Source organism: Melospiza melodia, chromosome 3, assembly GCF_035770615.1.
Source record: "Melospiza melodia melodia isolate bMelMel2 chromosome 3, bMelMel2.pri, whole genome shotgun sequence".
NCBI classification, from domain to species: domain Eukaryota; kingdom Metazoa; phylum Chordata; class Aves; order Passeriformes; family Passerellidae; genus Melospiza; species Melospiza melodia.
This window is the reverse complement of record NC_086196.1, coordinates 50,762,588-51,005,767: the sequence shown is the minus strand read 5'-3', so window position 1 is coordinate 51,005,767 and position 243,180 is coordinate 50,762,588. Positions and strand designations below refer to the sequence as shown.

General features: G+C 38.7%; 3 protein-coding genes across 12 annotated transcripts; all 3 read left to right on the top strand.

Moving 5' to 3' along the window:
* The first annotated feature begins 4,883 nt into the window (after positions 1–4,883).
* Positions 4,884–11,919, top strand: LOC134415832 (sulfotransferase 6B1-like). Its single transcript, XM_063151718.1, has 7 exons — positions 4,884–5,235; positions 6,454–6,593; positions 7,660–7,749; positions 8,376–8,502; positions 9,269–9,363; positions 9,877–10,033; positions 10,965–11,919. Exons 1-7 carry the CDS (start codon positions 4,956–4,958, stop codon positions 11,093–11,095), a joined length of 1,020 nt encoding a protein of 339 aa, XP_063007788.1. The 5' UTR covers positions 4,884–4,955; the 3' UTR covers positions 11,096–11,919.
* A 2,837-nt stretch (positions 11,920–14,756) lies between these two features.
* Positions 14,757–46,161, top strand: LOC134415831 (sulfotransferase 6B1-like). 5 transcript variants are annotated; one of them, XM_063151714.1, is made up of 7 exons: positions 14,757–15,043; positions 17,194–17,333; positions 17,782–17,871; positions 19,422–19,548; positions 19,953–20,047; positions 20,466–20,622; positions 45,881–46,161. In XM_063151714.1, exons 1-7 carry the CDS (start codon positions 14,767–14,769, stop codon positions 45,958–45,960), a joined length of 966 nt encoding a protein of 321 aa, XP_063007784.1. In that variant the 5' UTR covers positions 14,757–14,766; the 3' UTR covers positions 45,961–46,161. The 5 variants fall into 5 exon arrangements, with proteins under 5 accessions (XP_063007784.1, XP_063007783.1, XP_063007785.1 ...); XM_063151713.1 differs by lacking the exon at positions 45,881–46,161 and adding an exon at positions 21,490–21,848; XM_063151715.1 differs by lacking the exon at positions 45,881–46,161 and adding an exon at positions 41,426–41,553 and having other exon boundaries at positions 14,758–15,043.
* A 10,604-nt stretch (positions 46,162–56,765) lies between these two features.
* SMOC2 (SPARC related modular calcium binding 2) lies at positions 56,766–194,846 on the top strand. Of its 6 annotated transcripts, none has more exons than XM_063151709.1 (13): positions 56,766–57,167; positions 101,889–102,060; positions 114,191–114,297; positions 115,414–115,513; positions 123,128–123,175; positions 127,101–127,184; positions 127,947–128,021; positions 152,822–153,008; positions 159,627–159,709; positions 186,780–186,882; positions 187,776–188,023; positions 190,495–190,535; positions 193,248–194,846. In XM_063151709.1, exons 1-13 carry the CDS (start codon positions 57,093–57,095, stop codon positions 193,269–193,271), a joined length of 1,347 nt encoding a protein of 448 aa, XP_063007779.1. In that variant the 5' UTR covers positions 56,766–57,092; the 3' UTR covers positions 193,272–194,846. The 6 variants fall into 6 exon arrangements, with proteins under 6 accessions (XP_063007779.1, XP_063007777.1, XP_063007778.1 ...); XM_063151707.1 differs by having other exon boundaries at positions 187,776–188,050; XM_063151708.1 differs by having other exon boundaries at positions 56,767–57,167; positions 190,492–190,535.
* Positions 194,847–243,180: the final 48,334 nt, after the last annotated feature.

The following is a 243,180-nucleotide window of genomic DNA, read 5'->3' as shown; positions in this document are numbered from 1 at the left end:
GCCGATTTCTAATTATTTAGCATGTAGATTATTTTTTCGTTCAAAAATGTTTCAAATCAGTCATCATCTTCATAGAAAATATCTGATATATGTGTAGTTACTGTGACCAATACTGTATTCAAGGGCATGAAAGAGAGGGAAAGGCCCCTCCACAGGGTAATTCACCTTGCTGTATTTCCTGTCTGTGTTGGGATGACCAGTGGAAATATCGATTTCACCATCTCTAGAAGGTGAGCACACCTCACCTTCTAAAAAGGTGTCCCCCAGAACACAATTACAGCCCCAGAAGGAACAATTTCAACCAAAGATTAAATTATGGACATGAGGAGAGACAAATGAAAGGCAAGAAGTAGAATTTGATTTACACTATTCCTATAAAACCTCACATGCAAGTGTCCTTCCTGTCAGATTTAATGACATAAAATTCTCAGATGTGAGTATTTCATCCTGAGAAATTTGGTTTGAGTGATACCTGTCCTCAGGTCTGGACATTGCCTTACAGTGCCTGCATGCAGGACAGAGCCATTGCCTGCAAGGAACCTTTATCCTGGGAGGTGTATCCATTTCTGGAGTAGTGTGTGGTAACCAATAAGTAGGGAAGTTGAAAGGAGTTGAAAAGAGCAATAGAGGTCTGCTTCTGCTTCTGCCAAGGGATGAGATGTGTCCCTGAAGCCAGCAGGGTAGCACTCCACAGTATCTGCTCAACAGCTCTGCCCCTTTGACCTTGGGCACACCCTGGTTGATTATTCACCAGGGCTGTGAGTTACCCTCAGCTGGCAACTCCCAGCTCAACTCAGTGGCCCCACAGGGCCACTCACTCTTTCACCTGCAAGGGGATGGGGGAGGGAAACAGAGTGAGAGGAGTCATGGCTGAAATAAAGACAATTAAATACCTGAAGCAAGAGCTATGTGTGCAAGCAAAGCAAAGTAAGGAATTCATTCTATCCTTCTGCCAGTCAAATGTTCAGCTGTGTCCCAGGCTCCATCACCCATGACAGTGACATGGTAAGACAAGTGCCTTAGCTCTCAGCATCTCTCTTTCCTTCTTCTTCCCTCACATTTTATTGCTGAGCATGACTCCATATGGGATAGAATAATCCTTGGATCAGTTGGGGTCAGGTGTCCCATCTGTGTCCCCTTTTAATTTCTTGTGCACCTTCAAGCTACTCTCTGGCAGCTCAGTGTGAGAATCAGAGGAGGCCCTGACACTGTGTAATTACTGCCAGCAATGACTAAAACATCTCTGTGTTACCAACATTGTTTTCAGCACAAATTCAACACATAGCTCCATAACAGCCACTATGGGGAAAATTAATTCCATTGCTGTGTAAACCAGCACACACACATTTGTTGAAAGGGTAAAGTACAACATTGAACCAAACTTGAAACTCGGTTGACTTGAAACCAATTGAGAGTATACCATCAGCCAGGTGTACATGAAAAAGTGAAGTGTAATGGATGTCCTACTGGTGTCTTTATCCTTTTAGGAACTAATTGGCTTGAACAAATGGTGAAGGAGTTGGCGGATGCCAAATATACAGAAGAGGAAATGAAAGAGAGAATAAATGCTGAAAAGAATCTAGAGACATTTCAGCGTCTAGAATTTGGGGATTGTGGGATATATGAGATAAGCAGGGAAATTCTGGGTAGAAGAAAGCGCAAGGTATGCTTGTCTAGATAATCAATAATCAGATATTATGACAAGTTTTGATCTGATGGGGGAAGATGACCCGAATGAAAAAGACTCTACTATTCTAGAGGAAAAGAAAAGATGAAGGAGGATCCAAGAAATGTGTGCAACACATTACTTCTCTGGCCCAAAGCGTCTTATAGAGAAGTTAAGAAAATCCATCCTGATCTATTACTGAGGATTAGTTATTTTTCTTCTCCGTTTCTGTACTATCTAAATTGTAAAGGCAACATTAGTAGTATCATGCAGGCTGGTACATAATTTGTTTCCTCACAGTTGCTTCATACCTGTCATGCAATCCTGACATAATAGGTCACGTGCAATCATGAGAGATTGTTTCTCTGCATTTATTTATGTGGCTGTGGCCCCAGACAGCAGCCCCTGCCAGTCTTCAGAAGTTCTCCTGCACTGGTCATTCTGATGGACCATCTTCCCACCAGGACACTGGGTCTGAAGCTCTCCTGGAACAGCCATAGAAGGGTCCTGGACAGGGTGCAGTCCCTTTATTAAGAGTCCTTAACTTGCATTCCACTCTGCCCGAGCTCCTCTGAGCTTGTGGAGACAGGCCTTGGATGAGCTGATGCCATGGGAGTCTGTGGGCAGGGTAATGTTTTGATTCCCCCTTCACTGCTCTGCTGTGCTCCTTTGTGAGTGTGCAGACAGCTTTGGCCACATAACCTAAGCCATCCTCACCCCCTGGGCTCGGTTTGAAGGCTTTGATTCTTCTCTGATCAGATCCACACTAATTTATGCAAAAGGGGAAAATTACGCATATGACATTTCCATTTTAGAGCAAATCCTACTTTATGCCCAGCTTCTCATGGGCTCAATCACAGAAGGCCAGGACATCTCACAACCCTTGCAGGCTTTTCTTTGCTGTTATTGTTGTTGTTGTTGTTGTTATTGCAGATGAATGATCAGGGGCATTTTAAGGTACCTTCTTGAAGGCATCAATCTGAATGGAACTACCTAAACACAGAGTTGGTTACTGAGATAAATACAGATCATAGAAATAATTATAAAAGCATACCTCTTCTTATTTAGCACATGAGAGCATGTGTTTTGAAGCTTTCATTCTTTGAAGCTCTTTCATTTAACAGGGAATGGATCTGCATGAGCAGAACTGTGCACCATGTAATGGCCAGCTGGCACTGTCCTGTAGTCGTCACAGAAATGTCTCCAGCCTCCTTCTGTAAAGCTCCATAATCAGGTCTGGTCAGTGTGGGAAATCAGAAACCTTCATAGCAACAGTGGTGGCTTGAACTACAAATACCATTAATCTGGAGATAATAAAATCCTTTTATCTGTTTTTAATTTGCTTTTAATCTCTGTATGTTTTAAAGCTGCTTCTTAGAAATTTTGAATCAGGCGATGCTTTCTTGTCAGTCTCTGGGTTGACGGTTTAGCAGGATCACTGCTGGGTCTTATATCCTATAGGTGGGGCGAGGCACTTCTCCTCCTGTCTCTCAGCTCAGGTGCCATGGCAGATGTCTGTATCAAAGGCTCACACTATGAAATCTGGATCCTGACTTTTTTTTTTTGTCAAGAAATATAACTGCCCTCAAAATCCCTCCTCATGACATATATCTTCTAATTATATCTTTCTCCACAAATACAGGGTTTGGCCTTTTTCTTTTTCCTCTAGTTCCTTAGGATAAAATATGCTTTCTGGAAATAATTGGCCCAACTGCCCTTTCTTGCAAAAATACACTGGAAATACTCGGGAAGTTAGTCTGGAATATGTTTTTCATTTTGAAAACCCTACTCCAATGGTAAGCTATTACAACCCACGACACTAATAATTTACAGGTCATTTTCCCTCTTTTTCCAAGCTCAGGTATGACTGTACCAAATAATTCTTTTGCCGGCAGGTAAAAATACTAAATAAACACAGTTTTTTTATCTTTAGTCCATGACAATTTATTTTCAAGGGAAGATAGGGAAGAAAAATTAAGTAAGCTGTTTTGTGTTTTGCTAGGGTGGCTGGTTTCACATCACGAATCAGCAAAAGTGCTACTTCATAGGACAGCAATTTTTAGCTGATATCAGTGAAATAAATGGTGCAGGTGGTGCCAACTTTGTGCCCTTTGGCACTCGTCATTGATCAGATGGACCAGCCCATGTGATATCCACTCGTTTCAGATTATGCCTGTACATAGGTAGTCTTTCTATGCTGACAATGTTTTACAGAAAGAAGGGAAATGAAGGGAAAGCAAAGGATTTTGTATGGACTGGAAAAAGTAGATGTAAAAATGCAGGGCTAGATCATCCCATGAGCACTGCACTATGGCTCAGGGACCAGGGAGAGCCCTGGATCTCTCTTGAATCCCTTGGGGAGAGCAAATGGCAAAAGCATGCAGGTATGTAGTTGATGGTCTGATTCCTTCCAGTGCCCAACAGGCAGCAGTCAAGAGATGGAGATAAGAAAGGATGGCATGTAAATTCTTGGCATAAATTTTGGGGGAGAACTATTTTCTAATTTTTTATGACACATCAATCCTTTTGCCAGAGACTTAAATATTGAACCTGAGCCTAAAGCCAGTTCCTTTACTGGGGTCACTGCAGTCAGCAGCTCATCATGTGAAGTGCAGGATAAACACTACTCACTGTAGCTGAGGTTATATTTTCACCACCTCCCTAAGCACTGATCAGTTGTCAAACAATGATTGAGCTCATTAAAGAAATGTAGAAATGAGTAATTTTTGTGTAGATACCAGAAAAACAGACCTCTGTAGTGCAGTCTGACGAGTGGCCCAAGAGTGCCTGTGCCCCTGTGCCCTCCTGGGCTCCAGCGGCCGGGAGCAGCCGGCCACACTCACAGGAGTGTCCTCAGCTCAGTCTCTAGTGCACTGAACACCTCTCTCAGTCCCAACACATTTTATCTAACTCTGGCGAGAATGATGAGTGATATAGTAAAAAAAAAAAGAAAATACCAGCAGTAAGTACTGGAAAGTGATGAACTGCCTCGAGGATATTGATCATGGCATTTTAATTCCAATCTGCAAATCATGTTGTTCTATATTGTTCTATTCTGTTTATAAACTCTGTGTTGTTATCCGACTTTTTGGCATGATATTTTTCCTGGAATGCAATTGCATTTGTCCGCTTATCTTGTTCATTTATGTTCAACTTCTATTGATTTCAAAGGTTCATATTACGTAAGGTCTCTGACTGGGTCTGTATATCTCTTCACAGGTTCAGAAAAAGGTAAATTATTGTTCATAAACTCAAGGAAAAAAAAACCCAAATAGCAAACCAAGCACCTATGAAAGGACAATCTGTGGGTTTTCTCCTTCTACACAGCATTTCACACTGTGACAGGGGCTGCGTGAGAGAGAGAACAAGAATGGAGACCAGGAAAACATTTATTGGTTTGGTAGATAATGCATTAGCAGCTTCCAACTCATTGCATCGTGATCAATTGCTCTTTTCTTACAAGGGAATTCTCTACCCTAGAACTCTTTACAGTCCTGAGGTGTTCAAAGCCTTGGAGTCCTTTGAAGCCAGAAGAGATGATGTAATTTTGGCAGGATATCCTAAATCTGGTGAATATATTTTAATTTTTTTCATAAACAAGTTTCTGTAATCGTAAGTAATGAGATTTGTGCTAAATATCTGAAATATATATGATATGATACATAATATGATATTATGCTAAATAATTGTATTTAGAATGTTAACCAATTTTTGTAAAACTGATTTCATTTTCAAAAAGCACAAGAAATGAATTATGAATAGCTGATGTGGGAATTTTTTTTAAAAGACTGTGAAAACATTATGATTTTCTTTTCTATAGCATCTAAAGGTTTTCATTATCTTTACTTTTCATAGTCAGGAAGTTAAATGCACAAATTGGAGACAATCAAAATACAGTTTTTTACACCAAAGGTAACTAGGTCTCCTGATATTCCACCTTCTACTCCCACATGTATTTTTGTAAAATTAAGAGCTTTATATTTTTACAATGGAGCTTTTGGTACCTTCAAAAGGTGAAAATTCCTTATTTTATTTCACATAAATGTCAGGAAATAGCTATCAAAATATTTTTGCAGTCCTTGAAGTGATTGCATTGTTGTTTAATTATTGGGAAATCAAGAGGACATCTTTGCTAGGGGTAAAGTTTACCTACATATGACTCCTTTTTCCTGAAAGCACTGGTCCACATGCAAGCCAAAGGTTTGGATCAGATGTGTCTCATATACAGTTTAATCTTGCTGTTTCCCTCTTACAGCAATTAATTCACACTGCTTTACAGTGGATAGTCACAGCTGACAGGTTTATGAAGTTTTTGCTTTTTTATTTTATGCACTATTTTCAGACCTAGTTCTGCTCCTCTCTTGAAGTACTGTGACCCGTCTTTCCTCCAAAGATATTCCAGCTCACCAGAAAACACTTCATGTATTAGGTTTAAAGTACAGGTTCATCACCCCAGTCTCCCTTATATGTGTCACATTAAAATGTATTACATTAAGGCAGGTTTTCCTAGTTGAATCTCTGTGGTTCTTCTCCCTGATTAGTCAGTTTACAGTATACAAGTTAATTGACGGTGTACTGAACTGTTCAAGTTGGAGAAATATCTTCTTATGAGGAGCAAAGGTAGGATCCTGGGTGGTGATTGACCAGACAGTCAACTGTGATTGCATGGCATGAAAGGAGACCAGATAACTCACCGGGTATTACTAGCACCTCTTGACTTCCCTGGTAAATCCATTTCTGTCCATTCTAAAAGTTTTGCAAGCACTTCTGTATGTTTCTTCTTTCAGGCACAAACTGGCTAAGTCAAATCTTAACTGACCTGATAGCCATATCTCAAAAGAAAACACCTGGTAGTGAAAGCAGTGTGAATGCTGAAGAACAAGAAGAATTCCCCTACCTTGAAATAGGAGATCTTGAAAAATATGAGGTGGGAACAGAATATGTATGGAAATGATCAACATTATGTGCTTCAAATACTGAATATAGGAAATATGAACTATTCACAGATAGCTAATCTGTACCTTAACTTTATCCATTGTCTAACAGAACTGAAGAGAATTATCACTGGCCTAACAATACATTGTGATAGATTGTTTTTCTGTTGTAATCTTAAGGTGTTCTTTATTGTGAGTTTATAGTGCTTTGTTCCATGTACTCCATTCAGTTTCCCCAATAGTTTTGCCCTGAAGTCGTTTAGTACTATTTTCCCGCCTAATCTTATGTCAGTCTACATGTCTAACTCCCTTGCACCTCCCTAATTTCCAGACCCTTCCCTGTCAATCCTGGAAGTACTGCCCTCTTGCCTTGTTCATCAAATGTAACCCTACCCCTTTCTCTAGAACCTTCCTTGTCTATTTCCCTTACCTCGAAGTTCCATTGGTGTGCCAAGCCTGATCCCCTCCCATGTTATCCCCTATTGGTTACCTAGAATCGAATCCTCACCCTACATTCCTCCTGTTCTGCTATTGGTTATTCTCCCATAATACCCTCCCCTGTTCTTAAGTTGCGGTTAGCCTGTTTGGGCTTTGTGGCTTGTCTTTGGACTCTCTTGGAGATTAAGCCCTCTTGAGATCTTACACAAGTGGCCCCTCTCATCTCTGTTGTTCTGGCTTCCTTGACTCGGGATTCCCATCAGCAGCTGCACAGAGCAGCTTTGCTGCCTCTGGGAGTTGGGCAGCCCTGCTGTACTGCCCCCCAGACCGGCCCGAAGGGCGGAGAGGGGGCAGCCACCCTTGCCACGGGCCAGGAGGTGAGGGCTCGATGGAGGTCACCGAGCGACAGCCCGTGTCAATGGATAGTCTGTTTCCAATTGGTCATTAGACCTACTCAGAGCAGCCCACTAATATCCCAGGACAACACTCACAAAAAAGCCCTAAACCACTTGTATCGGCCAATAACTGTTGATAAGTTCATCAAGGCGCCATTTTAGCATAGGTTGATGGAAAGAATACTTGCACTAACTGAACTGTCCATTTTCTTCCTTCCAATTCAAGCGAATGAGCAAATTACCTTCTCCAAGATTCATGGTTACTAATCTCCGTCCTGAAAAACTTCCCAAATCTATCTTCCAAAACAATGCCAAGGTGAGTGCTGATTTTAATGTATTAATCAAACAATTCAACAGAATTCTTTAAGAGCCAATGTAGTACTTTATTGCTAATTTTCAGAATCACTCTTCTACTTAGCCTGGCCATTTCTACATGACTGTTTCAGTACTGCCATTCATCTCACTTAACCACAGTTTGCCCTTGTTGACACCTCTGTGACACTTTCCACAAGAGAGTTGCAGGGCTTGAACAAATCCTCCAGAGGTAAAATGGATTTTGACGTGATTTCCTATGGAAGGAATTTTATGGCATTGTTGCAAGTGAGGGCTTCAATGTGTCAAAGTTCAAGAAGCATTTATATTTTTGTGCATTTTCCCTGCTGCTTAAAAGATGACCTATGCCTGTATTGATTAAAACATACTTAGATTCTGCATAAGTAATTTGGTTAATCTGTAAAAGATAATAATTATAGGCAACCATCTCATGGTACCAAAGTAAATATAAATACTGCACTTTCTGAATTGTGAATGAAATTGCTACTTCTGCAAGGAGAACACAAGGTATAGAAATCTCCAGCCACAGTTTTAAAGTATATGATTTTTTTTTAATGCTGGAGTCTACTATGTCTATACCTAAAAATAATATTTTAATTTTTTTTCTAGATATTGTTACTGATTCGTAATCCAAAAGATGTTGCTACATCTTATTACCATTTTTCCAATGGTGTGGCCACTGTTCCCTCCTATGAGACCTGGGATGATTTCTTCACAGATTTCATGGCGAAGAAAAGTATAGTATATTTTTTTGTCAGTTTCAATTATCCAATGATTTGTCTTTGACTAAAAACTTTTGTTCTTTGGTAAATCAGCTTCTCTAGGAATTTTTACTTTACAGTACAAACCAGAGATTAAAGACAGAGAATTAGAAATCTGAAGTCTACATGCTTGTCTTACTGCTTGAGGATAGATATTGGTCACACTGCACTTCCGCAGACTTCCTTAATTTGTACAAACTTGTATTTTTCCTGGAAGAGGCAGTTCTTCCTCATCTTTGTCTTGGGTCCCCTTTATCCCTGCTCTCCTGTGTCCATCATGGTGAGTCCTTGGATCTATATACTCACCTCCATGCCAAATTGGATGAAAGGAATTATTTGGCCTAAGTCTAGTGCATTAAAAAGGGGACTAATTGCAATGCATTAGAAAAAGGAGAAAGTGATAGCACTGGTTTAAGTTTATGAGTTTTGGGTAGCACACGGGCAGCAGAATGGGGGTTTCAACAAAGTTTTAGACTGGATTAAGGCAGTCTTACAAGATAGTCTGCAAGATGATAGCTTTTTGGTGACCTCGGAGTTGTCATGAAATGCTACCAAGTTTTCTATTTCTGACTTACCAAAGGTATTATATGGCCGAACCTGGAGCAAAATTATAATTACCACAGAAGGGTGTAAACTCTGCTATAGACATGATTAATATAGCCCTTGACGGACACAAGTTAATGAGTAAAAGTTGTATAATCCTAATTTATGCTTCATCTTAGTTGTTGTTTTGTTTTTTAGCGGCCTGGGGATGCTACCTTGAATACCTTTCTGAATGGAACAAATATGCTGACAAAGAAAATATTATGACAATAACTTATGAAGAGGTAAAAGAGGTAAGGTTATCAATAGTTACAAATAATTTGTACACCAAGGGAAATATTTTTCCTGAACCTATTCATCCTTGTATACATGCAGGGTATTCAAGCTGGGTGAGACAGATTCTTGTTTTAAGGGAAGAAAAGGTGAAATTGAAACTTAAAAACCTTTGTAAAATTTTGCTTGTGAACATGATTCTTGTATTTAATTTGTCTGTGATATAAGACCAAATAAATATAAATCCAAATCTCCAGTAATATTTTTAGGGGAGGAGCTTTACTTTGTTTAGTAATGTGGATTTTGTTACCTGTAAATCATATATAGTATTTTGTAATCTACAGGAAGGCAGCTCGTAATCTCCGCCTAAGTAACTATGGAGATGAGAAACACTATGGCCCAGTCTAGTCCTAGAGAACTCTGTTAATATGATATGTATGCAGCCAGCAGAGAGATATAGGAATGTGTAAACATCTTGGAAAGCAGAGTCATTTGTTTGAAAGTCATTCCAAATGTTACCTTCCTCTTTCAAGAATCCTCCCCTGAGTGTGAAAAACATAGCCACGTTCTTTGGAATTCCTCTGACTGAGGAACAGCTCCAGCTGGTGGTAGAGAGGAGCAGCTTCCAGTCCATGAAGAAAAACTCAGACAAGACCCATGGGTCATTTGGCAATGTTCTCTTTCGCAAAGGTAGGAAGCTCCAAGGGGCTCATAGATAGAAATGTGCCACTCTCTGGAACTTGGGCCATTGTCTGGTTCTTTTTCCTGCACTCACATTAGAATTGTAAGGTGGTGTCAAGCAGGTTATCTTGGCTTTGCTTGAGAAGAGTATCCAAGGAGAAGTGGTGAGGAAGATGCACAGCAAGGCTCTCACAGCAGAGCCACTCTTGGCTGCTCACAGGTGGCTGGCAGGAAGGAGGAACTGTCATGTGTCTGAATTCCTCTCCACCTCTGTGCCTGGATCACCAAGTGCCCAGCCTTTGGAGCTGGCAGCACTGGGCCAAACTCAGCCTGAGTGGCGTGACCACACTTTGTAGGAGAGTATGGGAATCTTCTGAGATGGCCACTGCCAAATTCCTGTTCACTCTTACACACTAGAACTAAGCCAAGCAAGAAAGAATCCAGGTGGACACCAAGAGAGGGAAAAGAAGGGAGTAACCTTTGCAATGTAGTGGGGGGGACATGGACATGAGAAGGGCAACCCAGTTGTCAGAATCTATTTCTGCATTTTATATTGAAGAAATGACTGGATAAAAACTGAAGCTGCCGAAGGAGCAGAAAGTCAGCTCTGCCTCTTGGAAGATGATTCTTAATTGTTCATGATCTTCCACTTTGCCAATCATAGCTGACAGGAGGAGAGAGATGGAGGGAAACAGAATTTTAGGCTGCCTTTTTGAACACAATCACGTAAAGAGCAGTGTGTTATTTGGCGTTATAGTAAAGATGATTCACATATATATGTAAGCCCACTGATTTCACAAAATTTTATTGATGTACAAAAATGTTTCATCTGGAAAACGGATTAATGTGATTTAGTGTACAATGCAATAAAAATGACAGCTCTATAGAATATAAAATGAAATGTCTTGGTTTTCAAGAGTTTGTTCCTGCTTCTTTGAAGGTGGTGTAAGTGACTGGAAGAACCATTTCACTGAAGATCAGAGTAAGAAAATGGACAAAGCATTTGAAGAACATATAGCAGGAACGAAACTTGGGAAAAAGTTGAAGTATGACTTGTACTGCAAAGCCTGAAGAGAAATGAAATGTGGTTAGAACAAGAATTTTTCAAGGCAGACTCAGATCATCTGAATGCTATACACTGGAAACCTAGATCAACTGATCCAAGCACCTTAGAATTACTGTAGGAGTCATTGCAGCAGCCTTTATTGTGACACTGATGAGCCTTTTGTTTTATGCTGTGACCTCAGGCTACACTCACTTGCTGAAGAAGATGCCAACTAAACATATTTAGAAAAACTCAACAGCCCTTTTCCTGCTGTAACCTGGAAGGAAATGCTTCTTTTCTTCTAGATAAATTCTATCTTTATAGACAATTTCTAATTATTTAGTATGCAGATTATTTTTTTCTTAAAAAAAGATTTTCAAATCAGTCAATATCTTTACAGAAAATATCACTGGCAAAAATAGGGATATGACAGAAGCCTAATGTCAAAGGAGATCTTCCATGAATTCAGCACAAAGTAAATCAAAGGCAGAGAAAGCAGAAGGAAGGGGAATATTGCTCGGAGTTCTTAGGGCTCTTCATCTCTCTGAATGCAAAATTCCAAGATGAATTTCACATTATGGGCTGGTGTCAATGGGCAAGATTCCCTCAGAGGCGCTGCTTTCTACAGAATTACAGAGCAGCCCAGTTTGGAAGAGACCTTGAAAAGTCTTCTGGTACAACTTTTCATGGGAAAGGGAGCCTGGATGAGATTCTATCTAGATATCATGTTTGGAAAACCACCAGTGATGAGGATTGTACCTCATTTCTGTAGGCGTTGTTCCAGAAACTGGTTGTTCTTGCTGTAAAGAACTTCATGTATCAAGATTAAACATCCATTGTTGCAAGTTGACCTCTTTTCTTCTCCATGTGGTGTCTGGTGAATAAGGAGACTTTATCCTCTTTGTAGCTGCCTTTTAAGTGCTGGAAACTGTGATGAGGTTGTCCCTAAGCCTTCTTAGCTGTGTAGTCCTCATTAGTCTGTGTCTTTCTTGAAAATGTCTCCACTGAGGTAGTGGGGCTGTCAAGGGTGATGGTGTGAGACATGGCTCTACCCAGGTCTCTTGTACTGCCATTGGGATTTGCCTCTCTAGACACCGTATTTCAGACTTGTCCAGGGACGTATTCTGGAATAAAAAAGGCAAAATAAGTTTCTGTAAATATAGTTGAATTAAAAGCCGGAAAACCACCACCCCATCTATAGATCAATCACCTAAGCAGATAAGATGGAAAAATAAAAGATACAGTCGCAATGTGAGACAGGGTATTTGAAATTTAACTTGGTACAGAAACCAATTTTGGATTTAGCTGAAGTCTGCTTGTTTAGTCTGTAAGCTTAGGTGCCCACAAAAAGGCCTGCAGAGAGAACAAAGGAGATTCGAGGCTGCTTAGGAAGGAATGCAAGCATCCAAGCTGAAGAAAGATCAGAAGAGGCCCCAGGGAAAAAAATCAGACGGAAAAATTGAATTGGGCTTACGTGACTGAATAACTGAGCAAGCTGATAAAAATTGATATGACAGTTTGATACCTGTGCATGTGTCTTATATGCACATGCAACAGGTTAGGCAATAAAGTAGACTCAGGAATTTTCGGGGGTGCACATGTTCTTGGGGAGCATACGTCCAGTGCTGAAATAAATCATACCGCCTTTACAACTTTTACAAGTTGTAGAATTTTTTCCGGAAATAAAAAGAATGTAATATTCAAAGACTTTTTGTTTCACTTTTCAAAAGCTGGTTGGTTCTGCTTGGACATAAGTGTGGACATGCAGAGTTTTTTAAAGAAATAAGAGTGCCAGAAGTGATAGTTAGAATATTTGAAAAGAAATGAATGGATTCAAAATCAGAGTAGGACAAAGTCCTGTGGCAAGGCATCTTTGAACAGCTGCAAGTTATCTGTAAGCAAACAGAATGGTACCAGATTCCTGGAGAAGAACATACAAATCAGCAGTGTTTAAAAACTTGTGAAGAAAGAATCAGAATAGATTCTTTCTTTCCCCTTAAATTGATACAGGGGAATGTAGTAGCAAAAGTGACAAAGCAATTGATCATGGAACATTTTGAGGAAAATGAAATAGTAAATAAAAATTATGGTAAAGAAATTTCTGATCCTCCTTAAGTTTACTTACTTCTTGAATAAGCCACTGGCAGAAAATAAAAGAGATGACAGCATTGGGAAGGGCCTGAAATTATGTGAATTAAGAGAAACAGATTGATGTGGAGATGGCAATGTACAAACATTGCTTATGGAAATGAAAGTACTGGAAGTAGACTGAGGCTCTTAGAAATTCATACCACAGCAATACAAGGCATTCAGAATCACTGTCAGCAGCAGCAATACTTTCAGAAATATCCACTTGTTCCCATGGATATGATGAACTTGGTTGCAATGGTTTGCCTATGATCACACTGCATATACTGGTTGACAGCAGACCTGGGAGGGCAATTAAAGCAATCTCCTTTAGTGGTGAGTTTTGATCCCATTCAGTCTTGTTTTTAACACTGGTGGGCGGACTAATATCATAGAATGTATCATAAATGACTGACTTGTAAAGTCTGGGGACCAGAAGAGAGGGCTGAAAGTACTAGGAAAATGGCAAAACAATTTGAAACATTACACATTGAGAAGATGAGGGAACCCAAAGTTTAGTAAAGGTAAATGTAAAACTCTATGTTTAGAAAAGGGAAGCCAAAGGTGCAGGTACTTGATGGAGGTAAATCTATCAGGCAGCAACTGGCATAAGAACACCAGAGGAATCACTTAGCAAGGACTAACATCATGACAGTCCTAGAACAAAAAGGCTCAGATATTATTTTGGTCTTGCTAATCTGGTTGAAAACCAGACCATGACCTGTTTTTGCAGTTTTATCCTCTCCTGTGTCATCCCATGGCTTGAATTAATTTCCCTTTTTGCCCTTAACAATCTCACTCTGAAGGACAGAGCTATTCAGAGCAGTAACACCTCTTGTGCTTTTGCTCCTTTTGAGATACTCAGTGGGCCCTTGCATTCAGGGGGGTAAGGAGATGGAAGAAGGGAAGATAGAAATAGCAAGCTGCCATGTCAAAAAATTAATTTAGACAAGGAAAATTGATGGATGAGTGACATTTTGAGGGAGTGAAAAGCAAGCAGAGATGAGGCCAGTGAGTGTGAGAATCAGTTCAGAAAAACTTGGGAATCTGTTTTGGAGGTCAGACGTAATTGACTGACACAGTAACAGCGGCTCACAAAATTTACTACTTCTACGTAATTACTTCGACTTACCCACTGTGAAAAGAAAATGGAAAGTATCTTTCTTTTTGGTCTTGTCTCTTTTGTTGCCTATGATACCTAAAAAGAGAAAGTTCCACTGAAAATTATGCTTGTATTGTGTTTTTGACTGTTTCCTTTAAGAAGAATGAACAAACCAGAAAAATATATTAACTCATCTTCTACCTTAGGTCCTTTCCCTAGTCCATTTCCAAATCAAATTTTCAGGAAATATCCTTTACAGGTGTTTCTTTTATTTAATTTAACATTTTTATTCCTACTAATTGTTTCCCCAATAGTTCTTGTGCCTAGTGTCAGTTGCAGCAAAGACCATAGGTCACTCTTGTCAGTCCCCATGGACTTCTGTAATGTCAAAAGAGTTTATCAGAGTACAGAGTTAATCAGTCACTTGCACCTTCATCCCTGAGTTAACACCCTATCCAGTTTACTCATATGTTGCATAAAGCTTTTCTGCATTGTAGAAAGAGAGCAGTATCTCTTTGGGTAGTTTTACACAGGGATACAGACATGACCCGAAACAGTGAAAGAATCATTGAAATAGTGGAAAAATGTTTTTCAGAGGGTGACAAGATGTCCCCAGAAGACATGCTGTTTTCCTACAGAGGTATTTTATACCCAGCTACAATGAGCAGCCCACAGACTTTGGAAGCTCTGAAATCCTTTGAAGCCAGGAGCGATGATGTGATTCTAGTTGGTTACCCTAAAACAGGTAAGTGTTTTCTTGATCAGTAGTCAAGTGCACAGTGTTACAATCCTGAAGTTGATTATTTAATGCCATCACTTAACACAGCAAGAATTCCTGAGAAAAGCTTATGATGACATCAGACCTCAAAGAATAAGGAATTTAAGTTGTAAGGCACGCCTGGAGCTCAAATAATGCAACCCCCTGCTCAAAGCAGGGGAAAGACCTAACATCCCAAATTAGGTTTGGTTACTCAAGGCCTTGTCCAGAAGGCTTTTGAAACTTTTGAGGATGGAGGTTCACCACCCATTGAAATCTTTTGCAATGTTTTACCACAATGGTGGTTTTTTGGGGGCTGGGTTTTTCTTGGTTGGTTTTTACTTCAGTGCTATCAGACATACCCTTGTTTTGAGAGAGTCTCCATCTTCATTAGTACCTGCAGTGAGAGTGTCCCATGCATTTTTTCTTCTATTTCCAGCCTGAGCAAACCAAGCCTTTCTATGCAGTTCATTTGCTCCAGCTCGCAGTAGTTTGATGGAAATTTAACAAGATTTTCACCAGGTTCTCAAAATCATTTGTGCTCCAGTCTAGGGACTGCACACAGTATTCAAATGGTGAACACAGCAGTGCCAGCTCAAGCAGGATAATCACATCCTTTCCTTTGTATCTAAATAGAAGGAAACATCTAAACACATGAATGCCACAAGGATTTTTACATATTTTCTCACTCTTTTACTCTGGGCCTTTCAGAATCCTTAAATATTTTTCCTATTGACTTTACAGAAATATCTTAATATGTAATTTCCAGAAAAAGATTAAGTTGATCCTTATTACATGATCTTTGTGTGCAGTCTCTAGAGCTATGCGTAAGCAGAACTGGATTATATGTGTGAGGATCAACCTAAACACTGCAGGAGGTCTTAGTTGAAAACGGAGATTTTGCGCTCTGAACCCAGATCCTCATGCACCATTTCTCCCAGGCTGCAGAAGCCAAGACAATCAAGTCTGGTGCAAAGATGGTGTCAGGAGCGTGATGGTCTGGTGGCTTGCTGATGACCCTTGTGCTCCGAGTTACAGAAGCCTAGCTGGGAATTGTGAATGAGACCAAACTGTGTCAATAATAAAGAGACCATAAATTGAAGTTGGCTGGGAAGATGGAACAGTGTTTTCCGAAAGACAGAACTGTGGAAGGAAACAGAAACAGAAAAGAGGTGACTCAGTTGGCCCACTGCTGGGAGCCACACAGCTCTTGAGAAATCGCCACAGGCAGTAGTGTGAGGTAACCAATAAGTAGGGAAGTTGAAAAGAGTTGAAAAGAGCAATAGAGGTCGACCTCTGCTTCTGCCAAGGGATGAGATGTGACCCTGAAGCCAGCAGGGTAGCACTCCACAGTATCTGCTCAACAGCTCTGCCCCTTTGACCTTGGGCACATCCTGGTTGATTATTCACCAGGGCTGTGATTTACCCTCAGCTGGCAACTCCCAGCTCAACTCAGTGGCCCCACAGGGCCACTCACTCTTTCACCTGCAATGGGATGGGGGAGGGAAACAGAGTGAGAGGAGTCATGGCTGAAATAAAGACAATTAAATACCTGAAGCAAGAGCTATGTGTGCAAGCAAAGCAAAGTAAGGAATTCATTCTATCCTTCCACCAGTCAAATGTTCAGCTGTGTCCAGGGCTCCATCACCCATGACAGTGACATGGTAAGACAAGTGCCTTAGCTCTCAGCATCTCTCTTTCCTTCTTCTTCCCTCACATTTTATTGCTGAGCATGACTCCATATGGAAGAGAATAATCCTTGGATCAGTTGGGGTCAGGTGTCCCATCAGTGTCCCCTTTTAATTTCTTGTGCACCTTCAAGCTACTCTCTGGCAGCTCAGTGTGAGAATCAGAGGAGGCCCTGACACTGTGTAATTACTGCCAGCAATGACTAAAACATCTCTGTGTTACCAACATTGTTTTCAGCACAAATTCAACACATAGCTCCATAACAGACACTATGGGGAAATTTAATTCCATTGCTGTGAAAACCAGCACACACTCTTGTTAAAAGGTTAAAGTACAACATTGAACCAAACTGATTCACTTGAAACCAATTTGACAGGATTTACATCAGCCAGGTGTACATGAAAAAGTGAAGTGTAATGGATGTCCTACTGGTGTCTTTATCCTTTTAGGAACCAATTGGCTTGAACAAATGGTGAAGGAGTTGGCAGATGCCAAATATACAGAAGAGGAAATGAAAGAGAGAATAAATGCTGAAAAGAAGCTAGAGACATTTCAGCGTCTAGAATTTGGGGATCCTGGGATATATGAGGTAAGCAGGAACTGAAATTACAGTCCCTGCTCTTCCTACAGGGAGTAATAGCTAAAAAACAATGGCTGATCTCAGAGGTAATGGAGAACCTAGAGCCTTAACAACAGCTGTGGTCTGCAGAAGTAGCATGTGCTAGTGCTTCTGGTGTCCGAAAACAAGGGCCTCTGATGGGAGACAAGGTCCTCCTGCCATAGACCCAATAACTTTAATTAGTAAGACCTTTTTCTTAGGTGTCATGTTATTAGGCCTGTGTCACGTGAAATGGTGCTTGGTGGCAGAGGTTGGCAGAGGCCTACACCGCCAGTGCATCCCTGTGGGTTTTCCAAGTGATAAGATACATCTCTGGTCTCACCTTTTCTTATAACCTACAATAACTGAACAGGCACAACTCATATAAGTTGAATAAGCTACTTCTGTCTTGTCACCTTGCTTCTCACTTTCTTTAAAGAGGATGAAGCAGCTTCCTTCCAGAAGAATTATAGTAACCCATCTGAGAGCTGATCTCCTGCCTCCATCCATTTTCCAAAGCAAGGCTAAGGTGAGTATTCTCTTTGCATCACACTGCAAAATCTTTCTATCCTAAATTAGCTTTCCTCTGTGTGAGATGTCTTTTCTAAATTTTCATCTGAGCTGGTCAACACACAGCCACATTTCCAAGGTTGAAGTGACAGCTCAGTGTGCCAAGGCTGTGAACAAAGATCGTCTACCAGCTGCAGCTTTGCTGACTATTGGTGGGTTTGTTGCTGAATATCACTGTCCTTTCAGCTCTCCTTCAGAAAGGTGCTTCCAGGTTGGTGGTAGAAACCTGAGCAAGGCAAGGAGTAATTCTGTCTGGTTTAACTTGCCTTCAAAACCAGGGTACCTGTGGAAAGCCCACCACAGGCTGTGGGTAAGATAATCTTAGATGGGAATTACTGCAGAGAGAAGCTAGGCTACATCTAGAGACTGTTTGTGGCTCTTTTGTTTAGTAGATCATGAACTCATTTGTCTGGGTTGGAACTAGGTCAGAACTGTCTTGAGGGAATCACTGAAAAGCTTCTTGTTTTCAGCCTGAAGCTTAGATTAGCAACAAGTGATATGCCAAAGCTCTGCTTTCTTACTCAAGAAAAGGAATTAGACCAGAATTGGATGGTCTGGTGCATTTTAGTGGACAAGTAAGCTTGCAGACAACACCAAGTTGGGCGGGAGTGTTGATTTGCTGGAGGGTAGGAGGCCCTACAGAGGGATTTGAACAGACAATGGGCCAATTGAATGAGGTTAAATAAGGTATGTATTTATCCTACAAAATGGGGGTCACAACAACTCTGTGCAACACTAAAGACTGGGGGCAGAGTGGCTAGAAAGCTGCCCAGTGGAAAAGGACCTGGGGATGCTGGTTGACAGTGGCTGAACATGAGCCAGAACTGTGCCTGGGTGGATAAGAAAGCCAGTGGCATGCTGGCGTGGATCAGAATATATGATGGGTAGGATATATGATCAAATAATGTAATCAGCTGGACTAGGGCAGTGATTGTCCCCATGTACTTGGCACTGGTAAGTGACACACCTTGAGCACTGTGTCCAGTTTTGGGCCTCTCACTACAAGGAGGACATTGAGGTCCTGGAGTGTGTCCAGAGAAAGGCACTGCAGCTGGTAAAGGGTTTGGAGCATAAGTTTTAGGAGAAGCAGCTGAGGGAGCTGGGGTTGTTTAGCCTGGAGAAAAGGAGGCTCAGGGGTACCCTTAGCGCCTGAAGGGAGGTTGTAGCAAGGTGGAGCTTGGTCTCTTCTCTGAGTAATGAGTGACAGGCCAAAAGGAAACGGCCTCAAGTTGCACTGAGGGAGATTTGGATCTGGATATGAGAAAAAATTTCTTCATAGAAAGGGTTGCCAAGCACTGGTTGCTAGGGAAGTGTTTGAGTCACTGTTCCTGAAGATATTTTAAAAAAATGTAGATCTGATACTTAGGGACATGGTTTAGTGATGGACTAGGTACTGTTTGGTTAATGGTTGGACTTCATGACCTAAATGATTCTGTGGTTCAATGACTCTATGTGATATGTCAAGAAGACAGCACTTTGGTCAGTAAAAGATGTATTTTCTTCCTCTAGATCCTTGTGCTAGTTCGGAACCCCAAGGACACGGCTGTCTCCTATTACCACTTCTGCAACAACCTGTCAGTGACGCCATCCTTTGCCTCCTGGGATGAGTACTTTGCAGACTTCATGAATGGAAAATGTACTTTGCCCTACATCCTCTGGAATTTCTCCTAACATGAGTGGCATACACAGGGCCTTGTGCATGGGAATCCTTCTGTGACATACCTAACCAAGGCACTCCAGAGCAGACACACAGGCCCCTGTTGTGGCAGAAACAAGAGTACCAATCTCTCAGAATGGAGAGATCATGAGAAAGCTTTAGCCTGACTTTACCATTCCCACAATTGTGGTTTGTCATATCAAGTGGACAGACCTGGGCCATGCTGCACTGACCTCAGAAGAAAGAACAGACATGTTGAGCTGGTTACCTCTTCACCATTCTAAAGCCACACTTAGGAAGCTGTCTGGGCTGACTCCTCTGATTTTGTTAAGGGCCTGTATTGAGGAGTACTCTAGACAGTTATGCCTCTTCTTTGTTTGCAGTGGCCTGGGGATCCTACTTTGACCACATGGTGGAATGGAACAAATACATTGACAATGAGAGGATCATGACAATAAGCTATGAGGAACTCAAAGAGGTGTGACGTTCCACCCAGCTCTTCCTTGATGACTGTGTAGTGCATCCCTCCTGATACGTATGGGTGTGGGAAAGTAGAAACTCTTGGGGCAAGTCTGTCTTTAGAAGGATGTGCCTTTCTGAGTTACTCATTTATGACTGGGACAAGACCATGGATGCTAGGAGGAGGATAGCCTTGCCTATTTGTGGAAGGAGTTTTATCTAGCAGAGGCACAGATTTTGGGAAAGAAGAAAAGGCCTTGAAACTGAGGCCAAAATGTGTAGGTTTCCTGGTCTGACAAGTTTTCTGTTAGAGCTCTTGTAATTCCTTGGTGACATTGTGGGCGGCAGCTTCCCCTGCTGGGCTTCCCACAGGGCACTGCCACAGCCAGAGTGTCAAATCTCTTGGTTTCACCTCTGTGCTATGTTCCTTTGGACAGGACCCAATACTGGGAATGAAAAAGATCGCTTCCTTCTTTGGATTTTCCCTGTGTGAGGAAGATTTTTCCAGAATTGCCAAGAAGACCACTTTCAAAGCTATGAAAGAGAAATCTAGTGAAACCCATGGAAAGTTTGGGGATGTCCTCTTCCGGAAAGGTAAGTCTCTGCAATTGGAGACCTGCCTTCTGAAGGAGAACTCTAAAAGGAGTTTTGAGTATGTTACTTTACTTAGCCATGAACTCATTGGACTGTCTGTGGGAATTCTCTCCTGTGGTGCCACCTGTACAGAAAGCTTCTGCTGTTGACAGGATTTGGGGGCTGTTTGTGAGAAACTTTATCAGAGTGCCAGTCTTAATGTCCTCAGTCACTGCTTTTGTGACTGACCTCAGTTGCTGTCTTTTTCTGTAATGGCCCTGCTTAGTTAGGTAAGTGAGGTGCCAAGGTGAGGGGTGGCACGGGCATCTTCCTGTTACCCACTCAGCAAGAGCTTTATGTGTCTCCTCTCAATGGACATGTCAGTGGTGGTGCCAGAGATGGTCTCTCACAGGCCTGTGTTAGAGCTCTGGCAGCCTTCCTGCTCCCCACAACCTCAAGAGTCTTTGGTTTCTGAGTACTGCAAGCATGGGCTTTTTAAAATCCGTTTCTTTCATCACTCCTTGGAGGAAGAGGGATTAAGCCAATCTCCTCTATACCATCTACCACAAAAAATTTCTCCCTTCAGAGGAAGTAATTAATGAATGAGCTTTCCCCTGTGACTAAACCAGATTCCCCTTTTTCTGTGTAAAAGCTTCATGAGGCCACCTTGGAAATCCCCTTCTGGGGAGGGAGCACTTGCAGGCAGCTAACCAGAAATGCTCCCTGTTATCTGGCTACAGCCTTTGCTTCTGTTCTTTGATACCTTTCCTCTCCTAGGCAATCAGACCTCTCAGGGCATTTTATGTGGTCCTTCCTGCCTTGTGTAGTCAATGATTCTGCTCCACTGCTGGCTAGATATTATTTTCTCTCAGGAGCATCTCCCTTCAGTTTTTGGTACTCATACACAGGGGTTGTTGGAAACTGGAGAGACGTCTTCTCTAAGGCTCAGAATGAAGAAATGGACCAGAAATTTCAAGATTCCCTAGGAGGAACAAAGATGGCAGCAAAGATAAAATATGATGTGTACTGCAAGGCCTGAGAATAAGCAGATGAATAGCATGAAAGCAAGTCATGTTCCAAAGGTGATTCTACTAAGGTGGATAGTCCCCATTTTTCGTTCCCATGAGAGAAGAGAGAAACTCCTCTGACAACTACCTGGTACCTCCAAGAATTTGGTAGATAATTCTTAGGTGTCTAGACCTTGTGCTTTGACTGATGTAGCCAAATAAAATGTGTGTATACCTCAAGTGAATGCCTGGCATCCTTTCAGGAGGGAGATGGTGCACAGCCATCATGGCAGCAGTCTGGTGGCATCCCTGTCTCTGCTTCTTGATGAATGAGGCCCCTGCAGGTCTTGTTGGTGCGAGAGAGGGATCAACACAGAGCTTCTCCTCTGGCCCAGAGTGGACTTGACATGGATATATGGTGTGGGTCTGAACCACCAAATGTCTATAGAATAGGTAGAATATATTAGTCTGGGTTTAGATCCATCATAGCTGCCATGGTGTTGGCAGGTCAGAAAGGCCTTTGACACTTTGGCAAACTTCACACATTGGTATGGCAAAGGGTGGAATTTATAAAGATCAGAGGGTCATGAGTTCTTAAGTAACAAGCCGCTATATGTTTTTTGGAGCGTTTTACTCCTATTGGACTCTCTAGGAAGGTAAGTGGCAAGTAGGAAGAACCACAACATTCAAATGGGAGGACTGAAGGAAAGAAGCCCCTTGATGACCCTAAGCTAAACTAGCAAACTATTAGAGTGGCATTTATTTGACAATAAATGCACTTATACTACATAGGTATGTTTTCCACACCCTCCTTGCTGATGTTGATGTCCTTGCTACATCTGTGACATCTACAATGTCACAACCTTGTCTCATCACCCTTGTCACAACCAGTCCCTTAGGAAACCACAAAAGCCAAGGAGGTGTCTGTCTGGCAAATGGAATTTGGTTCCTTGGAAGAAGGATTTCTCTGCCATATTCCTAGGTAGATTTACCAGCAGGACTCTTACACTGAACTAAGATTAAGTACTGAGCAACCAAAAACCACAAATGTAATTAACAAAACTGGGAAATTCTTAAGTCCCTGTCAAAGTGCTGCACAGCTTCTCAGGACTACCCCTACCCTGCCCATGGCCCAGGGCTCCATGCCAAGCTCTGCTCCAGGCTCTCAGGCCCTGCTCCAGTGATGGTGCAGCAGGGTCAGGCTTCAGCTCCCCAGAGTCTGCCCTGGCCACTGGCCCTGCCAAGCTGGACCCATGCACAGACCCACATCCTGGCCAGTCCTCAGCCCATCACCTTCCCCAGGAGAGGGTCCGATGCCTGGGCTGGGGCTGCCCAAGTGCTCCTGGCTGCTGTGCACCTGGCTGGACAGTGGGATGGGCTTTGGCTGCCATGCCCTGCATCCCTTGTGTGACAGGGATAATGGGAAGTGATGCAGATTCAGCTCTGAAGGCTCACTCAAAGCCTGCTTTCCAGACAGATTTTCTAAATGTGTGTGCAAGAGCTGCACATGTAAAAAAGCTCTGCATGGACAGGTATGTTTGTTTAAACCTGATGATTCTGGGATTGTAGGTTTCCATTGCCAGAAGAGTAGAACTTTGTCTTATTCTGGGCTTCCATGGATGAAAAGAGGCAAGTGACCATGACCCATAATTTTTGCAACTATCAACATGTTTACCGGTTACTTAGTACAGCACATTTTACTATATGGTGATAGGGAAAGCTATCTAGACAACAGAAAACACTCTGTAATCTCAATGTCTGCAAGGAGTTGAACAAAGAGTTAAAGCAGGGAACAAGCCTAATCAGAAATGGGAAAAAAACCCCCCTGAAATATTCAAAAGGCATTTATTAAGATAAAGAGGTAACATCTTAAGGTCCGTTGGTATGGTTTTTTCTTCTGCAAAGATTTTTTGCAGCCTAAGGGCCCTTAGCAATCCAGAAACTTTGGAAACTCTGAAGTTCTTGTAAACTACAAGTGATGATGTGATTCTCACCAGATTTCCTGAAATGGGTGGGTCTTTCTTGCTTGATGAAGTGTCCATTGCTGCAGTACAGAATTGTGTGACGGCACATAACACAGCAACAATGCCCATGATGAATGCAGATTTCTGTGGAGGAACAGGAGCGGGGGTTGCTCCCTGTTGGAAGTCAGAGGGTGATTCCATAGGCTTTCTTCATTGCAGGATGAAGGTAATTTCTTGGTGCTGGGTGGAGCTACAGGCTCACCTGCCACCCAGACTCTTGGACCCTTTTCCTCTCCCCATACCTTTCAGTACCAGCATTTGGGTTTCCTGGTTGCCTTCACATTTTCTCCAAATCACTTAGAGAAAGAACAGGCCATTTGAGGGGAAAAAAAAAGGAGTTGATATTTTATCCGGATTACATCTCCTTAAATGCTCCACTTGAATTCTCTTTTTTTCTCAGACAGAAAAGGTATAAAATTGTCATATGTAAATATCATAGGTAATTTAGTGATAATTTGATGTCTGAGTTGTAGCATCTCAAATTGCCAACCAATCTTTAAAAAACTGTGCTAGAAAATGCTTTATGTGACTTATTTTAAATATAATATGCTCTAGATTCATCTCACTTAATTAGATGATGTGGTGGTGAATTATGGGTAAGCTGAGGGGGGTGCAGCCAAACTTTCAGGTCTACAGAGGGAAAGGACTTTTAGCTTCCAAACAACATTTTTCACAGAAATTATTGCACTATGACTTGAGGAGATGAGCTCAGACTCTTGATGATTAAAAGGCTGAAACTGGATTTGGTTATTAGTAGACAAGGTAATGGTTGTACAGAAACTCTTCTGAGAACTAATGAAAGCTTTGGATGGACAGAAATCATTTTAGTCTATGAAGACTGTTACTTTTCACTGATTCCTCCAATTTAAAAAAAATTATTTTCAGAAATTGATCAGTTTTATTTCCCTTTCACAAGTTTTCATTCCAGGTTGTTTTGGATTTACTTCTAGAAATACCATCATCAGTCTTTGCTGATTTGTGAAATCTTATAGTTTCTCATCTGATGTTACACCATTTAAAGGATTTCCTTCTTCTGACCTCTCAATCTATGTATGCTTATGGGTGTACAGGCTGGAAACCTTGTCTGTAATGAAAGTCCCTTCCTAAGGAATGCAGTTTTAAATACTTTTTCTTTGCTTCATTTAGTTTCATCTATAGTTCATCAAACTATCTTTTTCTAGTAAAATGCTTACTTTGAATTTGTTTCTGGTCCTGTTAAAGATAAGGAAAAATTATCTTTTGGAAGATAATTTAGTCTCATGTCTTGCCCCAGTTGTGCCTTTTCAAAGTAAGGCTAAATCTTTTTGATTTGATCTGAAACTAATATAGCATTTTCATACAACTTAGTTTTTAATTTCTTGTGTAAAATGTCTTTTCTGAGACTGCATGTAGGCTTTAAAGGGGTGATTATACATTTCTGAATGTGAAGTGATAAAGTGCCATTTCCAAAGACTCAGGATATACATTCTTTTTCAGTCATGGCTCCATAGGCTACTGTTGCCTTCCCTCATCCCTGCCAAAGACAAATGTTCCCTCAAATTTCCTTGCAGAGCTGCTCCCTGGCCTCTTTTATACCAAGTAATCCAGACTAGGATACCTTAACTAACTGAAAGGATCTTCAGTTGCCCAAAGCTTAGAGGTGATCCTAACTAGAGCTTTTTTTTTACAGTGGACAGACCATAAGCACTGAGAGGACTGTAAATTTATAAACGCTTTACATTTACATTTAGCTAAACTCAGACAATTAATGTTTAAAATACAGAAACTCAGTTTCTTCCAAGTGAGAACATAAAAATATAACAGACCTTTCTCCTCGCATTCTTTGTCTCAGTCCAGCAACATTTTGTGGCATTTTGGGTTGCAGCAGGCCCCACACAGGCTGAATATTCCTGCGAAATCTGAGCTCATGGCTGCCCCAAAGGCTAGGCTTACTTCCCACTTCTGACTGCAGTTGTCTGCTCCTTTTTTTGCATAAGCTCTTCTGTTTGTTAGACACCCCCAGCTTTCTGAAACAGCACAAAACACTCACTTTTGGTGGCAGCAAGCTGTCTGATTGACCCAGCTGTCTTGCACAACCTCTCCCTTGGTGTCTCTGGGTCACTAAGAAAGAATTTCTTGCTTCAAAGACTTGGCTCTGTCATTTTCTGCTTCTTTCAGGCATCTGCTAATATCTGCCCTTGCTGCAGGCTTCCTCCCCACTGGGTCATGCCCTCATGCACCAGAAGACTTTTTCCTTCAGCCAAGGCAGGGCAGGCACAGAAAGGCAAAAGGCAACCCCCTGGCTGGCCACTGAAAGGGAGCAGGGTAGACACAGCACTCTCTGCATGCACTGGTATTTAGCATCCCTCTCCCTCACACCCAGACAGGGACAGCAGTGGGTATAGACATGCTGGAAGTCACAGTCTTTTGGGCTGGGGTTGGGGTGGAAATTGGACTTCTTTCTGAGAGGAGAACTTTGGACCTCAATTCAGTGGTGATCATTTCAGGTTTATTGTATTCCCTCTGGTTGTTTTACCAAGAAAGTCATTCTTATTTGAAAAATACAGAGTTTATGTATTTTCTGTCCAGAAACAGCTTACTAAGGAAGGTGTGCATTCATTATTTTTAAAACAATATTGAAAATTTTTAAAATGTTAAACATATATATTTTCTGAGTATTTAACATCTTTTTCTTAGCCACTCAGTTGCATACTTATGAGTTTTTTCATATTAGATCCAGAACATCAAAGATAAAGCCATTTACTTTAACTTTTACTTGTCCTCGAGGTTAAGTACTTCACATCTCTATAAATGGGAAAGGTACTTCCCATTCTCTAGAAAGATGTCCTGATTATCAGCATGTACACATAAAAAATAGTTGTAGCCAAAGTGAGCATAGCTTTTTGGCAATGAACAAAAAATCAGAATTTGAACTTGTGTTTGGCAGAAACTGCATTTTCTGACACTGTTATTTAGGTCTTTCCACCAGAAAAGTACTCAAAAACCTTAGCCCTGAATTCCCCCACTCTTGAAATAATTTTAATGTATTATTTTTAAGGTTCCAATGACACAAATGTAGTTCTGCATTGAACCTTTCATAGAAAGAGACTGAACCAGTGGTTAATGACAGGGGTTGGTTTTGTGCATTTGGCTTCTCTCCAGCAAATGCACATTGGCTGCTGCAGCTGGAATGTGATGAGGGGAAATGTGGAGGGAAGCCATTGTACTCTCTTCAGTGATTCCCATGTGCTTTCCTACCCACTTCCAACTGTCTGATGGCTGATAAGAAGCAAATCTGGGGTGCCTGAGCAACGTTCATTTATGAGAGGACTTCTCTGTCTGCAATCCTAAGGAAAAGGGAAGGATGGACCGAAACATCAGGACAGGTTGGATAAAATCCCCAGACTTCCTCTTGGACAGTGTTTTCTAGGCCTTATTTTTTTTTGAAGGCATGTAATTGTTTACAAACTGTGCAAAGCACAACATCAGAGCAATTGGATTGGTGTTGAAGATTTGCTTATATTAATAGAAACAATATATGCTTGTTGTGTATGATTCAATAAGAATTTATTAAAGTCCTGGGATCAAAAGAAAAATTTTCACCGAGACTGTATGCATCAGTATGGACAGTTTCATTCATTCTCCTTGCTTGCAAAAAAGATCAGTTACTTATTTTTGAGGCTTTGTTATTGCTGTTTGCAAATATTTTAAAGAAAAGACATGAGTACTACAGCCTGCATTAAATGAAGCAGTAAAATTTTTGAGTGGCAATTTTTTGGGGGGGAAAAGGGTAAAACATGGCAGTGAGAGAAATACAGTTATCATGAAAAAGCTCATGTTCAAAAATACAGAGATCAAAGATTTGAGAGGACATAAATTGAGAGACATAGATGATGTTCTATAGATATAGATGATTATACCACAGACATGCATGCTAAAATAGTTGAAGAACTCAGTCAGAAAGTTCTTCCAGGGTTGAGACCTAATAAAGCACCTCTGATTATCCTTCTGCTAATACAAAAAATCTTTCTTTCATCTTAGTCCTCCAAAGACAGTTTACTGTACAGAAAATTAAATGCAGCCCAGGAGATGGGAACAAGTCAGAATTCAATCAGATATTTGTCCCAGCTAGTTCTGGATACGATGCTTCATTGCTCTTCTGTTTCTTAGCTCTTGCTTCATAGTCCAAGTCCCCCAGCTGAATATAAATCTAAAATTATGAAAGGAAGGTAGTGGTGAAGAAGAAAACCTTTCTCCTCTACCTAACACATCTCTGCTTTCACTGCTGTTGAATACTTTTTGCTCTTCAACACTGGCTGGGGAATTGACTTACCTGCGCAGTTGAGTGAAACAGGCATTTCAGTGATCAGTATCTAAAGTCAATATCTAAGCTATGAGGAATCAAAAGAGGTGGGGTTACTGCTAATGAAAGTAAAACATATTTCAACTTTTAGTCAGAGTACTACTGAAATAATGTACTGCAGGTCATAATGATCCATTAAGATCAGCTCAATGATACTTCAAAACAGAAATGGTTGGGAAATCGCTATTCCTGCAAGCGACATTAAAATACTACATATTTATGTAATATAGTGACTGTCTTTTATTGAAACCTGAAATATTAAAACACATTTTTTGAAAAAAAGAAAAGAAAAGGGAAAATTTGCATAAAATTTTATTAGTCACAAAGCCTTTTTTCTTGGAAAGTATTTTGGCAGGAGCTCTTAACATACATGTTGAAATGCTTTTAGAAACACTCAAAATTGGGTTTGGATATTACATAATTCTAATTAAATTCTTTGGCAAAGGAGCAATTTTTCCAACTTCAAACAAAGAATGTACTAAAGAAGATGGGCTTTAAAAATAAAAAGCAGGTTGTTCTACAAACCATGTGTCCACTGCTCTCCATAACGATTCTTGGCACACAAAGTATGCACATCTACACATCCCCAGTCTGTTGACGGAATCAGGACAGGTCTTAGAGGTTCACTTTCTTTCCTAAATTGTCTGGAACATGTTGGCCATGTATGAATCATCAGTGACCTAATTTTCAGAATTACAGCACATTTATTTTTTACCCATTTTATATGTATCAGTAGATGGTGATACCATGAAATAGCTCTTAAAATCAGACCAGTATCTTATGTAAAGATATATAAGGTGTGTTGGAAAGAAATTTTACCCAATACAGCATTGTTTTTTAAAAATAATCAACACATTGCTATGGAATTTAAATTACAAGACTGAAATGAAGAGTAAACTATAAAATATGGGTCCTATAGATGGAATTGAAAACTGCATTGCCATAACATGAAATAATTTGCATTTAGCAAAAGTTTTTAACTACTACTTGCATGTGTTCTCTCTTATTGGCCTTACTACAGATTAAAAATGTCTTCTAAGTGTCTTCTTCAAAAAGTCTGAAGTACGTGGGTATGTTGGGAATGCTGCCCCGCCATCAGACATCCTGCTTCTTTAGTTCAGTCTCTCCCTGTCCACTGGAATCTGTTCCCCGGGAAACAGATTTTTGGCTCATGGCCCTGCATCTTCCTGGAACACTTACTCTTACAAATACATAATCATAAGCCATGTCAATGAATCCACCAGAGTTTCCTGAAAGTTATTGGTAGTACAGTGTTTCCCACTTGCATCATTTTGTATGGACAAAATAGCCTTGCATGAGCAGAAACTTCTGCACGCTGCATCCCTTCCTACTCTGCCTCTTAGATTTTCTCAGGGGAGCCAAAGCCTATTCACACCAAGCCCAATAAAGGAAAATTGTGAAGCCTACAGTTACAGTGCTGGAACACTGCCAAAGGTACAGCCAAAATATAATTCTGTATAAATTCTGAATCACTATCAGATGCTGGGAATGAGAAGGGTAGCTGAATCCCCTGGGTCTCCTTAACTAGTGAAAATTGAAGCATTTCTCAAGAAGACCAGTTTCCAAGCTATGAAAGAAAAACCCTCCGAACCCCAAAAATATTTGGGAATAATTTTTCAGAAAGGGTGAGCTGATAATTTTTTTGTAGACAACAGTAAAAAATTGTATTCCTGTTATTAGTACTAATAATACTAAGTATTATTAGTTCTTATCCTGTTCTTAGTACTAATAATACTCTCACAAATATATAGCTCTTGCTATATAGAAAAATATGTGGATGCATTTACAGAACAGTACCAAGAATCATTGAGCTTATCTAGGCTCCATTATCTGGTATCCTGGTATCTTCCTGATGGAGAGAGGTAAGTGCTTGCAGAAGAAAGTTCATTTATTGCTAGATGTGAGTCCTGGTGTATTATCTTGTGGGGGTACTCTTCCCTAAGACTGCTTTGTCCCCTGAGGAAATCTCATCCAAAAATACAATTTATTTACCACTTATTCAGAAGTAATCTATTAAAGAGTTATGTTATGGGAAAATGGGCCATATTTAAAAAAAAATGTTGTGAATCATAGCTTGCCAGCTGTGCAATACAAATCAGTTACTGCACACTCCTCATGATACTAATTCTAGGTTTTCCTTACCAAGGCCATGCAAAAGTGAACTGCTCTACTTGACCTTGGTGGAATGAGCTGGATTCTTACAATTTTGTGTAGTGGTTCATACAACACAAAATTTCTGTGAAGAAAAAAGTAATCAGCTGGATTTTCATATCCTGTTGAGAAATTCCATTAACTCCATGAATGTTATGATTGCTTTTAGATGAAGCTGCATGTGACTTACTGGATGAGAAGAAATACTTAATATCTTGAATTGTGTTTAAGCAAGAATTAAAGTACACAAGTGTAATATTTTTCATCCTATAAACCACAGCTCAGGTGCTGCCTAACTCCCGAGGTGAAAAAACTCATTTTTTATCTTAAAGGTCTCTATACACCCAAAGTCTGCTTCAAGACATAACCAAGAACTCTTCTGTCTTAACAGCCTCAGAACCCTGGGGCTTCTTGAAATCATGTACAGCCCATTTGAACTTCATAGTTAGAAGTCATCTTTCCCTCATACTCAGCACTTTTGGAATATGAGCCTCCATCTAGACCTCTCCAGATGGAAACAGCTGAATATGCTAATAATCTTTACAAACCTTTTGCAAAGCATGTAGTGTTGTTTCATCAGAGCAGCATTCACTACAATAAAATGCTTGCTAATTCTGATCTGCCTACACAGGCCCAGAAGAACAATCTTGGTTTTACTAAAATTGCTTATTTAGCCTGTCACTTTTAAAATGCTTTCTTCACCTCAGAATAACTTGGAGGCTAAAAGGCTCAGCACAGCTCTTCTGGTAATTGCAACCTGGGTCGAAATTCTTGGCACTGGGCTGAGGAGAAATGTGCCAACCTGGGAAGCAGGATCTTCTGGTGGCCTGAAGCGAAATTGGCAGGAGACTAGGGCACTCTGGGGAAGACATTTAAAAACTAAAGACATATGAAGTAGTGCATATGTGTTGGTTAATATAGCACAGCATAATTATTTCTCTGCAAAAAATATTCAAGGATTGAAAAAAAGAAATTCCCATTTCTAACAGTTTCTTTCCCCTGAAGTTTATAGACTTCCCACAGAAACTTAATTTGAAGGCCACTTATGAAAGCCAGACTATGTTTTACACAGCATTTTGTCTGAGCACAATTTTTCAGATTCTCCTTGTTTGGCATGCTAAGAAGAGCTGGGCAGTTCCACACAGGAGTTCCAGTTTCATGCCATTTAAAGATTATCTGAGTAACATGCACTTGGGGCAGCATTATAAGCCCTCTCTATAGTTACTGGAAATCAATAAATCCCCCTGAGTATAAAAGGGTGAGTCTGATTTTAGATGGGTTGAGTCAACTTCTAGTCTCCCCTGACACTGCAGCAAGTTTTTGTTGCAGCAAGTTTTGTAAGCTTGCCAGATGAAAGTTTTCATGGTATTAATAAATCCACTATGAGTTTTTTATTAGCAAGGGTGGATAGTATATTTAGGCAATGTAGTTTTCATTTTATCCCAGTTTTAAAAGATGGTCGTAATCACTGAATATAGAAGGTGTTCCTAGAATTTTATGAAGATGAAACTGAAACGATGCCGTAAACTGAACCAGAGAATCATAGGATTTACTGAAAAAAAACAGAAGAAACTACATCCTCTATGGAGTCTTCAACTGCTTTTTAAAAAGTTGGCTCTATTGAATTCTGTAGCAACAACAGAATTTCCTATTAAATGCTTGCAGAAAAAAAAATTGGACATTCTTAAGTTAGAGAAAACACACACAAAAAAAGTAAAAGAGCGCACAGCTCTTGTGCACAGCACATGTGCACATACAACTCCCATCAGCACTGATGGTAAGGAAGATACAAGCACAATGGGGAAACAAGCCCACAGAAATGGCCAAGATTCCAGTCAGGTGATAGTGATTCCAGTGGGTGTGACACTTGTTCTACCCTACCACAGACAGCACTTATTTGTGTCTCAGGGACTGGCATTACTTTCAAAAGGGAAAGACAAATACCTTTAGTGTCACTTTCCAGATTCTTTGTTAACCTGGTGGCATTTTGATTTCAGCAAGGGCTTGCTTTCTCTGAGCTCTGGCAGGAGCAATGTAACCTGCACATCTGCCAGTGCTTTTAGGAGATATCCTGTGCTGCTGAATCATTCACTGCAATGCTTGATAAAAGCACACTAGGTGGCAGAAGTGTTTGACTTCTTTCCAGAGCCAAGCTGGCAGGAGCGGGAGTGCGGAGCCCTCCGTGCCCCTCTGCCATGTGCCAGCTGTGTTTGGGTGATGTGATGGGGATGGTGGGGTGGTTTTGTATGGACAGAACTCTTCCAGCCTGGCACTCTCAGTTGCTTCTCTACTGGAGACCCGTTCTCCTCTTCCTTGTGACTAAACTCAAACCAGATGGTACCTCCCAAAGTGAACAAACACATTTTTCTTCATTTAGTGCAAAAGTAATGCATACAAAATGTTAAAAATGCAAGATACAAAAAGTGGCATGATAAATGTGGTTCTGTGGCAAAGGAGTCATGCATCTATGAAAAGACTTGTTAGATACATCTTGATAAACAATCAAGCAGCTTTAAATAGCTGTACCAGAAAAAAAAAATTAAATAAGCAGTACAGTCTCTCTTTGAAGTTTTGACAAGGGCAGCAATCACAGATTGTACTATTTTTACTAACCTCACTAAGCATTTAAATACCTTTTTTCAAATTTTTTTCCAAGACAGCTGTGAGCAGACAGCATAGCTACTCACACTTTTGAGTACTCTGCAAAAAAAAAAAAAAAGTTGGAGAGGCTTTTGGATATATTCTCTCATTGTCTTACGCATCACAGTGCAACATGTGGGCAGGATTTTCTGTGCCAAAAGGACCAAGAATATTCTTCTGTGCTATTATTGTCACCATGAAAAACTGATTCTGCTGGCAGTGGAAAATGTTAAATTTCAATCATGGTGGATCTGATTTTTCAATCCTATAGTGGAGGGCATATGGGAGAAAATGTTGTGGCCATATCTGATTATCATATATAGCATTAGATAACAGAAAATGCAGTGCTTTTTAAGTCTAAAATGCCTAAACAGAGGTTTTTTCTAGGGGTGAAACCAGTTTTCTCCAAGTCACACTTGTATCCTTGGCAGCTGGTAGCTCTCACCCCATGGATGAAGCGCGCCATTTGTACAGCTCGTTCAGCCAAGAGCTGAAAAAGTAAATCATGGATGTTATTTCATCTCCAGATGTTCTGTGTGACAAGTCCTTGCTACAGCTCACATGAAGCCCTTTGAGGCCAAAGCAGGGCAATCTAAAAGAATGCTACCAATTGAATGAAAAGTGTTCGATGTATTTTACACAGATTTGAACATCTGTGGTGCTCAAGGAAGATTTCATGGAGTTCTGTTAAGCATAAAATCATAAAATCATTAAGGCTGGAACTTGTACATAGCTTCACAATATTGATGAATTTTTATACATGGTTTATGGCTAGGGAGATTGGCACAGAAAAGACAAACAGTTAGCCCTAGGGAAACAAAAATATTTTATGCCCTAGAGGGAAGCAGAACTCAAGCAAGTCAAGCAGTAAACCCACCCATATCTTATTTTCCACAACACCATTTTGTGGAACTACTGTTTCTAATTTGGAGGAGATGGCAAACAACAGTTCAAGGTAACAAATAGGTATTTTGCTTTACAGCAATAAAAAGAGAAGGGAAATACATTTTTTCTCAGATCTCTTTCTTATAGGTATCTAATGGCAATTTACAATTCCAGTAATGAAAAGGATAAATTCATGTAATTAATTATTCAGGCTTCGAAAAGAAAGAGATTGTTTTAGACTGTGTCCTTCTTTTAAAAAAGGTATTGTATATTTTGCCTTCCAATTTTGATCCTCTATGATACATTAAAAAATATTTTTATCTCTCTTCCATAACCACTGAAAGCATTGCTATTGTTGAGAATGAGAACTGAAATCCCTTTCAGAAAGGAACTAGGGTTTTCTGGAAAAGGTAGCTTTTGCTTCCTGTGGTTAGCAGAATAAAGTTTTAAAACATCCCTATCTCTTCATGGACAACATGGAAAGTAAACAGGATCTTTCTGCTGCTTTCATATCACAGAGCTGTAAATATTTCCAGCTGGGATGTTCGATGCAGGTGTCAGGGTTCTGGTTTGCTGACTGGCCAAGCTGGAAAGATCCTCCACTTATATGGTATTCCATGTACATGGCATTCCTCCTGGTCCTGGCAGACCAGTGCTCAGGGGGCACTGATGGCCGGAAGAAAAGATTCCCTCTGACAGGTCCTGGGGAGCCCATTCAGGACATCCTAGGTTTTGCAGTACCACCATTTAGATGTAGTTTACAAGACTTTGGTGAAGCAATTGGTACTGCTCCTTGTTAGAAGTTGTAGCTTATCACAACTGTGCAGCCTTTGCTGTTGTCTGGAGATGCAGAGAGGCAATCAGGCACTGAGCAGCAGTGGTTAACACAGAAGGAGCAAGTACCCTGCCACACATTTAAGAACAGGAGTCCCAAGCCAGAGGAATGTAGCTTTGGCCTCCAGATCCTAGGCTGAGCTTTGAGGCTGTTAAAAAGAAACAGATTTTGCAGAAGTGTCATAATAGTAAAAGGGCTTTCAAATTGGTTTTGACACCTGAAACAGTGTGAGAACAGATGTGTTGGTTTTCTGCATGGGAAGGAGTGGTCCCATGGAAGTATGGAGGTGGTTTATCAGTTGAAGGTGAAAGATGTGGAGTGTGTGCTTCACACAGCCATGTTCAATTTTATGCTTGCTGCAAGTGGTGGGGCAGAGCAGTGAGTATTTCTGTCTGAATTGAGATACATCTCCACATTTGTGTGGTGGGAAAATGGGTAGTGGGGGTTAGAGGTCCTACAGTCAGGACTAGGAGGATCATGGATGTGGTGGCTGGACTTCAGGGGCCTCCTAAGTTCCAGAATTGCCATGTTTGGCCAAGAGCTGCCCAGGTCTTTCTCAGCCCCACCAGTGGCAAATGGCACCATCTCACAAAAGCTGAGAGGAGAAGGTGGTCACAAAACCACCACAGCTTTCTGGAGCCTGTAGTCAAGGAGTGTGGGGCAAGAGAATCCCTCCTGAAAGGCTGAGCCCTATTTTGGATGTGGGTCGGTGCCTTTCTCAGAGTTTTAGGGGTGTGGGCAAACGGTCTGAGCTCAACTGAAGTTTACAAAAACTGGCAGGAATTGTTGCTTCTCTGATGTTTGAGCAGGTGATGCAAGAGCAGATACTAGGTTCACAGTCTTGTAAGCCTACTACCCAGTTTCTAAACACTACTGTATTATCAAAAAATACTAATGAAAAAACAATGCTTTGAGGAAATTTCATAGGAAGAATGTAATTGTAATTCCAAAAAACAACAGAATCAGAAGAAATGGTACCTAACCATGGAAGATAACATATTGCACTGAGATTTGTTTCTACAGAAGAGAAGAAGCAGAGCTTGATTAGGTAAATTCCCATGGGTACCACTGAAAGTGCTCTGCAGTGTGAGTTTCCTGCTCTGTCAGATGAAAGATGCTTTCTATGGGATATCTGTGATTATATGATTTTTTTTAATACAGGCTACAGTTCTCCTGCCTTCCTCATCTTTAGGATACCAGCCAGCTGTTAATAGCAGGAAACAAAGGTGGCAAGGTAGGGGTCCTGATTTTGTTTGTGATGTTTTTTGGAGAAAGAGTAGAGACCCTGTTGGTTTTTGCCTGATCTTGGCAGATTCCTGGTGACTTGAACAGCACTGCATGGTGAAGACAGACTGAAGGGAAATTATAGAAATGTATGCCCCGGGCTGGAGAGGGGAAAACATTGGTTTTACTGCACTGACGACTCTGGTTGCAAACTCAGCAGCACCTGTGCATTATATGGATGTTAGAGGGAAGAGAACACCTGGTTATTGGTGCCCTGCTTTTTCTGAGGATCCTTCTGGCTAGCCAGTGTTGGACATATAGAGCCGCAGAAAAATCATGACCAAGAACTTAGTGAATCCCACTGGGGCTACTACTTTGTAAACTATAGAGATACTTCAGATTTTTTTTTTTTTTTTTTTTTTTAATTATTAAAGCCAGGAACTCAAATGTCACTTTCTTGTTGAGCTGAGATGCTGGAACATCCTGGCTGTGACACAAGATTGCTGTTGCCTTGACGCCGTTCGTTCGTGCAGCACTCCCTCAACAGAGACTGTCCTACACAAGTTCCCTACTTGCAGCTACTCCCAGCCCCGTCCCGCAGACCCAAGCTGCTGTAAATACACCGGTGTGGCTGCACTGACGGAGCTGACACTGTTGCTCGGCACTGCCCAATAATCGAAATACCCGAAACCCAGCAAGCCAAAAAGGAGGGGGTGAGCGCTAGGTGTCACTGCAGCCCAAGGTAAAGGCAGCATTCCAAGGCTCCAAGAAACTGCCTGTGAAAATTTTTTTGCATTTAAGGAAAAGTTGATTCTGCTGGTGGCAGAGAAATAAAAGAAAAAGACAACTATGTTATAAATATCGACACAAGTATAAATATATGTATTTTATGTGAATAGCATCTTTTATTCAGAAGGCAAACAGTAAATTGCTCTCTGTGATTGGATCACCTTAGCACACAGTGATGGAACTCTCATCTTGTTTCAGCTGAAGACTCCCATATTTAAAAAGGTTTGCTGTACTGAAACTGATCAGTGTTATTTCCTTAATTAGCTGCAAACTTTAGATAACTGATATAACTTAAGACACAAGAGAATAAGAAACACAATATGTAAGTACAGAGCATGCCAAACCAGAAACAAGCCTATGAAAACCCACCTATATACACCTCTCCAACACCTCAAATTGTACACTTATCTTTCTTAAACTACTTAACCTTTCCCCCTGCATCCTAGATAGCCTAATTTCCTCTGCTCTTTCAGCATAAATGTGTTCTGAAATAATTGCAAATATTGTAAGTTTGAAAAATTAGAGTGAAAAGTAAGAAATATAAATTTATTTTCAGAGCAAATTAATCCTTTTATTACTTTATGTCTGGATTTCATAATTTGCTGATTTTTATTGTAGAAGAGCAGTGTGAATAAGACACAAAGTTCTGGCAATGGGTTTGGGGTTTTTTCTGTCTTTTGACAAATGTAAAATAACCCCCCATAAAACATAGCTCCCTTGTGAGTTCTTTTCATACCAATTAAGTTCAAATGAAATTGAGTGGCTTTTCATTTACTTTTTTTTTTTTTTTTTTAATTATTATTTATTAAATGTGTTCAGACAGCCTCTGGCCACCATTTGAAATTTGCAAATAAAACAAATGGCTTTTTGTCTGTGTCAGCTCAGCTCAGAGTCCCCTCCAGGATAAACTAGACATGTTCACCACCACATCCTCAGGCAAAGACCTGAGCAAATAGATGAACCATGCATCCTGCCCAAAAAATCAACAGGCTGGGATACTGGCAGACCAGTGGAGGATACTCACAGGCAGACAGATCTCTTACTGGTGAGTAGGTAGGAGGCATTTCCATGATGAAATGTCCCTGCTAAGCATGACAGGTGAAAGAGTATCCCTGCTGATCTTCTGCAAAAGAAGAGAGGAGGATTGGGAGGTAATTTGGTATTTGCCTTGCCTTCCCCCAGCAGTGGGCTCAACGCTGAGCTCTTCATTCACCCACTGGTACAAGTACTTTCCAATGAAATGGGTGGGGAATTATGGATCCAAAAAGGTTTCTGGAGGAGGTGACTCATAGGATTGGTTGTTCATTTTGCAGATGCAAAGAAAAGATCTAGATTCATGACTAGCAGCAATTCAAGCTGCAACAATGGTGCTAAGTGAGCTGCTCTTAACCCTGCTTTGAGAAGGGTGGCTGAACCAGAGACATCTAGAGCTCCCCTTCCCACCTGAAAGTTTTTCCATTTCTAGTTCCCAGGTTCATAGATTGTCTTACAGAGAAGTGATAGCAAAACTGAAATTCTGGTTTACACCAGAATTGCAGAGAAGGAAAAACCAGATAGTTCAAAGATGTTTTAGAAGGATCAAAGCACTCCAAGAAAAGAATGTGACCTCATGGTGGCCTACCAAATTTGCTGTAGTTTAGTTTAGGAAATTTTTTCACCCCGTTACTTCAAGTGTGAAATTATCCTGTTAGGAATGGGTGTTAACAGGTTAAAGAGCTGCAGACTGATAAATGCAGATCTCCTCAATCATGCTTGATGAGAGGCACTTACAGGCCACATGAGCTGCCAACAGGGCCATCTATCAACTCTGTAGGTGTCCAGACCATAACTGAGGTAAGCCAGCAGATGACATGCAATTTTTCATAAGATAAGAATATTGAGATCTATGACACACAGCTAACATAAGGTGTCGTATAAAAAAAAAAGAAAAAAAAAGATTTAAAGGTGATCTGAAGTAAACTGGAAAGTTTTGGGTAGTTGGAATTTTTTAGGGTTTAATTACTAGTTAATTTATAATTAGTGAGAGATAAATTAATATAGTTAACATGAGTTTAAAACAATGTTTTCCATATTAAATTGTGTTGTTTTACGTCAAGACCTACAATCAGGGCCCAGGTCCCTAAACAAGATGAATGTCTCATAGACCACTTAAAACAGAGAATTTTGCTTAATTCTCCTTCTGACATTATGCGACTTTCTTCTAACAATCTCAGTGATAGCAAGATCTAATGCTTCAGTGTCAGCCCTTGTGCTCTTGGTGTGTTTGGTGCCATCCCATCATTCTCCTTTCTTCTTCTGTCCTGTACTTCCTCTCTTCTCAGTTTATTTTCCTTCATATGGTCATGTTCGTGTCTTTTCCATAAACTACATGTTCTTTCCTCATTTTTCTTCTCTCCTTAAACACAAGCTCTCCTTCACCAGGGCCAACTCTGTAAATGTCTGAGTCTTGCTGAATCACTCATTAGCATCATCCCCACAGACTTCTCTTGAACAATCATTTCCAACAGCACATCAGCACATCACGACTGCCAAAGAAGCCGCTTGAATGGAAACAAACTGCAACTCAACGTGCCCAGTGTGACACCAAACACATGTGATGTCATTCCACGACCACAAGACTTAGTGTTATTTTGTTTTGATTTTCCCCAGCCACTGGTACGGGACTAGCAGCCTCACAAAGAGCAGTTATTTAATGGCTGCTGTGCAAGCCAGAGAGTCTGAGCTAGTAGCTTGAGAAAGCTGTGATTTGATTTCATCCTGGCCAGCCTGAAAGTCTGAAGCATCTGACATTACACAGGCCCAGACAAACAGAAGACATAAGACAGTGATTTCATAAGAGGAATTGAGCTGTTATAATAAGCTTAGGGACCAAAAGGTGAACAGCAAAGGTTAAAGAGAGCATGTGGAAAGACAGTCTACTTTTCTTCCAGAATAAGAGGGAAAATATTTGTCTTCTTTCCTCTAGCTTGGAGCACAGCAGAGCTCTCTCATTTCTTACTAAGCAGGGGGATCAAATGATGAATCAAAATATGGAGCTTGCTTTTGGCTATGAAGTAGCAATCCAGACACATAGTCTCTTTCTAGCCCTTGGCCAGCAGTCACAGAGCACTATCATGTACTGTATACGGCAGAGTATTTAACCTATCCCTTTTCAATAACATACAGCACAGCAGTTAAGAGAAGATCTAGATCAAGCAGGGCGAAACAGGAATGGTTTTGTCTTCTAATGGCTGCTTCTGTGAAAGGAGGATTGAACAGACCCTGCCTTGCTAACTAAGAAAAATAGACAGTGTCATTGGTATCAAGTGCTTGAGCCAAAACTAAGAGAAAATAAAACTGCAGTATCAGCAGATTCTTCTCTGTGGCTTTCCATATTGGAGAGGGGCTAAAGAACCCGAAGAGAGCAGGCACAAGCACATATATGCACCACATTTCCTGACTTCCTGTCAGGAGATGCTTCCTTCCAGGGACATTTGTTTCTTTTTTCCTTTAACTGTCTGGTCACCACACCTAACTATTTTTCTGGCTTATTTAGATCCATTAAAAATAATACATGGAAGGTTTCTTCTCAAGTGTTTGGTCAACATCTAATGAAAATATGAGAGGAAGTTTTTATCTTCCCCTACTCATTGAATCCTAGTCCCCCATTAGAAACAAAAAAGCTTTATTTGTTGCAAGCGCTGTGCCATAAGGCTTCCTCTGCTTTTAGTCACAGAAATTCCATCTACTGACTTGTCTTGATGTGCCAGCTCCATGCTTCTGCTGTGGCCAAACATGACATTCCCAGTGTTTACGATGGATGGAAACTATGGTGACACTAAGTTCACACATGTGCTCCAGGCATGCCTGCACAAGCATCATGGAAAGGCTCTGAAAAACTTCCAGCGAAGAATTTCCATTGTCACTGTGCTTTTAGACCCTTGCTAAAAATTCAAGGTATAAAATATTAATTTTTCTAGTCATCTTTTCTGATTCTCAGACAACCCACAGAAATATTGAAGTTTTCACACTGATATTTTCCCTGAATATGCTTGCTTCAAAACTTGTTTACCATAAAGTGCCTATCTGCAAAAATTTGAGCCTGGTTGTGGCAAGCTTCTGGCATCATATGGTGTCATTGCTGTTATCTGAGTTTGATAAACAGGAGAGCATTTCCTGCAAGAACTGTTGCGCATGCATTTTTTTGAATAGCCTCATGGAAGAACATTCAATCAACTTCATTAATTCCCTTTCTCTGGGCATTCATGCCAGTGAAATATAGTCACTTCAATGTTTAAGGAAAGACTGAAATGTCAAAGGGAAATAGAAAATGGCATAAACATATTTCATTGCAGTTATAGAAGATTCTTGGATTATTTTTTCAGTTCTGATTTTCTGGAATTTGAAATAGATTCATAAATTGGTACATTCCCACAAAGACTTAAATATCATTTGCGTTGCTCACAGAACTGTAATATATCTTCACAGATTTCGTTGGAGCTTTGTATTTCCGTACATTCCGTGTATTTGTATTGCCGTACTAGGATCTGTACGGCAGAAATAGGAATGTCATGGGTTTTTTTAATAACTGGTTTTCTGCTGAGTTCACTAAATGTACAAAGAAATATGACAAACATCTCTCTATTTCAACCACAAATTTGCATTTTATCATTTCCTCATTCCAAGCTGCTTATTTCTCTTTCTTTCTAAGGGTAAAATGACAATTTTCTCTTGTAAGAAAAGCATACTTCTCATCAGAACCTTTTAAAATCTATTTTTAAAAATTATTATAATAACAATTAAATAATACCTGCTTTGGTTAGAGAATATACTATACTTTGTGAACAGGATGTGCACTGAATTAAAAACAAAAATAAATAATATGTTTTAAAGGTTCATTTGAATTTGACAGCAATTTTCTACCCAGGTCAGCATGTGAGACACTTGAAGCTGTCATTGCCAGCTCACGTAATTTAAGCTTTAAAGTTTCAAAATTTGGCGTCCTGCTGTGAAGCTTGAAATTGACCCATTTGCAAACCTTAAGCTGAATTATTGCCAACATATTGAGAAGTGTCCACTGTCTGTGTAAGTGAAAATTATACAATTTCTTCTGGGACTGAAATAATGCAATTGAGAATAAAAATAGTATCAGATAACTCAGTTTCAAACAAAAGTAACCCAAGAGTGAGTATTTACAACTCCTAAGTGGAGAGTATGTAGTATGTTAACATTGAAAGCAGAACTATCAAAATCACTGGGTGCAGCACTTGCCCCAAACAATATGAAAGTCTGATGCATAAAAGAGTTAAAAATTGTCTTAGGAATGATTGCTTCAGAAAAGTGTGTGTGAACTATCTCTTTTCCCTCTGCAAGTCAGAGTGAAGGGAAGAGAGAGCTTGTTCAGGCCCTGTACAATATTACTATCTTTTAGTACAAAGGCACTGATCACTCTGTCCTGTGGAAGGTTCATTATTAGAGCATGACAACAGCTAATGCACCTATACATTGGAACTTGTATTATTAATGGCCCTGCTAATAGCTGGTGACAGTGAGAGAGTGAATTTCCACAGTTCACAGCCCTTTGTAAGTCTTCTTCTGGAACATTTCTCTCCACTATCATCACCCAGACTCCCCCTCTGACCTCTTTATCAGTCAGTGAGTGGTACCAGAGGTTTAAGACACATAATCACTGCAGCAGCATGCCATGTGTGCTCCGCAAGGCAACACAACAGATGGAGAAACTAGAAAAAACCTCCAGTGCTTTAAAAAAATACAAGTTCTCAAAAATACTTTATGAGGTAATGATAATTCCATTTACTTCCACTTTTATTCTTTTGTGCTTATTTACTTCACATGAATTTTCATGTTTCATCTTCAAGTGAATCTTCTTATTTACAGCTATGCAGCCTGATCTAAAATTCACTATGGGCAGTGGAAATGCTGCCAATGACTTGAGTGGATTTTGTATCAAGCCCATATCTACCTTAGAACTCTGGTTTCCTTGACTCCTACACATGAAATCACAGGCTGAACCTGGGTTATCATATATATGAGGAATACAAAAGTAACATTAAAAGAAAACACTATTATGTTTGCTTCCACTTCTGCCTCCCTTTCGAGGGGAAGAAAAGTAGCTGCTTATTTCAGCACCTCTGCAATTAAAGTTAATATAACCAGCTATATGTTACAGTTTATTTCAAGCATGCTTTATGTTCAGCAAACCTTAGAAAACTGATGCTTTTTGCTTCCAACTTTTTTGCACCACAGAACAAGTGGTTGAATTTGTTTGCTACAGTACAGATAATGTTACACAGATGTTGCTGAAACACAGCACTGGCCCTTGGACTGTACTTGGTCCAAGTAGAGGAGCACTGGAGGCTTCCAGGGCCTTTGAAGCCTTGCACTTGGCCTTTTCACAGAAATGTACCATAACACAGTGGTACTGATGGTGGTTTTAACAGGGAGGGTCGGTGTATTGTTGTGCTCCACATGAGACAGCAAAAGCATCACCTCTCACTACTCCAGCTCTTGAAGCTGCCAAATCTTCTTTAGACTCTTTGTTTATTGTTAATGCTATTAAAGGTTACTGCACTTCCATGGAAGCCCAAGTTATGAGGTTGGCAAAACAATCCTGAGTATCTTCTCTCTAAAAAGAGACAATATGAAAACAATATAAGTACTTGACTATCAATTTCTAGTAATGCAGACTTTGAGTTAGCATTTGATCTGTTCAGAGAGGTTTAAAACATTTTTTTTTTCCAGCAGCATCAAGGAATTCATATTGCATAGCATTTTCCATAACTAAAAGGTCAGTGAAGCTATTTTCAAGTCTACTTTACAGGAAAAGTAACTTTATTTTTACTGTCATTACTTTTGGTGTTTTTCAGCATCCTAGAAGAGCACCTGAATGAAGCACTTAGGGTTAAAGTTTTAAAGTAAGTTCTTAAAGGAATATTTTAGTTGATTTGTTTCCTTAACACAAAATTTGTATATAATTCTTACTCAAATTCAGAAAAGCTGAATTAATATTAAATTAGCTTAATAGAAAGAACTACCCTGGTTTGCACAATATTGCTGAGTACTGGTCAAACAAGGAGAATTTATACACTTCTTCCCCTTTTGTTTTGGTTTGATTATTAATACTGGTGGTACTTTTCAGCTTTATTGGAGACACAGGGGAATTGAGGAGGTATCTTTTCCTTATTTTTTTCCCAGGAGTGCCAACTCTAATAGTGAGGTCAATATATAAAACACTCTGATTAAGGGCAAACAGGTCCCAGGAGCTGTTCTGGAAGCACTGAGAGTGAATGACTTCCCAATTATGTGTATATCATTGAAGATGATTCTGGTATTTCAGCAGCTGGAAGATACCTTGGCTCTTTCTCTGCCTCAGCAGCTATTTTGGCTGCTTGCTTTAATGAGATTTGGAGGATCTTAACTTTCTCAGAGATTTTTATTCCTACATCAAATCAATCAGTGAATTCACTGGGAGATGGGGCAGGAGGAGTGGTCAGGCACAACGAGACATATGCAGATCATGATAAAAGGGTCATTTCTCTAAGATATGAGAGAAAAAATCATCTCTCATGTTACATTTTAGAAGAGCTTGTATTTCTGCACATTTTGCATGGGTAGCATACAGCTCCTTGTGCTGGGCAGGCAGTGAGATGCCCAAGGTAAAAGGTGGTTTTTAAGCCTGCCTTCTCAGCAGCTTCGTGGGGAGAGAGGGGCAGCTGCCCTGAGGCAGCCCCTCCTTTGCCCGGGACTGGACCTTTCCAGGTGCAGCACATGCTGGCCCCACTCCAGCAAAGCACTTAAGCACATGCTTAACTTTCAACACATCAATTACTCATGGAGGAGTCAAGCCCAGAGAAGCTGCTGGTGCAGAGATAGCGGTGAAAAGGAAATGGGGAAGTGGTGACCTTATTGCCTCTCTTTCCCAATGGACCTGTCTGCAGACATCATTCAGGGCCTGGGGTAAAATGATCACGGGGGCTAATAGGTCAATGACCTGCTACTCTGTCCTTAGGCCAGCCCCAACCTTTGCAAAAGAGAGGGGAAGGGAGTGGGGAAGATCTTTACAGTTTGTCAGATGTTATCACGCTTGATAAGACAAAGCTTTGCTTTCAGGAATTTCTTCTTCCCTAGCTTGCTGTGAGGAAAAGATGGCAACTCAGAGATTTGTAGTGGCAAAGAGGAAATTTGCAGTCTTTTGTTCTTGCTCTGCCACTCACATCTGTGACAGCTTTCCTTTCTCCCTTAAGCTATTCCAATTTCTAGCTCTGCATGTGTCAAAATAAGTTTCCAAAGCAAATCACAAATGTATGGGGTAATTAGAGCTGTCATTTTATTGTCAGGGAAGGCACTCCCCTTCCCTAAGAACAGTACACCTCCCTGCCAACAACATGCAGTAGTGATGATGAAGAATTTAACATTTGTCTCTTTGGTTAATTAATAGTTGTTTTTTTTTTTTTTTTCCTTTTCTCTTGAGGGATGGGATAAGGAAAAAGAGGAGAATTGCCTGATGATGCTGCTATATGGACCCTTCTGTGTTTAAAAAACTCTTGGAAAATGTTGTTGAGAGATAGACAGCCATGCATAACCACTAAAACACGCAAAAGTGACCCTAGAGTCACCTTTTCAGACATGCGGAGACTTAAATGAATTTAAAGAAAATTTAAAAATACATGTTCAAGAATTACATTCATAAAAATTGAAATGCAACAAATTGAAGGACAAAATCTGTTCCTTCAGATCTCCAGCAAAATGAAAAAGATTTTCTAAATGTTTGGAGGAGTATCTTTAGAAAGACATGCAGCCCAGATCCTCACTCTTCCAGAGAATCCCTCAGGGACACATCTGAGGCTCCCTTCACAAGACACAGTAATGACAAGCTCGCCATAAACCTACTCTCAGATGTTTCTGTAGTTTTTTTAATGTAAGTATTTTGTAATAATGGCAACATATATGGAGACAATTATTTGAAAAATTACTTGTGGGAGTTTAAGTGCGCACAAAAAGAATTTATTTTCCAATTAAACTTCCCTGCTTTTGTTTTATACTCCTGTACCATACATGACTCCCCAGTGTTTGTAAAACAGTTTTCTCTGGGGCACCCACAGCACTCCATGGGAAATTTCAATTAAAATGGAGTTAGAGGAATGTTTTAGATGCAGGAATAGTGGATAGGTATCTAAAATGCATACTGCAGCATGGAAGAAGAATGGGCTTTCTAATCAATGTGCAGGACACTTGCATTCAAATTTGCTCTCTTACTGCTGTCCAATCTACTTGTGGCAAGCCACTTACTTCCAGTGACCAGTTCTCAGCTCCACAGAGGGAATCACTATGACCCCTTTCTTCTTTCTTGCATATTTTGCAGCATGGCATTTTATTAGTGCGCTGGGAATACTGTGGAGCATGAAGCATGGTGAAAGCAACAAGCATGGGAAGGCTCTCTGAGGTGCTGTTCAGCTGTGGGATTTAATGGTAAAGAAAATCTAAGGATTCCTGCCCATTTCATCTCCTGGTCCCTGTCTGTGTTCTGCAATTCACTGCCCTGCCAGTTGTTCAACTCTGAACTTTTCTGGAAGATGCTGAAAGCAGATCAGGGAACTTACCTAGTTAAGAGTAAGTCTCCTCTCACCAACATAATTTCTCATTCAGGTCAATGCATAGATAAGGAGAGCGTGGTCTCATCAACAGATCTTAGCACAGGTAAGAACTCACTAGGGTTGTGAGAAAGCACAGGGGTGGAAACAAAGACTTTGGGTGATCTTAAATTAGATTAGTCATCATTTCATTTCACTGTAGCCTGAGCAAAACTTTTTAGACTGGAGAAGCATTAAATGTTGTTATATGAGTCTGTGCTCCAACTCCATTGTGAAATTTTGCCCTTCTGCAGGATTTCTGATAAAGTACCAGATCACCTCTTTGCAAACATTAAGTTCTGTGTCCCTGCAACACACCTGGCAGGCAGATACAATATCCTCTTATCAGATGGGCAAAAGGAGCTGCACAGCGATCACGACTGGCTCAGCCATGCAGCATGAGATGACAGGAGAGGCAGCAAGAAGCAGAAAGTCCCAACTGCTGGACTGATGTTTTAACTGCCAACACAGAGATGCTTCAAGCAGCAATAGGAATGGGATAAGGAGCAACAATGATACGACTTGCAGATGGCTTTCATTAAACAGAGGTTATATTGGATTAAAGACACAATTTTGAGTCTACAGCAAAACTGCTTGAAATAGTTTAATCTAATCTTGAAGAGGCTTTTTGACCAAATCAAACATTTTACTGCAAATTTTGCAACTCCACTGAAAGTTCCTCGGGGATTCTGTGTTTGAAAAAAAAAATAAAAAAACCCCAACCCTCTCCCCCCTCCCTCCCCCCCAAAAAAAAGGGGAATCTCAATACAATCATGTTCGTAAGTTTTATCACTGAAAATGAGATATATTTTATAGAAAGTGCATGTCTATACTTCTAAGAATAATTCTTATTTTTGCCTGGTCTTATTTGCAGAAGTGTCATTGATTAACGTGAGTGAGTGACTGAGCTACAAATTAGGTAAAAAGCAAAATGCTTTTCTGTGTTACAGCAGTAACAAGAAAATACTTATTCCAATGACAAAACTAGTGGTAATCAGCTTTTCTTGAAAGAAAGATTGTTTCATGTTGTATTTGGTGTCTATCTTCAAACTTTAAAAATATTATTGTTTTCATAGCAAAATTATTGTCATGTGGAATTGTTTTTGTTCAGGGGTTTTGGGAGCCTGAAAGTCAAAAGACAATTATATTATGCCAGAAGTTACAATTTTCGCATACATTCATACAAAACTTCATCAAGGCACATATTACTTGATTCACAATGCACAATCCAAATAAGATTATATACATGCTTGCAACTCCATTTCCTGCTATATTCCTGGACATTAATGAAAGTTTTCTGAAGCTTTTCTTTTTGGGGTCAAACCCACATAGGTCTCACATAGTCTATCTCATGGATAGACACTGAAGCTATGAGTGACCAAGGCAATTATAAGTTTGTCTTTGAAAAGAAGTAAAGGAATTGCCTTACTAGGTTTTTGAGCCTATATGTGATTGTTTAAATGCCCAAACCAACTGAAATTTTAGCTGCACTTTCCTTCTAAATTTCAACTGTTCAGAATTAGCTGGGGACCTCAGGGACCTCAGGCTCCACTAGAGAGATCCAAAATCCACTTAGGCTGACACCTTGAAGAACAGAGAAATCCCTTCTGATTACGTTCCATAAAAAGAAAAACTGTTTATAAGCACGGAAAATAATATTCATATTTGCATAAATGATGATAACAAGGGGTGAGCGAGGTCAATGGAAGAGATAGATCTTGCAATTCTAAAGCAAAGAACAAAAAGAAAATCCCCTCAAAAGATTCAGAAGTCCCATCAGACCAAAACCAAATGTTTTCAAAATCTGCAAAAACCTTCTGGTATAAAATAATTTCAAGTTTCAATGACAATGTGGTTGGCAATAAACTATAAATCACTGTACACAGAGGTTTCTAACTGGCAAGTGGCAAATACATGAAGGCTGTTTCCCCATGCTTTTGGCTTATTCAAATACAATTTTTTTGTAAGGAAACAAGATTTATATAACATTGTATTTCTCAGCCCTTTTAATCTCCCTGATCCCTGCTGGATAACTCCAGTTGAAGTTAACACAGCACTAGAGGCTTGGGGTGATTGTGGTCTTAAATACCCTTTAAATGTCACTACCCAGGTACTGGAGAGAGGCTCAGAGGCACAGAAGGGCTGTGATAGGAGAACAACTGCATCGCCTGCTGCCAGGAACACTGAAGAGGTGAGATCTGTGGTGGATGTATTGGCAGCAGGGAAAGCAGTAGCTGCAGCTCACAGTTTACCAGATGTGAGGTGTTTCAGCAGAATCGAGGTCAGAGGCGGAGTCTGCTATGCACTGAACAGGTTTGGTCTCTTTTTTGGGGAAGGAACCTCTGGTCATTCTTCACTCCCCTTCTACATTGCTACTTTTATGGTTTTTTGGCTTGTTTATTTTTTTTCCCCCCACTTTTCTCTCCTTTGGCTTCATCTGAAAGAAGTTCAGCAATTGTCGCTATGTGCACAAGGATGTGAGTAGTCAGATGGTTTCGTAACAGCTGCTATATTGCTTTCTCCTTCACCTTAAGGGAATTCCTTTTTCCACAGTGTTCCCACTAACAAAACATATTCCATGTGTCTGCAACAGTCACTGCTCCAATAGCATCATGTAAGACCCTGGTGAGGCAGAACCCTCCCTAAGATTCCTCCTGGGGACAAGAAGGTTCTTGGCAAAATGTTCTTCAAAAGCTAGCTCTCTCTTAACCTGCTGTGATAACATTTCAGCCATAGGCTAGAAAAGACCTGTCTTCCAGCATTGGATCTATACCTGACAGTGGCAGCAATGGAGAAAGGTGTATACATAAAAGGCAGGAATAACTTGCATTATACAAGCATCTGAGGACTCTTCCATAAGGACCCTTGGAACTCAAATTTACCCTATAATTCTTAGTGAATCGATTTTCAGATGAAATCTGTATATCTATGTCACCAACACTCCAATATAAAGGTGCTTTTGTTGCCACCTGATGTATGGTGCAGAAGCAGGTGCAGACAGGATCACATTCAGCACTGGGAAGTCATCTGAGTATTTAATAGCTTCTCAGCAAGCTTTGAAAACTCTTACAGATTCTGGTTCAGCCTGCAGCCAGTGATATTCCTCCTAACTTCTGACTCCAGCGGATCAGCAGTCAGGACTCCCCTACAATCTCACTGCCGCATACAATGGGTGTGACACTGTATGGTGGGATGTGGCTTTGAGGTGCTGCCACTCATGGGCAGGCATGACAAATCTGAGGAGCCTGAACCTCGATTCAACCCACAGTGACCATAACAGGCTGTTCAGATAGTGTGTTCATTGCATTGGAGTGGGAATTATTACTGTGCATACTGACGCAGAATTAAACACAGGCAGAGACAAACAAGAGAGAAAGGATACTCCCCAGGAGCATTCAAAATGAAGGTCTGTATTGGGGGACGAAAAGAAATTAGCCAGCTGAGATTGATGTTGGAGAACAAATGTGGTTCGTATTTTATTAATAAAAGAGGTCTCACCGCAAAGGAAATTCCCATCTTGGCCTGGCGATGTAGCACTAAGTGGTAATGGATACATGAAATGCCAAAACCCATAGATCTCTAGTTACACCAGAGTAGACACTCTTTGGGGCTCGTAATTACAGGGAGCTGGCAGACATTCAGATTTCATCTTTGAGAGAGAAAAGGACTTTCTGCTCTCCTGCCAACTGGGATGACTTAGCTCAGTGCCAAGCTGGACATACCTTCCAGAGTATTTGCAATGTAGCATTCAGCTCTACCTCAGATTCTTTCACTTTCCAGGTTTCTGAAAATGAGCAAATAAAATATTTGTAATGGCACCTGTAGTATTGAGGCATCACAGAGAGAAAAGCCAAGTCCTGCCTCCCAACCAGAAGAAAGCACAGTTGAGAAAAAGCAATAGCTCAGAGCTGTGTGGGACTGAAACAGAAAAAAAAAAAAAAAGAAAAAAGAAAAAAGAAAAATGGCTGGGACATAAACAATGTGTCAAAGACAGCAGATATCCTTGGACCCAAGTTTGTTCTTTGGACCCATCCTAATGATGTGGATTAGGCACTGATCTACCGAAACATGGGGCAAACATGGTTTCTCAGGCTGAAGACAAACTGACCATGCTGTCAGGGGTTATCCATATAGTCAAGACCTGTTGTAACAAGACCTGGAAAGCCAGACCTGTCCTCTGTTACTTTCTTCAGATTATCCCTGGACATTTTCTGTCCATTTGTTGTACTGAGATTAATTCTAACAAGTTTGCCCTAGAAGATTTATGCTGACTGCCAAGGTGGCAGTTGAGCTATCTGATATTAACTTAGATCTCTTCACATGACGTATGCAAAACCTGTGGGCAAATGAGCAGGCCCAATTCTTCTTAGCCAAATTTTGTTCTCAGTTACACCAGAGGAATGCAACTGAAGTCAATATGATTTACAGGAATAAATGACAGTACATGGCTTGGGTATTTTTTGAGATGACTTGTAGATTCTAGCTGTAGCTAATAGGACTGGCCACAGAAAAAAACTCAAAGAAAAGTAACACTGTTGTTTGTTTTTCTTCCCTAACTCTAATGTCAGCCCCAGTCTAACAAAGCACCCAGTAATATTTGCTTAGGCACTGAATTTGTTAGCCTAACTTATTTTCACTGTTTATCCGACATTTCTGTAAAAATGTGTTAAAAAGAAATAATCTGTTAATGCCAAAAGTTCTCAAATACTCTATTTCACAGGCATAGTGTACACTAGAAGGAGCCTGCAAGTACAACTGTGCTGGAATTTTTATATCAATAAACCCCAGAGGGGTGGTCCAACTCCTGACACTGCACCGGTTCCAAGGATGAAATAACACATCCTGGCAACCCAATTGGATTTTGCCAGCAGAGCTGCAAGGCTTTTTTTTTTTCTTTTCCTTTTTTTCTGAGACAGAATACCAGCAAAAACTTCTCCTGAGAAACCCTGCAGGGACTACACATTAGCTGTCTGCTGGGGATGCTCATCTGGCACGCAGGAAACAAAGGTGCACATCCCAGCTCTGCTCAAATCAGCTGTATCAAATCTTAACCCCTCTCCTAGCAAAAAGTCTCCCCAGTCCTGGCCCAGCTGACTACCAAAAGATCCTTCTGTCCTTCTGAGCTCATCTGTCAGAACCGTTCCAGAACAGTTTGACCAGCCAGTGGTTAGGATGGGATGTGGGAGAGCTGGGTGTCATTCAGGCAATACAAGAGCTCAAAGAAGGGTGTCCTCTATCTCCAGACATTTCCAACAGCAGCTTTTTGGCTGAGGGGCAAAGTTCTGTCTGCTTGTCAGCAGAAACACTTGCTGGGGGCCCAAGGAATCTCTCCTGACAAGGATATTATTGCAGTTGATGTGCCCCCACTGTAAAATGCATAATTTTTTAAAAGTTGGTGTGTACTCGCACAAACACACGTACATTTTGTTTCCCTGAAGAACTTGTGATCGACTCTCATGAGCTCAGGAAAGGCCAAATGACCTAAGGGTTATAAGGTGCCAGTTACAGATACTGTTTCACATTCTTTCTTAGAAAAATAGTTATGAAACTACTGGATTTTGTTTCCCCCCTGCTTTTTTTTTCTGTATCTCTTCCAATGCAATATGCTTTGTTCTCCCAGTGGAAACCAATCATTTACTAAATACTTAGTGTAATTCCTATCACTGTCTCTCAAGTGGGCCCATGTTTACATTTCATAAGCAAGAATCTTTTTTCTTATGCCATAGTCACTACATAGAAATAAATACAGGCCACAGAACCTGCACAAATCTTTGCTGACACACAAAATTTTAAACACCTTATGGATTAACGTTCATGAAGCCTGTCAGAGGTTTAAAACCACAATGAGAAAGAAAGATTTTCTTCAGGTCTGAGAAATGAACTTTTGGTCTAATGTCAGCCCTACACTGAAAAAGCCTTGATAGTTTGTTTGTCTAAGCCGACAGCTCCTTATTCAATTGTTCACGATGTCTCTCCACTTAATTCTTGCTATAAATTTGTCTCTTTGCCACACTCTTTACACTGTACCTCAGTGTGCCCCAGAGACATGGTGAGCCAGCAGCTCACCACTAACTCAGCTTAAGCAGAAATGCTAGCAACAAAGACCAGCCTGCCAAAACCCATAAAACTTGCTGCTTTTTGCCTCAGTTTAAAACAAAAAAATAATATTGTCTTTTCTCTAAAGTGGTAAAGCAAAACATGCCCAAATGAGTTCTTGACATTAGAGGATTTTTAACGGTTTTGAAGAAACCTTGGCACTTATAACACATTCTCCAAAATGTATGGTTGTTAATTAGTTTAACAGCATAAGTAAAAACAAACAAACTAGTGGCAGAAGGCGCAACCACTGGTTTTTGGTAGGGAATGGGAAGTACATGAAATCACAGCTTCTGAAATACTGAATAAATTGTAAAGGAAAGAACTGATTAAAAACTGAGAGGTAGTCATGTCCATTGCCATGTTAAACTGCTGTTTTACTGTTACCACAGTGTCTATGAGAATGTACCTGTACTTGCCAGCCGGGCAAAAACAGTTAATTAAAATCTAAAACATGAAGAAAAATGGGCATTTCCCCCCAAATGGGGGGGGTGGTTTTGTTTTCTTTTTTTTCTTTAAGATTTAAAGAAGCGTTTTGCATTATTTATCAATTTTTTACTTTTTCTGAAGAAAACTTGATAAGAAAATATACCTCTTCAGTAGATTAAAAGCCATTGCTACCTATTGCAAAGCAAAATTTTGCTAGGTCACATGTAGCAATTTTTGCACAGACCACTGTATGCTGAAAATCCCACTTTCCCACCAGAAGTGTCTGCCTCTCTGCATTTGTCCTCAGGATCATTCAAAAACTGGCTGCAGGAATCTACTGCAGATCTGCACCCTCTGCAAGGCCTGCTGGATAGATATTCCTGCTCTCACCCAGGAGTGACAGTGTAAAGGAGTTTGCGTTACAACAGGTTTACAAATCTGAAATAGCAAGCTGGTAAACAATACAAATGTCAGTTCTAGGGATTGGAAATTAAAAATATATACTAAACCTAGCTTCTTATTCCACATGTAGGACTGCATGAAATTTCCACTGGTAAAATACCACACTTTTCCTGTGAAAGCATTTCCATTTAACCTCTTAGAACTGGAAGAATGGAATCTCTTCCTATTCTCTAAGAAGCAGTGCATATGGATGCTGAAGTGGTATATCTCTGAGATCTGGTCAGGATTTTCCCAGTAAGATTTCCTATATTTTCACATTTAAACTGTTTTGTCCTATTTGAAAATAAAAGGTATTTCCTCCAAAAGATGATGAGCCGTACAGTAAACAGGTAATGATAGCAAAACAAGTCCAGCCAGGAAAGGGAATAATAATAATAATAATAATAATAATAATAATAATAATAATAATAATAATAATAATAATAATAATAATAATAATAATAATAATAGATAAACACATACTACTTCTGTGCCCAAAAATTTTGATGCCTTAGATCCTCTGGTGTTATTTTGTGTTCTATTTTCTGCTGCATCCTATGTGTTAGCCATGTCAGCTACTCCCCTGGCTCTCAGAAAAGCATTTCACAGCCACTATTTCACTTCATGCAATAGTTCTTTTCCTGTATGTTTTTAATGGCTGGTGCAAATTTAGATGTAAGAATTAGGGATGCATTTATCCTCCCCAGACATAACTCCTCCTGCTGACATTCTCCACAGAGTAGTTTATGTCAAAAGCTCCAAGAATCATGCAGAATCCCATGGTTGTTTCCAGACAGTCAAGCAGGACACCAGGTTTGTCAGCAACACTTCCAAAGGCTGTCTTTCCTCTCTCTTTTTCTTTCTTGCCTCTGTTGGTGTTCACATCCTTCTTGCCAACACTGGTGCTCCTTTAACTCAGCCACCAGATGGTTTTTCAGGATTTGGTTCTCATGCCAGCCTTGCCATCGCAGGCTCCACACCTGAGTGAAAGAGGAGCACCTGTGGCTCCTCACTAAACCTCTGATTTAATGCAAGGTGAGTCAATCAACAGCAATGCCTCTCTCTGCACTGCAATAAGAAATCTTCTGAGAGGTCCAAAGAGCGGGCTGGCATTGGGTGATGGGGAGAGCATGGAAGAACTGTGTCTCTAGCAGGTGGGAATGCTACTAGCACTGCTTTCACCTCAAGATGAGAGTGGGATTTTTTTGCCATTGTTCTTGCCCTGAAGAGGTTTAAGTCTTCTTCCTCATCTAATCACTAAAATGTGATAAATCTCCACATAGTAAGCTCTAATAATGAAAAATACAACAAGCTGAAACTAAAAAGTCTAACTGAAGGATGATGCTTGTCAAAGCTGTCTGTTTTCCCAAGGACAGCCAGCCACACAAACTGGTCTGTGCCTCCAAAGTTTTGACTTGACCTCTATATTTTGTCCCCTCCCTAAAATGTCATTTTAATATATTTTGGCAAATCATCTTTATTTTAAAATGATAATGTTAACAGTTTCTGGACTCTAAACATGCCTTTTTGCAGAATTTTGGTCTTTCTGCAGAATTTTGGCCTTTTGGCTAATGTCAAAATTGTGTAAATCCACTCACATTCAACTAAGTTATAAACCGTCAAAAATCTGCAGTTTGTTTTTATTCGATGTATTTCTCATCAATTCTGAGGATGTATTTTTTTCTGCAATGTCAAATCCAAACTGTGTGCTGTGTCATTCAGCATGTCCTGACAGACAAGCCAAGAGCAAAGGGGCTGCTGGCCATGAGTTGCCTTTGCCCAGCTGCATGCCAGCAGCGCACACAGCACTGAACTGAAGGTGAAGGAGCTGTGGGGTTTGCAATATAGCAAGAGCAGGTGAAAGAGAAGGGAGAGCAAGCATGGGCTTGTGATGAAGGGGACACGGACCTAAATTGGGAAACAAACTGGGCTGGACTGGAGAACTGGAAAGATGGAGGAAAACAGGACTTTGTACATGTGGTGAATAATTTTGTGATATGAAAGGAGAGAAAAAATTCCTTTTGTCTCTGACAGACACATCAACATTGCCAAGTTTCACCCAGCTAAGAGGAAAGTGCTATGGAGCCCAGGCTGGAAAATTGTACTGGAGTGCCTAATGCAGCAACTGGCAACTTGCTATCGCTATGAGAGATGCTGCTAGCTTGAGAGCAGTAGAGGTCTGCTGCAATGAAGGGCCTCAAACATGATCCAACCTGGGTAATAGAATATGTTATCTTTGGGGGTTTTCCCCATTTAGAAAGCACAGGAGATACTACAGGCCATTTACACACAGATGTGTGCAAATACTTCGTTAAAAATTGCATCATATAACACAAAACCTTTTGAAAAGGGTGCTTTTTAAATTTTTGTGACTCTGGGTGCTCATTGAGACCTGGCAGTGCTACAACTACCTTGCTGGCTGCATCCATTGAACATTGTAGGATCTGGAAAAGGCAGCAGTAGGTGTCTCAAGTAAGGCACCCAAATCTCTCTGTCATTAGTACCCACTTCTCTCCAGTTTGGTTCACCATGCATGTAGCTACTGCTTTAGAGGGCATGCTCTGCCCTGACCCCTCACTGAGCCACGTGTGACAAAGCCTGCAAGGATGTCAGATTTCATGTTTGAAAAAATTGTAATTTGTGTACTGGGAGTGTACCACTTTGCAGCCTTCCTAAAGCCCTTTTGTGTCCCGTCCCACAAACACGCACACATGGAGAATAAAGCAAGCCCTGACCGCTTCAGCGTCTCTTGCAGTACCACTTATCTGTGGGGATCTCTGCGAGCTGGCAGTGAGCTGTTGGGTCCCCGGGAGGAGCAGGGAACTCCAGTGACAAAACTGTAGTGAAAGGGTTTCTTTCAGGCAGCAGGGACGAGGAGATCCTTCACAGTACGGAAATACAAACAGACCTCTATTTGGCTCCTAAGAGATGAGAAAGAAAAGCGCAGCTCTGGGGTGCAAGGTTTCACCTGGCATTAACTGCGCCCCGCAGCCTCCGCATCTCAGCGCCCGGGGCCAGCAGCGCCCGCTCCCCGCCCTGCTGGAGCGCCGGAGCCCCCAGCGCCGCCCGCCCGCCCACGGGAGCTGCCACCTTGGCTTTGGTCCCGGCTCACAGACCTGCACGCCGCGGTCCTGGCTCCTGCCCCTGCGGTGCCCGCGGGAGGCGCGGCGGGGCCAGGGCAGGGGCGCTCCCGGGGGAGGTCGGGGCTCACCGGGGCGGGGGTCGGGACCACCTCTCCCGCCCGCCAGGGGCTGCCGGTGTCCGTACGTGTTGCTTCAGCATGTGGCGGGGGCGAGGGGGAGGAACAAACCCTGCGGGGGAAGCGAGCGGCGACCCCCCGGGAGCACCGGGGAGGGTTCATCGGCGAGGATCTGTGGGTCTGGGAGGAGAAAGCGGAGGCCGGGCTGGGGAGGGGGAAGGATAAGAGGAAAAGGGGCAGAGCGGCTCGCAGAGGTCGCACACCGCCAGCCTCCGCGGCAGTGCCTGCCCGCGTGCTCCCGGAGCTGGTGGTGGGTCCTCCCTTCCCGTCCCACTCGTTTCCTCCCGCTTTCCCTGCCACAGAGGGCTCGGGGCTGGGAGGGAGAGAAAGGGACCCCCAGGGTTAGCCAGCAGCTCGCCCGAGGCGGAGGCAGGCGCGGCGCCCCGGGGGAGGCGGCGGCGTCCGGCAGATTCCCCCGGCAGTGGGAGGGCTCCGGGAGAGGAGAGGCTGGGGGAGCATCTCCCAGCCGGGGCTGACTCCCGAGGAGCGAGGGAGGGACACAGAGAGAGGGGGAAAGTGCCGCCTCTCAGCTTTACAGGCGTCCCCAAATTTTAAGGACTGAGGTGGGAAAAAAGAAAAGTGAGGACCTGATCTGGGACCTCCCAGCCGGAGCGGTTGAAAAGGAGCCAAAGCAGGCGTCGGTGGGGAGCGACATCCCAAGGAGAGTCCCCGTCCTGCGCCGCCCGCAGCCGCTGCGTGCCCGCCGCCGCCGCCTCAGGATGTGGGTGCCGCTGCTGCTGCTGCTGCCGGAGCTGCTCCCCGCCGTGCCGGCACAGAAGCTCTCCGCCCTCACGGTAAGGCCACCCCGCCGCCGGCCGCCCTCGGGGCCGGTCCCGGGAGCACCTGAGCGGGCGATGCGGCTCCGGGGCGGCGAGAGGCGCCCGCGGCTCCCGGGCCGAGCGCTGCGCCCTGCCCCGGCCGGGCGGGAGCGAGCCCCGGTCAGGCGGGAGCCCCGGACAGACGGGAGCCCTGGACAGACGGGAGCCCCGGACAGGCGGGAGCCCCGGACAGACGGGAGCCCCGGACAGACGGGAGCCCCGGCCAGGCTGGAGCCCCGGCCGGGCGGGAGCGAGCCCCGGCCAGGCTGGAGCCCCGGACAGGCTGGAGCGAGCCCCGGCCAGGCGGGAGCCCCGGCCAGGCTGGAGCCCCGGACAGCCGGGAGCGAGCCCCGGCCAGGCTGGAGCCCCGGACAGGCGGGAGCCCCGGCCAGGCTGGAGCCCCGGCCAGGCGGGAGCCCCGGCCAGGCTGGAGCCCCGGCCAGGCTGGAGCCCCGGCCGGCGGGCGCTCCGCCGCGGCTCGCCCCGGGAGCAGCCGGCACCGCCGCCCGCCGAGCGGCTCCGGGCAGAGCGCGGCCCGCGGCTGCGAAGCGCAGGTTTACTGCGGGTCCCCGCAGAGCTACGGTCCGGCGTTAATGTCCGTGTTAATGCTTTTATTTGCCCGAAGAGGAATAATGCTGCGGTGAGGTCCGCTTTTGGACCGACTCGGGCTGACCGATTTTACTTCATTTTAATTAGAAAGCAACATGAAACAAGCCTTTCTGGCTGTTCCAGGCTCCATGGTGCTATACATGGAACTCCGCGTAGAGATGGGTGAGCCAATTCATTAGGCTTGCTAAATAAGCCATAACCACTATTCTAGCCAAGACCTGAGGTTTGCAGCTAATAGCTCAGTTCAGTCTTCTTGTAGAGCTTGCAGTGTTTGCAAAGCTATAATTAATGCAATCTGTAGAAATAAAAACATTTTCCTTAAATGTGTTTTTAAACAAGTGCTTGAGTAAACATAACGGGCAGCAAATACCTCTTTCAAGCTGTTTTTAAGTGTTTTGGTGAAGGCTATGCGCTTAGAGTTTATTATGGTAAAGTTACAGGCAGCTGCAAAGTGAAATAGACCCTATTTTGTTTAAGTCCTTCAGAAAATTTCTGTAAAATCCCAAGAGTTGAGTTGTTGTTGTTTTTTTTTTTGTTTTTTTTTTTTTTTTTTTTTTTATTCTTTCACCCTTTATTAAGTAAGGTGCTATAGGGACAGCTCAAGGTGAAATGGCTGTGGGAGATGGCTGAGCTGTTCATACCTGAAATTCTTCAGGAAAAGTTTTGCCTTGCTGACTAAATTTGGGTTTTTTGTTTTTTTGTTTTTTTTCCTCTTAAATGATTTGTAGATTAGAAGCTGCTAGTTGAAAACCCTAAAGGACTGAGTTTGCTCCATGAATTTTATTGTCTATGGTATTTTATAGTGTGGGACCAACAAAGTCAAGTGATTCTCATATTCTACTTTTTAAGACCCTGATTTGAAGCCCCTTTACACTGTCAGGTGGTATATACTATTCTAATAAACAGATTAACATTACAATTTACTTTCAAGTTCATTTTAACAAATGTATAAACATAATTTGCAAGATAGGACATGTATTCTTTTTTTCTGTACATAAAGAGAGTTCTAAATATTAGTGTAGAAGTAAACTGGAAATGCTACCAAACCTTAGTTTATCCAAATGTAAAGTATGAGTGATTGTGACAGTTACAATACCTTCAGATGATACATAACCCAAACGATGTTAAAGCGATTTAAAATATGGATATAAATCACTGCAGAATATACTTTTCATTCAGTGAGGGGTTGTCTACATCACAAAAGGGACGAAAAATCTGGCCAAGGGCACTTTGGCAAACTCTTAACAAATTAAATGCCAGAGACTCATGCAAATGTATTAGACTTCGCTGTAATCTGAGTGATGTTAAAAATCCCTCTGTTCCTTCCTTCACCAATTCAAAGTGTGCGTTACTCATTTCTGTACCTTAGAGTAGTCTGCATCTTTATGAACCATGAGCAGAAAAGTCAATTCTGGTGAAAGGCCCACCCCTGCTTCTGCTACCAAAAAGGTAGTGGTTTTGAAGTCATCAAGCTTTCAGACTGAAATGAACTTGAACATTTTGGTAGATGTAGCTAGCCTTGTTAGTAAAGGACTGCAGGTAGTGAGCTCATGTTAGTTTTTCCGCTGCCTGTGCTCTTCTTATGAAAAGGGCTCACCCGTACAAATACTAGACTACATTGGAAATCCTTCCCCAAAGCAAGTAAGGGACAGGCAGACACCCATAGGAGTGAAATAACACATGCACGCACTGATGCACATATACTTTCTACATCTTCCCACAAGGCTGAACTTTGAGTGAGGCAGGTTTATTTCTACTATTTCTGTACTTTAAATGACAGTAAAAACCCAGTGCTATTATGGCAACAAATACCACACCGCTTAATCATTCTTAACTCCTGCAGTCATTTTGCTTGTAGCTCACAGACTATATAACCCCTTTCCACATGTACCTTTCTCAAATATCCAAGGATAGTATCTGCATAATTACAAGGAACAACAAACCAAAGCTGTGTAGAAAAACCAAGAAAATCTATGGCTTTTTTTCACCTGCTGTGCCACTGTGTGGCGACTGAGAAAAGCCATTCTTTTCTACACATCATATGCGGATTTTATATTTATTTGTGGCTTGAAGAATAACAGATAAAGGCTGAAATTTTCATAAACAACCAGAGGTCATGGGAACAGGGTGTGTTTCACTGCTGATCTGAATTTTATCAAAACGATGGGATGATCATAGAGAGGGAATGCACATCCCTGATCACAATACTGTCAGAGGTATACTCGTCTTGCCAGGTGGTGACAATATCAGGAACAGTCTACTGCAGTTGTAAATCTGACATAAGATGAACGTTGGCAGAGACAAGACAATAAAATTATAGTTCCCTCTAGCAAAAGCCACTCTACCATTTTCTGAAAGGTAACACATGGATCGGAGGTTTTTTCCTTCCCTGAGCTTTAAGCAACAAACTGGGTGATGGCATGGCAGGGAGGGAGGATATCAACATCTGTCTTTAAGATTTTCATCCATATAAACAGATCTCTGGCCTGTTTTAACTTTATGTCCTCACTAGCTCAAGGAACAGCTCAAGTACTACGTTCAGAAAAGACTTTCAGTAGTTTACAGACCTGTTTCCCCATTTAATCAGGAATAATATTTTTGCATTTCATTTGGGCAGCAATACCCACAAGAACCGCCCATGTCTGTAGTCCAGGTGAATGTGTGATTTTCATATGTTGGAAGCTTTGCAATAGTCCAGTAGCAATAAATCAGAGTTTTCACACAAATAATATCTCCTAGAGATTTCTGATTGTTTAACAGCCTTATGTGACTGCAGGTTTGCAAGGAGTGATGCGCATAGGCTTCCTACTACATAACAGCTATTAGGATGATTTCTGGCAGGCAGAATAGTCAGCAGGTAGGTGAAATGTTCCAGTTTGTTTAGAGTCTGGTCCCTTGGACCTCATGGTTATATCTAAAGTGAATGTGAGTGTTGTAATCTGTCCCTCTCTGCCCAAACTGTGGACCCAGACAGAACTTACTTGACTGCCTAACTATGTGCCAGGATAGAGAAGGGTTGATGAGAGATGGGCTGATGCATACCTGAATCTTTATTGGGAAGCCATGATGTACACCAGGGTCTAAGAGTTTCAGAGTTTCTATGTCCTCACTGAGTTAGAGATAGTCCAAAGTTACTTTGAGTTTGTACCAGTCTTGGCTTCTTGTCACCAGGATTACTCTTTGCTAAGGTTTCTCCTGGACTCTGGTCTCCTGAGTAGGACCATATTGCAATAATAGATAAAGTGAGGTGAAATGCAATATTTCAATTATTAATTGCTAACTGAGCCTCAGGGATGCAGGAGGATAATGTTCTTTATTGTTGTATTTACTGTTATTTCAAATGAACAAATATTGGCAACAGAACAATGGCTTTCATTATGGAAAGGTAGGCTGAGAGCTGTCTCATAAGAACCCATGAGATCTGGAAGGACTGTAGCCAGTTTGGCTGCTCTTGTTCTTTTCTCCCCTTGTGTCAAATACTAATGTAAAACATTCTTACATTCCACAAAATATCTTAAATAGCCTTGCCCTTTTACCTTGTTAATAGAAAACCAGGTAGTATGGGGTAATTTTTGTAACACACTGTTGGAATGATTTTGCAATGCTGCATTTTTGTTCTGCTCTGTGAGATGTAGCCATTCTTTCTGGATGTGTGAAACTGAGGAGATCTGAGCCTTGCTGTCTTCTTCTTTTAGGGAAATTAGGCGTATGTTGAGGATATAGGTACTTTTGTTTTGAAACACAGTGCTTTGAAGAAAGCTCATTTTGTTCCTCAAATAAGTAAGTTTATGATCGCTGCACTTACTAACACACTTTGTCATTGTTTATACTGCATTTTTGAAACCATCAACTTCGCTTTTATCTCAGTTGCAGTGTTGTGTGTGTGGATGTACTTCTACAAACAATAGGATACAAGTGTTTCTTATTTTAAAATCTTGATCACTTGCAACATACCACAAACTATTTATACTTTCAAAGCCTTGCTGCACCATGTGCTTTTCTTAATACAATTGATAGATCTTACAAAGGAAGAAAGTTTGCTTGAAATTACTTCTTGAAATGAACACCTCTGCCTGGTAATAGTTTCTTTCATCAGCAGCAGAATATTTTGGGGAACAATTGTTTTCTTTTTCTCCCTTGGCACATGCTTTGTGAGTATTCAATAGCATTTAGTGTGCTGGATAGCTTCCACAACACTGACCAATATAAGATGGACCGCTAAGGTAGTTCAGTAAAGGGAAGCTAAACACAATCAAAGCTTTCCAAGTTAAGGACCCATTTGGATGGCGCCTGCAAACCAAAACATTTGGAAAAGTTACTCTAATTGTGACTGAAAAACCAAGACCATAAATAAAATTGTAAGTGGCTCCAGATCCTAACAACATTGTTACTGCAAATGGGCATTGGTACAACCGAGGGTACATCAGCTCTGAAAATAAAACACTTTCAACAATGCTTTCTTGCAATAAACTCTCAAGACACTTCTTTTTAAAGAAACAACACCAAAAACTGTGGGAGTTGATATTGAAAGTGTCAGCAAACTTTTCGTCAGGGGTCAGAAGTAATTTTTGTGCACACAGCCAACATAAACTTCACCTTATAATGTGTCAGACATTAATGAAGATGGTCGGTTGACTGCATGCCCGTAGGATTTTTAAAACTAGAATTGAAGACTAGAAATTAATGTGAGTGGGGAGGGAAGAGCAGGACCAAGCAAACAAAAAGAAGTAGATAATGCAAATTGTGTCCGCTTTTGGTGCTGTCATTGGCCCCCTGTTGCCTCCTGAATATCTCGAGGAACAGCTGTATTTCTTGACAGTGGGCAAACTTCAAGGTTTAGTTCATTCTGAAAAGCCTCCAAAGGTTTAGCTGCTATCCAAAACCTATCTGAACCCTGTTGGTCTGGAAACCAGGCTACAGATCTTTTCAAGATTTGGCTTGCTCTGGACTTTGCTCATATTTCCATTTCTTCAGCCAGACCAGCCTCACCACAGGCGCAGCCATTTTCATGGTATTTTGGTGCTTCATTTCCTGTCAGGCCTGAGACCAGGAAGTGCAGAGGCGCCTGAAAATAAAAAACTGAGTAAGAAAAAGTTGGAATCAAAGACCTATTTTTGAACAGCAACGAAGGTCCGAGTTTGGTTCAGGAGTGACATTTTTTATCTGAACAAATTCAAACATTCTTGGGCAATTTGTGGAGTGAAAGGAGGTTATGTCTTGCAGAGGTCTCAGGGATTTCCAAAAATTTTGTGTTTTCTTTAGAATCAAAACCTAAATGCATCCTAATTTTCTGTTTGATTCAGTATTGTGGTCTGAGGTAGATTTTTAAAGAGTTGACTTTGTAGATTAATGATGAAGGCCATTTCACAATTAAAATTTGTAGTCCTTTCTTCCAAATTAATATAGTCAAAGTAGTTTTTGACGGTGTCAATACTGCATCCTCTGACCCTCTACTGTCTTCTACAGCAAAATTCTGGTGATGCCAGTCATTTGATCTCAATGGCCCTGTGTATTTTCACAGGATATGCTTCTCTTGACATTTCTTTATCCGCTTCTGGTTATTATTTGCTAATTACTTCCTTAATATTGTCTACAGTGGTAGTGCAACAGTGCAACACTGGAGGCAAACCTGGAAAGAGAAAATACTTCAGAAAAAATTTGCAATATGCTAATCTCACATGTAATAATTTATGCCAAAAGAAAAGGAGTGCTAGTGAGATGTAACACGATATTGCCCATAAGCAAATAAACTAAGCAGAGAAGAGAAGGTATAGCATAAATACCTGCATTTTTTTCCTGCAGTTTTTCAGTCTTGGCCTAACTTCCCATGTACATAGGGAATTGGTCTGAATTACAGCCATTGCTGTAGTGCAGTGGTGTGCATGGGATACAAGGACACAAACTTTGGTTATGGGGAAGTGAAAGCTACCTAGAAGAATATGGACTAGTTTGTAGATCGGTGTGATAACACTTAGTATCAGAGGGTTGCTTAATATGACTTTACCAAATTATCAGTGGTCCTCAAGCAGCAAAGCTAATGTAGTGTCACATCTTACCACAGAACTCATCAAGTCAGTCTCCCAAATGGAAGCTTCAGCTGATCCTTGCAGAAGAAATCATTTTGATGAGTTAGTAACTGCCCTTCAGTGAATTTTTTCCCCTCTCAAATTTGTTACCTTTTAAAAATGACCACTAAGTGTTTCATCAGCTGTTGAAAATCCAGGCTAATAGAGAATGCAACCTAGAATTCTGGTCGGGACAGAAAGACAGAACATTTCCTGAAGAGAATCCTTTCCAGTGCTCTCCCTGGCTTGCTCAGTGGGTTGCTAGAAAACTTGCTTGAGCATGTTTACGTCATACCTATCCAAAACCCAGCTTTTTCCCCTTCATTTACTTTAGGCTGCTTGTTGTGTCATCTTTTGAGTCACTGAGTAAAGATAATTTTTTTCTTTTGTGTTGCCTTAAATTTGTTTTGAGGATGTAATAATATACTTTCTTGTCTTTTCGGTGTTCACTTTTGAACTGTATACAAATTAGCTGTCATACATGTGCTATAAATCTTTGAATCTTTCCTAGGGCACCTAAGGAGTACTTACATGCAAAAAAAGAAAAATGTCTTTATTTTGGAATGCTCGTTAAGTCATGGCTTCATGCTGTATTTTGCAGATTTTTTGAATAAAATTGCTGCCATGAAGTGCTCACAGTCTTTTTACTCGGCCTACCTTTATCATGCAATTACTAATATTCTGACCATTTTTCAGAATTAAAACAGGGTATTATCAGTGAGTCAATGGTGTAAAAGCTCAGGAGAGATTTGTACGTTTCTTGAAATGCAAGTAGAAAGAGATAAAGAATAATTTTATTGGTATTCAGGATGGACTCACTATGATCCATGTAGCAAGCTGCAGTACAGAGAAAACCTGCAGATTGCACATGACCCCTGGATGTCAGGGTGGGAAGGCAATGCCTCAATTCCATTATTTTTTTCTTGCTCTTATCTGGACTAAAGTGGAGGAATGGTTGAGTTTAGTCTGAGTAAAATCTGCCATTGAGTCTCATTACTACTTTGGAGGATGGGGAGAGGAGTGGGTGACATTTTAGTAGACATGCAAATGATTTTAACCATATTTTAACTGCAACATGTCTACTTGTACAGAAATGCTGTTAAATCAGACCATGTGTCTGGAAGTGTTGCAGAATACAAAATGTGTGAGCTGGGGACCTAAATCATGTCATCTAGAGAATTGCGAATTGCTTCCCAATTTTTTTTTTTTTTATTATTATTTTTTTGCTAGTTGCTGCTCTTCTTAGTGGCATCTTCCTGCAAATGGTAGAATCTAGGGTGTGGGGCTGCTGTTCTGAGAATACAATGTAGAAGTATGGCATTGACAGCATGTCAGAAAGATGGGGATACCAAAATGTGAGAATGTCTTCTCAGTGAGGCTGATACATGCATGCCATGCTGGTTTCAGTGTACTTGTCTTTATCCTAATTTTCTCATCCAAGCACACTGTGTTCCTCTTTGGGACTGTGAACCTAATGGTGGTAAAATTAAAAGGAGATTCTCTATTAGAAGCAGGAGGACACGTTCAACGCAGCTTACCAACGGTCTCTGATTCAGTTGTCTTAGTTGTCCTTGTCTGTACAGGTGAAGAATTATTTATTGCGTTTAATCACAGTGTTTTAATCAGTTCTCATTCACTGTAGCCTCCACATGGATGCCACTTAGTGCAGACAAAGGGGTGTTAGTGAAACTGACCCTGGCTCTGTAAAGTTATATTTGTTAATGGTATGGTCACTGTGCATCACCTTTTTTTACCTATAGTGCTGTATAACACTGCTCAAGTCAAGGGAGCAGTTGTCACATGGGCTGATGGGTCTTGTAGAGTGAAAAATCACTGTAACATATGTCACTTTTTAAAGTAAAAGTTTCTATCAAAGACATGAAATCAAGTGAGTGAAACCTGGTCCTGAAATAAGTATGCTATGATGTACTTGAGGGTAGGACAGACTGTAAAGGTACCTTTGTCCCCACAAGAGGGTGCAGAAATGAAAAAGATTGTCAACATACAAACTAAATCAGGCTTCGCATTTGAGTACCATAGGTTTATTTGTTCAGTGAATTGTCTCTGGTGTGTTGGATGGCTTATTTTTGGAAGAGGGCCATCAGAGATTTAAGTGACGCAGAATAAAAAGCAGAGACGGGAGGGTCCATACAGGTATTTCTCCACTTCTCCCCCTGTCCATTCCGTTGCAAATGCAGAGCAGAGGCAGCGCTTGTGCAGCGTCCTCAGGGGCAGCGAGGTCACCTCTCCTCTCCCATGGCACTGCAGGCATCCACCACGGGAGGGAGAGCAAGAACAGCGCGGGCTGCCCTGTCCCTCTCCTCTGGCAAGGGCTGGAAGAAAGGAGGGCAGGCCCTGGATTCCTGCCCAGCAGTCCAGGGGGGAGGAAGGGAGCAGCTGGGGGCCTTGATTTTTCAGTACTTGCCACTCTGTTGCACATCAGATGGGAACTTACATGGGAAAGATCTCAAGTGGAAAAAAGTCTTGACACAAACTATCAAAAGGTAGAAAGGAGTTCTGCAAAAACAAAGTGTCTTTAATGACATGGTGTGGCTTGACATTAATTAATTAACATGAATTAGCATTCATGGGAACTCAGAGCAGGCTGATGAGAACAAGAGGGAATATATGGCCTAACATATGAGATGCTCTTGGCCATGAGACATGAGGAGGGGTTCAGTCTGCAGAAAGTGTAGGGCATAATAATTTCATTGCATGCTGTTTCTTTTTGCAGCATTTATTACATAAATTCTGGTGAGCAAGACCAAACAAAGTGGATAACTTATTTTTTACACTGTATTTAACGGGATTGTATTTCAGACCATCTCCTCCTGGGGCAGCAGTTTCCAAGCATGCCAAATTTTTGATAGATTTCAGCCTAAGTGGATTTAGTTGCAAATCTGAACTTTAAACAGGAGGTTTTATCTTTCCATCATGTTTTCTCCTTGAAAGGTTCCATAAATTACATTTCTGAAAGAAAGGGAAAGTTTTTTTGAAAGAAGTGTTCATTTGGTAAATTGCCCTTCTGTTTAAGCTTCCCTTTTTCAGTTGCTGAATGACTCCCAGAGCAAAAGTTCTGTCATTGCTTGACAATGGACTTCCATTAATTTGCAAAAAAATTACAAGGCAATATTCATGCATGGATAATTGATTTCACTCTGAAGGGAAAATGGCAAAAAGCTCAAGTGTTTACTTGTCTGTAACTAGTGCAGCAATTTTCTCCACTGCAAAATGAGTATCAAGTACTTCTCTTATGAAGTGTCAGTGTTTATGTTCATTAGCTGCAAGACCAGGAGCGGTCTACAGCAATGAGAGTCAGGGTTTTTCCTGCTATATGGCAAAGCCAGATCTGACACTAAGACTAAATGGCTGATAGAGATTAATTTTTTCATCTCTGTGGCTGGTGGCAGACCCACTAAATCTCAATAGACACAGCACTGCTGGTTTGGTAGAAGGACTGGTGAGATAACCACAGGTTCACAATTCATGTAGTATTGAGGTGGAAGCAGAGAAGAGAGCTACTGCAATGCTGCTGCTAGGGGTGAGCCCAAAGGACCTGGAAACTGGCATCTTTTGGGACTCATAGTTGTGACTGGGCTCTCTCTGGCTGCTGTACATTTTTCTCCAGTATTCTCCTTCCCCATCCAGTTGATCTTTCCTTAGTTCATCTTCAGTGTTTACGTGCCTTTTCTGTGTATAGACTGTAAGCTATTTGTGTTTGTACGATGTTTTGGGCAAAAGAGGCTCACGCCTGGTTGGCTTTCTTTGTCTGCCACAGTTTTCGAGTTCAGTAATAAATAAATCTTGAATGACACTTTCTTGCAGGTGAGACTGAACACAAGTAACGGAGGATATACAAATAGTAGAGTTCCTCTGGCAGTTCTGGCCAAAATCTGGTTCTTTACACCCTCTGCAAATTGTCCAAGCTGGTTATTTTGTGTAGACTTTCTTATAACTACACGTGTGTATACACACACGTACACACACACACACACACACACACACATATGTATGTTTGATCCTACTCTGCCTTTTGTCAGGAATTGGAGCAAGCAATTCACCATTACAGGAAGTGATCAGCAAAATTGTCTATTCTCTGGTCTTGTCATGCTGTTGGCCAAAGTGTTCTGCACAGTGCAGAGAGCCAAGTGTCATCTGCTTGGTATTTCCTGACTTGTGAGAGCTTAGTGTTTCAACCTTATCATTGCCCTAAAGCTGGGGTTCTCAGCCTGTGGTATGTGTTTCCTTTCAAGGTGCAAAACTCTTTCTCCCCTAAAGAAAAAGAGCCCTGCATCAATGCTGCCTGGTCTTTCCTACAAAGAATAATGTGAATGTTTGGATGCCTCTTCCTATTTTTGCGTGCAGGTCAGATGGAGCTTGAAGCTTCTCTATCCACTGCCCTTCCCTACCTTTCAAAGGAGAGAAGGAGATGGGTTTGGATGAAAGATGCTTCTGTCCTGTGAGTGCAGACCAAAGAGCTGAGAGCTGTTCTTGCTGCTGTGTTACAGCCTCTGAGTGTACTCTCTCTTTCCATAGCAGCAGCACCAAGAATCCTGTGGGGAACCTGGTCCAAAGGCTCTCTTGACAAACTCAGAGAGATATCAGGCATTATCAAGAACTGTTTCCTGTAGGCCATTTGTGGCTTCTGCATGTTGTATCCATCAGCTGCAATAAATTCCCTAGATTGCCATTTTCTACCTTAAGATGAGCCATGTCAGCCGCATATGTATATTCAGGGGTACACTCTATACATTCCCATGCAAACCTTTTCTTCCTTTTGTTTTTCAGCAATGATTGGAAAACCCCCATAAAAGCTTAAAGTTCCCTTGAGGTTAATAACCAGAATGTCAGATATTTTTCCCATGAAGCTTATGTAATTTGATCTGACTGCTTTGATCTGATATTTTTTGTTTGTGTGTTTTGGTCTAAGGGAATGATGCATAGGAGTCTAGTGTTAGTTTTCATTTGACAAGATTTCTAAGTTGTTAGGTTTTGACTGTGTTGGAAGTGCTACAGGGCAGCTGTGTTTGTTAGTTGATGAATTTGTGTAATCTAAAGACTGAAAAGAACAAAAAGAATACCATCTCCCTTCAAATCTCAGATCAGGTCACTTCAGGAACTGCCTCAGGCAATAGGTGATTTTATTTTAGCAGCTCTCATGATGATCATTCTAAATAATGACAGAAGAGAGCTTTTACTGTCTGCATTGCTTATTATGACAGGAGAAATCAAAAGATCACACAGTATCCTTCCTTGTTATGAAAGTAAATTATTTATCTAAAACTGCTGTCCTGAGTCTTCTCAACACACCTTGGGGGTGAGAAAACTCCCAAGTGAGATTCATTTTACAGCCATGTAAGGAAATCTCACTCATTTAATAGAAGTAAGAAGCAACCAGAAGTTTCCAATGAAATTAGGAGGTTACAAATAGGACTAATCACATGTAGAAACTCACTATTTCCAGCTGACAGCAATTAAAGCAGTGTCAGAGATGCAATGAAATTCCCTTCAGGGATCTTAGTAAAATTGAGACAAACATTAGAAAGAGTGTGCATGATGGATGAGAAAGTTTGAAAAAAAAAGACAAGTCTATCAAAGCTGAAGGGGGTCACAGTTCATACTCTCCAGCTCTTTTGTGGTATGCAGGATGTCTCTCAGGAAGAGCCCTGCAGCTATCTGCGGTCAGCAAGAGCAAAGCAGGTGTGCACGTGTGCCTGAACTATATACTTTCTCATACCTGGTGCTTCTTGTTTGAATAAAGGTCAACATCTTTTAAAACTTTGTGATTTTTTTTTACTGCTTCTGTTTTTGCTAGAAAACTCTTCAGTGGAGTGAGATTTAGAAGCTATTGTCAAAGTATAATTGGAGCTGATTACCTAATTTCCTTTCATTTGTTGTGACTGTGAAATAGCCCGATAGCTGCGTGTGTCAATATACACACATTCCATGTGCTGTATTGATTCAGAAGCTGTGTGATGTGTGCCAGGTGCCTGCAAGGCAGTTCAGATGGCAAAGTAGCATGGGTGAGGGGAAGTGAGATGGTTTGCCCTGCCAGTACACTCTTCTAAAAGATGAGAAATGATTCTGCCTCACTATGCTTCAGTCCTTCCTGTTAAATAGAGGTGTCACAAGTGCATCTTCTGTCCTGCTCTCTGGAATATCAGTTAGCTTCTGTACATCCCAGTGTTACTTGGAGAGCAGAAATGCCTGAAGCAGGCACTCAGCTGAATGGATCTCTGGTTGTGGCCTGTGTGTTGTGGGTGCAGGAGCTGCAGGTTGAGCTGTACATGGGTCCCAGAGGAGGGATTGCATAATAGCAATTCTGATATTCCACAGTATTTCTAATGAGTGTGTTCAGCCTTCTCTATAACATCCTGTTGAGTCCAGTGGGAGTTTGAGCAAGACAGAATTGGACATCTGTTTGCCCTCTTGAATCTAGAACAAGGGAAACTGTGGGTCTCCCCCATAAGGGCAGGAGTGTGCAGAGGAGCTTGGAGATAATTGAAGTGCCTGAAACTGATATTGTCAATGTGCATGTTTGGATATGAAGCCTGAGAGGTGTGATAAAATCTTTTTTTCCTGTGTGTATCTGCATGGTGGTACTGTTCATAACAGAAACACGTTGGCAGCTTTTTGTACATACAGGTAGAATTTGATCACATGGATACCCCTGGGCATATGCTGGGCATATAGAGTATAAAATCACCTCTCCATGCTCTTCATTACTACCAGATGGTGTTTACTTTCTTGAATCAACCCTGTTGTCATATTTGTCCTTGTTACATGTTGTTGACAAATGCATGTGACTACCGAACCTAAAGGTCCACTGAAATAGTCACTAATTAATGAAATAAAACTTGTTAAAATCCTATCATTCCCTTTTCAGGGAAAATATAGCTAACTCTCTTACTATGAATTTGATAAATCCCATATCCACCAAAACCGTTACTATTAGACTACCCATTTTTTTTCCCCTGTTAATATGATAGTTTTACTCTTTGTGTCCAAGGCACACCAAGACACAGCCGTTCTTAAACAACATGCTCAATGAGGGCTCCAAAGACTCTTCTGGGAGACAGAGATTGGCTGATAGATACCTGAGCATGGTGGAAGCACTGGCTCAATTGATATAAAAGTGAAGAGAACCTGGAAGAGACAGCAGCTAAAGTCAACAGAATGGGGTGCTGTGCTCATGCCAAAAATGCGTGAAGAAAAAAGCTCGAGTCTCAACATTTTTTATGTTTCTTTTTTTCCTTCAAAATCGCTATGCTTGTTTCAAAATCAAATGGGTTACAAATAAAATTGGCTATAAATAACATGCACACATTTTTGTAAAAAAAAAGCAACCTGTAAGACAATCTCCAAATGATTTGTATTACCTCAGTGACATTGGCTTTCTGTGCATACAACTCTGTTCAATTTGACCTAAGGTTGCGTACATGTGTGCTTCATCAACACAATCATTAAGAAAAGCTCATGAAGCTGGGAGTGCTAAAATGTTATTTATTCTGACTGCAGTATCTGGGCAAGCCCGTTCAGTGTGCATTGGTTTCACAATGCACTCTTTTTCAAAGCTCATGCCTCTCAATCAGTCCTGCTGTCCCCCATGGCCTGGAATCCTGCCTGAGCTTGATGGCAGTGTGTCAGGTGAGGTTCCTGCTGCTTACCTGCTGCTTCCTTGGTTGACAATGTCCTGTGTTGTCCAGAAGTGCTTGCACATTGTGTTAAAATTCCTGCAGATTGCCTATGAAATCATGGAATAAGGGAGTTTGTGTTTTCAACAGGCAGCCTCTGTCTTAGCAACTGTGTGAAACAAGTCAGTGCTGTTATTTCAGTTAATGTGGCCAGGACTCCCTCGTGTCTATTAACCTGAAGCTGTGAATGATGCTATGAAAGGAAGGGCTGGTCTTTCAGTGTTCAGGTTGCTTGCATTGTTGTGGTAGCACATTGATCAAGACTTCAAGCTTTTTCTAGCCCAGAGATCTCTGCTGCTTGCTGTTTTGCTGCCTTAAATAGCTGTTGACTAATATGTGCTGTCTCTCAGATAGACCATTTTCTTCAGTGCATTTTTCATGTCAAAGGTGGACACCATTGAGATATTGCTATTTCATTTTCCATATTGAATTCGGATCTGTGCCATGGGAATCCATTTAACTGTTATGGTGTTTTTCAAATAAACTGAGCTTGAATTGAGCACTTGGCAGATTTAGCCTGATGGACTGTGAATCCAGGTGTTACCTTTCTTCTGCTCATCACCTAATGAAATGCATACCCAGTACTCTGTTACCCTAGGGATAATTTATCAGCCACACTCAGCTTCATTATGGACACTTCCCTTATCCTGTGGAGAGTGGCTGATCGGTCTAGTGAAGTGCAGACCCTCTCTGTGTAGTAGGTTGTTTAGGAGTTTGTTTGGGGACCCTTTCCTCTTTGAAATGATGTATTAGGGATTGCTAGGTAATCCTGATATTCTGGAAAAAGCCAGATTGGTGACAGCATAATGCCCCTCAGAGCCACAGGAGACAAGCAGGTTAAAAAAAATTTTGGCAAATATTTCTGCTTTATTCCTGGGTGACTGGCAGGTCACATCTGTGTTTCTGATTGATGGCTGAGTACAAGAACAACCTCACATGTGAGGCACAGTTTCAGTTGCCCTCTTGTTGCTACTTATTTACCATCACCTCTATAGTTCCTCAGGAGCCAGTGGAAACTGAGTTGGTGGAAAGGATGGCTTCCTCATGTACTCAGAGACCATTTGTGAAAGGCTGAAAATCGTATCAGCTGTAGCATGGGCTGAAAAATAGAGAGTGAGGAGTCACACCTATCCAAAGATAGGTACACATATTTTTGAAGGATCAAAAAAGAAAAGCACAAAAGAAGAATGTGTCAATATCATATACAGGGTAGCCATCTAGCTCCAGGCAACCTAGGGTAAGCGCTTTCCTCTTGCCCCAGTCATGTTCATGCATGTACTGACTTCTTTTTTTGGTCTTTTTCTTTGCTTTTAACTGACTTCCTTAATTTGTAGATAGATGGCTTTTCATTATCTGAAATGTTAAAAAAAAAACTATTACCAATAGCAAAGCATGTGAAATCTGTCGTAGCTAATCTGATTAGGTGAATGGCTGAATGTTTTCTCTCATGATAAGAACTATGTAATCAAAAATACAAATGATTAAAAATTATGTTAACATAAAGAGAGAACAAGAAATTTGGGCTTTTTAAAGTAAGTTTTATTTAAAAGGCAATTTACCTATGCAATGTTGCATTTTTAGAGAAATTCTTAACAAACAGCTCTTCTGTTTGAAAGATTTCTGTAAAATTGGTGGATTTTATTGAAATTCTGTGTTTAAAATGCTAATATTTTAAGGAGATGGAGGAGTACTCTTGTGGTATTCCAGAGATGCATAGTAATGCAAAAGAGGTTGGTTTCCAAAGAGAGCTGTCAGAAGACAAAAATGCAGGAAATCTAGCAATTTTTAAGTAGAACAATTTTAATTGGAAGGAACTTCAAGTAGCTGCAGTATTTGATGCACAGTGTAACATGGATGAAACTACAGGCTGCTGTAATTACAGTTTTCTATCAGTAACAGGATATCTTCTGAACAAGAATTATTACAGTTTTAAAAGTTTCATGAACTGATTCTGCTTCTGTGAATATTTCCTAATCTGAAAGGTATTCTGCAAAATTAGCAAATTCTGCAGGTTCTCTGGCTTAGCTTCCTGTTAGCAATCACACTGTCTTATGGTAATATTGAAGATAATATAGAAATTGAAGATAATTGGAGATAATTGAAATTGATAGATAATTGAAGATAATATAGAAATAGACTGTTGTCTTTTTTTTGCAAATTTCTTGAGAAGTTCTTCTACCATTTTTAATATGTGAATATCTATTTCTGATGAAAGATTTGATGTATACCATAGATGTGGCTCATTTAAAAATCAGCTTATTGAGCCCTATATTCAGAAAAACCATGTCTTTAATACAGAATAACTGAAATGTACAAGGATTTTGCAGATTTTGTAGAATATTATCAAGCCTTGAAATATCTTACAAAATCAGGCTCTGTTCTTGAAACACTTGTAGGCATAGTAAATAATGGTTGTCATGCCATGCAGGAAAATCTTGTAGGTACATCTGAATTATGGGAGAAATTGACGTTTGTATTTTGAATTGTATTAACAAGAGACTGAAATAAGACAGGTCAAGCTGTTGGTTGTTACTTTTGCTAAATTTGTTTCTGACCACACATATCAAAATGTTCACAGACAGCTGCAGATTTATCCCTGCAGAAAGAGAAGAAAAAAAAAATCCTTATGTAACTATTACCAAAGCCAAACACTTATAAACTGCTTATTTTATTATCACAGTTTGTTTTTCTGTTTCATACTCACACTCTTCTTTGCATGGCAGATGTGATCATCTGTAGAAGAATAAAGGTATGATTTGGAAGATGTCTCCAAAGATCTGTTTTTGAAAAATCCCAAGCTGTTTAATTAATGTATTTTTAAAAGTATCTTTAGTGTTATATAGAAAATTGCTTTGTTTCATTGTGCAAGTTCCTTTACATGTATATCACTTCCATGTTCTTCGTGTCAGAGTGACCTTACCCATATCAAAATCTTTAGTGTCCAAATAGTCCAGCTGTTTTCTCCAATTACCCTAATTACCCAGTGTCAAAACATCCCAACAACCCAGTCTAAACACACTTGAGTCCAACAAATTAGCACATGTAAGGCTTTTTTCTCATATTATTCAATTAAAAATGAATTTCCCTTTCTCAGTCCAAAGAAAATCATTACACAATCGTCTCAGGGGACCAATTCCTTTTTTACTTGAACCACTACAACTGCCTCTTAATATGGTAAAAAATGTAATGTAAAAGGCATGAAGTCTGCAATTAGAGTGTCAGGTGCTGTGAGGACCAGGGAGTGGGAACAGTGGGGGCTCCCTGTGGCAGGCAGAGCCTGTCCCAGCCCCACCAGGAGCAGGCAGCCATGGGGCCCTGGGGCAGCCCCAGCCCCTGGCATCCACTGCCTCCCCAGGTGTGGGCTGCTCTTCAAGGGAGAGGTCACTTACAGTTTGGGATATAGGCATGGATGAGCAGAGCCCATGGTGCAGGGGGAATGGGGCAGGAGCAGTGGATCAGGCAGAGGCCAAGCAGGAAGGTTTTAGCTGGAAAGCAAGTCCCCTGGGTTGTCACTTCCCCAGCATGGCATGGGAGCCCCTCTGCAGGGACACCACGGAAGAGGGGCTGCCAGTGGGCTCTGCTGTCTCTCCATTAATCCTGAGCTCAGACAGCCAAACCTTTATGAAGGGCATCATCCCAGGACTCATACGTGGGAGCAACAATCTCAATAATCTGTAAAATAATTCTTCTGATGAAAAATTCTAACAGCCAGGTTTTTGATCTGGGCAAGGTGACACAAACCAACTTAAGGCAAGCACGGGCCAAGCTATTTCTAGTTTTACAAGACAAAACTGAATTGGTTGATGTCTGCATAAGCACCCCAGTAAACTGCCTCTACATTCTAATTGATGTTAAGTTACACTGTACTTGTTATAATACAGATTTTATAGCTTTAATTGCTATGAAATACACAGGCAGCAGAGACAATTAACTTCTGATTTGATCACATATACTGTGCTGAAGTTGCTTTGCTTTGTGAGTGAAGACTTTTCCCTTGGAGAAGGAGAATTAAAAGAAGCTAGCACAGTACAAAATAGAAGGGTCTCATCATCCCCTAAGCCATCAAAATACTGAACAGAGAATCTGCAGAAAACTGTAGAAAGATACAACCCTCTGTGTAGTGGGCTGACTCAGACAGGCTGTGGAAATAATGTGTATGCTGCAGTCTTACATCTAATCACCCAGTGTGCCCAAGGAACATTAGGTTTTGTAGGTTCCCACATTATATTCACTATTGTTTTGCAAGACAGCAGTAACCAGACTCCTGACAGCTCATGTTCATGTATCTGACAGGACAGCAGCCTGTAGGTAAAGTTTCCCCATCCACAATCTCCTCAGGTGTGAGTAGCAAGCTATTACAGGAAATGAATAGCACTTTCCCTATTTCCTGCACCATATAAACCAAGAAGAGCAAGTAAACCTTGTGGAAGCACGGGTAGGCTGCCAGAGGCAGAAGCAGCAGAAGGACGTGTCCGTGTCTGTGTGCACATCTGTGTGCCCAAGTGAAGGAAGCACAGGAAGGACAGGTGCTTTATGACTCTTTTCCCACTGCAGCCAAGTATTGATCTCCTGGTAGTAGGAGACCACATAGCTCAGTGTGGCTGTGTTACCATGGCACAGTGCCCATGCTGCTGTGGCTTTCAGAGTTGTGCCACAGGGAGTAAACATATCCACCTCCATCAAGACTAATGTGGCAGTACAGTTCCTCAGCAGGAACTGAGGAACTGCACTGGGGGTACTTCAGGGGTGCCAGAGATTACCATGGTTGTGATTGTCACATACATCTCTCACTGTTTTCAAATTCCAAAAGACTAAACTGAGTAAGCATATTGCAGGTAACTAACAGACACGTGGCTTGCCTTCAGGTACTCACACCAGAAATGCCCTAGTGAAATCAGTTTCTATTATATTGCAATATTATATTATTTGGTCAGAAATAGTTCTAGACCACAAGAACTGATCTCATGTTGATGAAAGATCAAATTTCATGCCTTGTGTTTGCAGTTATGAAATGAAAGGTACTTGCCAGCATCAGCTTTCCTGAGACAACAAGAAAACTCTGACATTTTCTCCTCCCAGAATAAAGAAAAAAAGGAGAAAAGTATCCATTTCTCATTTCTTGCTGCAAGAGAAATATTTTTGCTTTCACATTCTTACTTTACCATATCAGGATTTTTTCCCAGGAGAAATGTTTATACTGAAAGCACTTGCAAAGTAATTTATGTTACTGTTATATCTGGTCATAAGTTTGAACGCTAAAACCAAGCTAATTTATGGGATTTGGAGCTGATTTTCCATTTGTAGTTAATATTTTTATCAACCTGAATAACAGGGAATAATGGGAAGAATTTTAGAATCTTAGAGTTGTCCTGGAAGTTCTCATTGCTAACTGATTGTTTTTGCTACATTAGGCTTGTCTGACCTCTTTGGATGTTTTCAGGATAGCTCATGAAATTATTAAAGTTCTACAGGAACTACTAACAAAGAGTTTATGTGGGGTAAAAATTTTATGATTAAGTCCTATCTGCCTTCACAATAAATGTATTAACCTTGAATGATCCATCTAGTTCCTCACTGAGATTTTCTTTAAGTAGTGGAGATTTTGTCACATCATTGCAATAGCCTTGCTTTTTTAACATAATGTAGTTAGAAATAGACTTTTTCACCGACACGAACTTATGGGTAGCACATCAAATGGATTATATGTATTTAATAGGGAAAGGAGAAATAAAACCTGTTTTCCATTTGCATCAGTTGTGTGTCAAGGAGATCTGCTGTAGTTCTCCGTTTAGCTAGCTCCTTCCCTGGCGTTTCTGCAGCTGGTGGTGTTGGGAAGTGTGATGTATTCATCTGGTAAGGGTCTGAGTGAGCTGTTGGTGGAGCTGAGGTGTAGGGAAGGGGCAGGACTGTCAGTGCTCCTTTCCCTAAGTGCTCTGTGGGGTATTTATTGGCTCTCGGTGGTTTTCGCAGTGCTGCTTCGGCTGACGGAACAGACTGGGATTTCTCAGGAGGGCTTTCAATGGATTGCTTCCCTGTGACTGGCAGCTGAGGAGACAGCTTCTTGTGGTGCCAACAACAGGGCATGGTGCTTGCTACCTCGATAATCAAGGCAGTATTTGGTGTGTTCTGGTTCGAACTAATTGTTTGTTCTAGAAACAAAATCTGGTGGAGATAGTGAAAGTTGTACTCTAGATGATTTTAAAATATTTGTTTTTCTAGTGGGAAAGGAGCTGCGCCCTCCCTCTGTCCACCAGAGCTGAACGCAGCCTGTGTGTAGCAGATCTGAATTGGAGTAGTTTTTCGTGTTCCTTCTGTACTTTTGATACCCTCTTTACTATAATTTTTGAAACAGTTTAATTACTCAGCAAAAGGTACCACCCTATGGGAGGGAGTTCCGAGGATCAAAAAAAAAAAAGGTTTTTATACTGCAGGGAGCCTTGAAAATATAGATTAATAATTTGGGAAATAAACTCTTCTTATGATGTCAGCCAATGTCTTTCAGTCCTTTTATTATGCAGCCATCTCCATGAGGAGAATGTCCATTTTCATGAGTTCAGTCCCATTTTTTTGTGGTTGTTTCTGTACAAATATTGAGTAGATCTTTGGGCAATGACATCTCAGAGGGGCAAGCATCCTTTGCAGAACCCATGCAGTCACCTCCATGCCCTGCCCAGTTCATATCTGATGTAGTTAGGGCAAAGATGTCTGGGACTGAGCGAGGTAAGACTCTCAAGTGTGAGGTTGTGAACTATGAAACTCTTAGAAGTGCTTTTTTGGGGTGGTTTATGTACCTCTCTGTGGCAGTGGTGGTTTCAAGGATTCTGCTAAACTGTATTTGTTGATCTTTTTTAACCTGCCGGAGGGAACTGTTGTAATCCTACTTGAGGTGCGTGGAGGAGAAATAAATTCATTGGAAAGAAGAATTGAGAAACATCCCATCTTTCCAGGCACTTCCAAACTTAGTGAACTGAGTGCTTTTGTCAAGCTGTTTTGACCTAGCAGAAAACTGGAGCTCTGTGGCAGAAACAAATGAGAATTTATACAGAGGAAATTTAAATTCTTCAACCTTGCATTTTTGGTTTGAATAATCTGAGGATAACGCTCTGCTGCCCATGTAGTCCTCCCTTAGAGAGAACAATGTCCTGGAAGAGAGGATTTGTTAGCCAGGTTGTTGTGTTACTCAATTTGAGGAATCACCAATAAAGTCTTATATGGTGGTGAACTCTTACATGAACTGAACTTTAGGGTGTATTTAATGCCAGCTTGCATGTTATAACTTGGTGCTCAGAGCTCTGTGGTTGCTTTCAGGAAACAGGATTTTCCTGCACTAGCACTGTGTGTGATTCATTCCACAAGTTCATGGTTGGGAGAACTAAATGTCACCCCTAATTCTGAGGGTGGTGGGAAGGGGAGGATGTGAAGAATGTTGAAAGGATGTTCTCTAAACCACATAAAAGAAACAATGAAAAAAGAAAGAGTTACATCTCAAGCCTTTATATCCCATGTGTATGTTGCTGTGAACACAGTGGCAATATTCTTCGATTAAGCTACTACTGTGTATTTAAGTCTTTGTTGCATATGGTGTCATCCTGCATCAGTGAATTTTCAGCTCATATTCCAAAAGGGAACTCTGGGGAATTCTGCTGAATACCAGCCCCGACACATGGTCAAGCCCTCTTTTTATTTTGCTCTTGTAAGAAAAGCTATTGAATATGTGCATTAGATAACAAAAGGAAATTTTTTTCTTGTTATAGCAGTGAATCCTTATTCAAATGGAAGTCATTGCACAGCTGCAGCTTGGAAGATTTTGACCTGTAGTATTTGCAGATGGGAGCACAGTGATGGATTGCTGACATCTGCTATTTGTTTTGTCTTCTGTGAGATGCTGCTGTGTTTAGTGATGATAAACAGCATTTCTCAGTGATTCTGGATTTGCCCATATTATTCAGGTAGTAGTCAAACTATTCAGTTATAAGGATGAAACTAAAATAGTTAAACAGACTAGGTGACCCTGCATGGAATAGGGAATTTCACCATAGGAAAAAATGATAGTATTCTAAGGGGTCAGCAGAAGAAACTTGCACCTTTGAAGGGAAAAGATAGATAACACTTCCCAGTATGTGCTCACTTCAAGATCAGGAGAATAAACCCTACCAAAGGTTGTATTAGAAATGGGTCCTTGCAAGAGTTCATCAGCCTCTTTGGTTTTCTTGTCTCTTAATAAAAGAGGAGATTGACATCCAGCTGGCTCCTGAAATGTTGAAGATCTTACCTATTTGAGAAGAAAAGCACTATAGTTAGCAACACTTTACTGAATCCTGTAAACTGGATTGAGTTCACTAGTTCGGAGAAACTAAAGATTGTAACCATGGAATTTTTCTATTAACAGAATCTAAAAGAGATAAAGCACAGGATAAAGTAGTAAATTGTTTCTTAGTCTGCTAGGAAAATTCCTGAAGCTGAGCATTTTCACCACAAAGCCTATTACCTGCACTAAAATATATTAACTGAAATGCTGCAATATAGATAAAGAAATTTTCATTTTCCCTTTGTAGGTTTACAGTTAATAAAAATTCCAGGTGCTGCCTGGCTCTTAGAAGTAGCAAATTACAAAATAAAGGAAAAGAAGATTTTTACTACAAGCTTTTAGAAGTTCAGCCAAACATAGATGGGGATGCCTTTATCTGCAGAATTTACAGTCCAGGGAAGGTTTAAATCTCATAGGAAAATGATGCATAACACATTGTGTTCAGGTCTGGTTTTCTGCAGGTACACTGTGTTGCTAGTACTTTTCTCTGTGGAATGTAACAAGTAACTATTACATTGATTGGGTCAAAAACCCTTGAACACTGACCTCACCTGGAAGCTTTCAGGTCCTGGTCTCATAAGGAAATATCCTTGTGTTACCAGTGCTGAAAAAGGGGTGTTTGTTTAACTTTTGTTTGTCCCAGTTATATGTCCCATCAATCTACTGATCAATCTAGTTAATGACTTACCCTTTAGGGATTCAAATGAATTTAAAACATAAACTGTAAATGTCTCTATCTGTGATCTGTAGGTAGGTGTATTTTCACTGAGACAATGGCGCGGGGTGGGGAAGTTTATCAGCTTCTTAGAGGAAAATAACCCTCTGCACCTCAGTATTTTAGGTACTGCTAATCTGAATTGAGTAACTTGCAAGAAAAAGACATAGCTGGGTACACCAATGTAGTTTACAATGGCTTTTTACAGAGTCCAAAAACCAGCATTAAAAGACAAGCTAAAATTAATCAGTTACTTGGGAAAATATTTTCCGAGTTTATTAGAATCTTTCACTTCCATAAGCTATCTTTTCTAGTGACAAATAAGCAAAAAGATGTTTAGATAGAGATGGGTATTCAAAGTACAACAGGTAACTGCAGTACTTAAAAATCTTCTCCATTCAGGGTAACACAATTCCACTTCACAGTTGTGTGTTTGCAGATGATGCACTGAGAGTTTTGGAAAATTTGCTTTGCACCCATCAGAAACAGAAATAGCTGGAACTCCCTTTCCCTAGTTCTTTAAGCCACAATAAAAGACCATAGAAATTTTCATTCAGCCAGTTACTGTTAGTGTGTGAATTCATCACTGTAGCTTTTTACACAAAAGAAGTTGAGTCATCTGTCTGAGCCATACTGAAGAATCATTGCAGACATGCTTGGGTTTTTGTAATGAGTGCTTATCACCCTCAAATATAGATAAAAAATTCCAAGCAGGCAGAGATCAGAAAATTCAAGCTAAAATTCAAGATTCAGCTACTTCCAGAAACCTGTATTTTTATCTGTGTGTGTTCTCTTAAGGTACAGCTGGACTGACAAAGGCACGCTGGGCTGACAAAGTGTCACCTGGCCTTCTTGGAAACAACTGACATTTTTCCTTTTATCTCAGTATTGACTGGAAGACTTTAATTAAGCTATAGATGTTACTTGCAGCTGTGAGTCAAATATAGGTGAATTTTCCTGCTCTTGTGTAATGAAGAAGTTGTTTCCTACTTTCTAGCTACCTGATTGAAGAAAGATGCTAATAATTTAGTTTACTGAATGCACTCTCTGGGTGAAACAGTAGCTCCTCTCCTTGCTCTCATAGTAAGCAGTATGTTCTTTACTGAAACTGAACCACAGTTTATTAAGTTAGTAAAACAATAAAATTTGTTTCTATAAATCTGACTTTGTATGTTTTTTCTTGTATTTAATGTAAGGATCACAGTATGAGCAGTAGTAAGGGAAATTTCTCATACACATCCTTGGCAATGTGACCTTGACTCAGATATGCTTTAACTGAAATAGTTCTATCCCTAAATCTTTCCAGGCTCAGAATTTTTTTGGGCACTCAAAAAAGGGGCTGTAGCAGGTCACATAGCCTGTATAAAGAAAAGAAGATATGCCCAAACCCGCAAAACTAGCAACAAACTTATGATTTCACATATAAGCTAGTTCTGAATAGATAGATAAGAATGCAGATATACGCATAAGCAGACTGATGTATCAAAGTTCACCGTTTAACCAAAAAACACCACAACAGTTTTCTCTCTTGTTGAAAGCATTGGGTTTTCTCCTTCAGAGCAAACAAAAACATCTGGCTGTGACAGGTGTTGCAGTGTGGATCTCTCTGGGGCATCTGAGTTAATTTATGGATGTTTGGAAGCAATTACAGCTTTTGTAATTTTATTTTGATGAATAGTGTCACTATTGATGTGGAGACGCAAGAAACCATATTTGTGTTCACCCTCTTTGCTCTTTGTGCTCAGATGACAGACAGTAAGAGGTATAGCACTACTTGTTTTTAACTAGTGTGCACAGTTTTGTTATACCAGATCATTCAGGTGGGCCTGAGAAAATCAGTTCATATCCTTGTAAGTGTTGCTATTTTTCTGCCTGGGATAAGGCTAGGGATCTTCTCTGAAGGTTGCTGTTGTACCCCACAGACTTGTTCCTTTTTCTACCTGAACAAAATCTGTAGAAATGGTGAAAGCAACTGAATAGGAGAAAGTAGGCAGAATATTCTCCCATTGGGAAAAGATAAAATACTGATTAGCTGGGAAAATGTTGCATGGAGAAGAAGACTGGCAACTAGTTAAAGTAAGTGCTAACATTCAGCAGCTTCAATTTTGCATTTTTGTTCTTCAGTACTGCCAGCTGAAGAAGAGGATTTGAAGCTGTCTGACCGCAGTGCTTCCAAAACTTTAATTACTGGGTTGTCATAGCTCAGAGTGAAAGGGGAAATGAAGGCTTATTTTGCATATTCCCAATATTTCTGAATTGTCAACTTGGTTTCCAGCATATACCACCCCTGAGAGAAAACATCTGTGGCTGGAGCCAGTAGACCTTTAACTTAATTTGAAAACACTTTCTCAAATGTGGAATTACTGGCCTAGACTCTAGCAGAGAAACCTTTTTCCCACAACTAGCTGCATAGTCAACATATTTTGGTTTGGACACTGATTGAGTGGGAAGACGATTTAATTTTATTACTGGGTTAATTATTTTTATACAACCAGTTTCAGTATATACATTAAAAAAGGTGAACACTTCAAAATTCAGAAAAAAGTAGGCTATTAGGGAAGTATTAAGCATGTACATATTCCTAATGGGCAGCTCCTACATGGGCTTCTCATTCATACTAAGGGTATGTAAAATCATCTGATTAATAAGATTCAGCTTTTAAAAATAAAATTAGTTTGTGTTTTGAATTTTTCTAACTTCAGTTTCAAGGCAGATCGCTTGAATGAGAATGGTATTTTGCTTGTTTATTACTTTCTGTCAAGTTTGCTTGCATTTCAAATGTTTTCATAGTAGGTAAGTTCTGCTTTCTAATGTGTAAGCGTTCAATGACTTGTCCTATGGAAGGAAATGACATTGCTGCTGTTAATGACAATAAGAGTTCAATGTCTTCCACAAATATTTGAGCAAGGAAACAGCTGAGGTTGACTGATAATCTTCATAGAAGCAGAGTTCTAATTGTAAGCAAAAAATGGGTTTGGAGCCATGACCATTTTTTCATGCTGGAAATTGTTGAGTTCTATCACAGGTGTCCCTACAGCTTAACTCTTGAATGTGTTCTTCTAATGATCATGTATTTGTTGATATAGTAAATTAGTGATAATATGTGAGTTATGGACAATGGAGTTTATAATTTCAGTGGAACATCAAGTTGGCACTTGCCTGTTAACATGTTTATTTTCCATGTCTCTTTTTTGTTCTAGACCAAAAAGTACTTGCTGTTTATGTTCCACAACTTAATTTACCAGTTACCACAAAGCCTTTAAAATCCGAAGTAGGTGCTGATGTATTTGGTGTGATATATTAGTTAAAATTACAGCAAATTTTGAGTTGCTACAATTCATATAGACAAGGGCCTGAATCAAAATCTTGAATCTAAAACACACTGAGCTTGAGGAGGATTTGGATTTGGATCTAAACTCTGTGGTTTGAGTTTTTCTTTAATCACATGGTGTTACAAACATCTATTTCATGTTTCTAAACTGTCCCAGCTGTGCCGAGTATTTCCTTGAGCACATTGGACTTATTTTCACATAGATGTAAATCAGGAGTAACTTTAAATCAGGAGTAACTTTAGCAAAGTCAGTGCTACTGTTGCCTGTAGATGAGGTGTAAGTAAAGATCTTTCCTGTTCCTATGGTGTCTCTCTGTGCTGATAATACAGAAATTACATGTATTCATTGCATCCACTTTAGGAAGAAACTGTCTGCAAGTCTTTGTGTGTACAAGAATGGTATGCACAGAATATAAATGAGTTGGAATGGCTGCTCTGCACATTGGCCACTTGACACTTTTCTTAAGGTAGCACTCAGTGCCATTGCTGCATCCTCCTTCCTGTCTTTCTCCCACCTCACTGGTTTCTTCCAGGCTCTGCTACAACCAGTGAATTCTCTTCACATGTTTTGTAGCCGTGTCCTGTTGCACCTTGTCAGTTCACTGGATTTGCCATTGTGCTGTTTGCCTCTCACCTTTAAGGCTATCACTCATCAGCTCTTAGGAACCAACATTATACAGTATTTGAGGTAAAGAGAATATAAGACCTGGATCAAGTGTTGATTTCCACTCCAGCTTTCCCTATTGAATTACATAAGGGTTTCAACCGAACTTGAGCTTTAAAGAAACCCAAGCCTTTCTTTAGGTTGGACAGAGCTTGTAAAAGTCCTGTGTTTTTGTGTCTGTCATTCCCCATCCCTCCATCTTCATTATTCTTGCATGCATATCCAGTTTCGGATTAAACTGTGGCTGTTCTTGTGGTATTTCTTGTCCTGGCCAGAAACAGGAGCTCTGGGAAGCATTGCTGCAAAACTCTCTTGTTGAGTGTTCCTGTGTAGTTTTTCAGGCTTGCTCAATCTAATCTTTGTTTTTAGATCCTTACTGGATGAAAATAAATTACCATTCCTTTACCTGTAGCTTTATTCAGATGCAATTGCTATTCTTCTGTTTCATCAAAGGAGAGGACTTGACTTATCTGTACTAGTGAAAGTGATCTGATTTGCACCATATTATGCCAGCAATGAGAAACTACCTTACAGATTTGTATTTTCTAAAGATGCTATGTGGTCTCTCCACAGCTGCAATTCCCCTGGAGGAAGATGGTCAGACTTCTTACTGGGGGTTGTTCATGCTTGCCTCTTTGAGCCAAGAACAATATCAGCCAGGGTCAGTCAAGGGTAAGATCCATGCAGTTACCAGTTCAGTAATGCTTAGCATGAAAATATAATCCTCTAAAGGAGCATGAGAGAAAACAGTGAGCCAAACAGAATGTCATGTTGCATATTCTATCAGATAGAAGAAACCAGTACTTCAGGTGGCTGTGGGCAAGTAATAAAATAGAGGAGATGATTAGATCTACAAGCTCTTCTTAAATTAAATACTAGATCTCGGCCAAGGAATATAAAAATCCCGATACTTCCTTTTAAGTTGCCATTCAAGTTTGTAACTTTGAGGCAGGAAAGGATGAACAATCATAGACTGCTGCTCCTTGAGAAAAGCAGTATTTCAAAGATTCCAAGCAGTGTGAATCCTGGAAGGAGCAGTGGAGATTTTCTTTTTGTATACAAAAATATGTCACTAGGTAAACTGTTTTGAGAGCACAGGTGAATTTTGTAAGATCTCAGCTGTTCTTTCAGTATCTTAAGAACAACTTAAGCAGGTAACATAGAAAAAACAAATTTGTTTCAGCACTAGTTTTTCGTTTTTTGGAATACATTACATATTATTCAGCAGAGGAGGATTGGCACCACAATATGAGAAAGATACAAAAGTGTCAGAAAGCATCTGAAGTAGGGCTACAAAGATATTAAAGGGTCTGGAGGGAAGACATATGAGAGGAGCCGAGGTCATTTGGTCTATTCAGCCTGGAGAAGAGGAGACTGAGGGGAAACCTCATTGCAGTTACAACTTCCTTGTGAGGGAAAGAGGATGGACAGGCACTGGTCTCTTCAGTCTGATGGATCAGTGACAGGATCCAAGGGAATGGCTTCAAGTTGTGTCAGGGGAGATTTAGGTTGGATATTAGAAAGGTTTTCACCCAGAGGGTGATCAGACACTGGAACAGCTCCCCAGGGAAGTGGTCACAGCATCAACTCTGACAGAATTCAGAAAGCATTTGAACAACACTCTTAGGCACATGGTGTGACTCTTGAAATGGTCCTGTGCAGGGCCAGGAGTTGGGCTCAATGATTCCTGTGAGTCTCTTCCAATTCAGGAAATTCTAGAATTCTATGATATTCAAGCTGATAACTTGTTTATACTGTGCAAGAACACAACTTGATATAAGTGTCCAGCTTGCAGATTAGATGAAAACAGAACTGAGGAAAACTCAAAGATAAACATCAGCCTATGTGATGATTGGGGAAACTTGTACATCCCCAAAACTTTAAACATAGACACCTTAATAGTTAGGTAATGGTGTATATTCTCTCTCATTGACACCTAATAGTTAAGGCTTAAAGGTTTAAATTAGACTCTTCATTGCTCAGAAACAAGTTGCCCCCAGATTTAACACTTGCTCTCTCCCTATTGGAATTTTGTAGATAACTTTTGGACTTATCTCCTTTATATTGTCTGCACCAGGTCACCTGCTCCTTTATCTGGAGTTCAAGATTCAGCTTAAAACCTGACATTTGTCTGCAGTATTTCTGCAGGAATTATTAAATATGGTCTTAAATTCATTGGTTGAATTTATTAATACAATTTTCTCTATTTTTAAATAGTTTTATGTCACTTCAGTGCTTGTTTTGTGTTTTCTGGATGCGACATTCCTGTAGCCAAAGAACAGGTCTTAGCTGGATTCTTGTGTGGGGTTATGTCAGCTGTGCTGAAAGATATTGGAGTACCTTTTGATTGACATGATTTTTAGAAATGGAAAAAAGAAAGAAGAATGTTTAGTAATGGGCTGCAATAATCTATGAAGCTATATATGCAACACATCTACCACATTAAAAATAATGTATTTGTCTGTTGTTTTTTTTACATGTTCTTGCACATGAAATCATAATACTATATTTCACCTTCATCTGGACAAGAATAGAGTGCTTTTGAGCTAGGGAGAAAGCAGGTGTATGATAAGTGAAGTGTGCTATGGCCCTCTGTATTTGCCTTTTCTAAAGGTTGCAGCTGGAATGTTGTTGCACGAAGCAAAGCTTTGACTGGACTGACTTGAGCAATAAGAGTGAGCTGTTCTTTATCATATTAATTACAGTTGACTCATGTCACTTCACCTCCCAAGACCAAAGATGGTTGGTTGAGATTATATCCAAACCAGTCATAAGTTACCAATGAATCAGTAAGAGAATATTTTGGGCTGGTATACAAAAACATGTCTTGCTCCATATTTAGTTTGCTTGGATCCTCTTGTGGTTCAACAATATTTTGCAGAAACAAAACATTTTCAGCTTCAAGCAGATTCCAGTTTCCTTAATAAAACTCTTAGTGCAAGGAGGGAAAGAGTTTAGTCAATATGCAGTTTCATTCCTCCAAGGGCAGCTAACAGGCATACATCTTATGTACTCTGTGTTCAAGGCTTCCTATGTCATTTATTTTAATCACCTGAAAGCTGTTGTGATATAAAAGCATGGTGTGCAGCGGATAAATTGTGGTATCAGCTTCTTGTCATGCTAATCCTCTCTGCTTTTCCAACTGTGAGAAGAAAAGATTGAGGTGTTTGAGTATGGAAGCCATTGAGGGAAATGCTCTTCTGGGTCAAAGTGTTTCCTATTTTTCTCAGATCAGTTCGCAATTTGGTTGAAATATTGCTGTGAAGAAGCACTGAGGTACAGCTTTTAAACAAAGTACTGGTGAAGAAAAATGTTTAGAAAAACCTTGAAAAATATGCCTCTGCCTTAACAGTGTCTGTTTGCTATAGAAACATTAATGTATCATATCTGTTCTGTTTTGATGGATATATTAACAATGCTGTCATTGTTTCTCTATGTCTGACAGCTACATAAAGAAGTATCTGGGAACTGAGGTGCTCCTAAAAGCTAAAAACCACATAACTAAATAAAACACTGGGCTAAGCTGATGTATAAAATACAAGTAATTAATGCTTAGCCATAAATAAGCCTCAGAGAACTAAAGCAAAAGTCAAGTCTGTGGCCATGTTTAGAGCCTGATCTCGTGGCTTTGGCTCTTATTTAATGTTATGCTCTTACTGTATTTTTCATTTATGGTTTATGAAATGCTTTACAAAGACAAATAATGATGGTCTGATTTTTGTTAGGGGAGGCCTAAAGAAGCACTAAGATAAAATGTCTTGTATGTGGTTTAGTCAGTTCATTGTGGGTAGAAAGAGTACAAATATTGCCTTTATTTTGAGGGAGACATGGTTATTCAAGAAGAAAGATTGCAGTTGTGTATCTCTTACTAAACTAAATTATTATTGTTCTCCTCTACTCTTTTAGGCTCAGAAGTGGAGAACTCTGAGAGACCTTGAATTCAGAACTTCCCCTGAAACAACTAAAAACCAATCAGCACCACACTGTTCAAAACTTGAGAGAACTAATAGCATGCAGAGTCCAAATAGATCAGCCTTTGTTTTTTCCTGGAAAAATCATCCTGGATTGCGTTAAAAATGGCATTTAGTGAAGAGCTGGGTTTTTTTGTAAATTGAAACAAAAGTCATAAAATAGTCTACAAAATATCCTCAAATGTTTTAAGAAAAAGTCCATGTGCCAGTTTTGAAGGACTCATACTGTTTGTCTTGCCACGTCCTTGGTTTGTTGATGAACCAGGCTTATTTCAGTCATGACTAAATCTTATGTAGAAAAGACCATTTGGAAGAATGACATATGTGGTTAAAAAACAGGAAGGAGTTTCTGGAGTCCTGTATTTAATTCCCAGCATTGCCACAGATTTCCTCTTTGACTTTGAACAAGTCACCACATCTCTGTGACTAAATTAACTGTCTGTAAACTGATGCTAGCAGAAATTTTCTCCTTTAATGGCAACTTCTGGGGAGAATGTATATTTAGATATCAACAGGAGCTGCAAAGGATTTAGACTTTTAGTTTTCTAAAATGTGAATCCAAGAGAATTATTTAAAGGTGTAGCCATTTTCTATGAGTCGTTTCAATAATGGAAAAATACCACAAAGTATTTGGAGTTGTTTGCATCAGCAATCTGTGGTGCTTTGGCACCTATTCATATCTGACAGTTTTGTAGCAGAACGTACTTTTCTACCTGTGAACCTGGGTCCAAGACAGTGATAATGACAGATGTGTCAGTCTGTCCCATGGCAGATGTGTCAGTCAGCTAATGATGCTGCTCTGAGTAAGCTGTGGATTAGATTGCAGAGGTGACAGACTTCAGGGAACTTTAATTAAAGGAAAGGTCTGGCCCTCAGGTGCTGTAGGAGGTGGCTAGGGATACAGGCTGAGTGTGTGGCATCCAACAGGTCAAGTGACAGATTGTGCAGCTGACAGAAGGATAACTTAGCTGTCAAAGGCTAAGTTATGACAGTGATTTATGTTTGCCAAGGTTCTTGAAAAATACCCATCTTCATCTAGTCCAAGCCACATTCATGGGCTGAATATATTTACACTGTTATTTGTCATTTTTATCCAGATTACTTTAAATGTGATTAAGTGTTGTCCACAGAGAGCATCAGTAGCCTGTGGTGGGCAACTTGTAATTCTCCTGAGGTAGCTGGCCAAGCTCTCCCTACAGAGAATGGTGGCAAATGAGCAACTGTCCTTAGTCCAGTCACCTGATGTTCCTTTTCCTCAGGCAACAACATAAAGGGAGGTGAGAATGCCTTAGCATCTCCTGTGGAATATGATCTTTTTTTTCCTCTGTGAGGTAGATGATAGGGAAAAAAAGATCAAGTATTTTAAAAATGGCATCACTATTTCTTTTCTTCCTCCCATGTCAGTGAGATGTGGTCAAAACTAGCCAAGTGACTGCTGTCTTTCCAGGCCACTCTGTGCAACAGAGAAACAAAGCTGTGGCTCTGTTTGGCCTCACAAGCACTAAAACAGAAAAGACAAAAGATTTGGGAAAGCCAGATTCCATGCTCCAAGGAAGGGAACAAGCAACATTGGGAGGAAGAGGATGAGGAATTGGTGTGATAGGTCTATGTGTTAGAAGGGGATGGGCTCTCTTAAATAGTCTTCCAAATGCTATAATCTCTGCAAAACTGTATCAGGGAGCCATTTTCCACAGTGAAATAGGAAAATATATCATACATGCCACCTCTGCCTGTATTTTTTTGGTCAATTCCACTACGTATAAAAAACATCTATAATATAGGCTTCCAACGATAATAATCTGAGAGGAAAAGATTCTCTGATTTCTGATTTTTCAAGTATAACTAGAAACCACAAATACAAAATATTGCATCAGAGATTTCAGACTGCAGAAATCTTCACTCTTGAGCTGTAAAAATATGATGTTTATATAGGCTCTTGGTAAGAGCCGAAACTTGCTGGAGCTTAATTCTTTCACTTTATTGGGTTAGAGAAAAGATGATTAAAATGAATTACCTGTTCTTTAGAGGTGTGGGGTTTATTTTGTGTTGTATTTTCAAAGTACTTACGAGCATTTTCTTATCACAAATACAGTGCCTAGGCTTCCTCAAGCATGCAGAAATTAATTCTGATTGCATAACATTAAAACCCCCAAACTTTACAAAATCTTTGGCATGGGTGATTTTTATTAAAAAAAAAAAAAGGATCTCAGTAAATTGTTACAGTCTTATTCTGTGTCAGGTCTACTATGTTTAAAACCAGAATTTTTGTTTTTGCTTCTGAAGTGCAGTAGTCTCTTCTGTTGTTGATTCTTCATCTACAATATAGTATGTGTGACTGTCATTACAGCCTTTTTGGGGATTTTTTTTTGGCACTGCACCAACTGCTGTGAGGTCTTTGCTCACTGAACTCAAGTGGAAGCTCTTCAAATTCTCCTCCATTTGGTTTGTCATCTGTAAGAATTCCTTAAGCTATCAAGAAATCTCACACATTTGGGTCTGTGATGGAAAGAGAGTAATGGGTTGTACGGCTAGTGTGAGAATTTAGCATCCGTAGGATTACTGGGTGATCTTTTATGACAGATTTTAAAGCTACTGTCCAACTGGTGTATAGAAGGCAAAGAACTGCAAGGAAAAGTTCTGACAAAGGAAACAGAGGCCACTTAAAATGTGAAACAGAACTTGGAAAAATTCTTTTATGTCTGGTTTGGATCATGGTTTGTTGACCCCTTTTATCCACTGCTAGATCCACACAAAATTTTGTCTTTCATATTTAAGGGGTTTTTCTTTTGAAAAAGTCCTCATAATAATTAGAAATAAATGGCTTCCGAATGACTTTTTTCCTTGGAAAACAATGGTTTAAATTAAAGGAAAAATGTTTTTGCCCAACATACAAACAAACATACAAGAGTTCCATAAAACCCCAAACTTGAGAAGAAATAGAACTGCCAGTGGTTTGAGAAAACTGCTTGCAGGTTCTTGTGTCCCTGTGGAAAGTGGGTTTTTTTTCATTAGACTGGCTTGTTAAACCCTTGTATATTCTAAATGTGTACTATTAAACCCTTTGCTTTTAGCATGATTCCTCTTTTTAAAGATTACAGTATTTAAACCTAGCAACATGTTATTTTAAGATCAGCAGTTTAGCAAGAGCAAAATCTGCCTCCCAGACTCAGCTGCCTGCCTTCTTTCCCAAATACTTTGTTCTGAAGGAGCTGATGGCAGTGATAAATGTAAGAGAGTGAGAGCTCTGCAGTTATTGTCAGCAAGTTAGCTTTATGGCTTGGGGATTAAACCTTTGATGTCTTATCGAGTTTCTTCCCTGCGTGAATCAGTTGCTTACTTGATTTAAATTATAAAAAGAAATGCTCTGTTGTGATATTGTCTCATACTGTGTCTTCGTCATTTGAGATGCCTCTGTGTTCTTTAGTTCCCTAGGAAGAGAAGGCAACCAGCCATATGGAGAGTGGCCAGTTGCCTGCCGATCGTGATAGGCACTAAATAGAGTTGCATAGAAATTCAGATATAGGAAAGCCCTGTTTAGCTGAGCCTTTCTGTCCCCCACAAAGAGAGATTGTTCCCTACGAGTCTGCAGTGCGACATCCAGCACTGTTTCACTTTAGCTTTTGAGGGGGTCCCTCTATTCCTTTAATAAACTATTTCCTTTTCACAGAGGTAAGTGCTTCTTATGAAGTTTTCTTTTTTGACATCCCTCAGTGTAATTGCAGCTGGACTGCTGCTTCAGCATGGTGGGGGGAGAGCAAAGGTGAGCTGGAAAGGAAGTCCCCCGTTCATGATTCCAGGAACAGCGATACCTTACACTGGAAACAATCATCTAGAAGCTCATTTTCAGAGCTTTGTGTGTCCTGTATGCTGGAGATTTCTGGTGTTTGTTGCAGAGGTTTAACTTAAAACTTCTTTTTTTGAGTTATAGGTCATTGCCTTTAGTTTTATTGGTTTAAGCTCCCTCAGACACTTTAAATGGTGTGCACTGATATTCACTAATCCTAAAACAGATCTCTCAAATATAGAAATACTGACTTATATTTTATTTGCATTTTAAAGTAGCCTTTCAATATTTTGGAAGCCAAAGTATTTCTCAAACAAGTGGCCTCTAAACAACACTAAGAAATAAAACTTGTCTATTTTCCCAAGTTGTTGCTGAGGTTGTGAAAGATACCAGCCAAACAGATTAGCTGTGTCTCAAGAAACTGGCTAACAGGATGGTTGTGCTAGCCCACTTGTATTCTGAAAGCTGGGTCAGTACTTATGAAAAGCTTAAGTAAACTAGAGGATAATTCAATACATAGACAATGCATCCTACTGTTTCTCTGTTTATTTTCTCCCTGTGTGACTTCTGGCAACTGAGAAGAAACGCTGTAAATGGCAGCAACCCGCCAAAGAAAAGATTATGAATAACAATACCACAAGAATGAAGGGCATGAAGTTACCACTGACTTGGGACAAATGCAGAGCAGTGGACACATGACACAGCCAGCAACTAGTGGATTGTAGTAGATGCAGAACAGAATACCTTCAGATTAGAAAGCCTTTCAGTTTGCGTTTCAGTTTAAATTTATGCTAGTTTGTCCTGTCTCTGGTAACCAAAGGTCTTTATATCTGTAGGTTTTTGACTCTGTTGAGCCTGTATAATTTGCTGGTAATACTCTGAAACCAAGAGAAGTGATGCCACTGGACACTGATAAAATGAAAATGCTGAGCTCTCTCTAACTTAGTTACGTGTACGTAGAGATGATGTTAACTTGCTTTGAGCACTGTACAAGTCTGTCATGCTTCCTATCCCAATCTAACCTTCAAATTTCAGGCAATGGATCGTCTGAAATGGATAAGTTTCAATTCTGTTTAACTTTTTGGATGTTGCAAAATGAAAGAAAAACTGGCTGTTTATGTTAAACTGAAGTTAAAAATAACTTTAATAAAAATCACAGGAAGATTTCTCTTACCCCTGAAAAGTCAGGTAACCTGGTTTTTGGAAGAAAAGAAAAGTTCATTTGCAGATCATTTGCCCTTGCTGAGGTGCACTTTTATTGCTTCTAAATATCTACAGAATTAAATGTGTTGGCTGTTTTCTTCTAAAGTGAATACACTAGGATGAGTTTGCAAAAATAAGTGGTTTCATGAAATATGAAGGAGTCTGCATCTTGGAAATGAATGACTGTAGTCAGATAAAGTGTGTTTTAGGGTCACTTATAGTATTTATCATGTCTTGAAAAGTAAGACAATTATTTTATTTTTAGTTATATGGGGTCAGTGCCAAAGCATTTTTCATACATTGTTTCTGATGCTCAGATTTTGCAGCTTCTGGCGTGACCCATTTGAAGTGAGTGCTTTGTGCTTGAAAAGACTGTACTATTGAAGCATTCAAATAAATCAGGGAAAGGTCCTTCTGAAAGGGTGATTCACCATGGCTGAGTGCTACCCAGTTGGAGCCCAAGCCTGCTTCTCTTTGTGTCTCTATATTTACATTAGCAGGAATGGAACCAGATCCTAAAATTAAGCTACTGAAGAGAATAGCCCTTCAAGAGGTATGGTTTCACTACCTTTGAGTTTCTTTTTAAGACAGAGAGAGGAAAAAAGAGTAGATTTGGACTTGTAGCATTTTCTGGCATTTATGTGTCCATGCTTTCTTGAAAGCAAGAAATAATGTATGTCATGGTTTGCTTCAGTTTCAGCCTAATCCTTCCTAGTTTATGTAGTTGCACAGCTGAGATATTCTGCCTTTTTTAGTAATTTGTGAAGCAGCAGTAAAAAGAAATGATGGATGTGCTGACATTCACCCCCCCCATCCCTCCATCAATACAGCAAAGTAGAGGTCACTTAAAAAAAACACCTGTTAAAGCAATAAACATTTAAAAAATAACATGCCAAAGCAAAACATATCAATCAAAGCACAACACTGTTTAATAATTTTCTGTGCTGGTCGTAACAAGAGGAGACTGTAGTTTTGGCAGGGAGGCTCCAAAAGCTTTGCTGCACTCCAGGCAACGAGGGAGTAAAGCACAACACTGTTCTAATTGATATGTAGGTAACTTGGAGCTGACTTTGAGTACTAATCCTGGGTGATTAAAAAAAAAAAAATAAAACAACAAGCACCACCACAACACAAAAAGCAAACTCCAACAAACCCAGCCTCCAACTTTCCACTCAATAAAATTGCATATTTCAGCTGTTTATTTCAACCATCATGGAAAAATTTTATAGGGAAAGAGGCTATATATCAGTTACATACGAAAAGTTTCATGAAGTATAATGAAGCAAAGGTAGTGGTGGTGTGGGGTGTCTGTGTGCAAAGGTTTAACACAGCCCTTTTCAATAAAACAGTGTCTCAGCAGGTATTGGAGACAATTCTGCCTCCTGTGTGCCCCTGCAAATGCACAACCTACAGGAGACCATTGATTTAGTTATTTTTGAAACCTAGAGCCCACTTCCGTTGCAGAAACCTGGGACTGGGACAGTTTGTTCCCCTTTGGGTTTTTTTGACACTATGGGATAGGTTATTCTGATAGGACTTGAAACAATTACAGGAGAGCTAGTTTATCAGACTCTCCAGCTCATAAGGTAGAAGGGATGTTTTTAGGACATGATCTGTCTTTTCCAAGGCAGGTGAAGCATATCCTAAAGCTGCCAATTTCTGGTTTTTGTAGTCTACGCAATTAGTTCCACACTATGACACTGTGATCGTGGCTTGCTGCCTTGGAGAGTGCTGCACTCTTGTGGCTGGGTCACTAATTTTTTCCACAGACAGGGATAATGAGCTCTAAAGAACAAATGTTAATTTTTTCTCAATTTTGAGATAACATTATTGAAATAATTAATCTGCTCACTTGTCTGGTAGGGCAATATAATGGGAACATTCTGATGCACACCAAGAACCCTTGAGAAGAGGCAGAAATATTTTGATGAGATTCTTTGTTGTGAGTGCAAATGGCCTTGCCCACTGTAATCGCAAGCATGGGCATGTTCTGGCTCTAGAATAATACCTGATTAGTCTCAGAATTGCAGAATGGGTCAGGTTGGAATGGACCACAATGGGGCATCTGGTTCAGCCTTGCTGTTCTAACAGGGTTCTCCTAGAGCACTCTGCACAGAATTGCATCCAGCTGCTTCTCAAATATCTCCAATGTGGGATACTCCACAACCTCTCTGGACAATCTTTTCCAGCGCTCAGTTCCCCACACAGTGAAGTTCTTCCTTTTGTTCAGGTGGATCTTTCTGTGCATCACTTTCTTCCCATTTCCTCTTGTCCTATTACTTGACATCCACCTTTAGGTATTTATACACATCAGTGAGGTCTCCTTGCAGTCGTTTTTTCACACAGGCCCAGTGTGTGATGGCTTCTGTGTAAATGCCTCCATGCAAGCTTAACCTTAATGGTGATGTTCTGTATGTTTGTAAACAAAAGGAGGTCACAATTTCAAGTACACAGCTCTGGGTTGGTCATGGAACAGACATTAAGGACCATTTTGCTTCAATGGGACAGCACAAGATGAACAAATCTGTTTAAGATTGGTTGAGTACAGCAGTTATACAGAGCAGGTATTTTGAAGGTATCTTCTGGTACTGCCCTTAATAACAGGGATGAGGAGAACTTAATTTTCCCATCCATTTCAGTGCTAGGGCTGAATGCTTTCCCATGGAATTGGAATGAGTAAAGTTTGTTCTGTAAATTTACTTTAGAATCATAGAACATGAGTTGGAAGGGTCCCATGAAGATCACCTTCTGCTTCATTCCTTGGGAGAAGAGTAAAGAAATAAACATTGAGAAGATTAGTGGTGTTTCAGTGAAGCAGATTGAGACAGGCTAGCTGATTGGAATGCTCTCTAAGGCAGAGTGTAACATGGATATTTAAACATCATTGACTTTTTTTGAAATACACATGGGAATGTGACTTTACAGAATATAACTTGCATATGTCTACATATATGCAGACACACAGACATACATGCACACACACACGTGTTGTTGTTGTCTAACTCATTTTTCCACTGTAGACAAGCTCAGAGGGAACAAAATATTCCTAGCTTGGAGATTTCCACATCTGCCTGTCAGGCAGCTATCAGACAGGGACAGCATGACTACATAAATCACTGTAAATCAGCACATTTTTCACCAGCACAAAGCTCTCAGCACAGAGCCACTTTAGAGTGCACTGCTCCATAGTTGTTAGCAGACCTCCCATGCCAGCAGCAGAGAAGTCAGACCATTATATTCAGCATCTCACAGTAACCAGATGTAGAATAAAGAAATTGCCTTTCAAAGCTGTAGTCTGCAGTAGGCTTTTCCAAGAAAATCAGTGATGTCTATCATCTATCTTCTCTCTTCTGCTTCTTTTTCAGGCCCTTCTGGCCTTCAGCCCTCCAAGATGAGGTGTTAGTTTCCTGTTTTATCAAACAGTCTTGAACTGTATTTTAGATTCTGAAAGTAGCATTCACTTGGTCAAAGAGAGAGTCTGTATATCAGTTATAAGGGGTCCACAAAAAATAATAAAATAAAAAACTGTTGTGAATGTGCTTAAATACCTAATGTCAGTGGAGGGAATGTAGGTCCAGTCAAAATTGAAGGAATCTGTAGATTGCAGAAAGGTTAGTTAAAAAACTCTGATGAACTATCCAAATGCATGGAATTGAATGTCTCTCTTTTTCATAGTCCGCAGACTCCAAGTGGTTTCCTGGTCTTCACCTTTATTGAGAAAACTTATATTAGGGCAAATTAAAAGTAGGTTTAGCATGGTTATGAGTTATTCTTTATGTGCAGCCTATGTGTGTTGAGGATGTCTCTACAGGATTGCAAGTATTAGAGACAAATTTAAGGAAAAAAACAAAACAAAACAAAACCAAAAACAAAACAAAACAAAACAAAACCAAAAAAAAAAAAAAAAAAGAAAAAAAAGGGGGAAAACAGTCCTGCCTTGCTCAGATTAATCAAACAGTGGCATCAAACAAAAGACAAAATCTACAGTTGGGCACTATATTATGAAATGTAGAGTAAAGCATTTCCCATTATTGTTTAAGAGGCTTTGAGCCAAGATTCAATAATTAATCTTTACACCTCAGCCTAAGTGTGTCTGTTGTCAGCTTTTCTTGCAATACAGAGAGCTGCTGGTGCTCCCCATGGCCAGACTGTAACCCTGCTCTTGACTCTTCTGCTTTCTTGGACTGGCAGTTCAGCTTGCAGCTGTATCCAGCTCTCTAGCCAAGCACCGTTTTTCTCACCTTATACTCTGTCATCTGCTTAGAAGCAAGGAGAGTTTCTCTGAACTTTAGAGGGTGGGGTCACAGATCTGTGCACCAGAAAGGTGAAGGTGTGCATGTGACTCAGTTTTATGTGAAGACCTTTTCTGCCCTTGCGATGATGTAGACCAGAAGAATGACACTGAATCCCTGCGCAAGAGTGAGCAGTGTAAGGTAAAGATTATGTGTTACACCATAACAGTGAGCAGGGTTATACACATACTATTTTAATAAATAGTTCAATAGCACAGTAAGGAAACCATCAATTTCCTACTCTTAAGGTACTGGAAAAACTTTCTTGTTGAGTGCAGCACATTGCTTGTGGTTGGAGAAATAAGCATCCTGACTGTCCATAGCGCAGATGTGACAAAAACAAAGGTGAAAGATAAATCAGAGTGGAAACCAGCAAAAAACAGAGCAGAAATGTTTTCCTCCAGTTCAAGCAAGGTTTCATGTGTCTACTGCTTCATACTCTGAACTTCAGTAACAGAGAGATGAAAGATCACTGGGACCATCAGTGATACATTTCATCCAGAATTAAGATTCTTTGAAGTGTGAGACAGTGAAGGAAAACACTGGAATTCCATAATACCAGAAATGTATGACAGTAAATAATATTTCAGAAATGCTTATACCTGTCAAGTGGGTATATCTAGTGACTTTGGTGATTAGCTTTTATTCATGAGGCAAACCTAAAATCAAACATTTTTCTGCTATAGCCCTGTTATCGTTCTTTCTTCTCAGAAATACTACATGAGAATTTAAAGCAGTGCCTAGTACTTCCTTTGGAAGCTGGGTCTTGTCAAATATAGTGCTTTGGAAAGGTGAAATGAATGATACTGAAATGCAAAGGAGAAGATTAGTTACAGCAATTCCAGCTGAGTCTGGAATCTGTGGAATAATTTTTAGTTGAAACCAATTTTTTGAAACATGACTAGGCTGGTTTCTGTGACATTAGGGCAAGAACACCTCTCAGTTAAAAGTGTTTTGCTTTTTAATAGGGGTTAACCATAATTGTCCACTTTATGCTGGTTGTTCAAAATAATTCCATCTCAGGTTGGTCGACTGTTGTTGGCCTAATTTCAGTCGTTACCAGCATTCAACAGAAATGCTGCTTTAAGCTTGCCTTTCAGTGAATCACGTGTTTGTACAATAACACATTTGTTAAATGAATTCAAAGGCAGAAATAGATGAATCAGTACTGAGAGTGAGTCACATTCTGGTCCGTATTGAACCATTTTTATCTCTCTCTAAACTGTCCTATTTTAATCAAAAGTACTATTTTCACAGGAAAGTAGAGCTCTAAGATGTGCACCAGTGTGATCCCAGCTTTTCTGTCACTGACTGTGCTTGTTTTTCTTTTCTTACGAGAAATTCCATAGTCCTTTCTTGTTTCAGCATTAGTGTTTGATGTGCTCATCAATTCTTTTGGCTATGTGAGCAAGCAATACTGATTTTGACTTATACCATACTGCTGTAGTAAAGATGACAATGAAGTATTTTCCAAATGTCAATCACATACTTTCTGTATGGTTTTTTTTTCCTAAGTACATTTGCTAGTCTCTTTTTCATGCTGTCTTTCCTTAAAATTGCTTGCCTTTTTGTCCTTCCTGCTCTTAAATCCCTCAGTTACACTAGGTTGGTGGAAATTGTTTAAATGTACAACCCAAATTCTCCAGTGAGGTTTGGCTAACCAATAAGCCATTCAAGTGGTTTTGTCTTCATCCTCTGCTTTTCCAGGTTGCTTGAATATCCTTGAGCCCTTAATTTGCCCTAATCTCCTCTAAGGCTTTGAAATAATAAAATACTTAAATAAAACTCTTTGGATAAATGCCCTTTAAAATACAGCTTTATCTGTGAACAGTCATGTTCTCAAGGGAGTGAATTTTGTTCCTCAGACAATTAAGGGGATTTTCTGTCCACAGTGTTACTGTCAGGCATACCCATCTTAACTCCTGCAACAGTTCAAAACAGAACAAGTGAGGAAACTCTGGGGAAGAAATGGTGCAGGGGCTCGACTCCTGCTGTGAGTGATTTTCTTTTTGTGCCTGGGTTCAGTCCCCTGATCTGCTGCATGATTTTCTGTGAGTCACAAAGCCTTCCTGTCCTTTTGAAAACCAATTCTCTGCTCAATGGGGATGTTGCTGAGGGTAAGTTAAGGGTGGCAAAGTGCCTAGCCATTACAGAGGGGTAGACTTCTACACAGTGAAAGGCTGTATTCCTTACTTTGCAAAATAGACAGCGGGAGATCACCTGGCTTGCCATCACCAAATCCACAGGGGAAGCTGGAGGCAAAGCAGAGGACTGGATCCATTTTTGTTTGCCATGGCCCCCATGGGGTCCATTTTTCATTGAGAAATCCTTTCCATAGTCCTGGGTAGGCCAAATCTCAGAGTCCTGCAGATGTCTCCCAGGCGAGAAAGGGAAGCTAGGACAGCCTCACTTGGCTCCCACAGTACAGCTCATCAGGGCACCCAGGCAAGCCCTGGAGACCAGCATGGTTTGGAGGTTGTTCAGAGCCATGGATGCCTGTCTTCACTGTTACTCATTGTGCAGGTAAAGGGAGATTACTTCAGTTTTTCTCCCTTCCCACTCAGCTCACCTAATAATTAATTTCTGTCGGCGAGGAGCTGCAAAATAATACTGACATGGGGAGCAAGGAACATCTTTCCTTCACTTCTGGAACTCTGTGGCTAGATTCCTTGGAGAAAGATTTGGGGTTTGTGTGTAATGTGTGAGTAATTTGATTCTGAAGTTAATTATTCCTAAAAGTGAAAAATTGCTCAAAAATGTTGGGAAAAGGAAGCTTTCCTTTTTATCTTAGTATGCGACTAAAATATAAAAATTCTGGTAAAAGTCAACCATATGACTAATATTTTAAAGTGATACCTTTGAGATAATCTCTCCGTTTTCATGCAGACTCTCCAGAAAGACATCTGTATTTCCTCACATTAAATGATAGGAAATGGAAATAGACCACAGTTTTAAGTGGAAGATTATGGAGATGTATAACTCTCTTTATATATTTCTTATGTGTAATAAAATGCAGGGGAACTATACGTAGCAATTTTTTTTTTTCAATTTTTAATCCTAGATACTACTCTTAGTGCTTTCTTTTTTTTTTTCCCCTTGAAATTTTCGTCCTCATAATTTCACTTTCTCATTTGAAGTTCAAAATTTTCTCTACCTGAGGTTTGTAATGATGAAGTAGCACCAATGAAAACAGGACTTTAGCCGGATGCAGATCTTTTCTAGGGCACCTCATGATGCTTAGGACAGTGATTACCTCCTGGTAGCTGTATGCCTTGCTTAATTCTGTGCTTGTTCAGAAGAAGCAGAAAGAGAGAGAAATTCATCCGAGCATTTACTGAGTTCACCTTCTCCCTAGTCCCAGTTTCTCAAGAGCTCAGAAGATAAAGTAATACCTTTGTTTTTATCTGTCTTTGTTTTTGGCTGGCATGTAGCAGCATCAGATCTGATCAGGGTTTTTTTTTGGCAGCATGTTTCAGGGTGAGAAGCTCCTTCTTTTCACAGAGCCAAGGATGATGCCAAACTCATCAGCCTTCCTGTCTTGGCATTGGAGGGATGAACAATTAGGTCGGGTTCAGTGTACTTTGTGTTAAAACTAGAAAGAAGTGCATTGAAATCCACAATGAGAATATTTATGTTAAAAATTCTGCTTGGGTCTCAGAACAGACTTTTTGGCTTGTCATTGTGGAATGATTAATATATATCTAATAAAATAGACAAGCATCCATTGCTGTGTCATTTTTCTTGTGAAGAATGCTTCTGCCATCACCATTTTCACTCCAAAAACTCCAAGTTACTGTTTTGAGGTTCATGATGTTTGAAAGAGATTCAGAGACTCTTTAATTGAGATACTGGATTTAGTGTATGTTATGGAGATGATGTAGTCACTGCCATTTCACAGCAGCAGTGGAAAAACCCCAGATATAGTGAATCAGCTAGGATCTGAATACTCAAAAAGGCAAAACTTTCTTTTCATTTGTATGTCTTTGCTGGGGAAGGGGACCGCAGAGCAGTTTTCACATGGGGATAGCATTCCTACAGCATGAATTTCTTTTTTTTCCTAGTTTTTGAGAGTGGACCAAGACAAAGACAGAGAATGCAGCCTGGACTGTGCAGGTTCCCCTCAGAAATCACTCTGTGCATCTGATGGAAGAACTTTTCTGTCCCGGTGTGAGTTTCAACGAGCAAAATGCAAGGACCCTCAGCTGGAAATAGCCTACCGAGGCAACTGCAAAGGTGAGAAAATCGAAGTTTCTCTTGACCATAATCAAAAATAATAGACCCTAAAATAGTGTTTGAAATGTCTGTGAATTGAAAACCAGGAGTGCTGGACTTAAAGAGTTTTCTAAGAGCAAGTGGGTTGAAATCTGTTATTTCTATAACAATATTCTATCTAAAGATAATTTAATCTTGAGCCTTCATCAAAATCATGACTCCCAAACCCTCTTATTTTTCAGTAAGTCACTGTTGAGGAAATTGCATGCCCAGATTCTTGTTAAGGAGGACCATATCACTGACAGGTTCAGAGAAACTCTTACAATAGTTATCTTGCAAGGTTTCCTGTCTAGTACAATTTGGTATTTTGAGTTTGAGATGGTCAGTTGAGGTCTTTTATTTCCTAACTGCAATCACATAGTGTGGCAAGGATGGTGGTGGTAGTGTGGGTGAGAAAAAGCAAAAACCAAAAAAATGCATATGCATAGAGCCCTTACTGTCTATTCCTGCCTGTATCATCCACTCCTTTACTTCTGATCTCTGTTTAGAGAATTTCAGTGATATGCAGCCCAACAAAATATTTGCAGTTAAATCTTTTAACTTTTAGAGCAGCATGGTGCTAGACAATGCAGTTCCTTACTGAAGTGTAGGGTGATTCCCAACACAGTGATCTTTCTAAAATGTAAGAATAGCCATGGTCATAAAGATTTACTTTTTCCTCTGTCCTAAAGAGAATGGCAGGGAGTGCAGGTAGGGGGTGGGAGGACGAAAACCCCAGGGACCACACCAATTCAGCCTGTAGGAGGCAATTTTCTACATCATCTCTCTCCATTAGCTTCTGCAAACCTCTGAAGCATCAAGACTGCTTCAAAGAGACATTCTGTCTCATCTTCTGCCTGGATGAAACAGTACCCTCATTCTTCAGCCCTTTCATAGTAAACCATTGTACTACGTGGTGGATCTATTTACTGTGGTGAGCAAGGTTAACATAATGGAGCTACCTGAGCCAAGGCTTTTGTTACACTCATGAACGACAGAGACAATTATTGTGCACTTGGTATTTGTTCATTTTATACATTAGACCTTTATGGAAATTAGTTTTGAGTGGTTTTCTTTATTGTTTTTTATACTGTATTGAAAAAGTAAACTGCAAGAAATTTTCTTCATTAAGATGAGAATTGCTTTACTGAAGGTTTCCTCATTGATGCTGTAAAATTTTTCTGCAGTCAGTAGCTACAATTTGGAGAACTCATTTGTTGTTTATTTATTAATGCATACAGTAGAACTGTAGAATTTGAATTAGACACTTTAGGCACCTTAAATATTGCTGATAGCAGGTACACATCATGTTCTATTCAATCAAGTGTTCTTCCTTTGATTGGTAATAGACAGATATTTGCCAATAATTCATTTAGTCACTGTCAGCAAGAGACGAGTGCTCTTTTAATTTTACATTTTCATGGTATTTCTTAATCAGTAAAGCAGTAAATTTTGAAGTGACCAGTGTCTTTATTCCTACTTATGTCTGTGATCATCAGAAATATTTCAATCTGTAAAATCAAGTTGTAAAGAAGAAGAATATGACTCATTTGCCTAGCTGCTGTTTCAGTTTTAGCATTGCTAGGGCTATTTCTGATAGTCATATCAAACATTCAGAGAGAGCCAAGGAAATGCTCTGATTAAGACCTTTTGAGCCAGTTGCTCTTGAGTGGTAAAATTTGTTGCTGCAGGTGATGCTTGATCAAAAAGCAGAGGATTGTTGTAGTAGGGCTAACCAAAAAGTGATGTTTCATTAGAGAGCAACTTTCAAGGTTTCAGAATTTACTTTCATTCCATGTAGGAATGAAAACAGATACTTCTGGAAGTGTTTGTCTGTATTCCTGAAAAAACAGACACCCACCCTAACTTCCCATTAAAGCATTGGTTTTGAAACAAGTGTTGAGCTTGCAGGTAAAAGGGAAAGAAACATGCATGTTTTCATGTGAATGTTCTGAAGGGAGAAAAGAGATGATTCCTGGTATAGACTTCACAGCTTTAAATCTGTGCTGTGATAATCATCCACCATTGATCAAAAAAAGCGATCTTAAGTCTGTCTCCTCCTGTCTTCCAAAAAAAGTCCTTATTCACCTCACAAAAATCTTCTCTAAAAACAAAATATTTCCAAGTACCATTTGAATTAATTTAAGGATGACTAGCTCTTTGTTTGGTTCAGTCTATTCAGTAGCAATCTAAAGACTTAGTTTATGTTGACAGCCTTTTGGAATAATTTTGAGTCCATCATTTCTTGTTTAGATATTCAGAACTGTGATTTCTTTTTACATCCATAAGGAATTTTGAATGACTATCAGATTGATATCTGCTTTCTCTGTTTCTTTTTTCCTTCAAAAGACAAACTTATATTGACTCTTTTTTCTCTTTTTCACCGGTTCTCAACTTTTTTTGCATCTGTTTGGTTTTGAACACTTAAATGCTAAAAAGCACAAAGGGATAGTTTGCTCTGTGTGTGCTGGTTCCCTTTCTAATTCAAGTTCCATTCACAGCAAGAGTGCTCAGCCCAAGCAATTCTTTGGCATTGCAAAGGAAATAATTTTTAGATTCTAGATCTTAAATGATCGCAGTAAAATGGCATCATTTAAACAATTTTTTTCCCTTGTACTTCTGTTCTAGTTCCTGATGGTTGCAGCAGAGATCAAAACAGTTTATACAAAGCTGAAAATAAATGAACCCTCAACCTTCCTCTCATTTCTGAAAGACAACCCACCTTTATCAAAACAAGCATCAAAACAGACTGTTCTGGTTTTTTTCTGAAGGCATTAATTTTATGATTTTTTATTTTAAGTCCATTTTCAGCCTTTGCTGGATTTCATTGCTAAGCTTGGAAATGCTATAAGAAGTTAAAATCTTAAAAAGTTTCCAGCCTATTTGTGGTGTTTCTAAGGTCTCAAATAATCTCTGTACACTGTAGATGAACATTCACATTTTTGGAGACTTTTCCAAACAAAATCTTAATTCCAAAGTTCTGGAGATTTGCCACTTGCTCGACACAGACATTTACTGTGCAATGAGATTACGAATCTAATAAATAAATGTATGTTGACAGCTGAGAAATACTACTTGTGTTGTTTAACAGTTAGGAAGGACTGTTAAAATATCACCTGTGATGGGGATCAACCGCATGCACACACAAATGCCTCACAGTAAATCTGGCCCAGCATAGCCAAAGGAACAAAACATACAAGAAGTGGAAAAGCAATATAATTGCTTTTAAACTCCTCAGAAAGAAATAGATACTATGTCTGCAGAAATTAATTAAGCAATGCAAGGAGACAGTGTGAGCGCCAGTCAGGTAAGATGATAAATTCTGCCTGTTGTGCTTTGGGCACTGGCCAGCTGTGCTCTCCTGAAGACTGTGTCTCTGTGGCTCAGGGTAAAGATGGGCCAAGGACTGCTCCCAGCAGGCAGCATGCACAGAGGTGCTTTATTTTATAGGTTTAAGGCTGTTCAGCTTTTTTTTTTTACTTTCTTTTTCTGTTGAACTTTTTGTTTCCTAAATAGCATTAAGAATACTAATTTCATTTCTCAGTTTATTTTTACGTGAATATACCTGGCCCATAACTGGGGCCCTGGAGATTAATATTCTTTATGTATTAAGCAAGCGGCTCAGTAATAATATTTGGTATTCTGGCATTGTGATCAATGAAAAAACAAATTCATATGAACCCTGAGACAGAGTTCTTAAAATATCCCAGCTGAGGCACTTGGATTTGTGGCTTCTCTACCAGTACTTCACTAAAATATGACTTCTCTAATGGCTGGCTGGAGTTTTGATACAAATTGCCAATCACTATAAAATCACCATTGCCAGCTCACATCACATTTCCTTACTTCACTATCATCATGTAACAGAAGCCGGGGTGTATAAGCAGCTGCTAAACTGGACTTGCACAAATCTCTGAGTGGTCCTTTCTAAAAAGAGCAATGTAGAAGCTTTACACAGTGATATTTAATTTCCAAGGGGTTTGGAATTTGATCTAACACTGAGTACATACTCAGTATTTGTAGATGTGGCCCCAAAAATGGCTTGCTGCTTTGTGAGTACACCAAGGAGAGCCATCACACGCAGTAGTGTCATTGTATTCTGTAGATCCCGTTTCTTGGTTGAAAACCCTAGGTAGGAAATGTTTACCTTAATTCATTTATGGTATCTTAAAGAGCCTTACTGTTTAAAAATGCTGGTTTTTATGAGCTATTATAGATATAACAAAAGGTAATACCTTCATTCTCACAAGTCACATAAAGAACCAAAGCACATCAAAATATGAGTGAAATTTCTCATAAAACAGGTATTTTACAATTTGCTTTCCTTAAAGAAGAAAATGCTCGGCATTTATTTCTTTAAATTAGGGCTTTCAGGAATAGTGAAAAGTTTCACTCATTTAAACTGTGATTACAATGAGTTAATGAATGGATTAAAAGCATGCTTAAATAAATTGAAATTTCTGCCTTTCAATAAACATGCTAATAGGGTTTCTCCCTTTGTGCAGAGAATGAAGGCATTGCTGGGCAGTAGTTGTTTTGAGACCACAAGTTAATCTTGGTCCCATAATTAATGAATCCAAGCATAATTTGGAGAGACATTACTCTTGCCTATTAGCTGGAGAACTGGGTGGTAAAAGCTGGCCGTGGTTTCTGAGTGCACAGCTTTTCCAGGATTCCCATGGAGGCTGCCATCCAGCTCAGGTTTGCCCGTGAGCCAGGCGGGCGTGAGCCTGGCGTGTGCTGGCAGTGCCTGAGCGCGTCCCTGAGCTCGGAGTGTGGGCAGGGACCTCGGCTCGGCCCTGCACCTGCCGCCTGGAAGGCAGCCCTGCGGGGTGTGTCTGGGAGGGGGAACACGCTCCCAAGATGTTTCTTTTGGAGAGAGAAAAAAGAAGGGAGTAGGTATGGTTCTTTTTCTAGCTGAAATGAGTGAAAGTGGGACTGGACCAAGGTGTCAGTCTTAAAAATAAACTTGAACAGAGTGAGGCCTTGGACAGTCTGTACCATGAAAACAAGACAATTTTTGCGTGTCCTCACCTCTCCCTTTTCACCTCTCCCTTTTCTTTTTTCTTCTCATCTTTAATGATGAAAAAAAACCCAAGAACAATGCATGTTTTTTCATTGTTTCGAAAAACATATTACAAAAGAATATATTGAGAAGTGGTACTAACTTTGGGATTATTGAAAATAAACCTTACAAGAGGAAATTGATTATATGGCAGATTTTTGTCTTAAAATGCTTTCAGGTAGGAGCTGTGTTCTCCTTTTTCAGACATATTTTCTCACTGTAGACACTGTGTCTAATCTGTAGGATGACTGCAAGTTTCCAGACTGTGATGCTACCAATCCTGGTACAGATACTTGTCAGCCCCAACCTCATTTTCGTTTTGAGTCTTCATTTATATTATGTGTCAAGATGTTACCCATCAAGCCACTGTAGTAAAAGTGGTGACAAACAAAATATCCACATGTAGAAGGATCTACATATAGATGTTACAAATTATGTTATCTCTTAAAACAGGTGGAGTTGGCTTCTGATTACACTTTCTAGTATTTAATGGAAATGAATAAAGTTTGGAATATTTTTGTGGAATATTCTTTGTTCTTTTAAATGTATCTAGTGGTATTTAGAACACAAGACAAGTAACACTGGGATAGTATCCACAGTTTTCTGGAGATAGAGTTTATCTCTTTTTAAAATTATCGGTTTTTATTGATAACATTTCTCCAAGCAGAATTTGCTGAAGCCAGACTGCATAGACATAATGCATGTAAGGGCATTTTTATGCACAAAAAATGGGTCTTCATAAAATCAAATATGCAATACAACAATTTGATTTGAAAGTAACCTTTTTCTGGGTTTTTCGTGGAGTTTTCATTTCTGCTCTTGTATTTTCAGTTTGAGTTTCAGACGTCATATAAAAATGAAGGTCCTAGAAGTAGTGGAGAGTGCTAAAGCAATAATACTACACCAAAGACTAAGAACCACAAACCTTTGCAAGCCTTCTCAGATTTCAGTGCAAGAATTAGCAAAATAGACTTATCCAAACTATCAAATCTCTGCTCTTCTCAGAAAGCCAATGTAGCCTTTGGCATCTAAAAAATGGGAAAGCTGTTGCTTTAGTTTTTCTTGAAGTATTTGATTCAGTTCTAATCAGACTGTATCTCTCCAAATGTGACTGTTAGCAAACTGAAATAGTGTGCCAAGAGGGAATCCAGCACAGCATTCCTTATTTTATCTTAGAGCTGAGATATCTAAATGGCTGTGTGGTTGCTAAATGTAGGGGGAAAAAAGAAAAAGCAAAAGCAAAAAGAAAACAACAAAGAAACCCCACACTGCCTGGCTCTGACTGTTAGATGCCAATAGAGGAGGGTTTAGGCTAAGATTGCGCTGCTGTTTTGTTTGAATCCAGAAAGCAACTATAAAAATAAATAGTGAAAGAGTTGGCCAGCTCTTGTCACGAAGCAGCAAGTCATTATTTTATGGTTGTGTCAGGCTAAATGTCTGTGCTGACATCCTTTCCAACCCAAGAGGCTAATATTCCTGCATCTTTAAAACGGATTCTTTCAGCATGTATAGTTTGCTACGTGTTTCCTATCACTAGAGGCTACAGTTTTTTATCTGCTTTGCTGTTAGACACAATCAGTTCTTTACAATATACAATATACCTAGGTCAAATAGAATGGGAAATTTTCATGAGTGGTTTATTCCATAAACAAGTGGTGTCTTGTGCTCTGAATAAAATATTTGTGCTAAATTAACTGCAAATTAAGATTGTTTGACTTTTATCATATCACTACCGGTTACCAAAAAGGTACAGCAGTGGGAAAGAAGCACAGAAGCATAAATAAATTCTGGTTTGTAGGACAATTCAGTAAATGCTCAGGTGAACAGCTAACTTGAAAGAGCTTGTTGCACTGCATGTTTCTAAGTTTAAGGACAAGTGTACACAGGTATTCTGGCACAATAGAGGTGCAAAGGGAAGCAGTGAAAGGTGTTTGGATTATGTGTGTCTACACTAGGTCTGGTTGTTCACATCTATGTGACTTTAGAAAGGATTTCTCTTTAGTGTAAGAACAGCTGACTCTGTGGGAAGCTCTCAAGGAAACCATCAAATGATTAGTTAACCACTTCATATATAGTTTTTACCAATTAGTAAATGTTTCTGATGTGTTCAACAGAATATTCCATTTATAATAAAATAAGTAAGTAAAGGATGAAGTGTATTTTTTCATAAATAAATAACAAGGTTGTGTCAAACACAATAATCTCTTGCAAAGCAAGCAAAGTTTGCTCCATGTATTTGGACTGAGAAAGGGATTTTTATTCCTACTCTGATGCATAGCAAACCAAAAAAATACTGGATGAACTAAATTGAAATCTTTGCAAGAAATTTATGTATACTTTTGGCAAGCTGTTTACTTTTCCATGAGAGAATCTGGGTTAGAACTCCCTATAGAGCCCCAAAATGCTTGTAAATCAATTGTACTGAATGTCACCTTAGAGATGGTGTTTACACCCTTGAGGAGTTTGTGTCATTGTTATAATGATAAACTTCTACTTTGCAGTAATAAACTTCCCTCTGTTTGATATATTATTCAAGGATTAGCCAGCACAGTTGAAGTTGGTGCATGTTTTTTCCCTGAAGCTCGGTGTTTTCGGAGCTGTACTGTTGGAAATAAAGCATAAAATGAGATTAGTTCCAAGTCAGGCTGGTACTGTTTGTGAGGTTAACTCTATTTCCAGAATTTCCTGTTGACTTCAGTGCTATCTCAGGAAGGTCCTGCAGCAATGTAGTGGCACCACTTCACAGGTGAAAGTTTTCCCTGTTGCACAGAGAAACTTAGATCAGAATTAAGATGACTTTTTATTTTGTTTGTGCTTTCTGGTCACCAGTTCCTCCTGGAAGTCAGAATTGTCACTAGGGCAATTCAGAAAGACCTGCCCAAACAGCTACAGCTCTTATTCTCATAAGTCCTGTGCATTTCTGTCCACTCCCATATACTCATTTTTATCTTCTGTTGTACACCTCAAGATGTGTTCATCTTATTAAACCTCTGGTTGCTTTTGCAGTCCTGGTGCTAAGTCACAGAGGTACAATCAACACATTGGCCAGCATGCAGTGCTAAAATGCAATGAGCCTTGTACCAATCCAGTTTGACAGCTAACAGACTCCCAGTGAGCTGATTTAAGGTAAACTCATGCTCAATTTCTATGCCAGGAGATATTTTTTTTCCGATTCCCCGCAAGGCTGTGGGATGTAAAAGCCCATTTACCTGGAGTTGAGAGGATAAAGTCTCACTGAGTTAGTCATTGACACAATTCCAAATTACAGCTGGACATGCAACTTTGCAAAATTAGTTCTCATTGTATGACTATAGCCAAATTAGGCTGCATTTCAGCCAGATTTTAACTGGTCTTAGAAGCTAATGGCCTTTTCACCAGGTCATATACCAGAATCCAGTTTGAGCCTGCTGGCTTCCTTATTAATACTTTAGTTAGGAAGAGAAATAAAGTATAGTGGGAATTCTAATAAGAAACTTATAACAGTTTCAAGCCCCTTATTTTTTCACTAGAAAGTTCCAAAAATTGAAACAAAAACAGATTAAAAAAAAAATAAAAAAAGCTTTGCTGCATTACAGTGCTTGTCATCCTTCCACAACTTTACAGCCACAGAGTCTCCTCTGCTCTCAGATTTGTCACCAGAGGGACACTGCTCACCTTGTAAGGCTCTAGCCTGCTTTTGTAAGGGGCAATGCTGAAAAGTCAGAAGCTGTGGGCTGATTAATCAGCACAGAGGTACTGGGTCAGTCCCATCACCTTTCATTCTTGGTCTTAATTTCAAAATAATCAGGGTCTGTCCTGATCTGAATGATCCTAGATAAATAGCAAAGTTGTATCTGTGTGTGAGACTTTACTGTTACCCATCCCCTTAGATGTATTTATTTATTGACCGATTCATTTATGTAAACTAAATTCTGGCAAAACACATAAATCTAGACTCATCCTATTAATTTGAGTTTCATGTGCAGCATTACCCGAACTTCTACAAGGTGCACAGAGGAGTCTGTAGACAAGAATTGTCTGGGTGCAGTCAAAGGAGACTTTGTACAGAGAATCCCAGATTTGCCTTTCCTCAATGGTCCTGAGCAATGGTCATGCTGAAGGTTTATCTCCCTATGGATTAGGATGTCACCCATCACTTATTTATGCATGTAAGGAGCTGCAAGTTTTCCCTGCAACTATCTCTTGTCTGCTATTTTGATGTGAAGTCATGTTTCAGCCTTTCTTCAGTCATGTCAGGAAATAATTTTTTCATCCTTTTTCAGCTGTTATTTTGCATAAATGTATAGGCCTTAAATGTCTTGAATTATTTTTCCTTGGAAAAATTTCTGGAAGTTATGCAACAGATCTTTAGGGCATCGCAACCAGGGCACAGAGGCAGATAATCAGATGGTGTAATCTTACAAATTTATAGAAAATATTATAATTTCTTTTTTCAATGGCCTCTTTTTTTATTTGAAGGAACTTAGCTCCTCTGAATTAACAATTTAATGGTCAACAGAACTGGAAATAATATTTTGACTTTCTACGCTTTCAGATCCTTAACTTGATAAGATACCTTCCTCGTGGTTTTATTTTGTGTATACTGAAGCACAGTAATATCCAACAGGTTTAAAATATTTCCATGGTTATATAATACAAAATAAGACTTCAAATGTGAATTTTATATTCCAATAAATTTGGTGACTGTTGATTTTAAAGCATATTAGATCATCCATGAATATGAGGCCTTTACAGCATCAGGCTGTTTAGGAACAAGTGGTGGACAGCTTTGGAGAACTCTTCTTGGCATATTTTTATGATAATTCAACTATTGCAGATAATTTACAACTCTGCTGGTTCTATACCAGAGACCTTATGTGATGGAATTTATATCACTTTTCCTTTTAGACATTTAAACCACATGTCATTCTAGAAAAACGAGGACAGAGGTCCAACAAAGGAGTGATTTATTTTCAGTTAAAATACTAGCTACATTAAAACCACATGTTATTAAGTACTGTATAACCAAACCATGCTCAGAAGAATGCTTACGACACCAAAGCTTGCTTAAAATTACTCTTTTTTTTTTTCCCCAAAAAAAATCTTTGGCAGTGCACACATTAACAGATTTTACCTGAGCTGTACAGTACATTGATTATACTTCTCCCTTGGAGAAAAAAAACCAAAAACAACCAACAGCTATTAAAGTCCTGTAATAAAAATGAATTCAGTTCCTTATTATTTTTCTTTCTCACATTTCTGGATGCTTGAACTTCTCTGTCCCTTCCAGTGATCATTTCATCTCTGTTAGTGTCCCTCCTGAAACAGCAGAATACAATTAATTATGCTAAGACTGAAACATAGTTTTTCAGAGTGAAACTATTTGTATTTGGGGCATATGAGCAGCCTGAACTCTCATAGTGCTCCTTTGAGAAGAGTAAACTAACACACAGAACTAGTGCACATGAATCCAAGATCAGGAGGGAAATAGGAAGAATAGAAATAAGGGGCCCCAATTTTATTTTCAGAATGCAGATGCTGAGAACAAGTTTCTGTCCTCATTATGCTAGACTTCCACACTACATTTCCAGACAAGATTACCTAGGACTTGAAGGGATTTTTTAATGCTAATGTTGCCAAGTGAGTTATCCAAAGCTCAGTGGGAGTGACAAGTGAAGGATCTACCCTGTAAAAAGAAACTTCTGCCATTTCACTGAGTTTCCAGGCTGGTTCTGAGAATGTGTGTCTGGATCACACTGGCACAGAGAGGGTGCTTGGGGGACTGGGAATTCAGCTGGCTTACCTGTGTGCTCCTAGGAATGCAAACTTCTGTCAAGTGCAGTTGATTCACTGTTCAGATTCTGTTTAATTTGCACCTTGCATGGACTAGAAAGGCTGTTCCCATGCTTTTGAAGAACTGCACAAGCATTAATGAATCACCACAACACCACTGTCTCACAGGTAATCAGTGAACAAGTTTAGCCTTAAAATGGGATTTACCACTTTCTGTCAAAGAGTCTTTAAACCAAACAGGGATCAGAGGCAGCAAATTTCTCTGCTCACGTGTTTGAAATCATTCTAATTCAGATGTTACAGTCACATCTTGAAGTCATTAATACTACCTTAAGCTTGCCTGGTATTCTCATTTTTCCTGACATTGCTTAGCTCAAGCAGATTCTGCAGTTCTGATTCTGCATCAGCAACATGCTAAAATTTGTAGTGTAAAAGGTACAACAACTTATGTTATGTGTCTTTTTTAAGCTCTTGGCTGCATAACTGACATAAAGCATATGTAGTAGACAATATGGTATGTTAGACAATAGAAACTCCACCAAATTAAAGCTGGCTGGTTTGCTGTTTGGTCTCTTGGATGGAGACCAACACCAAGTAACAAAGGAGGTGGTGCAAGAGACCTCACAGTGGACAAAACAGACCATGTGGTAGGCTTGATGTCCCATGCTTAAATCATAAACTGTCACATTGAATTTTAGCATAATATGAATCATTCATGTCCAAAATTATTATTTCATCTCCTTCCCAATAAGTTCCTGCACTGTACATGTATGCACATATATATTTTTATTTTACCAGCCTTGTGGTGACATCTGTAGTTACAGCTGAAGTTGCTGCCTAGCTGCAGTAAGTAGGAAGTACAAGGCAGCTGTGCTCCTGCTGCCTCCTTTGCCTTTCCTGAAGCACTAGAAAGCTGTTGTTGCCACCATCTCTGAAAGAATATTGTGGTGTGTGCAGTGTGGCAGCTATTGCTGTGTTAAATTGAGAGGAAAAGCTCTGATTGGGCTTCTCCTCCTTGGTGGCATTTGGAACAGAAAGTTTGTCTGTCCAGGCATCTCTCAATTTCATTTCCCCATTATGGTTTATTGTCCAGAAATTATTGTCCTGCATTGGTTTGTTTTCTTTAAAAATAATGCAAGTTGATTGTACATTTTCACTTATTAAAATTCTTACTCTCTTTGCACAAGTCTCAGGGTTGTCTTTCATAATATGGATGATCACCTATCTTTTTTTCATATTGCAAATCCAACTGAATTACCTTTTCTCTTTCTCTAGATGTTTCCAGGTGTGTGGCTGAGAGGAAGTACACCCAAGAACAAGCACGCAAAGAATTTCAGCAAGTGTTCATCCCAGAATGCAATGATGATGGCACATATAGTCAGGTTGAAAATTTTTTATTCCGTGTCTTGCATGACTGGAAGGTCAGAGTATGTGTGTTTGAAAAGGCCAAGGAAGAGACAAATGTAATGGAGGGAAATGTAATTTCAAAATTAAATGTAATTTGTACCAACAGGTCAAAAAAAAAAAAAAAAAGGAAGGAAAATCTGTGTTATGTGTTGAGTCCTTGTTCTCTTTTTCACAGTTGGCCAGCAAAAGAGCCAAACATTACCACTGTTCATGTAATACACTCCCTGTTCTTCTAGGATGAGGCAGCTGAATCATTCTTGTAGCCCCCTGAATACTCATCAGATGGTAAAATGCTTGGAATTTGTGATCTGTTCCTGATTTGAACCAGAAATCTTGCAACTGGAATCCATATCTTAAGTGCTAAATCATGAATCATACAGAATCCTTCTATATTCTCTGCTTAATTTCTTCACAAGCATGTGGCCTGAAACTGATTTACTTAGATCACGGAATTCAGAAGGAACACAGTTAGAAGCTTATCCTGAGGTATATTTTCCAATCGTGATCGCCTTCTGTCCCCTCTGTACTGCATTTTGATCCTGGAGTTGTGCAGAAGACAACTTTTCTTTTTTTAAGAATGATGAGGCAAGCGATATTGGCCCTTAGAAAATATAATGCAATTGGTTTTTAAGAGGAATTCCAAGAGTTTCCTTTCTGACAGCTTGGGATATGAATAATGCTGGCAGAAGCACTCTGTCCTGCTCCTTCAGTGAGTGGAACAATATGTTCTCTATGTGGGAAAAAACTCAGGATTGCTTGTTTCAGGAACAGTTTATGTGTCCCTTGAGGAACTTCCTTGTGAGGTTTTTATAACACCTGCACCTCACTCGTCCAAGACAGGGTGTAAACAACCACATAGTTCAATAGTTTTCTCTTCCATTTGATTCTGAAGGACCTACCACACATAGCCTGAAATATGCTTTGTGCTAAAAAATCATATGTAGGACTGAGATGGGCCCATGGTGGTTTATTGTTCTAGGTTTTATCCATACAGTTTGCTGGATAAGTTTCTGTACTCACGTGCCATGAGTGCTGTGGGATAACAGGCATGTGTCTGACAAGCTGCACATGGTTCTTGTTGTTTCTGACAGGTTCAGTGCCACAGTTACACTGGATACTGCTGGTGTGTCACTCCCAATGGCCGTCCCATCAGTGGTACTGCTGTGGCCCACAAAACTCCACGCTGCCCAGGTAAGTCTTGTTTGTCTGGCTAGGTTATGGTGGTATGCCATGAACAGCAGTTTATCTGTGGGATCTGATTAGACTTAAGCAAAAGAAGTTTTCACTAGAAGAGTGGTTCAGCCCAGAAACAGGTGGTGGGGGATGCCCTGTGGATGCCTCATCCTTGGGTTTTGGTAAAATTCAGCTGGATGAGGCTCTGAGAAGGTTGGTCTAGCTTTTCATGTAGCCATGCATGAAGTCTGAGGTCACTGCCACCTTAAACCTTCCAGTGATTCTGGAATCCATCTACTTTATTTGTACATTTAATCTAGTTATTGAAGATTTTCTGCAGTGGTCATTTATACCATATTTGTGTGTCCACATATAAAACCAGGTGACCGAATTGCTGATATATCACTTTATGTTATAATCCCTCTTGCACAAAAACTCATTGCAAAAACATTTCAGAGGGATTTGCATTTTTTGATAGTTCAATATTTAGAGTACAGAAAAAAACATAGTGGGACTGCCCATTTGAAACATAGCCCAGTGAAAGAATTCCCACAGCGCATTCCACAAATGACCAAATCCAGAGGAGAAATAATAAAATAAAAAACATTAAGAGCAAAATTAAAAAATTGCCTGCAGAAATTAACTGGTAAATCGAACTCGCTGCCTTGCAGGCTGCCTTTTGTCTTTCATCAGGACAATTAACAGGTTCTGTTTTTCAGGGGTTTGCGTCTGACCCTATTTCATTAACACTTATGATAAATACAAATCCCGAGTGTATGAATGGTTGTCAGAATCACTGTTCATGCCCCTTGAGGTTGAGAGAATTTTACAGAAATAGCTCTACAAATATTTGCACACTCTGTATATTGTATAACCATTTGTGCTGCGACACCATTCTCTGTCAGAAAGTGGAAGACATAGCTTTAAAAAGCCAATCCTGCAATGTGAACAAAGCTGAAAAAGAAAGTGAATCAGGGAATTTACCTGTCCTGGTCTACTTCAATCATTCAAGTACAAGCTTGATGTTTTTAATAAATAGATGGAGGAAGGAAGAGACCACTGCAGAAGTTTCAGCAAAGTTTATTGATAGCTATTTTTATTTTTAAGGTCTTTCTAGTTAAAATGACTTGCAGAATTTTCCCACATCTTGCCTGTAGGTGAACCTTATTCAGAAATAGTACTCTTCAGAATATTCCTTTTAATCCAGTCTGAAAAGTCACTGTGAAACAAGACTCAATTGTAAAAAATAATTTAAAATATTCAGAAACCTTAAATAGTGGAAAATGTGCATTCATTTTCATTTTAGTGTTATTATCAATTATAACTGATCGCATCTTCAGAGGACACATGGATGTGTCTTTAATTGTGGATGTGCCATCCTTGGAAATGTTTGGGGCTGGGCTGGATGGGGGTCTGAGCAGCCTGGTCTAGTGGAAAGTGTCCCTGCCTGTGGCAAGGGGTTTGGAATGAGATAAACTTTAAACTCTCTTGCAAATCATTCTGTGATTCTATGATGCTGTGTCTAGGACAGCACTTTAGTGCTTCAGTGTAATTTTGAGTAAAGATGTTTTTACATGTCCATAGCCAGAGCTTCTCTGAGAGTGCACCTTTGTTTCTGTCTCTGCAAAGTCCATTTTTATATCCTCCATTTATACACTCCCTGCCAGTCCTTTCACTGACATCAGTGAAAAAAGGGTTATGCTGAAAGTTCAATAAATAATTGTTTGTCAGGTGTCTTATAACACATGGCACTATTTTGGCTCAAAATGTTGAATTATTTGCTATGTTTTCACTTTTTGTATTTGTACTGACATTACTGAGGAGCAACTGCAGTGTAGTTCCCAGAAAATTGATCAATTAATATGAGAATTATTCTATATCACTACAGGAACCTAACCTTAGTTCCTCTTAAAGTCATATTCATGTTCCTAGCAGATAAACTGCCAGACTGCTTCAGCTCAATTTTGGAGGGATGGGAAGGGAATTTGTTTTTACAGAAATGCTAAGGTGAAGGTCATAATAGCATTCAAATTGAATTTAGTAGCTCAGAGATAAACAAACTGCTCCAGGGCACAGGTGAGTATTCAGAGTCTGATTTTGATCCATGGAAAGATTTTGGGTAACTTTTCACTTGTTATGAGACCCTGTGGGATTATCTCTGCACATTTTGTCCCCTGCTTGTATCAGTGTTCTCATGTTTTACAGTTCATCACTTCTCCTTTGTCCCTCAGGAAAGAAGTCCAGCCACAGCAGAGTTTGGAAGGACGACTTGAAATGCTAGGGGATTTTACAGTCGTATTGGCTAAGGACTCAGTTTTGAGAGATCTGGAGAAACCTTCTCATTCAACAGAGAAGGCAGCTACAGATTTTCTCAGAAAGTTATGGGGTATAATAAAGCAAAACTTAGTTCGTTTATTACAAAATGAAAGTCTGATGCACAACTGCATCTTTCTCCCATTTCCAAGTATATATTCAAAATTGCCATCTGTTTAGGATAACAGAGCTGGTTTTTTTTTTTTTCCTTGCCAAGAGTGTTGATGTTTTCCAGATCACTTTTGATTCCCTTTTGTGCTTTTTTATTTAGTATGACTATGCACAGGAATTGTAACGCAAACTTCATTGGGTCATCTGAAACTGTGTAGATATATTCCTGTTTCAACTAGTATTACAGAGATGCCATTTTTGCCAATACTGTTGTCCCTTGTTAGTCCAATACACTTTGTCTTGCTAGCCTTGATGCAGGAATTGCCTTGCTATTTCTGATATGCGGGCAGATCTGCAGTGGTGGCATCCTGACACCAGCGTGTTTCTTTATTCTCACTGCTTCTTTGTATTCTGCAGGCTGGGTGCTGTAGGTGTTTCAAAGTTTTTTATACAAATTTCTAAGCTTGCTTGTACCATACCTTTTTCTCCCAAGACCACTTTTGCTATCTTTTTCCTTTAGAGGAAAATTTGTACAGACAATTAAGATGCTTTTCTAATGATTTTCTTACAGGTATTGTGCTACTATAGAATGTATGAAAATTTTTTGCTTTAATGAAAATATTCAGTTAATTTTCAGTTCTAGGTTAGTTCTTCAGCAACTTCAGATAAGGTTCAAATACATTTCTAATCAACTGTGCTGTTCTGCAATTACTGGATAATTTCTTGCCTTAAATTTTCCCCCAGTGGAACTACCTTTGATGAATGCCCAGAAATAAGAAAGAAGAAAATGGCAGTCTGGAAGAACTTGAATTTCAATAGTGGAAATACAGAGCAAAATTTAGGATGGGCACTTAGGAATTTGGTTTAGGAATTCCAACCCCTATCCATGTTTCCCATTTACTGTGTGACACTGGATATGCAAAACAACCTCTACATTTCCTTAACTGTCGAGGTTGGTTAGCTGAATAACACGGTGTTTCCTAAAGTTATCTGAGGTCCAAAAAGTGTCCCATATCTATTTTTTGTGTATCAACAACAGTTGCCTGTGCCATTTTTTTGCTCATTGACTTGTTCTTGTTGCTCTTATTTAAGCTGCCTTTTGTGCAAGAGACATAAGATATGGAAGGATGAAGGTCATAAGCAGCATTAAAAAATGCGGGACTTTCCAACTGTTTTATGTAAACCTTTGCTTTAATTACTATATCTTTATCTGAAAGAAGCTCTTCTTCCATACTTTTCAGTTTTTCCCACATCAACATTTGGTACTGCTAAGACACGCATGATAAATCTCAAAATACTGTTCCACTCCATGAAAATAGTCTTCACTATTGCAGGAGCAATAGCAAGAGGGACAGTAAATCAAACACATTCCCATGGTGGCATTAAAAAGAAAGCTCCTTAAAAATGATTAATGTCTCCCAGTACTTTCACTAAAGGGCACCAGACATAAAAAAAGGACATTTTTACAACTCTCCATCTCTGTTATCAGATCTGCAGGGAACTACAGAAATTCCTTAGGCAGGGAGTCCTGAGAAATGGGGCAGAAGTTGAGAAGCAGGTGTTATATTATTGGAAGATACAGTCTTTGCCTATTGTAGGGGGTTTAGGCCCCATTAAATATCCTGGGATGCTGCCAGTGAGACTTCAAAGGTATGGAGATATATTTTGTTCTTCTGTGAAGTAGTTTTGCTCCCTTTTTGATTAAGATGGCATGATCATCTTTTATGGCCAAAATAAAAGTAACTAGCTTTAGAAATTCAGAACTCCTCCAGTATAGTATTGTGATCAGATAACATGATGGAAAAATATATTCAGGAAGGCAACAAACTTTTAAAGTTTCCATTAAATTGTTTTCATTACCTGGAGAAAAATATCCGTCCTTGAACCATCTAGATATTTAGTCCTCATACATAGTTCTTTGCCTGTATAGACAGAGTCAGACACAACCATAGGTGAGATAGGGAAGTTTACCTTTCCTGATATCTGCATTCAGTGATTATATATCAAATATTCTCTTGTAGGAGATCAGAAACAATTATCTAAACTGGCTAACAATAGGCTTTCACCTTTTTTTTAATAGCCCAGTCCCATATGATCAGAATGATAGGAGATGAATATGCTAAAATCAAAAACCACAAAACTCACATCACATTCCCTGGAAGATTTATTGTGCCTCGGATGCAGTTAGAGTGAAATTGGATAGAATTGTGGGCTTTGCAATAAACTAAGGCATGAATATGTCTGCCTTTAAAAAAAAAAAAGATCAGAATAATAAATAGATAGATGGCTAAGCAAGGGTACAAGCTTGAATGGTGCTGAATTCTTCCTCTTGATGTAATGCTGCTGAATCTAATATCCCTCCTTGTCCTCCATCATTCTATAAGGATATTTATTTATGTGCTGATTTGGTTGCTTACTGTGTACTGAAAACTTGGAAGCCAGTTGCATTGCCTGACTTTTAGGTAACTTATAATTTGGTTTTGTTTCCTGCCTAGCTGAAAATGTGGGGATTCATCTTAATATTGAAGACACAATTTCCTAAAAACTTGCAAATGCAACTTCCTATCATCACTTCAGCTAGAAGTGCTTCTACCTTAAATATATTCAGGAAATTGTAGAAAAAAGATACAAACTCAATAAATCCTTACCTCAAATTTGGAGACAACAAGAAAAGTTTATGCTGCCTAAATTGAAAATTTCAGGTGGAACTATATTAAGGGCACAGGTTTTCTTTTATATGAAATTCTGTGAATATTATAATTGACTTCTTAAGACTATTAAAAAAATTAATGTTAGCCCAGTAAACCTAATTTTCATAGAATCCATCCAATTTCTTACTGCAATTAGATTAGGTATGATAATGTTAGTTTTTAGTACTAGTTAATGCCATTCTCCTCCTCCATCCATTTTCCTAATTTTTTCATGAAAATTTAGGGTAAAAAAAATAAAATTCAATTCTCTCAGACTTTAGTCATTCTCACCGATTCTCATATAGATGAAGTAATGCGAATGCATCTGGAAAGATTTTTCTGCTTTTAGTTTAAGATGTGTGATATTATAGAAATTTCTCCAATGTGTTAAATTACTTATGTCTAAACTGAGTTCAATTTGTACTAATAGCTCTAATGTAATAGAGAGACAGCACTGGTGCCAAACTGGAGCAGAGTGAGTATCAGTAGCAGTTCATCATACACATTGCCCCTGCTGAGACATCATTTCTACTCACAAATGAAAAGCCTGTTTAAAATGCTTGTGTGACTGACAGTCGGGCCTAAAGTATCTGGGTTTGCAAGAAAATTATAATTATAAGTCTGTGAACCAAAATGAAATTCAGAAACTACAGAGTTAATAGTAGCTGGATGAAATTTGAGGAAAGATTGGATCACTAGTATTTGGTGCAATTAGAAAAACCTGTAATTTTGTGTGTAGTACTTCCGAACACTGGAACATTTTATTTGAGTTTGAGCTGAGCCTTTTATCAAATGCAAGCCAAGCACCAAAAACTCAGATCTTCTGGCTTCAGCATAAATATAAAATCTGCCTCCTTTTCAGAGTGAGCAGCATGGATTAGTATTGGAGCCCATTTAGAACAAGCTATCCCAAACACCCTTGGAGATACAATTCCCACAGTGATGTGACTTTCTTTTTCTCGCCTCAATTAATACTGATGCATCACTAAGTTTATTCAATTTCTGGTGACTCAAACATTATATAGTGAAAATACATTAAAATACACTATTGCCATAAAAGGAAACAAGTGTAAACAAGAACATTTAAATGTGAATATATAAAGCTGTAATTTGGATATATAAAGCTGTATTAAGAGCTGAATCCATCAGAAGGTTACTGTCTTGGCTACAATGCCATGTATTCTTTTATGGAGGCTTTAAAATCAGCAGGGCTGATTTGTAATTTTAGGCATCTCCCCTCTGGCAAACTCCTTGTCTAAACTTCCTGCAGAAGTAACCATCAGTTCAGCATGGTAAGCAAGGCCTGTGATTTAGTGAGTTCTCTTATTTAAATTGTCCTTTTAGAACACAAGTATTGTGCTACAAGGTTTGGGTTTCCTTTATTTTTTTTTTTTAAACACAGTGATCGTAGGTATTCCAATAACTTAATAAATTAAGAAAATTAAGGCAGATAAATTATTTCACACACATACAAGCATCTGTCAGATGTGTCAGATGAGTGTTTTTTTGGTGTTTTTCTTTTAATTATAGCAGGTGTGTTGTGTAAGAAGAGACTGGAAAGATTTCATGTTTTTAAGATTTGATCACTCCATGTGGTTCTTCAGAGAGAAAAATATCATTTTTAAAGGTGATTTTCAATCCAGCAGAGATAGATAAATTGTTTAAAAGTGTCTAGTAATTAAAATAATAAAATTGGAAGAGGCACATAAGCAAGAAATAAGGAAGGATTTCTATTTTAAACTCTAAGGACAAGTGCCCCCTTGAAAACTACGAAGAAAATTAGTGGATTCTCCATTACTAGATGGCTTGAAAGCAAGGCTGGGTTCTGTGTTGGGTTGGAGTCCAGACTGGTAGAACAAGCTGTGAAAACCCATCTCTTGTAATCTTCTTGACTCCCTTCTCACCCCTACTGTCTCTTCTCCCATGGACCACAGCTCTGGGGATGAGCTCAGGCTCAGGCTCAGACTCAGGATAGGGCTCTGTGTTCCCCCCAGGACACAAACGCTTTGCCACACCAGCATAGGGTTTCCACAAGGCTTTGTGTGAGGCCTTTAAAGCAGAAAAGGACAGTTTTTAATCTGAGCCAGGCCTGGTCTAGAGGCTGAAAAAGCCCCTCAGAGCATCTGATGTGTGAGGGCAAAGTACGAGGGACAGCAAGGGAGTGGCTCTGGGGTGATGCTCCTTCCTGCAGAACCTGTCCTTGCTGGGGCACTGGGGAAGGGAAAGGGTCATCCTGCAGCACATGAGCATGTTCTTGGACTTGTGTCTATGTAGTGTTTAATGCTGCCTCTTTCTCAAGTCTTGTGTTGGACAAGAAATGGAGTCTGGCAGTGTATGGATTGTGCACAAATGCAGAGGTCAGGCAAAGCTAAAACCTTTGGATTGCAAAGGAAGAATTTGCTGATATTTATTGCTGTAATATACAAAAATGAATCATTACAGTAGAACTGTGTTTCTTAGATGGCATATTAGAAGTGAAAATAATATTTTTCTGGTTAATTCCTTTTTCCAATTGTAGGTTCAGTGAGTGAGAAGCTGCCACAACGAGAAGGAGCAGGCAAAACAGGTAAATATCTTAGTTGGCCTTTAAATAGAAGCTAAAATAGCTGTGGGAGACACTACTATGGTTTTCTATATATTTAAATTATCAATATAAATTTATGATGCAATATAGCTGCATATGTAATATAAATGCATGCATGTTATCAATTTTATATTTGCATTGCAGATATTTAGTAAACTTATAAGTATAAATATATATATATGTATGCATAGACACTATGTTTTTCTAGTCTCAACAACTTCTCTTCCCAATTCCATACTCTGAAATATTTTCCCATACTTTTTGCTTTTTCTGGAGGACAGATTAATCTGTCTGTTTGATAAAGACAACATTCTTCAGTCCCAAAATCTTGGGAACTGGATTTCTCACTTTATTTCCATAGCAATCAGTGCTTGAGTCATCTTGGACCCCGCACTTTATATTGAGATTAATTCATCTGATGGCTTATAATTTTGGCCAGAAGGTTTTTGTTGTTTGATATAGGTCATGATGTATATCTTTTTGGCAGAACAAAATCTGATGTGAAAATGATATAGTTCGTAGACTAAAATGAATGAGATGTCTATGCTCTAAACAAAATCAAAGTTTACACTCTCCAAACACTTGAAAGAATTCTAGATTCAGCTGAAAACAACATACTGGATATTTCCATCAGTTACACTGCATAAATTAATTTTAAAGAAGTTACTCACTTTTGTCCTAATGTTAATACCTCTCTGTTTGATGCATAGTAAATATAATTCAATTTGTTTTACAGGTGCTTTTGCAGCATTGCAATAAACCTAACATTTAAATAAACTATAATGGTGTTAGGCTAAAAGAATCAGTACTTCTTTAAGGCCAATAATTACAAAGTACTGAAAAATTGGTCCTTCATGCATTTCCAGACAAATTGTGGGTTCTACTAACTTTAGGTTGCCCATTTTTTTCCAGTCTGGACTTTCATTTTCAGCTTTGAATGGAATGAACTATCCCATGTATAAAACTTGACCGGTATCCTTTATTTTTGTTTGTGGCTGTGATGGCTGAAGTACTGAACCCTGAACAAACAGTCATAGAACAAGGAAATGAACACAGTTTATCAAATCTCCCTTCTTACCACGTATATTTGTGTCTTAAGTGACATGATTGCATTTTACTCATGCCTGGTTTTTGTTCTCCAGCACAAGCCTGCAACATTAAAGGCTTCTGACCTGGTTCCCAGGTGGTCCCTGCTTCTTCTCAAATGCTGCTGTCTTCCTCTCCTCACCCTTCTTCCAGATGAATACTGCCTTATGCTTTAAATAAAGTAGTGTTGTCAGAGACATCCCAAATTCTTTAGGGACTCCCACAGAGTAGGGACCAGGATCATACACCTATGTGAGTTAAGGAGCTGTGCTTCAGCTTCACAGCCAGTGTGGTAAAACATATTTTGTAGCTCAGCTTGCAAGGGCAGAGTAGTATTTTTTTGCAACAACCGTAACACTCTCTGCTCCTCTTTCCTCCACGTGTTCCTGTGGAGTAACAAAGGGTGTCTGCCCATATTGTGGCCCAGCAAGCTTAGACTGGTTCACGGGGTTCTCAGTGCTCCAGAGGACGTGCTTCAGACCTTCAAGGTGTGGTCTCGAGGATTCTCCTCAAGAGGCAGCATAGATTTGAGACAGCCTCCCCTTCCAAGATATCTCATAGATATGGAGCTGGTGAGCCATATCTGTTGTACTTGTGCACCTTGCTTTCTCTGGGTGTTCCAATACTGAAAGAAAACTTCCAGCTGCAGATATTGGAGATCAGGGGCTCTGTTAGCATGTTTGTAAATTTAAACATTAAACTGAACAGAAATGAAGCTTAAAATTTATTCCCTTAAGTATGTTCTCTGGCTCCACAATTCTTTCCTCTATCCAAGGAAAATATTTATACTCTGAAAAGCACAGGTGTCAGAGTTGGGATTGCATCCCTTTTTTTGATTCTTAACTGACTGCAGGACTGTGTTCTTGAACTCTGACAGCAGACAGAATTTAAACAGGTTTATGTTTAAATACATAGACTAGTGTGAATGTGCCAGCCAGGAAGAATTGTGCAATTAGTCTGTGAGATATCTAATTCATATCAGTCATTGAACATATGTTGTATTACAACAACAGCAACACCAAAACTGTTTTAAATGCTTCTTTTACAAAGTTCAGGAGCCTGATTTTGATTGGGCCGATTATCACTGAGTTGCAGCATTATGCTGAATTTCAGGTAATTGCATAAGATTAAATGTGTCACAAACTGAAATAGTGTACCAAAAGATGATTAGAAAAGTGTCATTTAAATGCAGACCCGGTTTCTGGCTTGGTTCTGGGAAATATCTGCCTACTGTAAGTTGCTTTCTGAAATAGTGGGTTTCCTGAATCACGTACTGATCGATGATCTAAATATGTGTCTTGACTTTCAGTACAGTAGGATGCTTGATGGCCTCTCTGAAATTAATCAATGGTCTTATTCCACCACCCAGAGGACACCACAGAAATGCCAGCAAAACTAATGAGGAGTGACAATCTTTCATAGTATTGGAGCAAAGAATCCTGCCATTGTGTGGACACGAAGAATGAGCACTCTTAAAATAAATCTCCTTATGCCTTGGTTAGATCATTTTGCATTGAAAATAACCTCCCGCTGCTGCTCCTTTGGTTTTGTATAAAGATCACTATTCCATGGCTAGAAATTTGGTTTTACCTGCTATCAATATCTGCTTGGTGCCTGTATTTGCTGTCACCTAGACTGTGACCCTTAGAGGCAAAGGTCAGAGTGACCTCAAGCCTTTTGCATGATTTAAAGGCAACACAGAATTAAAACTACTCCAAGCACTGACGGTGATAGCAAAGAGAGCAGGAGACTCTTGGAATTGCACTAGCAGAAAGGAAAGGAAAGAGAGAGTGTGTTAGCCTAAAAGCTGCTGCTTCCTTTTACCCAGGTAAGGCTACACGCCAGAAGCAGCTTCTCAGTTACCTTTGATTCTGTCTTCCATGAAAATGCCAAGAAAACAATCTGGAAACTATTTTGGTCTGACATCCACTTGTGAAACTGCAAGAAATGGTCATAAAACCATTGCAGGGAAGATGCTGTTTACTGCAGTGCACCTTGGTCTTGGAGTTAGCTCCATGCCACAGGAAAGTATGACTGGAAAATATGTACTAGCATGGTCTCCTGAGTCATATTTACCCCACATCTGCAATAGTTTTAAATAACAAAAACATAATAAAGTAAAGATGGGTCTTTGGTGCCACTCTGTTTAGCAAAAGCTTGTTTAAATAGTTTTTTTTGTTTAATTTTTCTTTTCCAGCACTACGTCCACAGTGTTTTACTGAACCTAAAATGACTCACATCTTCTTGTCATTTCTGTAATTTTCCCTCCCTCATTTCTTGCAGTAATGGTTGCTAGTGGGTGGATGGAGAATACTAACCAGAGGATAACAGTTGTGCAAACAATACTCTGGTTATATAATCTGTGAATCTTACTTGTAAATCAACTTGATTCTTGAATACATCCTGCTGTACTTAAAATTCCCTTTGATTTTAAGGTGTCTGCAGCCACTCATTCCTTCCAGACTGTTTTTGCTTTTGCAGGTCTCACTTCTTCTATACATTTATCTAATTATTTTCTTTAGAAATGCTCATTTTTCAGTTATAATCTTTAGGTATCAGTGTGCAGCATTAGAAGTGAAGAATTACACTCCAGAGAGCAACCTGATCACTTCATGCATCACCAAAGAACTTGCAATAAATTCATCATCCATAACCTCAAACCCCTTTCCATTTATAAAACATAGTCTTTACATTTAATATATCTATGCTGTGTACTGCCTATGAAGAATGTTTAAATTATTGTTTACTGGCCGGGGCTATGTGCAAATCATTATTTTCAATCATGTATGTACACTTATTTAGCTTACTCTCATAATTGTAGTCTCCTTGCAAATCTTTTCCATTCTGAATTCAGATGATGCCTCAGCTCCTGCGCTGGAGACTCAGCCTCAAGGTGATGAAGAAGGTGAGCGAATTTAACAGTGTGGTATTAAACTGTGCAGTTATGGACTGTATTCCACAACATAAAATGCCATCCTAGGAGTGTCTACAACTGCTGGGGAGGTTGCAAGAAAGTGCAAACATCTGTTCTTTTTTTAGGAACAGGAAAGACAACAAACACAATGTATGATAGTCTGGAGATGAGATTTTACCTGTGGAGACCAACATGAGCAATTTTAGTTGTCGTGACTGAGGGCAGACACAGGTTTCAAACTTGAGCCAAAGTGCAGATTAAAACTCTATGTTCAAATAAACAAGTCAGAGGGTAACTTCTGTCCTCAGCATAATGACTAGTAATATCACTGTTGAGGCTGATGTTTTGTGAGGCTTATTTGCCTCTGGAGAAATTAATTGCCATTAAAGAAGCAATAATAGTCCTATGTTGTGGCTGCCTTATCATTCACCGCTAATCTTGCAGAATTGGGTCTGCAGCCATTATATGTTTTGGGTCCAGAGTAGGACATTTTCATTTTAATTAAAAATAATTTTCATCTAAAAGTATTTATTGAACTTTTAGATTGAAAAATCTTCTGTATGAATAGGAAAGGAAAGGGCTATTCATGCCTTTGCGTGAATAATAATCTTTACTGCCCTAATAAAAACCAATGTGGCCCTTTTTTTTAAGGTCCATGTTTCTTTAAACTCAGCTCCTATTCAGTTGCTAATAACTTTTAAAAATGTTAACATTTATAAAGTGTTTTCTGTTGCCTTTTTTTTGTTCTTCTAGATATAGCTTCTCGTTATCCTACCTTATGGACTGAGCAAGTAAAGAGTAGACAGAACAAAACCAATAAAAGCTCAGGTAAGAAACTTAGGTCATCCTTACTTTGCAAAGTGCCTGTGAAGGTGTACATGAACCATTTTAAAACCATCATGCTTCCACTCTCGTTGTATGATAGTGCTTTAATGATTTGCAATAGTCATGATTTACTAAGCTCATGCATCATACATTCCTTTATAGAGGAGTACTTTTGGCCAGGCTTTATATGGCTAAAATGATATTAGTCCACTAAAGTCTCTGGTTCATATCTATTTGCATCTGTTTAGAGGGTCAGACATTTATTTTTACATTCTTTTTAATTATCTTCCTCTTTGTTATCTGCTTATTTTTGGGTGATATGCATCAAGAAGGTGCTTGTAAAACGACAGTGTGGATTACTGTTGTTTGGTGGCGAATCTTAGAAAGCAAACCTGAAAAGAAGCAAATTCTCATCAGAAGCCAGTTTTCAGTGTGCAGGAATTGGAAAGACAGTGTTACCTGCTTTTTACTACATTAGTCACCTGCTGTTTACAACCTGATCACTAGTTTGATGTGAATTAATTATGTTGCTTTTTAAAAAATAAATGTGGAATTCTTGCTTTACTTATTTTCATCACTGTTTAGAATTGAGCTTTTTTAAACCTGGACTAGGAATGTCAGGTGAATGTCCTAAGACTGAATTCTCTATAGTATTCAGATAAATTCAGTGCTTTGGTAGATGATAAATTTTGGTGCCTTTCTCATTGCTTCTTCCTTTCAGTGGCATAAACTTTAGAGAATCTTCATAGTTTCTATTTCTGTGCAAAAATGTATAGTTTGAAAGGAAACAATAATGATGTAGGCTATGATTCAGTAAATCATTCCAAACCACATTTCAAATCCAGTATGCTTTACATTAAGTACTGTGCTTAAGTATTTTATTGAATTGAGGCCAAAAGCATTTAGAAAAGATGAACAATCATCATAAGAAAGAACGCAAGACGCTAAAAGGTTGAAAGATTCCTTTATATAAGCTATTTTTAATGCCAGTGCAATAATTATTAATCATTTTTCTCTCCTTGATTTTCCAGTAGGCACTTAAGGTAAGGAACTTAAACAGTGTAGACAAGAGTTTGAAGCAAATACTTTTCATGCTGGAGATTTAATTTTTCATTTCTTTAGTCAGTGTAGGCAAGAACAGAATTCTTTTGGGATTTCTGTAGCATAAAATATGTCTGTAGAAATTTGTCACTTAGGAGTGTTTGTTTAATTTTTACAGTGCTAGAGACTAAAGCAAGACTTCTTAAGTTTGCAGTGTAGCTGCCAAAGCTTCAACACACACACAAACCCATATACACACACAAGTGCACACACAAAGACAAAATAAAAAAGGTGGGTTTATTTCTGGGAACTGGTAACTTCTAGTGCATCTAAAAACACATTTCCTAGAGAAGAGGAATCAGAAGCATAGTTTACCTCTGTTGAGACTCCTAGCCCATTATTAAAAGCATGATTGTCTTAGATTTGCTAACAGGACTTGCTCACAATGGTGATGCCGTACCCGGACTAGCAGAATTACTTCAGGAGATACTGTGAAGCCTTTCCATAATTTGTAGCTGTATCTGATGTGCCAGATTGACATAATCAATAAAGGTGAATCCAGGTGCTAAAAACAGTGTCCTCACTGATTGTTGTAGGCAGGTTTTTAAGGTCTTGAAAAAAAAAAAAAGAGAGTAAGATTTTTTCCCTTATTACCTCTCAGAGTGGCACCAAGGCTTTTGGGAACATCTACAGAGAATCAATTTTGGACTGTTTTGTGTACTGAGCAGGAAAGAACTTGCCACTGAATCCAGTAGATTGTAAACTTGCCATCTTCCCACTTTCAGGCTTCAATATAAAGGATAACTATAGATGTCTTCTTCACTCACTTAGCTTAGTAAACTCTGATTCAGACTGGATCATATAAACATCAGAAAGCTTATTGAAAAGTATTTGTCTGAGGAAAATGAGGAAAATTTATCTCTGCATAGGAACTGTGTTTATAAAACAAAACACAAAGCCAAATTTATTCATAATGGGCTAAATTTTCCTTTTTTTTCTATAGTAATCCTAGTGCTGTCAGAGAAATTCTTGAGGTGCAAATAACACTATCATCTAGCCTTGCCTATAGAACATCACTAAAAAAAGACAAAATTAAAATTTCAGGCAAGATACTTATATCCTATTTACCAACTTACTATTTTAGTCTATACTGCTTTCTTCTTGCTAGTTTGTACTTGAATATATGTTCTAATGTATCATGATCAACATGTGATCTACAAACTTGTCTTGAGCTGAGAAATCAATCTCCTTAGGAAAATGGTTTTGTAAGTTAAGGTCACAAATTAATACATTAAACTTGTTTTAATTAATACATTAAATTTGTTTTAACCATGAAGTGGTTTGCTTTTACTATTCTGCAAATGACCTGCCAGTTACAATTAGTTGGCAAAATCAGCATAACTTATTTTAGGTTTTGAAAGATAGAAAATAATGGCTCAGGAAATTCTAGTTTATATTAGTTCTCCAGTGCATTCATTTGACTGAATGAGCCTAAATTAATTTAGCACAGAGTAATAGCATTTGCAAGACTCACAGATGCAAGGCATGAAACTAGTGGATTATATATCCATGTTCTATAATGCCTTCTAGTGTATGTTCTTTTTGTTGGCTCAGAGAAATAGGCCTTTGCCTTCACTTAAGGCATTTGTGGAGTGGTATTTAACCTATTAGTTTTTGAAAACAAAATTTTACTCCTGGAGAAAATGCCATCAACACTGGATTATGTTACAATAGCTCTGTTTAGAGTGGCTGTTTTGAGTAGAAACATCTCAAAAGATGTTTTGGTACATTTAAGATGATTTCCAAAATACTTTTTCTTTCCATACTTAGACTATTCATCTCATTGCTAAAATAGGTTTTGCTGAGATACTTTATACATGTGTCACAGTGCCTTTGTAAATATTTTATAACTACCCCCATGCACCTAATTTCTTCCTCCATTTCACAGAAAACATTGTGGATTTGCCATATTGGATTGACAGAAGTAAGAATTTTACCAACAGCTATAGAAAATAAACAGAAAACATTGAACAAGGGACTACATGGATTCTGATTGAGACACAGCCTACACTGCTGTGTGTCTATGAACTCAGGGTCTAAATTCTTGCTAGGAATTTAGGCAAGGTGACTAGTTTACATCTGTAGCTGTTATTAAGGTGTCTGTGCTTTAGTTGAACTTAGTCCCACACCAGTATTGGTTGGAAATCCAAGCACTTTATGAGTGGGGAAGACAGTGCAGATACTTTCTCATCTCCTAACAGGGAATATCCACTTTCCTGAGGACAGCTCAGGGTGGACTGTAAATCTCTTAGGTTCTCCTTGCTAAATCTGCTCTACCAGCAGGTTATATCCCTGTGGGATTCTTGGCAACACAGTGTGATATTTTTCAGAGGTTGTGCACCTTTTTTTGTGTTTGAGTATAGACAAAGAATGTGTAGTTTAATTCTTTTCACAATGCCCAGTGAAACTTCAAATTCATTTTGTTAGCTTGAATTTGAGAGCCATTATTTTCGAATAGTCTGTTGTGGGAGCACTTTGCTGAGAAATAAATAGGTTTAGTTTAAGTGATAACATTTTCGTTGTTCAAAAAGGTTCTTAAAGTACTCAGGAATTTCTCAGTAGAATCTGTACACCACAGAATAAACCATACTTAGTGTAAAATTTCATTAATTTTGCAAATATAGGAAAGAAAAAGTCATCTGTAACCTGTAGTATACATATATAGGTACTTAAAGACCTTAGAAATTCTGATGATAATGTAATTCACGATAAAAAAATGTTTGAATATTGTTCTAGTGGCTAAAACACAGTGCAGTTTCACCTGTTTACTATTCAGTTCTATTCTATTATTATTATACTTTCATCTTTTTCTGTAGTGATGTAATAGTATCCTAGTGCTAATGATTTATCTGTTCATTGATCCTATATTTGTTGATTGTGTATTTAATGAGCATTGTAAAGGGGTTGTAAAACTGGTCTTTGTTGTATTGATAATCCCGTATGACCAGTATGACCAAAACAGAAGAGAGGAAGAAATTGTTGCCTTTCTTTGTTGACCCAATAGTTCACATTTCATCTGAACCACACAGACAAGGGATGCAGTGTTTGTGCCATCTCTGTGATTTCTGCTATCTTTATGCTTATATGCTTTAAGCAGGTGCTAGTGGACAAGCCATACATAATCCATCATAAAATAGGGTTGACCCAGAGAAAAGCCTGATCTGCCATTAAGGCTTCTGAGGCAGGGTCAGGTTTATGTGATTATGACATCTTTCCTCCAGAATGAAGAATCCTAAATCATAATTAATTGTCTCCTCAGACTCTGGTGCTAGTGATTTCAGGAGTACACAGATTTCAAACCTCTTAATATGGTTATTCTGGTAATGTAGAATTAACATTGTCACAATTTTTTACTTCACCTGTGCACATGTGAAAGGGACAGAAACCCTTTTTATTTAATTTTCTGACACAATGGAGTGGTGTTTTATTGCTGCCTTTTTGCTACACACTATTTTCAGGACTTAAAAAATCTGTTGCAAGATTTTATCAGTTAGTCCCAGAGAGTTTGATCCAACAAGAGTTTCATTCTCAAAACACTATCTGGGATAACAATGATGTGCATATACAGTAATGTATTATAGACTCGGTGCTAATGCAAATGAAAATGTTGTGATGTCTGCTGAGAATCTCTTCTTAATAGACTAAAATAATGAAATCTAAAGTGATAATTATGTGTCTGTATCTATACAAAATAGCTGCTTGCATTTATCTGTCTGTATAGTCTGAATCTGCTGGCAAAGTGTGCCAGTAAGACTGATTAATATGACAGAGTAACATTCTAAGAGGTGAATGTAGTTTTTATTGCCATGTCATCTGACAGCTTCAAAGCATTTTTACATTAGAGTTTTTCTCACATGGAAACAATGTTGGTTGTCAGTCTGTCTTGTCAGCTTACTTATTTTGTTGTCCATACTCCAATGCTCATGTTCATTCCAAACTCAACCTGACCAACTTCTTACTGTTTTGCCTATCGTGACAAAAGTCAGTCCTAAAGTTAAAAAAACCTTGCATAAACACCCCCTGCCTCCCCAAGAAACCATTTTCTTTCAAAGGAAATAAATGTAAGAGTTCATGTGTCTGCCCAATTATATCAATTCTAAGGGCCATTCCTTTCTAAGCAAAGGAAAATTAATAACCTAGAGACAGAAAACTGTGTAACAGCTCAGTGACTTTTTACTTATTCTCATTAATTGTTGTATTTTCCAGATGTTGCTTTTAGTGTTCACTGAAGATAAATTACCTGCAGTTGAAGCTGTGTGAGCTAGCAAGGAAAAATTAAGATCCAGTTGAATGTTTCCACTTACATATTTATTACAAAATAGTTAGAAGCTTTCTAAAAATATTTTGAATTAGGCTTATTTCACAATGTGGAGATTTGAGATATGAAACCAGTTATAACAGAAGGAAATCAAAATGGATATCATAAAAAAGTGAGGAAAGGACATAGGCAAGAGGGGGAAGAAAGTATTTTAAAAGCTTGTTGCCTGTCTTTTTCAGCAGGGGTTCCTAGGAAGACTTTTGTTAGACTTGCAGAACCCTGGCGAATCTTCCATTCTCAAATTTGTTTGTATTTGGCATTAAAGGAGGAGCAGGTGAGGATGATGCCTGCTTGCTCTTAATATATTATGCCTATACTGGACACTCAGAAATGGACTTCAAATACATAAAGTAGACTTGCATAGGGAAAGAGCCTGAGTGGAAGTGGTCCATTAATTGAAAACCACTGAATTAAACAGAAAAACTGGAGCTTTTTGTCTGTTACTAGCTCATTTCAGCCCTAAAGACAGTGTTTCTTTCCAACAATTGGTGAAGTATGAGCCACACTCAACCACAGTAATTACTTGTGTTGTAAATACTTGTGTTGTAAATGCAGTCATTAGCTGTAGCTGAAGTCAAAAGCCTAGTAATAAATTGTTGAAGTATATCCATGTCCTGCCTAGAGTATCTGACATTGTCTTGGGCTAAAAGTTACAACAGCCTGTTGGAGATCTGCATCTTCTGGCACAGAGGTTTGATAATCCAGAGTATCTGAAATGGAATTGGCTTAAGCCCTAAAACTCTCAAACCCTGAAAGGAAAGTAGAATAGAAGGCGTGAGTATTGATTTTAAATGTCTTCAAACATCCCAAAGGGCTATCAAATCAACACAGGCATTCTGTCAATGGGAACTCAGTCCATAACAAATGGCAGTCTGTCTCTACTAAATTTTAGACAAATTCAAGTCCAGACATTTTTACTGTGAACTTTCTACCTTGGGCTTATCTGTGTGTCAGTTCCCTACACAAGGAAAGGCACTAGCTTTATTTCATGACATCTACAGCAAGTCCAAATATTTTATGTCAGCCATAGATCTGCCTTTTGGGCCTTGTAAAGTCTGTGGGTGATGAAAGACATGAGCTGTTAGAACAATATTTGTTTGGCCTGTTCTCTCAGCAAAGTGCTGCATGGCAGTTAAAGAGAAAAGCATTGTATGGAATTTTAGTAAAAATACTCAGATGAAGACTGGAAGCTTCCAAAACACAATCTAATGGCCTTCTCAGACTCTTTGAGTTGACTCTTGTAGCTGATTCACTAAATGTTCCCTTTAGAGTTCAAGAAGGAACTTAATTATTCTGTGTGTATTTGTATTTTACTCTAAACCTAGCATTGTTAAGAACCTGCTGGGGAGGGAGATCCATGAGGCGCTGTCACAGCTTGTTATATGCACTACTGTTATATTTTAAAGTGCAGGAGGAAGCTCTCTTTACTTCTCCTTCATTTGCTGTTGTTTTTCTTTCAAGAACCACAATAGTTTTAGAGTAGAATTCTTTCCAAATATTGCTTGCAAGATACCCTCTGGCAGCTGAAAAACAGCTTAAAAACGACTGAATGCTCACATCACTCCAGCCAATCAGTAAATGGTTGACTTAGTTCCTAACAGAGAACTTTTTATTACTTTCAGCAGCAATTTTTAATGATACTCTAGTCGTGATTTACCTGTTACAAAAGAGGGAACAGTACTCTTCAACCTCTTCATGTTCTTCACCAGTGAACAAAATCACTCTTCCTATTCTGTTCCTCTTTCTTTTCGTTGCTCTGCTTTGCCTTGCCTGACCTAAATTGGTAAAGGAAAATTGCTGTTTTCTTTCAGTTCTTTCAGAGTCGTCCAAGAAGATTAAACTTTCCAGACCTCCCCACACTGCTTGTATATTATGATTCATTCTTAATTCATAGGCTGCTGGATCTTGCTTGTTATAGAACTGTCCTATCTTTTATAATCCTTTTCACAAGGATTTTAATTTATCTTCATTTTAATTTTACATATTAGTTCAAAACCTTAAAAAAGATCAAGCACTGCCATTTCCAGCTTTTCCCTCCCACTACAGGGGAAGACCCTCCCATCCTAAACCATTAGAAAAAGAGCTCTGTTTTACATCCAGTTGATGTTCTTTATCCTCAGGATGTTTCCAGGGCTTTACTGGACCCCCACTGTGGGGAGGGAAAAAAAAATCTGTTTTATGCAAGGCTGATAATTTCTATTTTACTGCATGTGTTAAAATTTGATGCCAAAAGATAGTAATCTTTCCTGACCATTTTAAATTATATCACATTACTTGCTACAGCAAGTAAATGACAAAACCGTCCTGCTTGAAGTTCTCCTTTAGTTTTCAGACATGCACTCCTCCACCTACCCACAGCTTTCTATGGTTTGCCAGACATCAGATTGCATAATCATAAAAACATCAATAAGGTCCATAAATCTTAAGAGGAATGTCAGGTTAATGATCTGTATTTTAGTGACAGATGAAAAAAATAATGTAAATCATGTTAATGCACAGAAACATATTAGACTGGATCATATCTAATGACATAATCTTTCTGGGAAATAGATAAAACCTTCAGTCAAGACAGTCTGGTTCTGGCTATGGATGCACTATGGTTGCTGGGTGGTATGTGGAAGATAGGTCTTCCAACAGGGTAAACAGTAAGAGCTGCCAGGTGTTCCATCATCATGCAGTGACCTGATAGTTAGGAGAAAATTTTCTATGCAGAGATGCAGTTTTTTCTTCTATCAGGATAAGTCAAATAACCAGCTATCTACCCTTCCAATAACGGAATAAGCTTTTTTTTAAAAAGAAGCTAAAACCAGTTATATGGACTGTGGAATTCTACTGCTTGATCTGCCCAAAAAACGTTCTGACTTGTTAATGGAAATACAGACTGTGGGAGGACCACAGTCCGCATGTAATGTTCCCTGGTAGATCAGATTATGGCTAGTCATGGCAGCTTAAATTTGGAGGGATTTTTAATTGGATGATTTATCACATATGAATTCTATATTTCTTATTTGCCAAGCCATGTATCTCTGAACAAAACTGTTGAAGGGACTGACAGCTTGTGTTACAGTTCATGCATTGCTTAATTTTTTTCAAAAAAATTCTTGGCTTTTTCCTTAATTCTGTAACAAATTGCCATGTGATGCAGGAACTTTTGGAGGCTTCATCAGTAATTTTAGTGTTCTCTGTTTGGTACAAAAGCAAGAGAAATTCAGCTTGTATGGTGACTTCTATGTGATGGGTGGAACTCACCCCCAAATCTGTGCACTGGCCACATGTCTGCAATGAAGCTGTTGCATTAGTCTGACTCTTTACAGCAGTGTCTGCTTTTATGGACTGTTAAGGTCCAAGGTTAATGCTGTCATCTATGGACCCTTTACCCTACCCTGTCCTGAATGCAGTGTACTGGATTCTTTTGTTGGTTACAGTTTCCAATGTAGAGCCTCCTTTCCAGGCAAAGCCACACCAGGGGTCATCAGAGCAAGGGAAGTTCTTGTAGGCAAATAATGTTACTAAGGTACATAAACACACTTTTGATCTTCTCATCTATACCCCAACTATTGTCTCCCAACTGGCTTGTTTTACATCTTACTGCACTCTGTACATTGTGCTCTGTCACCTCTCAAATCAGACTGCTCCAGATAAATGTTAGGCACTGTTTTCATTCTGCAATGTGTAGGAATAACTGCCTAGGAATAACGTTAAGTATTGTTTCCACAATGCACTAGATTTCTGTGTAACTGGAGAAGAAGCAGTGGTTGAAGAGACAGACCACTGCTTTTCATTAAGCAATTTTTAATACCTGTTTTAGTTTAAAAACAGCAGGCTAAGTATCTGCACTCATCCACAAATAAAACTATGTTTAAATACAATTAAGGCTGTAAATTCAATTGCAGATCTCAAATTCTCTTGGTCAAAACAAGAGAAAAGAGAGGGCAAAGCTTAATATGCCAGACTGGTTGAAAATGCAGTCTTCTGTGGAAAACACATGACTAAATAGAGAACTTGTTTTTTAAACATATGTATTTTCATCTAAAGAAGTGCATCTTCAAGACAAAAAATTCAGTTAAAAATATCTTCAAATAACTGAATGTTTTTGGCTCAAAACTCAAAATATTGATGGTACATTATAATGCCTTGTTGGAGCTGTAATTTTAAAACTTCATTAGTTCTTCCTTTTTTGAGGGCTGGGTCCTTAGTATGTGTAGAAGGTAATCATCTCCCCATTTTATAAACTCAGATGCTTGAAGAATCTTGTATTGTGTGGTTCTCTGTGAAGTTCAACACAAACAGCTTGTTGAGGGGTTTTGTTTTGTTCCCTTTTTTATCAAAGAGAAACACTTTAAATGAAAAACATAGTTTTATTCAAATACTTGGTTTTCCAGCAGACAGTCAAAAAAATTTTTCAACCAACTGTATTACAGTCATAACAAGCTATGAAAAAATTTACGTTCTTGCCATTTAAACAGTGACTTACCTTGTACCATTGCTTTCCAGTGAGATCTAAGTGATATTTAAACTTTCTAGACTTGTTCTTCAGTGAGTAAAAACAACTTATCAAAATGAAAGAACTTTTATTGGCCTCTATTGGAAGGAATGATTAGATGCAGTTTTTGTGGGACTAGAATGCATTATAAATACATAAATTCCTCAAACATGGGTGACTTTTAATGCCTTTAATTATGTTCCAGTACACCCAGTTAGATCAGGGCAACAAACTCATTGATATTTGGTCTGGAAGCAGAGGACTATAAAATCAAATTAACTCTTCAAGTGCCTCCAAAATCTGAGGTAAAGTTTTTGCAAGAAGGAAAATAGTTCAGAATTGCAAGATCTGTTCAAGTTCAAATCATAGGAAGGGTTTAGTGTCTCCCTCAGACATTAGGCCAAATTTTCACATCTGTATTAAACCAAATTCCAAAAGATGAAAGAACTGACAAAGACTGATGGTTATGCTTACCTGTTGCTTACCGAGTTCATCCACATAATCTGAATCAGTGGAGACTTTTAACAGAGTCAGAGGTGGGCAGAGGCTGGTGACCACACTGTTCTGGTGCAGTTTACTCTTTCAGAACATCCCTGTGCCCAGTTATTCTGGCTGGCAAGGGACTAGGGGTGCTTTCTCTTTGTTTACTTGCCTAACTGGTTTGGAGAGGAGAAATTTACGTAACTTCGGATCTTGTTTCCTCTCTGATTTTCCTAAAACTCCCATTATGTAGCTAAAGTCATACTCTCAGACTGCCAGAAAGTAATGAGAAAATTGCTAATCTCATTGCTCTCCTGTTTGGTTGTCTCTTAGTTTAAGGGACTGACAGTTTCATTGTTCTTGAGGCTTCTAGTCAGATTTTAAAAGCAATCTAAGATCATTTTTAGGATATGATTTTAAGTTCCTATGAATTGACATAACAGAGGTGCAGCAAAGTCAAAAATATCAGTATAAATGTCAGCGGTTTGAAAGATCACTTCTTCCCATTTCCCTACCAACATCTTCAGTACAGAACAGTGACTTGTAATGTAGTCACACATCCTGTAGTTCATCCCTTTAGCTAAACAGTCCAATATAATAATAGAAAATGACTGTAGGAGGCAATGATTTAGTTTCAGCAGGCATGAAGCCTCATTTTACTCGGAGCAGGGTAAATAGGAGTGACTCTGCTGCAGTGATGAGGCTAATACCACTGGAAGACTTAAATGGAGAGAGGTGAATCAGGCCTGGAGGGTTTATTAAAATTTTTTAAAAGTTTTTCTCTTTATGGGGATGCTAATGGTACAGGACTGATTCTGGTGTTATGGCTTCTCTTGGAAACACAGTGCACGCTCATTTCCTAATGTAGCTGGTATGTAGTATATCAGTCTGCTGAATTAGTGACAATAGGACAGTCCACCCCAATCCTGCTGCTGTTACATAGGTGGAATTTCTCTTGACTTTAATGAATGTGCTGTCATCACATGGGCTCCTCTACTCCACTGGTATTGCCAGCTGAAAGGATGAATAAAGTATTTTCTCTTTCTTATCATTATGTACAACTTAATTGTCACCAGATGATGTGTTTTGCACAGTGAATCATATTTATATTCAGAAAAATTGAATACTCAGAAATACCTTCATACATCAGAGAATATGTCACATAACTAGCCATGGTGCTAAGGATGTCGTGGTGCACTTACCTTTCCAATACTCTTGTCAAAATGAGCCTGTGTGGCTTCTATATAGAGCAACCCCTGTTGCAAAGCTAGAGAGGAAATGCCTTGCTTCAGGTCTTTTCTTCCCCTATATAATTAGGAAAGTTGGTGAATCAGAATACTATATTTAAGCTTTATTTATATTTTATTTCATACCTACTTTTATTGGAGCTTTTTGAAATGTTATCATAGTCTCTGTTATTAATCTTCAAAGTTGGTTGCGTATAGAGAATTCCCATTATGTTTCCAATCCTTTCTTTGCAGTCTTGTTTCTCTCCTGTCAGTAGCTGATCTTCACTGCCTGTTTCTCAATTTTTCACTAGATATCATTGTGCAATCTCAAATGCTGGTTAACATTTCTTGTAACACTGATTTGCCATCTCTCTAATCTTTCATCTTCTTCTTTTAACTAAGACAGCCAGAGGCAAAAACTGGAGGCTTTATGAGGAGAATAACCAAGAAAAAAAGGCTGTTGATCCTGCTATGAGTTTGCAGGCTGCATTCTGAAAATACAGTGACCCCAAAACCAAGCTGAGAGTTCTTAGAAGCACCCAGTTGAGCAGTGACTGCAAATAATAGGGAGGAGAGCCTGATTCCTAGATTGAGTAAACTTGGAAAGGTGTCATTACCTATCTGTGTAGGATGTCAGAGACTGTTTCAGAGCTACCTTGTCCAGCTGTGTTATCCATACTGTAGGATACTGAAGGATACCAAAAGGTAGGAGCAACTACATGTTTGATGCTAAAGCTAGTGAAATATATTTTCAGCATTAATTTAATACCCTTCTAAGTAACAATGCTTCCTAAATAAGAATTCATCCTAAGTTAGAATGCTTCCTAAGTAAGAATGCATCACCTTAGCCAAAGCTGTGAGTTGTTTTGTAGCTCATCTGAGTTTTTCAAATAAAACTCAATCCAAGTGTCATAATGTCAATGCTGTTGGTCTGACTGACTAGTGCTCAGAGTCTTGGACTGTATTTTGTGCCAATATCACTTCCTCAGGATATCATTGTGGAGACTTAAGCAGCCTACAAAGTGTTGTATGGGAAAGCATCTGACGTCAGCTAGTGGAAGGAGACAGTGTGGTTTCATTGCTTACATCCAGGGCAGCTAGCCAGGAACTCCAGGGCTCTAATCCTGGCTCAGCTTTGGGCAGGGCTGTCACAGTCTGGACAGATCAATGCAAGCAGAAGAAAGGTTTCATCAGAGAGATGGCTGAGACAGCACCTAGTACAGGACTATAGAATACAATACAGAGCTTTACAGACTTATGCGGTATATCAGGTGGAAGTGAAGGAAAATATGTATTGACCAATTGAAATAGTGGTATTTCTCTAAATGAAGAGGCACCTTTTTTTTTTTCCAGTTTTGCATGCCTTTTGTTTTGTTTGTTGATCGCAGTGTCCCACTCATGTAAATCATGACATTGGATTTACATCTTTTTCCTTGCAACTGATTGATAACTTTAAAGATTCTTCCCCTTCATTCTGCAAACTATATCTGTTAATATGTCATTGTAAAACATGTATGTAGAACACAAGCAAAAGAGGATAGGCTTGCCCATTTGATGCAAGGGAGAGCCTGTGTCTTCTCCTGCATGTTACCTTCATGAAAATGTGCATACATGTATGAGACAAAATTACTAGTGTTCAAGGGTGCTTGCCATGAGACTGTACTGTAGTTGTTTACAAATGAGACCCAAGGTAAGCAGGTTTGTAAATACACAGGCTTTTCCACTCTTCTTTAGCCTGTGTTTGTTCCTCATGATTAATGAAAACAAGTACTGCTAAAGGCCCTTGTGAACTACATTAATTATGCCAGTGGTTGATTGGTTTGGCCCCAAATGCTTTGTAACAATAGGCAGATTTAATTAGCAACAGCTCTGATTGCAATAGCTTCACAACCTCCTGGGAGCCTCATGCAGTGAGCTTCCTTTTGCATTATTGTCAAGACATTAAACAATGTTTAATTTTCCCAAATTAAAAAGAACACAAAGCATACAATGCATTATATGTAGAAACAATAACAGAACTGTCTACACGTAAGCGATAATAAAAACGTTTCCTTATTAGGTGACAGAATGCCAACATTGCGCTTTCCTGTGATGCTCATTGTAAAAGTTAAATATTTATAATCTGTTTTATTCGAACAGTACTGCCAAAACCAGTCCTTCAGATTTCTTCCTTAGTTGTAGAGAGCTTCAAAATAAATATGGCTTGAGGTAGTTGTACATGTTTGTGTGGGGAAACGAGATGGGCACAGGTCTGAAATGGCTGGAAAGCCAAGCAAACACCTTGAAAAATAACACTTTGGGAAACCTGCTCTTTACTCTCACACACAGTAGATTGCTGGAAAGTATTTTTGCAAGGCCTCTACTATTTATCCAGGTCATTTGTGTGGCATGTTAAACACTTAAAATAATGATCTTCTGAGGACATAAAGTAATCATGAATTGTAAATGATTAAGGATCCTTAGGCACTTAAAAACTCTCATTTTACTAGTTCAAAGGTCTTTGCTACTATGCATTATCTAAGAAGCCTTTAAAATTTTTCTGAATATTCTTGGGACTAAATTTTCTGCTGCTGATCCCTACTGTATGCAATGGAATGGTTCCAGTTCATAGGAGCAGAAATTTTGGCCTGGAATTTTTCAATATGATTGTAGGTCTCCCATTCTTCAAAAGCATAGTGATGTTTCATTCTCACATCATATGTAGCATTACCTACTCTTCAGAAAACTATTTCTTTTTGAAAACAGAGATGAAAGTGAGGTGGAATTGGAATTTTTATTTTAAATTCAGATTGCCCTTGTTTTTTTCCGAAGTTTGAATGTAAAGCCAAGCCAAAGATTTGTCTTTGCTCTTGAAACCAAAGCACAGGCTGAGCTGTTTAAACATAGCCATATGACAAAAGAAAAAAGAAAAGAAAGAGCAATATAAAACTATATTAAAAGTTATTTGAGTCGAAAGAATTAGTATTAGAATATTCTTACTGGCTTTCACTCTTCTTTGGCTCATCCTCTTTATTGCACACAAAACTTTGCCAAAATCAGTAAACCGTCTTCTTTCTGAATCCTGGAGTTCTCCTGTTACGAATACTGATATCCTACGTGCTATATAAATAATGTGCTTTGGATATAGTGTGCTGCGCGGCAGAGACCTGTACAGCCTTCAATCTGAGATGAGCTTTTGGCTTTACCCAGGGTTAAGGCAGTGCAGTTACCTTGTGACCAGGCTTCATGTTCATGTTGTTGAATCTCATACTGAGGGCAAGAGTTCTGGGAGCAGTATCATCAACAGATGATACCACCTTAGAGAAGTTTTTTGTTTCTCTGTTAAAAGATTTTTCATTGCACAACACAGTCCTTGTCATTAGAGACAAGCAATAATATGAATGCTCATTTTCCACCTGCTTCTTACCTTTTCTTTGATGAGATGAAGAAGAAAAAACAGTAGAAAAGTTTTTGATTCATCTGTCATAGGTTAGCTTTTAAGGGTGTAATTATGTTCTCAGTATTACTACATTTTTTAATTTTGAGATTGTTTAAACCAAGTAGACTTTAAGGGTACTTATCTGAGAGATAATGGCAATGGTAGCATAAACTTTTGTATTATGGCTGTTGGATTAACTGTCTGAAATACTGAAGAAAAAAATGGAGCATTTCTGTTTCAGCATCCCGTTTAATGTCTGTATTCCTGCTCAGTGCCTGAGGGCCAAATTCTTACCATTCTGTAATGCCTATCCAGTCTGCTATGAATTATATAAAGGTGCAGACAGTACTGACCATTTTAAGATACTTTGACACATGTAAAGGAGAGCTACCAAAATTCAAAATAACATTCTCTTATTTTTTTTAACATATCTGCACATTTTTAAACTATGCATCTCAGGTCACATTCCCATAAACAGACAGAAATCCTCCTGGCTCCTGCTGGCTTCTGCAGCAGTAGTGAGGGCTCTGTCTGTAAGGTGGAAATTAGTTGATACTTAGAAAATTGAATGTTGGTGGAGTGCAGTCACCTCCAGGCAGGAGGCAGGAGTTAAGCAGTAAGGCTGAAAAACATTGCATGGTGCCAACAGCATTAGCACTGTGAACCAGTGGCAGCAACATGACACAGGCTGCAGCCAGAGATGCCACTGTACACCTCTGAAAGGAAAATTACTTGAGTGCCTAAGGTCAAGTATCCAAAGTCATATCCACGCACTCAGTTTTCCAAATGGGGAAGAGAAACAACTTCTGTTTCATGGAGAGGAAGTGCTAGATGGATAAACATTCGTGTAAGATGGCTGGGTTATTTAAGTGCCAAAGTATGAATTTAGGCACCCCTGTTCGCCTGTTTTGTTTTTTAATTTTTAGTACAGCTATTCAAACAAATATGTATCCTCAGCTTACCTGGCAAAGAGTTTAATTTTCACAGCTCTATGGAAAAAGTGAACCAGCTTTATTTTCACTTCAAATCTCTCTTGAAAAATGAGGGATTTTTCCACTGGCAGGAGGCTCACATTAGCTGGTCAATATACTCATAAAGCAAGAATGATAGCTTTGCGCAATTTTTTTAATGAATGAGCCTTCAGATTGCTGTAGCAAGCTGGCCAGCCAGCCACTCTGTTTGGGACAAGTTAGTGATTTTCATTTACTGTAATTTTGGGTGGTGGCTTTTTTTGTTTGGTTGGTTTTGAAGTTTGAACACAGTGTGGCTGCTCTGCTATGGCAAGATGAGGCAGCCATGTGTAAGAATAATAGGTACCAGTATTTCTTCTTGTGTAGGAAAACCAGATTTCATCAGATTTCATTCCATTTAGCAAATAACTGCTTTCAGATGTATCCTTGCAGAATGGGGCAGTCATTTGCACATCATCCTCTCTCATGTTAGGGAAGTCAACAAAGCCTAGCAAGAACACCTGGAGATGATAATCCATGCTCTTCCCATTAATTGAGCAAAAGCAGGATGAGAGATCTCATCTCTTCAGAAGACCAGATTTTCCACTCTCATTGTGAAGCCTGATCCCATGACATTGACCATTTGGCTTTAAATGATTTTTGATGTGTGTAAAGGTACTTTTTAAAGATCCATTGAGGAAGGTAGGGTGTGAATAGTCCTTGGATTATACCTGGCACTTTGCAAAGGCTTGCTATCCCTTTCACACACTGCTGTTAAAGATTTAACAAAAATATGCAGCTTTTGGTTTACTGCACTCTGACATTTCATGGATGGTAAAATAAAATATTTTAACCTGGGAAATTCAGTACAAAAATTTGCCTCTAATGCAAAAAACATCTTTGAAGTAACTCCTATCTGTAATCTAGTGTACCCTCACTTCATGTTTCTCCCTTATTTGTCTACTGTAGAAGTAAATGCTAATATTTAAATGTTTAGATTGTGTCATGTTTATAAATGAAGAGTAATTTCTGTGTGAGTTTTCAAGTCAGGACAGATCTCACGCTACTGTTTTATTCAATCTGTGTAGGAGTGCCAAAATAGAGAATTTCATTTGGTGTCAAAGAAGTAGATTATTTGATCCCTTAATCTGTTCAGTGGCAGTGAAGAGAAAAAGGATCACAAATGAATAGCTGATTAATTTAAATTGGTTATAATTCTGTGAGAGGATAAATTTGAATACTTGAATAATGTTTCTCATCTGTTTAAGCAAGAAGTTGGGCTAAAATAAATAAACAAGAAAGCAAAGGAACAATCAAATAGAATGCTAAAATAGCAGGTTTTTTGAGGCAAAACAGTTATTTTTCTTTTGCAGTGACTGTGGTTATAGTCTTTCTCAGTAACTGTGGTTACAGGATTTCAAATCTTAAGAAAATAAAGAATTGCAGAGATATGTGCAAAACCTTCCCTAAACGAAAAAGAAAAATCCCTTAAAAAAAGCAAATTTTTTTTAAAGAAAAAATCCCAGCAGAAAAGTGGGTTTGGATTTTGATTAAAGAGCAATTCATTGCATTATGTTTCAGACCTCTGTCTTATGGTTCCCCAAACTTTTGCCAGTTGGTAGAACAGAACTTCTGTATTTCAGAAAGCTTGATTTGATATAGGCCTACTGGACTTGGATCCAGGGTAAAAGTTGAGTTGGTGTATCCCAGTAGATGATATTGATTATGATTGTACTATTTTCAGGTAAAGCAAAATGGGGGCTAGTGGTTTCTGTATTTTGAATATTTTTTCAATGGGCTCAGTGCATTTTCAGAGGATTTTCCTTGTGTATTGCAGTGTCTTTGCATATGAAACCACATAGATAAATGAGAGCACCTGTCTGTGATTTATCCTTCTTTGTTCAATGGACTAAAGTACATAAATTAATCATTAGGGCTGTGTTGAAGCACTGAGCTTTTTGCTTTTTGAGCCACAATCATCGGCCCAAGCTCCAAAAGTGCAAAACAGTGATCAGCTGTACACTGAGCACTCTCTGAAACGCACACAAGGTGCCTGCAATATTTAATTCCCACAAGTTTTTTTCACAAATGAGATAGAATATGGGCAGGAAGGTTGCCAGCTTCCTCCAGGCTTTGAGAACCCTCATGCTGATGCGCATCTGAACCTAAGGTAAATCAAAACACGTGGCACCAGATGACTATGAATGCTGTAATTTAGTCCTAGGTTTTGGTTGCCATCTAGATGTTGGGTCTAAGGTTGAGTGTTTATTAATGTTACCTATTCCTTACAATCAGTACTTGGTCTATGGACAAATGTTAGGCCTAACTGGAAACATACTTGCATATGAATATATTCAGCTGAGACCTCATGTACTGTCCATTGAGTTTAGTAGGTATTTTTCCATGGATTCTTACTGGGGGAAGTCTGGCCCACATAAGTACTCTTTGTTTGATCCAGGTTAATGAACAGCCTTTATAAGAAACTAGCAGCATGAGCAAATTAATTCTTGCATTGTAGCATTTAGCTGCACTTGATTTCAGTTACAATCAAATTTATTTGAAAGTGTCAAGAGGAGGCAAGCAGATAAATTCTTGTAAGAACAGATGTCCTGGTTTGGAAAAAAGCTATCTTAAAAAAGATTGGTGTGAGATGCCCATGCTCTGGCCATGAGGGACAAGGAAACAGCTTACTTTACACAAAGGGTAAAAAGGTGGCATTCAAAGTGCATAATACCACTTCATCTACCTCTTCAGAGAAGGAATCTGTCATGCTAGAGAATGTCTGGACAAAAGCTGGAAACCCTGAAAAAATAGAAAGCCATGGAATAGAAAGCCAGATCTCTCCATTACTAAAATGAAATAATTTGGGGAATTTTTGTCATTTGTATTGGCTGTGCTTATAGCAGGAACAGAATTGATGGAATCTGGGTGATATAATTGGTCAGCTACAGGTAAAGAACCTGTTAGTTTACCTTGAAGGGCTGTGTTTGCTGGAGTTGGATTGATGGAGCCACTGCTATAGTAGACCATTTTGCCATTCAGTCAACTCCTCTGCAGGAAATGCATAGCTTGAATAGAAATTATCCCACTTCCCACTTTCCTTTCTAATGTGAACATTTTGGTCATATGTGGAAATATAATTCCCACTTTCCTTTCTAATGTGAACATTTTGGTCATATGTGGAAATATAATTCCCACTTTCCTTTCTAATGTGAACATTTTGGTCATATGTGGAAATATAATTTGGTGTAATGTAAGTGCAATTCCATTCAATGAAACTTGAATACTGTGAAAACTAGTTAAAAATATAAAAACATATTGTGATCAGTTTCCTTGGGGTGTATCAACTTCACTGGTTCAAAGAGGGTTCATCCTAAGCAAATGGAACAAATTCTTATTCTCATGAGATGTGAAATTTCTTGGAGGGTTTCATGGGTATCAATAAGATGAGTATTTATGCATCCTAATCATGGTGTATTGAAATAAACTAGCACAAAACTTCTGTAAATCAGTACTTGAAGTGCACTTAAATTAGACTTAATTTACTGGGACAGACGGTTGATTTGAATAACACTCTGATTAGCAGAAATTGTCATACAATTTGGGCATGATTACATGATTATATCCTGTCTGTATATCCTCCTAGAAACAGGGTGGAAGTGCAATATTAACTGCCTGTAATGTTACACTGTACTCCTCTAGAACTTGCTTATCACTTTTGGAAGTATTTTTGTTCACAGGTTTCTTGTTACCTGCTTTCTGTGTGGGACACTGAGCTTCAAGCCCTAATAAAAGATCCATTTACCCTGAAAAATAGGCTGTCTAAATTGCCCTTTCATGGCCCATTATAATGAGAAAAGGAGGCAGAAGGAACCAACTGAAAACAGAATTTCTTGGAGTGGATTCTGTTTGTTATATACACATTGTGGAGTTAAGGAAGTTGGAAGGAAATGTTTGTATAGTGGCAGGAAATGTTAAAGTACCATACAGACGCCTCTGCAATTTTCTGCAGACTTGACAACTTATTCCTGTGGACCACACTGAAATTTAGACATAAATACAGGTATTTACATTTATGCAAAAAAACCCAACTCAAATTATTTGTAATCATGAAATTCCACACACTGGGAGAAGTTGTGATAAAATACAGCAGAAAAACTGCTTGAATTTCTGAAATAAGGAGCCTGTTACAAGGCTAACAAGATGATTATCCTAACATACATAATACAGCACTCAGTGTTTGAGATGTGCAACAGAAAAATGCACAGTTAAATAGATTATTCAGGATGACTTTTCCAGAAAAAATCACTGCTATTCTCCTCTAGGACATTCCCTAGTAAACATTAATTAACATTTTAGGTAGCCTATCACAGATGAGTAAATGGAGTCTTCAATAAATAAGGAATTACAGTGTTACATCCTATTGCTATTGAGGTATTTTTTAAAAAATGAACTGAATTAATTTAAATTTTCTTAATTAAATGAAGTTTTCTTTAAAAAAATCTTGTAAATTAGCTTGATTTATTGAAATCCAGAGTGTTTTCTTAGAGAGGACTGGCAAAAAAATTAACCAAAGATTTTATACAAAACCTGAAACTTCTCCAAGATTGTCATTAGCTGAAGTGTGTTTCTTATTGCCAGAAGATGCAGCATTTCAGCTGGTTGTTTGTAATGGACTGTAAAGGCATCTTAAACCAGAACATGAAAAATGTATTTAGCAACTAATCTTTAAAATGAAAAGAGAAGAAATGGAATAGCACTGTGGCATAGGAAGTGGAACATGCGTTACATCTAAAGCGTTTTTTTAACTTTCCTTTGTCATGAGCAAGAATTTTACTTTGTCCTTCAGAAATGGCCATTGGGTAGATGGCACAAAGACTCTTGATGTAAAACCGGACAGAAAAGTGTATTCCCTTATACGATTGAAATGTCTGCTTTGAATCAGTAATGCTTATAAGCCTAAATTAAAATGTAGTTTGGGTAGGAAATGCAGAAAGTTTTATTAACCTGAAATAAATTATCCCAGCTAAGCCTACAGCACTGACCAACATGATAGACTATGCAGAAAAGATTTTTTAAGCCATGTTTATATATTTTAAGCCTGGTTTATGTTTTTTTATTAAGATGCTTGGAAATGATCTCTTTTTTTCTAGCAAGGTAAAATTGAAGGAATTATGTAAAATAACAACAATGTAAGCACATTCTTTAAAAGGAAGAAACAGGAGTGTCAGTGCTTTTCTGTTCCGAGAAGGAATATTATTGTAGTAACACATTCCAGAGAAAGTTTGATGCATTTTAACGAGTAAGGTATTTATCCTACTTTTATTGTGACATAGATCCTTTTCTATACTGTTCATTTTATGAACTTCTGGCATCCATCTGTTTTGGTTCCAGTTCATAGTTGTTGTCAGATTGTTTGGACAAACTGTCAGAGATTTTCTAAGCTAATGACATTTATCACTGGTTCTCCTGGGAAATGAACATTTGTTGACCATGACTCTTCTGACATTACAAAGGCAATTATTTTCAGCAGTATGGTAGTTCTTGTGATAAGAGCTCTTAGCATCACAGGGCTACAGTTGCATCTTTCCACTACTCCTGTTGTAAATAATTGAAAGAAAAGTCTGAAAGTGGATGAATGGCTCCCTCAGACAGGAAATCACACAAAGGATTAATGTTCTGGTTCTGGCAGGCAGGATTATAGATAAGCACTTTAGACCAGTTTTCCTTTAGGTAGGATCAATGTTCTAGTGGGGAAAATAAACAGGGAAGTAGTAATGGTAACACAAATAGTTGCATCAGAAATGAGCAAAACATTAGACTTCAGAAATTACTTTCTTGGGCAGATGGCCTGATAGCTGACCTGAAGCTCATGAGCCAGAAAAATGATGAGTTATTTTGCACTTTTATTTAATTAATTTAATGAACTCTGTTCAGCAGATTTGTAATAAGACTCAGTCATTTGGCTTATAGAGAACTGACAGATGTAGTGTTTATCATATTCTTTTTTTTCCCCCTACTTTGTTAGAAATAATCTAGATTTTATCTGAAAACTAATTTAAGCCTAGCAATAAGTGTTCCTCTGCTTGTTAAAAATTCCTATCTGTAAGGGAAAGATAAGAAATTAAAAGCTGCAAGAAGGGGAAAGTCCTTTATCTTTAAACCTTCCTTTGATTACTGCTCAGTCTGCTCAGTTTCCAGTCTCACTTCCGATGTTAAGTTCATGCAGTCCTCTGACTGTCCCTCCTAAAGCTATAAGCCATGTTTTCAGCCCTCTTGTGACATCTTCCCCAAAATTCTGCTTTTCTGTGCCTCTGACGTTTAAAACTTGACATTTCCTGACCAGGAGAAACATGACCTAGTGACATTTCCTGACCAGGAGAAACATGACCTAGTGCAAAAGATAAAAAATTCTGGCTTGAGCAACAGCTTGTAGAAAAACTTGCCTCAGCAATTCCACCAGTAAAGACCAGTTATCTAAGTCTACCACTGACACCTAAATCACCTTAACAGAGGTGACTGCACTGGCCCATGAGTCAGCAGTGCAGTCCTTCACAGGTTCTTTCAATCAGTAAAAACTAGAGATTCACAGAAATTAGAGAGCACAGCTTGTGTCCACAGCTGAAAAAGTTCATATCTGCTTCTGCACTGGGAATTTTCCATCACACCCACTCTATTCAGATACATTTTGTTTATCTGGATGACCTGATTATGTGGTCTTCATACACCAGTGTATTTTCTAAACAACGCTGGGAGATGCAAATGTATTTTTCATACAAGGCTGGGTTTTGGGGCGATAAGAATACCTGCACATCTGCCATATTATGTTGCTAGTTACAAGGACATAAACCAAGAGAAGGTCACAGTAACTAATGGCATGGTCCCAAGGTTTATCAGTATGAAAGAAACATTAATTTAGTGGAGTTTAAAAAGTAATTATTTCCTCTCTCTCATGGCGGCTGCTTCACCCCATGTGCTCTTTTTTGCCTGATTGTATATGAAACATAAAAAGTGAACAACAAGGCTAAGTGAGGTGTTTTCTAGAGTTGTTACAGCTTGTTACTGATATTCATCATAATCCAGATTCACTGATGGAAACATTTACTTTGGCTACTCTAGGAGGATGTTGGTGACAGATTTCTACTTTGTCAAGCTATAGTTATTTCTGCGAAGGTTTCAATATGCAAATAATTCCTACATCTCTTTTTAAAAGAGTGTTTCTGTCCATACTATGGTGATTCTCTAAGTACACTTTATTATCTAAACACTGGAAATTTGAGAGGTACTCAATCTCTGTTTATGTCAGTGGGTAGACCAAGACAAAAGCATATAAAATCATCAACTTACCCAGATATCCTGTTCAAACATTATATGAAACAAAAGAGGAAAAAAAAATCAGCTAAAGACCTCCATCTGTGCCTTGTGTAATCAAGCTAGAAAGTGATATTTTCTTTTGTAAAGCCCTTTACATGCATTGGGAAAAAAGCACATTGTTTTGTAAACCAGGAGGCCATTGTATAGATGGAATTGTGTGCCATTTAAAGTATGAAGGTGTTTAGCTTCATTACACCTTTTCCCCTGCCACAGAAATCTTACTGATTTTGGACATTTGCATATGCAAAAAACTGTCAAGGAGCAGTATTATTCTGTGAATTTCTATTGGTGTTTCTATTCTGCAGTTTGCAAAGCATTTTCTGAATTCTGTTGATAGAAGAAAACATGACTACCCTAGAGCTAAAAAAAGTAAATCCTTTAACTGGTTTGAAAGAAGAGCAAATATTACCCACTTTTTTTTTTTTTATTGTAACATTAAAATGACTGTTCTTTAACTGAAGAGAATCTGTTAGTGATTGAAATTTTACTGGCTTGAAATTTTCCTGTTAGTAATTTGAACATCTGTAGAGTGCTTCTTGCTTTTCAAATATTTAATATTTTTTTCCTAATGGATAGTGTGGGAGTTATTTAGAAATGTATTTTTAACAATCTAAATTTCACATGATAGGTGATTTTAAATTCCCTGGAAAAATAATGGCTTGAATATATAGTCTTTCTTATTTACTGTCTCTGAACTTTCACATGTACCAGTTTATTAGTGACCAAAAATCCTCAGCAGAGGTGTTATTTTACTGAATGGTGTAAACTGACAGACCTTTTCAGGCCCTGTGGTTTCTTCTCTTTCCCCCTTGCCTCATAGTTTCATGTAAAGGCTGAGAATGTATAGATATGTAAGTTTTTCACACATTCTGGAAGATTTCAGACATACTGATTCCATGACATAAAAATGTATTCTTTTCGTGGGTCTTCGCTTTCCAGAGCAAATGATACATTGCCAACACCAGAATCACCAGAAAAGAACGTGGAAGAATTCTCACTGTGTTAAGAGGTTGTTTCAGAACTGGAGATAACGAGCAGAGTATAAACATCAAATGAATATCTAGATTAATAATTCATTTAAGGATTCCTAGGCAGCTGGATTTTTACTGTTGCCTCTGAATAGGATCTGTTCTTTAGGGACTCCTTAGGGGAGTGCATGAGGATTTTTTTAAGGTCACAAAGTATATGCTTATCCATAGATTACATCAAGTATAGGAAAGGGGGCATTCAGAATACTATTAGGACTATAAAATGAAGCAGCTGCATGAAAAGGAAACTAAAGTTTTTAAAAATATATAGCCTAAACCAATGTAGCTGGTATTTGAGCTGTAGCAAGCTTTAACAAAGAAAATCCTTACATGCAATCAAAGAAAGGTATAAAATCTGTTTGGTAAGTTGAGAAGCTCTTTCCATCTATCTTCTTCAGTACTTTTTCTTTTCCATCCAAAAGCATCGTCATGTGACCAAGAACTTCAGTCAGCCCTGGAGGAAGCAAAGCAGCCCCAGAAGGACAATGTGTTCATTCCAGAGTGTGCTCAGGGCGGCCTCTACAAGCCAGTGCAGTGCCATCCTTCCACGGGCTACTGCTGGTGTGTGCTGGTGGATACGGGACGTCCCATCCCCGGTACCTCAACCAGGTATGGGAGTACACGTTCAGTTCTCAAAAGCTGTGGTGAGAACATGCCCTGGTGTCCATGAACTATCATGTAGATTTCTATTGCTGGTGGAATTGTGTCATACAGGTTTTTTATAAAGTGAAGTACTTTGAGACATCAAAAATTAAGGCCAGATGGCCATAGACTTTTTCACTGCAATGACACAGGCAGTTTGCCATCCTAGTCCTATTATTTACTCCTTTTTTGTGCTAGGAATCCAAGACTTGAAGCATATAATGATGATCCCAGAGGAAATCTCACACTCCTTATCCTGAATATAAAAGAGGCAAGTGAGATGGTCTATGACACAAACCACATCCAACCTCAGAAATGCTTAGTTATTTTGTTATTTTTCTAGCAACCTCCTCAACTATTTCATATGATGGCCTTTGATGGAACAACTCCTCGGGAACCCATAGCTAGGAAATATCATTTTAGTGTGTTATTAATAGAAGGTTGGAGTTCAGTCATCTCAGCTGAACTGGATACATGGTAAATTATTGTAAGCCACATAGTGCAGATGTAGGCAAAGCACATATCAGGTTCCAAAGGATGTTATTTAGGTTGGTTATTGAGGTTTGGCCCTTGTAGGAATGCTATAGAAACTCATACGGAGTTGGCAAGCAGTAGAAGTATCTTGATACAATCATAACTCTTTTATAACTTAAGCAAAATCTTTTTTATCATTTACATAAGGTTTGTGAAAGAAACCTGCGTTATAAGCCGCTTGCTGTAAAATAGTATATTCTTGTGGAGGATTTTTTCACGTATTCTTCAAGTGTTGAGCTATTGCTACCTGTTTATGCTATAGTCTAGACTATGCCAATTACAGTGCCATCTGAAGTGGACTTGATGATCTTAGAGGTCTTTTCCAACCTTAAGGATTCTTTGATTTTATCACTTAAAGTCACTGTTGATCAACTGTTTTTGACAAGTTGAGGTCCATAAATGGTCAAAACATAATAGTTTAAATTTGATGCTGAAACTGTAGGATCACTATGCATATTGTATGAGGATCTAAAGGTGACTTCTAGAGATTCCAGATACGCCCTTTTATGCACTTTCTCTGTTCTCCACCCCTAGGCTTTTTCACTCTTTCTTCTTTTTAGTCCTAATCCTTATTATCTTAAATAATTTTATTTCCTCTTCCCTAATTTGAGTCCAAACCATCTTTTTGTGCTCATCAAGCAATGCAGCTTCTGCTGTGGTTTTGTTTTTGTTGGGTTTTGGGTTTTGTTGGGGGTCTTATCTTTTTTTTTGTTTTTGTTTTTGTTTGGGTTTTCTTCTTGTGGGTTTTTGGTTTGGGGTTTTTTGGGGGAGGGTTTGTGGTATTGTTTCTTTTTCTTTTTTCTCCTTTTTTGGTTTTTGCTTTTTTGTGTGTGTTTTAGTTCTTATTGATATAATTTTATTATATGGTCACAAAATAGTTGAGATTGGTAGAGATCTCTGTAGGTTTTCTGACTCAATCCCCTTACTCGAAGCAAGATCATCTATAGTAGATTGCTCAGGACTATGTCCAGTTTATTTTCTACTTCCCTTTCATTATCTTCCTCTCTTTGGATACTTAGAGACATCATTAAGATCCCCCATGGGCCTTTTCTTCTCCAGGGTGAACAGTCAGCATTCTTTTCTTACTATACCAAATGCTCCAGTCCCTTAATCATATTTGTGGTCCTTTGCTAGACCCAGTGTGCCCATGTCTCTGTTCTTAGGGGAGCTCAGCGCTGGACACAACATTGCAGATAAGTCTGATTCTCCCACTGTGAATGAGAGGGCAACTTATTAATGTTGTTCCATGTCCCAGTGTCCTGGTCATTAAGGAAGAGGTTAAACAAAATTGTTTAACAATAGACAAGCTTTGGGGCACTTCACTGGTAACTGACTTCCAGCTGAAATATTTCTGCTCATCCCAACTATTTGAAACTGGTTGTTCAGCCAGTTTTCAACACACCTCACTGTTCATTTATCTCGTACATACTTCGTCAGTTTGTCTATGAGAATGTGCTCAGAGACAGTGTCAAAAGCATAGCTAAAATTAAGATAAATAATATCTACCCATCTCACCTTATCCACTGAGCAAGTTGCAGAATCACAGGAAACTACAGTCTTGGCTATGTATGATTTCCTCTTCATAATTCCATCCTGACAACTCTCAATCACCTTCTTCTTCATATGTTTTGAAGTAGCTTATAGGAGGATTTACTTCATCACCTTTTCAGAAACCGAGGTGAGTATCTCTGGCTTATTTGGCTCTTCCTTGCCTTTCTTGAACACAGAAGTGGCATTTTCTTTCTTCCAGTCCCCAGGAACCTTTCCCAGTCAGTAAGATCTTTCAGACCTTAGTAGAGCGGCCCAAAAATCAGCCAGCTTCCTCAGCACTTGTGGGTGCATCCCATCAGGTCCCATGGAGTTATGTATGTCCAATTTGTTCAAACAATCCCTGAATTGATCCTTCATGACCCAGGATAAGTCTTCCTTGCTCTAGACTTTACTACTGCTCTCAAGAACCTGGGTTTCCTTGGAGACTGGTCTTACAAGTAAAGAACAGGGAGGAGGTGCCATTGAGTACTTGTGCCTTCTCTCTGTTCTTTGTCACAAAGTCTCTTATCCCACCCAGCAGCAGGCTCACACTTCCCTTGTCTTCTTTTTGCTGCTGATACACATGTAGGAAGTTCTTGTTGCCTTCATGCTCCTTACCAGATTCCCAATCCCATCCCTGCGCACTTGAACAGTGTCTGTTCCTCCTGTACCAGCTGACCAATTGCACGTTTCTTTTTAAATGTGAATTTTGTTAGGTGCACTTTCTTCATCTCTGTGGGCTTCCTGCCACATCCTGCACATCAAGATGAACCATTTATGAAACTGAAGGTGATGATCCTTCAAAATCAACCACCTTGCTTTCCTATTAATATGCATAGTGTGCATGCAGTATGTGCCATTTTGGCTCCTGCTGTCATACAGACTGGAATTCTAGGCCTTCTCAACCCCTTGATGAATCACCTATGGACCTAGAATTAGTCTCTGTCCCTTTTTTTTCCCCTGTTTGGTCTGCTGGGCTCTTGTTTTTGGCAACTACACAGTCGCTCAGCTGTGGGGGAAGAGGCAGCAGGAAGACCTTTCACTGTGATGCATGTCTCAAGGTTGAAAGGCTGGAAAATTGGATACAATCTTTCCATGCATATGGTTTAGACACAAAAGTGCTCTGCCTGATGACTGATACTAAAAAGATCAGCTGCTATGTTCTTGACCATTTACATAAGGTCAGTCCTCAGTGAAGCTCTGCGGAAGTAAAATTTAGTGATATCCCCAAAGAGGACATTTCTGAGCACAGATGGGTAAGGAGAGTACTCAGTTTTAGGAATTTCATACTAAATAAAGGATGACTGGTGTATTTAGGAATCTACAGTCTTGGTAAACAAGCAGGTGGGATTACTGCCTGGAGTTTAGGAGGAATGTCTAGACCTCATTTCTGAGAAATATTTAGATGGGCTGAAATCCCATTAATTATTTCTTGGTTTTAATTTTATTTTCTGTATTTATAAAATGAATTTTTTTTTTTTTCAGGGAGAGGGAACTAAATGGGAACCAGAATAAAATGAGGAATATACACTTGTCTTTTTATAATTCTTATAGAATGGAAAGAAGGAATATGTGAGTCCTTCCTAGTTTAAACAGTCAGGGGCTTGTGCAAAATTTAGTGTACTGTCTTTCAGTTTTCCACTTCAAAGTACAAATTGAAGGATCTTAAAACTCTACTGCAGGAACTGATGTCATTAGTACTCCTGGTAGCAAGATGGGTGCGTAGCATACTGAAATCCCTGTACTGCAGATAAGGGTCAAATTGGTAAGGGACAACACTGAAAGGATAGACAGATCCAGAAAGCTATTGCCAGAGCAGCTCAACATTCTGCTTGTTATTTGTTTTGAATGTACTCATGAGAATGATATTTGTCATATTATAAGGTTCTGAACACCTCAATAAATGGCAATCATGTTAATTAAGACTCTCAAAATGAAGGGAAGTTATTAACACTCACCTTCTAATACACTGTCATCTGAAAAAAAGACAAATCATTTGTCAGTGAAGGTATTTCCGAAAAAAAGAAACTCATTCTAGAGTTAAAATGAAGGTATGCCAATGAAGAACCCTTCTAGGACATTTAAGACAGTAAAACAAAAGAAATAGGTGAAGTTGTGGAATAAATCTGGATTAAAAGGAGGTAATGCATTTAAAGGCTAAAAACAACCATTCCCACAAAAGTGTTGGTGTGTTCCTCACGAGCTGGCTCCCAATGCCTCTTGGAAATCACAGCATGAACCTCAGCCTTTCGGCTCAGTGGGGACCATGAGGCTGAGTTCTGACATGTGACTTTTTTAGCAACTAGGATCTCGTGCAGAGTAAACCCCAAACTTGCACAAGATTCTCTAAACTTAAAAACGAACATAGATCATCTGTTTCATGAAGCTGCCCTCATTTTAGAATCCCTGTGGAAGCCTCCATCCTCTTCTGCTTTGTACACCTCAGTAAATCTCAATGCTTCCCAGCAGACTGATCAAAGGTATAAAGCAGTCTTCCTAAGCCCTTCCCAATTCTAGATATACATTCACTGCTGGGGATTCTTTCCCCTTTTAAATTCAAAAGAGTAACTTGGGATGTCTTTTAACTACACTATTTTTAACCTGTGTTCCATTCTGACATACTATCCCGTTCCCACTCTTTCTTCACGAAAACTGAGGCAAGTCTGTTTTTCTTACCAGTATGGGTGTTCCTGTATGGTAAACTTTAAATGACTTGTTTTCTTTCTTCAGTTTCTTTAAAGAGTTAAACGTAGACTTTTCACATTGCAGCATTTTAACACCTATTGGGCTTTTATAGATTTAGTTTGTATATGATGGACTATGTGTGTATTTAACAAAAATATCAGCCAAAAGGGTAGAAGAGTAGAGGCCAAAAAATGAAATGTAGGCACAGAGCAGCCATAGTAATGGAAGAGAAAGAGGGGAATGCAGAGTCAGGTATCAGATTAATCCGGGGCCAGGCTGTTTGCCAGATACTGCATTAGTGGGTATTGCTCAGAGACTTCCCTTTCACTGTTTTCTTGGCTGATTGAAGTGGTCATCCATCAAGTATCTGAATCCAACCCCTGTTATCAAAGCACCTTCTATTTCTGCCATTCTTTAGGGTAAAAAAGAGTCTGTAGCTCTCCCATGTCCATAAAAACGATACTGTACCTTCTTGCAGCAGCCAAAACTTGGTGGGCTAGTAGTCAGTTTCATCGGGTGGTATAGAAACAAATTAAATGCTCAAAGGAAAAAAATATTACTGCTGTTCTCTCTGCTGCCTAATAATTAAGAGAAAAATATTTAGGCATTGTTTTTAGAAGCAGTCTGACCTGAATCCAGGACATTGCCACCATTCAATGTTTTTAGAAATATTTTGTTCCAAAAAAATTGGATTAGTATAATTTAATGAGAAATCTAAGTGTGCCATGCAGTAAATGTGCTTTTGGTGAAGTTGGAGTAGGAGAACTTCAGTTATATAAACTATGAAAGAGTCTAGAATCTATTCAGTGAACAATATGTGCACACACATGTATTGACACGATGCATGTTCATTTAACTGAGAATTGAAACATTCTCTGAAGTGCTACCTGCTAAGTCCTGCAACTTCAGTCTCCTTTAGGACAATAAAGTAAAAAATTTCTCAGAAAGAGACTCTGTTGAGGTGAGTGAAAAACCACCATGCTTTGATAGTGGGACATGGAAAAGGAAGTGAGATTCAGCAACAGATGTTCCTCCTATGCCTCCTAGTCATGCATAAAATATATTGCTAGTGGTGTTGCATAAGTCACTGTTTGTTGGAAGTACAAATAGCAGAATTTCTTGTTAACAGTTAGACTAACAAAATGACTTTAAGTAAACTCAACAAGCATAGAAGAACCAGAATATTCCAGTAGCAGGTGGAGATTCAGTCTCCTTCACAATTCACTTTAAGTAGTCCCAGCCCAATTATCTTCTTTCTGGAAATGCTATCACTTTTGCACTCTTGTTCAAAACATAACCCTTCTTACTTAAACTTTTTAGAGCTGCAGTAGTCCCTAACTACAGTACCTGCCTTGCTGTGATTTTGGTATTTTGGTATTGTTTCTTTGTTTCTCTGGTGTTTCCCAACATGAATACTGTGTGTGGTATTGTTTATGACTTTTTTTTTTTTTTTTTTTTTTTTTTTTGTTAGGGGGGAGACAGCATCTTTTTTTTTTTTTTTTTTTTTTTTTTTTACTTCTGTGGGGCTTCTTTTGTATATTTTTCAAAATAATTTTTATTTTGTATTAATTTATAGCAGTTCTTTAGTTTTCCTGCCAGTAGAATGGGTTTTACAAGAGAGAATATTTTTTTTTTAGTTTGTTATCAACTCCAGGAGAATAAAGATGGTTTATTTGAGGTAAGTGAAAGATAGATAAGTTTGCATTGCCCTCTGAATGAAAATGTGGGCTTATTCCCTAAATACAAGAAGGTATGAGGATTGCAAATTTTGAAATTAATTAATTCTTGATCCAATTAACCTTGGCTGGTTTTATTCTCTCCCTGTTTGTTCTTTAGATATGAGCAACCTAAATGTGATAATGGTGCCAGAGCTCACCCAACAAAAACAAAGGATTTGTTCAAAGGGCGCCAGCTTCAAGGTCAGTGAAACGGGTAAATTTAAGCTTATGCATTCCAGTGCTTTTGTTCATTCTCTACAGTAAATTAGAAAGCAATTCCTTACCCTGTATCAAAACAGAGTACCTTTTAGATACCACTGTATTGATTTGCCACTGACTGAAGTCTTTGACTTTGGAGCAGTGTAAGTCAATGTGGGTCTTGGGATCTTGTCAGAGAAAGTAAGGCTAATTTTAATCAGTAGTTTATTGGCCATCACATTTACTTACTGGAATTATTATTTGCTGCTCTCATATGGGGGAGATCAGCAAATATATCCAGGATAACTTAACCTGTGCTTCATAATCCTTGTTCTAGCAAAATCCATGGAAAATTGGCCTCCATCTTCAAATCAGTGTAATTAATGTATCCATCTTACTTTTCTCCAAGAGTATCTTTGTCAGTTTACCTCACAATAATACTTCTTGAAATGATTCTTTGTGAAAGGAAAAAATGGTGTTTATTAGAATTTTAATTTTTTTACACTTTTTCTAATCAGGTGAGAGATCTTCTTTGTGGATAGTTGAGCTTCACAGAAGTCAGTAGACTTCCTTAATTTTTGAAATGGCCTTTTAGTATGCTTGAATAACTTGAGGAGTAGCAGGTTTAGTGATATTGCACATTATGAGAGAATTACAAGTCACTGTCAGCCATTGTAAAGAACCAAAAAGAAGTAAATAATATGTGCAGATCTTTCATGTAATGAAAAATAATCTAGTTTGGTCAGCCAAAGAAACATTCAGACAATTCTCAGACTATGCCCATCAGTGTTGAAATGCATATTGAGTGAACACACATCAATGCTCTCTGTCATGAAATAAATTTAATTACAAGGTGTAATTAAAAAAAAAACAACTAGCTATAACTCTAAGTTGTGTTCTATATAGAAGCTAATCAAAAGACCTGGTTGAAGATGTCCTGCTTATTGTAGGGGGGCTGGAGAAGATAACCTGTCCTGCTTATTGTAGGGGGGCTGGAGAAGATCCCCTAGAAGGGTCCCTTCTAACCCAAATTATTCTGTGCTATTTACAACTCCATGGAAACCAGTGGAAAGTTAGCCATCTTCAACAAATTATTTCACACAACACTTGCATAGTTACAGGCTTGGATGGTTACTTGATTTTATGGGTTTTTTTCTGAATGGAAAGAACTTGACTTAGAGGACATTATAGCAGAGCAGAAGTTGAAGAAACAAGTTTTGCAGTTAAAGATATCACTTACTGGTGATATCTTTCCTACCTTTTGCTAAATATTTTGGAAAACATTTGCTTGATGGACTCTTAGAGGAAAAATGGGCAGGTGAAGGTTTTTAAGATTGCATATATCTATTTTCTTATCTAAACTGCTAGTGCTTTCATACAGTACAGTAATAAAGATTTATCCAAAATCAAGATACAAGTGAAATAGTTAACAAGAATTTTCGATGCTGCAAGCTCCTACTTGATAAATTAATTTTCATTAAGTTATGCAATGGTATATTGATTTTCCTTTTTTTACATTATGGTGTTTTGCATTATGTGTGCTTTAGTCAAAAACCACTACAGCAATGCAAGCCTGTTATAATTGATATGTATGACGTTGATTTGCTCTCTCTCATGTTAGGTTGCCTAATCTTTGACTTCCAAATGCCTTGTGTTATTTTAAAATAAGGCAAATACCAAAATTTCTTAAATATATATAGGTTAACTAGAAGAATCTCCTATTCTGCAGCAGCATGGAATAAGTACGTGTCTGTAGAAGTAATGGGGAAGAAGCTACTTCCCAGTTGCAGTTGTGTTAAGATGATTATTTTTTTCTTTCTCTCCCTGCAAGGCTAAATGCACAAGTACATTTTCCAATAAAGGGCAAATTTATTTCTTATCATGAAAGCACTACATTGAGGGAAATAAATTTGATTTACTTTAGACAGTTTTTTGAAAAAAAGGAGTTTGAAAGATGAGCTTGTACAAGTATTCACACAAAGTTGTGTGAATAGCTAATATGAATCAACTTTTTAATAGCAATGAATCACTGTTATTCAGGTTTTTCTATTGTAAGCAGCCTTGCAAAGGCATGTTTGCACCTGTGTTGTCTAAATTTAAATATAGGATATAATTTCTGAATGGTGCCAGGACTGAATAAAGAAAAAAACTAGGTTAATTGGAGTCTTACTTTTAAGGAATAATACATTTCTGAAAGGATGGGTTTGCTTGATTTGCTGATTAGAGCCACAAAAATGCAGTAGCCCTTGGTGAAACCACTCTGACTACCTGCCATGTAAAACCAGGAAGATTTTAAAATAATTACTTTACTGCTATGAATGATCTTAAATGGGATAAACCCTACAGGTAGATCCTCAAGTGGATTAAATTGGCATGGTTCTGCCGCTTCACTGATTTATACCACCTGAAAATTTGAACCCATTATATGTTAAGCCAAATATTTTTAGCAATAATTTGTAAGTAAACCAAGAAACAGTTTTTGGCAAGCACTGATACCTTGTTAAGGCAAAATTGTGGCAGATAAGTGTCCCTTGGAACCAGCAGCAAAATTCCCACTAATTTAAACCTTCACATCCTAAGGTAACCTAATATAAAGCATCTGAAGCTGAAGGCTAGTCTAATGTTTGTATGGACGATCCAAGCCACCTGTATCTCTTAGTTTGGACTGGAAGTTATATAATAATAATAATAATATTAATTCTTCCCATTAGATTTCTAGTCCTTTTTTAAAGCCAAAGCATTTTTCTGAGGTTACTTGCGGTTATGATCCTTCTCAGAAACTGGTTATTCTGAGATAATGAAATTGAACTCAGAAAGGATTATAGAGAATGTCACATACTATCGAAACAAAAGGGTTTTTTATTTTTCTCACAGTCAGAGTTTTCAAACATTTGTATTTTGACCTTTTATTTTCTTCTGTGTTATACAGTAAAATGGAATCTCTGTGATGTAAGGTCTTGAATAGTTTTTTCCATACTTTGGATTACCGGCGTGTTAAAGAGGAATTCATTTTTCTACATAAGCTGATCAAGAGCGTTTAAAAGGATTTAGCCTGAAGGCTAGTTAAGCAAAACATATAGTATGATGAAATGAGGTGTAGTTACCCCTGTAAGCTTCCTGTTTATAAGGCTAGTCTTGCCTCTGCTCTAAGCAACCTGGAAGAAAAGGACTTTGGTGTGTAGAAAGCAAGACTTGGTAGCATACTGAGACACTGCCAGACTACTCAGATAATTTGTCTCCTGGGCAAATCCTTTTCTTATTTAAAAAGTATGCATAGAAAGCAAGAAGTCTGTGCTTTAGGCTCTGCTGTGTGTGAGGGCTGCATAATCTTTGGATAGTACTTTATAAGATTTAAGATTTTTGTATTCTTACCTGATTTGGGAATTTATCTTATTTTCCTGCCATATGATTTTCATTACCCAGACAAGAAATATGAAAAGTAAATAGAAACATTTTTAAAGTATTCTGGGCAATGTCATTTTGATCACATAATATTTTTTAATTAGCAGTACCCTTATCTTTTGTGCAGAAAAAAAACCCCACAAAACTAACAAATGAGTAAATGACACACAAGTTTCAGCAAGGGACACAATGTGAAGCTAGATTTTCAGACTTTACTGGGTTGCTATGGTTTTGTCAATTTAAGTCAGACCACTAATTTTGTTTACATTGTATTTTGGTTTGCTTAAGTTTCTCCATTTCTTTAACATGATGTGGGGTTTTTTTGACGTTCCTACAGTTTTGATACTTCATTTCATGCAAAAGGATAATTTGAGAGGGGAAAGTATAGTTTGGAAATGACAGTGCCTCGAGCAGTAATACAGTATACTGACTTGGGTCAATGTGCAGATGTAGTAAATCAGTCTACTAAAAGTCTTGAAAGTCTCCCTTTTTAATTTTCTCTAAATAGCACAGTTCTTCACTGTTAAATATTTTGTTTTCCTGAAATACTGATTTCAGTTTGCCTTGCTGGAAGCAGCATGCTTTCATTGCATTCATGTTCCTGTAGGTTTTTACTTGTAATGTAAGATCAGCATTTCACTCCTATTTCTGTCCTTACTGGCAATCCTTCACTTCAGTTGATTATCATTACAATTTTTGATTCTGGACCATTTCTCCTAAAAAGGTGAGCATTTCAGGGTTTTGATAGCACTGAGTTAAGAAGTATCTGAAAGGTTTTTATTGTCCAGGGTTTATTCGGTGGCACAAGAAGGATCCAAATTAGTTTTGCACTGCCTCTGTGAGACAGATTTTGATTTCTTTGTGCCCCCTTTTCCCCACAACCTTTTCTTCACAGCCCAAATCCAAAACTCAGCACTTTCCATCCAGGGCCTAAGCTCTAGTAATCATGGTACTCTGATGGTGTACAGTTTAAGTCAAACTTAGAAATTTATGACTCAATTGAAATGTCTTGACAGAGGTCCCTTGTATAGTTAATCAACTTAATAACAAAACAAAAAAAATCCCTTAAAACTCTTCCTTAAATATAAAGTACAAGTTATTTTCTAATTTCGTAGCCTACTACTGACTCAGCTCTTGTTTTGAGCTATGGGTGTTCTTGAGCTTAGTTTAACCTTGGTATTCAAGTAGTTAATATTTTCTCCTGCAAATCATGCATGAGAGCAGTTTAACTCATCTGTTTATTTAATTTTTGTGTTACTTAAGAGAAACAAAAATATTCTAACTGCCCAATTCTCTTCCTATTGTAATGGCTTTATTTACTGTGTTTCTGATGGGATAATCCTGCACTGACCCTGAACAGTTTATGTTTTGTGGAGGCAAACTCATGATTTAAGGTATGGGGGAATTATATGTGGATAAGTACAGTTTACTTTTGGTTGTTGGCAGTGTATCTTTTTCCAAAGTTAAAGGGAAATAGTCGGAAGCAGTCAAACCACAATGATGCAACACCCACAGCCAAACAGCCATCATATGAAGTGTCTCACTTCAAAGGCATCTTAAAAGAAAAGGAAAGTGATAGAGGCTTAACTGCCTCTCCTTTTGAGGTTCATTCTATCATGCAGTGGTTCCACTTTTGACTATGACTGCATCAGGTTTTATAAGGTGCCAGAGAATTTCTCAGCTAAAATACTGAGGTACCACCACTGCCCTACCTCATCTAGCTTAGTCTGTTTCTACATAGTCCTTTGTTTCTTCAGTGTAGTCTGGTACCAACACCAAGTAGAAACTAATCTTGCCTTATTTCACATTCTTAAACATTTGAATGACTAAAACTTTCTTTTTTTTAAAGGCATCAGATAAGGCATAATGCAAATTTTTAACACATGCCTGCCTTCCCATGAGCTTCAAATTGTTAGGTCAATTGGCATGTAACATTCTCCACTGAGCTGTGATTTAAAAGGATTATATTTTTATGATGTAACCAGCTTTCTGGCTGCATGAGCTAATACTCAAAATACTCCTTTCTGCTATTGAATCTTAAAGCTCTGAGTAGTCAACCAACCACTTGAAGTTGCTGGCTGTTTTGAATGAGCTTGTAACCATTGCTCTGAGCTCTGTGCTGTTTTATTTACCAAGAGGTACTTGGCAAAAAGGCTCTGTACAGAGCAGAACTACCTAAATAATGGCTATGACCAGGAAATGTTGGTTCAGATCTGGTGTGAAGCTTTATGACAGTGAAGTGGTGGCAGAACTGAACAGCTGTGTGGTGAGTTGATGGAGGGGAGCTGCCTGGAGCATGGTGGGGTCTGCAGGGAGGATGTGAGGCTCAACAGTGAGGTACAACTCCCAGAGCTGGAGGTTCGTGATGGGAGCAGAGTGAAGCCCCCATAATCCAAAAGGAAACAGCTAGTGACATTCTATGCCAATTAGACACCCTCAAGTCTGTGGGCTCAGGGAGGGTGCAGTGAGAGTAATGAGGGAGCTGGCCAGAAGAGCTTCCCAAGTCACTTCCAGTCATTTACCAGCAGTCCTGGTTAACTGGGGAAGTCCCAGAATTACCAGAAGGTAATTAGCAAATGTAACACCCATCCATGAGAGGGGTTGAAAGGATGATCTGGGAAGGCCTGTCATCCTGACCTTGGTACCAGGGAAAGTCATGGAGCAGATCATCGCGAGTGCCATCACACAGCATGTGCAGGACAACCAGGGGATCAGGCCCAGCCAATGGGGCTTTATGAAAGGCAGGTCCTGCATGAGCACCCTAATCTTCTATGGCAAGATTACTTGCTTAGAAGATGAGGGAAAAGCTGTGGTTGTTGAATAACTAGACTTCAGTAAAGACTGCTACACCATCTTCCACAACAGTCTCCTGGAGAAAATGAGTCTTTTTTGGCTTGAAGAGATGCAATTTTTACTGGATTAAACACTGGCTGGATGGCTGGGCCAAAAAAATGGTAGAGAATGGAACTAAATCCAGTTGATGGCCAGTCACTGGTGGTATTCCCCAGGACTCAGTATTGAGGTTGGTCTTGTTTCATATCTTTTATCAATGGTTTCGATAAGGTGATTTAGTGCATCCTCAGTAAGTTCACAGATAACACCAAATTAAATTAGATGGAAGTGTTTTTCTGTTGGAGGCTCCGCAGAGAGATCTTGACAGGCTGGATCAGTGGGTGGAGGACAACCTCATGATGTTTAGTCTCCCAGTGGGAATTTTAGCTCCAGAGGGAGGAAATCTTGCAAGTTATTTTTCAAGGCTCTGCAGATCACGCTGATTTCCTGCATAGCCTCTTCTATTCATCTCCTCATCCTGATTTGATTAATAATAATCTGGCCACAGTTCTTCATACTGCTTTAATTTTGCCTCAGTTTATAATAATTTTTTATCAAAATGAATAATCACACAAACTTACAGTAGAAATATTAATATCTGAAAAAAATAATCTCAAGCACATAACCCAAGAGCTACTTTATGTGCAAATTTGCCTATAAAATTACAGTGAGAGCAATTGTGTTACTAGGAAAATACCAGTGAAAGACACAACTCTTTCACAGCTAACAAAAGAGAAAAGCTTGCTAATTAAAGGTGGTGCTACTGTCTCAGCAATAGCATTTTATTCATTGCTCTACTTAATATTAACCTATAATATTATGTCTATTTTAAAAGGCTATAGTAGAACTAATAAACACTGACTTAATTTGCTTCACAGCATTTGGCTGTGCCAAAGAATATATGCTCTGTTTCTCACCTCACTTGTTGCTGTCCTTCTTTTCCAAACAAACACATGTTTAAGGAAAGCAGTTTTGCCTGCTATTAGTGTGAGAGTGGAACACCTCCAGGAGAACATGCCCAGAAGGGAGAATGTTCTCCTGTATCTGGCTGGATTCCCAGCAGGTTGTCTCACACCAGTTGTACAATTACATTTAATCCATAATATTATATTTACTCTCCTTCTATATTTTTTCCTCATAGTAAGGAGACAAAGAAGGAAATGAATTTATGAAATACTTCAATGCAGAGATTAGTCTAATCAAGAAATCCAAAAGAAACTGCAAAGCAGTACTTTTTAAACGTTTTTGTTTCTTTCAACAAGGTCTCTGCAGAAAATACATGTGAGTATTAAGATAATTAAGATACCTTCCCTCTTTTAAAGACAGTCTAAAGTTTACAGTGAAAATACCACAGACCCATTTAAAACAGCTCCAATTATATTACTGTAGGATACTGAGGTAGTGTCTATGCCCAGTACAAAATCCTACAATAAGCAGAGTGAAATTTTGATCACACTGGAACCTAAAAGGAATTAAAGAATTTGCCTCATTCAACAAACTTTGATGCTTAAAACTACAAGTTCAGTAAATACTTTTAAGAAATCTTGAAATAACGCCTGTTGTAGTGAAGACAAAGGAGAGATATCTCATAATAATGTGGGGCAACTGGCTTGTAGCTCTTGTGTAAGCAGTAGAAAAAAACCAACACCAGCAGGGAAGATTGATATAGAATAACCTCAGTGTTTTCTGCCAGAATGCCTGCAATCATTATCATCTTGCAATCTAAAAGCTGTCAAGAAAAGCTCATATTAACTGAATGGAAAAGGTGAAAACCTTTTAGTGTGCCAGGGCTGTAATCATAATGAAAAATGACACCTGAATCTTATCATGACAGTGAGTGGGAGTCACATAACAAGACACTTTTTCCTCAAAGGCACATGGTATAGGGCTTCTCCTTTATAATCTGATAGAGTAAATGGAATAAAAACATGCCATGGATTTGTAACACTGTTCCTTTCAAAATGGATCTCTTGTTTTGTTGTGTTTTCATACTTGGATACAAATTCTCCTTGATTATGTGGCAGAAACAGCTCTCATGTTTAATCTGTGGACAGGGAAAAATAAATATTTTCATTTCAGATTGAATGTATATCTGGAGCTATATTTTCAAGAGGGAACAGCAATGGTAAGGCATTTATTCTTTGTGTTTAGTCACTTGGAGAAGTGTTCCAGTTTTCAAATAAAATGAGCACTTCAATAACTGTGAGTTCAGTGGGGATTTTCAATTCCCAGCAATTATGAAAATATCCTGTACTTACAATAAATCACCCTAGAAATTTTGTGATTTTCATCAAACAGTGACTTTTTGAAATGCAGACTTAGAAGGCTAGGGCTTGTGAAAACTTAAGCCAGTGCAAGCCTTCCCACTTACTAACATTTTGAAAAACTTAATGCGTAATACAGTAATAACATCAGTCATTACTCAGCTGAATTATGACTGAAAGTGTCAAGCAATAAGCCTAATTAACTTGTCAAGGAAAATGAACAAGATGTAGTCATTAAGTATATTTTTCTGAAGAAAATATTTTTGTTTTAGCCTCCAAAAGGCTTTTTTGTGTAACCTCCTGCAAAAGGGCAAAAAATTTCCTCCTCAAGGGCTTTTAGTTGTGGAGGCCTAGAGATTGTACTCAAACAAGGAATAACATTGCATATTTAAAAACACTGAAATAGTCTCATATGCACTACCATGTAGTATATTTAGCCTGCTGCAAAAAATAATTACTTTGTTTACTTCTTTTGAGAAAAAGGCTGTCTCTGATAATCAGTCCATTCAATACTCATGGTTTCTAAATACCAGCATAGCTTATCTGAGACCAGAGGAACTGATCACCAGTAGAAGAGCGTTGCACATCTCACTGAGGTTGACTTTATTTTACAAAGTAAAATATCATTATTGAACATAGTTTCTGACTGAGGCTCAAAAGTAATGCCAGGTTTTGTCCTCCTCATCATGGCAGGCCAAAGACATGATCAATTTCACATGCTTTGTCTGAGTAAGGAAGTGCTGCAACCTTGGTGCAGCCACAGATAGAGGATGTCATACCTGTTGTTATTATGGAGAACCTGCAGCCAGAGATGAGCTTGGAAAGACTGTGCTTATTGTTGTTAATTGTTTGCCTCACAGCAGTTTATAGTTGTATAGTCTGGGCTACCAGTGTTCTGGGCACTGCACAAATACAGAATAACAAGACGATGCCTGGAAAATTTGCAGTCGAGCTGATTGCAAAGCCACTCGGACAATGGGTGGACAGATGCCATCAACTGGAGAGCCAGTGAAAGTTCCTGCCAATTCCTCAAAGTGCTTCAGTCTGCCAGCATGTGTCACCTTCATTTCACACTGGCTGAGCTTAAGCCAGCTGGCTTCCCTCCGGGTTCTTCTTTGCATCAGGTATTTAGCCTGCAGAGAAGGCATTTTTCTGGGCTCAGTGAAGAGATGTAGAATAAATACTCTTTTTCACAGGGATGACATTTTATATGATACTATCTCAGTGTTTTTCAAATAGATGGTGTTATTCCTTGGTTAAGTACAGCTTATAGGCCTCCACAACTGAGAGCCACAAAAAAGAAATGAAATCAAACAAACATCTGGGAAATCGTTCAAAGGATTCAGAATGCTTCTCGAGGTTCAGAAATTTGCTTCTCTCTAGCTCAGCAGGAGTGCTACTGTTCATAGATTCCTGATGTTAGCATGTGGCAAAAATCCGTGAATAATTTTGGGAAATAAATTAGTCACAAATTTTGCCCTTTACATTTGTGAAGTTCTTGGATTTGCTTGCTATCTAGAAATGTTTTCTTGTAAAGCTTTTTTTCTCTGTAAGTCATCCACAAGCAACTCATTGTAAATACTCCAAAAGTACAATCCATGACCTGCTGAACCCTGATCCTGCAAACACTTACTTGCATTCTTCTTGTGATTAGTTCAGTTAAAATCAAAGAAACTTTTACATGCGGTTGTAAAGTTAAGCCCAGGCATAAGTGTCTGTAGGATGAGGGTTTAGGTTGTTCCATAACCCTTGATATTCTATGGGCTATGTAGTCTCTGATTGTTAAATGAGACACAGCCAGCCAGAACCAGTGCAAAGTCAGGGGTTTTCAGTCCCTGGGTATTGTTCCTGTTCTCTAACTGGAGAGTTATAGAATGCAAGTCTTACGAGTCTGAGGTTTGGGTTCTTTGAGTACATAATCCAGATTTGCTGGTAGTGATCCAATTTGAAATTAGCTTTGGAACACAGTTCAATGCAAAGCAAAGGTCATTGAATCAAATTAATTTAAGAAGCAGAGTGAATATTCATCAACTTTTTTTATGGCTTCTTAATCACTATAGACCCTTCTGTGCTGTGAACTTTATAATGGGGAAAAGTACTGATAAGTGAATTCCTAGGCTTTGTAGCCAGACAAATGGAAGTTATAATGGAAAATGTCTACTAGAGCTGAGCAGCAGATTTGTCTGCAGAAAATAAACCCAGAGTTTGAAAAATTCACCTGGCTCACTGAAGAGGAAAGCAGAATCTAGGAATAGCTCTTGACCAACATATTCAGCTAGTAGAAGTAGTAGTTAGCCATAGTACTTTGTGTACTATACATCTGGTGGTGAAAAGACTAGACAGCTATAAATAAATATGAATTTAACTCATAAATTGCATTTGGAGTTTGGGTCTACAATCTCAATTGCTATTATTGCTGTTTCTCTCTCATTTTCATGAAGCAGGAAGGCATCATAAAGAACTCCATTAGTTGTGCACTTATATGTGCATCTAAATATAATCAATAATGAACAGAGTTACTCTTTCATGTATGCTGGAAATATCCATATCATAATTTCAGTTCAGAGAAGTAATATTTAAATGGTCACAAAACAATATCTCTGAACTACTGAAATTAAAAGATTGCTGTTTTTGTATCAGGATATTTAGCACATATTTCTATCCTTGGAAATTTTTCAGTGTATCTGATGCTTGTCCTTTAGGCTTTGAATGCTGAAAGTTAATTGGGAGTTATTTAGAGAAGGATTTTATTAGTTAGAATTTTTGTCTCTCTCTGAGATCTGTATAGCTGAATTCACACTATCAAAGAAAGAGCTGGAAGGATACAAAAGTATTCCTAATAAAATCTTAAACACTCTGAAATATTTACACAAGAGAGTTTTGAATTCTTTTTTCCCAAAATAACATGTACTTGTACAGGGTTTAGGAAGGTGCATTGGTGTATAGTAATTTCTTCTTGTGCTTTTTGGATTATATGTGCTAGTAATTTCATAACACAGGAATAATATGTTTCTGATTTATCTAGATTAGAAGTGTTTATATGATAACTAACATAGCACTAAATTTAAATCTGTATTTATACTAAAATTCACATTTACAGACAGAGATGCTCTTATGCCTCTCAACTCACACTCCTAGGAAAGGCTCATAAACAGGTTCTACTTACAAATATATTCCATATATATTCTCAGTAGTTTTCTCATGTTTTGAAATGAATCAAAGCCATTCTGCGAGCTCTATCCTATCTCTGTGGTTTTTTAATGAATTACTGTGATGCACCTTAGAGAAAGAAATCACAGTTTTACTTAGCCTCACTCAAGTTGACTCTACTATATATAAGTAGAGCAAATATAAGAGCAGTGATTTTGTTATGAGAAATTTGAAATTCATTGGATAATTGTATTAAGAATAGAAAAAGTAAATACATATTTTGCCAATATTTTCAATTGTTGATATCAAGATGATTACATAGATAATTTCTTGAAAGTAGGTTTGTAGTTGTATGCTTGGCAGTTACTTGCTCTAAAGATGAATTTTATTTTATTTAATCTCTAAAACTGTTGTTCAAATTCTGCTTCTAATTCATTACTTTGAATTGAAAATAGTCTCACAGTAACAAGTTCTCTTAGGGTGTAAAATGGTATAAAGAAAACCAATAACTAGGAGAGGATACCTACAAAGGAACCCTCTGATACTAGTATTTTGCTTGCTTTTTATTTCACAGAAGGAAATATGTGGGATTCAGTAGCAAGTGCCATTAGAAGGTTTCAAGGAGTGTCAGTATTTCAATCCAGGTATCTCTTGAGAACACTGACGTCCTGGGGAGGGATGCTGGGACCTGGAGGGAAGATTTCACATCCTCTTCTCTCCAAATGTTTGAGTGGACGTTCATTCTTCTGCCACAGCTCTCTCCTACTCTGGAGCAAGACAGCTCAAACTCCAGACTCTGGAGGGGCTGCAGGACACAAGGCTGGGCTGACACCGTCTGTGTGCACCACGGTGCTGAGATGGGACTCCCATGCTCCTTGCACACATGGCAGCGGCCAGCTTGCACAGGCATCAGTCTGGGCTGGGGGTGAGGTGTGATAAATGAGCTCTTTTTGTACTTTCCTGTCAGTGAGACTTAGCAGAGGTTTTGAACTATTCCCCTACCAGAAGTGGGATGAGCTGCCCTGACCAGCCTGTTTTTCCCCTAGGCACAAGTATGTGCCTACATTTTTTTGCCTAGAGCTGGTTCTGTGACACATTCCTCCAAGGGAGAAGAGTTACTCTCCGCTGTGTCAGTGAGCTCAACAGCCTCAGGTGATGTTGTGTTCACTGCATGTACAATGTGACTCCTTGAGCATACCCACACTCTCCACTTCTCAGTGATTTCTGCGTGTCTGAAAGCTACCGAGTGATAGGTTACCATGTACAGCACTAGAAATGGTTCCATTTTTCAGCACTTTGCTCTGCACACTTATCTTTCAGATTTTTCATGCAGACCCAGTAAAAAAATTGGAGCATACTTAAGCATGAGAGAACATTTTATTTTACAGCCCTTAAAACTGTCTCAGCATCTTTTGTCTTAGAAAAGCAGGAAGATTGCTTCTGAAAAAAATGTGATTGATGCATTGTATGCTATATATATATCAAAGGACTACTTTCTTTACACAGAAAGGTTTTTTTTTACAGCTGGCAAGCCAGGACACTTAGTTAATTAGGAGCTCTTGGTAAATATCTCCCTTCCTCCTTAGTAGTTCAGCTGGATCCAAGTTTTCCTATCAGCTTTGTGCAAAGCATAGTTCATCATAATTAGGACACCAGCTGGACTGTAGAAGTTGGGGTCATCTAAACTTCATAAACAGCACCAACAGGGAGTTCATGCTCTAGGTGTTACTGACATTACCATATCAATTTGAACCAAAGTAATGGATAAAAATAATTAATATTAGATATACAATCCTAATGTCAAAATTTGAAAGGAATAATTATTCTCTGAACTTAGTTTGGTTCCTACTGAATCAAAGGAAGCTAGTCTCCTTTATATAAAAATACTTTGTCCTCTGAATTCCTGAAGTTTTACTAATTTTTTCATGAAACTTCCCTTGTAAACTGGGCTAAATTTAATTTTTTTTTTTTTTTTTTTTTTTTGCAAACACTGACATGCCAATCTGTTATTCTGTTATGAGCTGTTTAAAATCATGTGTTCTATTTCAACTGTCCACTTGCTTGGACACAATGCTGATTTCAACTTTTGTCTGCTGTATTTCTTTTTCCCTTGTTCCTCCTTCTTGATTAAAAGAATGAAGGCAAGCAGAGCCACAACATCTGTGTCTCACATGTTTACAAGTCCATTTCATTAGTTCTATGAGCTGTCCGGGATTTAAGTGTAGCATTTTGTTCACTAGGTGTAATTGTCAATAGGAAAAGTTTAATCCAATAGGGATTGCAAAAAAAAAAAATCACTTACTTGAACTTCCTATAAAAAATTAATTTCTTTAAACAGCTATTTTGATCCCTGCATTAACAGGGTACACAGTTTTCTTGGAACCAAGCTCATGGTTCTAGGCATGCATCACACAGTGTTATTGCAAACTTGGCAACTAAATCGAGGGGAGAGATTAATGTGCAGTATGGTGGCTGGGCATGTAAGGTACAGGAATTGGGCTTTAATTTAGAGTTCCCTGTATGGCTTGGTAAAAAAGAAGGCACACTGCTGTGGTGCTGGCATTTCTGATGTTTATAAAAACAGGGCTTGCTCTTCGTTGGGAGTTGTTTTTACTTTTTAAGTTCATTAATTTACTTGACATGGGCAGGTTGGTTAAAGCAGTGGCTTGGTTAAAGTAGGGTTATTTGGGAAAGCAGGGTTCTTCTGGGAGACTGAAACTGTATGGTTTATTCTACAGTGAAACCTTGTTTTGTCAAATTCCTTAGCTGCTTGAGATTTAAGCTTGGAGGCTTAGCTGAGCGTTTGGGTGAATGCTTTGTTGTTGCTAGCTCTCCTTCATATCTGGCTGTGGGGCATCTTGCAGACAGGCTTCACTTGATAGTCACTTTGTGTGGAAGGCAGCGAGGGAAGGAGGAATGTGAATAGATATAAACTGCTCTGATTCTTTACAATCCACCCAAGGAAACCTGCCTGAGAAGTAGGTCAGAAAACTCTGGTTTAATATGAAAGGAGAGGCATGAATTTCTTATCATAAAACTATTACCTGAATGAATCTATTAAACCTGAACTCTTCATTTGAAATCAAATGTGGTTTTCTGGAGGGGGAGTGAAAAAAAACCAGACCCACTGGATCTTAATCTAATTGTCATTATATAGGTGAAATACAAAAGGTGAGCTCATTGTGGGGTACAGCGAATGTCTTGATGCTGAAGTTTTTCCTTTTTCTACAATGAATTTCCAAAGATGTTCCACTGGGCAGAAAGAGAAGGGTACCTTCTATGCCTTATGTCTTAGATGGAACTCATAGGTTGGCTAATAGGAAAGGAATACATTTTTTTAGAAAAAGTATTTCTTTACAAATGATTTTTAAAATTTTTTATTAAAGTTAGGATACATACCACGTGCGTGGGCTCAAGTCAAGCTCCCTCACACAGATTTTTCTTTCTCTCTCAGATGTTTAACTTCAGAACTTTTGCTTAGTAACATTTGTAATTCGGAGACAGGTAGGAATTGGGTTAATTTTCTTGTTGCCAACCAAAATTTGTACTTCAACAGCAAAAGACTAATTCCCCAAGTTTTCTTCATAGTGATTTATCTCTGTTTACAGATAAAGCAGAACATTGTAATATGGGGCAGATAAAGTGAGAACATTCTATACTCATTATATTTTTAGTAGAGTCAACAGATAAATGCCTGTCATAAAAGAAGAGCAATTTATTCTTAAAGTGGGCTTTGATAGCTAGGCATTTATATTCTTCTTCATTGTTTCCTGGTAACCATTTCCAAACGTATCAGCATGATTAATGGAATCTCTCAAATACTTGAGAGATGAAAACTGATCCTTTTCATGCAGAAAAACCAGAAAAAAGATTAAATAAAGTTCACTAAAAAAATGATTGTAAAATTTGAATTTGGAACTCCCATCCTTTCCCCTTGCCTTGATAGATGTTTTTATCTTCAAACATTCACGAAATCCGTAGATCAGATTGATTCTGCTCCATCTGAACAACTCAAGATACACTCGATATTATAGACAAACCTAGGTGCTTTACTAAGTCGACTCAATAAGTTTGTTGATGTTTTTGAGGGCTTTGTGTGAGAACCCCAAATTCCTTTTCTATTCAAAATTTAGACAATTGAGTAAAACCTTTTTTGTGAAAATGAAAAACAAAAGTGATGAATTAAGGTTGTGCTCTCTGTTGTGAATGGAAATTGTCAGGTTGAGGTTGAACCACTGAAGTACCCTATAAATAAATAGTGGCCCCTATAAATAATGTTTTCTTTTTTTTTTCCCCACTCTTTTCCATGGCATCTGAGTATTGGATTACCTCCAGTGGCCTGTTTTCTCCAGTGTGCTCTGAATTCAACTTTATACCACTGGACATTGTATTGTCTACTCTTTTAATGTCCTCTAAATGAAATATTTAAATTGAATAATAGTGAAGCTTAAATGCTCAGTTTTAAATAGAATGGATTGAAAGTTAGAAAATAAAACTGAGCAGACTTAATGTGTTTTTATATTGGAACAACAGGCTTCTCTTTTTTATTTGCTAAAAAAAGGTTATAAGCAGTGGCTTATTGTATACAGGAATGATAAAGTGCTGCTTAAGCATCCATTCACACAACTCTGTTTTTTGGTGAGGCAACAAGACTCAAGACCAAAACATGCAAGGCAAAAAAAATTTTACTGAAAATTTGACTCTTCAGACTATGAAGTACAGTGCCTTTGTCCAGCAAAGCACTGAAGTCCATGCTTTTCTTTAAGCTCATGAATTCATTTGATCTAGTGAGAAAACTCTGTTGACACACTTGCCAGGCTTTTTGGAAGATGCTGCTTGCATTTCTTCGTGCCATGCAGGATGAAGCCCTGACTTAAAGAACACGCTGTCCAGTTCTGATGCTATTGTAATTCTGCTGAAGAAAATGTTTTAATGTAGCAATAGGAATGGCTTCTGACATTTTCTTTGTTCTGAAGGTTTGCTCACAGCAAAAGGAACCCTTCTGTGGACACACAATAGCTTGATGATTAGAGTACTCAGCTGAAGAGGAAAGAACATAGGTTCAAATGCTTGATCCAAACCAGACAGAGCAGGGAATTGAACTTAACTCTCTAGTGTCAGAGATTAGGGTATTCCACTGGGATAACAGCAAGCCAGGTTTCAACTCCCTGCTCTGTCTGGTTTGGATCAGGGAGTTGAACCTCAGTCTCCTCCATCTCAGCTGCGTGCCCTCATCACCAAGCTATTTGGCCAAGATGGGATAGGGTGTTTTGCTCTTAAAAAAAAAAAAAAAAAAAAGGCATTAAAAAGCTGATTTTGCACCAGAGTAAAACATAAACTACCCAATCCTGACTATTTCCACATGATGGAATTGTTGTTTCCTGGCCAGGCTGAGAGAGAGCTACTTCGTGGCCACATACCAAGAGTGCCAGAAGCAATAGGAAGATATAAAACCCTTCTGTCCCTGCAAATGCAGCTAAAGATGCAGAGATTCAGCCATGTTATCCACATGACTTTGGCAGAAGCAGAGAAAACAAAATCACCAGAAGCCAGTTCAATGAATGCCAGAGCTATCTCAGTGAATCACAGTTTTGTTTGGGGGAGAATGGGGGACGAAGATTAATATTCTGTCAGTGCTGTTGGAGGTGTCTGTGTCAGTGCACAGGCTGCAAGTTTGCTTGGAACTTCAAGCAGTTTTTCTCTCCACTGGTTTCCATGTCTCTCTTCTCTCCCTTGATTTTCTACCTGGTTCTCTCCAATTTCCATGCTTTTCTCCTACTTTCACTGCCCTTACCATATATTCATGTTCTTTCCACAAAAATTGTTCTGGCTTAAGCTCTAGTCTCTGCAATGGCACACATAATTGAAACTTGTTAAATCCTCTGCAAATGTACTTATATCAGTTGATAGAAATGGATGGGTTGTAACTGTTTGCCTTTTTCTTGTAATCCACACATACATGTTGAATTTCTTGATCTAATCCTAGGCATTTTTAAAGGTTTAATTGTTTACGTTTTTTTTTTTCCTGCTCATTACATTCTCTTTTTTGCCTCCTGGTTTTAGTCAGCAGTAGAACACCAAGTGATTTTTGACAATCTAGCATGTGAACCCTTTTAAAGTCATCTGCATAGGGCTTGTTTACCTTAGTCATGTGAAGTTCATAGACTGAAAGTCTGTATGCGTTGGAATTCACATTATTTGTTGTCTGTAGGTATGGAGCATGGCTTCTTAGCTTTGAATAAAGTTTTTTACATTCATTCATTTGTAATGGAAAAGGACGTCTGCATACTAAATCAGCATTAGAATATGTGTATTTATACCAGAGAATTATTCCCAGTAGAGTTAGAATGGAAATGTGGGGTGTGTGAATTACAGAGTCATTATTTCAGTTGCCTTCACCAACAGGCAAGCACTGTTGCAAAATGTGTGGCTGCAAGTCAGGTTAGTATTCCAGAAGGACTGAGTTGTGCTGGGTCTGAGCATTTGGGATGCTGCTGTTGTACACTCAGATTGAATTTTCCCCTATCACCTTCAATACCCAGGGCACAAGTTATAAAACAATGTCTTGTTTCCCTCTCTCTCCATTCACTCAGCAGCACAGAGTAAGACACCTGAGAACCTAGCTGGTGTGTTTCTATTGCTGTGTTATCAACAAATGAGATTCCATGGCCTGCTCCAGAAACTGTACACACACACTGCCCTAACTGCCTACACTGGCTCAGTCTTGCAGCATGCCATGCCATGTCAGCCTGTGTATAAAATGGGGTCATGTTTGTTTGTAGACCATGCCTGATGTCTGGAGGGGATGATAGGGTATTTCTCCCTCTCTGTTTGTTTCCTGTAGAGTCCCACAGTCAATAAGCCTGACTGTTTTTCACATTTCAATAATGTGAAATGTCTCCTCAGCCCTTTCAGATATTACCTGTTAGTACCAACAGGTCAGCTGACTCTGGGGATCCTGGTTGGCATTACACTTCATGACAGCCACTGAAGCTGACAGGGTGGGCTTCTGCACAAACACAAGGAAATCCAGTCCTTGGCATGGCTGCAGGATATCCTTAGTTGAGTACCTGACTGAATGCTGGACATGCACAGAGGAAACAGGCCACACTGTACCCAACGAAAACTCACCTACAGTGTAGTGGTTCAGTGAGGAAAGTGTCCTCCTAATCCTTAATGGAGTGTTATCATGGAATTGGATCTTCCTGCTGTAAAGCGACCCAAGGCACTTTGTAATCAAACCTCACACTGTAAACTGTTTTACATGAAGTCAGCTGCATTGCATCCTTCCTGGCAGACACTTTAGAACCATAATTACATTAATCTCCATCCTTAATTTGCTCCATTGTGCTTCTGTCATTGTAGGATCTCTGCTACCAAGTAAGATGTGTTCATTTCCTCAGTGCTTACTGTAAATTGCAAATTAAGCATGGTTAGTTCTCAGTTGCCTGCTTTTTGTGGGATTAAATCCAGTTCATCATTACTTGAGCATTTAGTTTATTATTGTTTAATGAAGTACACAGTACTACATTTGACTTGGAGGATCTGTTCCAAACAGAGGTCTATTTGCAAAGGAAGTTGGTTTGAGAACCTGCTGTAGCTACAGAGACCTCTGTCAACCCTGGGTAATGTTGAATTAGGAGTGGGCCATCATCTTTAACTTAAATAAATAGTGTCTAATTATTAGAGCCTGGACCTAGTCAGTCTGTCATAATATGCCCACCTCTTTCAACATTTCATTCTTATGTAAGAAGAAGGGCATTTCATTCTTATGTAATTTTATACCTTGTAAGAGTTCCATATTGAGGATTTGTAAGTTGTATTTATGTTTTTTGTTTTAGTCATCTTACAGCTTTTTGTCTAGCAAAGGATGAGCCAGTGAAATTTGAAATTATATTTGCAGAGGAAATCGATCATGTTTAATGGAAGGTGTCCAGAAAGGTAACACGATTGCAGATCCCAAATTAAAAACTGCATAAAGAGAAAGGGAGACTTTTGTGATGCCAGGTTTCCAAGGACTGTTTCATTCCACAGTGTTCAAGTAATGCTTTAGTGGTACTTACTGACTCTTGTTTCACTTCAGCTACTTCCAGGATTTCCATTTTATAAATCTCTTTTAATCACTGCTGTAAAAATCCATTCTGATTCAATCAATTCACTATATAATGTTCCAAAAAATAGCCATGCCTGCCTGCCTGCCATTAATTCTAACCTCCCTCTGTATTGCATATCCAATTTCTAAATCTGTTACTTGCCAGTTATGGAAGGGAGGGAGAAAAAAAGTAATCAGGTAAAACTGGTGAAAATTTGTGTCTTAATGTGAGTTCAGTACTCACAGGTATGAGCAAAATAAGGCAAGGGCAAAGACTGATATTTTACATGACTGCTTGCAATATTGCTAGATCTTCTTCCTCCTTTCTGCTCCTCCCTTCCCTGTCTTTTATTTTTTCCATCTCATCCTCTACCATCCAACAGTATGCTTTGGGCCCTGTTAGTGCTGACTTAGTTTTGCTTTTGGTGGTTCTGCCTCTGCTTTTATTTCCAGATTCAAGAGACACCAAGTCACTACTTCTGTGAAATACTCCATTTGCGTGCCACAGGTTGGCATTGCTCTGTACCATCTCTATTTGTTCTTTTTAAAAAACAAAACAAAACAAAAAAAACAACTGCCAAAACAAGCAATGTACAGTGTTTCAAAGGTCTGTTTGAAAAGATCCATCATGCACAAAAAGGTATCTGTATGGAGAGCTAATCTTCCATCTCCATCCATCCTGTGTTATGTATACACATGAGAATCACATGTGGGCATGAAGGTACCACTCTGTGCGCAGGGACTCTTAAAGAACTACTCTAATAGGAATGTGTGCTGCTGACCCAACAGCTCTGAATTTCCTTCTTCTAATTTAATGGCCAGTGGTTGTTACTGTCTGAATAATGACCTTTTTGCAGCTTTAGATGATAGTGGGTGCTTTGAGGATTTTCAGCTTATGCTTCCAGTGGTAACAAGTCTCAGTAAGAGACAGCCAGAAAAGTTAAAATCAACATCAGTTGGTAGAAAAAGCTGTTTTTCATGAAGCTTTCCAAGGAGCAGGCTGCTTAGATTAATTAAGTAATGTAAAAAACATCCCCACTAAGTCAAGTCCCCGTAGTTCAATTTTTCCATCAAGAGACCAAAATTATGCACCTGATTTCTGAGGTCACTTCCATAATTACATCAACATACGTTCTTTGTAATGGCTTTTCCTTTTTAATGGTTATTTAAATGGAGGTAATTAAATATGTTTTCTTTCATACCTTCTCCTGAGAGGAAACATAACAACATGATGAAAATACAAGTAAATGGGAAGTAATAAATGTCTACTGAAAATAACTGCATTTTTACTCTCTAAGCAGTATTGATTGTTAATTGTTAAGACTCTCAGAGTGATAATGAGGAGATTCAGTCATACTATATAAAATGGGATTCCAAAATATTTCAGTTTAATAAGCTATTCTTAAAAGTGTTGCTGCAGTCAGAGGTACCAGCTGTTTATCTCAAGTCCAGGCAGTCATCAAATATGGTATATAAAGCAGAAGTATAATGTTTTGAAAATCAGATCTAGTTGCTTTTCTCTTCTACACATTTTTGGGTACCTTTCTAAATTTTGAACACTTCTCTCTGTGTCCTAATCAGTGGGATGATTGAATTCTGTCACTGTGCCAGCACTTCAGTTAAATGCATTGCGTTTCTTCCCCTGGAGCTTGACCCACATGGCTGCATTGCAGGTTGTGCTCAGCCTGAGGGGATGAGCCTCTAAAGGCTACAAGTTGGCACTGGCACAGAGACTGTGAATCTAAATGCTGAGAAGGTGAGATCCTTCTCAGCATACTGAGACATCTTTGGCCTCTAAAAGTGAAGTAGATATTGTAGGCATTGACTGCCAAATAGAGATATCAGTTTCCTTGTATCCAGTCAAACAGCAGAGGCACAGCTCCTTATGATCTGAATTTTTAGACCTTTTTTCCTATTTGCAGTCAAACCTAGAATAATAAAGGTCTACAAGAGAATGTTTAAGAATAGCAAATAAGATCCAAAGACTTTCTCAACTTTAGCATTGATTTTTGGCTGGATGGCCTCTGAAAGGATTACCATGTTTCAACTGATTCATCTCTCTGTGTTGTCATAGTGACATCTCAGAGCTGTTAGCCAGAAGGAATTAATTTCTCAAAAGTCTTTAATAGGGGGAAAACCAAACTAAAAAGTAGTCCTCAGAAGTTAGCCATTTCACATTGCCTGTCTTATGCTTTGATGATCTGAAACGATTTTCTTATTCTTGTTTAGTAATAATAGTACAGGAACTGAAATAAACGTAATGGACTGTTTTTCCTATCAACAAATGCCCTAGTCTTTGTCACTCAGTTGCCTGCAAAAGCTGCTTATAGGATCTTGTGTTTCTGCTATGAATATTATCCCTTCTTTCTTCCACATTTTCCCGAAGAATAGGAGAGTAGTTAGAGCCTAAATCTGTTTGTAGCACAGACACATACAGAATTAATCACAACCTGTTTAACACTACCAGGGAATAAAAGTTATCTGTCTGGGCTTCCTCAGTTAATAGGGAAGAAGTGAAACATTTTAAGGGAGACTCCGCTCTATTCTAAGAAAAAAAAATCCCTCAGGTGGTTGTGATGAATGCCTTCTGAATGGGTTCCTTTATACTGAACTTAAATAACTATTGTGGGTGAGACATCTCATTTCAGCAAGTTCAACAAATCCCCCTCAAAGAACTTTGGTATGATATGAATGTCTAAGGTTGAAGGGTAGGGCTTTGGGCGAGCATTCTTTGTTAACTCTTTAGTGTGTGTGTGTCCCTTGAAATTAGAACAGAAAGATAATTTAAAAATAGTAACAACAAATTAAATATATGTTAAGAATTGAAATCTACTTTTGCATTTGTTGAGAAATAGTGCTTCTTTCCTGTAAGACATGGAGATCTGGGCCTACAAAGCAATGGATCAGTAGCCCCTTACAGCTACCATCCATTATATTTTATTTACTTATTTTTGAATTTTGGGTAAGGACATATGAAAGAAGATTTTCTCTGAGCTTAACTTAATTCTTTTAAATTGTATGAATATTTAAGAGAAAAAATAAAATTATTTTAAAAATTGTAATACCTGAGGGATGTTAGCAAGGAGAGGTAATAATGTCCTCAAGCCTTCAAGGATACAAAGAAGTAGATAGTCTTTGTCTGTGAGAAGTTACCAGAAGCTGCAGTGAGGGAAAGACTGAAATGAGGCATAGAGTCATGGAATCAGAGATTTCTTAAGACCTGGAAAGGACCTCTAAGATCATCAAGTCCATCTGTTAAATAAAATTATAAAGGCAGTGACTTTGTCACTGTGAGACATGGTTTGAGACCATCATTTTTAGTAATCAGCAGCATAAAAACTTCCCAGGCTCATATTTTGAAGGATTTTTTTTCTTTTTTTTTTGGAAAGGGAGTCAGGAAGAGCTCAGGAAGTCCTCCAAAAAAATGAGGAGGCCTCTCAGCATGTCTAGACAAACACAAACACAAACTTGTGGTTCACATGGATCAACAGAAAAAAAGTCATGACTATACATATATGTGTGTATAGAATAAATGTCCAAGAAAAAAAGGTTTTATTCTATTGTCTACTGTGCCAGGATAACCACTGAAAAATTTTGTTCAATTCTTTTCTTCTGTATAACACTGTTTTTCAGTGAAATCAAAGGTACAAATGAAGTATAATAGTTCTGGTCATTCTGCTTTTAGGCAGATCAAAACCTTACTTGGAATCTTTACAGGTATTTCACTGGTCATTGTATTTGAGTGCACTGCTAAGCTTTATGTTCATATTAGCAAATAGGGAATAAGAAAGAAACTTTAGATTTGCTAATTGGAAGTTGTCATGCCTTTAATAACTTGAGCGACTGACCCAAGACAATTTCCTCTCTTGCAGGAAGATTAATGTACAATCCCTTTTAAGGTGGTAAATCTTATATCTTGGATTCCCATTTTTACAAAAATGAACAAAATGCTCTTCTAGCTGTAACTTCAGATATATTGTAAAAGATAATCTTTCAAGACAGTAGTAGATTATTATCAGCCAAGCAGGGAGCTCCAAGGCACTAGGGTGCATATTTTAGAATGTTTATGGAAAAATTTCCCACAGATTTAACTTCAAAAATCCATTCTCAATGCTAAAAGTAGTTATATGTATAGAGAGTTGTGTGTATATGAGAGATATAATGCATAATGCTGATTCTCCGATTTCCTTTATATTATAGCTGAAATGAGGTGTTTGTGTATTCCTGTCATTTGTTGTATGTATTTGTTGCTCTAAGGTTTACTCTGGGTAACACTATCCTTAAAGCAAACACTTCAGTCTGCATTCTGAACCTGTATGTTAACTCCATGTGGTTTCAGCTTCCACCCTTTAACAACAAATTACTATGTATGTAAGCTGTCAAATCCACATAGGACAGGCAGCTGGAGAAGAAGAAACTGAAGCCTATATACCAGAGCAAGAAGCATAAGGCTCCCACAAGAGACTAGTCTTTCCCTTTCTGTATTTAGCCCAATAAGAGTGAATTATTCATTACAATCAAGCTAAAGCTCCTCCAGTCTTGCCATCCACAAATTTGTTGAAAAATTAAAGCTCAGCGTGAAGCCTCCAGAGAATTATTCTGAGTTAGTAACACCTGCAAAGAACAGAGATTTCACTGTGGGATAAATTGCTGTGTGATTGCCTACACGTCAGCAAAACTTATAATTGGGAGAACCTGAATATTTTCTCTGTATTTGACTGATGAGGATTTTGTGGGGTGTCATTTTACGTTAAGTAGTAGAGTTGTAATTTAGAATGTTTCACAGCAACTGATTGTGTTTGTTTTAACAACAATTTTTGTATTCTATGAGATTTCTATTGCTGTCAGCTGTTATTGCAACTTCATGAAATACACATTTAGAAACCTTTCTTATTCTTAGGGAAAATTGTCAGAGACAGGCTTTAAACTGTGGAATTTTCTTCCTGCAATTTCTTGTGAATTTAGAAGTTGATACCTTCCCCTGCTTAGCCGTATCTCATAAATGGCAAGCTAAGTGAGGATTTTGATCTCTATATCTGTAGCATATGTACACTCAGCAGCTCCCCGGACAGCAGTGGAAACTACCTAAAGCAGATTTTTGTTTCTTCCAGATGTTTCAGAATTATACTCATAAATGGTGGAGCTCCTAAATCAAATTGGACATTATTAACTATCCCAAAAAAGGACAGAGAAAGAAAAAAGTCAAATTGCCTTTGCTCCATGTTGCGCTGCATTGTTACATGCTGAGGTCTTTTTTTCTGCATTTTCCACAAGTCCTATATCAATTCACAACTTAAGTCTGGAGCAGAATTTAGGCTTCTGGCTGATGTTGGTAATAACAGCTCCAACACAAAATGAATAAAGCTCATAACATTCAAGACAGGCCTACGTGGAGATCCTCAGAGAGGCTTTTCAGCTGTCCTCTGAAGGGAACCAGCTCTGGCCCACAGTGCTGTCCTTGCTAGCGGGAGGGAGCGCTGAGCTCAGTGGGTTACTCAGTGCTGGTTCCTGCAGGTTGGCATGCTGGCACAGCTGGATGTGCCTGCTGCACAGGGACTGCCTGCCTCTACCTGCTCGTCTCGGGACAGATGTGCTTTTGTGGCTCGCAGAGTTGTGTGACCTCATTTAAATGACAACACACAGTTTGCTTTCATGGCTGGAATGCCTGAACCTAATTTGGCAGCAAAATCTTTGCATTAGAGAACATGCACTGAATGGAACCTGTTGGTGCAGTTTTCTGTCCTTCCCTTATTAATATCTTGTCACCCTTCTAGCTTTCGTTCCTTTCAGGGAAAATTGAAGTGCTTGCTTCACTGAACTCAGACTTATAGCTGCTGGATTGTTTGGTTTTGGTTTTTGGGGTTTTTTTTTCATTTCTTTTTTCTTTTTTTCCCAGTTGTGACAGAAAAACCCCACAACTGATTAAAGACTAAGGAGAAGGGGACATATCTAACAGAGCGACAACTGCTTTCATATGTGTACTTTTAGTGCAGTGAAACTTTCCTCAGTGAATTCCTTTTATATACCTTTTACAGTTACTGAAACAAAATATCCTTGGTGCCAAAGGCAAGGAACTCATAACTACATGAATGTGTTAGGCAATAATATCTAGTGGGTACTCCTGCTGTACATAATAGCTGAGCTATTCTGACTGCAACACAAGGGCTAATGTAACACAGGTTTATTTCCTTGGATCAACATGGGATGTATTAAAAAATAATTTGCTGGGCAAGATGAAGCTTTTCGGGCTCATGTAGTCCTACTGCCTGCTCCAGAGGTTGCTGAGAAATGTAGTAAAACACAAAATCCCTACTGACTAACTAATCTTACTTTTCCACAACACTTCAAAGTATTTCCCTTTTTCATATTGAAACAGAGCTGCAGTAAGTGGCTTCCAGCGCAGAATTGTCTTTGAAAGTCCTGCCGTGTGCTCTAGCTTCAAGCTTGTAATCTCCATGTCACTGATCATGGATCATCCTATACTTTAACTCAGCTATTTGGAGGGTTAGAGGAAGACCTGGTGTTTGGCTCAGGGCTCTAGGGAAGAGGAGAGGAAGCAGGTGTATTGTATAAACAAACCTCCATGTGTCAACATCCATGTGCTTGTCAGAGGAATTTATCTGCTCCAGCTGTGCTGCTTGAAGAGGGGATCTTTCAGTATATATTTATCTGACATATTATGTGTCTGAAACATGCTGTCAGTTTGTTTCAGAGAAGAACTTTGTAGCATGGGGAATGTGATTATGAGGAGGATGATCTAGCATCACCACAGGCTCTCACAGTATGAACCAAAGTACCAGCTAACAGAAGCTGATTGGGCTAGGTGCCATGCAGGGCTAGTTAACCCCTGTCCAAGAAGGACACAAAGAGTTATTTCACAGAGAGGAAAACCAATGTATTGAAAATATGTGTGTCAAGAAAGCCAGTGGAAAATAAGAGGAGTGAAAGTGGAAATCTGAAATAGGTATTGTGTTGTCAACTTCTAATCCATGTTTCTGTCTTCTATCATGTACAAACTTTTATGGCTTCAAAGCTGTTTTTTTCAAACTGTGACACCCATGTTAAAGACATCTGAAAGAAGAAAAAAATAATGGCCAAAAATTAAATAAAAGGACTCAAAGTATGCAAAACAAATTCATACTTGCTTCAGTTCAAGGGGTTGTTTTTTTTTAATCCTGCTCTGTTACGGATATGAACCTGAATTTAAGTGCTTTTCTTTGAATTATGTTATGAACATGTCCACAATTTATGGAAATTTGTGTACAGGGAGTAATATCTATCTCAAAGTCTAAACTATTGTTGGAATAAAAAAAAAAAAAATCTCATTTTCTAGGTTGTCCTGGGGCCAAGAAGAATGAGTTCCTAACAAGTGTTTTGGATGCATTGTCCACAGATATGGTTCACGCAGTCTCTGATCCATCATTGTCTTCCAGCCGGTGGGTTTCACATCTTTTTGTGTGTCTTTAAAAGGATTCCTACAGTGGTGAACAGATTGTTCAGCGCTTTGAGGAGCCTGCATAAAGGGTGAATTTCCAAGAACCTATCCAGGAGAGTTACTTCAAAATTACCGCTGTGGACTGTTCACTAAACAGAGATACACTTGACAGATGAATTCCCAGCAGGGCAGCTCAGGGTTTATCTGTAGCTGCTGGTGCAACTGTGTGTCAGTCTTTGTTCTCCTCTCAAGGCTTTATTTCTTGAATGTGTGCTACCTTCCTAATTCATATTCTTCCTAGTTGCTTGCAAAACAGACCAATGCTGTCAACAGTCACAGGCAGAGTTAAAAATGTGTAAGTGCTGTCAAACTTAGGGCATCTGTGGGTCAGGTACTTATCTGAGGAGATAGCATTTATTTTTATAGCTTATCCTGTAATTCAATACATTTAGGTGTTGTAGCTCTAAGAGAATCCATCATGGGTTGTAATTGGAGCTTTGGTATTTGGCAGTGCTGATTGTTGATCAACCTCAGTTGGTTACTTCACACATTTTATGCATCTGCTGACTATGAAACAGTCTTTTTCTCTTTTATTTCTCTCTCCCCTTTTCTCTGTTTTGGGAAATTTAAGGAGAAAGCACTGTTTGCAGAGTATGATGCTGAACTCAACAGGGTTTCAGAGAGTACACTAAAAGCAGATTCTAGCCCTTAGTGTAAAATTGAACATATTGTTGGTCAAAGTGAAAAAAAGAGAGATTCACTACAAGTTAGTGTCCAAAACCAGGGAATATTAGATAACAATGGTGATGGCCATCTGAAAGTGATGTAACTATTCTGAAATAAAGGCATTCATTATCAGAATTAAGACTAAATTCTCTTTTTTTCTTGTTCCAGTGTTTCTGAGCCTGATCCAAATCATACTCTGGAAGAGAGAGTCGTTCATTGGTATTTTAAACAGCTCGATAAAAATTCCAGTGGTGATATCGGCAAGAAGGAAATCAAGCCATTTAAGAGATTCCTAAGAAAGAAATCAAAGCCCAAAAAATGCGTGAAGAAGTTTGTGGAATACTGTGATGTGAACAACGATAAGTCCTTGTCAGTTCAAGAATTAATGGGCTGCTTGGGAGTAACAAAAGAAGAAGGTAAAGCAGAAACAAAGAAACGCCATAGTAAGAACCTTTTCTCTCTGTCTTTTTCACTAAATTCTTCAAAGCTTATGAAGCCTGATATTTATATGTGCCAGAGTTATACAAAATGCACCTGTCTGCAGCTAATGCAGATGTTGCTTAGGGCAGATGGCAAGAAAGTTGCTTCTGGATCACTTTGCTCCAACAGAATCAAAAACTTCCCGTTGATTCTAACCATTAAATGTATTATGGTAGGAAACCTAAAAAGATATAATAACAATCATCAAAAAGCCAGTTTAGTGTTAGTATAGAACTGTGTTCTGAGTGAGTGGAAGTATCACACTTGTGCTTTTTGAATTCCTGGAAGGAAGCACATGGTTGAGCTTTCTAATGAAATCTCATTTCTCAAATGTAGTTTAGAGATGCAGAGAGGAATGTGGTCATCTGCCAGACAGGTGGAATAACAGCTAATAAACAGCCACCTTACCTTGCTGCCAAACTAGTAGGAAGGGGAACAACTAACTTGCAGAGCTCAATCACACAATTCCTGAAAATGAGAAAAAAATTTAAAAAAATTAGTTCTAAACAGCAGCAGTAGATCCCCATGCTTTAAGAAGTGGTGGAAGAATGAATATAGGTAAATTGTTTTCTCTGGTACCTTAAAATGAAGCGAGGACAGTGGAACAAAGGTCTCATTGGCTGTGTTCAAGTCTAGAAGAGGAAAGGCAGAAGAGGTCTGCATTTTACTAATGAAGTAAATTGTCTATGGCTCACAGTAACAGATCTCTCAAAACAAGTATTGAGCAAATCCAGAATTTTTTTCCTAGGGCTTTCTTTTGTGGACCTCATAATGATACCTTCCAATTTTCACTTAGATGATGAAGGTTAAAAAAAAGAATATGAAAGTGGATGAATTTTAGTATCTTTATATTTATCTTTATCTATCTGACTTTTGGTCAGATAGATTTTTTTATCTATGAATGTGGAAAGTGAAACAATTCTGTCCTGCTGCAGCAGGCATTCTTTCTTAGGACTTGTTGTGGATGAAATTTTGGTCCGAAATCACTACACAGGCAGTAAAGGAAAGCCATAGCAAGAGTGAAAGCAAACCCCAAGTTTTTTTTGTCTTCATATTCCAGTAGAAAACCCCCAAAATATTAGGATAAACTGTTTGTTTTGGAAATGAAAATTGTAAGAGGCATGAAATCATGTGGAGATCACACACAGATTTGGCTGAAGTAAAAATTGTGACTACCACAGCCGAAGTTCTGTAACAGATCTTCTGCAAAAATCTATTCAATAATGAGAACATTCAACTTTGGAAGGAAAAAAAATCCCAGAAGTTTGGCATTGGAAAACTAATGGCATCCAGTTGGAAAAAAGTTCTTAACCAAATCATCGGATTGCTTTACTAGAAGCACATAGTTTTAAGGACAGGACAACAAAAATTACTTTTGTTGTAATACCATTATTCTGTTTTGTTTCTTTTACTTGATAATTAAAAATTCCTTTCTGATACTTCTTTCACTTGCACAAATGAAAGCAATTACCACTTCACTGCAGTTAGAGTTACATCTCTAGGAAAATATGAGATTCTTGTCACCTGAGGTGTCAGAATTGCTCTAAGGAAGTGGCTCTGTATCATTTTGTGTGAGTTTCAAGTTTCTTGTGTGAGAATAATTTGAAGCAATATAAAAGCCAGAGAGTTGTAAAGCAGGTTTTCTGATGGGGTTGCTAGCTGCTGTAGCATTTTTCAAGGTCCAGTTTTTTTTCCCTAAGTTCCAGTACAGCTTGTCTGACTCACAGACTGACATGGAAAACCAAGACAGCAAGTTCCTCCCTAGTCTCACAAGTTAGCTTGGGAAGATTCATGAGCTGGCAAATTCATTAGCTTTTTGGGGGTTTATTTTTCCCTATTTTGGGGACTGACTTTGAATCTAAGAAATTTTAAAAAACAGTGATAATCCTGTCCTTTTACAGATGCAATGTAAACAATGTTTTTGGTTTGTAGAACTGTTTCTGTGATACCTTTAATCTTTTATCTACTTTTTATCTTTTATCTTTTGCTTTGTAGAACTGTTTCTGATATCTTTAATCAAAGTGAATGCTTTCCATACACTCTGCTTGTCCGTGCTCCTTTACTGCCAGGGATAATAGACTATATTTACTACTAAAGACTTAGTAAGTTTGAAATGCTCAACCTTGACTATAAGCAATCCCCTAAGCAAATTAAGCAAATTTGACATGTTTACTGGCAAGACATGCTCTTGTTCAACTTTCATATAACTCCTTGAAATAAGCAATACCTGTATTGAGGAAAGAAAAAAGTAGCTGTGTCAATGAAAGGTCTGAAATATTTTTTCTCATTTATTGAAAGCTGTGCACTTACCCTGCTCTAAAAATTAGCTTTTCAGAATGAGGGCTTCAGTTCTTGAGCATAACTAACAAACCATATTTATAATGTTTTCTTTTCCTTCCTTTAGCAGTCCCTAGAACCAACACTGAGAGCACTTCATCCAGCAGGCAGGTGGGTACTAAGGAGAGCAAGATCTCCATTTCTGCCTCTCCTGGAAGAATTTCTTGGGGTTTTAGTCATCATTGCTGCTTCAAACTGCTTTAATCTGCTTTTCTGCAGAGCTACCAGAAAAATGTAGAGCAACATCCCAATTAAGTTCTATGTCTGGAAAGCTAAATCAGTCAATTACAGGTGCAGAGTAAATGTGCATAATTTGCAAAGTGGATTAGGCTTGCATGTGGAAGTTCCTAGGAAAGTGTAAGTTGACATATAGGACATATGTGATAATTTGATGAGTGTAATTGAGCCCTCTTGAGTCTTTTGCGTTCCTGCATGACAGCATTCCCATGCACTTTTAAATGTGCACTGCTTCATCTTCATTTAACTTTTACTTTAGCTGAATTCTGCCAATTTTCCTTTGTGTCACACTATAAACACAAACTGACATTTATTGAAATGAACAAAGCCATGCATTTCCCATGTCCTGTGAAAATCTATACAGTTCAGAAACCCCACTGCATTATTATATGATGGCTTAAAACAGCTTTTAAAATCTTAGTGCAATGAAAAGAGCTGTCACTTTCAGATGCCTTTGCTGGCTGTGGAAAATACGCTGAAGAACTAGGATTTGCATCAGTCTAATTGCGTTTAAACTAAAATTGCAGAATGTTTGGAAAAAATAAAATGCCAAGTGCCCTGACAACATAATCCAGATTTTTTTTAAAATCAGTTTTCTGCAAAGACTTGATCTTGTTTTTCAAAATAGCACCAGTGTATGTCATCCAAGGAGGTTTGACTACTCAGGCTGTTCAGAGATGCAAAAGGCACAAAAGCAGAGTTTTTTAACCCTTTAAAGAAAGGTGCACTTTGAGAAGGAGGGACTTCAGTGAAAGGCCAGGAAAATAGGTTAAAAAAGTGGGGTTTAATTTGTATGTGTCTATTTTTATAACCATTTATGCTAAAAATTTTTTTTCTGGGCAATATTGTTATACCTTCCTAGTACTTTTGCATGGTCTTAAAGGAGGACTGGTGAGTCCAGTAGTTTGAGTGGTCTAGCAAAAAGTCATCTTCACACTATTCTTATACCTCATTGTATTAGAGGACCTAAATTATTAATGCCTACAAAAGCATTAGTTAATGATAAAATGGTTTAAAATTTATTCATGTAACTATATTATAAGAACAGCTCAGGTAATGCTGCACCTATGAAATTAGGAATTTGGCTAAAAATACCCCAAAACCCAAGCTGTGGTAAATGTCTTCCTGTCTGTCATAAAGCTAGATTAATTTGTTAGAAGCTGAACCCCAGGTGAACCTACCCACAAGCCAAGAGAAATCTTCCTCTCAAAGTTGCTTATTGATTTGCTCCCTTTTTTTAATCTCTGCTTTGTTTGATGTTAGGTTTGCACTTCCTAGGGCAAGCTCAACATTGGTTGTGGTTTTTACCAGAAACCTCCTACATACCTTTGATGGAATATAAAATATTCTCACAGCTACAATAATGTGATAAGTTTGTTTGTTTAAACAAGTGTTTGTGGTCTTAATTTTTCAGGTTTTCCCCACAAATCACTTACACCTTAAACAAGACAGCCTGAAAACAATTATCCTTTCAGAACTCCCAGAGCATTTTAGAGGGGTTATTTTAATTATATAATGACAATTACTGGCACACGTGCATTGCAGTTGAAGCATGACAAGCCCTCTCCCCTTTCTTGTAATCTGATACTGACTTGTGGAATTGGAAATAAAAGTGTCCTTAGAACATCTACGTTTTTCAATTTTGTCCAATAATTTTGCTGACTCAGCATCAATTATTTTAAGAGCTTTTGCTGACAAAGGATAGCCTTACATTAAGGCTGGCTAAGAAAACCATCTGTTGGCAGTTTCATACTTGAACAATACATGGCTGCAAATGCACAAGGTGGTTTTCATCACAAAAGTTCGCACTTGAAAGGGAGCTACTGAAAAGCATAGAAGCTGCTCAAAGGAAACCACCCATCTGAGAAGGCCTGATCAGATTGGCACCACTCAGGAGACACACACTCAAATCCTTACTCTCTACTTATTTATTATTTAGCAGCAGTTTAGTTAAATATATGCTTATGTGTGCGTCAGCACATGTTTTTTCACGTTTGTAGAGAAAACAGCTCAATGAAAGAAAGCAGACAGAGAAACACTAATATGCTAACTGTGGCACAGCTGTGGTTGCTCTACAAGAGGTCAAATAGGGGATGGGTCTGACTGGACTGGGGTAGTGGCCAGGTACATTTCCCTTGCTCAGCTCCACCCTGTCCAGCGAACAGACACATACATGCCCACACGCTGTCAGTGCTGCTTTTTGCAGCCTAGCAAAATGTTTGTAAGGAAACCACAGGTTGTTTGTGAGACTTCAGCCAGCAGGCTGTTCCTTATACATCACATGCTATAGGAGGCATATTGAACCAGGGACTTGCCCAGGCAGTTGCTAAAACTTTGTTTGACAGGTGTGGATTTAAAGGGCTATAGGTAAGTAGTCAAGATACTGCTCACACCCTTGCTTGTAGATCCCATGAAGGACTACATGGCAGGAATTTTTTTTATTTATATATATATATATATATATATTTATGCATAACTGTCTTCTGATAGTGGAATATGGGTAGTGCTGAAAAATAGAGATCGAATTTTATGCTGGACTAATTGAAAACATCATGAATAATGCAGATTTTCCCAACTTCCTTTCAGCAAGTTTCGAAGAAGCAAGGATGAACACCTTACTCTAATCCAAGGCAGATCTCTTTGACATGTGGGAGATTTCCTCACCAAAAGGCAATAAAAACAACTGTAGTATTTGCACTTTGTACTTAAAAATGTAAATTCACTTTGTAGAAATGAAATATTTAAACAGACTTTTCTTTTTTATCTGTGAAAAAGTAATGGCTAGTTTTGAAAAATTATCACATACAATGTATGTGTATTCTTTTGTTGTCTGAAATATGTTAAACATGTTGGAGATGTAAAAGTTTGCATTTAAACAATTTTTTTAAAAAATAACTTTTTGGCAAGCAGTAGCACAGAAACCTGATCCTATGTATTTTTGGTTTCAATAGTATGCCTTATTTTTCTTAATACTGTCATTTAAGTAGAGTTATGCTGAAAAATCTACTGTATTCTCAATTTTGTCCAAGCAGTGTTGAATGTTTCAGGTTTGCAGGACTGAGAGAATTGTGTAAATTGCTGTTTACTTGGTTTTGCAGTTTTTTACTGAACAGATATTTCATTGGTGGCAATATTTTATTTCATTTTGTTTTTACTGTAATTACTAGAATTTCCAAAGATCATACAATGAGAATACAACCACTAATGGATTAAAAAAAAACCAGTTATTCTTCTTGGGATGCTTATAGAACAATGTATCCTTTTATCAATTTTTGAAGTGCCTTATTGATAAGTTTTGGTAGGATTTTTCTCCTGTTTGCTTTCACTTGCATTGTTAACACAGCAAACCAAAAAGGAGTAAGGTAGATTGTAGTGTCACTCCAGTCTGGTTCAGCCTGGGCCTTAAAAGCATGTTTCCATGGTCAGTGCAAAGCAGGAGCAGACTTTGTATGGGTCAGAATTGTAAATCTTTCTGTTGTGACAGGGAAGGATAAGCCTTTTTCCTCTACACCTGGCTATCCTTATCAACCCTTTGGCTTTGCCTGGGGGCCCACTAGAGGAGGGGCTTTTCACACTGCCTCTGCCTGAAGCTTTTGTTTCGGTGACTAAAGAAACTTCTCAAAAGTTTTCATACTTTCTCCATCATTTTTCCCCCAATGCCTTTTTTTCATATGTGTGTCTGAGGGGAATAAGAACTTCTGGATGTGAATCTAAAGAAGGGGACCCAAATGAAAAGAAGTTCTGCTCTTGAGCAACTGTGAGTTACAAGCAGCCGGGTTGATCGATGCAGTGGTAGAAGGACTACTGGCATCTAGAAGCTGACATGAGAAGGCAGGAATGTAGCAGCAAGCAGTGATTTCATTACAGTTTGTTTGAATAATGTGGAGGATCTGACATGTGACCAGCTATTTATAATAGCACCCTGCTTGAGTTTGTACCTGGAAAAGTTTTTTGTGAACCAAAAGGTGTCGTTTCAATTCCAGCATATTCTGAAGTAATAGGAAACACGATATGCAATGGAATTGTATCCCAGAAATTGTGTACTTTAAGCTCTGGCAACAGGAGAAACCAAGGCAACTGTGTGTTATCTTGTATTTTTGTTTTAAAAAGTATTTGTTATTCTTTTATAATGTTAAACTTTGAAATTAATCCTCTTTATAGATTAAAGATTAGTATGTTATCAAACTATGCTGGTGATTTTTCTTTTGCAAAAACAGAGAGACTTGTTTGCAAGTAGATACATACAGTGATGACTTCACCACAGCTTTGAGTTTACAAGAAACCTCATGACCTGGCATTGTGTCTGTCCACTTCCCTTGCCTTTACTGAATTGTCTTTTAAGATCATTCATGCCTTATTCATACCATTCCTTCCTCGAATTCTCCTTATAGCTTCAACCTGGTCTCTTGCTTCTTCTCAGCAAAGTGCAATGTGGCATAGATAGAGATGGCATCTTTTCCCCTCCATGTGAGTGTGAGCTGCAGGGCAGCTTTCAGCCTGGCTGGAAGCAATGAGGAGAGAGATGCAAACCCTCAGAATTCACAATGCCTGGTTAGGTGGTCACAGTATGGTTAATAGCAGCATTTTGTAAGAAGCATTTAATTCCATCACTTTGGCCTTTAGATGCAATATAAATGTAGGCTGCTAAATATTTTGCCATGTCAATGGTTTCAAAATGCACCCCATTTAAATGGAGAGGTTTTTTGGGGAGGCAGATTTGGCCTAGCAACGTGCTTATATAACGAGTAGCCTTAAACAGTGGTGGAAGTGCAGGTAAGTGCTAAAGGCATTTTTAGGTAGCCAAAGACTTCAACAACATAGAGTCATTTAATAACTCTACAACGACTGAAACATGTGGTGTTTTCTCTTTGTATGCATTTCTGTGTCATCACTTCCATGATTTATGTCAATTAACAGTGATTACACCACTTGAATATAAGTAGTACTGACTTCTTATACTGCCAGGTAGAGTCCAGATCCCTAATGGAATCATACTTGCAAGATTGCTAAATTCACCTTGGCTTCCTGTATCTTCCATTTGTCCACAGGAATATTTAAACTGAGATAAATGCTCTATTTGTAACTAGAAACAGCCTTGATACCAAAAAGGAATCCATCTGAATAGGCCCTTAGGCTCACACTACAGTGTTTATTTGCACAGTAATTAATTAGTGCTAGATTCTATCCTTCTCCATGTGCAACAATTTAATTTCAAATTTAATCCTGTGGCTGAAAACAAAACTTACATTCTGCTTCTCATTGACCTGTATTTGTTCTAGTTCCAGCTATTGCTGAACATATTTGTTTAGAACTTTTATAAGGTTGTAAATAGAAGACTATAAAGTTTGCAAAATGTGTATGTATTCAGTGACTAGTCCAGCCTGTAGCAATGTCCATTAGTTAACAGGCCACACAGTGAGAAATGCTCCATATTTTGTCAACACTTTGGGAAACTAACCAATTTTCTTCCTATCCCTAAATTTAGGGTAATTTCATAGTTTAATTTTTACCAAACCCACTTAATTGTCAGTCTTTTCTCAGTCTAACAAAATACCTATCTTTCAGGTGCTCATTTTGTAGAATTGGGACGCTGATGAGTGCTCCAAATGACATTTTAGATATTGAAAGACTGAAACAGAGAAACTTTAACAATAATCATTGCATATAACTAAAGGAATACATTGTATTTTTTATTTAGACCACACTTTTGCCCTTCATAAGTACCATAGGCCAGTGGAGAAAGCAGACATTCCTAGAAAGCTGGAAGGAAAATAAAAATACAGGTTGATTCATTAAAGATATTTAAGTGTTTCCAAGATTTGATAGAAATAATTAATATTTTCTTTTTATAGTAGTAATAGAAGATGGATTAAGGGAGTTTAAGAAATCTTTGCTGTCAAAGATGATATAATTGTCCCTTATAAATATTTACACTGGTGTATTATATAGCTAAGTTATAGAAACTAATGTTTCTAAGTAAGAGTCTTTAGTGCTGAAATGAGAGGTTTATTGCTTTGATTTCTTTTAGGATGGCAAATTGGTTCAATTTTGGAGTAATTACTTTGACATTAAATAGGAACCAACTAAGTTTATTGATGTCTGAAACATTAGAATGATTGTAGTAAATTATTGATACAAACTGTACTCTTTTGTCCAATTTAATTGTTTCAGTTCAGTTTTTATAAGTGAAAACATGCCCTTTGTTTAAAAAGCATCAATAATACTTTTTTTTTTCTTTAAATAACAGCTCATGTGGAAAGCATTGAGAATAACTCATTCCCCTAGAACATCCAGTGAGGGGGATAAAGGGAGAGAGGTCTATTTTTATCTAAGTTAATGACAGAAATACATGCAGTATTTTGCCTCTACTACATCCACCTTCCCTTTGTCATCATACATTTTGCCCTCTGACTCATGTCACTGTTGGTACACAAAGCTTTTTTGGAAGGTAAGATAATGAATTGAGATTCCATTCTGTGTATATGAACAATCTTTTATGTAAAAAAGAGTCATCTGAGTCATCCTTTCCCTAGATACTCTCTCGACTTAACATCAATTCAATGCATGCGATTTCTTGCTTCATATCAAATACAGAATCCTTTGAGCAGTCATGGGATCCATTCTTGGCTGAATGGGTACTTTATGAAGAAAACCACTCACAGACGATCAGCACAGTCTGTGGGATTGTAGGTGGATAGGTGCATTTTTTTTATTAAGCCACTAGTAACAGTTAATAAAGATTTATCAAGCCCACTCAGTATGTGAAGTGAATCCATGAAGTTGCCTCTATTTGTTCTAAGTAGTCAGTCAGAAAAAAAATGAAAGAAAATAGTGGTAAATGAAGCTTCCATGAGAAATATTGTTTCACTAAACCATGATTGACTGATTTAATGTGATTGAGGTTTACTATGAAATGTCCCTTTTAAAAGTATTTTTTTGGTTTAGTGGTTATTTTTATCTTGGAACTTATTTTCCTTTAACTAACAAGCATGAAATATCAACATGGTAAACTGACATTTGGACACCTGTTTTGTCACAAAATTGGATATTGCGAAAGGTAGCAGTATTCTTGCTTTTCCACCAGCTTTTTTTAAAAATCATATTTGTTTAAAAGCAGTCAAGTTTCCAAACGATTTTTCATGCTTCATCTGAGCTTTTGAGTGCCTTGCTATCCCTGTGTGAAGCAAAATAAAACCAGACTGGAGCTTGATGAATGGTTGGATTTAGCACTGAATGCATGTGGAATGTGAAGAAAACTGCAATGTGGGTAAGGGTATTTATATTAGTTTGTATCTATGCAAAACACTTGAAGCAGTGTGAATTATATGCAGAAGTATAAGGGGCACTATTCCATCTTGCAAAACAAGCCTGCCATAAGGCTGATTGCAAACATACTCAAACCCTAAAATATTCTAGATTATCTCTACTTTTAACAGTTATTTCACTCAAAAGCTGGTGGGAACCAAAATCCACTTTGACCACTACCCAAGGAGTACCTCTAGCTCTCTTGGTTTGTATCTTCCCAATCAGTCCTCCTGAATTCACAGCTTGGGTACATTCTTCTGAGACCCCCCCAGGCTGCTTTGTCCCGCAGAGGGACAAAGACCCAGAACAAAAGAACACAAGATTAAACATGGTGACAGATATTGCAGAGTACAGGATATTACTCCATAGCTCAGATTTTTTACCCTGGTGGGCTGTGATCAACTGAAAACTCCTGCCCTGTATCATCAATGAGGAACCCTGACTTCCTGCTTCTTAAGGCATCAAATCCGTGCTCAGAGTGGGAGAGCATCATGCTTCAACTGAGTGGGAGGCAGTGTGAGTCACAGCTACAGGGCATCTGAGAAATGCTATGACTCCTCAGTAGATGCATGTGCTCAGCTAACCCCCACCAGTTAATTCCTCCTTTCACTCAGCACCATATGATGGAGCAATGTCTGCACACATCAGTTCTTTAGTGCTCTGCAGAAAGGAGCTGTGCTTCTCAGCCTGGAGCACAGTTCTTTTTATTGAATGCTCAGCATCGAGGAAGGAAGGTTTTTTTCTGTAGCTTGTTGTCCCAGGAACCCGAATTGTATCACTGCTGCCTTGCAGAGGTTTCAAGAAATATTTTGCTTCATCAAATATGCAAAGGAAGAGGTGCTGGCTGAAGTGGTAGGGGAAAAAAAAGAACATGCAGTTAAAAAAGGGTAATAAAAAAAAAGATAAGAAAAAACTTAAGAAGAGAGAGAAGAGAAAAATCAAAATAGGATCATGGAGATACGGAGATACCCTGAGGCACTGAGGAAGGTGGCCAGAACTGTGCTAAAGCCAGATGTGAAAATGAAGGAAGAGCAGACAAAGAGAACACATAACAGAGAGAGAGCAGGTTGAAATGGGAAGAGGGCTTAAAAGGGTATGAATGGAAACAAAGCAAGGATAGAAATGCTAAAGATAGAAAGAAATAGAAAGGTAATTAGGCTCCCATGAGGAGGAAAAATCCGAGAGACTGAGGGGACAATAAGAAGAGAAGGGACACAGGTGAAAATGAGACTGCAAATTTCAATTTTCTGGGCACAGCATCTCTCTCATGCAGCATCACTTTCTGATTGGTACAAGAGGTTTATCCTGCCTTTAGATGTTTCCTTATCCATGTATAAGGTCTGAATTTGTTCCTTGGTATCCCAGTCACTCCAGTGCTTTGTTCCAAAAGACATTGTTTTCATGGCCAATCCAAAGGCATCCTTTACATCCAGGAAGTCTGAGCAACATTTAATGAAAATGTGAAAGAAGAAACCAGGGTATTTCTAAACTAAGAGCAGACTTGAGCAGGATGAGGAAATCGGAACCACAACAAAGATAAATTTCCTTTTGTATTTCTTATTCAGTAAAGATGCAAGCAAAATTTAATTAGCTGTGTTTTTTTAGTTTTTTCTTTCATTCATTTCACCAACAAATCCTCTGCAGGCTTTGGTGATACCCTACAGTTTAACATTGTCTTTAATCAACACATAGATGACAAAGGACTACAAAAGTTCTTAATTCTCATTGTCTGTTTTTTTTCTTTTGTGGTTTCATTTATGTTCACTCTTGGGGTGGCTAAAAATTAATGATTTAAATGCTTCTCAAAGTCTTTAATCTTTAAAGGTTTCTCTCTGTGAGAGAGAAAAAGGCACAGAAACAGATTGCAAGAAAGATGCTCAAGAAAACTTTGGAGCCCTTAGAAAATATCACATGTTCAGCTTAGAACTATTTTCAAGGTACTAAATGTTTCCATGACCTGATGACAAGGAGTTTGACTTCATTACCTTTGGAAATTTACTTAGAAAATTCATTTTGAAAATTACTTAGAAAATTGCTAACAGCAAGTAACATCTAGCACTTGAGATTTTCAGCACTGCAATGGAGAAGATACAGGAACAAGTTCATCACACGCTGTCCTGATGCAAACAGCAAATTGACATAGGCTGGGGTGGCTCTAGGAGAGGCTGGGAAGGGGCTTCACCTGGGTGCAGCTTGAAGTGAGAGAGAGCCATGTGCATGCCCATGAACAGCTTGGAGGGGAATGGGAGAGAGGGACCAGGTGAAAGAAGATGAGGAGGCTGCAATGAGAGTGGCCAGATACCCTGTCTTACAGGCAGCACCTGCTGCACCATTTGAAGCCCAGAAACTTTGAACTGTTCAGAATCTGTGTCCTGGCAGTAGGCAGTGTAGCCAGTCCATATCAGATTTTGCCTGAAAGGTTTTCACCTTAAACCAGGCAGTACAACTGAAAAATGGAAGACAGTGGCAATTGGCACAGATTTCCTGTTTGCTTGTGGTTGAAGGTGTGAAATCCATGAGATGTAACTTCCGAGGCCTGAATGTCCTCTTCACAGTGAGAAAGGGGGATCCAGGCACCATGATGAGACAGACATCTCTGAAAAGAGATGGCCCCAACATCATGGCTGTTTAATAAGAAACACTGAGCATTGCTTTAAACTAGAAGCTAAATGTATAAATAAATATTGAGACTCAATCATCATATACTGGTTCCCCCTTTTTCCTTATAATTTTCAGCACCAATTTGATGGATTTTGCTTAAGAAATCATTTATTATAGCCTGGGCCATAAAAACAAAATAGAAAGTTTCAGATAAATTTCCCCTTGTATATTTTGCTTTAGTTTGTATTGTTGGTGCCTTGTTGGGGGGGAGAAGTCAGTAATGGTAAATTAGCATCTTTGGTCAATTGCAACTGTTAGTGTATCTTTCATTTTATTATTTTATCATGGTTTTTTCTTTTCTTAGGGGCTTGAAACACTGACCACATTTCTACCAATTTCTGTCTGTTAAATAGTGTTGCCTTCTGTACAATAGGAAACGCATTTGAGAGGGAAGTAACAGGACAATCATGCAGCATTTGTGACAATGCATTGCTGATGGTATTTTCATATTTTGCTCCTCATGAATTTAGATTATCCTTATCTTTCATCAAAATTCCATTAATCAGTATTTTCTGTAACAAACAAGGAAAACAAAGAAAATAATAATTTCAAGAGAACAAAAAATCTGTCAGGGAATAATTGTATTTAAATTTTATTAGTATTTATCCCCTTTTACAAACATTTCTATAAGCATAATTCAGCTCAAGCTGATGTACTTCATGGTTTCATCAGGTTACAGGACTTCACAGAGCAGTTTTCCATTGTTAGGGTACCTGCCATAAATATAAGGGAGTTCATTATTTTTGTCCTAAACCCCCTATGTTTGTAGTCTATTGCAAAACCATGAGAAAATTTTGTGTGGCTAACAGCCTTTGTTTCAAAGATAGTGGGGAATGGAATACAAATTATTGAGGTGCAAGTGCCAAGGCAAAACGACATGTGGAAAATTGTAAAACACCTTTTTCAACTGCTTGTAAGCTTGCCTTTTAGTGAATTTTCAATTCAGTTTTTGAAGAAAGCATTTAATAGATAGTGAAGTAGGATATATTTGCTACAGATGTTTCTGCATATAAATAAAATGCCCCCTGTCTTTGTGAATTGCCTTCAATAAACACTCTCAGTGTTGTGGTTAACAGCAGAACCTATGATTATTCAGACAGTCTAACATGCAGGCAGATTTCAGTTCCCATATAAAGTTCCCTACCTTTCCCTAAAACACTGTGCAGACCAGCTGTGCTCCAGTTCCCTGGGAACATTAAAGCAGTGTTTAAGACCAGAGCCTGGGACTCTAATGAGAACAGTGTGGATTTAAAGAGTCAGCCAGATCTGAGAGGGGAGTGGAAGCATCACTTGATTGCATCTTGTTCCTGTGAGAGTCAACATGCAGTGCTTTCACAGGTAGGGGTTGAGGTGCTCTGCAGTAAAAGTGTGCCCAGTTCCCTGGAACCAGGGGCTGCAGTAAGTGAATGCAGGCTGTGAGCTTACCTGCTTGCTAAGTGCTGCTGCCTCTTCCACCTCAGGCTGAAGCGTGGTGAGGGCATTACACTGTGATAATCGGTTCACTCTGGAGTTTCTTATGCTCTTTGCCTTAAAAACCTGTCTGGAGGTTGCTGCTAGAAGGGCTGAATGCACATCTGCTTGGTTGCCAGGTTTATGTGCAGTGCTTGGGTCCATTTCAAAGCAGGGCCCCAGCACTAGCTTTAGATCATGGCTTGTGGGATCGGGCACAGGGTGAGACTCGAGACAAGCCCCAGCATGAGCCATCCCTACAAACAGTCCCTGGCTCACAGCAGCCTTTCCATCAGGCTTAATGAGCACGGGCATGAATAAACAGATGAAACAGATGGAACCCACTCTGGATTGCAGAGGAGCTCAAGGCCTGTCTTCCATGAGCAGGGAGGAGAAATGATCGTTTGCCAGCAGTAAGTTAGGGCAACAATTAGCTTCAATTTAATTCACACTAAGACCTCAGACAAGGGCATAGTTAGCCCCAGTTGCAAAAGAACATATCTGTGCTTATTGGCTGACTTTCTGAGTAAAGAGGTGTATGTGAATCCAAGATAGTGATTTCAAGAACATGGCAATGCTGCTTTTATAGACCAGATACATTTTAAAAGTTGAATTTTATTTTTTTCTCTTGGGTAAAGCTAGGATAAAAGTAGCTAATGTGTAATACAGACATCTGTACTGATGTAATGGTTTAGGCCATCATCAGGACAAAAGAAATGTTGAACCATATTTTCTGAAAAGTCAGCAAATTACAGTGAGGGATATAAAGAAAGTTGAGTTGGGAGCAAATGCATAATCTCAAATTTAGCAGTCAGTCAAGAAGTTAGGTTTATGTGCACTGCTTCTAATAGTGAATAGAATCTCTCCTGCTGAATGGAGTCACTGAAGTTAGATGCAGTGTTTATACCCCAGTTGAGTTTCACCATCCTTGCACAAGTCTTCTGAGAACCTGTTTCCAGTAACAGAACAAGGTTGGCAGTGCAGGCTATACACACATCTGTTTCCTGGAGCATGGCAAATCTGCAGTTTGCATCACAAACTGGGTTGCACATGTTCTAGAAAGCCTAGGGCGTTGATTCTGAAGAGGAAATATGTTAATATGGGTTATTTCGGAATGGTTTTCAGATTTAATTTAGTTGGTTACTCTGAAAACAGAAACCTATTTAAAATCTCAGCAAAAGTAGAGAGTCTTTACTTACTGTAAGGCTTTTTTAATTGCATAGAGTGATGGTGAAGTTTGGGGTGGATAGTTCTGTGCAAAAGTTCTGGTGAGGTTTAATGAAGATTATTGGCTGCCAGAAGACAGAAAAAAATACCAGCAGAAAAGAAAAATGGATCATTAACTAACGTCTCAGCTGACTTGAAGCACATTTTGTTTGCCTGCCTGACAAGCACATACATCGCACGGAAGATTCATGTTATATTTTCCTGTTGTGGTCTGTTGACAACTGAAATACAAGATGTATAGCAGGAAGTTTTCGGTAACTCTCCAGGTGATGAACTGGTATGAAACCTGAGATGAAAAGAAAATTGCAATGAAAATCCATTTTCTTTGCAGGTTTAGAAGATACACCTGCCAATTCTATTTCTTTGGGAAATGTACTGAAACCCTCGGGGTTAATCTAATGTCCTCCTAATATAATGCCATAATCTGTATTTCAAAAACATGTAGAAGCTCCCATCTGCCATGACCACGAGGGTCACCAAACATAGGATAAAATATAGTTAACACTTTCAACACTACATAAGGCATTCACTAGATTGGAGTCTAACATCCTGGTGTCAGCAGGTGGCAAAGCACATTACACACTTGTGACCTTTTAGAAATTCCATATGTTCACCAAACTGGTAGTCAAATAAGGATTCAGGCAGTACCCTTCTTCATAAAAAAGATGATGAATGAAGTCAAATTTTGTTGTAACATTCTTAGGACAAATGCTATTTTTTCTTAGTCCTTTTATGTGAGTATTTTTGAAATGTTATTGTTAGATCAATGTCAATTTCCCTTCTATTTTTCTCAGCTTATGTCAGGGGTCAACTGTCCAATCAATTTACTAAAGCAATGAACAGTATAGCAAACTCCTATAATAGCAATTTCTAACCTTTTTCAGTTTGCAAATCTAATTTTTTTTTTCAAATGAGTTGCTTTCTCTTGTCCAGTCAGTACAAGGTACTATCAGCAGATACTTCTTCACAATTTTGTGGATTTCTTAGAAATGGAGTGATGGACCATCAAGAAATACAGTTCACAGCTTGAGATTACCACTGTAGAAAGAATACTGATAGTATTGATAATACTATACATGAATCCACTACCACTCATTTTAATTGGAACAGAAAAAAAAATCCATTCTGCCATGAGGTCTGTTGGAAAATCTGATTTCTCCCAGTTTGCATATTAACTGATACTACAGGTTTGTGTTTTGGTATCTGTAGCAGTGTTGCTGATTGCCTCAATTATGGTGTGTTTGTTTGCCCTTTTGAGTCTCTGTCTGGTGACATGTTATGAAATGAAGAATTCCTTCTTCATGTTTGCCGAAGGTTTATCATAGCCAAATGTTTAGGTGGTAATTATACAGGCAGGATGTGGGGAAGACTTTCCATGTGCTTCTGTGGTAACAGAATTTAATTTTTTAAATCATGGTTGGTATATCCCTGAAAATATTCCCGACTCAGACAGAATTCTGAGCTTGGAGAAGTAGTGACTGTGCAAGGATCTATTTGGATTGATCCCTATGGCAGGAAGTCAGACTGTGGATTATGTGGTTCTTAGCTTCTACAGCTTGTGAATTTCAAAATAGATGTGCAATACAAAGGAAGAAAGTTAAAATAACCTTAAAGCCCCTAATTTAAAAGAAATCTTCAGTTTAAGGTTTAATTAGAGGTGAGATTAGCTTGTAGGATTTGGATCTGTAAAACTTTTTTTTTTTGTTTGTTTTATAGGAGGAAATACAAACTCCTATATTTAGTTTCAGGCATGCTACTTTAGATTTCAAGCTTGTTCTATCCTCTCTTTAAACTAAATTTAAAAAATTAAAAGATTGCAAATATTGTGCCATTCAGTTGTTACCAAAGCCCAATGGCAACTTTTTCTTCTTTTAGTTGAAAGCTAAAAATGGGGGATAAAACATACTACCCATCCTTGTTTTGACTGACACTATGAATCTTGTTTTCTTCTTATCTGCCTTTGTGCAATGAGGTGTAACTGTGTTGGGATGAAATTTTTGAGAGACTGACCCAGGACCTGACATTTGCCAGAGATTGAGTTGGCCAAAGAAACTTTGCTTGTTGCCCTGCTCCCTGTCCATAAGCAGGCAAACATTCTCTTCACCCTGCTGAGAGCCACCCATGACTGCTACTCAGCAAACCAAACAGAAATTCATTGAAGTGCTTTCCAAGTGAGACACTCCTGGGAAGGGCTTGCAGATTCAGTTGAGAGCTTACATCTGGACTCACCCATTGTGTCTAGCTGGGAATCTTGCCTCACATCTTACATTAACTTGTTTAGGCATTTCCCAGGAATGCAAAGAGGTCTTGACAGTCAATGGAGAAGTTTAGACAAGTTTCATTAAGCTAATTATATACATGGACATAGAACCAAGTTCTGGAAAGGGTCTTATGAAAAAAATTAATATTTCTGTATGTAGTGCATAGGGATTGGTTTCTGATGGTTTGGCATGTGTGATTGAATTTACTGGTCTCTAATAAGATACAAGAGACATGTGGAAACAATATCTTGAAGATCCTGACTCCTTGTTCTGAAATTGTCTGAGGAATTCAAATTTTTTTAGGAAAACACATAAACGTATCACGCTTGGGAGTCCTGAAAAACAATTTATAGGAAAGAACAAAAACTTTCAGACTTAGATGCTTTAAAACAACTATCCAAAAGAATGTTGTGATGCTCTAAGCATTTCTACAGAGTACTCTAAAAAAACAGATCTCCTCTTGTGGTGCCTAGCATCATAAATATTAAATCTTTGTCCCAAAGTATAACTCACATTCACTGATTGATTATATAGCAAAATATTGAAACTGAGCTAGCCAGAGAATGCTTATAATAGCATCTTTCAAAGCTTTCCTCCAGATGGAGCATCTGTCCCCCTGCTGCTGTGCCAGTGTCTATAAAATATACTATCACTAGCTTAAAAATTATTTTTATTGAGTAAAATGAAACCAGAAGTCTGTTGTGGTTTAGATTATTGTTTCATATATTAATATTAAGTGCAATTTCTCAAACAGGGATAATAAATGAGAACTGGATTGAGCATTATATCCAAGTTTAGTTAGTGCTGTAAGGGGACAGTAACAAAGCAGTTTTTTCAAAATTGAGTCTGTGTTTAAACTGCCTAGGATCTTATTATTTTAAAACATGCTTGTAATGATTACTTAGAAACTCTGCTGGAAGAATATGTTGTTCTAAAGAAAAACTTTATTACTGGTCTTGGGCTAGGAGCAATCATATACTGATAAAGTGTACATATTTTTCCTAACCAACATTAACATACAATTACACAATTCAGTTGAAATATAATTTTCAACTTAAAAAATGAAAAGAAAAATCAAACAGTTTTTTATCTGTTTTTTCTCTTTTCATTCCCCATTATTTAACATACAATGATGTGTTTAGCTTAGTAAAATGTACATTCTTAGTTTTGTCCAATGCACTATCTGCAAATTCATTACACAGTTATTTTGGAGCATTCATGTTTTGCTCTTTTCCCTTAAAATACAGAAATTGTCACTAGAAGGGTTTCTTTAGGGTTAAAATTCCAAATCTGAGTGTGTCCAAGATGCACCTAACCATACCTGAGGCAACAGCCTTATACCCAGCCATTTGACGGAACATCCCTTTCCCTTCCCATGGCAGCAGCGGAGCCATGGTACAAGACTTTGTTGTGAGGCTGTTTATTGTGAACTGTGGATAGTTACATCAGGAACAAAAATGCTTAACTTCCCTAAATTTCATGAAGCCAAGCCTTGTTCACATCTACAAATTTGTGCTGTGTTATACTCAGGAGAGTCAGAATGACTGTCTGAGGCTTAATGCTTTCAGGACAGACAGGTGGTAAATGAACGACTTTGATCTCATGAGAATCCAGAAGGGTTTAATGATGACTTAAATGGAGCTTCCACCTGTCCTGTAGAGAACTGAGTTTCAGCTTGTGTTCGAAGTGCTGTGATCTTGTGCTATTCGTCGTAGAGAAAATGATCACTGGTTTCACGGGGAGCGAGATCTAGTTTCTAATCCTGCTTGTGTTAATTATGAAATGAACTAATCAGGGAGTTGGCTGGATGTAGCATTTTGGTGTTTCAGCTGCAGCACCTCATAAGCAGCTTCCATGTTTACATCTGGTTTTACACTAATCTGTAAACATTTCTAGATAACAATCTCTTCTCACATCTTGTTAAGCTCGTGGAAATGACTGTTTTCCACAGACCTGAAAAATCAATGAATATTTAGACCATAACTCCATTTCCAGAAACTTGCTGCCATGGTTACCTTTCCTAGTAGCTTACAAGGAGTATGTCAAACCAGAGAGAAGGGAATCTGCTCAGCTATGTTCTAAGAAATATTCAGCCAATGCCGCTAGAGATTTGATTAAAGGTGCTGAGCCAGTGGCAAGAGAAAATTTTCACCTGAAATGATCCATTTTCTTCTACTCTCTGGAAGAGAGCAGAACTCAGCTATTCAGTTAAGTTTTACCTTAGGTCTAATTGGAATGTCTGATCACTGTCTAATTCAATTTGTGAAAAACAAATGTCAACCCTCTATGACTGCTAAGGCTAGATCCTATGCCTGGCATCCATTCTAGCAACATGTTTGTTCCAGTGAAGAGAAGCCCCTCCATAGCAAATAGTAATTTCCTTTAAATGACATTGTCTGCACTTTATACTTGTCCCTTCAGGAAGGATCACCTGAGGAAATAGTTGCTTGAGAAGGAAAGGAGGCCAGACAGAATTAGGAATTTCAAGTCAATTCATGGCATGAGATTTATCACCTGGACAGAGAAATGTCAATTTGGGCTCCAAAGCTGAGTATCTTATATGACTTTGGAAAAACCCTCTTTAGTGCTTTGAGTTGCAAAATTATGGTTTTCTTGCTACAAATAAATAATGGATTTTGCTCTCCTTTTCTTTTCCAACCTTCATTCCCTCACTGAATGCTAAGAAAATCTTATCTCACAAAGCTGCCAGGTTTAAGGGCAAGAGAAGGACAACAAGCTTGACCCAGAGGAAAAGGAGAATGAGGTTTTAGTTTATAGCAAGACCTTTTTATCTGTGTTAGGTAGGTCATCACAAAAAATTTGATGGCATGGCTCAGCATCTCCTAATATGGAAATCAGGGGATGCTAATGTACACCATCCAGTTGTGCATTACAGGCAAGGGGCTGTTATTGTTTTGGTGTTGTTGATTCTCTCAAAGGAATGAGTGCCCTGCAGAGCGACTTTGACAAATCAGAGGGCTGGGTGATCACCAGTGATGTTCAAGAAGGGAAAGTCTCAGACTCTGCATCTGGAATGGGGCAACCCTGGATACATGGACAAATTGGGAAATCGGATGCTGGAGAGCAGTGCCATGGAAAGGGACCTGGGGGTCCTGGTCAGTGGCAAGTTGAAGGTGAGCCAGCAGTGCCCTGGCAGCCAGAAGGGCCAACCCTGTCCTGGGGGCATCAGGGACAGCATCACCAGCCAGGAAAGGGAGGGATTGTCCCACTCTGCTCTGCTCTGCACTGGGGCGGCCTCACCTCGAGTGCTGGAGGCAGTGTTGGTCAAAATAATATAAGAAAAATAATAAACTGTTAGAGAGTATCCCAAGGAGGGTCAGGAGGATGATGAAGGGTCTTGAAGGGAAACCATATGAGGATCATATGAGGTCAGCTGGTCTGTTTAGCCTGGAGAAGAGATTGAGGGGAGCCCTCATTGCAGCTACACCTTCCTTGTGAGGGGAAGAAGAGGGGCAGACACTGATCTCCTCTCTTTGGTGGCCAATCGCAGGACTGGAGGGAATGGCCTGAAGCTGTGTCAGGGGAGGTTTAGGCTGGATATTAAGAAAGGTTTCTTCATCCAGAGGTTGATTGGGTGCTGGAACAAGCTCCCCAGGGAAGTGGTCACAACAGCAAACCTGACAGAGTTCAAGAAATATTTGGACAACACTCTCAGGTGCATGATGTGACTCTTGGAGATGGTGCTGTTCAGGGCCAGGAATTGGACTCAGTTATCCTTGTGGGTCCCTTCCAACACAGCATGTTCTGTGATTCTGTGATTCTGGAATATAATTAGCCAAACGTGCCAGAGGTCTCTGCATATCTGATCACATTCAGATATGATGACAATAACTAGCACAATTTAACTGGAGTCTACCAAGAGGTGGGTCTACCTCACTTCCAATTTTTGTTCAGTCTCAAGGCAGTTGAGAAAACGTGAGCTGAGAGATACATTTAAGTGTGCTTCCAAACCAAGTTTATGGGGTGCCATTCCGCAGTCCCATGAGCAAGTCTGAATGCATTTTGAAACAAATTAAGTTCTGCAGCACCTCAGCAGAATTTAATGAAAATCACAGCTACATTCTGCACAGAAGCGATGAATAATTAGTCTTGGAATTTGTCCAACACCATGACATGGAAACCTGGCTATATTTTATCCATTTTGACTTCCTCCCCACCTGCCTATGTTTATTACATTTCAATAATTAAGTGGAGCTAGAAAACACCCCCTTTACTCTTGGAAAAATTCTAATTTATAGATTTTGTATGTGGTTTTCTTAATTCCTGTGAATAGATTTGTTTAGGGAGCAGTAAACACATGAAAATTAATTTGAAACCATAATCAGACTATGGAGTACAATTATTCTTTCCCAGACTAAACAAGCTTCAAGAAGTTCCAGGCTAGCCTTCTTCTGATGGGACAGACTGTTGTTGAAGAAAAGGATTCTTTCCGAGATCTTCATACTTTCTTTCCATACATTGTGTAGAACTGTTGCCCTAATTTTTCTGTTGTTGTTCTCTTTGGAATCTTCTAAGTCAAATTATAAAAATATAAGGAATTAACTTTGGGAGCCTGTTTGCATTTGTGCCATGAAGAGCATGATATTTTCTCAAAGAAATTATGCCAGCTGTGTTGGTATACCGATGGTAATCTTTTCCCATCGTGTGGTTGCTCTCAACTACCAGATTGTCTCCCAGGACGTTTTTAGAGATGTGTTCATGCACATTGTGTTGGGGTTTTATTTCACTAACTTGCCAAAAATTGTTATGTTGTTGCAGGGATATAATGTACTTCTATGAGAAACAGAAATCCAGTCTAATCTGAGAGCTATGGTTCAGATCTAGCACAAAACCTGACAGTTTTCACTCCAGTCAGACTCTGGTTTGATACATAGAACCCAAATCTGTATGGAGCCAAATACAGACTTTGGGTATGAGAGAAATATTGCTCCGTGTTTGCTCTCAGAGGAGAAAAGCCTGTCACGTGCAAACACTGCTCTGCTGAATTTACAGTGGGTTTAGTTTAATCGGGCCAACACTGGACTCCAGCTTCACAAACTTGTGTCAGAATAAATAATTTCATACCTAAGCAGGAACAAAACTCCAGTGTAGAAATAAAGTTCTTTAATTCTTTTCTTGTGTAACAATCAACACACATTATTTTTTATTATAATAATTAGGACTAGAGAAATAAGCTGTAGCCAAAATAAAAGCCAATTAGGTATTATTGCTATTAATACTATCTGATGATGTGATCTGCAAAAATAATGGGTACATTTTAAATGCCTTGGATGAAAATATTGAAACGTGAAGGAATGAAGTTAACATCTAAATTAAAGGCCTGATTTATTTTTTTGTAGAATGCCAGGCTGTTAAACAAAGCCAAACCCAGTGGCGTGCCAGTAAGTTAACAACATACCACCATGAGAAAAACTTCAGTTGGATTTATGGTCCCTCTGTCTGAACCTTTTCTGTTTGAAGATGCCTAGCTTAAATCTGCACCATGGGTGGCAGGAGTGTGAGAGGGGGAGAAGGCTGCAGTCACTTTCCTGGTCCCTCTTGCAAAGCAATGGCACGATAGCACCAGTAGCCTATAGGAACTTTCTTCATGTTAGGAAGAAGCAGACAAACTGTCTCCTCTTGTTCTAGTCACAGCATTGCTTTCTTAGGGAGTTGTTTTTCTCAGCTTGAAATGTTACATATAATAAAATGGAGCATTATTTTCTATTATATAGAGCATTATTTTCTATTCTGAATGTCTTTGGAAGTGAAGGTGATGTAAAAATTATTTCTGACTGGAAAGAATTATTTTCCCTCTTGCTGTTTTAACTATTGGAACACAAGAAAGAATCATGCTCATGGAATAAATAAATTAAAAGATGGGGAAAAACCCTAAAGCATTTTACTGGGCAAGTAAATTTAAACAAAAAAAAAAAAGCAAACCAACCCCATCAAACCAAAACAACTTTCACTTTTGGAGTCCTTGTGACTTAATTTGGTATTTTGTCTTTCTGCTGCAAACTTAAAAAAATATAACTAGGCAATTTCTCATTATACTGTTGGATAAAATTCCCTTCACCAGCAGAAAGATAACACAAGCTTTTTGACTCATTATCCTTCACGTTTTGAAGATATAGCCAAACCCCCCTGCTTATATTTCATACTGCAGCAACACAGACACTCGAGGGAGAGATATTCTTCAGTGTACTTTTTCCCTGGAAGTCATTCAAAACTGGTAGGAGGAAAACAGGCATCCTGCCATGAGCCAGCATTGTCCTCTCTCTCCTTTCTACATCTGGCAGAAATCCCTGCTGTCACTCCCACCCCATCCTATTTTACCTCCCCCTGGAATCTACGTGGAGGGTTGCTTTTTTATCATTATTGTGATCAGTCCTGCAGCCTTCTCATTCTGCCCAGATTTCTCCTCTGAATACTTGCTTACTTGTCTGAAGTCCCCTTCTGTGCCCATCCTTGTATACCATCTGCATTTAGAGGGGTCTGTCTCATGGGGTGTCAGAAACACAATAAAGCCATGACTGTATGTTGCATTGAGACCCTGAGAGAAAAATCAGTAACAAAAGCGTCTTAACTAGCATGGATTTTGTAATTTATAACATTGCCAGACAGCAAAATGCAGTGGATGAACAAGAAGTGCTCCATTGAATCCATCTAAAGGGTGAAATTCTGGACTTTCTCATATTTAAAATAATTTTTTTTTTTTTTTGCACAGCTGTTCTCTGGTATTTAGAGGTTTGTTTTTGCTAATTCAAACACAGCATAGACAGAGTAGCTACAGATCTGCTTTAATTTGCACCACCTGCCTTATTTCCCTTGCCTGTACCTAACTCCCCATAAACCTCTCAAAGCCTCTCATGTTTGAAAGTTTGGCTCTGGATGGTTAACTAGACCATCTAAGTTTCATGGGATGTCTTTGAATATGCACCCTCCCTCAGCATGTTCAGGAAAGCTTTTGGGAACTATTTTTGTCCCCTCTTTTAGGGGGGTTCTTTTAGGAACCTCCCAGAAGACAAATAAATTTCCTGCTAGACTTCATACAGTATATATGATTTTCTCTGACTCTCCGTCCCAAGCCATGGTCCTGGGAAGTAGTCTATACTAGTGCCAAAAGGGATTAATCAGTTAGGGAATCAAAAATATTGATAACAAAAATAACAACATGGTCACTTTAAACTCTGATCTCCATGCAAGCTGAAAACCTTCCTTTTTCAGAACATTCAAAGAATTAAAAAGTATCCAAATAAAAAGTGGCACAGAAAACAATTTTGATTTGTAGGAAAAAAAATGAAGTTGTTCAAACACTCTCATCCTTACTTGGGCCAGCCAGGGGAATTTTCACTGAGAAGTGAAAAAGGAAAAGCATATTCCCCTTCAAGGAAGATTTTGTTTTTACTAAATAATTCCTTAAAGCTGAACTTAATTTCAGTGCAGAAGGAGACATCTACTCAGGAACACAAATTTTTCTAACAAAAGTTAGACTTACTTGCAATTCCTTATTTTTTTTTCCAAAGCAGAGAAATTGTCTCTTTTGAAAAATAATGTGGCTTACTTCTACTTACCTGAGGACAATCTTTTTTTTGTAATGCATTCAACTGTTTGCCAGATATTATAAATTTTTCCTTTTACTTCTCTAATTCTGTCTTTGGCTATCAGAAATTCATAGTAGCATGTCTAGCAAGAGCATGCCTTAAGCTTAAGCCAGTAGTATGTCCTAAATGTAATTCCCATGATTTCTGCCCTGATCTACATTTCCTCTTATTTAGCCAAATTTCCCTAAGAGACTTTGTAGTCATTGATTCCTTTTTTTTTTTCCTATTAAGTGTAAGCTACCTATCTTATAAACTTCTCTGCTTCCTTGCTTTGTCATACCATTTCTGCTTAGGAGGGAACCTAAGCTATAGATAATCCTAAAATAAGTTAGGTCTATGACTGGAATCTTTTCAGATGCTGAAGCTAGCTAATAAATTCTGCTTAACTCAGACCAGGTATTTTTTTTTTTCTAGACAATGATTAAGTACATATAATTTTCGTGATCCTTGGTAGGAGGGTGATAGTGGACAGGATTTACATTTATACTAAACAGTAGGGCTGAGAAGGCGTCAGAATTATGATTGCTTTTTATGTATATCTAGTATAGTCAAAAAACATCAATTGTGTTAGAATGGAAAAATTTATTACAATTTTTTCATCATGTTTAGACAACAATAAATGGTTTCATGGCTGTAGGTAGGGCAATTAGAAGAGTATAGTTTTAATGTTGCTGCATGTGGCAGTAGACTGGAAAACAACTTATATAATGTTTCATCTTTAAATAAACTTTAGTTTCAATTAGGATATGCTTGGAACCTGGTACCATGATACACTGATGCACATGCTCCTTCTTTCAGCTGTGCTTCATCAGTTATTTAGGGTCATATAGGTGCCTTTCTCTATACCTTGGCAGGTAGTGAGAATGGCAAATGAATGCACCTTTTTGTACCACTCTTGGCTTAAAAATGCAAAATTTATTCCTGAGGACATCACCTCTCACTGTACCCTTCTGTTTCAAATAAATGTTTTTTGTTTGGAGCTATTATGAGAACACTGCCCCTTCTCACTCTTTTCAAATGAGAATCACATGCTGGTAGCTTGGGATCTCTCGGAGAACAGCAATGCAGTTTCTGATACATGATTTTGGCTGTTTGCATCGACAGCTATCTCAAGGGAAGTAATGAAAAACTCAGAATGACAACTGTTCTATTATAAATATTATCATCTTGGGAAACAGGTTGGAGAAGTACATAATGAACAAAAGTAATATTACCTAGCCTTCTATAAAATTACTCTTTTCATTATAAGCAACCAAAATATATCAAGCTTACATAAGCTGTGACAATAATTTATATTCCCAAGTAGACAGAGTTTGCAGCTGGAGGTAAAACTTAGATTTGTTTCATAAATAGAAAAGGGACAGGATGACTAAGATGTATGTGCTTTATTTCCATTCTGACCGGCAGTGGGACTAAGGCTTTCTCATTTTTACCTTTCTGAATTTGAATTTGCACACCTATTGCCAAAATTTCTCTGCCAAAATTCCTCCCTCCTTTCCACCTTTCCCAAAATCATGCAAAAATGCTAAGCAGTGGTATCACATGCAGATCACAAAAACCAGAAATAGTGTGGTTGAGGTTGGTATGTGACCTGTTATTCTGACATTCTCAAATGATGGTATTGTTTCAGCCTTGCTGAGCAGGACTTTTCTGAGAGTGCCCAAAAGACAAGCCAGTTCCCTTGAGTATCACAGCCATACTTTAAAAAGTAAATATTTACACATTATATTAAAAATGAAAATTACATATGTATTTTTAATAAGGTCTCCTCTTCCCTATGTTAGTGCAGTGGATAATACTGGATTTCCAAGGAACAACATGTATGTTCTCGTGTAATTATGCTTGCATGCACAGAAGGACACGTTTTGGTCTCACAGTCAAAACATGGTAGTAATTAATTCTAAGTGCATCGGGGTTGACACAATATTCTTTGAGTAGTTTTTTTCCTCCATAAATGAATGTCCTGCTTTTTCTTTTTATTTATTTGAAAAGCTGATAAGAGCACATCCACCTGCCAAAATTTGCCAAATCTAATTTGAAAAATGTTAGAAGGAAGAATATAAGACCTTTCAATCTGCAGCATAAACCTGAACCACTTGAACAACCAAGGAGTTGATAATAGTGGCGTGGTAATACTTATGGTGTGGACAAGTGCTGGACAGCACAACTTGTGGATTTCATTAAGTGACAGAATAATAAAAGGGAAAGAGTAATAATAATATTTTCTACTCTTGCCTCTTGAAATGCCTTTCTAACTCACTCTGTTTTTGGTTTGGTTTAGCAGTTTTCTTTTCATAAGTGGGATTAATTATTATCAAAATGAATTAAAAGAAATTTTAGTAATAATAATTCAACTACCCAAGATGTAAGATAACTGGAATAATGAAATCAGCTTAATGAATTCCTGTGAAATTCTCCACTGGTACCATTTTGTAAGTAGGAATGCAGAACTTAAAAAAAAAAAAAAAAAAAAAAGGAATTAAGAGAAACAAAAATTTTTACAGAGTAAAGGAAATGGGAAAAATATTACCCAATGTTTAGTTGTGTTTGCCAGAAAAGAATAAGATTAAGTAAAATGGTTTTTGCAATATGGGGAGGGCAATCTGAAAATGTCCTGTTTAAATTATTTGGGAATAAACAAAAAAGGTGACCTGGGGTAGAGGAATGAAAAGAATCTGTTTTTAATGGAAAAATGAACTTTCTATTAAAAAAAATATCCTGTAAGATTATATTTGGAGTTGTTGCCACATAGATGTTGTGGTTCAGTGACCTTGGTCTTTTCTGGCCAACTCATGGACTGCAGAATGAGGGATGGGCTCTGTATGAAGTAAATAACTTCAGAGACCTAATTAGCCAGAAAAGGTGAAAGCAAATGAAATACCAAAAATAATGCATCAAGATGGCACTTCCTAAAAAACAATATTCAGGTTCATTATGAGTTTTTGCCCAAAATGAAGATCAAAGTTTTGAGTAATGCTTTTTCTATCTCTTTCCACCTACAACATAACGCCTGTACTTAAAAGGCCCTAGAGATGAGCACAGACTTGAGGAACTCCTTGGATACTTTTTCAGTAAAAGCAGTACAGTGCTTTCAAATTTCTACCAATGACTGGAGGACTATGGATGGGATACTCAAAAAACTCCATACAGAGTGAGAGCATGTTCTTGAAACACCGCAACTTTTCTTTATTTGATGAGAAGGCCATGACCAGGAAAAAATGGCTCTGATTCTTTCCTTAAACAATACCTACTGCAGCTGGGATTGGATGCCTGTTTCCTGGCTACTTTAAACTGTTCCAGCAGCAAACCTCAATCAACCCTGTTTGCAAGTAGAGCTGCAAGGTAAAGGCTTTGTTTTAATTGGCAGTGTTGTCCAGGATGCAGAAAAGACAATGTGAATGGAACAGGAAGACACAAGAAACCCACCACAGTGAAGGTTAAAGCTGCCTTGGCATTCACTACACTGCTTGCTGCTACTGCTGGCATTCTAAATATTTCCCCTGATTCTTTTCCCTCTCTTTTATTTTGGAAAGAGTCCTTTGCAAATCTGAAATAGCTAATGAATAAGGACACCCACAAATATTTACTGGGGCTGATAAACAATGGAAAACTCCGTGAACAATCTCAGTTTATTTTTACAAAGATGAAAAGCTGTTCATGGTTGCCAGGTCTAGAAGCCTCAGGCCATCACCATTAAAATAGTAAAGGCATCCTCAGAAAGAAAAGAACTTGAAAATTGAGTTCTGGACCTTGTCTCCACAGCAAAATGCACATTTTAAAAGCAAAAATATTGCTTTCGAACCACATTACTCAAGCAAACGTGTCACAGGGTGGGCTTTTTAGTGCATTTACCTAACAAGCAAGTGTAAGCCTCTGGTTAAAGTCATTTCCAAAAGGACCTTTGGCTTCTTACCTGTGAAGATGAACAGAGAACTAATACTACTGCTGCTTCCAATATAGACAGTTTGTAAAAAAGCAGGGCTGTGCACAATTATTCACAGCTTTGAAAAGTTTTTCCAGAACCAGTAGAGGTGCAGAAAGCAGTTTGAGATGAATTGCTATGCAAGGAGAAAAATAAACAGTACAATATGCTTAGATAACCAAACAGAACACACAGAAATATTTTAACTGGTGTGAGATGTCTCCCTAGAGAAGAAGTGCCCAGTATGACTCTCCTGAATCTGCCAGGGCCAGGCCCTGCAGGATGAGGGGGCTGCCCATGGGGGCCTGTTGAGACAAGGCACGACAGTCAGGACCTGTCCTGCCACCCCAGCAAGGTGCAGGCAGCTGGGGCACTGGGGCAGTCCCATCTTTGGGCATCAGGCACCTTCCTGGACATGGAGACAGGCCAAGGTCTGGACCAGATTTGGACCTGGCTTGGCAGGACTGAGAGGGGCTGGGACCCGGCCTGCTGCGGAGTCACTGAGACAGGGCTGGTGGCCCTGGGGACTGGCACAGCGTCCTGGGCTGTGGCCAGCATGGGGGGAGCCCCACAATATGGGCAGGGACATGGCATATCACGGGACATGGACTTAATAATGAGAATGATCAACGCAAGGAAGTAGAATACTTTCTATTTTTCTATTCAATTGAATCCTTTGCTATTTTTCCAGAAGACAGGATTTTCTGGTGAAAACATGTAAGCCAAGTCAGATAATTTGGCCTGTTGTGTTGTAGGATCTCTGTGGCTCTCCTATCCAGATTCAGTTTAAACATGGTGCCCATTCAGCCTAAATCAAGCCTTCCCTGCAACAGAAAAAAAATGAAAAATATCTTCTCTTGGTATCAAGTCTGTGTGGACAGTTACCTAAGTTAATTTAAATCCAAGTAAATTTTTGTTCATCTATTGTCTTATGTTTGGGCTTTAAGCTGAATTTAGAATATGTTCAGATATAGTCCCAGATCAGAAAATGCTAAATTAACACATATCTCCTAACATGATTTTTCCTCAGGGGCCAAGTAAAGACATTGTCACCTTTGTGTGATTCATTTGAACACAATCTGATGGAGGGAATCAAGCAACAGCCCTTATCATCTTACAGGAGATCTGTCTCAGGGGGAATGGGAGCAGGTAGATAAACAGAGGAGCTTCCTCTTGACCACTTCATTGCAAGACCAGGGCATGGTACAGCAGAAAAGACTTTTTCCAAACAAAACTCTCTTTTATACTGTGTAGGGGTCTAACCTGTCATGTGAGAGGACACAGTTTGTGTGCATTTCTGCCCAAACTGAGATAGAGAAATTATAGTGAAACAGTTGTTTATGAAGCCAAGTATGTTTGAGAGCTGGTAAGCACAATTACTGTTCTATAGCAAAGGCACTGGCACTTGCCAGAAGCTGCTCTTCAATTGACTGCTGTGCTAGCAGACTGCCAACTGGGTTAATGGGACCAGGAGCTGGAAGTCTCAAAGGCTTTTTAGCCAGTCTTTTTGCAGCTATCAGTAAAGTTGGAATTGCCACTGCCTTTTGCATCATGGTAAACTTGTATTACTAAAAAACTTCTACTACCTTTTAATACTTCTTTTAAAATGCCACAAAGGCTTCAGAATATGTTTGGGGAGTTGTTAGGAATTGCATAATCATTTGACAACTTGAAAAATGGTAGATAGATACCAGTAAATGGTAATAGGATGAATAAGAAATGTTGTTTAGAGGCTGGACCAGATAATCTTTTGAGCTTCCTTCCTGCCTGGGTTGTTCAATGTTTGCTTCTAAAGGAAAGCAGAAAATTCTTGGCAAAAGCCTACAAATACCTGGGATTGATGCTTGAAACAGATACACAAAATAGCTTAAAAAGCCACAGACTTACTTGCTCTTGCTTGCTGTTCTGGTACATATGGGCCTTGAGGGAGAAAGCAGGTTTTGAAAAATATTGAAAAATTGAAATATTGAAATTGAAAAATATATTCCTAAAGGCCTGAAATTTCCTAAAGGCCTGAAATTGAGATTTTTGTAATCCATATAGTGCAAGAATAGGCAATTCAAATACCACAATGGCAGCATGTTTTCCCCTTGGTCCAAAAACTCTGCTTAGCTGCAAGTGAAAAGTTCATGTGCTGCCCCAGGCATTTCTACCTTTCACTGTCAAAGAAGCATGGAAGGACACCTTCATCTGCTGTGCCTGGCAGCAACCAGGCTGCCCATTGCAACACAGGCAGGCTTGAAGGCTGCAGGGCTACAGCTGGCCAGGCTCGTGCATGAGACCTGGGAGGTCACTATTGGAAGCCCACTTGAGGCAATGTAATCATGGCTTTTAAAGAGTTTTCCTAATTTTAACATCTCATCAGTATATAATGAGTCAGCTAAATTTTGGGGGGTTTTTTTCCTTTCTCTCTTTTTTTTTTTTTTTGTTCAATTTTTTATTTTTGGAAAATAACCTATTAGTTAGTTCCCTCTTTTGTTTGTGTGGGTCTTTCAAATGACAAGATTGGAGGTTTGTTATTCTTGTATTATTTTTTAATAGACAAAATGTAAATATAAAACAAGCAGAAAAACCCCAAAAAAACAACTGGCATAGAATGATAGAATGTTAATAGAGTACCTGAAATTACTTATATCTCATTAAATGAAAGTGATTAGACTGCAGATTGTCTGCAAGTTTGATAGAATTATGTGTATTTAGTGTCTGTGAGACTGGAAAAAAAGGGAGACCACATAATTATATTCTCACTTGAAACATTACTGTGGGGGAAAAAAAGTGGTTTTGTCTTTTTTCCAGGAAAGGAACAGAAATGATGAATTAGATCTGTAGAAGTGAAGATTCAGGTTTGACACCGCAAAATTCCCTCCACTTAGAGACACAGTGAAGTGCCACAGACTGTAGAAGAAGCTTATGTATAAGGTGTTAATGCACAGACTGAATGCATTGAAGACAAGAATCATACATGCCTGATTCTCAGCTGGGCAATGGGATGGAGCAAACATCATGTCATGATCCTTTTTAGCAGCTTTTTCTACCATTTTATGAACCCTTTTTCTTCAAACTTTCAGTTGGAGTTTAGCTTTTGGGTACTGCTTAGATTTTTATTTCCTCCCCCTGTCCCCCAAACAAGCATGTCTAACTCCATTGCCAGGTCCTGGAACTTGTAAGCTATTGCTATATGGCCTGAATGACCAGAATACCATTGCTGACTTTGTCTCCCAAACAACACTTAAATGTCGTCATCATTGAAGAACTCTCCAAGAGTTTGTATAAACAAAGGGCTTCTTATGCCAATCATTTTTTCTCTTTCCCATTATAGTGCTAGGGTAAATAGAGCACCAACTGGAGCTGGTAATTTAGCATTCTTATATTCTTTTTTCTTCTGAGTGTACCTAGATAATATTGCCTATAGTGTAACTTGGCATTATATCTATTTCAGAGCTTCTATCAGAAGACCTGAACCATCAGTGTAATGATTTTTTTACAAGAGTATAGTGGGAGGACAAAGGGAATGGCCTTAACCTGAAGGAGGGTAGATATAGATTAGCTGTTAGGAAGAAACTCTTTACCTGGGAGGGTGTGGAGACATTGGCACAGGTTGCCCACTCTCCCATTCCTGAGAGTGTTCAAGGCTGTGTTGGATGGGACTTTGAGCAACCAGACCTAGTGAAAATTGTCCTTGTCCGTGGCAGAGGGGTTGAAGCCAGATGATCTTTAAGGTCCCCTTATAACACAAACCATTCTATGATTCTATGATGGGAAAATTTCAGGGAAAACTGAGTTCTAGTTCTTCCCAACAGATTTTATAATTAGGGTCATTTTACTTGCATTATACTTTACTTAACTGGTCAGACAAAATATTGCTTTGTGTGTCCCTGCCTCACCCCAAAAAACCAAACCAAACCCTAAACTAAACTAACCAACCAAAAATCCCTAAACCACAAGCCTTCCCTAGCCCCCTCCCCAAAAACCCCAACAAAATGCTAAACGCTAAACAAAACAAACAAAAAACATCCCACTCCCCCTCTACCCCAAAAAGCCACCCTTGAATACATTCAGGATAAAATTGGGAATATCTTCTCTTTATTTTCTCTTCTTCGCCCAATCTTAACTTTACAGAGGGTAGTTTAATTTGTTTTTTGGGAACTTGTCCAACCAGTGAATTTTCCTGGGAAAATTCCATCCAAGATTAAAGAAACTGTGACTTCAAACAAAATAGGTCTGTCACTTTTAGCCAGCTTGACTTTGATTGTGAGGCAGCAGGAGGGAGAATTCTCCTTGGTTTGGAAACAGCCAGCCCTCCTACCCAAAGTGTGGTCACTTCACTCCTCATCATCATCCCCAAGCCTGCCCTCCTGGGAGTATCTACATGTACATATTGGTATTTATGAATTGTTAAAGAAATATATGAAGATAAAGGACTCAGGAAAGTTTTGATGCCTGCAGATGACATAAACCTACTTCATTTTTAAAACTGGTGGGCTTTGCCACCATTTTTTATGCGGTTCATAAGAATTTCCACCCTCCTCCTCACCTTCCCATCTGAAGCCTGGATGACTCTTTATTTGACAAAAGTTGCCACTGCTGTGGTCATCTGAAAAGTGGCATTTTGGCATTTTTCTGCTCTGGTATAATGAAAGAAGTGCAGCAGATAAATTAGCTTTAAACTAGACCACCAGATACCATAACTGCTGACTTCTAACACTTTAATTAATAACTCACTTGAACAAACACTTAAAATTTCTCCTCCTGGTGATGACTTTGGGTCTGCCAACCCACTTTTTTTTCCATCATTATGAGCTGTTTATCTACTCCTGGTATTGTCATAAATTGTAACTAAATATTCTTCTTCCTCCTTGCTTTTCTTCTCCTTATTTTCCTCTAACTTGTGCCTCCTCAAAATTTACTACCCATTTCCTCTCATCTTACCCACCTTCTATTTCCTCTTTTTTGTAGTGCTAAAAGACAGGCTGATAATTCAGCATTCCATGCATGCCTAAGTGATTTGCACATTAGCAGACTTAGAAGAGAGCTTTGGAAGAAATGCAAGCCCATGGAAGACAGTAAGTGTTTTGCTGTTGATTTCAATATAGTCAAAATTAGTGTTTATCCAAAACATGTTCACTTCCCTCTTATTTTTTAAGTGGTATCTCTTCTTAGGGGTGGATAATATTAGATTAACTATGTTGCTCTCTGAAAGTTCTTTTTATCATGATACACTGAAAAGGGCATAAGATAGGTCCCTCTCTCTCTTCCCTTCAGATTTTTCCTTTCTGACTTCACATGATAGTTTTTCAGCATAATATATTCCAATCTTTTACTATGGTTATATTATTTTGTTGCATTCCCCTAAATAGTTATGGGCCCACTGCAAAAGATGTCAGGGGGCTTTTTGACTGTTATTTTTTGTGATTTCAAAGACAAATTAAGTCTTGCGTCCAAGGGTGGAGAAAATGCACTTTTGTTCCAAAACCTACATGCAAGATACTGTTCTTCATGTACAGCCTAGAGCTTCCAGTTTTAAATACAAGCACTGCATTACACAACATCACTTATTTGATTAATCCAGCATGTACTTGTCTGTAAAATCTGTTCCTTGACATTTATACACAAAAAGTGAGTGAATTAACAGAAAATCAGTACCTACATAAAATGACAGTGGAAAGATCATCTGATGGGTAAGGACAGGGCATGTTCTTTTCCTTCTTTCCTCTCTAATTTCTCTGGTATCATTCAGAAACCATCTCTGTAAGCACATCAATTACAGGAAACTGTGGGTAGAGGTGATGTGAATATGGGTCCCAGAGGTTCACATTGCAGAAATAAACATATACGTGCCCAGTGTTATAGTATAGGGTTTTTTAGACCAGCTTAAATCCTTTTCCTTCTCTTCTGCATTTATTATTATCTGGTCTTTGACATGACTTGACCCTACATTGCATGGTCTGTGCGTGGCTTTGTTTGTTCCTGGCTCACAGCCACTTTTGTTTTACTTCAAGGTAGCATTGAAACAGAAATGATGAGATAAGCAGGGCTCAGAAACACCTTGCTCCCCCCCAACATCCCTGTGTCATAATAGAAATAATTGCAATACTCTCAAAATATTTGGCTAGGCTGTTACTAAGAGAAGACTTTACAAAATGGACTACCATGTCCTTTTGAAATATTTTCCCTGTAGAAAATGAACTGTTTAGGCACACTTTTATGAAATAGGAAGACTGAGATATGAAGTCCAAGGCTGAAGAAGAAATCAGCTGAAGTAGCAAGAGCAAGACAGGAACAGTGAGAATAGACCACATATTTCCTAACACAGCAGGAACTGTTCTTGTGCACAGCTTCAGAACTGGTTTAATTACTTTGGTGGTGTTGGTTTAGGCTGTTCTCTGTTATGGATATGAATCCCTCTGACTCCTGTCACAATCTTAGGTTTACTATTAGAAACTGTGCAGTGGTACCTTTGTATCTCAATATCAATTCCATGTAGTCACAGCTTAATAGCTATTCTAATAAATATAGCATATTTTAAATTATTTTGATTCTTTCATAGACAATTAGCTGTTAAAAAGCAAATAAAGAATGACATTTACAATCTGTCTTGGATTTTTATCAATAAAACACTTCTTTCTATTCACATCTCTTGCACATTACAAAATAAGTCTCTAAGTTCTTTTTGTCACTGAGGAATGTGACCAGAATGCTCCACTTCAGCAGCAACCAAATGATTGTGGAATAAAGAGGCTTTCATTTCAGAACACCATTTCTAATGGAAATTATTCCAGAAGAGGTCATTGCACAGTATCTACTTGATTCACTTTGTCATACAAACTCTAGACTGATTTAGTTAAATCAGTATTCAGATTTTATGCCGGCCAACTCCCAGACTTCTATTCTTAAAATGTAAGGTTCTCTGACAAAAAAAAATAAATAAAATGGACTCATTTTAATTTAGATTAGACTGAGATTTTAGTCTTTGTATTTTCCACCTTTAATTTATTCTAACAGATTGCATATTTGTAATTAAGACATCAATTAGCCAGTTCTGAAAATGTGTTTTAATTTAAGAATAAATACAAATGCATTTAGCAGAAATTTAGCTGCTCTTTTTCATGCTTGGTAATCAATTCTGCTTTTGCCTGGGTGATTCAGGGATCTTGTGGGCTAACCTTCTTTACAAAACATGATCAGTGACTTCTCTTCCTTAGTGACTATGTTAGCTCCAGAGGTGTGCTTAGGAGAATAAACAACTCAGCTTTTCCAGACCTCCAAATCTGACTTTGTGCTTTGGGCAAATAGTCATGCAGGCATTTATTTTGTTAGACCTTGTTTATCTGTTGTTAACTGTTAGCTATAGATGAGCACAGGACTGTGGTTTTGGTCTAATGCTTTGTTGTTTTTTAATATAAACAGCCTTTTGAACATCATGCTTTGCCTTCTGTGGACTGGGGATACAGAGGAAAATTAAACAAAACAAAAAATCAAAACAAAGAAACCACACCAATGAACAAATGAATAATGAAATGCATGATGTTTTCTGTATGAAACTAGCAGCAGACAAGTTCATTAATTAAATAATCCAACATGAAATATAATGGACAGTAAAAATTAGGCTAGTAGCAGTTTTTCATATTATTTTGCTTTTTTTACCTTAAGTATTTAAGTATTCTCAGTTTCTTTTTCTTTAAGTGATATTTTGAATACAACATTCCGAATGAAATTAAGTTAACTTTGGACAACAAGGCTGGATCAGCCCATGATCCAGACGTCCCTCCTAAATCTGACTCTAAGGACAATAAAAACTTCTGCTGGGTCTTCATCTACCTGTATGTAATAAGGTCCAGACTGTCAAGCACCATACTGGAGGAAAGTCTATGTCAAGTTAAGAATTACTGTCCCTCCATAGTATCTCCATAGTACTGGCCACTGAGAGTTAAATACCAGTGGCAACAGCAACCTATCCTGGAGGCTTGCTCAGAAGCAGTGGGTGTGTAAGATTTCCACACCACTTGCCAACTAAAACATGAAGGAAAATGTGTCCACTTGTATGGTTAAGAGAAGGGGAGAATCTAAAACAGCCTGGAAAAAAAGCAAACAGAAAGTATCATTAATCTGGGTGAACTGGGTGTTGCTATGGGCAAATTGCGCTTACCACATGGCTGAATGGCTGCAGGCACTGGGAAGTTTGGGTTCAGTGTGCAGATAATTCAGGTTGAAAGCTGTAGGTTTTTCAGACCTTATCCCTAAGAATTTTTCCCTAAAATAATAGTAGCTATTGATGTTGATAGGCATTTGACACATGCAAGGGGTACTATTTTGTGAGAGAACATCATGTTACAAGCAGACCTGTGAGAAGCAAGAATCTCCAAAATTTTAACGAAAACAAAATTAGGAGCTTTTCAGACCAGTGACACAGAAACAAAAGGGTTAGACTCTTCAGAAGAGTTTCACACAAGCATACAATTCTTTAGATGAATACCCAACCTTGTAGTCTCACCTATGGGGGAGTTTTGACAGCCATCTTTTCTCATTTTTGTCTGGGATCTGGTATTTGCGCTAGCATGGACGAAGTCAGAAATTCTGGAGGAGTTCTTGCTGGATCTCAGAGATCCATGAAGATAGACTCCAGCTGCTGGGCTTCAACAGCTGGTGTCTGAGGAACACATTTTCCCCTTGAGTCTCTGTCCTTCTAGGAGATTCTCTCAGTGTTTCTGCACCCCTTTTGAGCCTCTGTGTGGCCTCTCAGGGGAGTCTTAGCAGTGCACATGCACACACACACACATACAAATAATATGCCAGGGATGGGTTGGCATCGCTTTGGCCAGACTCTGAGTCTGTGCAGGGAGAGGTTTAAACACACCCTCCAGCACACACAGGGTCCTGCAGGCCTGAGCATGCTAATCAGGTTACTGTGCCAGTAGGGGTGCTTGGCAAACTCTCTGCAGCCTGTCTGCAAGAAGAAGGAAGAGCACCATGATAAAAGGAACTCTTAATTTCTTTGCTAATATTACCACTTTTTGCCTTACTACCAGACCAGTTCCTCAGAGCCCCCAGGGATTTAATTCAAATGCCTGTGGACAAATGTTTCTGTGTCCAGCTGGGTATGAGTTCAGTGGACTTGTAGGAACTTACCCCATGATGCAATGGATACCTTCAGGCAGGAGCTTTGAACATTGTCTGCCCTTCTTTCAAGGGGTCACTGCTGTTGTGAAGTCCCTCTAGCCACCTCCAACCTGCAGAGAAGATAGTTCCTCTTTGAATCTTCTTCAGATTTTCTCTGTGGCTGGTAATATTAATGCAATTAAGGGAGTTGGGTTCAGTTATGTATCTTTTGTGACAATGTGTGGAAAGAGGGAACCCATGCTAAAACATTCCCAATTTTTAGTGGTTTTACATTTGAATTATTAGTGCAGAGGTTTACAAAACAGCAGTTAGCCTGTCAGTTCGATTTGTGTCCTTATTCTTTCTGAGTCTTTAGAGCATTTCTTTTACTCTCTCTGTATTTTTCTTCTGAAGGGTTTCTTCATGTTTTTGTTATTGTTACATTGGCTCAAAGGTAATTTTTCCTGGCAACACAACCTTTTATTTGAGGGCTTATACTATTGTTGTCTTTTGAAAGGATTTTCCATTCTGCCTGGTTATTCTGATCTCTTTCAAATTTTTTTTTTGTTTCTTCAAGCAAAGATCATTCTGTTGTGTATTCTGTTTCCAGACTGTTATACTAAAAAAAAAATAAATAAGTATGTATGTATATCATATCTATGAGATACACATACACATATGTATGCAAAACATATACATGTAACATATATATATACATATAGGTATGTGAAAACCACAGACAACCAGGCTAGGGAAGTATCAAGGGAAAGGTGACCTGCAGCTTAATTTGTACAGGCTATAAAAATTACTGCCTCTGGTCCATTATTCCACAGTTGTGTTGACAGCATGGCTGTAAATACCCTGTATCTTGTTTCGGCCAGGGACTAGCAAAGAACAGCTGTGTACATCTCCTAAACCAGAACAGTTCATTTTCCCTGAAAAGGTCACTCCTTGTTGAAACAGCTCAGGAGAAGAGTAAGATGTAGCAGTAACCTCCAGCTGGGAATATGTGGGAATATGGGAAGTGCTGAAGGAGAATTGGAGTGAGTGGAGTGAACTGACAGCTGTGAGTGGGATAAATTGACCCATGTAGTTATACAGATGTAGTCAGATGTTGAAGGACTCCCATCACCAAATTATCCTATCTGTAGTACTGGGCAGAGAAGAGACATGGGATGACTAGAGGCCACTGCAAAAGTGTGAGACTACGCTGACTCTTCATCCTGTTTCATGGGAAATGGGTCAGCGTTAATGTTTTCAAGTCCTAGAAAAGATTACAATTTAAGTACTTTAATAAGAGCTTCCATTTTCCCTGGAGTCTGAGCCACCAGGCTCCCATTGAAAACCCAAGCCAAGACTAAATGGATTTTTTTTGCTGTACTGAGCACTCAGACACTGCAATGGCAGTTGGAAGAAATCCTAATAACATTGGGGTGGGGCAGTGGAGAGGAATGTGTTTTTACTTTAGAAATCACTATTTAGTACCTCTTTGAACAAAAACCCCATATCTACACTGCTCAGCTAAAACAACATAAATTTAATTGATGATTCATCCTCATCTACCTTGCACTCAATCATGGGTGGCTTTTCTACACTCAAAAGGCAGAAAAGTGTTTATGAGGACAGCTTTCAAATTCCTGTAGATCTTTTACCTCTCTGAGTCACTTCAGAAATGCTTGAATTCTGTTTTAAGTAGAGTTATAAGAATAATATTCCTCATTTATCCACTGACTTAGCTTGAAGCATAAACATCCTAATAAAATCTTTATTACTTCTCATGTATTAGCTAATTCATAAATGGGAAGAATCAGGGCCTAAGAGTAAGGGAAGACATAACTCACGTCCCTCCACTTTTAATGTCTCTGTAGTTGTTGTTTTCTTTCACAGGTAAATTATGAAAAAAAAAAAAAACCAAACAAAACCCAAAATACATTCATGCCTACTGAATGAAAGCAGTTCTGGAGACATAAATGAGTCTATAGGATGTACAGAATGAAATTATTATGAGTGCAATGGATTTTATAGTAGATTTGAAAGTAGAAGCTATGACTCCACAACTATCTCTTCAAAGCTCCCCCAGTGCACTGGAGAAGAGCATATCAGGCTCAGGTTGCTTGGGATTTATTCCTGTCTAGACTACTGACTTTTCATTTTGTACTATTGCATCTTGGTGTGCACTGGTTGCCCACATTGTAAAAAAGGGTGAAGATATGTCTCTGTCTTTGGAGCCACTCAGGATGCACTGCTCAAAAGCATCCTTTAAGAATGAGGCATTATTTCTGAGTTCCAGTCATGTGGTGGCAATTGCAGGACTGGGATTACAGATTATTTACTGGGCATTTAAATACCATAAAATCCTGAACTGGTCCTGACTGCTCCTGCCCTTATCTGCAAATAGGTTCTGACTGTATTTGCAAGGATTAGTATTGCCTGTGTGGGATTGGACCCACTTTCAGCAAGGCCAGACTACCCACAAAATAACCAATTATTAGCATCTGTATGCTGACTTGCTGTTTTGTGATATATTATTAGAGGTTGGTGTTTAAGGGAGGGGTGCAGTGTACAAACAACATTTAACCAGCATTTCTGATATTGCTCTGTAGATCCCACAGGGCCAACAGTAATAATTTCATCACAGGCATAGGGTTTTTTGTGTTTGTTATAGCATCGAAGCATGCAACTCTGTGTTTGCAGTAAACTTATTGCTGTCAGCCTTCAAACCAGTGAGTTCATTTGCTTTATTAATTGCAAATAGGATCTTATTAATATGAGTTTAAAAGATCAGGATCCTATCCCGCTGCCTAGATTGTTCCATCTGGACCTAGAAAAGCTTGGAAATATTCCAAGCGGTCCCATGTAGCTTCTGTGATTTCAGGCCCTTCCTTAAAATTTCAGAGATAAGGAAGCACCCAATACCCACTGGAATCCAGCAAAGAATGAGATGTCTAATCCAGGTGTAAAATCTGGGCTTTGTTTCTGTTGTGCAATTCCTTTTCTGCAGAGTGAGGATTGCAGATCACTCATCACTCATATGTTTCATATAGTTTGGGAAGGGTTGAGGTATGAAGCCTAGTCATGCAGGAGTCCTCTGCATGAGGAATAGAAATTAGTTGCAATGAGTAGAAATCCAAAATTTATTAATTGGCAAAAATGTGTTCATGAGTATAGACTTGTAAATGTGAAGGTTTCTGTCAGCATATGCTGGTAAATGTGAGGGTCAGCATCTCCAGGATGAGGAGCACTGTCGTGAGGAGACAAAGTTTCCATATTTCCCCAAGCATGGCTTTTTTCTGCAAGTGCTTCTGCATGTGAGGAAGTGGGAGATGCCTCAGGTCTTGTGTTGGTTGGAGGACAAGCCACCGGGGTCAGTCAGATCCAAATCTTGGCCAGATGCAGCTCACAAAAATTCCTTTCCCTGACATTTTCATGTGTTTTTCTTTACCAGTAGTATATTAGATATCAACCCTCCTTTTGCTGTTCTCATTTTATGGGCGGTGAAAGATATGGCTCCCCCCCATTTTGATTCCACAAAACTGTAACCAAAACCACGGACAAGTATGTCTTCCGCTCTAGTATGATGTATCGTGTATCATATAATTATCTTTTGGCTTTTGATAGCTAGAAAAATAATAATAATATTTAGCACTGACATAGCAATTACCTCTCAGAGCCCTTTGTAACCATTGCCCAGTTCCGTGGTTCCCAAACTACAGTGCATGCCCTGGGAGTGGCTGCCGGAAGATGTTGCCTCACTTTGATGAACTCCCAAGTTTACCACTGGTGCACTGCCCTAAAGACAGCTACAAATCCCTTCAATTTGGTGATGTAGAGTAGCAGACAGAAACCCTGGTACATGAAACAAGCTGAGGCCACCTGTCAAATTGCACAAAGTTGGTAACTTGACACCAGGACCTGGAACCGTTCGTGCTTATACACAGTGTAAAGGCAAATTGGTTCTCACAGGAACAATTGGCTTCAGTGATGTTTTGTGACCAGGAAAGTGAGGAGAAATGTTGTCTATGACAGCATGAAGGAGGGCTTTCACTGCTGATTCTGTCTTCAGAAAAAATTGGGATAAGAAAAAATGTATTAAATCTAGAAAATTAATTTCATGCAAATGCAACCCTATTTGCATGACATTACCAGTAATCAATTTTTAAAGGTCTTGCAGCTGTAAAAATAACTATTTAGATTTTTGCATATCCATCTGGAACATGGACTACAAACTAGACCTTCCTAACATCACTCTATACAAACAACCAGAACACTGTTTCTCATAGTCACCCCTGTCTAAACACCTCAGTATTTTATCTAAGTGGAAGAGTGTCAGGAGCCTGGGATAAAGGCTCTCTACTTGCAAATCACAAACATTAGCTGAAAAAATATCTCTGCTCTCAATCACAGAACACAGAAAGATGAACCCGAGGCTCCTTAAGTGCAGCTATATAAAGAAGGAAGAGAGAGCACAGCTATTCTGTTCCTCAGTTTTCCTGCAGCTTGTATCTTTGGCTTTCGCTAAGTGTGCCCAGAAGCAAAACATTTTGGATCCAGAGGAAATAAACAACATATGGGGATAATATTTTATTTCTGGTCCTGCCAGACAGCTAAAATGCCCCAAAGAAACAAAGAAAAACATTATCCCCACATTTGTTTAATTTTTTGTTTGGCTGCACCAAAGTTCTGTAGATCATGTAACTACATCCAGGTAGCAGAAGCCATCATTTGGGGTTGGTGACTTTTTGATTTCCATCAAATGTGCTTTCTGCTTTTCAGGAGGAATGCACAAGGTTGATCAAACAGGCATAGGCAAGGATGGGCACAAGCTATGAACCTTGATTTTCTGTGCTGAGAAATTGTTCAAACAGTTCCTGGGATGTAACTAGCTACAATCAGGAGTGCCCACGGGCTTGCAATCATTAGCAGTAATCAGGCTGGATTTGGCCAGCCTGTTTTGGAAAGTATAGGAGTGGCTAATCTAATCTACTCGCTTTCAGGACTGAAGAATGGCACCTAGATATTTTAAAAATTTCAATACACATGTAACCACAAAGATTTTGCCAGTCCTGAGAAGAAGAGGGTCCTCAAATGTCAGGCTGTGTCAAACCAGGCAAGGCTTTGAACTAAAAGGCTGAGTTATGGCCCCAAATTTTGTAAGAACAAAGTTAATCAAGAAATTGAAATCAGTAGATTAAAAAAAAGTGTATGAAAATTTAAACTTCAGCTGTGGATTCCAACTCATCTTAGGAAGGCATATACTCAGGAAAACTTTCATGCATGTGTCCTTGAAATTCATTCTTTTCCACAAAGTTCTTGATGGTTTTCAGCAATTGAGTGCTGCATGGTACAGGTATGACCTAGGGACTAAAGGAAAAATTATGTCAAATTAGTATTGCTCCAGAGGAAGAAATCCCAAACCTCTTCTAGTTTTGAGGATGCAAAATTTTTGCAGAGGTCATCTTTCTGTGGCAATTGACTGAGGGCCCTGTGAAACTTGGTCATTTTTTTTGAAGTCCTGAATATTTTCTGCAGGCATCTGCTCTCAAATTAAAGTTCTGAGATGTAACACTTCAGAACTTTGCCATGTAGCAGGCACATTTCCCTTGACACAAATGAACATACACATTTGCATTATTCTTGCACTAAAATATATTGCTTTACCTTACAATATGAAGTAATCTTTCAGTAGTCTTGTTTTATAGCTTCAAGTTGAAAAGAATATTGCAACATTAAACTACAACATTAAGCTAGAATTCTCAAGAGAAAAAGGCTGTTTTGTGAGGTTATTAATCCTTCCTGTTTCCACTCTGTCCAAAAATACCACAATTTCAGTTTTGGTCACGGCATTTCAGCACTTCTTTCTCAGCCAAAATCTCAAAATGCTCAAATGTGAGTAAAGGAAATAATCATGGGTGATCTCAAACTTATATTCTCCCTTCCCTTCTACCCCTGCTTCAGCTTTTTATACTGAAACTACCCCTCTCCCATCTCCTTTTTATTTGACAAATTACCAACTTTTATTTGCAAATTAAATTTGATCGAGTAGATCTAAACTTTTATGCTTTTGAAGACAGAATATATTGAAAACTATAATTATTTTTGTGAAATAAAATAAAACCTGTCTTGCATTAAAAAAACATTCTGGAAAACAAAATTTAACAGAAATATTTTGATAGCTAATATTTGAGTTCATTCCAGAAAATATGCATATGTATGATTAACCCAAATCAAAAATACCTTTCAATGTCTTCCTACAGTAGAAAATCATTCAGAAGAGATATTTTCAGAAATAATTTCTAACAGATGTGAAATTGTAATGGCTAAGAGCCACAGATGGGCATTCGGAACATGGCAAACGCAAGGCTGGGATGTGCAGCTGGATGATTCTTTTCCTCTTCAGCTGGACTTTAGATTGTAGCAATTAAAAGCCTTCTAACTTTAAACTATCTAATTAAAGTCTTTCAGCCTTGCAGTCTGGTACTTTTAAATGGTGTTAGTAGGGGCTTAGCAGGTTCCAGGAATGCACTTTACAATACCACACTGACAAATTTGCTCTAGCTGTCTAGTGCCGTTGGTAGGCATGAAATGACTTTTTGTAAAATCTGTTAATTGTTTCCTCTGGTTTAGAAAAAATGTTTCAGAAATAAAAAGGGTGACATACAGCTAAAGGCAGAATGTGGAGCTCTCTCCCATTCTGGGGACACCAAAAGCAGCATGGGCAAGTTAGCAGTGTTACTGTGGGCATGCAATCAATTATAATTACATGGCAACACATTTATGTGCCTCACGTGCAAGTGAAGGCAATTAAATCCCACAAATATATGTAAAGCTACTTTTTCCTGCTTTCCTTTTCAACTTTTCAACCTAAGTCATAAGCTATTAGCAATATAATTTTTTTTAATCTAGTACATTTTATATCAAATGTCACAGCATAGGATGGTTTATGTACTATTTCCCCAAGCAACCAGCATAGCACCTGTCATCTGCTAAAACAGTGTTTTGGGAGTAACCAAACATGGTATACCTAAATATGAATGTAAATATAAGTTTAAATTATCTGGGTGCATGTCCTTTCATTTTAATTCAAAATATTTGGAACAACTCAGATCTATCAAAGCCCAGACCAGATTGTTAATCAAATATTTAAGTGTTGAATTTTAGTTCCTGGATGTAGTAAAAATTAAAGAGATTTCCTGTCAAATCCTCTGGTGTGTTCTGGCGTTTCTGCCCTGATGGATTTCAGTTTTTAAATGGATGATCAATTTTTAAGGATGGACTCCATAAAGTACTAGTTTCAGCAGGCTCCACCTAACACAAGGTAAGTATTTGGCACTGTATTTTCATTTATGCTATGAATATATTGCCAGAGGCATGTCTCAAGATTAACATTATAGCTATGAGATGCTGCTCAAGCCGCATAGGAAATACTGTCCTCTTGTCAGTCAGTCCAACCCTGAATTTTCCTTTCATCTCCTTTGCAGCTGTCCACGATTCTTAAAAATGGACTATCTCTGTTGTAAAAAAATGCATTATTGTTATTTTGGATTAATCAGTAAATGATAACTATGACATCTCCTGTTTCCAAGGCTATAACCAAGGCAGCAGTCTTTGGAAGTTCTTAGAGAACCAATGCTTTATTCTGCTGGTTTTAAAGTTCTCTGTAACTGAGAGGAATATATTTTTGGGTGTGTAATGTCTTATAAAAACACTTGTGAAATGGAAGCCATAAAAATTGACTTCTAAATTGTCAAAAATCACAAAAATCCTATGCAAGTTGTAAGTGTTCATAAAAGTACACCTTTCATTAAGCAGAACATTGGACTGTGCATCAATGTGGTTTTGTTTCAATACTGGCAGTTTAAAAATTCCTCTTGCAAGTTCAGTTCATTTTAATGATGAAAACATACTGTACAAATATAATTAGGAGCGATTACAGGAAAAACTCAGAAAGTGACTAATGTTTATGTCTGCAAAATGTTAGAAAAAACCTACAAAACTGCAAGCTCACTTTTGTTTCCAAAGAACGTACTCCTCTACATGACTTTTTGTGGTGTATTTAAACAAATGATTTGCGCTATTTGTGGTTTCATGGTAGATTATGTTATTGTTCATTCTTGTCTGGAAGATCTAACAGGTTGAGCACAAAGACCATCAGTATTCATCCCACCTGTTATTTTTTCACAGGTAGATATGGAGTTAGTTTCTGAAGGACCTCAGAAGTCAAATTCAGATCTATTGCTCACTCTGAGATTGTGCAAGATGTGCTAGTCATGTACCAGTTGTATGCTCAATGATTTATGTCTTCGCTTCTTTTATTCCCTTCTCTGCAGGCCCATCTGAGAAACTGTAGGGAAAAAAATCCATCTTAATTAATTTATGTGAAAAGTAAAAGAGAAAAACAAAAAGCAGGTAAGAATCTGTAACAAAAGTAATTGAAGAAAGGAGACTCCATATGGAGAAAAAACAGTGGAAATGAAAAGTTATTTCCATTTTACAGAGACTGAAATCCAGGCATTTCTTATTACATTGTATTAAAAAATATGAAAGTTTAAGGAATAGAAATATATTTTTTCCTCCATTTATTTCAGTTTTCTAAGTGAATAGGTTGGCCAGCTTCCCCTTAGTACGCAGACACACTGTTTACATATTTACATTTTAGATGCTTACACAATTTTGGTTTTCCTTCTGCTATTCACAACCATTGAAATAGGACAAAACTGTCCAAAGAATAATAATACATTTTAAATGCTTACTGTATGGAGATAAAGACTTTTAACATTTTGCTTCAGTCAAGTGACTTCTTAACTATGTTCTTGTAAAAGTAAATATTGTGATTTCAAGAACAAGACATGTTTACCTGTGTTTTAACCAGCCTTGTAATGATCAGAATCAGACATGTTATTTTTAGAACTGTGCCAAGTACAGGAATTCATTGAACAGAAATAATAAGCTCCTTATTTCAGCTCAATATATTCTTATTCATGCAGTTATAGAACATGACATCCTTTGCCCATAGTCTTGCAATGTGATCTGTTCACCACAATAGCTTGCAACTGGTCAAAGTCAGGGCTTTATGAGACTTGACTTATGCATAAAATTCTGAGATAGTTATTTTTGCACTCATATAATATAAATATATGATTTTATAGGTGATATCTTTAAAATATTTTATGGTTTCTTTTTATGTGGCTTATAGGAAATTTCTCTGTCTTATCAATATTTCCATTAAAATTTTGTCCCTTGAAAGTTTGTCAGAAACGACTTCATATGGTTCCCCAGGAAAGCAATACAAATGGAAAACAATTTAACATTAGATCGTCATCCCTGGATTTCCCTCTGAAACCTACCCACTCAGAGATGACTTCCTGCATACAATCACATTTCAGTTGCTGCTCAATTAAATAGTTTTCTCTTATGCTTTTCTATGTTGTCGTATATTTCTTGGTTGTGTTTTTTGTTTGTTTTTATTAAGTGGAACCCACTAGCATGACAAACATTTCACAAAAGTTTTGCAATATTATATGAATTCTTGCATTTTAATTAATCAAAATATTATTACAGTTAAAATGCAAAGTCTTTTGTGAAAGCAAAATTTCAGGCCATCTTAATTGGCTTCTGTTACACCACTTTCTCCTAATCTTTATTAGTGAACTTCTTCACCAGTTGTTTAGATAGCCAGACTAATGTTTAGGAAGGCAAGGATTATAACTGGTTCATTCTATTTAGCTTTTATGAATATTGGCGTGACACTAGGATTCTTCTATTCTACTGGAACTTCCCTTCTCTTTCCAAACTTACTGGAAAATTATATTTGCAATTTAAACAGACACTCAACAAGCTCTTTCTAAAATCTTGGATGCAAGTTAACCTTTATTCACTGGTTGAAATGTCAAGTTTTAGTAGTTTTTGTTTAGTATCTTCTGTCAAAGTGGAAACTATTTCATCAGACTAAGAGCTAATAGAAACTTGCCAAGAACAAATTCTGCCTAATTTATTTCGCTCACACAGTAACTGAGCAGCTAATACAGTAATGGCATTGTATATTCTCCTTTTAATGAGGTTTTTGATCATATTCTGAGGATCCTAAGGAAATCTTGTGTGGACTTTAAAGTGCATGCAAAAATCAAATGGATAGCAGTTCCAGATAGCTGTTAGCAATAGTCAGTGATAGGACTTACCCAGTGTCACACTGCCCTGAATCTAGGCATGCTCAATATTTTTGTGTCTTGAGGAGAGAAGAGAGATCATGCTCATGAACTTTTGCAGTTTATTGGAGGCTAAAAGAATAGGAAGAGAAATCAAAATTATTACAGCCAACAGAAGAAATTATCTAAAAAAAAGACTGCATGTAATTCAGTAGTTGCAAGTTTAAGAAACAATTAGCCACAGAGATACAGGATGGAAAAAAAAACCCAGGAGTGCAGCCATGTTTTAGAAGTTCATCTAAGAATTTGATTGTATCATTGTTGAACACAAATCAGAAATGTTTGGCTGCTGTGGGAAGACAAACATTAAGTGGGATGTATAAACTAGACCAGACATAGGAAATAATCCTGCTCTTAACAGTGGCTGGAATTCCATTTTGAACAGCACATTTCAAGAAAGACATGAAAATATAGAAGGGAATCCAAACATGATTGATAAAAACACCCATCAGTATAGAAAACGTGAGAATTTGTCTCATCTAACAAAAAGTAGAATGAAGTAGGCATAATAACAATGCTGAATTGTGTAAATAATTTTGCAGGGATGAAAGCATTAATTGTTCTAAGTGACCATGGTGGATTGGTCAAAAAGCAGTTGGCCTAATCTGGAGCAGGAAGTAAAAGATATTTGGAACAGTTAGATAGGAAACAACTTGGTATAGGCAAGTACAACAGAACACTGCAATAGGAAGCCAAATGGGACTGTAAAATTTTCAGTGCTGGATGTCTGTAAAAACACAGTAGAAAAAATTATGCCATGAAAGATATAAGTATTTTGAAGGTTATGAAATATACTAGATAACTTCTGAAAATTAATTAAAAATCAAATTGTTTTTATATTATTTTTTCCTATGATATCTGTACAATATAAACATATCCTCTGTTTCCCCCTGTGTACTAAACAAAGAAAAATCTTGACTTTTTCATTTTCCTGTTCTGTTCAAGCATTTTCTGATAACATGTCCTAAACTGTTTCATTTTCTTTATAATACAATTGACAATTCTACCACTGAAAAATAGAATAAGATTCATTCTGCAAGAATTTTATTTGTTCATCACAGCCTTTAGTTTATCCAATTGATTTTAAGTCCTATTTTCTGGTTTACAATAATTTCTTCCAGTTTACCTCATTTTACAATAGTTAGATATGTTTTAAAGAGCTGTTTTATTTTTCCCTCTTAAACATGCTTTTCTAATCAGCCCCGCTATGGATTATGGAGTTACAGCTTCTTGACTAATGACTGACAATATCCTTAAGTAATTCCCCACTATTGTTAATAATTTTTATCTAAGTTTATTTCTATAAACTCATCTTGTTCAAAATTGCTTAGAGATTTTTGAAATTGGTAATGTTAAAATCTCATGTGGCATTAATTTGGATATTATTCTCTTTGTGTCTATGAGATATTGTGGGGTTGGATTGGCACAACTTTTCAGAGTACTGTGAGAATAATTTATTCCTATCTTTTTTCCCAGAATTTTGGTCTGAGGATTGTTATAGGTGCTGGTGGAGCTTTGCAAGAACACTTATTGATGTCTGTATGAGCAATTTCATGTGGCTCAAACAAAGATCTTCCAAATTCTTTTAATTAAGCTCCCATTAAAATTATAATCCATTTTTCCTACACACTACATACTTGTCCTTAAAGCATTGGTATCACCAGAAAAGACTGGTTTTTAATTTTGTTGTTCAATGGCTAAAAAACATCCCCATAGGTGCTAATTATTTATTTTTGCACATTCTGGCCAGATCTGTAGCTATGCAGTGTTTGACTTAAACCTCAGGACTTAACACAAGGGGTATGAGTCAGTCTGAGCCCTCAATGCCAGAAGGGCTGGGGGGCTGAGTTATAAACCTGAGGGAACCCACATGCCTGGGGGTATGCTTCAGATCCCAGGAGTTTCTTAAATATATTATATTTCAAAGAACCAAAACGAGGCAAGGGAAGAAAAGGGAAGGGATTAATTTGTTTAAAATTCTCCCAGAAAGAGAAAAAAAGCTATAAACCAGAATGTCACTAAAGCCTGAGTGGCCTCACGAATGTATAGATCTGATTGAATCTGTAGTGGGATGGAGAAAGATAAACACAAGAGGTAGGTTTGAACTCTGGATTATATCTTCCCAGCAAGATGCAAAACTTTACCAAAATACTTTGCAACAAAGGGGCCACAAGAAGTTTAAGACCAATTTGAAGTCCAAAGATGAGACAGAAAGAGATAGTGTGCAGGTCTTGTCTGCACATAGGTATAAGTACCAGCTTAAACCCTTCATTCTTCCATCAGGAAAAGACATCTGGAAAAAACAGTGACTGGTATGCCACAGGATATGTGAATCATTTTGTCAGTGCTTTTCTTTCTTCATTTGCTAATTTTGAAAAAAGTACACCAGCTTCTTTCCTACTATGTAAGAGACACTCCAATAGTTCTCTAGATTTCAGTCATTACAAGAAATCCCTCATAAATATCAAGTTTCATATCCTTATGTTTTCAAAACACAAGAGAATGTGTCCATTTCCTCCTTGGAATCACCCTGCAATGGGTTTTTACAGCTGACATGATTTATTCGCACTCAGTCAGAAAACAAACCAAATCAAACCATGAACAAAAAAGCCTTTCTTTTGGTAATGTATGGCTAAGATCTGTAGGGGTGACTGACAATTCTAAATGCTGAATTTATTACAGCCTTACAGCCTGGAACACTAGATAGTCAGCATTTTCTGAAAATTAGGTATGTGGAAATTGTCATAAATTAAACTCCCCCAAATAAGTAGTTATTTGATAATGTACTGGTCAGCTGTTGAAAGCAAGGGAATACATACGTACATTCACACATCCATTCATATCAATAAAATACAGACAGATTATGATGATGTGGGAAAGCAGAAAAAAATTTAGAAACATTTATTTAGTGTTTTATAGAGAGCAACTGAGAACTAACATACTGACACATCTCTTATGTTAGATAAACCAAGTTAAAAATGGCCTAATTAAGCATTTTTTTCAAAAATGTATGCATTTTCACAGAATGGAGCATCTTTGTGTTTTACTGCCCTTAGTCTTTGTTTTAGACAGAAGAGAATATTGTAACTCAGCAATCCATAAAAATAACCCTGGAGGTGATCAGAGGAAGGAATGAAGCAATTAACTCTCTTTGCATGAAAAGGAAATGGAAATAAATGCAAATTTCATTGGATTTGAGCATCAGATCTGAAGGAGTTGTCCACCCTCTGCTAAAAATATGAAACCTGCTCACTAGGTACTCTTGTTGCTTATCTTTGTTTATCTCTTGGATTCTGGAAGAGGTTTGTAGTACTGTAGGTTCTTTCTGATTGTTAAGGGAGTCCAATCATGGGAAATATCTAGAGCATCAGTGAATTTAGGACTGATCAGTATTCCTCTGGGCTGATAGAACGGCACAATATCCCTCTAGGTATTTTCAAAGCAAATAAAGTATAAGGACACTCATTGATGTTCAAACCACTAGCACAGGTTTGCCACTAGCAAAAAAATATTAAGACTAAAAATATCCAGGAGAGAAAAATTGCATCTGACTAATAAACTGTTTTGTTATCTCATTTCAGAGAAGAACCTATTGAATCAACAGGATTTGACAAGTATGTTTGCCTAAAATAATCCTGCAAAAACCCCATCCCATGCTTCATCAAATCCCCTTATGTCTTTCTGTACTGCTCTGCAAGGAGCTTGCAGGTCAAGTCAGTGGAGTTAAAAAATAAATCTTCCCTGTGGTCTCTGTCTCCTGACCTCCCACCTAGGCTGGCTGAGCAGCAAAGGCCTCCTGAGGTTGTGTCATCCATGACACTGCTGAGATCTGCTGCCTGTGCCTGGGTTTCATGCTCCTCCAGATCATGCTTGCTCTCCCCTCCCCAGGTTTGGCATCCAGAGACAGTGCCTGGCTCACAGCACCTTTGGGAAGAGCATCCTCACAAAACCAGAATGTGAGTGTTTATACCAGCACACCTCCTTTACTGCATGCAAGAGTTAAAATGCAGAATGTGTTTGTCTCATCGCTGTAAATATTTTCAGTAAGGAACCAATTTCCAATTTTCCTGGTGTTTCTAGGGCTATCTCAGATTTTGTAGCCTTTTCCTGACTTCTTTGTTTCATGAAATCTAATCCATAGCTTCTTGTCAATTCTTATCAGCTTTCCAGTCTACCTAAATTGGCTTGGCCATGCAGGTCTTTTACCTTCACAGAGGAAAGGCTTTTGTTACAGAATGGTATTTTGAATGCATACTTCATAGTTTTTGAAAAGAACAAACAAATATAACCTCTAAACATATCTCTTTATTATTATTAATAGTAATATTAATAACAACAACAATAATAAAGATAATAAAACCCCACACATCGCTGGGTTTGTGGGACACACACATTGCTTATTTTATAAAAATCAGAGATTATTTGAAGGAGGTTATTATTATTTCCTATAAAAACAGGAGATTATTTGAAAAATCAAATCACCTTCATGTTTCCAAGCCACCAGTTTTAAGGATAACACATTATGTACAAACTCTTTTACAGCTATTTGGTTGAAGGCATTGACCTGAATCACAGAGCAAAAAATGGTTTGAACTGACATGGGACACACACATGGCAGCAAATCTTGCACTCCTGGCTTCAGAAGATAGGAGTGCAATTGAAGTAGATTGTCACAATTTAGTTTGATTTTTGTTTCTTGGTTTTCTCTAATGGAAAAAAAGGAAAAAATTCAACAATTTTCTGCTGATGTTAAGAAGCACTTTTCAATGACAATATTTTCAAATACAATTTATATAATTTTTCCTTAAAATTAAGCAATGGATAAAAAAAATTAAATCTATCCCATATACCTGGAAAGAAGAATTGCTCCCATTTGAATATTTTTTGCCATAAGTATATTTTAGTTTTACAATCATAAATGCTGAGAATTCCATCATTCTCTGAGTGATGTCTAATAGATGTCCTTGTTACAGTAATCATCTTACCCCCACACCACATATTCTACACTTAAAAAAAAAAAAAGACACAAAGACCCCTTATGGAGATATTCTCACTTGCAAATGCCTAAATAAAAAGCCAGTCACTGAACAGAGGAAAATTAAGTGCTGCATTTTTGACAGTGGTGCAGAAAGACATAATTGCTTCCCTGAGTTTTGCAAAATAAGGAATTAATTTTTGCAAATAATCATAAAAACAGCTTTCTGTTCTGTTTCAAGGCATCCTGATCCAAATTTTGCTTTGCCACAGCTTTTTGTGGCACAAGAACAAAGGATGTTAAATACTTAATTACCAGGACAGTACACGTGACTGGCGGATTGAGTTGGATAAATGAAGCTGCAATTATTTCACCACAGTGTGGCTGACTAAGATTGATACTTGGCCTTCACTCAATGGTTTTCATCATTCCACCAGAAATAAACAGAGCACAGACTAATCTCAATATGTTTATGCATCAGTAACTTAAATTGCTTTTGGAAACTGTGAAATTTCTGCCATTGGTTATAAAAGACAGTACAGTTTTGAATTTTTTCCTCATGTGCTGCAACTTAGAATCAATGTGTGCATAATTTTCATCCTTCTTCTAAGACATGCTATTCCTAAGAGCTGAGACCAAAAAAAAAGAACATACTTTTCTTCACAAAATCCTACTCTATTTTGCCTTGTTTGCAAAGATGAGAAACAGGACTCGCAGAAAAACTAAGATATGAGTCCAAGTTTCAGTTTCCTTCAAAAATACATGGAAACAAGAATTTGGTTAAGACCAAAGCAGATTACTCTGTCACAAAATTTGGATCTGTGTCCTAAAACTAGAAATGTGGGGTTACAGGCAGCCTGCAGCCCCAGTGCTGTGAAACTGCCTGGTTGAAGGATAGCTCATGGTAACAGTGCCACCATAATGTGGATATATGTCTCTAGTTTGGAAAGGTTTATGTTCAGCCAGGTCAACAAGTGATAGAGCCCTTACTTGACATCCTTGTCTGATTTTAGTTGTCAACCCAATTTAGAAACACTGCAGAAGCAGTGGTGGGAATACTGTCAAGGACTGAAAACTGTGACCTTTGTTCCTCCCTCCCACCATGCTACCCAGCTTTGCTCCAAGAAGGAAGAGATGACAAAAGTCTAGCTGCTTTTTATGTACCAATGTCTCTGCTGCTGTCTACCAGCATGGCATCTTTAGAAGTGCTGTTTCAATAACAGAATGGTTATAGAAAGTGCTCAGCATGGACATGACTACAGAGATACAGCAAGCTGTGAAAAAAAGACTAGAGTTCATTAAACTGTCTTTACCTACTTTTTTCAGACTTACATTATATCTTTTGTAAAGAAGTATATACAGGAGAGTCAGAATTAAATTAATTCTAGGCTCCTTCCCTAGTGTGGTTTACATGTTTTAATTCAAGCAAGGGCAAGCACAGGGCTCTGAAGAATATCTCTGACTTCCTGACACAGGAAGCCAAATTATCTCTGTTGTGAAGACTACATTTTCCTAACTGATTGATTTCCTACATGACTTTCTATAGTCTAAATGAGGCCTAGCATAAGTCTCATGTCTATTAGCCACTCTAAACAAGGCTGTTGTTCAATGTTATGTGACTAAATAATTTCCATATAGTGGTTTTCTATTTATTTACCATCTTCTAAAAGACATCATGTTTATGTGTATCGGATTAGTTCTGAATCTGGCCTGAGTTAGCAATATCATCTGCTCCATATGTTTGTATGACATTTTTGTTCAGTTAAGGAATTTTTTTTGTATCGTTAAAATTAGTTCAAGAAGGGTTTCACATG

Excerpts from the sequence above, each read along its gene's own strand:
- LOC134415832 (XM_063151718.1), top strand. The coding sequence starts at position 4,956 with ATGAAAGGACAATCTGTGGGTTTTCTCCTTCTACACAGCATTTCACAC. Across the intron at positions 8,503-9,268 it reads AGATTTCATGGCGAAGAAAA|CGGCCTGGGGATGCTACCTT; the intron begins GTATAGTATATT and ends TTTGTTTTTTAG. Across the intron at positions 9,364-9,876 it reads CTTATGAAGAGGTAAAAGAG|AATCCTCCCCTGAGTGTGAA; the intron begins GTAAGGTTATCA and ends TCCTCTTTCAAG.
- LOC134415831 (XM_063151712.1), top strand. The coding sequence starts at position 14,767 with ATGTTGCATAAAGCTTTTCTGCATTGTAGAAAGAGAGCAGTATCTCTT. Across the intron at positions 15,044-17,193 it reads AGTTGGTTACCCTAAAACAG|GAACCAATTGGCTTGAACAA; the intron begins GTAAGTGTTTTC and ends TTATCCTTTTAG. Across the intron at positions 19,549-19,952 it reads AGACTTCATGAATGGAAAAT|TGGCCTGGGGATCCTACTTT; the intron begins GTACTTTGCCCT and ends CTTTGTTTGCAG.
- SMOC2 (XM_063151706.1), top strand. The coding sequence starts at position 57,093 with ATGTGGGTGCCGCTGCTGCTGCTGCTGCCGGAGCTGCTCCCCGCCGTG. Across the intron at positions 159,710-186,779 it reads CAAAGGGCGCCAGCTTCAAG|GTTGTCCTGGGGCCAAGAAG; the intron begins GTCAGTGAAACG and ends CTCATTTTCTAG. Across the intron at positions 188,051-190,491 it reads AGAAACAAAGAAACGCCATA|CAGTCCCTAGAACCAACACT; the intron begins GTAAGAACCTTT and ends TCCTTCCTTTAG.